This window comes from Armigeres subalbatus, chromosome 2 (genome assembly GCF_024139115.2).
Source record: "Armigeres subalbatus isolate Guangzhou_Male chromosome 2, GZ_Asu_2, whole genome shotgun sequence".
Lineage (NCBI taxonomy): Eukaryota > Metazoa > Arthropoda > Insecta > Diptera > Culicidae > Armigeres > Armigeres subalbatus.
Window position 1 is genome coordinate 408,997,701 of NC_085140.1, and position 288,358 is coordinate 409,286,058.

At 40.4% G+C, this 288,358-nt stretch overlaps 7 protein-coding genes across 24 annotated transcripts; 3 read left to right on the plus strand and 4 right to left on the minus strand.

Annotated features, from left to right (window-relative positions):
• The first annotated feature begins 11,775 nt into the window (after positions 1 to 11,775).
• Positions 11,776 to 124,613, plus strand: LOC134213360 (sodium- and chloride-dependent GABA transporter ine). Of its 17 annotated transcripts, none has more exons than XM_062692353.1 (14): positions 11,776 to 12,040; positions 12,192 to 12,513; positions 29,915 to 30,554; positions 57,481 to 58,158; positions 58,236 to 58,461; positions 104,203 to 104,448; positions 108,661 to 108,908; positions 109,210 to 109,344; positions 122,265 to 122,487; positions 122,548 to 122,815; positions 122,879 to 123,220; positions 123,279 to 123,620; positions 123,679 to 123,855; positions 123,919 to 124,613. In XM_062692353.1, exons 4-14 carry the CDS (start codon positions 57,636 to 57,638, stop codon positions 124,159 to 124,161), a joined length of 2,973 nt encoding a protein of 990 aa, XP_062548337.1. In that variant the 5' UTR covers positions 11,776 to 12,040; positions 12,192 to 12,513; positions 29,915 to 30,554; positions 57,481 to 57,635; the 3' UTR covers positions 124,162 to 124,613. The 17 variants fall into 17 exon arrangements, with proteins under 17 accessions (XP_062548337.1, XP_062548343.1, XP_062548338.1 ...); XM_062692359.1 differs by having other exon boundaries at positions 12,192 to 12,272; positions 30,064 to 30,554; XM_062692354.1 differs by having other exon boundaries at positions 11,776 to 12,517.
• Positions 124,614 to 128,747: 4,134 nt separating this feature from the next.
• On the minus strand, positions 128,748 to 131,617 carry LOC134210271 (uncharacterized protein K02A2.6-like). Its single transcript, XM_062686318.1, has 5 exons — positions 131,255 to 131,617; positions 130,884 to 131,162; positions 129,386 to 130,822; positions 129,091 to 129,327; positions 128,748 to 129,017 (listed from the first exon to the last, which is right to left on the minus strand). Exons 1-5 carry the CDS (start codon positions 131,615 to 131,617, stop codon positions 128,748 to 128,750), a joined length of 2,586 nt encoding a protein of 861 aa, XP_062542302.1.
• An 8,420-nt stretch (positions 131,618 to 140,037) lies between these two features.
• On the minus strand, positions 140,038 to 141,983 carry LOC134217618 (uncharacterized). 2 transcript variants are annotated; one of them, XM_062696419.1, is made up of 5 exons: positions 141,794 to 141,983; positions 141,220 to 141,729; positions 140,722 to 141,159; positions 140,523 to 140,662; positions 140,038 to 140,263 (listed from the first exon to the last, which is right to left on the minus strand). In XM_062696419.1, exons 1-4 carry the CDS (start codon positions 141,890 to 141,892, stop codon positions 140,534 to 140,536), a joined length of 1,176 nt encoding a protein of 391 aa, XP_062552403.1. In that variant the 5' UTR covers positions 141,893 to 141,983; the 3' UTR covers positions 140,038 to 140,263; positions 140,523 to 140,533. The 2 variants fall into 2 exon arrangements, with proteins under 2 accessions (XP_062552403.1, XP_062552402.1); XM_062696418.1 differs by having other exon boundaries at positions 140,038 to 140,662; positions 141,794 to 141,982.
• Positions 141,984 to 147,276: 5,293 nt separating this feature from the next.
• LOC134213363 (elongator complex protein 3) lies at positions 147,277 to 149,328 on the plus strand. Its single transcript, XM_062692369.1, has 3 exons — positions 147,277 to 147,431; positions 147,502 to 147,743; positions 147,882 to 149,328. Exons 1-3 carry the CDS (start codon positions 147,410 to 147,412, stop codon positions 149,265 to 149,267), a joined length of 1,650 nt encoding a protein of 549 aa, XP_062548353.1. The 5' UTR covers positions 147,277 to 147,409; the 3' UTR covers positions 149,268 to 149,328.
• A 51-nt stretch (positions 149,329 to 149,379) lies between these two features.
• On the minus strand, positions 149,380 to 159,500 carry LOC134213364 (voltage-gated purine nucleotide uniporter SLC17A9). Its single transcript, XM_062692370.1, has 4 exons — positions 159,147 to 159,500; positions 158,297 to 159,077; positions 158,018 to 158,234; positions 149,380 to 149,865 (listed from the first exon to the last, which is right to left on the minus strand). The coding sequence occupies exons 1-4, from the start codon at positions 159,227 to 159,229 to the stop codon at positions 149,618 to 149,620; spliced, it is 1,329 nt and encodes a 442-aa protein (XP_062548354.1). The 5' UTR covers positions 159,230 to 159,500; the 3' UTR covers positions 149,380 to 149,617.
• Positions 159,501 to 160,742: 1,242 nt separating this feature from the next.
• On the plus strand, positions 160,743 to 162,120 carry LOC134217623 (uncharacterized). The gene is made up of 3 exons (XM_062696424.1): positions 160,743 to 161,311; positions 161,378 to 161,562; positions 161,624 to 162,120. The coding sequence occupies exons 1-3, from the start codon at positions 160,856 to 160,858 to the stop codon at positions 162,090 to 162,092; spliced, it is 1,110 nt and encodes a 369-aa protein (XP_062552408.1). The 5' UTR covers positions 160,743 to 160,855; the 3' UTR covers positions 162,093 to 162,120.
• Positions 162,121 to 211,850: 49,730 nt separating this feature from the next.
• On the minus strand, positions 211,851 to 248,848 carry LOC134217625 (uncharacterized). Its single transcript, XM_062696426.1, has 5 exons — positions 248,724 to 248,848; positions 246,610 to 246,979; positions 231,417 to 231,588; positions 221,842 to 222,294; positions 211,851 to 213,730 (listed from the first exon to the last, which is right to left on the minus strand). Exons 2-5 carry the CDS (start codon positions 246,960 to 246,962, stop codon positions 212,315 to 212,317), a joined length of 2,394 nt encoding a protein of 797 aa, XP_062552410.1. The 5' UTR covers positions 246,963 to 246,979; positions 248,724 to 248,848; the 3' UTR covers positions 211,851 to 212,314.
• Positions 248,849 to 288,358: the final 39,510 nt, after the last annotated feature.

Genomic DNA, 288,358 nt, shown 5'->3' on the forward strand with positions numbered 1-288,358 from the left:
TATTCTGCTCTAGAAATGGTTTTCAAGATCGAATTACAAGAACTGACAATAAAACCCATTACTACAGGATTACCTTCTGATGACCACTATAAGAGTAAGATATGTCCAAGTGGCCCTCTCTAGATTACCACTATAAACCTCTTATAAGAGTTTATAAAAATCCGTTTCAAGCCGCCCGAAAAAAAAGGGAATTTGGCTGCGGCAGCTGTCAAAAATTTGCTTTGAAAAAAGAGAAACAAAATCTTGCAAACAAATAATAACAAAATAAAGTGTTGATGAAAATCATGATAAGGATGACTACAAAATAATACTTTTTTAAGTTTTTTCTCCAATGTACTTTCATGGAAATGAGGTGCGCGCTCGATTTCATGGTGAAAGCTAGTGCAAAAATGAGATTAAGCACTACGCGCCCGCAAAATAATATAGTTTTGGGCAATGAATTTAAAATTATTATAATATCAATAACGTAAATCTTCACTAAACTAATTGATATTACACTTAGATATGATTGTTTTTTATATCCTTTACCAAAAACGTTCTTTTGCGGCGAAAACACCGTCTAATCATAAATTCCAGTGATAAATTTCACTGACTTGAAGATGGTTCTCCATTTCCAATATGGCTATCATAGATTTCGATCAGAAAAATGTTGCTCTTATTAAACACCGTTATAAACCCTTTGCAATGTAAATATTCTTATTGGGGTTGTTCATTTGACCACATTACGACCCATAATTTTGGCTTTGATCAAGCTTTGAAAATTGGATTTATTATGCTCTTCGTTACAACCGTAGAGCTGCTAACAAGACCAGTCGGCTTTGACGTTTGAAGCTTTTCGAACAGATTTATTAGAGGTTTATTGATAGCAATAAGATCGCCAATAAATCTGAGCAACTAGCCATGGTAACTGCTGTCATAAATCCGCTATAAGAATTAAATAAATCTAACAAGCATGAAAATTGTTACTTGGGCCTGCCACTCCTCCTGACACACAATGTGGGACTTACTTAGGTTCTCACTTCTGACATGCCATGCGAGTCTGACTTGGGTGCTCGCCCTTAACATACCATGTGAGTCTGACTTGGGTGCTCACCTCTAACATGCCACGCGAGTCTGACTAGGATGCTCACTCTACTCATCTCTGCCATGCCTCGAGGTGTCGATAGCGATAGGTACTAACAGTTCTACGCTACGACCCTCCTACCTAGGCATATGCAGTCCATACTAACACCTATGCGGTCACTCTTCTGCCATGCCTCGTGGTGGCGACTGCGGTTGCCACCCGCTGCGACACTCTTACCTCGACATGTGCAAACCTCTCATTTACTTCCCCGCGCTCAGCCTGTTTTCGCTCTAACTAACCAATCATAAGTTAGTCATGCTTGTCGACTGCTGCTCGGCGCGCCAGATTCTCTGCAAGCTGCAATCTGAGTGGTTGCAGTCGAAACTGCGTTCCACTTCTCCACCGCTTGGCACATCCTCTGGATAAGGGTATCCGGGGTTGTGTCCCGACCGCAAACGTCTAGCATAGCTCTTCTTTCGACGTCGGAACGAGGACATACGAACAGCGCTGTAGCGTGGGGTTGGCCGGGTTGGCCCCCGCCAAGGGCGCCAGCCCTCAGGGGGCGCCGGAATCAAGAATTACGGTATGGGAAACAGAACAATTTTATTGGTTACATGGCCAAATAATAACAAACCGACCATAAAGTCCAAAGGTCTATGGCGGAGATATTTCAAGAAGCCGTGCGGTAAGACGCGCTGCTACAAAGCAATATCATGCTGAGGGTGGCTGGGTTCGATTCCCGGTGCCGGTCTAGGCAATTTTCGGATTGGAAATTGTCTCGACTTCCCTGGGCATAAAAGTATCATCGTGTTAGCCTCATGATATACGAATGCAAAAAATGGTAACCTGGCTAAGAAACCTCGCAGTTAATAACTGTGGAAGTGCTTAATGAACACTAAGCTGCGAGGCGGCTCTGTCCCAGTGTGGGGATGTAAGGCCAATAAGAAGAAGAAGAAGAAGAAGGTTTCAAGAAATCTAATCTTTCTTCTATCTCAAATAAACAAGTCGAATGATTTGGTCCTAACTTTGATTTCCCTTTCGGTTTCTCTGAGCCTTTCGGAACCGTCTATAAGGGGCTAAGAAAAAGTCCAGAAAACTTATATTCGAAAAGTTATTTGAAAATTGTATATCGGATTGTTACAATTTTCGGGCACAATTATTGCCACAAGTGTTGACCAAAATTGTAAAAGACCTTTTGCGCTAATGACTAATAAATCGCAAAGATGGTGTAGATTTAAGACAAATTTGCTCATTTCATTCAGAAAAACTCTAGGGGTAAGTAACTCTAAACTTTGCGATAATATCACTCATTGTCTCGCAATAGTATATCCTGATATTTCTCCACGATTTTCGTCAAACAATGAAACAGTTGCTAGTTCGTTTGTTATGGCATTTGTCAAGTTAGTTGATTTCTACCTTCCACAGATTCTAGAAAACTTTCAAACCGAATTTTATGTTTCTAATACCATCAACCCAAAACTTGGGCCCCAAAGGTTGCTCAACAAGTAACAGTAATAGAAATAGTTGTTCAGTGTTTTTTTAAAATAATTTAAAGGAGATTGAAATCATATGTTGCCTAAAACTGGGCGGACTGTATCGACTTGGTGGCGTTGTGTTTCATGCTTTCCCAACCAGGGCTCTTTGATCAATTTACCGTAGATACGGCGTAGTTTGTCGCTAGTATTTGTTAGTATTTTGGGATACTGTCGAAAGTTTAGAGTTAGTTGCCCCTTGGCAGTCATAGCCTAATTTCACCACATGGCCGTCCTGCTTCCGATGTCGATTCCGATCACTTCAAAGTTGGATGTTATCCATTTTCAGCCTACTGACAGATCCATTCTTATGTTGTATCCGAACTCCGATAGCGATTTCGATCATAGATCAATCCACTTCAGGGTTGGATATCCTTGTTCCAAACATTTGACATTAGTATATGATTTGTCACGATTTTCAAATCTCTTTTCTTTGCTATGTACTTGCAAGTACGTCAGTTTCTTCCACTAAAAGCAAGAAACAGCCGTTAGGGCACTATGAGCTGCAAGTTTAGCAATTTTAATGATCTTTCAGCCTTGGTGTTCCAACAGATTCCATACGATCCAGAAATGGCCACGACTCTACCAAGTCCTAACATATCTCACCATATTTTGCAAATTAGTGTAAAAGCTCACAACATTTAAAAACTTTCCAGGGACATACCGCCATAATAAAAATTCATAAAACATTAAGGTGGGAATCAAAATGTTATTGGATTGTTAAATATTGCACATTTTTCCTTAGTAAGAGAGGGGCGCCCAAAAAAGATTTCGCCAAGGGCGCCGAGAGTCCACGCTACGGCTCTGCATACGAACAGTATGTGCTCTGCAATTTCGTCAAAACCTGGGCAGTCAGGGCAGACGGGGCTCTCCGCGTGCCCAAACCTGTGGAGGTACTGCCGAAAGCAGTCATGGCCTAACAGGAATTGTGTCAGATAGTAGTGAACTTCCCCATGAGGTCTCTCCACCCAGCTCGATATGTTAGGTATCAGCCGGTGGGTCCACCTACCTTTAGAAGAGTTATCCCACTCGCGCTGCCATCTGGCAACCGAAGTCACCCTGATGCGTTCGCGGGCTCTTCTGGTGCCACGTAGCTCGAAACACTCCTCGTCTTCCCGGATGACCAGCCCGACTGGCATCATGCTCGCAATCACGCAAGCTGCATCATGTGATATCGTGCGGTAGGCAGGTATCACTCTGAGACACATTAAGCGGTACGTGCTCTTTAGCTTCCGCAGGTAACTGGTTACCCCCAGAGTTCTCGCCCAGGACGGGCCACCGTACCTAAGAATAGATACGGCAACGCCTGCCAGTAGCCTACGTCTACTGGCACACACATTGGAACTGTTGGACATCAACTTCGATAATGCCGCAACAGCAGTCGAAGGCCTCTTGCACGCGTAGTCGACATGGCCGGCGAAGGTCAGCTTGTCGTCTATTACGACCCAGAGGAGTTTCAAACTCCGCTTTGATGCGATCGCGACTTCACCCACGTGAATCACTGCATGTTGAACCGACTTGCGGTTGTTAACGATAACCACCTCCGTTTTATACTGAGCGAGCTGCAGGCCTCTAGCGCTCATGCAATCCTTCACCGTGCTGATCGCGTGTGCTACGGTCAGTTCTACCTCGGAAATTGACTTCCCGTAGACCTCCAGGACGTAGGTTACGTCCTCTGCGAAACCGACGATCTTAACACCAGGAGGGAACTTTAGCTTCAGAACCCCGTCATACATAAGGTTCCATAGTACCGGGCCCAGTATTGAACCTTGCGGAACTCCTGCGGTAATAAGTACGCTTCTCTGGCCGGCATCGGTCTCGTATAATAGTACACGGTTCTGGAAATAGCTTTCCAAAATCCGGTACAGGCCCACCGGCAGGCTAAGCCGGTGTAACGAGAGTGCGATGGCATCCCAGCTTGCGCTGTTGAATGCGTTCTTCACATCAAGTGTCACTAACGCACAGTATCGAAACCTCGCCTTTTCTTTTGGATCGCAATTTCGGCGGTCTTTACCACCGAGTTAATAACGTGGACTTACTTTTGCGAAAACCGAACTGGTTGTTAGACAGGCCGTTCGTACCCACTGAGTACGGGGTCAGCCTGTTGAGGATGATCCTCTCTAGCAACTTGCCCGTCGTGTCTATAAGGCAGATTGGTCTATGCGCCGATGGGTCGCCCGGCGGCTTCCCGGCCTTTGGCAACAACACCAGTTTCTGTCTTTTCCATCTTTCGGGGAATCTACACTCATCTAGGCATCTTTGCATAGCTAGCCTGAACATGTTCGGGTTAGCTATGATTGCTGCCTTGAGAGCGCTGTTCGGAACTCCATCAGGCCCTGGAGCTTTGTTCGTTACAGGGATTTGGCCACCGCGAGTAACTCTTCGTTCGTCACCGGAGCCACCATTTTGGCCGCACCCATATTGCCTTGTGGTGCAGGAGGCCAGGGACTTGTGGCTCGAGACGGGAATAGTAACTCGATAATCCTCGCCAACCTATCGGGGGACCGTTCAGAGGGTGAAGAACTCCCTTTGGTCTTGCCACTATCAGCTATCGCGACACCCTCAGCAGAGGAGTGTATCACCTCTTGGATCGGGTACCGTCCCGTCGTGCAAATAGCCGTCATCCTAGACCCGTCCGCCACCCAATTGCCGTTATCGACAGGGACGTTGTACGGGTCGGACAGGAGGGCGACATCAGTCCTCGACTCCGAGACCGACTGCCACAACAGCTGCTGGGCAGTTGCACAGTGGTTAAGATTCAGCTGTGTTACTTGCACGGCTTATTCTTATTTTTCTCTCCGATGGGACACGGAGACCCACCCATAACGTGGTTACAGGCTTGCTTTTTGCTGGCGCAGATAAGGCACTTTGGTGCCTTATCACATTCATGCGCCTTGTGCCCTTCCTCACCACAACGATGACACAGGTTGCTACGGTCTGGGCCCTTACAGTTGTAGGACTTATGTCCCAACTCTAAGCACCGATAGCACCTGTCCACTGAAGGCGGCTGGAGTTTGCTCACTGGGCATACTGATCAGCCGATCTTCAACTTCCCCCGCTTCATTACCTTTTTGGCTTCCGCAAACGGTAACCTAAGGAAGGCTACCTGCGTACCAAAGGGACCGCCTCTTAGACGTACAGATGTCTTATCGACCTCTGTACCGCACTGGTCTCTAACGGCAGAGACGATGTCGTCCGCGTTCGTCACTTCGTCCAGTTGCTTGCACTGGAGGGACACTTCCGCCCCCAACGACCTCACCTCGGCGTCGTCACCCAAGACCTCTTGGGCCAGCTTCCTGTAGTCAGTCCCACTAGCCTGCGCTCCGCGTTTTAGTACCAAGATCATTTCACCGGTCTTGGAGCGTCTGATGCTTCGCACGTCCTGACCCAGCGCCGAAAGCTTTTCGGCCGCCCGCATCGATTTAAGGACTTCAGCGTACTTTGCCTTATCAGTTTTCACCAACAAGGCCTCGCCTCTGTCGTTAGCTTTCTTTGCGGGTCGAGATGCGTTCGACTTCCGCTTTGCCCTACTGACCAGCTGCCAGGGATTTTCGGTCCCTTGTGCCGATGGCACAGGCTGGCTGGTACCCTCTTACGGCCCGGCAACTTGAGCCTGGTTGATGCCTTTCGCCTTTTTGGGCAGAGAAGTCACCTTCTCGGGTCGACGCCCTTCGCGCTCCTCTGCACCCCGATCTGCTCCACCCAGTCGACGTTTGGCCTTTACGGTTGCACGTCGTTTGGCTTTGCTCTGAGCGCCTTCGCCGGATTGCTGCCAGGGTCTTTTCGGGTTAGGCGCAGTCTTTTCTTCATTAGCCGTCAAGACGAAATGGGTGCTCCTCCATATATTTGAGCACCTTTGTCGGCCTTCTCTCTTCCACCACCCGCCTGATAAACGCGTCCTGTTCTTGTCTTGCGGCTCGAACAGTCTGGCGAAGCATCCGAAGGTTCTGTTTCAGTTCCTTACTGATGTTCTGTCTTGCGTTCGCGAACTCGATGATATCATCGAGTTGCTCAGCGACCACCCGCATCGCGGATAGTGGCCCGCCGAGCGTGCTAGGGCTATACCCTGTCACAGCTGGAGAGACTCTGGTGCTGCTAGTTGCAGCCTCCGTCACTCCGTTCTCCGCCTCCCTGGGAGGAGACCTCGCCAAACCCCCCTTGGCGAAGGGGTCTACCACCTCCATGCTTAACGCATCATCGAAAGAATTATTTTGATTTGTTTCACTCATTGTAAATGGGTCCCTCTTGTGGCTGCCGTCGAATCCTACTGGATTAGTCGCCTTTTATGATCCCATGGTTATCTTTGCATCCCTTACGGCATGCAGGGAGGCCATGCAAGGGTTGACACTTACTTGCGTGTTCAGAGCCAGATCAGCACAAGTCAAGAAAGGGCATCTGAGCCTACTCTCGCCCAGCAGGCAAAGCTTGGTGGCAGGATTGGACAGCGTGCTACAAGGCCCGCCACGGTTTTAGGGGACGGAAGACAGCCTAGCCATTAGCCCATTCGCCGTTTCGAGTCAGTGTCACCCGGCTCTACTAAGAGAGTAGAATGTCAGACCGCTAGCCCTCGCTTTCATATTATTACTATGTCCAAGACAAGGTCCGTTAACACGCGGCCAGAATGCCATAATCAGGATGTTGCTGGCATTGATTGTGATGTGCCAATTGGCACTCCTTGGGCTCCTGTGCGCTTTGAGCGGCACACGGTCGCTTTGATAGGGCCTGCTTGCGGATACATGCAGTTTTTTGTAGAGGTTTAACAGAGCCCGCTGTCAAGCCCCACCACGTCCTAGGCAGGCCCCCTAACTCGCAGAGGCCGTGGGAGGGGTCATTAAGCCCTTGGACATAGTCCCTGCTACCCTGATGGATGATATAGTGTAAAATGTATTATAGGGTAAAGTGCCCAATAGTGGACCCCCAACCAATAGTGGACCCTTCAGCCATTTTTGCATTATGGGACGATAATTTTTCGAAATGGATGAATCCTTCTCAGGTTCCTGGATGGGAAGTTGGCGCTGGAATGATGGAAAGCTAGGACGGAGACACTGATTAAAGCGAAAGGTGCTCAAAGAACGGAGTAGGGTAAGTGGGGGTAGCACGCCCATAGGGGTTAAAACGCGCCACCCCTAAATAAGGTTAAATATCCCCATTTTGATTATTTTCAATAGTCTATACGATAAAGCAATGAAAAATATTGCCATTGGATACATATATTTCATGATTTTTCTCTAGTTATACATGAAAAACTCGAAAAAACGATTTTTGCGTGTTTTGATGCAATTCTAGCTCGGTGGAATTTAGTCTTTCTGTCGCTGTTATACATTGATAAATTAATAATTGAGCCATGAGCCATGCTGCTTACTCGTGTTCTTTATGTTCCACACGAAATCGTCGTCAAAAATGGTTTTAAAACGATTTTATGGGCCTTCAAACTTCTGAGGTCGGTGTGGGGCATTACGCCCATGCTCATTTCGTATGACCGAAACAGAACATTCGGTTAATTGCCTTAATGTAGGCAATTAAAATGAAAATCAGTATGAAGGATCGTAGTAGTCAAGGCTCGCGAACTGACGCGTTTTTCCTGTCAGCAGATTTTTTTGCTGCCGAAAATTTTAGTAATAGAAATTATGTTATAGTGGATTTCTTGGAACTGCGTGATTGAACAGATTAATACTGACTAAAATATTGCGATCTGTCCGCACCATTCAAAGGTAATGAAGAGTTGCAGGTCATCATTATGGAACGGCTAGAGAACACCAACGGTCGGCGTCTTATCATCACCATGAACGCCGGAGCCTTCGTTCTGACACACCTTCCCGGCAACCCCCTTGTTGGATTTTCTTTGGTAAGGTAAAAATGCTGGACGCAGACTGCATTCGTGTGGTAAGTTATGAATCCTTAAATTGAATTTTAAACTGAATTTTGCAATTTTGCTTGCCGTTGTGGTACGTTGTTAGTCCAGCAAATGTTTGAGTTTTTTTGTTTGTGCTTTATTAGAATGATTTTTAACACATAGTGCTAGCTTAACTGGGCGTTCCCATAAAGATAACAAATTCAACATTTTATCTATATTGATGGCATCAGGAATATAGCGGTAGGTTGTTTCATTCTCATCTCCTCTTTGAACGTTCAACGCCAAAACATGAATTCAAATCGTCCATAAGGCATAATGTTTTTGTTCTAGTTTGTTATGTTTTGGAAAAATGTCTCTCCAAATCGATATCTTCTCTATCTATTCTAGTTGTTTGTCTCTTCTTTAACTCGTCTGATTAGTAAATTTTTTTGGATGAATTATAAAAGCTTGAGTTTTATTAATCAAATGGAAATTAGCAACGCACTCTTAAATTATTAGTTAATAATCATCCTAACACGAAATTCGACAAAAAAAATTATAAAACAAAATGCGAGATAGTTTAGTTTTATGGTGTGAAGGAATGCATAGAAGCAATAATTAGGCTATAGTTTCAAGGCTCTCAATATTCTATTTGCTGCAGTTTCGCATGTTGCTTTCATTGAAGATTAGGTTAATGAAAAATGTTTGATCTTTCTCGTAAATTGATGTATACTGAATAATTTATAACAAATCAAGAAAGTGATTAATTTGCTCAAAACTTCACGTGTCGTGTGATGTTTTCTCCTGTGCGGTACGTCATTTCCTGAGTGGGACCACTTAATATAACAATTACAGAAACACCCAGCATACATTTTGCAGGGGCAGATCATGTTAAAATTATCACAAACCAATTTGCATTCCAATACAGTACATAGTTAGCTTTCTGGTACACCAACGTACATAGAGATATAACAATATTTGCAATTTTATCTGTACGTGAAAAAAGCTATGTTTTATATTTATTATTTTCCCTCGCGTTAGCTGAATATGAAAAAAAAACACACTTTCTGATTATTGCGGACAGTTTAAAGATAAATTAACAATAGCTCTACCGGAGCGATTGATTGTCTGCCCTATACGTTGGGTGAACAATGTCACAACAAAATACGTCGTAACTGATCTTTACTTTGTTCTCGCATCAACATTAACATGCTAGTTACTTAGATTACATCACTTACCAAGGTGAATCCTGATCTAAGTAATGACACTTCCTCTCCCTATTTACAATACTCCTTCCCGTAACAACCGTAGAGATGCAGACGATTCGTCGGTCTCTAAAACAACGGTTGTTATAATAACATTCCTTCCCTTCCCTCGATGATCGTAAGGACGTGGCCGGCGCCGTTATTGACCCATTAAAAGTTGAGCTTCCGGAACGTGCACATTGAGGATGGAGAGCTAATCCCAAGTCCCATCTGTTGGTTCCCTGTGCAATTCCGCTAGTTCTGGTCAATCACGGAGTAGCAACTACGAATTGTACGATCATCTCATGCTCATGCTCATGCTCATGCAATTAAAATGAAAATCAGTACGATAAGCACATGCGCGTTTTAACCCATCCACTGGCGCATCTCACCCCGCATGGTTTCAAAATCATTTTTTTTCGGGTGCTTTTTAAAAATCAAATTTCTGTGCAATAAAATGGACAATTAGATATCTGTTATCGGTAGTCAGTCGCAGATATGCTGTTCTTCAGTATGCGCTGATGAAAACTGGCTGAAATGGTGGTTTTTATTGATAAAATTGGCATTTTCCTTAACGTGGGCGTCCTACCCCCAGTTCCCCTACTCATGTGTTTGAGTTCGAGATTCAGGATGTTGCCGAAGCCTTGGGTCGCCATGTGTTTCGACGATCTGATATAGGCCGTAAGTTCGCCGGCTGAGATCTCCAACTTTTCCGAGAAGTCTGGAGTTACATGGTTGTTGACTTGTTGTTAACATGCTCGTTAACGGCTGCTTTATGTGCACTGACGAGGTTCTGTACGAGATTGTGCAATGTGTGAGCTGACAGCGTACTGACCTATTTCGGCGACCCATCTCTGCAGGCGTTATCAAGCGATCCTTAGAGCCATTGTTGTCTAATGGAATCAAAGGTGGAATAAAATTCTCCATATTCAGAATAGACGCTGTTTGAGCTGCACCTCTTTGGTGAACAGGCGCTCGATCATTTGGGTCCGATTTGTTTACAGTCACACAACAGGACTGGGCTAGAGAACATTGTGCGGCTTATAAGGCTTGTTTGCTAAAACATGCAGCTTTTTTGAAGAAGTTTAACAGATCCCACTGTCAAACCACACCACATATACGTTATTTTCAGTATAAATCCCCTTGTTACCCAGAATAACGCTCAGAATGTCACAAACATTTCAAATACCATTGAAGAGATTCATAGATCATTTTTCAAACAATTTTTATGACTGTCCCATATAAATCTTCTTCGTTGGCATTACATCCCCCACTGGGACATTGCCGCCTCGCAGCTTAGTGTTCATTAAACACTTCCACAGTTATTAACTGCGAGGTTTTTAAGCCAAGTTACCATTTTTGCATTCGTATTTCATGAGGCTAACACGATAATACTTTTATGACAAGTCGAGAAAATTTCCAAGCCGAAAATTGTCTAGATCGGCACCGAGAATCGAACCCAGCCACCCTCAGCATGGTCTTGCTTTGTAGCCGCGCATCTTACCGCACGGCTATGGAGGGTCCTCTCATATAAATAGTTTTCCTAAATTATCAGCATCGGTATTTTTATGCAAATGATTAGAAGATCAACTACAATAACATAAATTGAAACTAGATATATATTCAAAGTTCATGCTTCCTAATTTTTCATTAGTATTCTAAAGCAATAAAACCATTTAACAATATTTTCCGATATGCACTGTAAAAAAACTAAAATGTATTCCGTTTTATAGCGCATTTATTGAAATGTTGGTACATCGACTGACATCACTGTTTTATCGCTGTTGGCGTCCGGCGGCAGCGTTACCGCTCTACTGTATACTAACTTACGCGACTAATAAAGCAACCAACGCAGGTAGTCACTCTCACCGAGCGGCTTAGTTGCGGTCGTGACGAGCATACTGGGCTAGACCACTTAGCGCAGTCTGACGGACCGCGCGCGCGAGTGTACTCCGCTAGTTGGTAGTCCCCAACTGACGGCGACCCTCTTCAGTCAAGTCAGTAGCTGAGCGCGTGTGTATTTCTGGGGCTGATGTATTATAGCTACGCGAGTGTAGAAACGGATGCATCAGGGCGAAAGAGCCGGCGTGAGTGAGAGAAAGAGAAACACAGTACCCAGTCAGTCCGTCATCATCGGGTAGCGGGTCAAGTGTTTTAGCGAATCCTAGGGCAGATACTGATCGCGAGTGCTATTATCAGAACGATTCCGAAGATCAACTTGCGCGCGTCGTCCTGTCCTGGGTCGTGTGGCCAACGGAAAGTGTTTGCCGTGATGGTTTATGGGGTTTCAAGTTACTTTCTACGGGGATATCTGTTCGTTCTGTAGGACGGTTATATTGTGCAACAAGTGTTCCTGGTGATGATACCTGTGAGTCGATTTGTGGAAAGTAGCACATCTTTTGAAAACAAGTGATAAGCGAAAAGTTTGATTAGATTGGAGGCTTGTATCGTTATACATAGTATCGGTATGATGCGTTCGACCTAACATCCGATTTACCATCATTTATGTGTGTTTCTAGTGATCGCCGTTAACAAGTATTGCAACTTCAGTGACTACCGATGCCACGCTCATCCAGATGAAAGAAATTAACGACCATAAAGTGAGAGCTTCCAAATACACATGGTGGTAAAAATAGTCAACAAGTGTCAAATTTATAGTGAAGCAATTGGAAAATATCGTCACGCACGGGGAAAATAAGCGTAAAGGCTCTAAAGAGAAAAATAATTCAAGAGCTATGGCAAAAGTGACCGTTTCTGATGCTGTTTCTGGTGCAGACAGATAAATTACTGACCAATTACACGGTCTAACACGGGTTGTGAACTTTCAAACGATTTTTTACAGTAGGTACACTGTCACTGCAAGCTCATTTCCATTTTCAAAACGTATTTTAAATTGTTCTAATATTCAGTAAATGGGGGATATTATTGTAGTCCGAAATTTAAAATAATTATATTATAATTATAAACACAATCGATTTGGAGAGATTCGTGTTTTCTTAGTGTTTTGATACAAGTAGAGCCGAAATACTATATATACATGTATAATTAAAAATATGTTGTACTTTTAAAGGTATTTTACGCACATATTTGGAGCGAGAAACTAAACGCAACATTCAATCGATCTTAGTGTTTACGATACTTACTTACTAAATTGGAATGAATCAGGGTGTCGACTACCTGAAAGAAAACTTGAAAACCTGGAATTATCAGGGAATTATTGCCAACCTGGAAAATTCAGGAAATTATCAGGGAATTCTGGAGACAATCAGGGAAATCAGGAAGATAGAAAGTGAACATGTTGTTATAAACCGGCAGTGAGTCACAAACAAATAAATCGCCTTACAATTGGTCGGGGTTCTGCCAAACCGCAAAAAGCGGCTTTTTGACTGACTTGTGATTTTTTCTCGTACACGGACAACGGAAATCATTTCATACCAATTCATGCGTACAATTGTTGTAGGATATCCTCTGTTGTGGGATTAGGGGATATCCGAAAGCATGGGCAGAATATGTAATTTCTCGTTGATGATTGGTGTGATTTGGCTGAACCTTGACCAAAAAAGGAAAGAATTGGTTTCTTGTGGACTTGAACACTGACGAAGTTCAACTGGGGCACGTGACCCACCAGATTGAATATTTTTTCTTCAAATTTGAACATAAACGCCAAGATTTCTCGGATTTTTTTTTCCAACGATTCCCTTATAGAATCCTCTGGAAATTCCTTCGAAGTTTCTTCTCCAGGTATTCGCTTAGAATTTCCATCCATCCGAATTTTTTTTTTCCGGATTTTCCTTTAGGAATTCTATGTGATATTCCTTTAGGAATTCAGTGGAGAATTATTTAGGATTTTTTTTCGGATATTCCACTACAGAATCCTTCTAAAATTTCTTCAGGAATTTCTTTGGAAATACATTCCAAATATACTTAAAAAATTCCTTCGAAGAGTCATTTAGAATTTCCTGAAATAATTTTAAAAAGGACTTTCATAATTATTCCTGAAGGAATTTCTGAAGCAAATATTAGAAGAATTTCCGAAGAATTTTAAAGGAGTTTTCAAAAGAATTCCTAAAGAAGATTTCGATGGAATTCCTAAAATAATTTTCGAAGGAACTTTTGAAGGCATATTCAAAGGATTTCTGGGAGAATTTTCGGAGGAATTCTTTCTGAAATTTCTTTTGAAATTTATTTGGAAATTTCTTCAAAAATATATTAGAAAATTCGGAGATTTTTTTAAGGAATTCCCAAAGGATTCAGAAAGAACAGAATTTCCGAGTAAATTCTTTGAAGAATATCTAAGAGAACTTCAGTAGGAATTCCTGATGAAAATTCCGAAAGTATTTCCAAAGTAAGTAAAATTTCCGAAAGAATTCGCCCAGGAGTTTTAGAATAAATTCCTAATAGAATGTCTGAATTAATTTCCAAATTAATTTCCGACAGGAATTCCTTAAGGATGAATTTCTGATATAACATACCTTGATGATTTTTTTCAAGATATTTCACGAGGTATTTTTAAAGGAACTTCTAGAGGAAACTTCTGAAGAATTCCAGGAATTTTAAATAAAATATCCAAAGATGTTTCAAGAGAATTTCCCAGTTAATTGCTTAACCAGACAACAAAATAAAATTAAAAGTTCGTAATGTTTGAAACTGTCTAAAGTGAGCCAAGATAGAATTTAAGCACAGACAATTTAAGCATCCAATGTTATTAAATCTTCATAGTTTCAGAATTAGCGACAGTCAACACCCTGAGAATTTAAACTGTTTGCTTGTAAAATTCTGTTAATATTAATTGCATATAGAATGTTAATTCATTTATTGCGATGGGATTATCTGCAATTTTACACCCCGTTGAATTTTGAAACCATTTCCTGTGAATACCTATGAAATATATTTATTAATGTTCGTACGCATTAGATGATCATATATTGATAGTGTAAAAAGATTTTCCACGATCATGCTTGATTATAACAATTTTGACCATGAATTTTAGATTCTTCGATGAACAATAAGAGAAGATTACAGGGTGTCTACTCATCTGTAAAAACAAAATTCCCTGATTTTTCCAGGTTTTTTCCAGGTGTTTTACATTAATTTCCAGGCAAAAACAAACGTGCCATATATAGATTTTAGCAGCAAAAGATCAATTCAAAAAAGTAAATATTGCGAAAAATATTATTTTAAAGAATATTTTGGTGGCTTCACAAAACAATGTTGTAAATTCCTTTGCAAGTTTACCCAGAAATTGCTTAAACTATTCAATCAAAATTCCTTCAGGAATCACATAGAAAATTCCTCCAGGTATTCCTTTAAAAAATTCTCCATAGATTCCATCGGAAAATCCTCCGGATTTAATTTGGAAATTTCTTTGTTAAAACTTTAGAAAACATCTCAAGGAAATGTTTCGGAAATTCCTTTAAAGATGCATTTGGCGATTCCTTTACGATTTTTTAAGTTCCTTTAGGTGTTTGTTCGAAAATGTCTTGTGAAAATCCCTCGGAAATACCTTTATAAAATACTTTCCAGATTTCTTCAGATATTGGTTAAGTTTTCTATCGAAAATCTCTTTGAATTTTATTTCAGCTGTTTTTCTTTTAAAGAAACTTAAGAAAACTTTTTAAGGAAATGTTCCGGAAATATGTTTGGGAATTTCTTCAGGAAATCCTTCAGAACTTCTTACGAAAACTCCTTCAGGAAATGTGATGATGCAAAGATATGAGATTGCTGAGTCCATGACGTTAGGCATAACACCTTCCTTATGTCGTGGGTTGTTTTGGGGTATATTATGCTTAACATCCTTTATGCCTAACGTACTCATGCCTAACGTTTTTATACCTGTTCGCGTGACCAACATCTAGTTTGCTCGGACCTACCAGCCAAGGTACCGGTACTATAAGTGTTAAACGGCCAAGTTATAGCCTATTCAGATTACGCCATTTATCATAAATATCATGATAAACAACAACCTGATGCCATCTCCATACATTCATTTTTCCACTTCAACACGATAAAAAATCTAATCGTAATCTGAATAGGCTATCAAGCTTATTGAAGCAAATTTTGGCAGAATAATTTCAATGGTTACAGCGCCACTAGCGTTCTATTACTGCTTTACTATAAAAACCTTCGGAAAATGCTTCGGATATTTTTTTTTTTGAAATTCCTTGGGATTTTTTAGGAACTTATTCAGAAGTATCTTAAGAAAATCTTTAGAAAACACTTGAAGGAGTTTTCCCGGTTATTTTGCTTTTAAGAATTCTTTGGAAATATTTCGAGAATACCTTTAGAAACTCCTTTGAAAAATCTAGGGTAAAACGCCCAATAGTGGACCCCCTAGTAGCGAAATTTTGCTCTTCCTGGCATAAGGAGTGGAAATTTTCAAAATATTAATTTTGCATGGTATCTAATATCAAGCTCTGCATCTCCCCTTCACGATACATACATAAAACACTCAAATACTCGACGATATTCTTTGAAATTAGCATTGTAAAGTTGGACTAAATTTGCCCTGTAGTAGACCCCCTGGGGGTCCATAATAGAAAATTGCTTCGCTATAGTTGACACTTCATTTGATTTTCATGTTTCGTTTCGGGACGTTCTTCTTCCCTATTATGGACCCCCCAAAATATTCCTATAATGGACACTCTCGTGTTTATTTTTTATAGAATTGTAAAAAATCAACTAATTTTACTTTCCATAGCATTTTCAATGCATGTAATCGTATCATAGGACTGTGAGGTAGGTTCTCCCGATGGAATTTCATAGCAAAATGTTTCCATTGTGTTGTATTAATGAAAAAATGTCTGGAGGGTCCACTATTGGTTGGGGGTCCACTAATAGGCACTTTACCCTATTTGGGAATCCTTCGACTATTCCTTCATGATTTTTTTTAGCAAAAATCCTTCATAAATGACCACAAACTTTTTTTTTGAAAATCCCTTTCGGGAATTTTTTAAAGAAACCGTCCGAAAATTCGTTTTGAAATTGCTACAGGAATTCTTTTTGATTTTTATCTTGGAAATTCCTCCAGAAAAATTTAGTAAATTTTTAATCATTCTTATGGACACTCTTTTAGTGATTTCTTTGAATAATTCCTTGGAAAACTGATCCCGAAATTCCATCGGAATTTCCTCCAGGAATTAATTTAAAAAATCCTAACTAATTTAGTATTTTTAAATATTCCTAAAAAAATTCCGAGGGGATACTCAAAAGAATTTACAATGCAATCCCTAATTGATTTCCCGAATAAATTCCTAGATTTCACCAACAATAGCTTCGGAAATTCTCCAGGAATTCTTAAAAAAAGGGGAAAACGTTTTTTGCGGAACAACGATCCATTAACGTTCACTACATTTTCAATGGATTTGATTGTTATTTTTTTTTTTTGCCCCTTAGGATTGCTATGATCGGGGTGGGTTTTTGAAAGTTGACAAGTGATTATACCGGAAGAACTAGTCTACTTTGACCAAATGGACATCGGACTGTGGGAAATCTAGTTGAAATGTAAATTTGAATATGTTAGTATTATTTGTATGTACGTTAAGCGTTAATTATTTATTGAGTTATTTCTATATTTGTGAGTTGTGTCATTAATGTAAAACACACCTTATCTTCTATATTTTAGATCTGTTATTGTCACTGTGTTGTTGTCGGTTGTCTGTTAAGTTTCAACTTAAATGTCTTATATAACTTCGTCTTATTAGTGTTGTTAGATACAGTGTGTATAAAACTACAAAATAATTGTTAAGTATTGCCTTACAAATCCTGTGTGTCCTTCCTCTATCTATCAATATCTGCTTTCTCCTTTTATCAAATTCTATTTTCTCTTTTATAGCTCAATCACCACTTTTTTCTTTTGTCTTTCTTCTATCTCAGAATTTTAATTTAATATTTTTCTATCCAACAGTAGAGTAAACAATTTCTCAAACACAACAAAAAAATCCTATCTAAATACCTAATTCTAAAATGTTCAATATTATAATTTCATTCATTTTTTCATTTCTATTTTTTTTTATTCCTACCGTGTTTTCTTGATTGATTTCTGGTTTACTAGGTATTATGTTAAGACTTATGGGCCAAACACAATTGATACGTTTGCGTGCGTTTTGACAGTTTTCCCATGGAAAAACTGTCAAAACGCACGCAAACGTACCAATTGTGTTTGACCCATTATCATCAGAACCAATGCAAAGTTTATGTAGGAAATATTCATTGTTATGGAGAAACATAAATTCAGATTCCTATCATTAGGCTATTTTCTATTCATTCAATTGCATCGAAATTACCATTTTGAATTTTACAACCTGATGCAAATACTGATAAGTCTAAATAGTTCTCCACTCCTAATTGAAAACATTCTGAAATTTTAATGTCTCTAAAATAGAAGACTAATCTATTGTGATTCATGACTTCTCAATTTCAATTTATATTAGGATATGACAGTCCTACCTGTGGCCACGCATTGGCTTCGCTACTTCCAGTTGACGAGAAATTGGTTAATTTCCGGGCCCCTTGGAAAGTGCTAACGAGCCCTAGCGGATCCTCCATGTACAGAGCAATACCTGATAAGTATGCCGGGACATACGATCAGGGGCTCAGTCTGCAAAGCAGCCGATCCACTGTGAATCGTTAGAGGTGCACTGAAGTGCTCCAATTGTGATATGATATACAGATGAATATTATCTTCAGTGCCGTCAACCCCCGTGGCCTTGATTGGTATATTTATTCAAATATGTTTAAGGATTTTTTCTTCTTTTGCAAGAATTTTACTCATGATCACCGGGAATTGAAATTTCCCTGATTATGTCAGGGATTCCCTGATAATTCCAGGTTTTTTCCAGGTGGGGAGAAATTCCCTGATAATTCCAGGTTTTCCAGGTTTTTCCAGGTAGTAGACACCCTGGATTACTTACGCATGCGGTCTCACCGGCTTTGGAAACATTCTTCAAAGCAGAGACAAGCCAGCCAAGGGCTGCAAAACTCTTAAATAAATACATAAAAACAAAACATTCTTCAAATACACTGGATTCTGCTTTTACACGATTTACATTTTCTCAATTTTGCACTCATCCTAAATGTTTAAATATTAATAATTATCATGTGATTTTTCCTCGATTTATACAGGGTTTTTTTTAACATGTCGTAATGATTTTGGTGGTAAATTAAAGTCACACGATCAAACATACGAGCGAAAAAAAAATCGTGTAAAAACAGTATCCTGTGTAGTAAAATGATATTCAATCGAAAGACGTTCGGTCGAGACACACGATTACACACAGTCAGCGAGTGCGGGGTCTATTCCGGAGGCGACGTCCTCTTCCTAGTTTCCTGCTAAATATCAGTTTTGCTGGTCTCTCTTCCGGAATACACACTACATGTCCAGCTCACTATAATCTGCCATATTTTATCAGCTTGACGATGTCTGAATTGTTGTACACTTGGTACAACTCGTGATTGATGCTTCGGCACCTTTCACAATTTTCCACCACGCCGCGAAGTATTGAACGCAGTATCACCCGCTAAAATATTCCGAAAATTCGATAGTCTACATCTTTTAACGTCCATGCTTCATGGTCGTATAAGACGACAGCACAAATCAATGATGTGAAGAGAGCTAGCTTTGTCCGTGTCTGTAAGCTGCGAGACTATAGCTGGCTATATAAACTGTATAAAGTACTAAATATTTTCAACAGCAACACGTCTTTTGAGCTTGCGGCTTACATCGTTATCACATGTGACAAATATTCCAAGATATATAAATTCGTCAACACCCTCAAATCGCATCCCTTCCTTTTCCGTCTCGAGACCAACACCGTTTTTACTGCCCCGTTATCTGTTAGTTAGTTATTATTATTTATTATTATTTATTCAGACTAAGGCCGAAGTGGCCTCTGCGGTATATAAGAGTCTTCTCCATTCGGCTCGGTCCATGGCTACATGTCGCCAACCACGCAGTCTACGGAGGGTCCGCAAGTCATCTTCCACCTGATCGATCCACCTTGCCCGCTGCGCACCTCGCCTTTATGCGCCCGTCGGATCGTTGTCGAGAACCATTTTCACCGGGTTACTGTCCTACATTCTGGCTACGTGCCCGACCCACCGCAACCGTCCGATTTTTGCAGTGTGAACGATGGATGGTTCTCCCAGCAGCTCATGCAACTCGTGGTTCATTCGGCTCCGCCACGTACCATCCGCCATCTGCACCCCACCATAGATGATACGCAGCACTTTCCTTTCGAAAACTCCAAGTGCACGTTGGTCCTCCACGAGCATCGTCCAGGTCTCGTGTCCGTAGAGGACTACCGCTCTAATGAGCGTTTTGTAGATTGTCAGTTTGGTACGGCGGAGTCCAAAGTACGTACGATTTCCAGCCACTATGCGTCTCCGAATTTCTCTGCTGGTATCATTTTCGGCAGTCACCAGTGAGCCCAAGTACACACATTCTTCTACCACCTCGATTTCGTAACCACCGACGCAAACTCGCGGTGGGTGGCTCACATTGTCTTCTCTTGAACCTCTTCCTATTATGTACTTCGTCTTCGACGTGTTGATGACTCCGATCCGTTTATCTTCCCTCTTCAGTCTGATGTAGGTTTCCTCCATCTTCTCAAAATTACGTGACATTACTATGTCATCGGCGAAGCTAAATAGCTGGACGGACTTATTGAAAATTGTACCACTCGTGTTAATCCCTGCTCTTCGTATTACCCCTTCCAAAGCGATGTTGCATAGCAGACACGAAAGACCATCACCTTTCCGTAACCCTCTGCTGGTTTCGAAGGGACTCGAGAATGCCCCTGAAACTCGAACTACGCACATCACCCGATCCATCGTCGCTTTGATCGACCGTGTCAGTTTATCCGGAAAACCGTGTTCGTGCATTAGGTGGTCCCGATCGATTGTATCATATGCGGCTTTGAAGTCGATGAATAGATGATGTGTAGGCACGTTGTATTCGCGGCATTTCTGCATTTCTGACTTGGCGAATGGCGAACACCTGATCCGTGGTGGAGCGTTCGCCCATAAAACCCGCCTGGTACAGCCCCACGAACTCCCTTGCAATTGGTGCTAGTTGACGGCATTTGGACGGCAAATTTGGGAGAGTACCTTGTAGGCGGCGTTCAGCAATGTGATTGCGCGGTAGTTGCTACAATCCAGCTTAACGCCCTTTTTGTAGATGGGACACACGACACCTTCCATCCACTCCTGCGGCAAAACTTTCTCCTCCCAAATCTTGGTAATGACCCAGTGCCTCACCACCGTGTTTAAATAGCTCTCCTGGTAGTTGGTCAACCCCAGGGGCTTTGTTGTTCTTCAGCCGGCCAATCTCCTCCTGGATTTCCTGGAGATCCGGAGCCGGTAAAATTATGTCCTGCGCGCGTTCTCCCAGGTCCATCACCATACCGCCATCTTCGTCTGCCACATCGCCATTCAGGTGTTCTTCGTAGTGCTGCCGCCACCTTTGGATCACCTCACGCTCATTCGTAAGAAGGTTCCCGTTTATGACCTTACACGTATCAGGCTGTGGCACGTGGCCCTTACGTGAACGGTTCAACTTCTCATAGAACTTTCGTGTGTTATTAGCGCGGTACAGTTGCTCCGTCTCTTCACGGTCTCGATCTTCCTGCTGGTGCTTTTTCCTCCGGAAAATCGAGTTTTGTCTGTTCCGCGCCTGTTTAAATCGTGCCTCGTTCGCCCTCGGGCGGTGTTACAGCAATCTCGCCCATGCTGCATTCTTCTCTTCCACTAACTGCTCACATTCGCCGTCATACCAGTCGTTTCTCTGATCCGGGGGAACCGTGCCAAGTGCAGCGGTTGCGGTGCTACCAATGCACACTGGGCCACGGGGCGGAGCTAGCCCGACAAAATACCTTGGAGCTTAGGGGATGCGTAATTTTGAGTTGGTGTCTTCGGAAGAGTGTCGTGTTTTGAAAAAAGATGAAGCTCAGTGTCGAGCATTAGTTCAAATTTTCGCCGCATAGGTGGCGCTGCAATACAAACTTTTTTGTTTTACGTTTTAGAGCTTTGGTGTCTTCGGCAAAGTTGTAGAACGTAAAAAAATAACTGTAGTCACCGAAGACACCTAAGCTCTATGCCTTCAAATTGCTGAGATTAGCTAAAATTGTAAAATTTCATTGATTTTTATATTTCTCGCACTATTTTACCCAAAATTGCAAAAAAGCTAATCACACGCTGCAGAACTACCTGATTTACACAACTGATTATGGTTATGGCCCATGCTTGAGTTGTTTTTACTGTAACTTGGTATAAAAATATCATAGAGTTAGGGAAGTTATTGAATTCGAAACATTAAACTATCATATTAAGATAAAGGAACCGATCAGAGTAGTCCATATTTTTATCGAGTAACAAAACACACAGTACAAATCATCGGATAAATGCAATCTAAACGCATAACATGATTGACATTTTAGTCATATATATTTGTTTACGATAAATTCAGTCTTACTACTAGGATGTTCAATTGGGTTGTTTTGCAAAGAAAAATATGAGATTTTTATAGTCTAACATAAAAAGCATGCTTAGCTAATCTCGAACAAATTTTATTTTGTTTGTAAACCTTTTATTTACATTTTATACAGCAAACAATAAGCCATTTCAATCGATAGAATGACAATAACATTCATAGAATGACAGTTGGCCCATGCAGCATAAGAACATTTTTTAATCCCATATAAATTTAAAATGCAAATTAAAAATAGTTCCGTGACTAAAAAAATTCTGAAAAATTGGGGATAGGCTCAGTTTTTTATGCAGATTCAGAATATGTAAAAACATATATACCACTAAACAACCCAATTATAGTTAATATTGATAATCGATGCACGATAACGTGTTCTGCAAATATTTGCCACAACATATCGATTAAGAATCGTAGTAGGCAAAGCGTATGCTGTTGATCTTAGTATACATATTTACCGAGGGTTATGCAGGTGAGATTTCAAAATCAAAACATTTCATCTTCATTAATTATGGTTTTCTTGTTAAACATTATAGCGAATGTGTTTTTTTGCTTTTATCCGATAATCGATATGGCTCAAGGTAAGTTATTTTACTTGTCATAAGACGAGTTAATACAATCCCATTGAATTCCACCACTTAATTGTATCTTGACAGATACGTATTTCGACCTCAACAGTAAGGCCGTCTTCAGTGTCTCGTACTTGACTCGACTAAGTCTAAGTCGAGTCAAGTACGAGACACTGAAGACGGCCTTACTGTTGAGGTCGAAATACGTATCTGTCAAGATACAATTAAGTGGTGGAATTCAATGGGATTGTATTAACTCGTCTTATGACAAGTGAAGACATTCCACTAAAAAGCTCAAAATAATTTTCTTATCAAAAAGTTATTTTAATCAGTTTATACATATCATACATTAATTAGTATATCAGTATCCAGTATCACCATACGAACAATTGTCGAGAAAACAGTTTCCTCAAACGGCCAGAGATTTCTTCCCAGAATCAGTGCAACAACTATTGAAATGTGCAAATAGAAGCGTTTTCATAATTGTTTGTAGATTAGTCATTTTTGATTATTTTGTCCTTCATATGTCACGTTGTCCAATAAAAGTTGTAGTCTGGGAAAAATAATAGAAGGCAACTGAAGTGTATTGTGTTTGCAAACTCGTTCTTGGTTAGCCATGAATTGTTTGCTTTGACCCACTAATGTTACTTTTGTACCAAACTTTAAAACTATTTAATATATTTGATACCAAAAAAAACATGATATGTTTCAATATTCAGGTTAATATTTCTCTTTCAACTTGATGAAATATCAAAAACTCTTGCATAAACCATGAGCACTATCAACTGTGACAGACTACTAGGTTTTAATATGTTATTTTTTACATTTTTCGTAAATAGTCCAAAAAAATCGAAAAAAAAGATGAAACTTTACAATTTTTACTATATCTCTCCAAATAGAAGGAATACATCTTAGGAGTCTTCGGCAACTACAATTATTTTTCCACGTTCTTCAACTTTGCCGAAGACACCAAAGCTCTAAACCGTAAAACAAAAAAGTTCGTATTGCTGCGCCACCTATGCGGCGAAAATTTGAACTAATGCTCGACGCTGGGCTTCATATTTTTTCAAAACACGACACACTTCCGAAGACACCAACTCAAAATTACGCATCCCCTAAGCTCCAAGGTATTTTGTCGGGCTAGCTCCGCTCCGTGGCCCAATGTGCAATGGCAGATCGATTATCTCTCCAGCCATCTTCAAGAGACGCTGCGCCTAGGTGCTCTTCCGTTGGGAGTGCCACTTCCAAAGTTAGTTATTATGAATACATTTAAATTACCTCTGGCAGTTTGAATTTTTCCTCTGGTTGAATTGAACCAAGTAGGAATTACAATGTTTTCTATGAAATTCTATGAAGTTCATTGGTACTATACCACGGAGGCAACTTCAGAATCATTTTTAAAAACTTTATTTTGAATTCTCTGGAGTGCCTTCTTTTTGGTATTGCAGCAACTAGTCCATATTGGTACGGCATACAACATGGCTGGTCTAAAAAAATGTTTGTAAATCAAAAATTTGTTCTTAAGACAAAGTTTAAGTGGATTTAGACACTTTATATATTTGTTACATTTGGCTTGAATGCCTTCAATGTGACTTTTAAAAGTTAATTTTTGATCTAGCAGAAGTCCTAAGTATTTAGCTTCGCTAGACCAATTAATTGGAACCCCATTCATAGTGACAATACGTCTGCTAGAAGGTTTCAAATAACAACCTCTCGGCGTATGTAGGAAAATTATAAGCTGAGTTTTGGAAGCATTCGTGGAAATTTTCAATTTTGCAAGTAAGCGGAGAAAATATCCAAACTTTTTTGCAATCTACTACAAATGACACGAAGGCTTCGCCCTTTGGCTGAGAGGCCCGTGTCATCTGCAAATAAAGATTTTCCACACCCTGGTGGTAAATCAGGTAAGTCTGAAGTAAAAATGTTAAACAATATGGGCCCAGTATGCTGCCTTGGGAACACCAGCTCTTATAGGTAATCTATCAGATTTAGAACTCTGATAGTTTACCTGTAGTGAGCGATCAGATAAATAATTTCGGATCAGTTTAATAATAAACAGAGTAAAATTAAAATTCATCAATTTTACAATCAACCCTTCATGCCTAACACTATCAAATGCTTACTCTATATCAAGAAGAGCAACTCCCGTCGAATATCCTTCAGATGTGTTAAGCCGAATTAAATTCGTAACTCTTAATAAATGATGGGGTGGGTGAATGCCCATGGCGAAAACCAAATTGCTCATCAGCAAAAATGTCATTAATATGAACCATCATTCTATTTAAAATAATCATTTCAAACAGTTTGCTTATTGAAGAAAGCAAACTGATTGGGCGATAACTGGAAGCCTCAGCTGGATTTTTGTCTGGCTTCAAATTTTGGCTTTTTCCCATTTATCTGGGAAGTATGCCAATTGAAATCATTTGTTAAATAAATTAACCAAAAAGGATAAAGAGCTCTCAGAAAGTTTTTTTTATAAGTATGTAGAAAATACCATCATCACCCGGGGCTTTCATATTTTTAAATTTTCTAGTAATAGATCTCACTTCATCCAAATTAGTTCCCACCGAAGGGTCGAAAACATTCTCTTGATAGAGAATGTCTTCGAAGCTCCGTGTAACCTGATCCTCAATTGGACTAGTGAGACCTAGACTAAAATTATGGGCACTCTCGAACTGCTGAGCAAGTTGTTGAGCCTTTTCGCCATTTGTTAGTAAAATTTTATTTCCCTCTTTGATCGCTGGAATTGGCTTTTGAGGTTTAAAAAAAAAAATCGTTGATTTCCAAAAGAGGGGTCCAACTTCGAGACATTATTCTCAAAGTTGTTATTTCTCAGAATAGCGAGACGTTTTGCCTTTCTCGTAAACAAGGATTGTATGAGAATCTAACAATTTTGTTAGCTTTTCTTACAATATTTGTTTGAGAGATTACATTTTTTTTAATAAGAATCTAAAAAATTCGCATATGCCCAGTTCTTATACAGACAGAAAAAAATATGAAAAGCAAGCAGCGCGTAAAACTTGAGATGCGGAAATTAACGTTTTTCTACGCTGAATGGTGCCCTTCCTAACAAGTTTGCTTACAACTTGCATGAAATATTGATGATTCATGTGAAATATTGTATACATTAAGGCTATATCCCGCATGGAATTACGCTAATAATGGCGTTCCATTTATGTGCATGATTTTTGGCGTAAATTTCAGTGGATTTTTCAATCTGTGCAGGTTTTGGTAGATTCTTGTACAGAATTGTTAGAAAATCTAACAACCGCCGGTTGGGTGTATGATTAACGATTAGTGATTAGTAATTAAATCATATTTTTGTATGATTATGATTAATGAACAATGATTAAATAACCCATTATTCATTAATCATGATTAAATCTATGATGAATCACTAATAGAGTCTGTGCCCGTTGACATATGAGGCTATCAGGCCAGCTCTGATGATCAACAGATTTCCGGAGCTGTCATTGCACACCAGGCTACGGGTAAAACCTAGCAAGGCAAAATACCTTAGAACTTAGGGGATACGTAATTTTGAGTTGGTGTCTTCGGAAGAGTGTCGTGTTTAAAAAAATATATAATTTGTGTCGAGTATTAGTAATATAATTTTTACAGCGCTGCGATACGTCACAGAGCTTTGATATTACGTGGTTCAACCATGCTCATCGCATGTCCCAGAAGGTCAGCCCACATTTCTAAATAGTTTAGGCTATTCTGGGTTATCCAAAGCCGCAACACGTTATTAAAAGAAATTTTTACGCTAATAATAGAAGCTATACTGCCGCTAACCGCATGTCGAGCACATCTGTATATGGGCCTCCTTATACAGATGTGCTCGACGTGCGGTTAGCGGCAGTATATGCGTTTATGTATATTCATTACAACTCATAGAGGGTCAAAAGACATTGTTTAATAGTTTTGGGATATTCTGGGTTTTCCAAACTATCCTGGAGGCCAGAGATTGCGACCTACAGCCACAACAGTAGCATTTTGCATTACTGTAAGTTTCGATTTACATACAATTCTATTTATAACATCTATTAGAAAGTCGAAAGACACATTTCTGAAAAACGAGACTATTCCAAAACTATGTATGTTCTGTTCTGTTCTTCTATAGGATATTGATATATAATAAGTATCGTATTTTCGAATAACAAAAAAAATCTACTTTTACTGCTATATATTGCAAGTTTTGAACTGTAGACAGCAAGTTGTGAGGTCAAGCATAATTTTTAAACCCTTACCTTACTAAATCTTGTTCTCAGTTAAATTTCATTATTTAGAAATACTCGCTAAAAATAAGTCTCTGAATCGATTATCACGACATTTTCAGGGTCTATAGTCCAATACGTAAGCTTGGTTTACATATGATCATTCCATATTCCACTTTATTTCTTCAACTTGTTCAAATACTTGAACTTTTTTGTTAAACGCGCTTATAAGATCTTGTACAGTGATTCGGCCAAAAGAATAAGGTTGATGCTTTCCCAAAACATAGTTCGAATTGGACCATTCCAAGTAAATCACTTTACTTTATGACGCTTTTGAAAACGTCAAACATAACATTCATGGTGATTTCCACGTATGAAAATGATTTATTCTTTATACAAATGACAGTTTTCCGAATGACAGAAGATGCTTTCTGTCGAAAGATGCGACCGAACCACGTCCACGATCCCTACTTATATGAATTTAATTTCATTTTACATATCAAATGGAGGTGTTACATAAAATCTGACAATTTATATGCATTCAGTAAGATTTATTGTAGGAAATTTAATCTTTGCGCTCAAAAGGAGCAGCTTAATTCAATTTCGTTTTCACAACGAATGAACGTGCTTAATCGCACAACCAATAGACATCCAGCATGGTCTATTCTATGAAATCAGCGTTTCAAAACAGAGAAGCCATGAAAACATTTCCATGAAAACACGTACTTTTGTGAATTAAATTTCCTTTTCCACCACATCGTCTTCCATCTGATCGATGCATCTTGCTCGCTGTGCACCAAATTATTTTCACCATATTACTGTCCGACATTCTGGTTACATGCCCGGCCCATTGCAGTTGTTCGATTTTCGCGGTGTGAACTCCCAACAGCTGATACAACTCGTGGTACATTCGCCTTCTCCACGTTCGCTCCTCTGTTCGCCATCTGCACCTCACCATAGATAGTACGCAGCACTTCCCATTCGAAATCTACAAATGCGCGTTAGTGCTCCCCGAGCATCGTCCAGGTTTCGTGTTCGTAGAGAAATGCCGGTCTAATGAGTGTTTTGTAAATAGGCAATTTAGTACGGCGGCGAAATCTTTCCAATGGAATTGTCTTGCGGGACCCAAAGTATGTCTTCGACGTATTGATGGCTAGTACGATCCGTTTTGCTCTTCAGTATGATGTAGGTTTCTTCCAGCTTCTCGTAGTATTAATGTAGGCGGCGGAACCAAATAGCTGAACGGACTTCGTGAAAATCGTATTGACCTTTGTATTACCACCTCCAAAGCGATATTGAATAGCAGACACGAAAGACCATCAGCTTGCCGTTCCCCTGAAATTCGAACTACGCACATTACCCGATCCATCGTCGCCTTGACCAACCGTATCCGTTTATCCAGAAATCCATGTTTGTGCATTAGCAGCCATAGCTGGTCTCTATCGGTTATATCATGTCGATGAATAGATGATGTGTGGGTACGTTGTATTCGCGGTATTTCTGCAATATCTGGCGTACGGCGAACATCTGGTCTGTGGCGAAGCGTTCGTTCATGAATCCCGACTAATACGCCCCGCCCCACGAACTTTCTTCGTGTTAGTCGGCATTATGAAACATGGGGGAGTACCTTGTAGGTGGCGTTCATCAATGTGGTTACACGTTAGTAGCCGCCCAATGTTTGGCCATCGCAAACAACTTCTATTACTTCTGATTACCATTCCGCGGGAGTCTGCAAAGTGTATGCATAGTTGATCGTTGTGGTTCGATACTGTATGCAGACTATTCTGTCCGAAGACCGATCTTCCAAACTTCCAATCGTGATCCTTTATTCGTCGCCTAGATCGTTGCCGATTGTATCGAGTCGTATTATCTCTCATGTCGTTCGTAATTTTTGGTTTTATAGGCGGCCTATTGGGCCTGCGCAAACCTTCTGTTAAAAAGTATTTAGTTAAAAAATGGAAAATCCGTGTAAAAAACGTTTTATGATTTACTACAATCTCATGCCATATAAGATTTCCAATATTAGATATTTAGGCAAATCATGTAAAATCCATGCATTTTTTCACTATGTGCTAGTTTCGCTGTCAGCTTATGTTCTTCTTCATTGGCATTACATTACATCCCCCACTGGAACATTGCCGCCTCGCAGCTTAGTGTTCATTTAGCACTTCTACAGTTGTTAACTGTGAGGTTTCTAAGCCAAGTTACCATTTCTGCATTCATATATCATGAGGCTAACACGATGATACTTCTATGCCCAGGGACAGGCTTGTAAAATGTCATTGACTAATGTCTGCATGTCATTTGACTAATTTGTTCATAACTTTCTTTAGAAGCAAAATTTCTTCCATAATTTTGAATGTACTCATAACGCTTGAGTAGGGTTATATGTTTGTCCAAGGGTACATTGCTCTAAGTATAACATCAAAGGCTGGAGAGTGAAAACTCTCCAAAATGTCACGTGTCATTTGACATAATGTCATTTGAATGACTTTTTGCCTCCCACGCCCCAGATTACATATTTACAGCAAAGTCTCGTTAGACAAAGTTGTAGGCCCATTTAACCGCTATAAGTTCGTCATACAACATGAATTGAGCTACCCTACCAAAAGCTACCTTCTGAAAAAAGTTCTGGGAAAATTATACAAACGAATGCAAATGACATTTTACAACACTGCCCAGGGAAGTCGAGACAATTTCCAGACCGAAAATTTCCTAGACCGGACCGGGTATCGAACTCAGCCACCCTCAGCATAGTCTTGCTTTGTAGCCGCACATCTTACCGCACGGCAAGGCAGGGCCCCATGTCAGCTTATGTTAGCATAATGTAATATAAACAAATATTATACTAATAAAAAATCATTCTAAGAGTATTTGAACAATTTGAAATATGCTTTGGAGATGTATTTGCCCTCACTAAAGTTGTACAGTGGGTCATTGAACAATATATGTTTGCATTATTTTTAATCGTGACACAGTGTTATAGCATGACAAAAAGTAAATAGATCACCTCATTGTTGGTGTTCGTTGCCTTTGAGAAGAGGCGGGAGACGAAAAAAGAGGAATTGTGATACAAATCGTATGATAGCAATATTAGCACTAATTAATAGCTCTCTGTGACTGCCAGTGAATTATAGCTCCGAAGTGTCGCGCTCGTGATTCCGAATAGTAGTTATTTTCTGCATTGTTATAATAATCCACAAATAGTGAATAATAAAAAAGCAGCAAGCCACCACCTACGACTCCTGGACTAATTAACCCCGAATTTCGTCACTGACCAGTCATGAGACTAACAGGGTTCGATACGTGGTTTTGTGTTTGCGCATCGAAAGCCAACGTGTTACGTCAACGAATTTCGGCATAATTCCAGTAATTTGCTGAAGGTTTTTTTTCGCTAGTCGGTACCACAGTGGTCATCGTTGCGGCGGATCTAATTAGTCACAAAAGCCGGCAGACAACAGGTGAATGCTTGGCCAACACTAGTATAGTGGCCTCGGGTGATGAACTGACATAACAAACCGACCAACCCAAACTTGTATCGATAAACGAAAGACAGAGCACTTACACCTAGGTGGGAAACGATTCCGGGCGATAAGATCGGTTTCTTATCATTCAAAGGTAAGGCTGGTTATTTGTAGGTCGCTTTGCAATTTTTTGGTTTGTCTCCGGTATTCGGAGTGTAAATACAGCACTGTCATTGAAAAATTGACGGGAATTCCACACATCATGTTTAACTCAGCTCGGTAAAGTGTTGCGTTTTCGGTTGATTCTTAGCACGTTCTTTTCGCATTTCATTTCTTATTTAGCGTTCTCGCACCTTAGGTGTACGTAAAGTCTATAATATCGCTCAAAAACGATTTTTTTTTATAAAATGACTGGAGGGCCACGTGTCTCATATCAATCGACCCAGTTCGATAAATTGAGGTGATGTCTGTATTTGTGCATGTTTACGTGTGCAAAAATGTTAAACGGAATATTATATGCTCGCGACAAGCGGAATTTATCGGATCTCGAGTCACATTTTTTTTGCGTTTGAATTGATGGCCAAAACACTGGATCTATAAAGTATGACGACAACAAACTTGATGGAAGGAAAAGCGATTATCAATTTAAATAAACGTATTGAATCAAACACGAAAAAAAAATCTTCTTCTCAGCATTACATTTCCCAATGGGACATTACTGCCTCGCTGCTTGGTGTTCATTCATCACTTCCACAATTAGTTACCGCGAGGTTTCTAAGCTAAGTTACCATTTTTGCATTCGTGTATCATGAGGCTAACTTGATGACACTTTTATGCCCAGGGAAGTCGAGACAATTTCCAAACCGAAAGTTGCCTAGACCGGCACCGGGAGTCGAACCCAGCTACGCTCAGTATGGTCTTGCTTTATAGCCGCGCATCTTACCGCTAGGCTAAGGAGGACCCCTCAAATATGAAAAATATAATATGAAAAAATAACGAAAATAAAAAGGTCAAACAAAACAAAGCAAAACTGTAAAATTTTACTGCAGAAGCATGTTTCAAAACTTCTTGTTGAACATCTTATTTAGGGATATCATTGAATGTCTTAGCATTTTTCATAAAACAATTTCTACAGACAGGCAGTCTATTCCAACCCATTTTTATATGACGCTCGTAAACCCTACATTTTATATATGTAGGTTAGGGTGGCTCAAATTAGTATGGGAAAAACTTTTTTAAATTTTTTAGATGGGCCGCCCCCTTATTCGATTCTATTTGATGCCTTGATGCTCTGGACAAAATTTCAGCCAAATCGGTCAACGTTTGGGTGGTGCTAAACTCGTTGGAAGTTTATATGCAAAAATGTATGCAGAAACATCCAAAAACAGTGAATTGCAGTTGGACGGCACAACTTACGATGAAGAACTATGATACTCATTCAGATATTGGAGAATTTAATACAGAATGTTATGCAGAAAACCGCGAGAAGATTAGAGTTTGCCCGGCTAAGTTATTAGCATTTCTCTGAAGTGGGGTTTGAGCAAATTTCGTTTCTTTTACATTTGAAAAGAAATAAATTCACCCCTACAACACTCTAGTAAAATGCTAATATCTCTGCCTAATAAGCTCTAATCTTCTCGCGATTTTCAGCATAACATTCTGTATTTAATTCTACAAGATCTGAATGAGTATCATGGTTCTTGATCATAAATAGTGCCGTCCAACTGCAAATCACTGTTTTTGGATGTTACTGCATACATTTTTCCATATATACTTCCAATGAGTTTAGCACCGCCCAAACGATTTGGCTGAAATTTTGTCCAGAGCATCAGGGCACCAAATAGAACTGAATAAGAGGGCGGCCCATCACAAAATTTGAAAAAGTGTTTTTTGAGCCACTCTAATGTAGGTACAAATCGACGCAGCTCGAAGAAAAAAGGCAAATATGTATTTATATTCTTTTATATTGTATTACTCATAAGATTTTCCATTAAATAATTGTATTCCATGAGGGCAAAGCCTCGTTTAGATTAATTCATTAATTGATCACAATTGAATTGTCACAAAATAAATCTATTTTTCGGTACTAACAAAATTTCGCGGAAGATTGAAATGGTAAGAAAATAAATATTAACAGGCAAAAGCTGAGGCTTTATTGATTTCTAATTTTGCAAAGATCTTAATGTTTTTAATAAGGATATCAAAACTTTACCCATCCAAAATCTGGCTTATCGAAGTCAATCTAACAAAAAACACCCTTGGATCAAAAGTTTTTTATGAGGTACTTCAAGTCATGTGCGCGTGCAATGGAGATATATGCCATTAGCTTAAAAAGTAATCTTTGCTCTCATGATTTATCTTTCGGATGCACATTGTTTCACCTTCATATTGCATTGCACCGGAGCCCTAATGAGCTGTCTCAGTGAGGTAAGCTTTTTAGATGTCATCATCATTAACCAGTGACAAAAAATCAAATTTCAGCGGCCCCGAATCAGAATCATAATACCTATGTTACTGAACAAAACAAAAACTATTAATATGATACCTATAAGCCAATCACGACAGAAAACAAAAATAGCTGCCACAATTAACGTTCTGCCCCTTGCGTCGCGTTTTTAGCGGCACAATGTCAATTAAGAAGCGATCAGCACATCTGAACATCGATTTTTCGTGCATTCTGCCTGTTTTTGGAGAGTTGTGCCCTTGAAAGTGTGATGTAGTTTTGAAATTGCTTTCTAAGGCAATGCACCTTTAACAATGTGTAGTGACTCAGTTATTTTGATTTCAATTGAAATTGATCATAATTATGTCATACACATTTTAAAATCTGTTGAATCTTGAAGGCCCACTTCTGCCACTCATGCCATCAAGGTTGAGTCCATTATCAAACAATTCGCCTGATTTTGATATGTAGTAGTAGTAAGCCACTATCCTAGCTTGATTTTTGCTGGATTTGTGATAATATAATTAAAAAAAGTTTTCCAAAATCTAACCTGGCAAATGATTAAGGCTATAGCGGGAAATCGCCAAGGATGAAAATCTATTTAGGCCTTAAGGTTAATTGGTCATATTCAGCTATTGTTTCATTTCAGTTCATCCAAGAATTCCCTGGAGAGATCTTTAGGTCTAAACGTGTAACAAAAAGGTTGTCATCTCTTTTTTTGGACTGTTTATGTTATTTTGTTATCTACATATTAGAGTGGGGCGCAGTTGTATGGAAAAACGAAAACTTCGTCCGATCAAGTGAGATCAAGGTTTTTCTGAATCTTTTTGGGAGTCCAATCAACTGTGCAAAATATGAGCTTGATTGGTTGCAACCTCGCATGCCGCATCGCGTTTCAAATTTACATGGAGATTAGTATGGGAAAACGTACTTTTTTACATTTTTGCTCTTAGCGGCTTCTATTTATCACCAATCACGTGACTCAATACGTTAGCATATAGTCTGGAAGATGCCAAAAGACTTTGCCGAAGAAGGTACGTATCTGGAAGGTTTACAAAAAATGTTATTACGTTTCGAAAATTAATTGTTTAAACCATATGCAAGAAATCAATGTTTCTGCCAGCACGACCGGACAACCTATGGTTATCGAAGGGCAAAACCCATCTTCCTTCTTGTCGTATTTTTTCTTTGTGAAATAATTCCGGATAGCTCCCATCAGCCCTAGAGCCCTATAAGATCAATTATTTTGAAATAACACGCAGATAAATTATTGATTTACGTAGTACGGCAGTGCTGGCAGTATAAACGATTTTGTGCATATGGTTTGAACACTCAATCTTCGAAGCGTTATAACTTTTTTCGTGGACGTTCCAGCAACGTTTTCGGTATTCTTTCGGTTATACTTTAACGCAATGTGCCACTTGGTTTACGATGAACTGAAACCTCTGGTAGTAGAAATGCAAAAATATACGTTCTCCCATACTAATTTCCATACAAAATTCAAACGCGATGCGCAAAGCGAGGAAGCAACCAATCGGTCCCAAATTCTGCACAGTTGTTCAGGACCCAGAATGGCTTCGAAAAACTATTGATTTGAAAAAAAGACCATGACGCCCCACTCTATTATCTATAGTATCAAATTGGATACGCCAGCCAAAATTGATCTATTCCGCGCCGCCGCTACTCAAAATCGGGCATCGGACATTCCTCACATCAGTTGAAATTTTTTAGTAATCTCTACATTATTCAATAGCGCATTATTACAATGTTGGATTAGAAACTTTCCGTAAAAAAATCCACAGAAATTTCCGTAAAAATTCCGTATAATTAACCGCGAACATGAGTTGGCAGCTAGAGCTCACATTCGTCGAATAAATATCCTGCGCGCGCTTTTGGTGAAAATCTCTTTTTGGAAGAATACATTAGTTGTAGACTTTATTGTATTTCCTTTACGTCCTGAAGCTGGAAAGGTTCGCAAGTTTTATTTTTATGGACGGAATTAATTTGAAGCTATCCGACGTCAAGCATATTGATTTCCACAATATCAACAATGTGGTTAATGAATCTCGTTTTCGCATCCCGGTGCACATTGATATTGATGGGACAACTGTTCGAGTTCACTATCTGCCTACATTAATGCCTAACACGGTAGTTCACGATTAGATGCAGCAGTTTGGAGATGTATTCACCGTAGCACGAGAACGGTGGAAGCACTACATTTCTAGGATATACAACGGAGTACGCCATCCGTTGGGGCCCTCCTTAGTCGTGCAGTAAGACGCGCGGCTACAAAGCAAGACCATGCTGAGGGTGGCTGGATTTGATTTCCGGTGCCGGTCTAGGCAATTTTTGGATTGGAAATTATCTCGACTTCCCTGGGCATAAAAGTATCATCGTGTTGGCCTCATGATATACGTCCACTGCTCTTCAAGATTTTTTGACCTCTTTTTCACATAGTATCTAGTATATGTGCTGTCATAAAATCTTAACTCCACCTCTCCAAAAAAATACCTCGAACGTTATATTTGAAGGACCCCCGAGAAAACGATAATCAATAGATTAACAGCAATACAGCAGCATTCAACTCCAATTCAATGGATTTGCAGAGTACCACCACAGAAACATCAAAGCGTCACGACGGCTACCAGCTCGGAAACAAAACAAGAAAGCCTATCCGTTAAGCCTATCTTGGCGCCTCGAGGCTACCGAATAAATAAAATACATTAAAAACCTCGAACATTTCGAGGATATCCTGAGCAAATTCCGAAGAATTCCCTTGGGAACTTCCGGGAAATTTCTCGAAGTTATTCCGAAGAATTACCTAAGAAAGTTCTAAATAATTTTCCGAGGAAATTGTACAGAATTTACCGTGAATATTCCCAAGATTTTTTTAGAGGAAACTAAAGAATTTTCCTCGGAAATACAGAATAATTTTCCGAGGAAATTCCGAAGGATTTTTCATGTCAGGAATTTTTCAGGAAATTGCAGCGAATTTTCCCAGGAAGTTCAAAATAATAAAAAAAAACATTTTTCAAGGAAATTCTGAAGGATTTATCAGGGAAGTTTAAAATAATTTTCTGAGGAAACACCGAAAGAGTTCTCAAGAAAAAATAATTTTCTGGGTGAATTTTATAGATTTTCCAAAGGAAACTCCGAAGAATATCATGAGCAAATTCTGAAGTCGAGTCAAGTACGAGACACTGAAGACGGCCTTACTGTTGAGGTCGAAATACGTATCTGTCAAGATACAATTAAGTGGTGGAATTCAATGGAATTGTATAAACACGTCTTATGACAAGTGAAATTCTAAAGAATTTTCGAGGAAATATTGAAAAAAAAATTTGTATGAATAATGGAAAATTTTTCGAGGAAATTCGGAAGAATTAAAAAAAATCCAAACCAGTGATTCCAATAGAAAAAGTTGCTGGAATGATTAAAACCGAAGAGTTTCGTCCCAACATGTTGCACACATTAGAGAAAATTTTAGATTTTGTAGTAGTTAAAGGCCAGCTAATTACATATTTAAATATAGTTATCGCGCTTAGTTTCATTAGTATTGATCGATTTCTCTCAATTGATTTTATATTTTGTTAATATGTAACTCAATTGTTTCAAAAGCTACAGCCGTGATTATTGATTCTGGTGCAAGATAGAATCATCCAATCCATTAAGTCATCGACAAACTAGCGCAATCCGGCACAATAATAAAAAGAAAACATCGACGAAGAGAAATCAATCAATACAGTTACGCCCCTATGAAACTAAGCGCGAGAGTTATAACTTGTTAATACCGAAACAATCAAATTGCAGATAAGGTCATTCCTGTGGAACTGCATTGAACTTGTTATTATACTATTATCTAAATGGAAAGAAAATATGGGGCGTACAGATATTATTCTTGCTGTGTTTTTAGATCTCAAACACGCTTTTAAGATAATTTCTCGGTCGTTATTGTTGAAAACTGTTAAGCGCTTTGGAATTTCGGGTTCTGCATACTAATGGTTTGAAAACTATTTGTCTGAAAGATCTCAAAGGACAGCTTTCAATGATTATGTGTCGTGTCCCGTGGAGAATGACCTTGGTGTACCATATGTCTCTGTGAGACACATGATCGCGTACGAGAAATTAAATATAGCTTGATTGACTGTACCCATCGTAGTTGCTAGTCGTGTTTGGCCGAGAAACAACAAATGATGCACAGCTCACCAATTGAATAGTTTACTCGGGACTAGAAAGCTATTCTCACTGTACACGCTTCGAAGTTTATTTAATTAAAGAACAATAAGGATGCCGGCCACGTCCTCACAGTCAATTAGGATAAGAGGGGGGAAATTAGTTCGACACTCATTGCTACAAGAGACTGAGGAATCCTCTGCATCTCCACGAGTGCACTGGGAAGAAATAGTATGTTAGTTGGGAAGGAAATATGTTGGAAATCGCCTTGGTGAGCGACTAATTATTTATTTTGAACGACGCCATATTCATGATGATCCAAAAACGGTAACGCGTGTCTAACGTATTTTTCCGTAAGACAGATTTGTCATCTTAGGGTTCTTTCTAAAATTACGTAACGCTAAATTAGGTGATTTTGGACCCCCACCCTTCCCCTCGTAACACTTTTTGTATGGAAGGTTTAATTTTTTTGTATGGATCGTAACGCTCGGCGTGATTATTGGTGATAAATTGAAATTTTACCAACATAGGGGTCGTACACTTATTACGTAAGCAATTTTTCTGGTTTTTTTCAACCCCTCTTCCCCATGTAAGATTTTTTTCATACAAACAAATTTGTATGTATATGGTGCGTAAGATAACGACAAACCCCCCGTCCCCCTATAAGTGCTTACGTAATATGCGTATATAGACAATGTCACCAATAAAATGGAATCCTATGTTGACTGAAAAACAAATTAAATAGGTGCAAAAAATGGCTATTTGGTACATTATATATTTAACAAAACACTAGCAGAACGGCCCCTGCGTTGCTCGGGTTCCTTGGCGTTCTAGATGTCAATTTTTTTTTTCGGCACCGCACTCTAGTTCAATAGGCTTTCTTTCACATTGGATTTCCTCTCAACTCGCCCTAATATTGTATTTAGACAATTTTTCAACTTCCACCGTCAAACTACTGTAAATACTTTGTATATAAAAACAAAGCTGACCTCAAGACGAATCGATCAGTGAGGAAATCTTGAAAATCGGCCCCTCCAACCGTGAGTTATAATGCAAACTCATCTTTATATATAGAAGAAGAGGAAGAAAAAGAAGAAGACTAGTCGAACCTGCCCGATCTTGCTCGGGTTGTTTATTCTTCGTCCTAAATGTCAATTGTTTAGTCGTTGCCCTCTAGATCGATTTTAGTTCGAGCTTGATGGATTTCTTCAGAAGTAGGAGAAACGTAGCAATTTTACATTTGTTCGAATTTCCCAGCAAAATGCTCTAGTTTTTCATAAACATAAACACAGAAGAGCCCAAAACGATTCGATTGGTAATTAAATCTTGCAAATCGGTCATCCCGTTCGTGAGTTATAGTGCCTCGAAGGAAATGCAAACTAATTTTTATATATAGAAAGAAGAAGAAGAAGTTGATCGCTATTTAAAATATGAGTAATATCCCAAGCAACCAAAAGTTCGGATAAGAGGGGATGTTTTGGCTTAATCAGCTCGCATTTTAAGTATTTTTTGTATGGTGGGAGCGCAAAAGTGAACTTTGAAGTTCCGTTAAGGTGCTTGGAACTCAATGTGAACCAAAAGTGAACCAATTGGTTCGGTTAGGAGCAAATTTAAGTAAAATCTGAACTTTTGGTTGCTTGGGTATTGACCATCTCGACATAATTAGAATGCATTCCGTTGATTTTACTATTGTAGTTTCAAACCTTCTAAAAGACGAAACATGAGAATTTTTGGCATTTTTGTTCAATTTTAAATTTTGTACAAAGTTTACAACATGAGGATCTGATATTCCATACAGGTAAAGGACTTATCAATAGCTTTCTTTTGTATTACATAAGATGATGGAGGGGACTCTGGAAGTGCCGTTTTTAGAAGTGTCCGGTATTGGGAGGTGTCCGGCGCTGGGGGATCTCCCCCTAATGAAACCCATATCTGTGATGATAATCAGATCTTCTTTTTTTCAATAAAATTCAATTAATTATCTTAAAGATAAATCGTCTAGCTTCGTAGGGTTATGTGGCATCATCATCATCATAGAAGCTTAAAGAAATTTCTGAAGAAAATCCTTCAAAACTTCGTAGATTATTTTGGGAAAATTCTGAAGAAGTTTCCGATAAAATTCTTAAGAATTTCCCGTGGAAACTCCCAAAAAATTCCGAAAAAAAACCTAAAGAAAATCCGGGTAAACTCCGAAAATTTATTAGAAAAAATGATGGAAAATGTTCCAAGCAAATTTCGAAGGATTTTCCGAGCAAAACTAGATAGGATTTTACGAGGAAATTTCAAAGAATTTTCCGATAAAGTTCCAACAAATTTTCTGAGAAAATTCCAAAGAAATTCTCCAGAAAATTATGAAGAATTTTCCGAGGAAATTATAAAAAGGTAGACTTTTTAACGCGTTTAACCCATTGTTCGATCAGGCCAAACTTCAATACGAAACAATGAAATTGAATTCTGTGCCTAACTGTGTATACACAGACAGTATCTCATTTTAGCGAATCACAAATATGGTTTATAACACACGACCTTCATCGAAACACACAAAGCTTGTGATGTATTTAGAGGAAGCAGAGATTTTTCAAAACCAACTTAAATACATATTTTTCTAATTCAAATGATCGAACAAGAAGACAACATTTGTATGGTATGCCTCACTCAAAATTCATTGCGGTACGCCATAAATTGATGCATCTGTACGGTTTCAAAACTGTGTGTCCATTAATAGTTTTAGTTTTAAACGAAATTGAAACTTGAAGACAGTGCTCAGTTCTATGATGGGCTATGGGCGTTTGAAAATACATAATATGTTTTAAGACCTCATTATGTATTATCATTGAATTTAGAAGATAGCTTCAATCAATCGTGCTTTGATAGATTAATTCAGAATTTCTGGAACTTGAGAATAGTTTAAAGGAAGAAGACTTTTTTTCGAAGAAAGACAGACATTATATTGAGTTCAAATTCTGTGTCAAACTACATACAGGATTTTATTAAATATCGAAAAGATTCCGATTTTTAAATGGAGCTCTACACTTCGTGAAAAGTGATTCTGCCATTTTAAATGTAAGTATATATAGCAAGGTACTTTGATGCCCAGGAAAAAAAAAATCTAATTCAGAAATTTCCTAGATCGAGCTCGGATTGCAACCCAACCATTTTCAGCATAGTCTGTTTTGTAGCAGTGCATTTTAGCTCTGAGGACCACAACTGTAGTCGCACCCTAAATTAATAAATGTATTCACCAAACGTCTACAAATCGTTACCTCAAAGTAACACATAAATCACGGGCAAATAAAGTGATAGCAGATTCTAGTGCATGTAGAAGTATAAACATTACAGATTACATTGCAAGAACAAACAGACCGGCTTCATCATCACATTATAAAATATGCTGATAGGCATTCGAGTGCCCAATGAAGTGCGAAATTATGTCAACTAATTAGCAATATAGTACAAAGCTGTGAGTATGTACCACGTCTTGTCCTCTGAAGTCTAATTGGTTCACAATATCAAACCAGAACGATAGATGACGGCTATTTTATTTCTGGTCATGCACTAATTGATAAGCGATCGTTTTTCTAATCGGATTTGCTACTGGACGGTTGTTTGTTCCGACCGACACGACACACGACCGCCCCAACCACCACAAACTTGTCTCTGATCATTCCTAGAACTGTTTAAATGATTTCACTAGAGAGGTGTCGTTTGACTGACACGAGTTTCCAATTCGGCAGAAAAACGTGAATGATAAGCTATTATCGGCCATTCGGTGAGATTGCTTTGCGATTTGTTGTTGAATTAAATAAGAAAAAAAAACATCAGGATTGATGCCTAAACACATCACATGCTGAAGGATTAATGTAGCGTAAAGATGCCAAATCTGACAGCAATGTAAGCAACGCAATGATGTGTATTTGACCCGGGATAGGATCGTAAAACACTTGTACCGGCATTTAGCATCCGAGTCACGCATCGGCTCATTTAGCTCGCCATTCCACAACCACTTGTTCAACACAATGTTTTCATCGTCCAAAGTTGGTTACTCACTTTCCCCCGCGGCGCACGGTTGCTTTGGTCACTAACGACGCCGGTGTTCGTGGTTGTAAAGTTTTCAATGAAGTGAGCATCATCGGTGGTAAACCGCTGTGGCTGCCGGCGCGCGGCGGTTTCCCATATGTGACGTTAGCCGACCCGACGACTTGAACCTTGTTGTCACACACATGCGGTAGCGCGCGCGAATTCTGTAACAGATCGTGTATGTTTTAGTTGTCGTCTCTTGTTTCTCAGACGGTGCGGTGGTCGTTGAAAACAGAACATCCACCCACGCTCCGGGAGAACAACTGTGACTAACTTCCCTAAACGGTGAACACATGGGAAACTCTAATATGAATAGAAATTGGGACAACATCAGGTTTGCGATAGCTGTCTATCTGGTATGCGGTCGAGTTTGCGAATTGAGGGATTTTTTTATGTGTTTAATGTTTTGTCTGATGTTACAAAACTACGTCCCATATAATTTACTATGGCTGGCATAGTTGCTTTCTCGATTTAGGTTAATGTTGTCATCAAACGTTTGGCAGTATTAAAAATCACCATGCCAGCGATTTTGCAGATGGGCCTAGTTATACGCAAAGTTTATCAGGTTTTCAGTAAGCAAAGTGTGACCATCAGATGATCAGCACGTTCAATTCTAGATCAGATCTTATTTTATGTATAAAGCCTGTCCACGTTAAATTTCGGACAGTTAGATAATGTTCAATTGATTTGTCGCCATTTCATCAATTTGGACGAGAGCTAAGACATGCTGAAAGCAGCAGTAAAGCGAAGATATTGAGCTGTCATGTAAATAGATCGTATCAGTGGTTGGTAAAAATGTTTAAAAATCGCATTGGAAGATGGGTGTCCGAAATTTAACGTGGACAGGCTTTACTACCGTTGGGGCAAATATGCATATGAAGGCAGTGTAACGTCTGCATTTAAAATAAAATTAACAAAAATTGCCGATTTTTCATGGGTTTACCTTTACCCGCACTGACGAAACTACCCATATGCAACATCAATCATAGTAACCCATGAGTCAGACAAAATTTAACAGCTTTATCAGTCGAGCTCTACCGTGATGGCAAAGAACGGCACCTCGCCACGTCGAATGCGGACATCGTGCGGCACTTTGTGTACGCCGGATACGCCCGTTCCAGCTTCTACAATATCTTGGCACTATTAGACAACAATCAGAGTATCAACAGAAAGTCCGTTTCCGGACGGCCGACGACCCTGAGCGACAAGAAGCTTCAAAGGAAGCTGCAGAGGAAGACTGAGGAAAAAGTGGGTACATTTCTGCGTGCGCTTGGCCAAACAGTGAAAAAGTAATTGGCGAACATGAACATGGAAAATTTATCAATTATCTAGTCACCTAGTAAAAAAACGAAGAGATATTAGATCAGTCAATTTTTTGTTGGAAGTGGGCCCTACAAAGCAAGACCATGCTGAGGGTGGCTGGGTTCGTTTCCTCTGCCGGTCTAGACAATTTTCGGTTTGGAAATTGTCTCGACTTCCCTGGGCATAAAAGTATCTTCGGGTTATCCTCATGATATACGAATGCATAAATGGTAATTTGGCTTAGAAACCTCGCGGTTAATAACTGTGGATGTGCTGATTGAACACTAAGCTGCGAGGTGGCCATGTCCCAGTGTGGGGATGTAATGCCAATAAGAAGAAGACTATAGCGGCGGAGACAGAGCAAAACGAGGAGTTGACTTCATGGTGATCGGGAAGCAGACGAAGCGTGTTATCCGGTGGAAGCCGATAAGCGACTGCGGGTTGAGAATGAAGGGCAAATTCTTCAACTATAGCTTGATCAGCATCTATGCCCCAACGAATGATAACCCTGATGACGTGAAGGATGAGTTCTATGAAAGCCTTGATAAGGCCTACGGAGAGTACACGATGTAAAGATTGTCATTGGGGATGCAAATGCGCAGATCGGAAGAGAAAGTTTCTTTCGCCCTGTCATTGGTACGGAAAGCCTTCATTCCGCTATCAACGATAATGGTCTGCGACTTGTAACCTTTGCTGCTGCTAGAGGGATGGCAATAAGCAGTACCTACTTCGCACGTAAGAATATCCGCAAACATACCTGGAAACATCCGAGTGGAGATACTTGCTCACAGATAGACCACGTGCGACGGACGGACGACATTTCTCGGATGTTATAGATGTAAGGTTCTTCAGAGGTCCGAACATCGACTCGGATCACTACCTTGTAGTTGCAAAAATTCGGGCGCGACTCTCCAGCGTCAGAACGATGCGTTTCAATATCCAACGCATGTCAGTTGAAGGAGTTGCTGAACAGTTTTCTGGTGGTAGCTGGACGAGCGGATAGGAGATTCCACTGGATCTGGCGACGTTAACAGATTGTGGGAACATCCACGAAGCTGTGACTTCAACAGCGCAGGAAGTTTTGGGCACTGCACAGCGACGCCAACGAAATGGTTGGTTTGACGAGGAGTGCCAGCGAGTGACGGCTCGTACCCGTTCCAACAGAAAGCGGTACAGTGTAGCAAGGGCAGAAGAGAAACGAATCCACCGCAGAAAAAAAAGTAACACGAAGAGAGTGTGATAGCTGAAGCGCAGAAGAACATGGATAGAAACGATATGCGGAGGTTTTACGTAACTGTCAATGGCGCGCGGCATAATACTACGCCAGTGCCCGCCATGTCCAATGACCGAGAGGGGAATTTGCTGACAGACAAGACTATGGTGGCAGCCAGGTGGAAGGAGCACTTCGAAGATTTGTTGAACGGTGAAAATGAAAGTGTATTAAGGAGCAGGATGGACGGACATAGTCGGCGACGGTCAAGCTGTGGAACCTCCTACGCTGCACAGTGTTGCTTTTTGCCGATTTCGTGCGCTTTTTTAATAACATCGTGTCTGTTGATTTTTTCGCTGTAGTTTGTTTGGAGAAGACGTTAGATATGAACAGGGCCTTTTTTGAGAAAATCTGTAAAATGATTAATCCAACTAAAAGTGAGATAAAAAATTTGCTTAACCATCGAAACCAGATATGAGCCTAGTTTCTTCAGGAATGTTGTAGCGGATGATATTTCAAGCCACTTTGGCAAAGAGATCCCATACCTATGACTTATATAGTACGAGATATGTGACATTGTCTGTGGAAGGTCCCTGAAATCAGTTGTTTGAGCATAACTTTTTGAGCATAACCTTCTACAAAGTTGTTTGGCTAACAAAAATACACGTTTTTGTACAACATTGCGAAGCTCTATCTCTTAAAATTAAAAAGTTATTTGAGAAAATGAATTTTTTTTCTAGGGGTGTTTTAGAATCGTGTAACATGTTCCGGCGCAAAATGGCGCACACAACTTTTAAATACACTGAAACTGCTGTATGTCTACTCTTATCTCGTGGTTGAACCTTGTGTTTACACGAAATTACACGTGAGTTACATATATTTCAAATGTCCCACTTTTTGCTCTACTTGTACACTAAGTTTATGTAAATACTGTAGGATTTAAATAAAAATTAACCTTTGATAGGTGGCCAATAGGCCAACAGTATATCACAGTACATTGCAACACGATGAACTGAGCTGATGTCGATATGTGTGTATATTCGTGTGTATCTGAGTGTGTATAAACATTTTGAAGACCCGTTTTTTCGAATTTAGCAATGAACATTTTTCACAGAAAAATGCTTGGGTAGTATGAGTCTATTATTTATTCTCGAAGCAAGGTGGGGTGCGTTCTAGGAGAAAACATTGATTTCCAGATTGATCGCGATACTCGAAATATTAACTTCGTTTGCCAACAGAAAAATACTTGATATATCAATAGAAAACTTTTTTTCACAAAATACTACAAGAAGGTAATGGAAAAGTTTTGAAAAACCAGAATACTACACACATCGGTAAAAATTCCTTTCTCATTTACTATAGTCCAACAATCCGCCACCGTTCATTATTCACAAATTTTCAATAATAAATAATGAACTCAAATTCCTCTTGAAGGTTTTTGTGAAAAATTGTAATTATCTAATTTCCAAACAGTGTGTCTATAAAATGACTATACATACACACTTACACAGGAATATACACACATACAGACATCAGCTCAATTCATAGTGCTGCAATATACTATGGGCCTATTAGCCACCTATCAAAGGTTAATTTTTATTGTGATCCTATAGCATTTACATAAAATTAGTGTACAAGTAGAGCAAAAAGTGGGACATTTGAAATTTATATAACTCACGTGTAATTTCGTGTAAACACAAGCTTCAACCGCGAAATAAGAGTAGACATACAGCACTTTCAGTGTACAAATCAGTTGTGTGCGCCATTTTGCGCCGGAACAAGTTACACGATTCTAAAACACCCTAGAAAAACATTTTTTTTTCAAATACTTTTCAATTTCAAGAGATAGAGCTTCGCAATGTCCTAAAAAACGTGTATTTTGTTAGCCAAACAACTTTGTAGACAGTGGTAAAAAAGCCTGAAACATAGAAAAAACGTTATGCTCAAAAACTGATTTCAGGAACCTTCCACAGAAAATGTCACATATCTCGTACTATATAAGTCATATGTATGGGGTCTCTTTGGCAAAGTGGCTTGAAATAACATCCGCTACAACTTTCCTAAAGACACTAGGCTCATATCTGGTTTCGATGGTTAAGCAAAATTTTTATCTCACTTTTAGGTGGATTAATCATTTTACAGATTTTCTCAAAAAAAGGCCCTTTTCATATCTAACGTCTTCTCCAAACAAACTACAGCGAAAAAATCCACAGAAACGATGTTATTAAAAAAGCGCACGAAATCGGCAAAAAGCAACACTGTGCGCTGGACGAGGTTAAGAAGGCTCTAAACGAGTTGAAAAGTTTCTGGGAAGGACAAGATCCCGGTCGATCTTTTCAAACACGGAAGTGAGCATCTGCATCAATCAATCCACCACATTATCCAGAAAATATGGGAGGATGAAGAACTACCTGCCGGCTGGTTGGATGGTCTCATATGCCCAATGTATAAGAAAGGGCACAGACTAGAGTGTGCCAATTACAGAGGGATCGCCCTTCCGAACTCGGCGTACAAAAGCCCGTCGCGTATCCTGTTTAACAGACTGAGACCGCTTGATGAGTCCTTCGTCGGCGAATACCAGGCAGGTTTTTGTGAGGGCCGATCATCGACGGATCAGATGTTTAGCCTGCGGATGATCCTTGATAAATTCCGTGAGTACAACTTGCAGACTCAGCGAAGAGAAATGAGCTGTGGCAGATAATGTCCGAACATGGTTTTCCGGCGAAACTGATTAGACTGATACGTGCAACGCTGGATGGCTCGAAATCAAGTATTCGGATTGCAGACGAAGTGTCAATCTCGTTTGTGACCTTAGATGGATTGAAGCAGGGTGATGCACTTTCGAATTTATTGTTCAACGTTGCACTCGAAGGCGCTATTAGGAGATCTGACGTGCAGAGGAACGGTACTTTTCTCAAATTTAGATATTTTACATGGATGTCGAGTCGACCTTACAATAAAAAGTTCCCTGTAAAAAGTGAATCACGGTTCAACTATCTTGTACGAGAAAGGGGAAAATAGTTGTACTCAAACCCCAAACAGCACAGCCCCGATTTGCTAAGAGCACAACATCGTAATGTAACGAATTCCTAGCTATTTCGATTCGTCACAGACAGATTAAAACAAACATAGGGCATGAACATATGTCTCTTCATACTTGCAGCCTTTTGATGTCACATTAGGAAGATCATAAATTGCTTTTCAACTGATTTAAAATCTGACCGCAAACATTCACTGTTCATCATTCCGCACATAAACTGTGTGGAGCAAACCGACCCCAGCTAGTATTTTGTGTGTAACCGTATCAAGCGGCAGAGAAGCCAAATACCGATGTAGTATTGATAACTCTTCCACGCACCCACAAGCATGTCAGCAAACACTACGTCACACCGCACCGCTTGTGTCTCTTTCGCGTTGTTTTGTTTGGCTAAAATTAGTCGATTTTCAGACCGGTTGATCACTTCTCGCTTTTCGTCACCATTTAGCGGTTCACATACAGTGACTCGCAAAATTGAATGTATCTAAAATTTAAGAGTAAAATAATTTAAGCTGTTCAGGTTATTTATTTCATAGCATTTCATATCCAGTTAAATCATTTCCTCAAAAATCGTAGAACAATTGTACAATATTATAAAATAAAAATCAAACCTTGTATATTATTTTTAACTTTATTTATGTGTTTTTTACCATGCATAATGGCAATATCACTCCTGTACACAATATATAAATTATTCTTTCACGTTCTTGCAAACTGGCAAAAGATTTAAGCCACGATTTGTTGAATGACGAGGAAAACTGAACAGTTGCTTATGGTTTTGATATAATTTTTTTTACCCCTCAATTCATATTATTATGGGGCCCTCCTTAGCCGTGCGCCTACAAAGTAAGACCATGCTAAGGGTGGCTGGGTTCGATTCCTGGTGCCGGTCTAGACAATTTTCGGATTGGAAATTGCCTCGACCTCCCTGGGCATAAAAGTATCATCGTGTTAGCCTCAAAATATACGAATCCAGAAATGGTAACTTGGCTTATAAACCTCACAGTTCATAACTGTCGAAGTGCTTAATGAACACTATTCTTCGAGGCGGCAATGCCCCAGTTGGGGAAGTAATGTCAATGAAGAAGAAGAGATGAATTCATATCATTTACTGAACCAAACAATTTTAAATAAGGCTAAGCTAAAAAAAATGCTATCGTTGATTTTACTTTGTACAACAGTGTAACCAGCTAGCTCATGAACAGACTGCAGTTTTTTTCTGTTCTTAAACAACGACAAGCAGAAATTGAGTAAATTTCGCTTGAAGTGTTGCTTTTTACTTGGACCACCATTCGTATCCATTACACACTAGCGTAGTTAATATATATCAAGTGGTGGAGGCGTTTGAAGCTTTATGTGTATAAAGTGAAAACGGAAGAAGCAGTTAAAAAGGGGGTGTAGGTTATATATTAAAACTCGCCGAAGACGCGCGTCGTACATGTTTCACCAATCTACTATGAACAAATGTTTTGTATACTCTTTCTTTTACTATGGTTCAGCTAGTCAGATACGGTGATGGATTGTATCTTCTTCTCGTTTTTAATATTATGGACCTTAACTGCGATATTCCCGATGTTCAGCGTAACGTACTGTGAATACGAGATTGCAAAAAACAATTTCTTTATTTTTGAATTTGTGTATGTACATATCCAATCGCGGATCAATCGCAAATTAAAAATAAGGCAAGCGACTATTCTAAAATACCTTGGAAGGGGAGCGGGAGATTTGCCATGAGTATTTTCATATCATGCGACAAAACAAACGTGGCTATGTGATGTCATCTTAAAACTGTAGAAAATCATAATGATATTCATAACAAATCACACTTTAACAAGATTCTGTTGCCTGCATATTCGAAGACACAAAACGCCTGTTAGATGGCTGATCTTATGGAACAACAAAACAATCGTCCACTTTTGCTCTTTGGTATGGGCAGTGCATGCAGGTGTATGGAAGCGCATGGTACATCGTATGTTTGTGTAGCGAAGGCGTTTTAGCATTTCCAAATCGTTTAAGAAGTTGAATAATTGAAGCTTTTTACGTTATTTTAATACTTTTTTTCATTTACCATATAAAATTTGAGAAAATAACTTGTTACATCTATCTCAATCATATTGAGCGTCGAAATCTGGATCAAATCATAATAGGAACTAAACTGCCTTCAACATTGTGTTAGAAACATCAATCATCGGTAGAATCTGAACGAAAGAAAACCGCAAATAAAGATTGCATTCTTGTTGAAAGAAAAAAAATAAAAGCGTTCACGAGACATAGAGGAAACGTTTATTTTTATTAATTCTTCTTTTCATCTTACTGTTCTGTCTGCAAGAATAGCGCCTGCAATATTGTCTAGCGTTGTGTTTATACAAACAAAAATTCCTGAATCCGTGAACAGGCAAAAGTACAATATCAAATCATGTTTTCAGGAAAATCATGTTTCAAAACTGTGTGTTGGCATTTCGGTGTTCCTAACTTATGAATTCATCAACATTTATTAGTGTGTAGTATTTAATAAAATAATTATGTATTTAAATGCTTGACCACTCCAATGAACTCGAAGTACGGGGTGTGTAGCTGAGACAATTTTATCGTCGTCGGGTGATAAATCTCCGAACCCCAAGTACCACACCACACCGATTATCAAGATGATTTGTTAAAACAGTAGAGACGGAAGGGGATTTTGAACAATTAAACGGGGCTCGTGCTACAAATAAAAATCAACAAGATCAACTCAGTTAGTAGTGATAAGGAGTTTGGCGCTGCACGCCGAAAAATCAATTCTTGCCGATTCGTTTGAGTTGAAATGCGTTTTTGTTGTCTACATGCTTCAATGTTGGAAAATATACGGAGCTGTCTATAAATTACGTGGACATGTTTAGATCAGTTTTAAATACCCTTTTCCCCCAGCAATTTGCCATTACTCTCGTCCCCATAAATTGTGCTGTGGGTATGGAGAGACCCTAATAATATTTAATTCATACGTACATTTGTTGAAGGATATCCACAGTTGTTAGGTTGAGGGATATCTGATACTATTTGTGATCAATTAGATCTGCTAACCGAAAGTTTGGGCGAAAAATGGGTATTTTTATCCTTACGCTTGGTGTGATTTGGCAGAACCCCTGCCATATAGATAATTTTCTTATATTGCGTCTCATATAAACCAGCAGTTTTTATGAAGTACGATTGCAGAGGCCAAACACAAAAGATTTACAAACAAACTAATTTTGGATCAGACCAGTAAGTTCCCTATGCATCGAAACTTCAATCCTTAAACGTGTACATTTTATACGCAACACTTGTTATTGGTAGTGTACTGTTATTGCCTTTTCTAGTTGTGTACGTACTACGCAATTAATTAGAATAGAATACTCTTGAAGAGAAATAATGCTATGAGGTATTTTACATTTTTGTTTGTAAAGAAACTTAATTTCTGTCGCGATCGTTTCGTGAACATCGAGAAGATATAAAGCCTTGATTGTTTATGTTTATTGTATAAAATCATCTGATGCTTGGTGATCTTAATGAATGTAGTAATTATTTAAATAAGTGCATTGAACGATTAAAATCTTTTCAAAAGGGTGATCCATGGTCAATTAAAATTAACCTTCCTAGTGCATTGGGATCCATTTCGACCCAAGCACACCCAAAACACCGCTGTAACTTTGTAACGCAACGAGATAAAAATCTGTAAAATTCTGACTTTTCCTAACTTTCGGAAATTAAGATTGCCTGAGAAAATCAGTTTCAAGCGACATCTAGGAGAGGCGCTACAAAAAAAGTGACACATCGTGCATTGGGGTTCATTTGGACCCAAGATTTCATCACGATCACAAAAACTCAAATTTCAACCGATTTTCGATCTTTAGGCACCGAACGAAAGCTGTAGGGTCTAATAATAAGCCCACGGGGTGATTCATCCAAATTGACCACTCTAGTCCCCGGGGAACCTGTGCAAAAGAGGTACTGTTTGAGCTTCTCAATTTGGCACCAAATTTTCGAGTTTCGTGTTATGAAACTTAAAAATGCTTGCAAATATGTGCTCTGATGATCCCAACTGTATTTGCTATATTGTATATGCCATTTCTGGGCAAATTTATCCCTCGAGCGGTCATCGGAAAGCCCTCTGGAAGACCCGGAACATCCGTAAAAGTGGCCAATTCCAAAAGTTCATCCCAGAACTTCGCGATTTTTTGATTACCATTCATTCTGGAAAATTGTGGGGGCAATCAATAGTTTAAGCCTTCTGTAACCTACAAATGTCTCAGAAACGGTCCTCAGGAAGATCCGGAACATCCGTAAAACGGCCAATTCCAAAAGTTTATCCTAGAGCTTCGCGATCTTTTTAAAACCATTCCTTCTGGCAAATTGAGGGTGCAATGAAAAGGTAAAGTCTTCTGTGACCCTCAATTGTCCCAGGAACGGTCCTCCGGAAGATCCGGAGCATCCGTAAAATGGCCAATTCCAAAAGTTCATCTTAGAGCTTCGCGATTTTTTTAAAACCATTCATTCTGGCAAATTGTGGGTGCAATCAATAGTAAATGTCTTCTGTGACACCCAAATTCCCCAGAAATGGTTCTCTGGAAGATCCGGAACATCCGTAAAATAGCCAAATCCAAAAGTTCGTCCCAGAGCTTCGCGAGTTTTTGATAACCCTTCATTCTGGCAAATTGTGGGTGCAACAAACAGTTAATGTTTTCTGTGACCCCAAAATATCCCAGAAACGGTCCTCCGGGAGATCCCGAACATCCGTAAAATGGCCAATTCTAAAAGTTAATCCCAGAGCTATGCGATTTTTTCGTAATTATTCATTCTAGCAAATTGTGGGTGCAATCAATAGTAGAAAGTAGATGTCTTCTGTGACCCCTAAATATCCCAGAAACGGTCCTTCGGTAGATCTGGAACATCCGTAAAAATGGCTAATTCCAAAAATTCGTTCCAGAGCTTTGTTTTTTTTTCATAATAATAATATTCTGGCAAATTATGGATGCAATCAATAATGAAAATCTTCTGTGACCTCCAAAATGCCACAAAAACGGTCCTCCAGAAGATCCGGAACATCCGTGAAAGTGGCCATTCCAAAAGTTCACCCCAGATTAGAAATGGGAAAAACGGATCACTTCGTTGAACGGATCAGATCTGGGTCGTTCAGTCTAATGATCCGGATCTTTCATATGGATCGGATCTTTGGAACAGTACGTAAGGAGAATGCAAAATGGTGAAACGGTCGTCATTCAGGACTATGCTTTTGAACCGTGCATACAAAAATTTCACCACTCTCTCGCTCATAAGCATACATTAGAGTAGAGTGGGGCAAGAGTACGCACTTAGTTTGCAATCGACCATGTAGCCCTTATGAAGCAAGCTTCTGCATATCAAATCTATGTCGACGATTCGTACACTCTTCCTCTACGTTACCCAGTGGAAAAAATATTGAAATTCTTGTAATTCGTTTTAGTAGCACTCTTTTTGCAAGACACGTGAAAAACGCACTCTTACCCCACCGGTGGGGTAAGAGTGCGCATTGGGTGGGGTAACGCATTTTTTCAATCATGTGTTTCAAGTATATATTAACACAAATAAGAATAAATAACATTTAATTGATGTTTATTATGGAATTTTTAGAGATAACGTAACTTTTAAAGGGAGAGAGGGTCCTAGTAATGTGTGCTTTCACACGAAAAAAACATTGTTTTTTTAATATATATAAAAAAGCTGTAGAGGTAAAAATATACCCGGTTTCGCGTGGCGTGAATAAAGGAATTTTTCTTAAAGAAACTTCACTAATTACGTATCGCAAAATTTGACCATTTCATCACCCTTAGCCCATATCTTGACCTTTCTATATGAATTCTCTAAAAATTATTTGAATTGTTATACATCTCGCAACCCCTCCCAGCTCAGCGTTGCGTTATTTATAGATGTTTATTTCGATTAAATGAGTGTCATTTAAATGGAATTGTGTTTTCGGACTATGTTTAGGTGTAAAACAATACCTAATACCAGTGTTGTAAAATGTCATTTGCATTCGTTTGTATAATTTTCCCAGAACTTTTTTCAGAAGATAGCTATCAACTCTTGATGTATGACGAACTTATAGCTCTTAAATGTGCCTACAACTTTGTCTAACAAGACATTGCTTTAAATATGTAATCTGGGGCGTGGGAGGCAAAATGTCATTCAAATGACATTATGTCAAATGACACGTGACATTTTGGAGAATTTTCACTCTCCAGCCTCAGATGTTATATTTAGAGCTATGTACCCTTGGACAAAACTATAGCCCTACTCAAGCGTTATGAGTACATCTAAAATTATGGAATATATTTGGCTTTTAAAGAAAGTTATGAACAAATTAATCAAATGACATGCAGATGACATTTTACAAGCCTGCCTAATACAAATTCTTTATTTCACTTCAGTGCTCTGTTCGTCCTTTCTAACACCAAATTATTTCAACTTATCCTTAAAAGGAGAAATTGTGATTATTTTCGATTTCTGCACATTTTTTCTTTGTTGTTGATCTCGCTTTGGAAGTAGTCTTATTTTGGCCGGAGATATGGGTTTGACATCAGAACTTAAAGGTTCACATGCGTACTCTTGCCCCACCCGTTCCTGCGTACTTTTACCCCACATAAATTCGAAAACGTACTCTTACCCCACGCGCACTCTTGCCCCACTCTGGTGGTGAACCGGATCTTTCAAAAAGTGAGCTACGTATCATTCACTCACAACAATGATCCGGATCATTTGAACGGTTCCGGATCTGAACGCTCATCTCTACCCGCATTTTTTCGTTACCATCCATTCTGGTGAATTGTGGGTGCAATCAATAGTGAAAGTTTTCTGTGGTCTACAAATGTCGCAGAAACAATCCTTCGGAAGATCTGAAACATCCGTAAAAGTGGACAATTCCAAAACTTCAGCACGGTGATTTTTTTCGTAACCTTTCATTCAGGCAACTTAATAGGGAAAGTCTTCTGTGACCTCCAAGTGCAGTGACCTCAGGAAGATCCAGTTCATTTGTAAAAGTGATCAATTCCAAAAGAATATCTAAGAGCATCGCGATTTTTTCATAACCACCTATCCTGGCGAATTGTGTTTGCCATAATAAAATAAATAAAATAATAAAAGTTTTCGGTACTGTACGGTAATGGTACTCCGGAACATTCGTGAATGTGGCCAATTTGAAAAAGAATTCACGGAAGAACTTCCGAATTCATACTTCATTGAGAATTTCTGGAGGAGCTTCCGGAAGAAGTTCGGTGGAGCTTCCGGAGCAGCTCCCCGAGGAATTACTTGATGAACTTCTGGAGAGATTTGCGGAAGAACTGTCAGAATTCTCAGAAGAACTTCTAGAGGAATGCCTTAAGGGACTTTCCGAGGGAATACTTGATGAACATCCGAAGAGATTACCGGAGGAACTTCTGAACGAACTTCCGGAGGAAGTTCTTGAATAACTTCCAGAGGAGCTTCTGGAGAAGCTTCGGAGGAATTCAAGGAGGAACGCCGCCGTCGCTGGCTAATGATGATCTGTTACGCTAACTGTTGGATTTGGCCTCTTTTACGGATGTTCCGGATTTTGCGAAAGAATTTTTATTATTGATAAGAAAATTATTTTGAGATATCAGTGGAATATCATTATTTGTCATCAGACGAGTTCGTACAATTCCATTTGATTCCACCAATTGATTTGATTCCTCTATGTGATTTGACAGATACGTGTTTCGACCTTAACAGTAAGGCCGTTTTCAGTGTCTCGTACTTGACTCGACTTTTATTATTGTCTATTGATTGCGTACATAATTCACCCATATGAATGAAAGCGAAAATTAGCAAAGCTGTGGAATGAACTTTTGGAATTGACTATTTTCACTGATATTCCTGATCTCCCGGAGGACGGTTTTGTGCACATTCAGACGTCCTAGAAAATTCCGACTAGGGGAGACTGGGTTGACTTGAACCCTTTTTCTGATTTCCTATGTATCACAACCAAAAATAAATAAATACACATAAAACATTATTTTTAACCAACCACTGCCGAACAAATTACGTCAAATTTGGGCCTCTCAACCGAATGATGGCTGTTAACAATCAACACTGCGAAACTATTGACTTAATAATGTCTCGTCTGCATAACATTAGACAATATTTTCAAAGAACAAACATTACAAAATCAGCAATATAAATTCAAAATCAAAATTATACATCACTTTACTAAAAAAAACTATTATTTAATCTATAGCATTACAAAAACAAACATGTATATGTATATGTACTAGTCTACGTTGGTTGACGAAATAAAATAAATAAACGAATGGGGGATCAAGTGTCCCCATATTGAGGCAATAACTTCAAATCCAAATATCCTAAAATTTTGATGAAATGTTGACATTTTCATCAGTACAGATCATTAAGAATATTTATGGCTTTGTGCTGTGAAAAAACGAAAGCATTTTGTCATTGATATGAAAAGTTCTTCAAATTTTGCGTGGCCAATAAAAAAATCTATGGGGAAGTCAAAATACACAAACCGGCCGGCAGAATGAATAAGGTTTGTCAATCCAGAAAACAACTCACCACATAAACGTCATTTGCTTATAGAGAATCTATACTTAAAAATACGCTAGAACAAAACTACTTTAGTTCTCGATAAAACAGGGGGTGATCAAGTCTCCCCGGGGATCAAGTCTCCCCATCTTCCCCTATTGATTGCACAATCACTTCTCCGCTATGGATGTTTTCGAAATAAAATGTGGAGCTGTGGGATAAACTTCTGGAATTCATAATTTTAGCGGATGTCCCAAATTTCCCGGAGAACCGGAGCCGTTTACAATGTTAATGTTAATGTCTAAAAAATCGAATGTGATTAACTTTTGGTAGGTCACAAAGGACTTTCACTATTTACTCCACATATAATTCACCGTTACTACGTGAATGCTAACAAAAATTTTAGGATTAACCTACCTATTTTACGGATGTTTCGGGTTTCTTGAGGACCGTATTGTGCTCATTTCGGGCCATAGTAGACTTTCACTATCGATTGCATAATCCATTCGATGATTATCCGCGACGTTAGGCATAAGAACGTTAGGCATAACGATTTGCCCGTATGGATGGTTACGAATAAAATAGCAATGCTTTGGAATGATTTTGTGGTATCGGCCCCTTTCGGGAGCATTTGCGGGTCACAGAAGACTTGCACAATTGATTGCAGTGGAAATTTGGTTATGAACGAATTGCGAAGCTCTGAGATGTATTTTTGAAATTGGCCACTTTTACGTATGGTCCGGATCTTTCGGATGGCCGTTTCGGGAGCTTGTTGGATCACTGAAGACTTTCACTACTGATTGCATCCATTATTCGGATTAACTTTTAGAATTGGCCATTTTACGGATGTTCCGGATCTTCCGGAGGACCGTTTCTGGGACATTTTGGGGTCCCCGAAGACTTTAACTGTTTGTTGCACCCACAATTTGCCAGAATGAATGGTTGTCAAAAAATCGCGAAGCTCTGGGATGAACTTTTGGAATTGACCATTTTACGGATGTTCTGGATCTTCTGGAGAACCATTTCTGAGGCATTTGGAGGTCACAGAAGACATTTACTATTGATTGCACCCACAATTTGCCAGAATGAATGGTTACGAAAAAATCGCGGAGCTCTGGGATTAACTTTTAGAATTGGCCGCTTTTACGGATGTTCCGGATCTTCCGGAGGGAACATTTGGGGTCACAGAAGACTTTATTTTTTGATTGCACCCTCAATTTGCCAAAAGGAATGGTTTTAAAAAGATCGCGATGCTGTTCCGGATCCGGATGGATGTTCCGGATCTTCCGGATGACCGTTTCTAAGCCATTTATAGGTCACAGAAGGCTTTCCGATGAACGCTCGAGAGATAAATTTGCCCAGAAATGGCATATACAATATAGCAAATACAGTTGGGATCATCAGAGCACATATTTGCAAGCAATTTTATGTTTCACAACACGAAACTCGAAAATTTGGTGCCAAATTGAGAAGCTCAAACAGTACCTCTTTAGCACAGGTTCCTCGGGGATTAGAGTGGTCAATTTGGATGAATCACCCGGGCTTGTTGTTGAATCACGTGGGCTTGTTGTTGAAACCAACAGCTTTCGTTTGGTGCCTAAAGATCGAAAATCGGTTGAAATTTGAGTTTTTTGTGATCGAGATGAAATCTTGGGTCCAAATGGACCCCAATGCACAATGTGTAACTTTTTTCGAATGCATTAGGAAGGTTAAATTGCCTAAAAATTCAGTTAAACGCAGCCGCAGCATCACGGAGAGGTTCAGGCGTTGTCGCATGATTCGTTCCGGAGCATAGACATTCAATCTAATAATAAGTTCCGGAGAGTAAATTTAACTTTCACGAGTATGGCCGAAGGGGGCCTTCCTATAGCCGTGCAGTAAGATGCGCTCATCTTAGGAGAGGTCTGAAAGTGATTGATGGTATTGTGTCACTGCTTCTGCCTCATGAGCAGGAGATCAAGAGTTCGCATTCCATAGATCGCATCACTTACCAAAATGAATCCAGATAATATATCCCTTCATACTAATATACTAATATCCTATCCTGAGACGATTGTAGGGATGCAGAGATATATTCGGTATCTAGTAACTACGAGAATTAAACTAAAACCCAAGCTTCATGCAATTTCGCAAGTTCAAGGTAAAATGTGATCGATAAAATGTGAATCCCCAGAAGAGCTTTTTGTCCTTTCTAATGTGATTTTTTCAATATATTTTATCATACACAAGAAAGGCATCATCACTGCTAGGTAGATTAATCTGGGTTTTTTATTCTATATTCATTCCAGATGATCAAACAAGATTTGTGCCGGTAACGAATAACCTCCCAAATAATGGCTAGTCTCCATCAGTCGGACACCTGAAGGCATCTGACGATTGTTCCGAAATTCTGTGATAAATATTTCAATATTGGACGAAATCGAGCACATCAGCAAGATCAACGATGGACAACCAACAGGACCAGCAGAATCAGATGGAAACGCACTCGCTCAATCCGGTACCGAACCGGCGAGCGATAAACGATCTGCACTTCAATGCAATCAACACCAGCTACAACAAATTGAATAATGCCAGAACTAAACTGAACAACAACAGCCAGAACAAATTGAACAATAACAATGTAGTGGTACAAAACGATGACGCAAAAGTGTTACTTCTGCCATCAAATCATCGTAAATTCATCATCGTTCCATCACAGCCGGGAAGTGCCATCGATAGTAGTGCAGGAACTTCCTCGCCATCTCCGCAACCCCCACCAGCCTCAACGTGGCAACCAACCGGTAGCAGTAACATTAATAATAATAATAACCATTCTAATAGCAGCAGCCATAATAATCCGCATGTAGCTAAGTTCGAGATCGGGGAGAGTTCCTCAAGTGGGCCTAGCTCAACGCTCAATCCAACCTTCCCCATGGGGCCCAGTTCTAAGCCAAAGCAATTCCACAGTTTGAGATCGGTACGTTCTGGTAGGTAAATATTGGAAGACGATTTTATCTCTGTCCCCACCGAACAGAATGACATCATGAAAATTATTCACCTCTAGCAACGGACCGGGCGGGAATCGCCGATGCCCATCTCAATCCGACCATCATTCGAACCGGTTCGTACATCTTCAGTGAAGCTGGCGGAACCCCTCGACTGTTCTCCGACGCAACATCGATCCGGTCGCTGGCTTCGATCGGCGTGGGGTCCACCGACGGCCGACGGATGGTGATTCGTCGAGTGCCCAATTCGCCCACCGAGCTACTAACCATCATCAATCCGCCAACGTAAGTGCGAACATATTTTTATCTTACATACATTACTGACAAGTAGGGGTACTTTAAATCTTGATTAGATCGATGATAATTCTCCAAGTATATGCTGTTGGTATATCATGATGTGACAAAACGATATATTCAACTTTATAACTATGTGATGTTTACTCGTCACTCAAGTGGTCCTCGTGTCAGTGGAATTATCGAAAAATGTAGCGACGATTAACGCCGGCACGCAATCACTTTGCCTGCTTGCAACCAAGATCTAATTTAATGGTTGGTTTTATTGCCTATCATTCGTGGAATCTTAAGCATTATCAGATTAGGGAATTAAATGATACATGCTCGCAGCTGGGAATGAACTAATAAATTAAATTTATTACTTAATTCGAATAATATGTTTAATTGTTTATGGCAACAAGCGTTGCGCAGCGGAATACCTGTAAATGAAAAGGATACATACTGAGTAAATCTAACTAGAACCAGCATTGCTCTTTTTCAATTTATATTAAATGTGAAACAGTGCATAAGCCCAGGAGATTTCTGAATAATTAACGTATAGAATTCAATAAGAAAATCTAACATACATGTGTTTGGTAACTGGTAAAGAATATCAGCTGACACCTACTCTAAATTTCAATCAAATCAGAGGAATGATACTTTGCATATTTGTATAGGCACCCTGACAAAGCTCGAACAACAAAAGAGCAGCTCTTCATTGGAGCAAATAAGCAAACTGTTTATGATTACGACCCACTTTTTTGAATTATACTATCAACCAAATCGAGCACCGACTCACCCTGACCATGGACCACAAATTTATCAAAGCCCACTCTGGCCAGCGAAATTACCCTTCTGAAAAGAAACACTCGTCACTGCGTTCAGATGATATTTGTTCATTCCCATTATGGGGGAAGGTGGAGTGATTATAGTTAGAAAATAAAAACGAATTCTACTCGTTTTTCATTTATGTATCTCATAATCAAAATTAATTTTCGGATTCCCTAATTTTCTTTTGTACGACATACATAGTTTTACCCCATCATCCCCCATATACAAAATCCCACTTGTAGTTTTGGATCATCGTGAAATACCGGCTAAGCTAGTGCGTTGCGGATTTCAGTACTTAGCATTCAAATGCGATGCCGGTTGTCTACGGCTTCGCTCTCAATTGAGGAAATTGTCATCAGGCGGACTGTCTGCCTGTCTGTGGCTGCCTGACTGAATGCCCAAGTGACGAACGTCCGCAAAGTGGTACAAGGTGTAGGTACTTTATGATTATGGAATTATTATCATCCATTCGAAAGCGAGTGTGTAGTGCACAAAACCTTACCGCGCGCTATCAAATTGTGCATTTTTCACTAGAAACCGTACACAATTGCATTTGCGCTGCATGCAAATGCTCAATTTCAACTTTCAATGCAAATTATTATCGCTACCCGTTACATAAGGTAAACGAATATCTGAGTGACACTGCAGGGCAAAATGGGCCTTTTGCACGAACATGTTTAATCGCATTGTTGGATTTGCCTGCTAAGCAGCTCAATGCTCCTAATGAGGAAGCACCCTACCCAAAGGTATGCCGCGAAGCGAAATACGCGATCGCTGTCACTATGTCCGGCTTAATTAAAATTGACATCTCTTCACACATTTAGATATAAAATGTAAAACAGATAGTTTGTATTGGGACTGGGCAAAGAGCACACTGTCAGCGAATAAGGTTATGCTAACTGAGATCATGACAATTGAGTCAGGCAGTCATATTTCAGAGAGATAGTAGATGTTATGTATTATCTATAGTGTGGTGATAGGCAATTAGCAGGGGCAGATTAAGAATGGTGGGGGCGAGGTGATGGAGCTAGCTCGGAAAGGGCTTGATGAAAGAGCCTATTTGTGTTTAATGTATTTACTGCGCACAAATCGAAATAAAAAAAATCATGCAAATGCTGCGGTGTGGATGGCACAAGACTCTCACTCAGCAAGCACAACTGTCCTGAATTGATATGAAATTCGTGTTAATATGAGACAGTTTTGCTTGTGGCGGCAGTAAAATACACAGTACAGTTGTTTGCTAACTATTCTGGTTTGATCATAGAAATTTGGAACAAGGGTTTCCTTGGGAAGATCATTGTATTTTTCTGGCGAAGTTTAAAATATTTTCTTGTTAATGTCTTAAAAATATTCCGAAAAAATCCAGGACAAAATTATAAAACGAACGCTTTAAAAAAAACTATGCCGCCACCGACCAAAATCATGACAAATGCCACCGCTGATGATTTTCGGAGCGGCGCACACCTCAATCTGAGGCTAGTCAATTTGGCTGCAGCCAGAGGAACGGTTATCTGTAGCATCTATTTTGCACGAATATTCTTCGAAAGCATACCTGGAGACACCAAATAACGATATTTGCTCTCAAATCGATCATATTCTAGTTCTCAGATGTCATAGATGTGAGGACCTTCCGAGACCCAAATATCGACTCTGAACACTGTCTGGTGGTATGTAAGATTTGCGCACCATGCGGCAGAACATACAGTGATTGTAGGCATAGGCGTAACTAGAGTTCCGGTCTAGGGGGCCATGGCCCCAGCTGCGATTTAGTCAATTTTGTAATTTTCATATTTATTGTACTAATTGTAGATAACTGCGCTACACGACTGAGGATTCTTAATCGCGATGTCCTTCAATCTTGTCTGGTTTGGGCGTATTTCATTGTATTTTCATGAATTATGCACAAGGTTTTCTAAATCAGCTTTGCTGTTTTTGAATCTCTTTGTTTACGTTTATTTGCTATGCAGAAAGCTTCAAAAACGTTTAAATAAAGAGGCCGTACTTTCTTCCCAATTTCATGATAATTGTAAGATATTTCGAGGACCGTGCACTAATGAGTTTAAAAGTCCAAGAAAATATCACTTAAAAAGGTAGATATGAAAATTATTTGTTGATATTGTGAGGTCCATTAAAAAATAAATGCAATCTAAATCATTGTGAAAATTTAATCATCCTGATATTTTCATACTAAAGAATTGCGGCTCCGCAAAGCATCACACATGACTGAGCCTATCAAATAAAAAAAGAACTAGTTTCTAAAAGCCTAAAAAATAGGGTAATACACTACTTGAGCCTATGGACCCGGTTCCCGGCTCACTACACAGAAAACTAATGATTTTTACTGTTTGGAAGCCGTAGGTTTATGATTGATATTTTTTAAAAAGTCGCCCATTTATTTTTCACAATATTCAATATCTTTCAATCACTTGTTTTACTCCTAATTGATCCAATTGTAGAAAATAAAAATGTAGATTTCAAAATCTCGCTCTCCGATGCCACACCACTGAGCCGGAGTGATTCTATCTACTTTTACAAAACGGTATCATCAAATAAACACCTACCTGAAAATCGTCCTAGTGCTCGTTACAATCATTGCTTCAAGCTTTTAATCACCACACCATAATGCTTAACACACGCACTTAAATCTAATCACTAGAACGTATCACTAGAACTTATTTAAACATAATTGGAATACATTTAAAAATGTATTCTCAAAACGAACAAAAAATCACCTCGGCCCAAAAACTTCTAGCCGCACCGTGCTGCCAAAAGGCCAGGAGAATGAAAATGATCCTCCATCGTTAATAGGAAAACTGTCTAATACGTTGACGCTTTTTTTTTTCAATTTCGTTTATTTGGTAGGCTCAGGCGTGTATAACACTTTGCGGAGCCATGGTTCTTTGGGATATGTACAATCAATATCATTTTTTTATGAAGTTAATAAGAGAAGGGAAGAAGCCAACGTACTCGTGGTGACTCGAGGTTAGGTTTACAATGTTCAGGGATGGAAGGGGATTAGGATTCGGAAATCAGGGAATCATCATAATCAAAGAATGTCAGCTGCTCATCCGGTTATTTGGTGTCAGTTACGATGTGGTGTGTCGTCGTGCTCGAAGAATGGTTCGACTGGGAGCATCTTCCGGATGGCCAGAGCTACGGAGCTCTACGGAACAGACAGGCAGAGACTTAAAAAAAACTTTAAAGAAAGAAAAAAAAACAAAGTATTAGATTTTGATGTCAGAAGAACAAAGAAAACCATAAATGGCCTGCATATAGACTACATCACGATCTCCCAAAACACCTCGAACTTTCCTGAGGGGTTGTTTACCTCGGGCCACAAGGGTATCCAATAGGCGCTCTCTGGAGGCGTCGTTTTCCGAGCAGAACCAAACTACGTGATCGATGTCATCATAATCGGCTCCGCACCTACATAAGTTGCTATCGACAAGGTTTATTCTGTACAGATGTGCGTTTAGTGAATAGTGATTGGACATAAGTCTCGACATCGTGCGAATGAAGCCTCGACTTAAGTCCGCACCTCTGAACCACGCTCCCGCAGAAACTTTAGGAACTATAGAAAATAGCCACCGTCCAAGTTCGTTGTGTGTCCAATTCCTTTGCCAACTCTGAAGAGTACTCTGACGGACTAATGGGAAAAACTCGTTGTTCGAGAGTTGTCTATTATAAACCTCACCTTCCTGTGCGCCCACCTTTGCTAGCGAGTCCGCCTTCTCATTGCCGTAGATTGCGCAGTGAGATGGGACCCAAACAAAGGTAATCTTGAATGTATCTGCTCTCTTATGTTTGTAAGAAAGTAAGATGCGTGCTTAACAGGTTTCATCGACCGGAGTGCCTCGATAGAACTAAGACTATCCGAGAAGATGAAATAATGGTCTACGGGCTGATTGGAAATTATCCCCAAAGCGAAGTTAATTGCTGCCAGCTCAGCAACATAAACCGAACACGGTTCCTGAAGTTTTCGGAAGGTGGTTGAAGTCACATTGAAAACACCGAAGCCAGTGGATCCGTTAATGCGAGAACCATCAGTGAAGTATCTGTTGTTGCAATTGACATGTTCATATTTTTCGGAAAAAGAGAGGAATGGATATTTTTCGAAGATGATCTGGTATTCCTTGAATGGCATGTTTCATGGATAGATCGTATTCAATGGAGGAACTGTCGTTGGTGAAGTGAACTCGAGATGGATTATAACACGGAAGACAAAGATCTGTTGATATGTAGTTGAGATAAACTCTAAGGAATCTTGAACGGCAAGTCAGTTCAAGCATTTTTCGAAGTTATCTAGGACAAGTGTGTTACTTGTTCCACATTTGATGAGTATTCTTAGTGAGAGCTCCCAGTAACGGTGCTTTAAAGGAGTGACTCCAGCAAGCACCTCCAGGCTCATGTTATGCGTTGAATGCATGCAGCCAAGGGCAATACGCAAACAACGATACTGAACACGTTCCAATTTGATCAGGTGGCAATCAGCTGCTGAGAGGAAGCAGAAAGAGCCATACTCTAAAACAGAGAGAATAGTCGTTCTATAGAGTTTGATGAGGTCTTCCGGGTGAGCACCCCACCATGTTCCGGAGATAGAACGTAGAAAATTGATCCTTTTCCGGCATTTTCTATCAAATACTCAAAATGGAGTTTCCAGGTACATTTGGAATCAAACACGACCCCAAGGTATTTAGAAGATAAGGATTGGTTAATGTCATCATTCAACAGCTTTAGTTTCAGTTGAGCAGGGTACCGCTTCCTAGTAAACACAACCAACTGAGTTTTGCGGTGAAAACTCGATCCCTAAATGTCTGGCCCAAACAGTCAGATTATCTAGGGTACTTTGCAATGGTCCTTGCAAGACATCTGCGGACCTCAGAGACCACGGCATCATCTGCAAGTTGTCTCAGCGTGCATTGTTCTTCCAAACAATTGTCAATATCTTTAACATAGAAATTATAAAGCAAGGGACTTAAACATGAATCTTGGGGGTGGCCCATGTAACTAGTTCTGGAAGTTGTCAGAGTGCCGAGTGTGAAGTTCATTTGTTTTTCTGACAACAAATTGTACAAGAAATTATTCAAAATAACGGGTAATCCATTACTGTGCAGATTGTCTGACAGTACTTCTATGGAAACTGAATCAAAAGCGCCCTTAATATCCAAGAATACTGAAGCCAATTGCTCCTTGTGCGCAAAGGCCAGCTGAATATCTGAAGAGAGCAACGCTAGACAATCGTTTGTTCCTTTCCCTTTTCTAAATCCAAACTGAGTATTTGAAAGCAATGCATTTTGTTCGACCCAATGGTCGACTCTTGAAAGGATCATAGCATGGCAATCGGTCGGTATGAATTGTGATTAGACGCTGGTTTCCCAGGCTTTTGAATAGCTATTACTTTAACCTGTCGCCATTCAGGTGGCACAATGTTGTACTCCATGAAACAGTTGTACAGGTCAAGTAATCGTCTTTTTGCGATATCTGGGAGGTTTTTCAGAAGATTGAATTTGATGTTATCGCATCCCGGAGCAGAGTTATTCGATGAAAGAAGAGACATAGAAAGTTCCAGCATTGAGAATGGTCCACCTAAAGAACCGGGATCAGTTACTGATTCTCGAAATAGCGGTTCTGCTGGTACGGAATCTGGGCAGACCTTTTTGCGAAGTTGAATATCCATCGATTGGAGTATTCTTCACTCTCATTGGTGGAAATGCGGTTACGCATGTTGCGAGCCGTTTTCAAAGTGTTGTCATTGAGGTTTCTCGTGATAGTCCCTCAACAAAACGTCGCCAGTAGCTACGTTTTTTGCCTTGAGAAGATTTTTGAGTTTTCTTTCGAGCCTCAAATACTCTTCAAAAGCTCGGACCTTCCGTGTTTACGGAAGGCCTTGAAGGCATCAGATTTCTCAGAATACAACTTAGTACATTCATCATCCCATCCAGGAGTGGCTGGTCTTCTGGTGACAGATGCACTTGGAACAGGTCGTTTCTGAGCTTCTAGTGCGCTTTTTGAATCAACTCAATAAGGAATCGATATTCATCCAAAGGTGGAAGAGTATCAGTTGAGTCCATACCAAATTTTACCGCCGATGCAAATTTTTGCCAGTCAATGTTCTTCGTGAGATCGAAAGGAACATTAACTGGCTCAGATTGTTGATAGCCACTCTTAATTGTGGTGACTATCGGCATATGGTCACTACCATGGGGATCTTGAATTACCTTCCACGTGCAATCTAATGATAGTGAATTTGAACATAAAGACAGATCAATACGGCTTTGTTGACCATTTGGTCCTATTCGAGTTACTTCACCAGTGTTCAAAATATTCAAATTGAAATCGTCACACAAATCATAGAAAATAGGCGCTCTATAATCGTCATACGTTTCGCCCCATCCAATACCATGTGCGTTCATATCACCCAATATCAATACTGGAGATGATAGGAGGGAGACTGCGCTCCAAAAATGTCGACGATTAATAGAGGCATTTGGAGGAATATACACTGAAGCTATGCAAAGATCTTTATTCTTCACATTTACTTGGCATGCGACGATTTCTAAGCCGGGAACAGTCGGAATGGGAATTCTGTAGAAGGAGTAGCATTTTTTGATCCCCAAAAGAACGCCACCATAGTGATCATCCCGATCTTGGCGAATAATGTTAAAATCGTGGAAGTTGATTTCATCTTGAAACTATATTTGACCCCGGGAGTCCTGCTACGTCCCAGAAGGGGACGTGCCTAAGCCCCAAGCTGCTGGTCTAGAGCCAACGGCAGCTTCCGGGGTGGGCACACAAGACCTCTTTTCTCCCGGGTCCCAGGGCGTTGCTTAGAAGGGAGAGTTTTCGGTGGGGTGGTCCTAAATAAAAAAATATTGCGTTACCTTTTAGGTTGTTTATTCGCGGGCTACGGGCGGTGGTAATGTGCAGCGGTCAGTCCAGGGGTCGGTGACAGGGCGACTCCGCGGACCGGTAGATTTGGTGGCGTCTGAATGGCGGCTTGACGACGGCCGGATGGTGTCTTCAACTGACCGTGGCACGCCAGAACGGATTTCACGACGGCTGAACGGCGGCCAATTTGTGGCCGATCGAGGTATAATGACGGCGTGAAGTAGCGTAGGCGGGCAGGAGGGAGCTTGGTAGCCGTTGAATGGCGGCACGTTAACGGTTGGCTAGTGGCTTGTCGGAGAACGGCGATGGCTTGCGGTTGGCAGCTTCGTAGTCGCGGAATCGGGGCTCGATGACGGCCGGATGGTGTCTTCACCTGACACGGATAACTGAGAAGGCCGTAGCGCAAATCGGCAGTGGCGGGTCAGAACGGGTTTGACGACGGCTGAACGGCGGCCAATTGATGGCCGAACGAAGGGTAGTGATGGCGTGAAGTAACGTGGGCGGACAGGAGTGAGCTTGCGAGCCGCTGGATGGCGGCACGTTGACGGTTGGTTGGTGGCTGGCCGAAGAACCACGATGGTTTGCAGGAATTTACTTTGCTGCGGCAGAATGGCGGCTCGATGACCGATTCGGATAACGGCGATAGCTGGCAAAAACAGTTGCGACAGCGTAATGGCGAACTGCCGACCGGCGCCGATGACGAGGAAACCGATCGAAAAATCGTCTACAATCACGGTGGTTGCTTGTGTTGTGGCGTAACTACCTTTCCCGATGAACCGCTGCTTTTTGCACCCGGAGCAAAGTCTCCGAAAATAGTTTTTGGGGTTTTCCGCGTGGATTTCCAGAATCCAATTATCTTTATCAAAAAGACGTCCGTACTCTCGACACTGCTCACGAACACTCTGCTTCACATTTGTCTACCTCCCACCAGTCCAACTACTAGCTGTAGGAGCAACCCATTCTCCACCCGGTTCTCACTCTCGCTACATCCGCCCACCTTGCTACCACGGTTCCACTTTGTATCCAGTGTTTGGTAACCCACGTCGCCGCAGCCAAGCGAACGATTTTTAAATTGATCGTTAATAGCTAATATAATAATTTTTTCCCTACGACCCCACAAAACTTGTCAAACAGTTACCGTTCGGTAACATCCCCCTCTGGTCAGGGTAGCAAAAAAAAGATAAAGGTAACATTTTTTTTGGTTCAATGTAAACTAAAATTAATATCAATTCAAAAACAAAAACTGAGTAACAAGAAAAGAGCTCTGAACACGGAAACATAACATTTAAACTGTACATGCCATAACAATGGGAAACACGTCACAATATCTTGTCTTCTATTGAACTTACATCGCGAATGTCAAGGGACTATACTATCAAAACCTTCGATTAGCGACTTGATGATCGTACTAACAACACGCTTGTGACTTTTAGGCAGGCGTCGAATACCTAGAGGACTAAACCTTCCAATCCACATGATCACCATTTTTCGAACATTTAGTTATCGTTAATTAACAAAACTCGCGTCCGACTGTCACGCGGGACAGCAGTTACTCGCTCGAAAGAACAAATGTGACTGTAGAATACATAAATTCAAAATCAAAATAAGGGATTATTGTCTAGCCACCACTTATACCACGGCCTGAGTACTAGGACCTCTACAGGTTTAATTACTCATACTGGTAAGGGCAAGTATATAGGGTCAATGACACTTATGATAATGTGTCGTTTGTAATACATAACTACATTCAAGACGAGAACGAAGTAGTACGAACGTATAACAGTTATCGATTTACCCAGACAATCCTCGTCTGAACTGATCAGTTTTGACCAATTCAAACCTCAGTAACAAATTGGTTTTCGCTCCACATAGGAGAGAGTTTTCGCGCGCGAATAATTCCTATTCCGAGGACGTCTCCTCGAATTACCGGAGTGACTCTTAGTGATGTTAAAACCTACAGAACATCCACCTAGTACCGAAACATCATCGTGACACGCTCCGCGGAAAGCGTTTATCAGAGACACAGAGGTGTGGACTCTAGGGTAGGATTTTCTATCAATGAATAAGAAGGAACATGAGTTAATTAGTTTTCCAATACTCAGCTTTCGTCTCAAATTGCTTGTTGGGGACTGGGAACCCTATTCTCGGTTCCTCAGTCTAATGGGAACAATAACACTTGTGCTATTGTCCAGTTTTCAAAAGACTCGCCGGCCACACACCGATGTTATGACCGGTGCTATCTACTAGCTCATAGGATGATGACCCATGTCTGGCTATCACCTTACATGGCACGTATTGCGCACCGAGCTTGGCGTTATAAAATTCGTTTGCGTTCGACAACTTTGTATTCTTTTATATACATTGTCTCCTATGGCGAAGGGTTTAGCCGGTCTACGCACTCGTAGATTATATGTTCGAGCACATGTGTTATGTGCTTGTTGCAGGTGCTTGTGCACCAGGGCGTACAGCACGGGATTTTGCTCCCTCACCCTTGCTGCCCTATCTTGCAGCGACGATTCCTCTTCACTTTCGAAGCGCGAATGATCCGTACCCTTTAGGATGGCTTCCTCCCCCCTCGCCACCCGGAACGGCGTGTAGCCGGTAGATGAATGGATAGTAGAAATTATTACTATCTCGATCTCGGAAAGGCGTGAATCCCACGTCCTTTGGTTGTCTCTAGCATATGAGCGTATTGCCGTGTTTATTACACGATTTACGCGCTCCACGGGGTTCGCTTGTGAATGGTATCGCGAAGATAACCACTGCTGAACCTCAAATCTATTCATAAGATCGCGGAACTCCCGTGATGTGAACGTGGTGGCATTGTCAGTGAGAACGATGGCTGGTACCGAATTGCGGTAGAACCATTGATCCACCAATACCGAACAAAGGGTCTTAGAGGAGATCTTTGGGAACGCGTGAATTTGAACCCATTTGCTAAACAAGTCCATCATCACAAGGATGTATTGTTTACCACTTGTTGAGCGGGGCAGGGGACCTATGTAGTCCAGGGCTATTATTTGCCAAGTACGATAGGCATCCCGCATATCTCCCATTACAGGACTAGTTGAGATATTCGGAGGTTTAATTAGTTTGCATTCGGTGCATTTCCGCACGTATTCCCGGACATCTCGGAACATGTTTGGCCAGACAAACTTCTGACGGATAGTTTTGTCGACCCCAATATGTAATAATCCGTCATGGTTACTTGTAATGATGGATTTACGTAATTCTGGACTAAGAACGACTTTCCAGTCGAACCTATGGTCGTCCAAATCGTCATTAAATACGTATTTGAGTAATTGGTCGTTTTCTAGTCGAAAATCGGGGTACTCATCTGGCGACTTACTAACCTGCTCTTTGAGAGTGTTATACCAGTCGTTTACCGATTTTTTCGATATGGCCATCACACTCCTCGACAGGGCGTCTGGGACAACATTGTCCTTCCCTCGACGGTGTATGATGGTCATGTCATACATTTGGAGAGCCAGGCTCCATCTACTGAGCCTCGACGATGTTCTCCACTTTGAACGCTTAATAAACGTCAAAGCAGACGAATCTGTGACGAGAATAAAGTGGCTCCCCTCCAGGTAGCCTCTAAAGTGCTCTATCGACAGGAGAGCAGCCAGCCCTTCCTTCTCTGTGGCATGATAGGAGCGTTCGGGTGTAGTGAGCTTTTTAGAGTAATACTCCAGACTCCACCACTCTCTCTTGGCCATTCACCTTTTGAGTGAGGACACCGGCAATTGCGTAGTCACTTGCACCGGTGTGCACGATAAACACGTGACCGAAATCAGGACTTGTTAAAATTGGAGCCGTTATCAATTTTCCTTTATCTCCTGGAACGCTTCCTCGGCTTCTGAAGTCCATTTCAGGGTTTTTGACTTCGTTTTCAGAAGTTCCGAAAGGGCCGCAGTAGTCCGGCTATAATCGGCGATGAATCGCCGATAATAATGGACATCCCTAAAACCGACGGAGTTTAGTGATGGTAGTTGGTCGTTCATACTCGACTATTGGCCTAATTTTCTCTGGATTAACCCGTAATCCTTGAGAAGACAGGATGTAGCCGAGGAACGGAATTTCTTCCAGGCAGAAGTGAGACTTCTCAAGTTTTATCGATAGGTTGGCGTCTCGTAAACGTCGCGCCACCTCTTCGAGCAGCCGTACGTGTTCTTCAAACGTCTCTGTCACTATGACAATGTCATCTAGGTAGACAAAGACGTAAGGTTCCAGTACACCCTGGCCTAACACTCGATTCATCAACCTGGCCAGTGTTGCTGGACTGTTAACTAAACCGAATGGTAGGCGAGTGTACTGGAACATCCCCTTCCCTTGCACACTGAACGAACAGTACTTGCGCGACTTCTTGGCTGGCGGGATTTGCAAAAGGCCTCCGAGAGGTCAATCGTCGAGAGGTAACGCGCTCGGGGTAGCCGGCTAAGTATTCGTCCAGGGTGCTTGAGGGGATAAGCATCACGTGCGGTCCGCTCGTTCAGTTCACGAGCGTCCAGGCACAAACGGATCGCCCCGATTGTTTGCGGACGGAAACAATATTAAGTGACCAATCCGAATTCGATTTTCTTCAATGATCCCTCGGTCCAAAAATCTGTCCAGTTCCGCGAATAGTCCCTCTTGGATTTTCGGCGCAATTGGGTATGGGTACAAACGCACGGGCATGGAGTTCTTGAACTCCTCGCTGAGTGTGATCATTTGCTCACACATTTGAGTTGTGTCCAACTTTTTGTCGGTCGCAACTTTGAAAAGTTTTTTTGTTTGCTCTAACCGATTCTGTTGATCGGCAGTAAGTGACACCTTTGTCGCTTCTGGATTCGAAATAGAATCCGACCCAGCAGCAGTGATGGAAGCAATCGCGGGGTAGATTCCGAATACTCGCCAGAAATCCATGCCACAGATACATTCCTTGGTCAATTCTGGAGCTACGAATGTTGAAATCACCCTGGTTTTCCCCATAAATGTGTACGGAACGAGGACTTCGCCGGACACTACCAATCGTGATCCATCGGCTGTGTGTAACTCGACTGGATTAGTTGGTTCTCTAATCTTTATCCGGCGGAATTTTTCAAGTAGGGTTCGGTTGATAAATGTCAAGTTGCTTCCACAGTCTAATAGAGCTGTGACTTCAACATCAAATATTATGATTTTTACATGCGGACGATCGTCTAGAAAATTATGCAGTGTAATTTTGTTAATTTGGGGTGAAGTGATTTCCTCCTCTGGCTCCTCCGTACTTGTGTTGTAAAAACAATCAAGTTCGGATAACCAGTTGAGGAATTCCTCACCAATCTGCGATTGCGGAAGTTCCAGCGGCTTTAGGACTTCCGCAACTGGTTTTTTAGATAGTACGGACTAACGTACGGACAGTTTTTTCTAGACCCACTTGAAAACACAACCATCGCAGAAAACTCTGCAAGGAATTGGGCTGTCCGATAAGTCATGTTCATCTCCGCAGTTAAAGAATTCTCCCTCCTCCGGAGGAGAGTAGTTTGCAATCATCTTCAAAAGTGCACTGGGTCGACTAGGACCAGGAAATGACTCCTTTGTTGGTCCAGGCGAATTCATTTCCTTTCCTGGATTTTCGAACCTATCTGTGGCTTAGTTTTGAAAGATGACCCTTTCGCACTGTCGGCCTCGGATTTGGAGTTTCTCGAGAATTGGCTCGACTTGTTACTCGACTCTGACGGTTTAGTTCGAGAAAAGAATGTTTTCGAGCCCGTAGTTCCATTAGAGCTCGTGTATATTGCGCACGTCTCTCGTTTAGATGTACCGAATACCTTAGAAAACGCAGAGAAATCCGTAGCGTCCAACTCCTTGCCTATGCTCATAAGGTCCTTCAGTGTTCCCACGTTTCTCCCAATGAGAGCTTTTCGGCAATCATATCGCATATTAGTTTTGAGGACTTCGACCTTCTCTCTTTCTGACATAGCCTGGTTCATGGCTTGGAACAGTTTTTCAACCTGCAAATAATATTGTTGGAAAGACTCCCCCTTTTGTTGTCGAGTCTGATAAATTTTTGTGCGAAGCACGGAGTCTAGATCTGGGTGACGAAATTCATTTTTCAGTTCGATCACCAAGTGTTCCCAACTAAAAAGTGAATTACGGATTCGGCATGCGGTGTACCAGCTTAAAGCTGCACCATCGAACAAATGAATTGCCGAATCAAACAAGTCCTCCGCTGAGGCATGTTCGGATATGGCCAATTGGTGAACGTGTGAAAGGAAATCATTCAACCCTAGGCCGTGATCGTTTCCAGTGTACTTATTTATTTTCCACTGAGAAACGGGAGTTACTTTTCGCGATGGTACTACCGGATAGGGTCGTCGATTGACTTCACAAAACGGAGCAGCAGGGATCGGAGCGGGTTTACTCGGAATATTTTCCCCTACCGTGGATGTAAAAGACAAGTCATCCAGTCTTCGCTGAAAGGAACAGTTCAATGGTTCTGCACCTACTAGTGTAGATTCAGGAAATGCTAAGCTCTGTTTTAGTGGTGCATTTCGCCCAGAGGTTACTCTAGTACCACTTTCAAAGTCCGCCCAATTCACTCGAGGAGCGGCAGAGGTTGCCTCTGGCGCTTCCTGATACTCCAGAAATGGGTTAGTGCTGTTAAGCTTCGGAATTTGTGGGGGTGGTGGAGGTTTTTGCATTTCCTCCTTAAGCCCACTTATTTGAGACGAAAGGGCTTTCATTAAACTCCCAATATCCGTCATCGCCTGATTAAATTGTTCCAATGTTACATACCAAGCTTCCTTTGGAATCGCTCCCGACAACCTCTGTGATCTAGGAGCCGGTGTGGGTGGCGGCGCCACCAATGGCTTCATCTAACAGTCCGATATCACTGTCTGTCTCCTCGTCGGATGGTGCAAAAAACACAGACCAGAAATGTTCAAAAAATAGGTCCAACAAAATGCGAAATGCTTCGCCGGCTTTTAGTTTTAAATCACTAATTACATGGTTTTTCACCACCGTCAGGCGATGGCCTAAATGCACCAACCTAGCTCTGAATAAGTTCTTTCCGTTTTATGCTTCTGTTCGATTTCTCTGAATAGGTAAATACACGCTTCCAGGTCCATTTCAGGATCCTGGTCATAGTGAATAATAAACTCATGACCTGCCTGTTCATCTTTTAGAATTTGTTTAAGTCTTCGTCTACGTTTACACCGTGATTCATCATCACCGATGACGACGTTGCGGAGGAGTTCGTAATCGAGTTCGCCGGGAGACAGATGGTCTACCCGCATTTCGTGGTAGAGAACGTTAAAGTCCGGACCGGACACGGACACGCGCGGTGGCATGCAGACTATCGAAAGGGATGTGTGGTATGGAAGGTAACAATTCTATTTTTTTTTTCCCAACAAAACTCGACTTCAAACTACTCAAAACACAAGTGTGTTAGAAAAATGGTTTAATCAAGTTTAACTAGTGAAAGTGACTAAATTGTGACTATTCGCGTTGTTTTCGCTAAAGATCAGACTCGCTTTCGTGCCACACCAAAGTGCATTGAGAAATCATACTATATGTTTCCGTTCCCAGAGTGACCAGAGTGGATTTTAAGGAAATACTATTTCGTGAAAACTCCCCCAACGCTTGTGAGAAAAAATATCCTGGAATATTTTTCCTCCTAGGAACCTAGATTGGTTTATTTTTCAGTTGGGCGCCAGTGAACTGTATTTGACCCCAGGATTCCTGCTACGTCCCAGAAGAGGACGTGCCTGCTTGTCTTTAGCCAACGGCAGCTTCCGGGGTGGGCACGCAAGGCCTCTTTACTCCCGGGTTCCAGGGCGTTGCTTAGGGAGAGTTTTCGGTGGGGTGGTCCTAAATAAAAAAAATATTGCGTTACCTTTTAGGTTGTTTATTCGCGGGCTACGGGCGGTGGTAATGTGCAGCGGTCAATCCAGGGGTCGGTGACAGGGCGACTCCGCGGACCGGTAGATTTGGTGGCGTCTGAATGGCGGCTTGACGACGGCCGGATGGTGTCTTCAACTGACCGTGGCACGCCAGAACGGATTTCACGACGGCTGAACGGCGGCCAATTTGTGGCCGATCGAGGTATAATGACGGCGTGAAGTAGCGTAAACGGGCAGGAGGGAGCTTGGTAGCCGTTGAATGGCGGCACGTTAACGGTTGGCTAGTGGCTTGTCGGAGAACGGCGATGGCTTGCGGTTGGCAGCTTCGTAGTCGCGGAATCGGGGCTCGATGACGGCCGGATGGTGTCTTCACCTGACACGGATAACTGAGAAGGCCGTAGCGCAAATCGGCAGTGGCGGGTCAGAACGGGTTTGACGACGGCTGAACGGCGGCCAATTGATGGCCGAACGAAGGGTAGTGATGGCGTGAAGTAACGTGGGCGGACAGGAGTGAGCTTGCGAGCCGCTGGATGGCGGCACGTTGACGGTTGGTTGGTGGCTGGCCGAAGAACCACGATGGTTTGCAGGAATTTACTTTGCTGCGGCAGAATGGCGGCTCGATGACCGATTCGGATAACGGCGATAGCTGGCAAAAACTTTTGCGACAGCGGAATGGCGAACTGCCGAGCGGCGCCGATGACGAGGAAACCGATCGAAAAATTGTCTACAATCGCGGTGGTTGCTTGGGTTGTGGCGTAACTACCTTTCCCGATGAACCGCTGCTTTTTGCACCCGGAGCAAAGTCTCCGAAAATAGTTTTTGGGGTTTTCCGCGTGGATTTCCAGAATCCAATTATCTTTATCAAAAAGACGTCCGTACTCTCGACACTGCTCACGAACACTCTGCTTCACATTTGTCTACCTCCCACCAGTCCAACTACTAGCTGTAGGAGCAACCCATTCTCCACCCGGTTCTCACTCTCGCTACATCCGCCCACCCTGCTACCACGGTTCCACTTTGTATCCAGTGTTTGGTAACCCACGTCGCCGCAGCCAAGCGAACGATTTTTAAATTGATCGTTAATAGCTAATATAATAATTTGTTCCCTACGACCCCACAAAACTTGTCAAACAGTTACCGTTCGGTAACAATCTTCAGAAGAAAGCCATGTTTCACAGAGTGCAAATATATCGCAATCGGAATTGCGAATCAAAAACTTGAACACGTCTAATTTATTTTTAAGACTATGACAGTTCCACTGCAGCACAGTGATTGTATCTTGTGTAATAGCCGTATTATCCATCGAAAGATACAATTCCTGCAAGAAGGGCCATGAAACAGTCAATTGCTTCAGATAACCTTCCACTGTTGGTATAAAGAGGTCAATGATTGGCCTCAATGAAATCGGAATATTGAATAAATTCAAAAACGGTCCACAAGGTCCTTAAAGGAGATCAACCCTCGCTTGGACGGAATTCTTTTTCTAGAAGTGCGAGTAACATTCTTTTTCGTTGATAGTCCTAATCGGATGTTTCTTTGAAACATCGGTTTTTAACAATGGCAGGAATGTCTTGCTGCAAGATGGATCCAAAGGAGCAGTGAAGACAGGTTGCTTCAGGATTTTAAATAATCCCCATTGCCTTCAAATTTGGGCAAGCTTTTATGGATGACTTTTGATTTCTTACGGCGCGATCCAGGGAAGACGGTTGCTTCCTCTTTTCGGGCACGTGTACCTCCGTAGAATCATCCATATCAGCTGCGTCAGAGTCCAATTCGTCAATGCATATGGAATCATAATAATCACTTACTTGAACGGTAGCTGAAATAGCAGCCTTTGCAGTGGTATCGGCGGATGTGTCTTGCGCTTTAACCATTTCCGCATAAGTCTGCTTGGAGCGCTGTACCAACGAGCGCTTCACTTTTTGGGTGCGCTTTCTGTACACCGGGCAATCTTGCAAACCATGGGCTGGAGCCATACCACAATAAGCACATTTTGTGGCTTGTTGCTGACAGGACTCCTCCCGATGACTTTCGAAGCATTTAGCACAACGTGGTTTGTTGTCACAAAACTCGGCAGTGTGACCAAGTTGTTTACAATTGGTACAATTAAATACCCTTGGCACAAAAAGACGCACCGGAAACAATATATTTTCTATATCGACATATTTTGGGAGCATCGAACCGGCGAATGTCACCCGAAGAGAGCCTGACTTAGAATATACCTTTTTACCATCTACCGTGGTTGCTGAATGCAATTCCTTGCAGTCCAGAATATCCACGGTTGATTGCAGGAGCATTCTTTAGGCGACCTTTCCTGCAAGCACATCCTTACAAGTCAGGCTCGCTGCGTTGATTACACCTTCTATCTCGACCTCCCGCGAGGGACATAAACTAAATATTCAATATTGTACGCCTTGTCTTTCGCAATTTCATTCGCCACCTGGTATGTAGGTGCGGTGATGCGTAATTTGTTTCTGTTGATTTGACTGAATTCAAGCTTCGTAAAACGACGCGTCAAATCTCGTTTTATGCCCAGGAAATCTAGGCTCTTCACTTTCTGCCGAAAGTAAACAACCCAAGGCCCAGGCGAAGCCGCATGGTACAATCGTGTGCGAGTACTATCTTTTGGAGGCCCATTGCCTCCTACTGTCTCTGCCTCCATTCTCACCTCGCAAGGTGGAAGGATAATTATTGCTTATGCTAACTTACAACTAATAGATTATTAGAAAAAAATATCAAGAAAAAAAAACTAATTCAAATTGTTTCTATTAGTTCCGCTCTTTGACGGGAGAACAATAAAGCAATCTCTTCCACTTATCTGCGCCTGCTGCTGTAGGTAGCAGCAGTAACAATAGCCTGCTTCACTGGCGTCGCCAGAAGCAGCTACTTCCCTCGCCGAAAGCGATCGCCTTGGATCCGTAGGTAGGAATAGCACCACACAATACTTGCACTACCGAACACAATCCGCGATGAGACACAGCACACACGTCTGGCTCGTTCAAGCTATCGGCACGGAATGAATACGTTGACGCTATCATGTTAGCTATCAAGCCAAGATATTTAACAAAAAAATGGTTTTCGTACGGCCGAGTTACCGAATAATATGCAATTAATTGTAATCAAGTTTCGGTCTTTTAGTCGTCTGAGTACACGCGACCGCTTACGTAAGGCAATCAAACTCATCAAATGCTTTAGCCAAGCAAGCCTTTGGCACAGCAGAGTGCGATTGAATTCGCATTCTATACCGTCCCGCCCAGTCCGTTACTAGGGGGCATGAAGTGCGATCCTCTCGTTCAGGGCTGACAATCGTCATCGTCATAGCACGAAATGCCACAGTAGCGACGAGTTGCATTGTCTTCATTGCTACTCCACACATCGTCAATGACGCGCACGACGTTAGCTTTCGTCGTGTAACCAAATCGTCCTGACGACATCGAAGAACGAAGACTTCATACCGTTATTCTTCAAGCGGCAGCTGCCATGCGAAGATTTTTACTAATTCTCGGGAACTTTTTCAAATCGGCGTATGTAACATTTTGATCAAGCTGAGAAAAATGAGCTTGAAAGTTTTCAGATTTCATTTTTATTCCTATTTAGAAACTAATCATTTTTATTGCAATTGAATACACCTCAACGATACATTATGAAAAGGTTCATCGTCACTGACCTTGAAATCTGCACTGCGTGTGAACATTTCAGTTATTTTGATAAAAATATATGTTACAACGTTCTGCAACAGATAAATCACATACGTCGTTTTGATACGTCAGTATGACCGAGGTCATGCTACTTTCGTCGAAATGTTACGCTGCTCCGTACGCTGCATTGTTGATACGTCGAAATGTTGCGTCAAGTTGAAACGTTTCACGCACATGCGACAAAAAAAATTGCAACACTTACAACACGACGTAACAACATTTGCTGCAGAAAAACAACGTAAAATGTTTTTCTTAACGAAAATCAGAATATTTAAGCGACATGCTTAATTTTGAAATCAGTGATGAAAAAGTACAAGCAGATGCACGTTTTAAACTATTTAGTTGTTCGAAAAAACTTTTTAAAGTACATTTTCTGCTAAGCGGTGTATGTGCAATATTTTCAACAATGATGTTACACCGTTTTGCAAAATATTGATTTACATTTTTAAAAACACATTTTCATGTAGCTTTGAAGATATACACATTTTTAGATGAATTTGATGCCATATGCTGTTGAAAACGGGTTTGTTTACAATTTGCGACATACGTCGTTTTGAAAAAGTACCCGAGAATTATTTGTAATAATGAATTTGAAGCAACGTATGAAAACGTTATGAATGTTATCGATACATTTATGTTACCAAATTTACTACTATTTGTTTATTTGAGACGCTATTATGTTTTTAACCAGTCCGTCTATAATGACGTGCAATCAATTGTGTGAAGAAGTGACGACGAAAATCGTCATAACTTTTGGCTGCGCGACTATCGTCGTGGTACGCATGCAGCGCGAAGAAAACGAATAGGTGTTGCGTCGTGCAATGTTATGACGAAGACTAATTTTTTTCGCTTTCTTCATACGACGAGAATGACTATTGTCAGCCCTTCGTTTAATAAACAATGTGCACTCGCTTGGCTGTGGATATACAACAGTAAAGCACATGTGGGGATTGGGCAAATCAAGCATCCGAAAGATATTCAATTTGCAAAAAAGAGAGCTAACCGCGGTGGAGGTTGGTACTCGGATTCTGATGACTTTTCCGCAAACGTGACCTTTAAGTGGTCTTGTTGTGTAGGGGTTATCACGCATATCTAGAGAGTAAGAGGTTGAGGGTTCGAGTCCCTCCAAGACACGTGGATTCTTTTTCGCAAATTTCATATCAATTTGTCCATTTCGAAACATATGCTGTGCATATGCACAGCCAAGATATTTAACAAAAAAATGGTTTTCGTACGGCCGAGTTGCCGAATAATATGCAATTAATTGTGATTTTTTTTTAATTAGAGTGATTTTTTATTATGTTATAAGGCTGTTACTTTACATTCAACTGATTTATTAAAAAAAAACTATTCTTCCTTATTCCACATTATATCTGTTAAGATCTACGTAAGTAATGCTGGAAAAAGCATACCTATCTGTTAAGCTACAAGAGGCCAAGTTTGGTTGAACAGTGAAAACTAAACATCTGGACTTGTAAGGATATATTACTAAAAAAAACTTTATAAGAATTTGATCAATTTTTTTGCAGCATACTTGAATAATATCCAATTGATTTTATTCTCTATTTTATATTTTGGAAAGGTTTACAAAAGAATTATTGTTTTAACTCTCATTGGCTGGATTGAGGAGCAAACAAGTATGGGGGCCAATAATACGTGTAGACTGTTATTAATTATATTTTGATAGAAAAATGTTTCAGCTTCATTTAAATCTAACCGTAGTTGGATGTCAGAACAGGAATGTATATTTTATCAAACAATCTTGTCTTTGAACTTGGATTAATTATAATTAAACCTAACTAACTTATAAAATGTTAAGTCTATTTTAATTTTTTCTCCGCCAGAAATTGGAGAAAAGGCTTATTCCTGACAGAAAAAAACGAGTGGTTTGGCCGTTTTTTAAGGTGGACCAACACATATTTTGAAAATAACACATTGTAGGCCCAATCAAAAAAATAGTTTTTTTTCTAATTAATTTAATTAAAGATGCGGAACATTTTTATACAATTAGTAGCTATTTGAGGATGCTATCGAAGGGTATTAAAATTGAATTTGTTTACTTTTTACTGTAGGCCCATATCAATTGTTAAGCCAGAAATAACAGTTATAATAAACCAGGATGTTATCACGCTTTGCAAACAATTTTATTAATTAATGTCAATGAAAGTGATTGGTAATAAAATGAATGAGGAAGTGAAGGGGGGGGGGGGGCACAAGTGGGTCTGGGGAGGGCCTGGCCTCCCTTATTTACGCCAATGATTGTAGGGCCAGGACGTGCGAAGTATTTCGCTCGTCGAATGAATCGAAGGCCAATGACCAACTGGAGAAAATTTGAACGCATTGTGGCAGCAAGTGGTGGTCAATACAAGAGTCGCAGAAATACTTGGTTCTATACAAGAGAATTGATATAAAGATATAAAGAATTGACTGCAAAAGAGGAAAAAAATCCACTGGCGTAGGGACGCACGATGAAAAAGTACTCATGGAGGTTTTGGAAGCTTTGCCAGAAACGACGCGCGGAAGTTCTACAAAACGAGAGCTATATGAATTTTCCCTAAAAAATCTTTGGGATGTCTTACCAGAAAATCATTCCAAAATTTCCCCAAGGACTCCTGATTTTTCTCGGCAATCTTTTTCTGAATTTCATTAGTCTCCCTACAAGATTCTTTTGAATAACTCCGTAATGTTTTAATGAATTTCCCCGAAAAAAAAAACAGAATTTTCACGATTCAAATCTCATAAATTTCATCTGAAATTGATTGCAGAATTCACATGGTTTTCTCCGGGCATGTTTGGAACTCTTGAGTTCCAGGAAGCTACCCTCAATTTCCATGGGCATTCTTTGGAAATATCACAAAGCAGTTTTTTCAGGATTTTTTTTTAACTTTCACGGGATTTTTTTCGCAAATATCTCTAAATTTCAACGGAAATTTTTCCTAAATTTCCCTGGAATAGTCTTCTGAATTTCTACGGAAACTTGTATATTTTTTTTTCGGATTTTTTTTCACAATTCTCCTGGATTTTTTTCTAATTTCTTTTCTTTTCCTTCCTCTACAAAGTATTCTCAATTTCTCCAGACAGTTTTTCTCTACTTCCCCCCACAAATTCTACTAAATTTCTCCGAGAAATTCTTTTTTGCTTTCTAAATTTTTATGTTTTTTTCCGAAAAATTCTACCAGGGAATTCTTCTGAATCTGGCTTATCCGAGACATATGCTCAAACAAACAATCACCACATGCCTCCACCCAGTAGCCTGAGCAAATCGAAATCTTGTTTTGTTTTTGTAAAATCGCCGATTATCATGACAAATCATGATTTTAATTTGCCGTCAGCATCAAAATATATACAATGTTCTGAAAACTCAGATGAGAATATGTACATTATGTGGAAGATTCTGATTTGAAAAATGTATTGGAGGTAAACACTTTCCTTCAATGGGATTTAAACCCACGACCACAGAAGCTAGAGATTGCAGCTGAGCATAGATTTTGATGTCAGAACTAAAACTGTGCCTTCGATGATTTTTAGGCGCGTTGATGAGATTCTTCAACATTTCAAATTTTTATCTCTTTTAGAAATTTGAGTTAACTGATAACTTAATTAACTTCCCCTTCTTCAGAAATTCTGGAAAAATCTTTCGTCAAGAAATCTGGGTTGTTCCCCCAAGAATCCTGGAGAATTTCTCTGCCAATAATTCTAGGAATCTCATTTTTCAAAAAATCTTCTAGAGAATTTCCCCCTCACTGTCACCCTCGATGTATGTTTAGAAATACCTTCTCCAGGAATTCTTTGGACTCATTCTCCGAACTTTGGAGAATACCTCTTCAGAATTTCATAGGAGTTTCTTCTTCAGGAATATGGACAAGGTAGGTAGGTAAATATGTGAGGATCCATTTTTGTATTCCTATGTCATTCCTAGCTCGATGATGCTCAGATGCACAGAGCAGTTCGAAAAAATCCAACATGTATCATCAGTTGAACCCAGTCTCAGATTTCTTGGTAGTTGCGCATCTTACCGCCAGGCAAAAGAAGGTATAATGCAGGTTTATTGGTGATTTTTTTTCTACGAATAACAGCAGGGCTTCATTCTGTATGAATTATTGAAGAAGTTCCTGGAAAATTCCTCGAAGAATATCTTGAGAAAATCAGGAAGAAATCCTAACGAAAGTCCTGAAGAAATTCTTGGAGGAACCTATTAATCATGATACTCCGGAAAGAATTCCTGGAGAAATAAATAAGGAATTATTGCCTGTGGAGGCTCCTGGATAAATTAATGGATGGACTATTGAAAAATTTCCCGCTGGACCAAATATTATTTTCGTTGAAATGGAAATGCACAATAAATGCAGACATTCAATATGGGTATGCTATAGGATACTTCTGAGGGATAATTTTTAACCGCGCCGATCCACGCCACCGCCAAAAGCGATAACTGCGTTGCGCCGGCTGTTCCGCCGCCGCCCTTAGAAAATGAGTGCGTATCATGAATATCTCACTATATTAGAATTTCTGTTGTTCAAACTTCGTTTTTGCCTCCAGCACACAGTCCAAATCAGTCAAATTTTCCTCTACCTTTTATTTTGGAACTATAGGTATTTAAATTATTCTAAATTGTATAATAAAGTTCAAGAACGAAGTGTTTTCGTATCCACAATGTCTTGTTCACACGTTGTTGAATTTCTTCCGGCACAGCATATGCAATTTCACTTGTTTTTGAATTTTAATTTCATTCCTGATGCTCATGTTACAAAAACTGCATGGTACAGCTCAATTAACTTAGATTCGTCGAACTGAGTCGTAGGGTATGTGACTCTCGGCACTCTGGGTCACCTATCAAAATTGTTTAGTCGCCTTTCAGTACACTTAGTTCACGAGAAATGGTGAAAAAACAATGGTCGTTTCCATTTTCTATTAACACTTTGGAAAGTCATCACTAGCATTGATCTTGCGTAACAGGATTGCTCTTCAGACAGCTTTGATTATCAATTCTACCTACACCCGTTCACCGCCATGTTACCAGTTTGCGAAAATTTTCCTCTAGGAATCCGGATCAACGACGAGCTTGAGCAACCAGCTTTAGTTTGAGTCAATTATTACAATTAGTGAGACATCATTTATTAGTTTTAGTTTTATAGCTTCCCACAAATTAGCGCTCTTATAGTCTCGTCTGGATGATGATCTCTGTACCATAGCTTTTATATACAAATTGTGGGACAATATTTTCCATGTTTATGTCCGTAATAACGATAATTAGAATTCTAGTCGTAAGATAAGAAGCGGAAACTTAATGACATATAAAAATATAGTCTTCTTCTTTTTACGTTATCTTACGTTCATAATGGAATTTAGCCGGTCTTCCAACATTTTTTCTAAAACATTCTCATTTATCAATTGTATGAATCGACATCTGATTAAGCTGCAAACATAATATACAAATTTTCAGGATTGCAAACTAACTTCTTCGCTTGCAAGCCTTACTGGAGAAACCTGGCGATAACACCCAATCATAAAAAGGCAATTTATCTTGAAAGATAGCTGTCTGGGGACATTATTGGCATACTTTTGGTACTGGGATAAGATGGGATAATCCTTGTAAATCATCCGGTTTGTTTTACCAGTTTACAACTTACGTATAGAAGGTATGAGTCACGACAAACCAACGGTTAATGTTTTCGTGTGTGACTCATTTTTTACCTTTCTCATGTATCAAGATGTAACGAAAACGGAAGAGCCACACAGAATTGATACGTTTGCGTATGTTTTGACAGTTTTCCAATGGAATAACTGTCAAAACGCACGCAAACGCATCCATTGTGCTTGGCCCATAAGTAATCATTCCACAAAAAAGATATTTTAGCTACTAGATAAAGATTGTCGCTGTCGTCGCTGTCCGGAACATATTTGCTGGCGAGGATAGGGGAGCTAAATGTCAAAGAAGGAAAATCCATACGATTTGACAGGTATGTACCACACATGTTTCGGACAGCAGAACAAAGGGAACCGAAGCGACAATCTTTATCTAGTAACTAAAATATCTTTTTTCCACAACATCAAAATAACAACCAAAAACAAGTCTTTCAAATATTGTACAAAACTATGTTTTTAGGTCTCCAGTAGCCTTGCGAGCAAAGGCGTAGGATTGCCAATCCGGAGATGGCGAGTTCGATTCTTGGTCCGGTCTTGGATGTTTTTGGGTTGGGTTCTCGACACCCTGGGCATAGTGTATCCAGTATAGAAATGCCACACGTGTGAAAACCGCAAAAGAAAGGCGGTTGTTGTTGAAGTCGTTTTCTACGAATGCACGGAACACACACCCACATCGCCAGGTGAACTAACTAGTTTCATTTCCTTGTCATAATGGATCTTTCAATAATGATGCCACAGGTTTTAGGGGGCAGGGGGTCTAAGATTTTGTGACAGAACATATACTAGGTATACAAAAAAGGCTGACAGAGGGGGAGGGGGGTATAGAAATCTAAAAAATAGTGGACGTCATAGTTGAATCACCGCTAAGTCGAGTTCGTACAATGCCATTTAATGCCACCACCATTGTACCTTTGACAGATACTTATTTCAACCTCAACAGTAAGGCCGTTTTCAGTGTCACGTGCTTGATTCGACCTTTTATAGTTTTATTTAAAAACAAATTCAACTCTTGGTAAGAGAACAAGGAGTTCGATGGTCTGACTGCCTTTTATTGTACTTGTGTGTATGCTAGAATTGCTTGTAGCTGCATAGAATCCGCATCCACTCCTCCCTATTGGCATTACATCCTCCACTGGGACATTGCCGCCTTGCAGCTTAGTGTTCATTTAGCAATTCAACAGTTATTAACTGTGAGGTTTCTTAGCCAAGTTACCATTTTTGCATTCGTATATCATTACTCATGAGCCTAACACGCTGATACTTTTATGCCCAGGGAAGTTGAGAAAATTTTCAATTCGAAAGTATCCTAGACCAGACCGGAAATCGAACCCAGTCACCTTCAGCACGGTCTTGCATTGTAGCCACGCTTCTTACTGCATGGCTAAAGAAAGCCCCACTCCCAAGCAATATATGTACAGTTCTATTTGCTTAAATATTTTCATACGTGTGTCAATCGACGAAAGCTAACATTTATTCAGGCAACCATGGCTATCCAATTATGGAACATCTTTATCCAGGATTGATAGCAAATAGCAAACTGTGTAGGTACACATCAATTTTCCGTCCGATAATGTAGAAATCGACCAAACATCGCCGAACTTAAACAAATATAATTTTGGAAAACGTTTTAGCGTACAGTTGTTTATTTTTTTTAACTCAGATTATGTAAAAATATTTGTTCGCTTTAACTGGCCGCGGCCGTCAAAATCAGAACGAGGCGTTTTAGTCCTATTGACGAAGCCAATTTGCGCTCCTATATAACGATTGAAAAGGAACTGTTATTGCATCAATCCGGTACTGCGACATAATCACTCATTGCTTAATTGATGAGATTTTTGGCGGTACGAAATGAACCGGAATCGTAATGTCAACGAACTGTTGATAGAACTTAAGATGAATATACAATAGTGCCGTAAGTCTCAAAGCCACGTATTTTTATCAATGTTTTTTTTTTCAAGAACACAACATAATAAAACTTTTATGGCTCAGAGGCAAAGAAGAAAGCTCTGATATATTTGGGAAAGGAACAAAAGAAATATATCATCATGTAATACCCTAATACAATTCGTTGTAATTTTAATCAATATCCTTATAAAAAAAACTCACATTTTTTGATGATTGCAGCCGTCCGTATATACCAAAATTATATAAAGAATTGTAAGAATTGTTATTTCGTGTATACACTAGTTAAATATGACATGAGCTTCTTGTTTGGAATAGTCCAGATGGGGGCCCTCCTTAGCCGTGCGGTAAGACGCGCGACTACAAAGCAAGACCATGCTGAGGGTGGCTGGGTTCGATTCCCGGTGCCGGTCTAGGCAATTTTCGGATTGGAAATTGTCTCGGCTTCCCTGGACATTAGGTATCATCGTGTTAGCCTCATGATATACGAATGCAAAATGGTAGCTTGGCTAAGAAACCTCGCAGTTGATAGCTGTGGAAGTGCTTAATGAACACTAAGCTGCGAGGCGGCTCTGTCCAAGTGTAGGGATGTAATGCCAATAAGAAGAAAAAGAAGATGATTAAAAAATCGGGCTATAATTACTATTTACATTTGAAATAAAAGGTCAAATGTGGGTGAGATGCCACACCTCAGGGGGAGACGCCGCACGTGGGAAATGTTGGAGAAATGAGATTTTTTTTTTGCGGTGAACGATATTTTGTCAAAAAACCCAGATCAATCCACCTAGCGTTGGTGGTGCCCTTTCTCGCGCATTTAAAAAATAAGAAAAACACATAAGAGAGGTCGAAATAGCACTTTAGGGAGATAGATTTTACTTTTTCCATCAATTCATATCCATTTGCGGTCATTTGAATGCATTGCTGCAATCCTCGAAAAAAAAATTTTTTTTTCGTCTTTGAATTTTTTTCCCAAGGGGGGACCCTTGGTAAAAAACAATGTTTTTCTAATATCTTTGGAACGCAATGACCGATCAAGCCAATTTTCAATAGGAAACAACTAGACCGCAATCCGCATCGATTGCAACTTGTTGCAAGCAAATCGGATAGTACTAAGTACCAAAAAGTGTGTCTCACATTTTTGTACACACACACACATACAGACATCATCTCAATTCGTCGAGCTGAGTCGATTGGTATATAACACTATGGGTCTCCGAGCCTTCTATAAAAAGTTCGGTTTTGGAGTGATCCAATAGCCTTTACGTATACTTTGTATACGAGAAAGGCAAAAAAGCATAGTTATACATATTTGTATTTCAACCCAAAAACAAACAATATCTTATTTCTACCGTGCTACAATACACCGTCAAGGATAAAAGTAATTTACGATCTCTTAGCGCCATGTTAGCACCAGGGATGAGATTTTGGATATATGGACTGGAAAGTGTATCGGAGTTTGATTTGGTAAATAGTAGCCGAATGTCTCGGTCTAATACATTTTTTGCCAATCCAAGCAGGAACTGCACTTTTCCTAATCACAATCACTAGCAGCACGATTGGGCACGTGATCTACCAAATCGAATATTTTCCCTGAAATTTAAATAAAATCACCAAAGTTGCTCTGAATAAAAAAACTGATTATTTTATTTCCGAAAGAAGTTTTTTTTTGGGTATCCAGCTGGAGCTACATGGTAGCTTAAGGTGATTATACAATCAAGCCATGTGGTGAATTTCAAATTCACCACACGGTTTTCTACTCCTATTATCAAAAGTTCGAATCAAGCGTAATCATTTTTATACAATGCTGAAATTAAAATCGATTGTTAGCATAAGTAAGCAAACGAACTACGGATGTTTCATCCCCAAGGGCGTTACCCAAGTAACAATTTCCGTGCTTCTTGTATTTATCTAATTCTTATTGCGGACTTATGACAGCAATCACCAAGCCGATTGCTCAGTTTTTTTGGCGCTCTTATTGCTATCAATAAACCTCCCATAAATCTGCTGAAAAAAGCTTCAAACGTCAAATGCCTATTGACCATATGAACAGATCTATGGTAGTGATGAAGAGCGTAATAAATCCAATTTTTAATGCTCGAATAAAGCTACAATTTTTGGTCATAATGTGGTCAAATGAATTACCCCCCTTAAGAATGTTTGTATTGGGAAGAGTTTATGACGGTGTTTTATAAAAGCAAAATTTTTCTGATCAAATTCCATGATGGCCATATTGAAAACGGGAAAACATATCGCAGTCAGTGAAATATATCACTGAAATGCATGATTTATCGAAATTTTTACCGCTTACCATACTTTTACCGATAAATAATTTTATTAATTAATAGTTTTGGCAAAAATACTAATCGATTTAGTGGATATCCTAGATGTTGTGGTTATCAATATTTTCGATTTATTTCCCTGAACTACGTTATATAGCCGGCGGGTGGTGTTCAACCTTATTTTTTTTCACAACATTTGACCATAAAATCGGAAGCGCACTTCTTTTCAATGGTACTGAATCGATAAAACAACCTGAAATAAAATATTATTTTGTTGTCATCATCATAATTTTCATCAACAATCCATTTTGTTATTATTTTTCTGCAAAGATTTGTTTCTCTTTTTTTAAAGCAACATTTTGACAGCTGCCGCAGCCAAATTCCCTTTTTTGCGGGTGGTTCAAAAAGGGTTTCTAAATGCTCTTATAATAGGTTTATAGTGGTTATCTGGAGAGGGCCACTTGGCAATATCTTACTCTTATAGTGGTCATCAGAAGGTTGCCGTGTATTACTCGGTTTTATTGTTAGATCTTATAAATTGATCTTGAAAACCATTCTTAGAGCAGAATAAAACTTAAAATGTTACTTGGGTATGGTTCTCTCAATTCGTGCTCTTGAAAAATCACTAGAAAAAGCACGTGGTTTCCAAGATTGCCGATTTGTGGCTTTGTTGTATATCCACCTTAAATTGTCAAGACTGGACCCGAACAGAAGTTTTGCCTCTACTAGGACCAATACTTAGAAGAACTAGTCTATGTTGACCGCTTGAACACTATTTGTTTGAGTATTGTAGAAGCTAGTACAATGTCAAAATTTCTGTTTTTGTATAGATTTCTCTTTTACCCTTTTCCCTTCAGTCTATTTATCGTCAGCCTGTCAATAATTAACCAAACAAATAATGGAAGCTCTAAAGACACAAGAAATTTGTAGAGAGTTTAAATATAAAATTATGTTTAGAGTTTCTTGGAGCTGGCATTCAATATCTAATAGCAGTCTATGTTGACAACGGGTGATACTATTGCCATCTCCAAGTAACACTTAGATTGGGGATATTATTCTGATGGTGTTTATACAAGTTATGTTATAATGAATGGAAATATTAATCTAAGAGCTTCCCTTGTCTTGATGCGGTGTAAGAAGTAGTTTGGAGAATTGTACCTACCGTTATGTCTTCTACCAATTGCAGTGTTGTCTGTTATTACAAGTTGTAATATGTTATGAAAACTCATATGTGAATATGTACGTTATGTGGAAGATATTGATTTGGAAAATGTATTGGAGGTAACCACTTTCCCTTCGATGGGACTCGAACTCATGACCATACAGTACGCTAGACTGGTGCTTTAACCAACTAAGCTACGAAGGACCTCCGTCGGCCTTCGCAACCTAGCGGCTACTGAACGAGCTCGAGATTCCCAAATTGGACGCATAGTCAAATCACTCGCAATCCATTTCTCAAGCCAACACTTCCACATGTGTATGGTACACGTTAACATTAGAGAAGCGTGAGTATTTAGAATGACTGGCGGCTATACACATTCTTCATTAGCAACTGTTCTGATCAAGTGAGGTTGTGTAAGCTATTTGCCAGTCGGTCGTCAAGCTCAGACCCGACCGCATTGCGTAGGCAAGAGCACGCAACTCAAGACCTCAAGACCAAGTACTCAGAAATAATATGATCAGTATATCTACATTCCTCAAATTAGTTTCGTTCGACAGTAGAAAACAGAATAGGTCCCACTTGCCCCGTTTGAAGGGGTAAGTGGGTCCTGAAGGTAAATTTATTTCTTGCACTATCAATATTTTGGTAATTGAATAAATGGCCTCCAACACCTCTACACTTCAACAATGGAAGCATATAATGGTGTATCAGTGGTTAATGTTCTGAAATAATACCCGTTCCAAAAATAACCCATTTTGTGCAAAAAAAAATTTGGTCATCATATTTTCTTAATTTTTAGCAAAAAATTCGGAACTGATATATAACGTGAAGGAATAGGATGTAATCTGTAAGGGAAATCGACATTTTCATGAAATATCAAACGCCAATCCAATTGCCGACTATTTCTTAGTGTATTTATTATTATCGGAACGGTCTATAAGAGAAATTTCGAAAAATTACAAGAATTCCTTCCTAGAGTTTCGGAAAGGATTTCTGGAAAGGAATTACTGGAGTAATTTGGTTGATAAATCCCTAAATAATTGCTGATGCAATTCATTAAACAAAATTGAAGGAGTTCCTAATTAAATTTCGGCTGGAATTACTAAACCATTTAAAAAAAAAAATCATATTCATAAAAGGAATTTTCCTAAAGAAATTCTTCTGTTTCTTGAAACTATTTCCGTAGGTATTCTTCAAGGAATTTCGGAAAGGTTTTCCGTATGATTTCCGAACAAATTTCAAAGGAATACCTAAGGGATTTACCGAAGGAATTTCTGAAAGAATTTCAGAAGAAATTAATAAAAAAACAAATTAATGGGATTCTCGAAGGAATCTTTAGAAGTTCTTCGAGGGAATTTCTGAAAGAATTTTCGAAGAAATTTCGAAAAGTATTTTCGAAAATAATTTGGACTTCCCAAGGAATTCCTGAAGAAATTTCTCAAGGATTTCTCCTAAAACAATTTCCGAATTTGGAATTGAGACTCGGTACTGCAGTAGATCCATCATCATACTTCTTAATTTCTTCAAAAATTCTTTGCAAATAAATCAAGATTTGGCTAAGAATTCTTTTAGAATTCCCGAATGAATTCCTAAAGGACTTTCCGAAATTCTTGAATTTCTCTGTGAACTACTCCAAAAATTTCTCAAATTTCGAAAAAAAAACATTGGAGATAAAGCTATGTCCATTTAGAATCCGGAATCATTTATTGTATTGCAGCGGCACGGAAAGTCACCGCTGCAAGAATTCTTTTACAGCAGTTTGTCTACCTAGGCGCCCACTTGCTGTGGTATAAATTTCACGAAGTTTCGAGCAGCGTGTCAAAAATTATTCCAGATGGAAGCTGAAAGGAGAGAAAAAAGTCTGCACACCCACGTTGATAATCCTGCTCATCGACGATGGAACCTACGTCAAAATGGATTTCGGACAGCTTCCTAGCCAAAAAATCTACATGGTGACGGCACGAGGAGTAGTTCCTGTGAAGTTTATGTTTGATTTTTGAACAAACTTGCAAAAAAACGGATGGTTTTGGCAAAGGGATATGCAACTGTGGGGCAAAGACCTAAGTGTTTGTGACGAATAAGACGATGGACTAGAAGCTGGACAAGGAGGAATGTCTCAAAAACCGCGGTCGACCTTCCATAAAGCCCATAAAGATCCCGTGAAGCTTTGGCCAGATTTGGCGAGTTGCCACTACAGCCGGGAAGTCACCCAGTGGTACCGCGATAATAACGAAGATTTCATCGATAAAATATATCTACGCAACTGCCCACAGCTCCGGCCCATCGAGACATTTTGGGCAGTAATGAAGCGGAAGCTTAAGAAAAGTGGAAAAAGTGGAAAAACAGCTCGGGTCGGACTCAGATGACCAAAATGTGGAACAAATGTACCAAGGAAGTTGACTCCGGAGGTGTGCAACTTTTGATGAGAGGAATAAAGAAGAAGGTGCGAATTTTCACTAGAAACAAAAAGAAATTATTTGCATCAATCATTTTTCCTTAAAGTACAGTGAATTACCCTTGTTTTGATGTATTAACCTTATTTGTACGTCAATCCGTTACCGAGATACAGATGATTTTATTATTCCGGATTCTAAATGGACATAGCTTTAGATCCAGAAATCCATTTGGAAATACATCAAGATATTTCTTCAAAAAATCATTAGGGAAAACCTTAAAAATCCTTATGGAATATGCAATGGATTTAGTTTAGATATTGATGAGAAATTTGAAAAAAATACCTGAAACTGTGCTGTGCAATAGACTGGCCCAGCTTAGTATGGGGAGAATTTTTTTTGTCGAATTCCACGGGGCACCCCTTAGGATTGTGTCTTTGGGTGAGAAAATCAATCTCTCAAAATTTCAGCTCAATCGCTTGTTGCATAAGCTGGCGCAATTGATTTGAAGTTTGTATGGGGATTTCAGTCAAAATATATAGGAAAATACACCTCCGTCACTCATTCGATCTGGAAATTTATTAGGAGCTGAATTGTGTATTTTTGGATTTATTGATCGAATCGTATCAGCGAGACACGAGTCGAGTCAAGTACGAAACACTGAAGACGACCACATAGTTGTGGTCGAAATACGTATCTGCAAAGATATCGAAATAATTGGTGGAATTAAATGGAGTTACTTAACTCATCTTAGACGGTTGCTTAGGAAATTTGGTCGGAACTCCTACGGAAAATTCTTCAGAAACACCTACGGAGGTTGATTCAGGGAAACAATCCGAAATTCCGAAATTCTGCGGCAATTGGTTTCGGAATTCTTTCGAACTGTTTTTTTAATTGCTTCAGCAATTATTTCAGGAATGTATTAAATAAATTCTTCCAGTATCAGTATTTCTTAAGAACTCCATTCTGAAACTCTAGTAAGAATTTTTTGGAGTTCTTACGAAATTTCTTCAGAACTTCATCCAGGAATCCTTTCTATTTTTTTTATAATTCCTTCGAAAATTCCAACGAAAATTTAATTAAAAATTTCCGTGATGCTTCACTTCAAATCATAGGCGAGTCAAAGCCGGCGAACTTATCCACCATTTTTTTGTGTTCAGCTAAAAGGAGTCTACTTTACTTTCATTACCCTCTTTACTTCAAGTTTGAGTTGTTTCCGCTTTTAGATGAACCCAAATTTGTGACTAATTATAATGCAACATACTACTAGGAGGTATTGAATCAACAGAAACTCACAACAAAACAAACTCCGGTTTTTACCGGTAGCGAAAGATTGGGAGGTACATATTCTGATGGCGCCTACATCTACAAGGAGCGCACCGTTTGCTTAATTCCGTTAAACGATAAAATCAAGTGTTAAAAAGCAGTCTACTTCTCCAAATGTACCATCGCGGATGACTGTACTTACGGTCCACAGATAAGACGCTGGATATAATTTGCATCCATCCAGCGTGTTCCGCAAGACCGCTCATGTACAACTCATACACCCGAGAGCGTATGTACAATAAATTATTTTCTTAAGGGATTATCATCTGCTGGATGCTGACGTTTCTCGCGGTGTATTGTGTTTATTGTTACAATATACTTTTAGAGCTGTTTGATATCTCGTTATATGACCGCGAAATAGCTAATCCACTCGCTACAAGAATCTTCGCAAATGTAACGTCTGCCGGAGACGGTTAGGTTTATCAGTAGGTTGCCTATCATGAACCGCTAAAGATCGAAATCCGGGCTCGTTACGTGGACGCGTAGATCAACTGAACCCTCATCAAGTGCTCACGTGTAGCACGACTGATGTGCGGTTGGATCAGTTAGAAGTGATACTGATTGAGAGGCTAGTGCTTTATTTCTGGTGATAATGGTAAAAACTTGGATATTTTAATTGGTTGTGCTGAGTAGAAAAAAAAAACACCAAATATGGCTAATATGGATCGGAAATTGAAGGTGCATATCCAGGGAGGTGACTCCAAACAAAACGGTGCCCCGAAGCTAATTCACTATGGACATATGGAGGACGTGGAGGATCTATTTCCATTGACCAATGCCGTCGGTAGCTATCCGAACAGTCCGATCTTGACGAGGAAATATTTTTCTAAATTGTAAGTTTAAGAACTTTAATTCAAACTTGTTTTTCAGTTATCACAATTTAACACTAAAGAGTTATATTTTCAATGAAAATAATGTTTTTGTCAAATTAAAAAAGAAATTGATTACTTTTGGCTACCAAACATATATATTTTTTGCGGTAACTATTCTCTAATAACTATGACATACATATTTCTATTTTTAACGAACAATTTTAGATGTAGCTTTGTCTACAAAATCCGAAAACGACATTGATATGCTTTTATAGTGTTCGAAATGGAACAGTAACAAAGTCTCTCATTTAATTCCAAAAACCTTTGATAGTAAAAATATTGAATAATGCCCTAAGTCAATTTTACTTCTATCAGAAAAACAATTTGAAATTCTTAATGCGAATGTAGTAGAAACGGTGGACGGACATTGAAACGTTATGGTACCTTTTTCGATCATTGCGAAATCAACTATTGAAAGGATCGATTAGTAGAATAATACTTTTTTTACAAATTCTGTTATTTTGAATGAAAATTAAGCAGTTGTTTATTCCTTATTTATCTACAATTAAAAAATATATCGGACCCGGCAAACTTTGTCTCGCCCAAAACTGATTCATAGAGAAAAAAAATTATATAGGATTCACAATATAGACGAAAGGCAGCATGTGTAATAAATCAACTGCAGTACTTTTTCGATTTTTGTTTTTGATTTTTCGAATACAAATTAGAAGGGTTAAAATTATGGGTTCTTTGGACATTGAGTTGACAATTCTGCTGCATAAAACAGCAATTTTGAATCTACATATGTATGAACATCGGATTCGGCGCCAACGCGAATGTGATTTCCAGTAACTGAATTTCACTTCCAAATTCCAATTCAAGCGAACTCCTTGAAGGAAGTTTTTCGTCAATTGATCCACTGCATTACAGGAAATCAGCTTGAAATAACGGCAATTGTTTCTACTTGGAGTACAATTGTAATGCTTTTGCGTATTTTTTTCCCTACTGTAAGTATACAATTTGACGCCAATCGTCGATCCATGCTGATACTCTAGATGACCGTGCGTGATCGCATTACACCTCACCGTCGAGTAGCAAACAATGTCTATCTGTATCTATAACTTGCGGTTTACTAATATAAATATCATCCCTAAAGCCCTAATGTTCCATGGGTTTGAAGCATTTTACATGAAAGCAGAAACAAAACAAATAATAGCATATTGACTTGAAACAGGAACAACTCCACACAAAAAAAGCTCATTGCCGGGAACCAATTGCGCGTTGCTCGGATTGAGTGGAGGGAGGAGAGACTCGGAAGGAAATTCAACACATGCCGACTAGAAGATCCATCGAAGAACTTGCAACACGAGCAGCGAATGCTCCTGAAGGTGGCAGCGTAGAAGAGCAGTGGATGGCCACAAAGAATGCATTTAGCAAAACAAGGGAGAAAAACCTGCACACTCAGTGAAAATGATAGATTCACCATTTTCAATGTAGGGGAACAGACGGCTTTGGCAGGTTTTGTTCTATTATTGGCAGGGGGGTTTTTGTCGACCAAATTTTATGAAATTTGGCCACAATATTCTTTGATATGCAAAGAATGTTTGGGCCAAATTTGGGCATAATCAGTCATAAAAAACCCCCTGCCAATAATAGAACAAAACCTGCCAAAGCCGTCATTACCCCTACTCGATAGATTTTTTTTTCGCTAAATTCAGCTATGTATTCAGATTTTTTGTAACACGTTAAGTTTCTGAGAAAAACGGTTTTTATTACACAAAAGTACGTATTTTCATAGAAATTTGATTTCTCTGTTAAACAAACTTCCATTTTTGCTTTTCTCTTTGAAAATGATGTTTCATAGAATGCAGCTTGCAGAATGCATATAAGCTGCTGAATTTTGTTTGGCACGTTTACTTGTTGTAAAAAAACGGAAATAAATTTACAAATGAACGTATTTTCATAGAAATTTGATGTCTCTGTTCTGCAAAGTTCTATTTTTGATTATCACTTTGAGAATGATGTTTGAATTCCATTGAATGCAGCTTGCAGAATGCATATAAGTCATTGAATTTTGTTTAGTACGTTCATTTGTTGTGAAAAAAGAAATTAAATTCACAAAATAACGTATTTTCATAGACATTTGGTTTCTCTGTTCCGCAAAGTTCTATTTTTGCTTTTCACTTTGAGAATGATGTTAGTACCTCATAGAATGCAACTTACAGAATGCAAATAAGTTGTTGGATTTTGGTTTTGTTATGAAGAACGGAATTAAATTCACAAAAGAACGTATTTTCATAGAAATTTGATTTCTCTGTTCAGCAAACTTCTATTTTTTTTATCACTTTGAGAATGATGTTTGAATTTCATAGAATGGACCTTGCATAATGCATATATGGATTTCATTCAGCACGGACATTAGTTGAGCGAAACAGTATCATCACAAAAGTACGAATTTCATTAGTGTTATTGAACGAAAAGAAAAGAACACATTTATTCGTTAGATTTATATTTAAGTAATTTATTTAATCACGTTTCTTTGCATAGTTCCATTTAGATTTATTCAGATGTCTTTGGCTTTTCGTATTCGGCCGGTGTGTTTGGCGCTGCAGCATCCAGCAGTAGTCCGCTAGCACGGCTGGACTCCATTTTCCGCTATAATTTGTATCTGTTTTCAAGTTTTCTTGATGAAATCTTTCGCCGTGTTCATCAGAAACAGCTCCCATATTTTCTGGAACAATGTCCAAATGCGAATGTAAAATATGTAATTTAAGGGACATATTGCACCCCAGTTCCGAGTATGAAGAAATCAGCTCGCCAATTATTTCTACATAGTACGGAAACTTGTTGTTCCCCAAAAAGTGACAACGAACGTTTTAAAATGCAATGCATTCTTTTGCGTTGAGATTCTTTTTTTAAATAAATCATCTGTAAACAGTTTCTTTATTTGAGGGCCAACAAACACTCCTTTCTTAATTTCGGCCTCATTTAACCTTGGATACATTTTTTCAAAAATAGAGATCAATCCTCTCTCTCTCCTTGGATATTCAGCTTCTTGACAAAATTGAAGAGGATGGAGAATTTTTTTTGTCTTTTTGTACATTGGCAACATTTTGCTTTCCAGGAGCCAATTCGGTACGTGCCGGCCAGCAGCATTGCAGTTCATAGTGTTTGCTTATTGCTCGACTATCCCACTGACAAAAAAACAACAATATTTTGTATATCCTCCTTGAAGAAGCAAAGCAATCACCTTAAAGTCTGCACATAGATTCAATTTGTGTTCAGCATATTTAATTTTTCCAAAAGTATTTTTAAGTTTTCTTAAGTTTCTTTCATATGAGCTGCAGAAACCACTGGAACTGAGGCACATTGGTTGCCATTCTGCAACAACACCACCTTCAAGCTTTTGCTAGAATCGTCAATGAAGAGCCTCCAGTCGGATGCACAATACTCCACCTGTAGCGCATCCATCAAACCTTGCACATTGTGACAAAAAACTAGATCCCCATCCATCAAGAATAACTGCACATTGTTGGAATGCCTCTTACGGTATGATAATATCTTGACGTCTTTCTCCACAACTTTCCACTGCTTTCGTCTGAAAGCCAAAATTCTTCGAAAACTCTGCTTTCGTTTTGTGTAGTTCCAGGTCTCGAACCAAATCGTCTAACATTCGCTGGGAAATTAAATAAAGCTCGTCGTAATACAAAGGCGTAAAATGTGGATCATCCTCAGTACTTTCTCCATTGTCGGAGGAATGCACATACCGCAAGGTCTTTTCTATGAAGTCCAAGCTTTGCGCACAAAGTGGGGAGGTAAAACTCGGCAAAAAACAAATTTCCATAAAAATACGTACTTTTGTGTTTTTTTTTTCGTTTTCACAACTACTGAATTAAGTCCTACAGATTAGTGCTAGTCCCAAGCAAACATCTGTTGGTTCTCTGTGCAAGAACAGCTGATCTGGTCACAATGGAGTAGCAACTACGGGCAGTCAATCAAGCTCAAGCTCAAGCTCACTACTGAATTAAGTCCTACAGCTTTTTTACATTCCGCAAGGTCCATTTTTTAAAATCCAAGCGTTACTCACAAAGTACTTTACTCGGCTTTGCCAAACTTAGAAACCATATTTCCATAAAAATACGTACCTTTGTGATTTTTTTCGTTTTCCACCACTAATGTATGCGCTGAATAAAGTCCAACTTCTGATATGCATTCTATGGGGTCCATTCTTCATAATTCAAGCTTGATTCTGAAAGGGACAAGAAATAAATCCGGCTTTTCCGAAAAGAGAAACTATTTTTTCATAAAATACGTACTTTTGTGAATTGAAAGTTTTTCTCAAAAACTGTGCAAATAATCTGATAACTTATTCGAATTCAGCAAAAAAAAATCTATTTAGTACATATAAAATGGTTGAAGAGAGTAAAGCACTGTTGACTAGTGTTACAGGTACAACCTGGCGTATTGAGGAGCGTAGAGATTGCAAAGAGGGCAAGAACGATAGAGCGAATAAGAACCAGAGCACCCAAACACGAGTTCCGTCAACGGTATTTTGTTCTAGAGACAGAAGTTGAACGCTGCTGCAGACGGGACAAACATGCGTGGGTGGTCTCATGACGCCTGAACGGAGCAATGATGAATCCGACGATGCCAGTGTAAAACGGGTCAGTAACTCACCGACTCAAACAATCAGCTGAAAGATTGATTCAACCATCAACATCTTGGCATGAGCCGCCAAGGGTTCGAGGCATTACCCGCGTCAAATCCGAAAATCCATCACTGTTTTCCGAAAAACTGTAGGCACGGCACGTGACGGTTCCGAAAAAAGGAGATCTGATTGTGTGTCGCACTGGCGGGGTATCATTTTACTGTAAATTGTTTTCAAAGTTCTGTGCAAAGCTATCCCAAATCGGGAACAGATACAGCATAATATGGACACGACTCTCCGATGGCAGCTGGCAGGATTCCGTCTCGGAATATCATTTTCAAACCATAGGAACGTAGCAGATCCATGAACTTTCCACGAGTTCTCTATTTGGTATTCATTGACTACGAAAAAACATTCGATGATCTAAACCACGAAAATCTGTGAATCGTCCCTAGACGCAAGGGAGTATTGGACAAAATCAGCGCAGTACGAAACTTTTTCCAGCAGAGTGCTGCCTAACGGATCTTTGCCTGACATCATTTGGGTAGTCCTTAGAGTGAGTCAAGGATGTACATTCTATCTCCGCTAGTGTCCTTCACTGTAATCGTCGAAATCATGATGAGTGCAAGCAAACTTTCTTCCGACAACGCTGCCTCACAATGCAGTGCGTATGTATTGACGACATCAGGTTGCTTCAGTCATTGTAGCTAAAAGATATTTTGGTTACAAGATAAAGATTGTCGCTTCGGTTCCCTTTGTTCTGCTGTCCGAAACATGTTGGGTACCGAACTGTCAAATCGTATGTATTTTTCCTTCATTGACATTTAGCACCCTATCCTCGCCAGCAAAAGATGTTCCGGACAGCGACGACAGCGACAATCTTTATCTTGTAACTAAAATATCTTTTTTGTAGCTCGTTCAGAGGCGGGCGTCGATACTAAATAATGTTGATGGCGAATAGTTTTGGGCGTAGTTTACCGAGAAGTGGTCAAAGTCGATCCGATCATTACGGTGATCTCCAGGAGTACCTATACGGAAAATATTCTTATAGACGGTAGTATCAATTAGTCGTATGCCGTTTTCGTGATTTGTTGCGTATCCTACTCCTTATTACACTATTTTATATTTTCATAATCATGATCATTATCTGTTTGCATGGAATGTGCTGCCCGAGGTGATCCCGTTCAACTAGCGCTACATCTTCAAAACTTACATGAGTTGCGAAGAAATAGATGACCTGCATTATGTATGACAGCTTCCATTTTCACAATTCAAGCCTACATCTAATGTATCAGTATCAGTAGATCACTTATTTATTCACACTAAGGCCGAAATAGCCTTTGCAGTACATACATGAAAATCGTCTCCGTGCAGCTTGATCCATGGCTGCACGTCGTTTTCAACCTGATCGATCCACTTTGCTCCTCACACGGCGTAATTCTTGTACCCGTCCAGAAACCACGGGTTACACATGGACGAAGAGGGGGTTTTGAAAAATAACCACGATAAGTCTCATGGAGAAAGGAAGGTTTGGTGTCTAAACCACGTTTTTCTTCTTCTTATCGGCATTACATCCCTCATTGGAACATTGATGGCTCTCAGAAAAGATAAAATCTTCAATTTTTACAATCTCAAAAACTACGAAACTAGAATGATATGGGAATGCTAATATCATCTTCCAAACTTGGACGTACATGTTCATGATAGAATTAGAGGCGAAAGTATAGAATTGATTGTTCCGTTAGGATACGGCAGGCATGAAGAATGTTTTTATAGAAGTCGATTTGAAAGCGAGCGGAGGGCAAATATTTGTGAGGGCACATATCACACGACCTTCCTTCTGCCAAGCTCCCGTATGAAGGGGGAGGGAAGAATATCAGTGTGGAAGCTGATATATCTCCACTGGCAAAAGGAAGGTGGTTTGACTTGCTCATATGCCATCGCGTGCGGAAGGATTTTCTATCGACGAGTACTGTCTCCAGATTTCTAATATGACATCAGCATTTAGTCGAATAGGATTTTTATTGCACAGTTCTGTTTTCTCATTGCGTCCGTCTCGTCGCAACCAACTTGGCTGCCTCGGAGAGAACAAAGCAGAGAAAGGCACTGCTGTTGTACCGTCGACCAATAACAGCTGAATTGATGGATGCCCCCACCAAGGGTAGTACACTAAATTAATGATTTCGTGTGTGTTACTTATACGTGAAGTTAAACGATTTACTTCATGCCTGCCGTATCCTAACGGAACTATCAATTCTATACTTTCGCCTCTAATTATATCATAAACATGTACGTCCAAGTTTGGAAGATGATATTAGCATTTCCATATCATTGTAAATCGTTTAACTTCACGTAGAAGTAACACACACGAAATCATTAATTTAGTGTACTACCCTTGGTGGGGGCATCCATCAATTCAGCTGTTATTGATCGATGGTACAGCAGCAGTGCCTTTCTCTGCTTTGTTCTCTCCGAGGCAGCCAAGTTGGTTGCGACGAAACGGACGCAATGAGAAAACAGAACTGTGCAATAAAAATCCTATTCGACTAAATGCTGATGTCATATTAGAAATCTGGAGACAGTACTCGTCGATAGAAAATCCTTCCGCACGCGATGGCATATGAGCAAGTCAAACCACCTTCCTTTTGCCAGTGGAGATATATCAGCTTCCACACTGATATTCTGCCCTCCCCCTTCATACGGGAGCTTGGCAGAAGGAAGGTCGTGTGATATGTGCCCCTCACAAATATTTGCCCTCCGCTCGCTTTCAAATCGACTTCTATAAAAACATTCTTCATGCCTGCCGTATCCTAACGGAACTATCAATTCTATACTTTCGCCTCTGATTCTATCATGAACATGTACGTCCAAGTTTGGAAGATGATATTAGCATTTCCATATCATTGTAAATCGTTTAACTTCACGTAGAAAGTAACACACACGAAATCATTAATTTAGTGTACGAAACTAGAATTAAAGCCCCATTTATAAGGTTTTGACGTAGGACTACGTCTGTGTTTTCTATATTGGGGTACACTTTACGATTGCGAAAATCGGGGGCCGTCACGAAAATATGATAGACTTTAAACTTTAATATCTAAGCCGTTTCTCGACGGATTTTCAATTTTTTTGGACCATTCGATCAAGGATGAGTCAACGCTTCTTTGTATTTATATGAAAAGACTGAATTTTAACTATTTATTATCGAAAATTGATAAAAAGTTTAGAAATAGGTCAACCAAACAATCACGTACATGCATCACTAGCACAGACATAAAAAATCAATCACTTGCGGGTTTGGATCTAATCCTCAGTTTGAACAAGATTTTACGCAGAGCAGACGCATCAAAGCGATCGCAGCATCACGGAGGCGCTAATGACATTTTCAAAAGAAATCCATCGCATTGGTGGTGGTGCTCGATATGTTGCTGCAGATCATTCAACCTCAACGAACCAGAATTTCATATGAAGAAAAGGTTGACCATAAAAATACCACTGTGGCGATCCCGCACCGCCAGTGCCAGTGCCGATGCTGAAAATTTATTACAAATTGTGGTGTCAGTTAGTTGAAAAGGAACATTGGGAAATTTCTGCTGTTATTCCTCGTAACAATACACATCTAAGATAAACTACATCTCATAACCAAATTCAGAATCGAGAAAATTTCATAGGATTCTTAGAATTTGTCATTCTCCGAATGGTCCGTTGTCTGCGAAATCCACATCGAAATGGCTCGAGCGCGCCGAAAAGCGGCTTTCTTATATCTAATGAAGTAATTCCATTAGCCCCGCCCCTTCATTAATCGTTGAGTGCACATTTTATTTACACCCAATTAGATCACAAAGGGGCGGGGCTAACGGGCTTAATTTATTAAATACAAGAAAGCTGCTATTCGGCGCGCGCGAGCCGATTTGATCGGGATTCGGTTCGACATTCGATGCAGCGGAGCGGACACAGCAGCACGAAGGCGGTCGGACAATTTCAACGCAAGGTACTGTCAAGCGTTTGGATGCAGTTAGTTATTGGAAAGACGCATTGGGAAAAGAAAATTGGTTCTTCTCAGGACCAGTATCTTATGGAAAGAAAGAGTTAATTGCGAAAATGGATTGTTTCGGAACAGTTGTTGCAGAATCAGAAGTGGCGGGAAACCAAACACAAATATATTTATATGCAACGTTTAGTCTTCGCCCGCGATGTAAGCGTTTGTGGCAAAGTAAGGATTGTGATGTTCCCGACTGAAAGCCAGTCGAGTGGCTTCAGCGGCCAATGAGTCATGTTAATTCCACGGTTAGAGACTCAAAGTCCATCCAACTGGGAACAACTATTCGACTTCTTGATTCAGTTGGCCTCCGAGCAGTTTGCTTAATGTTAATAAAATGACACAAATCATTATGGCAAATACTATCAATTTGGAATAGCTACGTAGTCCTACGTCACCTTTGCGTACAACCCGATTGGTCTGCACCTTTGAGTTTTTTTAAAAAGGTCGAAACCCCTCTCTCCCTGGAATAAAAAGCTCCGCTCAGACCAAATTCGTACCTGAGACGTCGTGAATGAAAGGCCTGAATCAAGACCTCATCCCTATAAACGCTTCGTAATGCAAGTGCAAAAAATGTGCACAACATGTTTACATTTTCCAATCATAGGGGAACTGTACCGGTTTTGGCCATGTTCCTAATTTGGCCAATTTTGCGAATAACTCCAAAAATAAAGCAATTCGTGAGGGTTTTATTAGTTCCAACAAAAGATATATCCCTCACGGTTCAATACTGCTTTCAACTGGTCGATTATTTTGGAAAAATATGTATTTTCCAGGGTTCCAGGGCCAAATTAGGCACTAAGTTGGCCAAAACCGGTGCACTTCCCCTACCTTCATTTAAGTTTGGTTAAATTCTCTTATTCGAGATATGAATAACAAGGCTGGGAAACGTGAAGAATCAACAATAGTTTCCTTAGCAACCAGTTCTTTTGCCCAAGGGTAGTGCATTCTCGTGTGCAAGCGCGCATGTTTGAACATTGTACATTGCGCCTTGGTGTATTTGAGTTCAGGTTGGTATTCAGATGGCTATGTGCAAGTTCGAGCATAGAAAGCAAGGTTTGATTGGGTGCAAATACTTACGTGAACATCTCACACATGTTGCACCTTGAAGACTGACCCCAACCTACACCAAACGTCAAAGTAGTTCAATTTTTATGCCACGCTGGTATCAATTTATTATTATTTACCTAGTTAAAGTTTTACACTTTTTCGAGGTTTTCTATACACTTTTACACTGTTTCTGACCCAAAATAAAAGTCTAAAATTTTCTAAAATTGACGCAAATATTCAGAAAAAATACATCACGTTTGGTAAATGCTTATAATTTGTGGAACAGTCTATGTTAAAACATAATTTTTATTTCATATATGTAACAGCCTATCTAATTCACATAAACTTTCAAATATGACTAAGAATCACTTTTTGATCTAGATTTTCCGTTATCTAGAAAAAATATGTAATTGAAAAACTAGAAATGAATTTATTTTGTGTCAAAACATCAAATATAGAAAATCAATTGTTTTTGTAGGTTTACCCCGTCTCGGTCCAAAAATTAATTCAAGTTCTAAGCACGTGATTGAATTACTCCATTTTTTCTCGTTTGGTTCTACCTACCTAATCATCTGAATTGTGGATACATAAAGTCCTCTAGTTCGTATCTATTCAAATTTCAAATTGGAAACGCGAGATTAGACTGACACAATGGCATCGAAAAAGTTCATGAGCTACTGTTTCTACTTCACCGGGACATGTCTCACAATTAGGATTACCGTGCTGTTCGGCAAAAAAAAGTTGTTCCTTTTGCTTGATTTTCTTGTGCATGACCAAATACCACACAGCGCGTTGATCGCAGTTGAGTCCATTCGAATGTAAATCTTTGAAAACCGATTTGGGCAGATACAAATCCTGGATCCGGAATCAATATTAGAGGGTGCTTATACATACTCATAGACGATATTGTGTCGCGTATATGAGAAAAATACAAAAACTAAAACCATTGTACATATTTGAGACCGAAAACCACCTCCTTTACCCGACCGGCATGATGCGCAATAATTTACAACCGCTTTAGGCAGCTCTTTCTATTATACCAATTAACACGTTTATAGTTCACAAATATTTGTCTAATTTACACTTCTATTCCCGTGTTCGTTATAATTAGATACGTCACACACGTTTGTGTGACGTATACCTTTCTAATAAAAAAAACAGGTAATAATTTGCTATATTCGTTCTGCCTCACATGATTTTATCTTCCTCCACAGACCGCCGGATGAACCGTACGACAATGACAGCTACACGGGCATCTCCGATGACTCGGACATCGATAACCTGAAGCCCCGAAAGCAGCACTGGGCCAACAAGATGCAATTCGTACTGGCCTGCATCGGATACTCGGTCGGACTGGGCAACGTGTGGCGGTTTCCCTATCTGTGCTATAAAAGCGGGGGAGGTACGTTTTGGGCAAAGTTCGAAAGTGATGCTGATAAACGCAACCCCGTGCCTATCAGGTATCAGGTATCAGAACGTCGGCTCCAGGGGCACGTTCACCTCAATTTGGGAGATTTGTGCCATCGCCTTCACAGCCTTTTTCATCACACACCTGACGGAAAAGGAAGTGAACAAAAGGAAAGGAATGTGGATGGGAGAACAAAGGGAATGTTTGGAAAAGGGCCCTTGAAGAGGGCATACAACGCATTAGCGTACAAGAGCTTATAGCTCCTTACCACAACGGGTTATGAACAACAAAATACTCTGAAGGTTCAGGTTTCTGAAGTCAATTTCACTAAGTAAGTGTTTACCAAATATTTGGAAGCGCAATTGTGCATAGACTGGGCAGTTACATATTAGATGATAAGAAGTTCCATAATCGGATTCACAACTATCACAAACAGATGATTCAACGCGTTGAATATTTGCCATGTGATAGTTCAGTCGGCAGTGACCTGTCAAGGCCTTGACTAAGACACTGCAATTCTGTTTAGACAGATTAGCTAAATAGCTTGCTACTACCGGAGATGGCTCCCGGATGTACAATTTTGTTTGATGACATGAATCCAGACTACTCCAATGCCATTTGTGCTGAGTGACAGCCCAAGAGTTGATCAAAAGCTTCACCCAACACTTGGATATTGGAATAGCTGGCTCAGGACCAATAAAGTCATGCGATGCTCCATTACGAGCTAACTCATCAGCCAATTCGTTTCCAGCTATGGAAGAATGGCCAGGTACCCATATAAGGTGTAAAGTATTTACTGAATTCAGTTCCTCAATTTGAGTTCGACATGCGATTACTAACTTCGACCTTGAGTTGGCCGAGGCGAGAGCTTTAATAGCTGCTTGGCTATCTGAACAGAAGTATATTACTTTGCCCATAATGCGTTGCTGCAGTGCAGATTGCACTCCACACATGATGGCAAATATTTCCGCTTGAAAGACAGTGCAGTGTGTACCCAGTGAGTGTGACTGTTCCAATCTCAGCTCACGCGAATAGACGCCTGCACCTGCTCTACCTTCGAGGAGGGAGCCGTCAGTGTAACAAACAATGCTGTCCGACATACTTCTCTCCAAATAGCCAGATGTCCACTCATCCCGCGAGGGGAATTGTGTTGAAAATGTCCTATAAGGAAAACTACTAACGTGTGTGATCCCTTGGAGCAAGGACAATTTTGTCCCAATTAACCATAAGCGGTAACAACGAAGTGTGTGTAGAACTGCGGTTTACAGGATTCTCTTCCATAAAACCGAGTACCCATAGTCGGTAAGTACAAGAAAATGGTTCTTGTTTGAGATGTATGTGTGGTGGGGCCAAATCGAAGAGAACTTCGAGAGCAGCCGTAGGAGTTGAAGAGAACGCACCAGTCATTGCCATTAGGCACATCCTTTGTAGATGGCCTAATTTAGACTGAATTATCCTCACTTCCCCTTTTGCCACCACACAAGACGTCCATAAGCCAGAATTGGTCGTAAAACTGTTGTGTAAATCCATTTGATATATTTGGGTTTAAGTCCCCAAGTTTTACCCAAGGATCGTCAGCATTGGTCGAAAGCCATACACGCCCTTTTGATTCTGAACTCAATGTTAGGAGTCCAGGAAAGTTTTGAATCCAAAATTAGACCCACATACTTTACCTGATCAGTTATATTGATTTTAGAACCAAAAAGATGTAATGGACGAATACCATTACGATTACGTTTTTCCGTGAAAAGAACAATAGATGTTTTATTCGGATTGACCGAAAGGCCATACTGGCGACACCAACTTTCAACTACCTGAAGAGCATTTTGCATCAGGTCGAATAAGGTAGTAATGCACAAACCCACTATCAATGTAAGATAGTCGTCGGCAAATCCATAGGTAGGAAAACCGCCATTATTGAGTAACCTCAATAGCGTATCTGCAACGAGATTCCACAAAAGTGGAGATAATACTCCCCCTTGAGGGCATCCGCAGACACTTAATTTCCTAATCGCTGCTTGACGTAATGTCGAGTAGAGATGTCGGTTTTTAAGCATCTGGTGAATCCATTTGGTAATAATATTAGGTAGCCCATGACAACGTGCGGCTTCCAATATCGCATCGAAAGACACGTTGTCGAAAGCACCTTCAATATCTAAGAAAGCACCCAAGCACGATTGCTTTTGAGCGAATGCTTTCTCGATATCGTACACAACCTTGTGTAGAAGAGTCACGGTGGACTTTCCAGATTGGTAAGCATGTTGATTAACATGAAGAGGCATGTTTGCCAAACAGTCATCACGAATGTGATGATCGATAATACGTTCTAAGCATTTCAGAAGAAATGAGGTCAGACTGATGGGTCTAAAACTCTTTGCTTCTTCATACGAAGCACGTCCTCCTTTTGGGATAAACTTTACAGTGACATCCCGCCAGGATATGGGAATATACCCAGTAGCAAAACTGCATACAAAAAGCTTTTTCAAAACATGTTTGATATGTTCAAAACCTCTCTGGAGTAGAACGGGATAAATCCCATCCTCCCCTGGAGATTTGTAGGGAGCAAAACTGTTAAGTGCCCATTGAATCGATTCAGTAGTTATGATTCTACGTGCTTGAGCCCAAGACCCATAGCTACATGAAAAGACATCAGGATCATCCGAAGATGTTATATCGACACATCCAGGGAAGTGCGTATCAAATAAGTGCTCTAACGATTCTTCATCAGAAGAAGTGTAGTCGCCATTTGGCTTGCGAATTTCGCCAACTTGGAAATCCTTGGATCTCGCAAGAATTTTATTCAATCGACTGGCTTCACTCAAATTGGAAACATTTGCACAAAGGTTTTTCCAGCCGGATCGTTCAGCAGATCGTAGAGCCTTCTTGTAAGCTTTGCGAGCCAACTTGAAAGAATCCGTCCCTGCTGAATGGCGTCTGTTCCAACTCCTTCTGCACTGCTTCCTTAGCTTAGCCAAATCGGAATTCCACCAAGGGGTTCCTCTTGAGGTTTTTACAGAACGTAAAGGGCAAGCTTCTTCGAAAGCTTCCACGATGTGCAACGTTGTAGTATCAACTGCATCATCCAAGTCGGTAGGAGTTTCTATTGAAGGTAGATATCCATGAAATTTGGTAGAGAGCAACTCTGTGTAAAGATCCCAGTTTGTTGAACGGGGATTTCTAAAACGCAAGGTCTGCGAAGTAACATTCAAATGATCAAAGTAGATGTAGCGATGGTCAGATATCGATTCCTCATCTGACACATGCCAATTCGTCAATTCGTGACTGATTCTATTGGAGCAAAGGGTTATGTCTAACACTTCTGCTCTATTAGATACCATAAAGGTTGGGCGATTGCCTATGTTAAGTAAACTAAGTTCGGTACTACTTAAGTATTCCATCAAGCTGGAGCCTCTCAGATTGATATCCGAGCTACCCCAGATGATGTGATGAGCATTAGCATCACTGCCGACAATTAGCGGAAGGCCTTTTGAAGTGCAATATATGACAACTCGTTTGAAAGCATCCGTAGGGGATGGTTCATCATGTGGTAGATAAACCGAACAATAGACGTATTTCCTGACGGGGGTTCCGCCAGTTGCATCAATTGTGACAGCACATACATCTCTGGTTGTTAGTTCAGAGATAAGTGTAGCAACAATAGCATTGTTAACAAGCACACATGCACGCGGCATTGATCGAGAGTTTGCCATTTCTTTACTGAAAGCAGCAAAAACCGGGTTCACTAGGTTACCTAGGTAGAAGCTACCCTTGCGGAAATAGGGTTCCTGCACCAAAGCCACTTGGGATTTGCCATTTTGCATAAGTCTACAAAGATTAATCGTTGCTGTTCTTTTATGCTGAAGATTGATTTGAGCTATCTTAACTGAAGCCATTGCAAATTAAGATAATGCACTCTACAACTTCAGCATTAATATGAACAGCAACGATGAAACCAAATTGGTATCTTATCAAGAAAGTCGAAGACGAAACACAGAGTACAATGTGTATAACGCATAAAGCGAATCCATATAGGTGATAATTTGTTAAAAAACTAAATAAAAACATGCTCATAATCCCACCCTTATTTAACCTCAAGTTGAGATTGAATAAGAGTAGCCGATTATTTCGGAGAAGCAAAAAGTCAACTACGCCATAGCTCCGGTTAGCGCAGTAAGGGCTAGATACTGTGAAGGGTGCCCTGGTGCTTCACAGGCTCCGTTAGCGGTTAGGTTCTTTTTAGACCCCCCTAACCATTCATTCGTAGGCACGGTAAGCATAAAGCCGCATCACACCAAGAATTTGGGGTCACCTGTATGGTGGACTTCTACCACCGGAACAGGCAATCCGTAGCGTTATACACGGGCATCTCCGATGACTCGGACATCGATAACCTGAAGCCCCGAAAGCAGCACTGGGCCAACAAGATGCAATTCGTACTGGCCTGCATCGGATACTCGGTCGGACTGGGCAACGTGTGGCGGTTTCCCTATCTGTGCTATAAAAGCGGGGGAGGTACGTTTTGGGCAAAGTTCGAAAGTGATGCTGATAAACGCTACCCCGTGCCTAGCTGACGTATTTGTTAGTTTTTTTTTCGTGGGAGGATAGATGAATTAGTATGTCCCGCATGGTCGTACATCAATATTCGACATAGCTATATGAATAGTCGCAATCAAATATAACTGTAATGAAGCCTAATGATTACATCCGACGTAACATGCGTAAGCATTTGACAAGAAAAAGCATCAGCAAGGCACCAGGCATCCTATTATTGTTAGTAATGACGTATTCGCTTCACCGTTTATTTCAATTACAGGCGTTTTTTTGGTACCGTATTTCATAATACTGCTATTCTGTGGCATTCCGATGCTGTTCATGGAGCTTGCCGTGGGACAGTACACAGGGCGGGGGCCGATTGGGGCATTGGGGCAACTGTGCCCGTTGTTGAAAGGTGAGTTCTACGAACGTATTCATTGCATTTATAAGGTTTCCTATCTGAACAGTAATATGTACAGTATTATAGAATAAGTTAAAATCATCCAAAAAATTATTAAATCCATTCACTACTTGTGAATATAAATTTCCAAGTAAATACTTTGTGTTTTTAATGACAAGAGACAATCGTTTTTTTTTAATATTGGTGAAGAAATGTTTGCACACCATATGGTCCTTATTGCTCACACGAGAACCTGCTTGTTTTACCACAGTGTTATATTACTTTTCCAATTTACTTGTCATAAGACGTGTTTGTATTATTCCATTTAATTCCACTACTTTATTGTACCTTTGACAGGTACGTATTTCGACCTCAACAGTAAGGCCGTCTTCAGTGTCTCGTACGTAAAAAGCTTAAAATAATTTTCGTATACTTTTCAAATATTAGAACTAATGAGATAAGTTACACATTTCTACGTAATTAGAAGAAATTAGGTTTTACAAAAAAATAGTCTTTTATATCAACTATGTCCGTTTTACCCCCACTGCTACGCTATACAAAAACTCAAACAAATATTTACTCAACTTCGATCCCGTATTCATATTCATTTTGATTTATGATGACAGCTTCACGCGTCGCAGAAATTACCATTACGATAAGTCAATTTTCCAGAACAGCTCATTTGTAGTTTTATTCATCGAAGTAATGAATTATTGTGGTCTCGTTGAATTCATCAAGCGTTCTAAAACTTAATTTGCACAAATTTATTGTTCTGAAACCAGTTAATATTCGTGATACCGTAAAATAATCAGAATCAAGGTGCGGAATAGGAATAAAATTGTCACCAACCATGCGACATTCTGTCTGAGTGGGAGCATGGCTCACGCCTTACGGTATTTGAAATGCAAAAGTCATATTCTCACTATCCAGATATGATAATTAATTAGGTAACATTTAACGACTATTAATCGGATTGGAGGAACTAACCGGGTGTCAACCATCAACAGCCAATAGTAATTTGCATCAATTTAATTGACACTCATTGGTTGCCTGTAGTAGAATAGGGACTTCGGTCCATTAATTTGCAGTTTTTTTTGTTGAATATAGATTATTTGTTTGTTTGGTTGCATTTTGCATTTAAAGAGGAAACAAATAAGGTCAGAATAAGAAACAGAAAGTCAATCGATATCTGCTTCTTATTTAGAGCCATAACGATCGACATCTGAATATTTCTCAGATGGGTGTTTGATTATACATTAGGGCGTAGTCAAGATGACCTTCAAACGAGCCCTATTCGAACTTCATTCATATACCAACTGATGAATGGTGCCCATCTGACACGTGCCAGTCATCGTGGGAGTTCTGAGCTTCATTCATGAAAGCTCTGCCACAATAGAAAACTCTGTTGCTGTTACGTTTTAACAGTAGTGCCTGCCTGCTAGATAATAATGTTTAACACAGTGATACATTGTTATGTCTATGTACGTATTGAGCGTACGTAATAAGCAGGATTAATGATCAACCAGTAATGCGGCTTTTTTTTTATTCCTATCGATTGTCAATGAGTAAGCACACATTGGTGATTAGGTTATTTACCCAATTGAGGTATTTTATCGAATGATGAGATGAGTATTTTTGATGGGACTATAGCCATTCAATGGAATCACTGCTACACTATTCTTAACAGACGAATGATTTCAGCAGCAGAAGGATAAGCGACGAACCGTAATTTAACGTTTTTACGTTATATGACCATCACATGATGTTTGTTTATTATTTGATTATGAAGCGAATTATTTTGGTATTTTACGGCACGTGATTCTACGAGCATCGTGATCGTGTAGCTAAAAATAGCGAAGCATGGTCATAAAATAATGACCAAATAATGAATGTATTTACAGGGTTAGACAGAAAGGTTGAGATACTTAAAATCATGTCGAAATTGTCGGAAATTATGCATAACTTCGCATAAAATAATTCGATTTTGATTAAACTGGAACTATCGAACGCAGAAACTCTCATAGTTTTCTTTCTTCATTGTTAATCTTAGATAGGTTTACGGCCAGCGGAGATGTTTCGGGTTTTCCGATGGTATGTTCAAAATGCATTTATTTTCCTTCTGCTTGTCATTTCATGTTATGTTTACTTTCATCATGTTTAATAATTCTAGATTCTAGAAACTAGAACCAATTTACCGACCAAATGCTGGCTGCAGATCAAGAATCCGGGCCTGAATTAGGCCGTACAACCTGAACTTATTTCATTTACGTCGAACCGTCAGAACCTGTTACTGACGTTCGCACATGTTTTTTCACTCGCGAAATTCCTGCATTCGTGTATCCGGTAAAACAGAACCAACTCGAAACATCCCGAAACTATTCCGGTCAAAACTGCGAAACACGCCCCAAACACTCGCGTACTTTGCAGAATCTTGAACCTCAATTCTAAAGAGACCCTTTCCAAGTGCTCTGCTAAACGTTACTTTTGCAGGTCTGTCTTCCGGCGTATGCACTACATGGCCAGCCCAGTGTACTCTGCCGTATTTTATCAGCAGGGCGATGTTTGCATTGTTGTACACTTGGTGCAACTCGTGATTCATGCGTCTCCGCCATTCGCCATTTTCACCACGCCGCTAAGTATTGAACGCAGTATTTTCCGCTCAAACACTTCGAGAATTCGATAGTGTGCATCTTTCAACGCCGTGCTTCATCAACGATGTGTGCAGAGCTAGTTTTGCCCGCGTCTGTAAGCTGCAGTCGCAACATCAACCAAGACCGTTTGGACTGCCCCGTTCTCTGCAAGCCACCAGATATGTACTTAGTTTTGACAGAGCTTATGTTCAGCCCTATTCTTTCAGTCTCCCGTTTAAAAGGCACGAAAACCTCTTCCAGTGCCACCAATGATGTCGATGTCATTCGTAAAACCATGGAGCATGTAAGACTTGTTGAAGATAAATCTGTTTTTTTTTTGTACACAAGATCTTCGAATTGCACCTTCATAAGCTCACGAATGAATCGGATGTTTCACCAGATATTCTGTTGTTGATCATCCTTTCCGAAAACCGCTTTAGTATTCGCTAGAAAAGTTCTCGGTAAACGGGCGTAGTCTGCTAAACAGAGTTCTGCGCCCTTTCTTGTAGATAGGACATATGAGATAATCATGCCAGCTCATAGGCATTTCTTCTTCCTCTCAGATCAATTCAATCACTTGCAGAATTGTTTCGTTCAGTTTGTCACTCTCAATTTTTAGGGCCGGGATTCTGACCTTCCCAGCGGCCTTACCCGTTTATTGGCTCTCTGACAGCCTTTCTCACTTTGTCTAGCGTGAGGGCTCCACTGCTTGCCATCACCCTCAATCCTGATATTGTGTGTGTCCTATCTGACCAATTGTCAAATCAACAATGCTCTTTCCACCTAGCAGCCATTCTTGCTCGGTCGGACAAAAGATTTCCGGAGCTGTAATTGATCATGACTTGCTCCCGCCAGCGCGCTTTTCTTGTGTATTTTGTTAATCGTTTTGTAGAACTTCCGCGCGTCGTTTCTGGCAAAGCTTCCCAAAGCCTCCATGAGTACTTTTTCGTCATATCCTCGTTTCCTACGCCGGTGGGTTTTTTTCTCAGCTGCCCTCAATTATTTATATCGTTCTCGTTTTAGACGTGTAGCCGCTACGAACATGCGGCTACTGGCCTGGCCAATCATGTTCAGAAATATAGACCGTTCCAATAATTATTCAATAAACACTTTGTTTATTGAATAATTCCAATTTTATGGTTGCATATGGCCTAGAATTTTATTTACTTTCATATAACATCGAGTATTCGAGAATGTTTCGAATATTTGTCATGTTGTATGATTTTTTCCTCCACTATGTTTTGAGAATTTTGCACAACATGTTTTTCAGCTATTACTTAAAAATTTTCATAAATTTTTCTACCTTATCCATTCGATCTGTTTTTAGCACTCATTTAACAAGCATTATGGATTTTAAAAATTAAATAATTGCAATCGGACGAGAATTAGAACAATTTCAAATTAATAGCGACTAGCCCCAAAAAACAGAAAAAAAATATCTCGAACTAATGCAACCAGTTTTTTACTTTTTGGAGCAATGTTGTCTTTGTCATTAGTGTCCAGATCAAACCCCAAGATACACCGTACATAAAAATCGTCTGATTCTAAAGGTATATCCGTACTAATGATGATTATTCCTTTTTCGAAATAATTTTTAAGGTTTTTCGCAATTTTCAGGTCATTGAAATTATTTTTCAACCAGATCTCGCCGATAATGCGAAAAGACAGACATTTTTATGCATCTGTATTGAAAGTTATATTAATCTAACAGTTATACGTTCTTTTATAGGTAGTTTATCTAAAAACACGTTCCAAAAATAACCCATTTTATGCAAATAAAAAAAAATTGAGCTAAAATAAAAGCTGACATTTTCATGAAATATCAAACGACATTCCAATTGCCGATTGTTTCTTAGCGTATTTATAATTATCGGAACGGTCTATAGGTGGTTGAAATTCCCAAAAACTTATTAGGGTATCCATGATCCATAATATATGAAAGTTCAAAACAACTCGAAACATTTCGGGCTCAAGAATTCTCCTTGAAATCCATCTAGAAGCTCCCCTGGGAACTTCTAAATTCCTCCGGAAAGTTATCCACAAATTCCTTTGAAAATCGTTCGAAAATCCTTCTCATGTAATTGTAATTTCTCCTTATCTAGAAACCCCTCACTAAATTTTTTATTTTAGGAAATTCATGAGGAAATTCCTTGAACATTTCTTCGGGTATTCTTCCAGAAAAATATCCGGCATTTCCTTCAGGAATGCATTCGAGAGTTCTTTCAAGAATACATACGGAATTTCTTCCCAAAATTCCACCAGAAGTTTCTTCATAAATTTATGACGCAAATCCTCTGATTTCGCTCCATAATCTATAAGAAATTCCTTCGGAAATTCTTCTAGGATCTTCTCCGCGCATTCAGGCTTCCGGCCTCCAGGAACTCTTCATTTATTTTTTCCGGGATAGCTTCCAGGAAATTTTTCGGGAATACCTCCATAAACTCAATAGCGAAATCCTCTCTAGGAGTTTATTCTGGAATTCTTTTCGCAATTACTTAAGAATATCCTTCAAAAATTCCTCTAGAAACTTATTTAGGAATTTCTCTCGGAATTCATCCAAGTATTTCTCAGGAAATTCTTACAAGTATTTTTTTCGGGAATTTCTCCACGGAATTCTCCTAGAATTATTTCCGGACTTCACTCGGAATTTACTACAGAATTTCATTCGGAAATTAATTTGAGAGTTCCTCCAGGATATCTTCCAAGAGTTCTTCCAGGAATTTCTTCAGAACAAATCCCCGGTAGTTCATACGGTAATTTCTTCAGCAATTCATCATCATTTCCTGCATAATTCCTTCTGGTATTTTTCCGGGAATTCCTTCAGATATTTCTCCGGAAATTCCGTTAGGAACTTCTCCAAGAATTATTTCAGGACTTCCTTGTGGGAATTCCTCCAGTAGTGTTTGTGGGAGTTCCTCCGGGAGCTCCTCCAGGAGTTTTACCAAAAGTTCCGTCAGGAATCCCTCCAGGAGCTTCACAGGGAATTCCTGGAGCAGAATTCCTCCGGGAGTTCCTCAAAGAATTCCTCTGATATTTCTCCGGGAATTTCTCCAGAAATTCCTCCGGAAATTTCTCTGGGAGTTCTGCCGGTAAGGTACTGCCGGGAGGAACTGCCTGTGAAACTCCCGGAGGAATTCTCGTAGAAACTGCTGGTGGATCTCCCGGAGGAATCCCCGAAGGAACGGAGGAGCTCCCGTAAGAACTCCCGGAGGAATTTCAGGAAGAACTCCTAGAAAAATTCCTAGCCTAAATGATTTCATGAAAAAAGTCTGAATGATTTCCTGGAAGAGCTACAGGTGGAACTCCCAGAGGAACTCTCGAAGGAGTTATCGAAGGAACTTCCGGAAGAATTTCTGAAGAAACTCCCGGGAGAATTTTCAAAGGAACCCCTGGAGGAACTGGCAGTGAAACTACCAGAAGAATTATCGGAAAAAATCTTGGAGAATTCATCTCATAGTCAAATCTTGTTTAGCTGAAACCTTTGTAGGGGTATGTAGCTGGACCATCATCATCATCATCAGAGGACCTCCCGGAGAATTCCATGAGACGCTCCCAGAGAAATTTTCGGAGAAGCTTCTGGTGAAATTTCTATATAAATTCCTGAAGAAGCCTAAATGAATTCCAATTATGGAGAAATTCCCGGAAGAACTTTCAGAGGAACCCCCGTAGGAACTGCCGATAGAACTACCAGAATTATTCTCGGAGGAACTCCCGGAAGAATGGAGGAACTGCCGATGGAACTCCTGGGAGAATTCCCGGAGAATTTTTTCGGAGAAACTCCTGAAGGATCTCCTAGTTGAAATCTTGAAGTTTCCACCCGAACTCTTTCAGAATTTCTTTGGGAATTGGTCAAGGAATTCCTTCGAAAATTCCATTGTTGATTTCATTTTCGGTTTGATTTCTGTTGATTTCGGTGTAATTCCTAAAGAAATTCTTTGAAATTTTCACAAGAAATTATTCGAAACTTTCACGGAAAATTTGTATGGAATTTACAAAAGAAATTCGAAGAATTTTTGCGAAATTCTCAGGAATGTTTATCTGAAGAATTCCCTGCTAAATTTATAAAGAAGTTCGTGGCGGATTTCTTGGAGTAAATAATGGTGGAATTTTCGGATCAATTCCCGGCAAAATTTATGGTGGAATTCTTGAAGACATTGCCGAAGAAGTTGCTGGAGGCATTCCCAAAGAATCCCTGATAGATAGAATCCCGGATAGAATACCTTGAGTAATTGTCGAACGAATTCCTGCCAATTTAAAATAAATTTCATTTCAGAGAGGATTTGTTTAGAAATTCAGATGTATGGTTCTAGTTTTTTTAAACTCATGGAAGAATGCAGGATTTTTATAATAATTGTTACAGCCGATTTTATATAAGTTCGTTAATATTTTTTTCACTTTATTTAAAAATATCTGATGAGCAATAAATCATGCATTTTTAATTCCATTATTGTTTTAACCATTATTGTTGTTAAATAAATGCACAACGCGAACGTTGCATTGGCGTTGCGTTTTAGTACAAACGCTGACTTCAGGGCCTAGCGCAACACGCTATCGTGATCCAGCCTTTACTGTTGGTTGTGGATTTGGTTTCAAAGTTTTTGGAACTTAGAAGGAAATAATGCCAAGCACTAATTTTCATGTGTTTTTTAAAACTACGTTTCAGAAGACCTTAAAACCCCTCCTACTCGAAATCCTGGCTACGTCCATGGCCTTTTCCATTTTCGGCTTATGCAGATGTGGTCGATTTGATTTCCTGTAAAGGCGTGCTTTAAAATATTCTTGTGGGCAAAATAGGTGCTAAAGATAACTATTCTTCTGGCTATACCAAAATTGGCTACCCTCAGATAGTGCGCCGCTCCGAAAATCATCAGTGGCGGCGTTAATCATTATTTTGGTCGGCGGCGGCGGCTATCTCGGCTTCACGCCGAAAGCAATTTTAGCGAACTCAGACAAGAAACTTAAATCTACCATACAAAAAATGTTACGAGGGTGAGAGTGGGGATCCAAATAACCGTTACGTAATTTGTAAATGAACCCTTTTAAATTTTGTCAGAAAAATCCAATGATCTTCCCAGGAAATCTTTCTGTATTTTCTGTATTTATAACATTTTAAAATGAGTTTGTTTTTCGGTTCAGTATTCTTCGAAATTTCCTACGGATATTCTTTGGTATTTTCACAGAAAATCAAAATGTGGATAGGTTCAACATAGGCGTAACTAGAGTCTCGGTCTAGGGGGGGCCATGGCACCAGCTGGTGGGATGTAATTTTCAAAGGCGATTTAAAGCACTGTGCGCATGGATTGCAATAGAAATTGTTTGACTAAGTTCATCGCTCCTTCGTCCTAGAACTAACATCAAAAAAATCACGAATAATACCAATTGATTTCCAATGATGCTGTGATTGCTTCAAAACGCTGTGTCTGTGTCAACTTGTCTTCTCCATGTTACTAAATGTGGATAAGTGTGTAATCTAATGAAATTCGATATGAGTATATTTCTGAAAGTTTTCAAGCATTTCAATGATTACTTAATGCATAAAGATCTCGATTTTTTTGAAACTTGAAATTTTTGAAACTCTTTAGATGTGGAATAAATTCCACGAAATTTTGTCATAATCAATTTAAGTATTCATGCAATTCCAGAATGTATGCTATGTGCTGAAATAGTTAAGTACCGATGAACACAAATTTGGAATCCTAAAGTGTTTTTTATGAGTTATAAATTCCATGAGTCATAAAATTATGAGTCATAAATCAAATTCCAGAATAACATAGGGTTTTTGTAGTTACTGACGTTAGGAAGAGGCTTTATTATGGTTATTATGGTTTTATGAAATCGCCAAAAAATTAAATGGAACAAGATCTTTTGAGGATTATAAAAATATTTCTTTAATGCAATCTCTGTTGTGAGTGCGAAGGTTGCCTAAGTTTTGTCCTAATACTTTCAATGGAATGCGTTGTTGATTTTTCTGTCATTGTAACAAAGATTCTTAAGTTTTATAATTTTATATCTTTCTGTGCCAGAATTATATAGCGGGAGCAAAAAGCTCCATAGGAATTTTATCAACTGTTTTGCGGCATACCTTGCGATTAACTCGAAGATTTTCGAAAGAATGGTCGTTCGAAATTTCATTGACCGGATTTGTGTACATGTGCTCATTTTGATGTAGTTGCTTCAGTCTTTTTTGAAGCGGATGGTAGTTTAATAGAACAGAAATATTTATATCTTAATACAATTATGTTTTTATGTTTCAGCGACCAGGATACTAGTCAAACAAATTCAGAACAAATTTATTATTTTAAGCTAGCATGAATTAGAAGCGTCATTGATTTTAGCTTAAAAATCGAGAAAATGTTCCCGGGGGTCCAACTTAAATATTTCGATGCTTTGCTGAACAAATGGTCATAGATGTGATAACGCAACAAAAAATATGTTTATAGAATTAATAATCAAAATTAAGAAATATGTAGGAAATATGTAATTGAAATAAAAACTGACTAAGTTGGAATTACTTTTCAAAATTTTCTGGGCGGGGGCCACAAGTAGGTCTGGAGGGGGCCAGGCTTCCAGGTAAAAGTAACCTAAATGTTAGTCCGGCGAACAGGAACGACATTAGCAATCTTATACTTTTGAATCGAAAATCGGCCGAAAATCTCATTTACTAAACAAGTCATATGACCAAAAATGTCGACCTGTTCGGCCAAATTGCTTGTTAGTGCAAACAATAATTTCGGTCAAACGACTTTTTTGGCTAGGTTACGAGTTCGACCGTACTACATTTTTAGTCATTTTTCGGCATTTTTGATCAAATGCCACACGACCCACCCGTAACGCTGGGTAGACACCTTTACGTGGTGTGTTACGGGGTAAGATCTACCACGGTTACATTGCCAGCTGAAGGCAAATCCTGACTCAACAAATACCTTCCTCATTATCCAACTCCGTGGTACTTATGACCCGAGCAAAAATGAATAACTAATTGATAACAAATTCTATTATCCGGTTATCGGACATTTTGATAACTGAACTTGTTATCATTTTGGCTGAATTAACAGCCAACATAACAAAAATGATACCAGAATTTTGTTCCTTGAATAACTGAATGAAAACAAATTAAGTTATCACTGATACCAAGTTGATAACACATTTTGTTATACATGTTATTTACTCAAATAACTAATTTTGTTATCATTTAGTTATCAGCCATCACTGTTTTATCGACCAAAATAGTTAAATCTTCTTTGCCGACTTCGTTACGCATTGAAAAAAATGTTGGCATTCACTGGGTTCGAACTTGAATCGAGTGATTGTACTTCGTCGTCTCTTTTGGCACTCATCCAATAACGCTTTCTTGAGGAGCAGAAGAGATGAGCACGACGCTTTCTACAATCTTGCATTTACTGAAGACTATTTATAATCAAATCATAATGCCACGACTATTTTATGTAAATAAAAGTCGGCTGGACAGAGTGCAATGCAGAATAACTTATTGATAACAAACTTTATTATCCAGTTATATTGATAACAAGAATTGTTATCACTTTGGTTAAATTACCAGTCAACATAACAAAAATAATAACCGAATTTAATTCAAAATAGCAAATCGACAATCAATTAGGATAAATACATTTCATCGTCATTTTATTGAATTTTTTTTTTTAGTTGTGACCAATTGAATAAATATATAAATACTAGGCAATCGTTTCCGACCTTGCTCAGGTTAGTTTTTCTCACTAATTGTCAATCATTAGGTTGCTGGAATCAAGGACTACTCCCCTTCTTGGTTTCTGATAGCATTCTAGATGAGGATCTCAAAAGTAAAACATGAGTATCACTAGTGTCCAATCTACGAATTACACCGTAACAATGCTAATGCTAATGCTAATGCTAATGACCTTTTAGCCACACGACCTGTTCGACAGAACTATATCTTCGGCCATAAGTCTATTTCGACTAAATAATTTTTGGCCAGATGGGTTTCGGCCTAATGGTTTGTTCGGTTAAATTACATATTTAGGAAAATCAACTTTCGGCCTTCTGACCTTCGAACAAATGGCTTTTGAAAAATTCTTCAGAAACTCTACAAGAAATTCATCTTAGTTTTACGAAAAGCTTTTTGAATTTTCAATGGGATGTTTGCATTTCTCAAGAAAATCAATGGTATTTTTATGAAAATTTCTCTGGGGCTCCAACGGGATGCTTTGATGACATCAATCGGAAAATACTACGGAAACTCTCCTGACTCGTTGCAACTTCCACGCAAAATTCTGAGAACTTCAAATAATTGGAATCAGCGTGGAAAATTATAGATCAGCGCCGTGACAGATTTTAAATGGCGGCGTGATGCCAAAAACTGTCGGCTACGACGACATGCCACGACGGCGCACACATCTAGCCTTAGGCTGTTGTCATTGTTAGCTGCGTAAAGGCTTTTCTTTCCAATGACTGGGCGAAAGAACACCTTCTTTCCGACCTGTGCATTTGCGTCACCGATGATAAGGTTACAGTGACGGGCGTAATAAAAAGCCCACTAACCGTAAAACACTATTGCGGTAATACCAAAACGATTTTTTCGGCAAAAATTTATTTTTTTATATCTTGAATTCTATAGGTTGTAAACTGATGACTTATTCAACAAAAACGCGTATTTTGGCAATACAAAAAAGTTTGCGGAATATACTTGTACACTAAGAGTTTGCGGAATATACTTGTACACTAAGAGTGTTAGTTTTCAAGATATTATAAAATCAATTTCTTGGCAAAAAAAATCGTTTTGGTATTACCGCGATAATTTTTTACCCTATAAATCAATATGGTCGAAACTTAGGTGTGGTGAAATTCAAGTTATATCTGAGCTCTGGTCAAATTTTCAGCAAAATTGGTTAACACGCAATCGATATCTAGATCTCCAAAGTTGATTATTTTGTATGAAAAACGGCAAGTGGGCTTTTTATTATGCAGGTTACTGTACGTCGTGTTTTGGACATTCTTCGTAGGTCTTTGCTACACGCCCATAGAACATCGTACTTCACATCATCGGGTTTGTCGTTAATGGTTGATGCGTATGCATTAATCAAGAAGTAGTTGAAGAACTAGACTTTAATTCTTAACACGCAGATGGGATCACACCGAACGGCTTCAACACTGCTGGTTACCAAGCCGTTTGAAACCACTTCCATGCCTTGCCTTCTTGCCACCACTATAGTGGATGTAGATTGAATGAGGTAACTGTAATTGGGTCCACAGTGCGGATTTCCCGTTCACCTGTTCCTCGCTACTGGACTCCCTTAAGCCCCTTCCACCTTTACCTTATTCAGTAAGGAGGGCAACTTGTGCAGGCTCCAACAAAGTCCTAACGTTCCATGCACCGAGTTTACAATCAGTTTCCGTTAAGCATTGCTGTGTCTTTTGTCGATTGCTCAATCCTGTATTTTCGATAACATTTTTAGAGTTGATTATTTGTATTTCGTTATGTCTCGCTGCTAGCGATGTATACCTAGCTACCTTATTGGGCTGCCGCATCTCTTGTTCAGCCGGCCACTACGGGTCAGACGCTGTTTTGAGCCACCCCTTACATGGGGAACAAACGCTCTCATGTAGATTTATGGGCATACGAACGCCTTGGTAATATCCCAACAAACATTGGAAGCTGATGGAGCGCATTTTCAACCAAACATAGTCTTCTTCAGCTAAAAAACTAGCTTATTCAGCTTAAATTGTTTGTTGGGATGTACTTGCTTGCGGATACATGCTGCTTTTTATAGTTAAGTTCAACAGAGCCCACTGTCAAACCTTACCACATCATAGAGAGAGCCCTAATCGATTTTTATGCAATTACTTGGCAATCCCTTTGAAAATTTCTGAAATTAAAGAAACTATCCATAAATAGATATAGAAGGAACTTAAATTAATGAAAAAAAATAAAGTAGGTTCAGAAGACTTTTCATAAATTCAGATGGCGTGCGTAGATGTTTAAATACCATACACAGACAAACATCCATGGAAAAAATTACTATTTCGTAGGAAATAACTTTTTCTTGAAACTTCAGTAAAAAAAATCTAAGGCAAGACCATTCTGAAGTTGTCTGGTTCGATTCATATTTCCGCTGGAGAAAATATGTTCACTTTTCATCGTGCTAGTCAAATGAAGTATAATGCAGAAATGATAGCTTTGCTTATTAATTCATATATGCTCCTCTGAGTAAAACAGATTCCCGACGATTAAACTAAAGTTGTTTTCAGTTTGGCAACCAGATGGTATAGTATTTGAACTTACAAAGCACTAATTGAATACTTATTTCACAGGTACCGGTTTAGCCAGTGTTGTTGTATCATTCCTCATGTCGACCTACTACAGTGTGATCATCGCCTACGCCATCTACTACTTTTTCACATCGTTCCGACCGGATTTACCGTGGACAGACTGCTCCCACCGATGGAATACACCGGACTGCTGGGTCCCCGAGCGCATGAAGCACAACATCAGCCGACCGGAAATGTCGCGGACGCCCACCGAGGAGTTCTTCGAGTGAGTTTTTTTTAATGATCCTGTTTTTCCTATAATCTTAATCGCCCTTCAACACCACAGAAACAAGGTTCTCCAAATCAGTCACGGCATTGAATATCCCGGAGGCATGCGATGGGAACTGGTGGCATGTCTGATTTGTGCGTGGATCCTAGTCTACTTTGCCATCTGGAAATCGATAAAGTCTTCAGCTAAGGTACGGTACCTTACGGCGACACTTCCGTTCGTGCTGATCATCGTGTTTCTAGGTCGGTCTCTCACACTTGAAGGGGCTGACAAGGGCCTGAACTACTTCTTCCGACCCAACTGGGAGGAGCTCGGTAGGGCAAATGTAAGTAGCTCTGCATAAAGCTTCAAGGAGAAACAACTGTTCCAACTGTACTCGATTTTCTAGGTATGGATCAACGCAGCGGCGCAGAACTTCAACTCTATTGGCATTGCATTCGGTTCGATGATATCTTTCGCCAGTTACAATAAATACAACAACAACATTCTTCACGATACGCTGGCCGTGTCGTTTGTGAATGGCATCACTAGTCTTTTGGTGGGAATCTTCGCGTTTGCAACTATCGGAAACATTGCCCTGGAACAGAACACAACCGTGGAAGATGTCATTAGCGGCGGTCCAGGGTTGATATTTGTGGTGTATCCTCAAGCTTTGGCTAAGATGCCGGCCGCACAAATGTGGGCTGTTCTCTTCTTCTTTATGTTGCTGTGTCTGGGGTTGAACAGTCAGGTTGGTATTCTACATTCGTCAATCAATCCGTTCCTTAATTTAATTTATCGAATTACAGTTCGCCATTGTAGAGGTGGTGGTCACATCGATCCAAGATGGGTTCCCACGTTGGATAAAGCGGAAACTAGTCTATCACGAATTGCTAGTGTTGATAGTTTGTGTGGTGTCGTTCTTCGCTGGCCTACCAAATTTGATACAGGGCGGAATTTACTTCTTCCAACTAATTGACCACTACGCGGCATCAATATCGATCATGTTCTTAGCATTCTTTGAAACGGTAGCCATAGCCTGGTTCTATGGAATCAATCGATTATCGAAAAACGTCAAGCAGATGACTGGCAGGTATCCATCGTTCTATCTGCGGTTTTGCCTACTGATCGCTGTTCCAGCTATGCTAATCGTAAGTTTTAAAAAACGTTCCTGTCCCAGTTTCTATTAAATAATTAAATGTATTGCAGTCACTGTGGATCTTCAGTCTGATCAACTACGAGGCACCGACCTACCACAACGGGAAATACATCTATCCTGGTTGGGCTCACGGTTTGGGATGGGCGATCACAGGCGCATCATTAATTTGCATTCCAGCATTTGCCATCTACCAAATAGCTCGTGCGGAAGGAGCTACGATAGGACAGGTAGTATCACCTAAACCTATATCAATTTCATAATTTTGACTTATACGAAAATTTCGCCCACAGAAATTCATGAATACATTAAAGCCTAATCTGTACGAGTGTAAAGTCTGCGGTGAGCATCATTGTGACCACGAGTTCCCGGAGGAAGAATACGGCCGTGAAATGGCTCTCGTGGATTCTACTTCAGGGGCACCATTGATTCTGCAAGCTCCTCCACTAGGCAATCAACAGGTGACGGTGAATGGTGACAGGAACCTCCCAACGGGCAGAAGTTCCCCTCGGCCGGAAGAAACAGGAAGACGATGATAATTCCTGCTATACGTGGAGCCATACAGTAATAATAAATAGTCAAAACGCTTATTTCAACTAGAAATTCAATTCTCATCACCAGTCAAACAACAACATAACCGAAATATTAAAAAACCTATAAGATTCAAAATCAAAAATTCAAAGAAAAGACAAATGTAGGTAGAGAATAAAAACAATTCTAAACATAGTCGCGGGAATCCATTTTCTAGGATCTAGATTTTACAAAGTAAACTCAATGTGATGCTGCTGATTTTAAACCCAAATTTAGGACTTTGAAGAAAGCATAAACTATACACATCTAGAGGTAAATAGTCCGTCTCGCATGAGGAACAAAGAAAATAAACGAACAAAAATAAATTAAACACAAATTTATAAAAGACAGTTAAACTTTCGAAAAAAGAAGGAATAGTTGTACATGTTTTGTTCAAATAAATCTGTCGCCTAGTTCACGCTGTGTTGTTGTTTTTACTATTTCGAAACACAGAAACGATTAACAAAACCGGCGAGAAGGCAGTTGGTTTTAATGAGTTGGGCGACCTCAAACCACCTCGCTCCTCAACCCAGGTGTCAGATTTCCAATATTCCTACAGATTTCCAATATTCTAAAAAATACCGATAGTACTATTTGGTATTGATGGTACCTACACGTCCTCCTTGATGAGTCTACGGTGAAAAAAGTATCCTTTTCCACTGGACTCAATCCTGGGCCTTTACGCCCTCAGGTCCTCTTCAAATGCAAAAAAGCCATCCTGTATGCTGTATGAGCGAGGTGGTGGCTTCCGGGTTCCTGTATCCTGTATGAGCGAGGTGGTGGCTTCCGGGTTATCCCTCTAAATATTATCTTCGTTTGACGCTCTTCCAGCCTACGGACAACGTGTCGAGTTCACCGTAGTCTGCCGTATTGTAAACGCTAACCATTATCCAATAGTCAACAAAGCAAATTTCGTCTTCGTTCGCTGACTATGGAATTTTAGCTGGTTACGAAGTCCGTAATAAGCCCGATTTGAAACTGCAATACGTCTTTCACCACACAAGTAACATCGTTATCGCGCGTCACTTGAGTTCCAATTTACACAAATTCTTCTATACCTTCAAATTTTTCACCATCCAATACCACTTTACCACCACCATCACTAATGAACCCATGTTGATTGCCAACGACCACCGAGACTGGTTTTGGCGATCAGGGACTTCCAAGAAGCATACTACGGTGCGTGTGGGCGTAGCGGAATCTTCAGGAAAAGTGATTTGGTATCGTACGAAAGGACGTTAAGGACATACATCGTGAATTCACAATTTAAACCCGTAAACACCTCAATAATAAAACTTTCAAATTAACGGTGTTACAACGGTTGAATTACGCCAGTAAATATGAAGTTAGTCAAAATCTGTTGCGATGGGATATAGATACTCTGAAGTAGTTCGTAACGGTGTAAATCCGGTCATATCGCCAGGCTCTGTACAACATTGCTGACAATATGATGTCGCGCGGGCGGTCGCGCTGCAGCAAGGTACCCGGCAGAACGTGGAACGTTATAGACGGAAGCGGAGACAGCAGACCCGCCTTTTTCAGGAGAAGAAACGCCGCCAGGAAGAAGCGGAGTGCGAGGAGATGGAACAGCTGTGCCGTTCTCAAGATACACGCAAGTTCTATCAGAAGCTCAACGCATCCCGCAAAGGCTTCGTGCCGCGAGCCGAAATGTGCCGGGATAAGGATGGGAGCATCTTGACGGACGAACGTGTGGTGATCGAAAGGTGGAAGCAGCACTACGAGGAACATCTGAATGGCGCGGAGAGTACAGGCAGTGAAAGTCAAGGCAGCGGAGGAGATGACTACGTCAGTTCAGCGGACGATGGAAGCCAACCAGCCCCCACCTTGAGGGAAGTTAAGGATGCCATTCAACAGCTAAAGACCAATAAAGCAGCTGGTAAGGATGGTATCGGAGCTGAGCTCATCAAGATGGGCCCGGAAAAGCTGGCCACTTGCCTGCAGAAACTGATAGTCTGAATCTGGGAAAACGAACAGCTACCGGAGGAGTGGAAGGAAGGAGTTATATGCCCCATCTACAAGAAAGGCGACAAACTGGAGTGTGAGAACTTTCGAGCGATCACCATCCTTAATGCCGCCTACAAAGTGATATCCCAGATCATCTTCCGTCGTCTGTCTCCATTAGTGAACGAGTTCGTGGGAAGTTATCAAGCCGGCTTCGTTGACGGCCGCTCGACAACAGACCAGATCTTTACTGTACGGCAAATCCTTCAAAAATGCCGTGAATACCAGGTCCCAACGCACCATCTGTTCGTTGATTTCATAGCGGCATACGACAGTATAGACCGCGTAGAGCTATGGAAAATTATGGACGAGAACAGCTTCCCTGGAAAGCTTACCAGACTGATCAAAGCAACGGTGGATGGTGTGCAAAACTGTGTGAAGATCTCGGGCGAACACTCCAGTTCGTTCGAATCGCGCCGGGGACTAAGACAAGGTGATGGACTTTCGTGCCTGTTGTTCAACATTGCGCTAGAAGGTGTCATGCGGAGAGCCGGGTGTAACAGCCGGGGTACGATTTTCAACAGATCCAGTCAATTTATTTGCTTCGCGGATGACATGGACATTGTCGGCCGAACATTTGCAAAGGTGGCAGAACTGTACACCCGCCTGAAACGTGAAGCAACAAAAGTTGGACTGGTGGTGAATGCGTCAAAGACAAAGTACATGCTTGTGGGTGGAACCGAGCGCGACAGGGTCCGCCTGGGAAGCAGTGTTACGATAGACGGGGATACATTCGAGGTGGTCGAGGAATTCGTCTACCTCGGATCCTTGCTAACGGCTGACAACAACGTTAGTCGTGAAATACGAAGGCGCATCATCTGTGGAAGTCGGGCCTACTACGGGCTCCAGAAGAAACTGCGGTCGAAAAAGATTCGCCACCGAACCAAATGTGTCATGTACAAGACGTTAATAAGACCGGTAGTCCTCTACGGACATGAAACATGGACAATGCTCGAGGAGGACTTGCAAGCCGTCGGAGTATTCGAGAGACGAGTGCTTAGGACCATCTTTGGCGGTGTACAAGAAGACGGTGTGTGGCGGCGAAGAATGAACCATGAGCTCGCCCAGCTCTACGGCGAACCCAGTATCCAGAAGGTAGCTAAAGCCGGAAGGGTACGATGGGCAGGGCATGTTGCAAGAATGCCGGACAGCAACCCTGCAAAGATGGTGTTCGCTTCCGATCCGGCAGGTACGAGACGACGTGGAGCGCAGCGAGTGAGATGGGCAGACCAGGTGCACAACGACTTGGCGAGCGTGGGGCGTATTCGAGGATGGAGAGATGCGGCCTCGAACCGTGTATTGTGGCGTCAAATTGTTGATTCAGTGTTATCTGTATAGATGTAGACTAAATAAATGAAAATGAAAAATGAAATGATGTCTCTAACCCCGAATCTACCACACTGTGCTCTAGTTCTTACTATTTTTTTAAATACTTATGAGTGATGGTCCGGAAGGTATAGAACGATTATAATTTGCTTATAGATGACCCATATTTTACTCCTTTTGAATGAAGTCAAGGGAGTAAATTATAAAAATGTAACTCAATCTTAGGCTGGTTTCGAAGCTGACGACATGAATCTCCAAGCTCCAGAGCGCTGACTAATTAGGAAAGAAGCGGATACGAATTTAGTGGATCTGCTGAACCCTCTGACTGATTGGAGCTCGGTGTAAACGTTAGAATCCAAACTGCCAAACGCATGAAATCAAATCTCTGTACAAAAACGAATTCGGCACTCAAAGAAGAGGCAAAAATATATTAGAACTTCAGTACCGATGCATGATCAAAATCAGTATTATAGCACAGTGTCCACAAATCTCTCCGCCTGGCCATTGGACTGTGGGTGATACGGCGATGTCCGGAAATGTTGAATGCCGTTCTTCCTGCACAAAACCGCGAACTGTTCCGACGTGAACTGCGTTCCATTGTCGGAGACTATGACGTTGGGAACGCCAAAACGGGCAAACAGCTCGTCGAGGAACTCGGTCACTGCTGATGTTGTCGGGGATCGAACGATGCGAATTTCCGGCCACTTGGTGAAGGCGTCCACCACTATGAGGAAGTGCAGACCGTTGATTGGGCCGGCGAAGTCGATGTGGATACGCTACCATCTCCCTGAGCGAGTGGCCACGACTGTAGCGGAACCTTAGGCCCGATGTCTACGTAGCGTATTTTCAACGCTGCGTGCACACGGCGTTAAAAGGACGCAGATGTGCTTCGGGAGAAAGCGGTAACGCAGCGTCACCGCAGCGATGCACACCTGCGTTTCTTCAACGCCACGTGCACGCAGTGTTGAAAAAACGCTACGTGGGCATCGGCCCTTAGACGGTGTCTTCGAATGTGTGACACAGCTTTCACATCTCTTCACAAAATCAGCAATGTGGTTATCGATTCTCGGCCAGTACACGTGACTACGTGCGATAGCTTTCATCCGCTCCATTCCCGGATGTCCTCGGTGGAGTTGCTTGAGAATCCGCTGCCGAAAACTGTCCGGAATCACCAAACGGTTGGACATCATGACGCACCCCTTCACTACCGATAGAGCGTCTCGATGAGCGAAGAAAGGGCGAACTTCAGGGTTTTGGAGGGCCATCTACGCTGGTTGTACTGGATCACTTGTTGGAGAAACGGGCACTGGAGAGAAGCGCCGCGCACCGATTTGAACGAAACTGGCAGCGAACTGATGGCTTTCTGGAGTGGAATCTCGATGTCGTCTTCCAGTTGAATCGATGCGATGATGAAGTCCTCCTCTGGTTTGACGTAACCGTTGATGAGGCGGGACATTACGTCGGCATATCCAAACTGCGTGGTGGATGTCGAAGTTGTAGCACAGAAGCGTCAGGGCCCAACGTTGCAAGCGGTTGGCCGTGTGAACCGGAATACCCTTCTTTTGTCCGAATATCCGCAGGAGTGGCTGATGATCCGTCTGGAGGGTGAACTTGCGTCCGAGCAGCATCCGATGGAATTTCGTTACGACAAACACCAGTGCAAGACCTTCCTTCTCGATCTGTCCGTAATTTACCTCCGCGGGGGTGAGTGAGCGGGAAGCGTGTGCAACAGCTTTGAGTGAGCCATCGGGGAACCTGGGTAGAAGGCAGGCACCGATTACGGACTGCGAGGCGTCGGCAGCAACTATGATGTCTAGTGATGGATCGTAGTGTGGATCCGACTGGAGTACTTCCTTGAAGGGCCTGAACGATTTCTGGCACTCGCTGTTCCAAACGAATCTTCAGCAGCGCGTCGAGTGTCCGCCACAGTTGGTGCATCTCCGGGACAAACTTCGCGTAGAAATTCACCGCACCAAGGAACGAGCGTAGAGTTGTGACATTTTTGGGCGGTGGCATCTTGACAATGGCTTCCAACTTGGATGGGTCTGGATGGAGACCGTTCTCGTCTACGATGTGCGCCAAATACTTTACCTCCGGCTGCAGCATGTGGCACTTTTCTTCCCTCAGAACGAAACCGTAGACGTTGAAAGGCGTTGAAACAGTGCGTTGAGCATCTTGTGATGCTCCTCTTCGGTTTTGCTGGCCACGAAGATGTCGTCCAGAAACGTGTCCACTCCTTCGAGATCGACAACCATTCTGTTCATCAACTGCTGGAAGGCCCCTGGAGCGGCTGAGCAGCTGCTTCGAGTCGTCGTCAACTTTCACTTGAAGATAGGCGTCACTCAGGTCGATGACGCTGAAATACCGGCACCCATTAAGCTTAGTAAATATGTCATCAGGGACCGGTAGCGGGTAATGATTGGGCTCCAGGGCAGCGTTCTGTCCAGTTGAGTAATTGGCACAGATTCGTACTTTTCTTCCGGGCTTCTTCACTACGACGATCGGAGCCGCCCACTGCGAGAAATCGACAGGGGTGATGATGCCCAGCGATTGAAGTCGGTCCAGCTCCGCATCGATCTTCTCCATGGACGTGAAAGGAACTGGGCATTTCGGCTTGCAAACGGGTTTGGCATCGGGCTTGAGATAGAGTCGGACCTTCATCTTCTTGCAGTGTTCGAGGCCATTCTTGTACACTTCGGGATACGCAGCTTTGTACACTTGGATTTGATTGACTTGACCATCGGCAACGTGGACCTGGTTGCAGATTGCATATAGCGGGGTGTCCCACAGCTTGAACAGCTCGATCCAGTCCAGATCGAACAGGGTAATGCTGTTGTTGGTCACGTAGAAAGTTGCGGTTTTGGTGACACCTTCGAGTTTGATTGGGTATCGGAGTTCACCAAGTAGATGAAAAGCGTCACCCGCCGCAGTCCGGGCAGTCCGTGTTGTGGGAGTCAGCGTTGGCGAGCCCAGGTTCTTCTTCCACTGCTTCTTCGAAACGATGGTGATGTCGGACGCGGTGTCCAACTGCAGAGTGACTTGAGACCCGTTGATATCCACCGTTAGGAACTTCCGTCTAGAAGTGCAGCTGACCTGGTTGATGGAGAAAATTCCGTTCACGTGCTTCTTCTTCTTGAGTGCCGCCTTCGATGTGTAGCTGCCAAAAAACCCTTCTTTGTGGCCGGTTTGCTTGCAGTCCCGACAAACGTGCTTCGTGTAGGTGCAGTCCCGGACGTAGCAGGGTGTTTTTTGGACCTTCGGACTTAGTCTTCTTCTTCTCTTTGGAATTCGGTGTCATCGGTGGAGGCTTGTTCTGCTTGACTGCGCAGATTGTACTCACCGATTTCTTGTGTTCCATCATGACCGTGTCGTGCTTGAGGTTTTGCAGACGTTGGCACTCCGTGATGAGTGATTCCAGAGTGCTTTCATCCGCCGCGTTAGCCTCAAGCTTGGATAGGAGTCTCGTTCGGATGTCAGCGTCCTTCGACGATCGGAGCCCACATGTGAAAATCAGACTCTTGAATTGGTCCGTCGTGATCTTGCTGAGCTCGAAGTCTTCACAGCATCGGTTGACCATCCCAGCGTACGTTAGAAAGTCGTCCGCGTCGCGCTTCGTTAGCTGGAAGCATTGGTACCGCTTGCTGAACAGGGAGATTCGGACGCTGAACAGCTCTGTCAGCTTCTTCACCGTCTCATCGAACGAGTACTCACGAGGTGCTTTGGGAGCACGAAGTTGACATACTTGTCGTGTACCGTCACGCTGAGGCTTCTCAACAGCAACCGCACTTTTGCCGCTTCGTCCAAATTTGCTCCATCCTTTAGGAAAAGGTCTTCGTACTTTCGGTACCACCGGCCGAACACGAGCCCATTTTCTGGATCGCAAACGAATTCCCGGATGTTCGATGCCAGAGATTCGATGATGAACTCCGGGCTGCCCGCCAACCGATTGGAAACGTTTTCTTGATTGCCGAAACGTTCAATCATCTCCATCAGCCGGGTGTTTTGCTCCGCCATCGCTTGATTCTGCCGCAGGATTTGCTGGTAGATTACTTGAAAGTCGCCGGATCTAGGCATCTTGAGAACATGAGTACAAGTGCGAGTACAACGTACAAGTTTCACCTCCGCGAAGCGCTAGTGTTTAACTACTCATATCGCCCGTTTTTACCTCCAATATTCATATCTATAATTTTGTTTGATGTGTGATGTGGTTTATTTCAATACGTCAGTGAATTATAACTAAACAACTTTTTCAAAGTTCGCGATAGTGGATTTTTAAGTGCTATAGTATATCATAACAATCCCATCGTAAATAAAACCCACGCAAAATGTTTACCGCGAAGCGACATCTTTAGTGAATATACAGAAACAACAACTTGCACGCAACGTCTCTCCAAGCTTCAACATACCTGATAGCATACACGAAGGCGCAACTTATATTCACCTCGACGTATCTGGAAGCTTTCCTACCATCTGTACAGTAGTCACCAACTTTTTTCAACGATGGAGTCATGTCATCTCTGCTCAAGTAATTTGGATTCCAGCAGGGCTATTAATTGCAGTGGATCTTGTGGCCGGGCATTTCATTTTGCTTGCGTTGGATTGTCTAAGTCGCAATTTTCTTCGTGGTGCGCTAAAACCGGGTTATTTTGGTTCTGCGAGTCATGCCGTTTGAACTTCGAGCCAGCTGTTTAAGATCGAGAAAAAACAATCATGCGAGCTTTGCGCGAATTGCTAATTCGCACCGACTCAATGGATACGCGACTGGGGAATTACGGTGAAAATCTCCGCAAAATTAACAGAACCTTGTTTAGCTCGCAGCAACATTCCAAACCTAATAATAGCTCGGTACACCAGAATTCATTTTCTCGATGCATTGATGAGCTGAATTTGGATGATTCTGTCGAGGATCCCATTAATCGGTCAAGGTCATGCGACGATACTTCCTTTTTCGAGGTTCTGGACGAAGTTAACAGCTCCATTGCCCAGCTTTCCGATAGGTTTGTTGTAGGATCCAACAAACGCGTACAGATTATCACGGACCCAAGTAACTCCGGCGACAGAAAAACTACACCTCGAACAAATGTATCCACACCTGCTGCTTTTGGGAAGCTACCAATTATTCAAACCAACAAAACTTCTGCCGTCGCTCAGCGTACCGTTAGTGGCATGGCACAATCTGGCCCCGCTGTGGATAAAATTGCCAAGGACACTCGTGGTGGTTCTAGTAAACAGGGAGCCACCACATTGATGGTGGCTAATAATGCACAAATTCCAATCGACGAGAAATCTTTTTATGTAACTCCCTTCGCACCCGAGCAGAATGAGGAACAGATCAGACAGTATGTTGCTGAAATTTCCAATGCTGAATCTTCCATGGTCAAAGTAACCAAGTTGGTTCCTAAGGGAAAAAGCGTCGAGGATCTATCGTTTGTGTCCTTCAAAGTGACGGTTTGTAATACTGTTTCTAATGTAGTTGGTGACGCCTGGTATTGGCCTGATGGCATAACCGTGCGGGAGTTTGAACCAAACTCAAAAAACGGTGCTATTGTGCGGCACCCTGTTACCAACTATTAGTTAGTTCCTGTTTGACTACTAAATACCATTCACCTGCCGCCCACATCAACCTTCCAAGTCCTCCAAACTGTTCTGTTTCGTCACCTTCATGCGCCGTAAGGATCGCTCTACAACCAGGATGCAACAAATCACAAAGCACAGCCCCGAAGCCCCCCATTGCAGTCGAGACTGTGCAGCCAGCGTACAACAGCCGTCCTGGTCCTGCGTATGGGTACGGTGAAGGGGTCTTCTAGCCTGTGCATACAGGCAAGTACCGTCAATATGAGTTCAATTCCCGCCCTGATGCCGTTTTCTCCAGCAGCTCATCGAACATTTTTTCAATTTCGGAACGCCCAACAATTAATTCCGCTGCTTACACCGAGACATTAGTTCCACAACCAGGACGCAACAAATCACTAAGCACTTTGGAAGCCCCGAAGCCCCCCATCGCAGTCGAGTCTGTGCAGCCAGCGTACAACAGCCGTCCTGGTCCTGCGTATGGGTGCGGTGAAGGGGTCTACCAGCCTGTGCATACAGGCAAGTACCGTGAATATGAGTTCAATTCCTGCCCTGATGCCGCTTGTGTTCGTAGCTCAAAACGATTGCCGAAAACACTCCCTACTACGGGACGCATGCCTGCAAGCCTCTTGGAAACCCCATACCCTCTCGTTACAGTCGAGCCAGTCCCGCCAGCGTCCTGCAGTCGTCCCGGTCCTGTATACGATGTAAGGGAAAGGGATTTCCAACCTCCATACGCAGGCAACAAAAGCAACGGCACCATTCTGAGCAATGTCAACGATGAATCCACCGCTGCCTTTACTCCGACATTTGAATCAATGCTACCGGATGTACACACATCGCCAAAGATCAAGAACACTTCGACTACTGCTTCATCTCTCCTAGTCTACTACCAAAATGTCGGAGGTATGAACTGCTTACTTGAAGATTATATAAGTTGGCGGTCAGTGATGCTAGCTACGACATCTACGCTTTCACCGAAACATGGCTCAACGATCACACCGAATCTTGTCAGCTCTTCGACAGCTCCTTTTCAGTGTATCGTCATGATTGCTCGTCCTCAAACAGCAAAAAAACTCTGGCGGGGGAGTATTACTTGCTGTTCGTAAATGCATCAAGTCGCGCATTTTGTGTCCTCCCGGATATTTGGCAGTTGAACAGTTGTGGGTTGCAATCACTGCCAAAGAGAATACAATCTTTTTATGTGTGATTTACACTCCGCCTGACATGATAAATAACGATTCTCTGATTGACACACATTTGGCGTCACTAGAATGGGTCGTTAATCAAATGGGCCCTAATGATAGCATTGTTATTGTGGGTGACTTCAACCTCCGTGGCATAACCTGGCAGAGCGGCTCGAATGGTACTCTATTTCCAGACCCATCTCTTTCTTCCATGACAATGGCATCTAGATGCCTTCTTGATGCATACTGCACTGCGGGACTCAAACAGCTCAATTCAACTTTAAACGACAATCACCGAGCGCTGGATCTGTGCTTCGCTAGCGAAGATTTTTGTGACAATTACACTGTCATGCGGGCACCGTTACCATTAGTGAAAAACTGCAGGCATCACCCCCCTCTGCTTGTTAATTTGAACAGTTGGTCCCAATTTCAATTTAACGACACATCCGACAGCATTTTCTACAATTTCCGCAAGGCCGATTTCGAAAGAATGAATGCTTTTCTTCGCGATGTAGATTGGACAGAAATTCTCCTCTATAACGATGTCAATCATGCTGCATCTTTGATGTCCAACATCCTACTCTACGCCATCGAACAGTTTGTGCCGAAAGTAACTCGTCGCGAACCTGTCAAGCCGGAATGGTCGAATCCACAACTTAAGCGTCTAAAACGCTTCAAAAGGGCTGCTCTAAGAAGACACAGCAAACACCGCACTGATGCAACTAGAATTGCTTATGCTGAGGCCAATCAACAATATTCTAGGCTCAACGAGCATCTGTTCGCCATCCATCAAGCCCAAATTCGAAGCCGTCTCAAGTCGGATCCACGAGGTTTCTGGCAATACGTAAATAATCAACGACACCAGTCTGGTCTGCCGTCCTTAATGACTAACGGCAATGCAGAAGCTAGTACTGTGAAGGAAATCGCCGAATTGTTCCGCTCCCAGTTCAGCAGCGTTTTCTCTGACGAAAAGCTTAGCGCTCATGACATCGCAGCCACCACAAACAACGTTCCTCAACTTTCTTTCGCAATCTCGCAATTGACTGTTTCATCCGACATGGTCTCACGCGCACTGAAAAACTGAAAAGTTCAGTAGGTTGTGGCCCAGATTGCATTCCATCGATTCTGCTCAAGAAGTGTTCGTCATCCTTAGCGCTACCACTAGCCGCAATTTTCAACGCCTCGCTATCTACTGGTACGTTCCCGTCGAGTTGGAAGAACTCATATGTATTTCCCGTGCATAAGAAAGGATGTAAACGAAATGTCGTCAACTATCGAGGTATAGCTGCTTTGAGTGCGATTTCCAAATTATTTGAGTTGATCGTACTTGATAAGCTTGTGCATACATGCGCTCATTATGTATCCACAAACCAACATGGATTCATCGCCAAACGCTCTACCAGCACTAATTTAGCAATGTTTACATCATTCGTCACCAGCCAAATGGAGAAAGGTTACCAAGTTGACGCTGTCTACACAGACTTGTCTGCAGCTTTCGACAAAATGAACCACGGTATTGCGCTTGCTAAATTTGAAAAACTAGGCTTAAGTACCATTATACTCAAGTGGCTTCGATCCTACTTGACCGATCGCAAAATGGCTGTCAAAATCGGGGATCATGTTTCGTCGCCGTTTTCCGTTAGCTCAGGCGTCCCACAAGGTAGCCATCTCGGACCGTTTTTATTTGTACTTTATATGAACGATGTTAATTTTATTCTAAGCTGCTTAACTGTATCGTACGCTGACGACTTAAAACTTTTTTATGTCATAAGATGCCCAAGCGATGCTACGTTTCTGCAGCGGCAACTCGAGGTTTTTGCAGCCTGGTGTCAGCTTAATCGGATGGTACTCAATGTCTCCAAGTGCTCCGTTATTTCGTTCGGACGGAAGCATATTCTATATCAACATGAATACTTGTTGTATAATAGTATCATCAAACGTGAAACGACCGTAAAGGATTTAGGCATTATGTTAGACTGCAAATTGACTTTTAAACATCATATATCGTATGTTGTGTCCAAAGCCTCATCATAATTAGGGTTTATCTTTCGCTTTGCTAAACAATTTAGAGATGTTTATTGCTTAAAAGCACTGTATTGCTCATTAGTCCGTCCTATATTAGAATATTCTTCAACAGTCTGGGCACCATACTATCAGAATGATACTCAACGAATCGAATCAATTCAGCGCAAGTTCATCCGCTTTGCTCTCCGTTTCCTTAATTGGCGAGATTCCTATAATTTACCAAGATATGAGAACCGATGCATGCTTATAAACTTGGAAACGCTTCATGCTAGACGAAACGTTGCAAAAGCCTGTTTTATAGGAGATTTGCTTCAAGGCCATACAGATTGTCCTGATCTGCTTGAAAAAATTGAAGTAAACACGCGAAACCGTAGTCTTCGCTCGCATTCATTTTTGTATATTCGTGCTTCTAGAACTAACTACGGAATCAATGAGCCCATCAAAAGCATGTGTCGCGTGTTTAATAGGTGTTACAATGTATTTGATTTTTATGTTCCTCGTATAACTAATAAGAATAGATTTAAGAGTATTTTGTGTTAGATATAGTGTATTCAATTTTTTGTTTGTATACCGTATAGTATGTCATTGGGGTGCGTATGTTTCACCTGTTGGCAGTTGCTGCTAAATAAATACATAAATAAATAAACTGCAGCTCTTCTTCCAAAAAAAAAATGCTCGTCGACTTTATTCTAGGATGGTTGGGTACAAAGTCATAAATTTTCACATTTGTTGATTATCAAGTTGCTATGGCTGAACTAGTCGCTAGGGTCGCGACTGGTGGTAATCATTGACTACTATGTTCGTGGCTAACACCTAATCAAGTAACGGAAAACCAAATCGACCACGTTCTAATCGACGGTAAATTCTTCTCCGACATCACGAACGTACGCACTTACCGCAGTGCGAATATTGAATCCGACCATTACCTCGTTGCAGTATGTCTGCGCTCAAAACTCTCGACGGTGTACAACACGCGTCGGAGTCGTCCGCCGCGGCTAAACATTGGGCGGCTACAAGACGGTAGACTAGCCCAAGACTACGCGCAGCAGCTGGAAGTGGCACTCCCAACGGAAGAGCAGCTAGGCGCAGCGTCTCTTGAAGATGGCTGGAGAGAAATTCGATCCGCCATTGGAAGCACCGCAACCGCTGCACTAGGCACGGTGGCTCCGGATCAGAGAAACGACTGGTATGACGGCGAATGTGAGCAGTTAGTTGAGGAGAAGAACGCAGCATGGGCGAGATTGCTGCAACACCGCACGAGGGCGAACGAGGCACGATACAAACGGGCGCGGAACAGACAAAACTCGATTTTCCGGATCGAGACCGTGAAGAGACGGAGGAACTGTACCGCGCTAATAACGCACGAAAGTTCTATGAGAAATTGAACCGTTCACGTAAGGACCACGTGCCACAGCCCAATATGTGTAAGGACATAAACGGGATCCTTCTTACAAACGAGCGTGAGGTGATCCAAAGGTGGCAGCAGCACTACGAAGAACACTTGAATGGCGATGTGGTAGACGAAGATGGTGGTATGGTGATGGACCTGGAAGAACGCGTGCAGCACATAATTCTACCGGCTCCGGATCTCCAGGAAATCCAGGAGGAGATTGGCCGGCTGAAAAACAACAAAGCCCCTGGGGTTGACCAACTACCAGGAGAGCTATTTAAATACGGTGGTGAGGCACTGGCTAGAGCGCTGCACTGGGTCATTACCAAGGTTTGGGAGGATGAGGTTCTGCCGCAGGAGTGGATGGAAGGTGTCGTGTGTCCCATCTACAAAAAGGGCGATAAGCTGGATTGTAACAACTACCGCGCAATCACATTGCTGAACGCCGCCTACAAGGTACTCTCCCAAATTTTATGCCCCCGACTAACACCAGTTGCAAGAGAGTTCATGGGGCAGTACCAGGCGGGATTTATGGGTGAACGCTCTACCACAGACCAGGTGTTCGCCATACGTCAGGTATTGCAGAAATGCCGCGAATACAACGTGCCCACACATCATCTATTTATCGACTTCAAAGCCGCATATGATACAATCGATCGGGACCAGCTATGGCAGCTAATGCACGAAAACGGATTTCCGGATAAACTGATACGGTTGATCAAGGCGACGATGGATCGGGTGATGTGCGTAGTTCGAGTTTCAGGAGCATTCTCGAGTCCCTTCGAAACGCATAGAGGGTTACGGCAAGGTGATGGTCTTTCGTGTCTGCTATTCAACATCGCTTTGGAGGGAGTAATACGAAGGGCAGGGATTGACACGAGTGGTACGATTTTCACGAAGTCCGTCCAGTTATTTGGTTTAGCCGACGAAATTGATATCATGGCACGTAACTTTGAGAGGATAGAGGGAGCCTACATCAGACTGGAAAGCGAAGCTAAACGGACTAGGACTAGTCATCAATACGTCGAAGACGAAGTACATGATAGGAAGAGGCTCAAGAGAGGTCAATGTAAGCCACCCACCACGAGTTTCTATCGGTGGTGACGAAATCGAGGTGGTTGAAGAATTCGTGTACTTGGGCTCACTGGTGACCGCCGCTAACGATACCAGCAGAGAAATTCGGAGACCCATAGTGGCTGGAAATCGTACGTACTTTGGACTCAGCAAGAAGCTCCGATCGAATAGAGTTCGCCGCCGTACCAAACTGACTATCTACAAAACGCTTATAAGACCGGTAGTTCTCTACGGACACGAGACCTGGACAATGCTCGTGGAGGACCAACGCGCACTGGGAGTTTTCGAAAGGAAAGTGTTGCGCACCATCTATGGTGGGGTAGAGATGGCGGACGATACGTGGAGGAGGCGAATGAATCACGAGTTGCATCAGCTGTTGGGAGAACCATCCATCGTCCACACCGCGAAAATTAGAAGACTGCGGTGGGCCGGGAACGTATCCGTATTGGATATGTCGGACAGTAATCCGGTGAAAATGGTTCTCGACAACGATCCGATGGGAACAAGAAGGCGAGGTGCACAGCGGGCAAGGTGGATCGATCAGGTGGAGGACGATTTGCGGATCATCCGCAGACTGCGTGGTTGGCGAAGTGCAGCCATGGACCGAGCTGAATGGAGAAGACTTTTATGTGCAGCACAGGCCACTCCGGCCTTAGTCAGAATAAATGAAATGAATAAATTGTTCTCTGATTGTAAAATATTGCAGAGGGAGCGGGACCATTTGGGCAGCACCCCCCCGTCCGCAACGTTAATAACTCGACCGCGTTCCAACCAGATGGCATGATTTTTTGTACAGCACTAGATATCGACAGAATTCAACCATGTACTAAAAAACAAGTAATTAGGTTTTAATTCTCCCGAGTAATGAACGTTGTGGACGGGAATAGGGGGTGCTGCCCAAATGGTTCTCTACCCTATTTTCCTTAGTAAGAAATGGGCGCCCAATAAAAATTCCGCCTAGGGCGCTGGAGCTCCACGCTACCGCTCTGAGTAAAAGTGTCAAAAATAGACTTTCGCTATAATAGGACTCAAATAAAAGTCGATTTTAAAACGGTCGCAATAACGAAGTAAAAAATCGCAGAAAATTGGTGAAATAATTACCGAACAATTCTGCTGTTGAGATTTATGTGAATTGAAACAAAATTCACCGAAATCTGTTAAATGATTTAAGTGTGTAGGGTGCAAAAAGGATAAAAAAAGGCAGGTCATCATCTTCCAAAGACATTCAGTGATACTAACTGTAAGTATTCACATTTTTCACAAGTTTAATCAATCACATCGATAAGGTATTACATTTTAATAGATAAATGTGTCTTTGTAGATCATGGCTAATGTTCATTGCTTCCACTATTGTGTTCAAAGCTCTTGGAGATTGCTTGCTAACGTAATGGCATCCCTTTGGTAGATATCCTCCTCAGCATTGTCAACAATGCCTAATAATTGTTTGGTTTGATTCACCATTCGTTGTATGCGCTTACTCAGCCAGAATTTAGACAAATAAATACTTTGCTTTTGTGCTTCAATAAATTAATCGCTTAACTAATTCAATTTTTGCAGATCAAAATAGTTCACGACTTCAACCAGACACCAACTGCTTTTTAGTAACTATGCATTAGGAAACATTTACTTTTATCTTTAGAAGTAAGGATTTAAGCGGTTTAAGAAGCATTCAATTTCAGTCGTATCTCTGCGATGTCCGGAAATAATGTACTGCTACGAAATCTGAACTTACCTTTCTCCTGTTTACAGCAATCCTCCTAACGGCGGGACAACTTCATACATAGCGTACTTCCAAGTCCATGTTCTTGCGAGAGCTTCGAATTTGGGTCGATCATTTTCGTACATCCTACCCAGTGTAGGTTCCATACAAATCTGCAAGAACAATCCGTGAATAATTTTTATCAAAATTCAACAGATACTCAAATACCAACCTGAGTAAACGGATCAGTCAGTAAACTCTGGACCGAAAGCAACAGTTTTGAAATGGTCAACGCCAGTGACCAATTGTGCTGGATAATGTCGATACCCACGTCGCCATGACGCGAAACGTTCGGATGTACGATTTTCGTTAAGAAACGAACTTGCGGTGGGAGCATTGGATATGAGCAAGGAATCACGATGTAGAGGAAAAATTTGCCACCTTCATAAGGGCTACCGGCCGGACCCAGAATCGATGCCTGCCAGTGAAACAATTGATTATCGAGGGCAACGGCATCGATCCCTTCGGTGGCATCTAAATCCAGTGATCGAATGTCACTTCGTAGTCGATTCGCCCGAATGTGATTAACCCGACCGCGCATCGGCGTCTTCAGGGCCATTTGAATGAGACAGGTGCGGCAGAAGCAGGAATTCATCAGTGCACCATACATCTGGAAATATACATCGTTGATATAAGCCTGTTGACTTTCACGTTTTAGAATGGAACTCACGTGCAACCAGTTTGGAATGGTTGAGATTTGCTGGAACAGAGGCCACCTTTCTTTCGTGTACTTTTTCCACATCAGCTGCGGAATGTGAACTTCCAGAATTCGTTTCCACTGTTTGCATACTTCGCTTACGTTCCATAGCGACAGGTCATCCAAATAGGAAAAAATTGAGAGCAGCACTTCCACAGGAAGAGAGCAAATTTTTTGCTGCGACTCGTCCGACTCCCTGGGCTGAGACAGCATGTCCAAGTATTGATTCAGATTACGCGGAGCGGATGGTCGGGGTCGTTCCAGATCGTAGTCTGAATCGTCGTCGTCATCGGCACGATCTTTGGAACCGTTTTCCGGCGGTTCGTCATTGCCAGAATCTTCATCATCCGATAGTTCCGTAACCAGCCCTTCAGCTTCCTCGTTCGGGTAGTTTGGAAAAATAAACGAATGACACGTGCCACAAAGTGGTTCTCCGTAACTAGGACCGTAGTATCCGTTGCAAATCCAGCAAGAGGAAGAGTTCTGTCGGAAAAATACGACGTAAATAACTCCGCAAAAATATTTGTATAAAACATGGTATACTTGCCGAAAATTCAAAGTTTTTGCAGAAGTCTTCGTATTCCACATCGTAGTACAGCTCCTCCTCGTATTTGGATGCAAAAGATTTGCTACATCCTGCAGCCATTTGGCGATAATCTTTTAATGTACAGCAAGTTTTAAATAAACTAAAATAGAAATTTCGTGCCCGTTTTTCGGCAATGTTTATAAACAAACCGATGATGCATCTGTTTGTGCCGCTCCTGTCGTTTCTGATGCCGCATCGGCCGCATTGGTTGCACGAGGCAGGGTGACCAGAATATATTTTGATAAATTGGTTGCATGAAATCGGTAGAAAAATCGGTAGTTATCGGTACACTGAAGATAATCCGCGCATATTTATCGGCGAAAACCTTGGGCCGAAGCCAAGGTGAAATACCATTTATCGTATTGTTGAAAATATTTGAGGTAGTGTAGACGTATTGTTGCGATAGATTCGTACTGTTTTATAAGTATTGTTTGGAATGGTTTTGAATTATATAAAAGACAGTAATGTAATAGTCCAGAACTATGCGGGTTGTAACTAAACTATCTTTTAAATAGTCAAATCGACGTTTGAATCAGGAGGGTGAAACGCCTGTCATCCGCGGTACAATGGCACTCTACCCAACATCGTTTTTGGTACTTCTGTTTTTGGTACCCGGTTTGTGGGTAGTATACCCGAATTCAGCGCTCATTATGGGTGATTGGTTTATACGCAGTTAAGCCCCAAACGCAATACAACGGAACGGCGACGGAAACGGCAAATTTGACAGAAAATATATGGGCTAACTGTCAAATTTTCCGTTTCCATCGCCGTTCCGTTGTATTGCGTTTGGGGCTTTAGTGATAATTATCGGCAATTAACTTCTCCTGGCGAAATCTTGCAATTAGTTGAGGTACATCGAGCCTTTTGTGTTTGTATGGCTCCCTTATGTCGAAAAATAGCTGGCGATACTTCCGAAGTTGTGTTATTGCCTGATTTTCTCAAAATTGCACCCTTCATGAAAGGTACCGCCGCGCTTTCTGCACCCCATTTACTTGATTCTTATGGGTGAATCCAGCTTTCCACGCTCGGTAATGGCGGCTTGCTGCTGTGTAAAAATCAATCGGTCACTGTACTGTTTGACACTAGCTGGAGGAAAGCTCACTGGCGTTTCTGGGTGAGGGGAAGGGAAAAAAGGCCTTTTCGCCAGTGAGTTTTCCTCCAGCTAGTGTCAAAAAGTACAGTGACTGATTGATTTTTACACACCGACAAGCCGCCATTACCGAGCGTGGAAAGCTGGATAGCATTGCGGTGTATCGTTTGGCGCGGCCGTATCTTTCGACAGTCATTCGCCGCGTGAAGTTTTGTGCAAGTACCCATTTGGGAACATTACAAACGCCGCGCAGTGCATCATATCCAGAAAATCTGACAATATCATGAATAAAACGAAATTAAAACAAAAACATTGCACGCCATATTGAATGAATGGTGAGTAGGCGTACATATTAGCCATCTCTTCAGTACCCTACACTACTAAAAATCCACACATATTTATTGGCAAAATTCCATAGATTTAACTTATGATGTACAGTAAACGTTCGCTAATTGGGTGTTTTCTAGTTGGGGCGCTTTTTAGTTGGGGGTTCGCTAATTGGGGCGAAACCCAATTAAAAAGCAGCTAAACGCGTCAAAAACGTCACTGTATATCAGCGCACACATAACCATTCTTCACGCGAACTACTAATACAACCCGCATAATTACAAACTGTACATGGATATTTTCCCGTGTGGTCGGCAACAATATCTTTTACTGTTGACAACTGTAAATGAACAATTTCATATAAAGTTTCAACAGTTTGTGGTACGGTTATTTGACAAATAACAATATGTTGAATGGGTTGTTAAGTTATGTCACCATACAAAATCGGCCGTTTTCGCGTGCAAAATTTTCACTCGACAGTATGATAAATTGTTGACATATAATGCAGGAAATATAAAACATTTTAGGGACAGCTTGTTATATATTGACATTTAGTGATGATGTCGAGTAGTTATGGTTGAATCGACCGAAAAGTATTTGATAACCGCAACGTAAACTGTGAAGCTATATCTTACATCGTAATAATGATCCTGACCATATATCATTTTGTTTTTTATTATGCGGGAATATATATCCAAATAAACTTTATGTGTGGTCTCGAATACGAGCGATCGAAAACCAGAGGAGCCAAAGTCTTAGCCCGTCAACGATACACGGCTCTTGAGAAGGAAGTAAAACGCTCATGTCGACGGGACAAGCGAGCGTGGGCAGACTCTCTGGCCGACGAAGGAGAGAGAGCCGCCGCAACCGGGGACATTCGCCTCCTCTACGATATCTCACGACGCTTAAGTGGGGCGAAGATGAATGCAACGATGCCTGTGAAAGACGCGAATGATCAGTTATTGACCGACCCAACTGACCAGCTGAAACGCTGGTTCGAGCCTGGGAGGGAGCTCTCGATACTACACACCAAATTAATATATACTGTCGTCATGCAACAAGTAAATTTTCAACAAGAAAAAACAATCAACGTAGGCGCCACTTGAAAAGACTAAATTTTGTTTTGCGTGTTATTGTTGTTATATTGCCTTCAAAAATTTTCTTGCCGAGAGATTCGTTTTCGGCTCACACTGACAGTTGGATTTCGGCTCGGCTTGACACACACATTTTTTGAATCTGTTTCTCCCTCCCAGGTTCGAGCACTTCGAACAACTTTTTCAAGTGCCAACCAGGCCATCACCACCTCGGCATGATCTGCCTATAGGATCCGACGTATAACACGTGTCAATACCGAAGCTCCATCACTGCTAGAGATTCAAACAGCCATCCAAAGCATGAAATCGAATAAAGCCCCAGGGGTCGACCGCATATCAGCCGAGATGCTCAAAGCTGACCCCATGACATCCGCTCAACTACTGCATCGTTTATTTCGTAATATCTGGGGCACCGCAACTTTCCCGGTCGACTGGATGCAAAGGTATCTTAGAGCATCATTATCGGTCGCGAGCATTTTAATCACCCGCGCAGCGCTTTCATTTTAGTTTCGTCACTCGTTTCCGTATCGGTCACTATTTTCGGCTTTCAATTTGGTAGCTGTATTCCGTACCGGTGACGTTTGACAGTTGACAGTTCTTCAAATAGCAGCGCTCTTATCGCGCTACCAAATTTGGTCACCTGTCAGTCGCGCTACTGTTATAGCAGCGCGTTTAGTAGCGACCGGTAAAGTGTCAAGTAATGATACTGCGCTGCCAAACGGCTTAAACTCACCACCGGTAATCTTGCTCTTAGTGAAGGTGCCCAAAAAGGGTGACCTGACTGTATGCGATAACTGGCGTGGCATTATGTTGCTGTGTACCGTTCTCAAAGTTCTATGCAAAATTATCCTAGCCCGAATTCAGGAGAAGATCGATGCGACTCTCCGGCGGCAGCAGGCTGGATTCCGTGCAGGAAGATCCTGTGTGGACCATATTGTCACGCTCCGCATCATTCTGGAGCAGGTCAACGAATTCCAAGAGTCCCTTTACTTGGTATTCATTGACTACGAAAAAGCTTTCGACCGTCTCAATCACGAGAATATGTGGGGCGCCCTGAGACGCAAGGGGGTTCCTGAGAAAATCATCGGCCTCATCGAAGCACAGTACGAGGCCTTTTCGTGTAGAGTGCTGCACAATGGGGTCCTGTCCGACCCTATCCGGGTCGTAGCTGGTGTGAGGCAAGGATGTATTCTATCACCGTTACTGTTCCTCATCGTAATCGATGAGATTCTGGTAGATGCGATTGACCGTGAACAAAACCGCGGGCTGTTATGGCAGCCTATAACCATGGAGCACCTAAACGACTTCGAATTGGCGGATGACGTTGCACTACTCGCGCAACGGCGCTCTGATATGCAGAGTAAGCTCAACGACCTTGCCGATCGCTCCTCCTCGGCAGGTTTAGTCATCAACGTCAACACAGTTCCAGTTTCACAGTAGCCGGGCAACCAGTGGAGAATGTTGAAAGCTTCCAATATCTTGGTAGCCAAATGGCGTCAGACGGTGGTACCAAGATCGACATAGGCGCACGGATCAAGAAAGCAAGGGCTGCCTTTGCGAGTTTAAGAAATATCTGGAAATACAGGCAGATAAGTGAACGCACCAAAATACGAATTTTCAACTCTAACGTGAAATCTGTGCTGTTATACGCTAGCGAAACATGGTGTATATCAGTGGAGAACACTCAACGGCTGCAGGTGTTCATTAACAGATGCCTGCGGTATATAATTCGGGCCTGGTGGCCTCACAACTGGATCTCAAACAACGAGCTCCATCGTCGTTGTCACCAGAGGCCGATAACAACAGAAATTCGGGATCGGAAGTGGGGCTGGGTCGGCCACACTCTACGTAGGGGCGGAAACGAAATCTGTAAGCAAGCATTAGACTGGAACCCAGCGGGACATCGCAGCAGAGGCAGACCCAGAGGCTCATGGCGGCGAAGCCTCAATAAAGAAATAAAAGAAGTCGACCGAAATCTAACCTGGCAACAGGTTAAAGCGATAGCCGGGCATCGCTCAGGATGGAGATCTTTCAAGTCGGCCCTTTGCACCACCGGAGGTGTACAGGATCCATAAGTTAGTAAGTAAGTGGTCTCGAATTAGCAATTATCTAATTTACATGTGGTTTTATATCGATAATATTAGGGTGGAGCCATTGCAAAAATTTATAACGACGACACATATATCTTATCCAGTTTTCCGCGAGCGGTAATGGCTGCCAGCTTGCCTGCGGGTTAGTCTCTGATTTGACGTTTCTGGAGGTCAACTGCACCCACCATTCGAGCATTTCAGACAATGTGGTATAAGAAGGCTTTAATTCACTGACTCAGCACCTTCTTACCTCATTGGTCAGAATGCTCAGAGCGGTGGGCCTGATTTTATCAAAATTTCACGCGTCGAACCCTTCATGATAGGTACAACCGCGCTTTCTGCACCCCGTTTACTTGATTCTTATGGGTGAATAGCATTGCGGTGTATCGTTTGGCGCGGCCGTTCCTTTCGACAGTCATTCGCCGCGTGAAGTTTTGTGCAAGTACACTGCCAAAAATATCTATATAAGATATATGTGTCGCCGTTATAGATTTTTGCAATAGCTCCACCCTAATATGATCGATATAGAACCACACATAAATTTAATAATTGCTAATTCGAGACCACACATAAAGTTTATTTGGATATATATTTTATTAGCAGTTCGCGTGGATAATGGTTATGTGTGCGCTGATATACATCATAAGTTAAATCTATGGATTTTTGCCAATAAATATGTGTGGATTTTTAGTAGTGTACCCATTTGGGAACATTATTTACAAACGCCGCACAGTGTATCATATCCAAAAAATCTGACAATATTTTTGGCAGTGTATGGTTTGAATCTGTATTTACAAAATCAGATAAGTCGTTTTGAAAAGTTTGTCTTGATTTGACTCAACGTCAACCGTACAACCTGTCCTGTCAAAATAACAGTGCGTGCGTTACGTGTTTATGTCGAGTTGAAATTTTGCAAATTTTGTCATAAATTTGCGTCTACAAACTGATTATTTTCTGATAAATTTATTAGGACAATATGACGAAGAAAAAGCCGCTAGGTAAGTTAAATTGTGAATATAGTGGTTGAATTATATAGTCGGAATAATGCATTTTTGACATATGTCGCAGGAGCTGGACTGAGCCGCGACGAGCGAATGCTGATCGTTGTTGGTGAGATTATTCAGGAATTGCTCAGGGCGCACCATGAGGGCAAGGACGTCAATCTGAACAGGCTGAAGACGCGGCTCGCCTCCAATTACGGCTTGGACAGCGCTCCCCGCCTAGTAGACATTATTGCTGCGGTACCACATGAGGCAAAACCCATCTTGTTGCCAAAGTTGAAAGCCAAACCGATTCGGACTGCGAGCGGGGTGAGTATGTGTGGAATTCCCTGAACGCACTTAGGTTCACCACAAATTCGGCACTATTCTCAATCATTGTCGGTCTCGGTTGATTTCCTCCAGATTTCCAAATGTTCATAACTAATTTCTTTATTTTTGTAATCGTAGATCGCAGTTGTAGCTGTGATGTGTAAACCGCATCGATGTCCCCACATCAACATGACCGGCAACATTTGCGTGTACTGCCCGGGAGGACCGGACAGTGATTTTGAGTATTCTACCCAAAGCTACACCGGTTATGAGCCGACATCGATGAGAGCGATCCGAGCTCGCTACAACCCCTTCCTTCAGACGCGACACCGGGTGGAACAGTTGAAGCAACTCGGCCACTCCGTGGACAAAGTTGAATTCATAGTGATGGGAGGTACGTTCATGTGCCTACCGGAGGACTACAGGGATTATTTTATTCGGAATTTGCACGACGCACTTTCCGGTCATACGAGTTCCAGCGTTGAAGAAGCTGTTCGTTACTCGGAGAAATCTCATACAAAATGTATCGGAATTACAATTGAAACCCGACCGGATTACTGCTTGAACAGGCATTTGTCCGATTTACTTGCGTACGGTTGCACCCGACTGGAGATTGGAGTACAGTCGGTCTACGAGGATGTGGCTCGAGATACGAATCGTGGTCATACGGTAAAGGCGACTTGTGAGAGCTTTCAGATGTCAAAAGATGCTGGATTCAAAGTGGTCTCGCACATGATGCCGGATCTACCGAATGTGGATATTGAAAGGGATATTGAGCAATTTATAGAGTTCTTTGAAAATCCGGATTTCCGAGCAGATGGTTTGAAGATATATCCAACACTGGTAATTCGTGGTACGGGATTGTATGAATTGTGGAAGACCGGCCGATACAAGAGTTACCCGCCATCGACTCTGGTGGATTTGGTTGCAAAAATACTAGCATTGGTGCCACCATGGACGCGCGTCTATCGTGTTCAGCGTGATATTCCGATGCCATTGGTTAGTTCTGGCGTGGAGCATGGTAATCTGCGTGAATTGGCACTTGCTCGAATGAAGGATTTGGGCACAGACTGCCGAGATGTACGCACCCGAGAGGTTGGAATCCAAGAGATCCACAACAAGGTTCGACCTTACGAGATCGAACTGATTCGACGGGATTACGTGGCGAATGGTGGTTGGGAAACTTTTTTGTCGTACGAGGATCCCAAACAGGACATTCTGGTTGGATTGTTAAGATTGCGCAAATGTTCGCCTGATACGTTCCGACCGGAGCTGGTGGACAACTGCTCGATTGTTAGGGAGCTTCATGTTTACGGCTCGGTTGTCCCGGTGAATGCGAGGGATCCCACGAAGTTTCAGCACCAGGGATTTGGAATGTTGCTGATGGAAGAAGCGGAGCGGATTTCCCGGGAAGAACATGGCAGTCGGAAGCTAGCCGTTATCTCTGGTGTTGGTACACGGAATTACTATCGCAAAATGGGGTACGAGCTAGATGGTCCCTATATGTCTAAAATGCTGATATAAGCAAGGTAAGTAATTACAATGCAATTGTTTAAAAGGAGAAATACGATAGAAGTTTATGCTAGTGAAATCAAATTTCGGAGGTAGTAACAAAAAGAAAGCCTTTAGCAAAGTGTTTTTATGTTTTTAAATAGTTTATTTCGGAAATATTTAATACCCATACATTGTCTTCGATCCATTTTAGTCTCGAATCTCGCGCAACTTCCGCGAGAGAGCGTTTTGGTACGTTTTCAGCTAGGAATGAGTCACAATTTTTGTTGTTCGCCTTATCTATAAACACAGTTAGGTATTTAAAAAAAATTACTAAATTTTGCATTTGCCTGCCTATCCGTTCGTTCATTCCAAAAATCGCCCTATATGATCGCTTCGGCACTTCCGAAGATCGTAAAGACGAACCAACCGACAGTGTTGATTGCGGCCGCCGTGCTAAATACTGCAGACCAGCTTTGCGTGAGCTCGAGGATGTGCCCGGCCAGGTAGACACCTAAGAAGCCAGGAATGGCACCCACGGTATTCATGAGCCCAAAAACACTACCAGAATGGCTTGGTGCCAAGTCCTGGGGATTCACCGTTACGGCGTTGTTGTGAAATCCAGAGAGACCTGTTTAAAAAAAAATACATTAGAAAATTTTTTAGCTTGGGGCTTCAAAATAGGTACTGAGCATGGTTTTCACGCGTTCAATGCAGTAGAAGCATGTTAATCAGAAAGATTTTTGGGAGGAATAATTTCAATTTAGAGCATTTTATTAGCATTTTCATTTGCATTGAGCAATTCGAAAAAAATTGGTACAATCCTAGACTATTGCATGCGATTAACATCACTTTCATTCGTTTCCACATATATTGGCCCTTATTACGGATTCCACTTTCACTTTCACCTTCACTCCACCTAACGATCACTTCACATTTGTTGTCCTATTACCGTTTCGACATTATAGGCTTTATGCCCACGTAGCGTCTTTTCAACACTAAGTGCACGTGGCGTTAAAAAGGCGTAGGTGTGCATCGGGAAAACGGAGTCACGCAGTGTCGCCGCGCCGATGCGCACGAGCGTCATTTTCACGCTGCGTGCACAAGGCGTTAAAAAACGCTATGTGGGCATCGGCCCATAGTGAAGTGTCGCCTCGCAGCTTAGTGTTATCACATTTATTAACTGCCAAGATTTCTAAGCCAAGTTACCATTTTTGCATTCGTATATCATGAGGCTTACACGATGATACTTTTATGCCCAGGGTAGTCCAAACCGAAAATTTCGTACATCTAATGCGATCAACATCGACTTCGCTAATGACATGACAATCATTTTTTTTCCTTGTTGAGTATTAATTTCTACGACCATTTATTAGATCTATTGTGATATATGCCCCATTTGATCTAGCTTTGTCAAGTTAACGCATCATTACTATTTAAAGCAATTGCATAACCTTGACTACCAGCGTTACCCAAATTTTTTGAAAGATCTAAAATTTTGCGAGTGATAAATACGTTTGGTGTGATGGAATGTTTAAACTGCTTCGCAATCAAGGTGTTTTTCCAGATGTCCTGTATTTTAGAATGTTCCCAAGATTTGAGTGCCATTCGAAGAGAACACGCAAATACACCTCAAAATGGTTCGGGACCTATGAATTGTCGAGATGAACCAAGTCTTGCCAGCATATCAGCTTGTTCATTGCCTTCAATGCCACAATGGCCAGGAACCCAATACAAGTTCACTTTGTTACGACTACCCAAGGTTTGGAGTGACTGAACACATTCCCAAACGAGTATAGATCTGCATGTTGCTGCAAATATTTGAATGCCTATAATTTCTGCGTAAGCATAATTTAGAGCATTCAAGAATAACCTGAACTTCAGCTTGGAAAACAGTTGGCCATTTGCCCATGGAAATCAAAATATTTATTTCTGGCTTAGTCACGCCTGCTCCAACTTGATTGTTCAGCTTTGAACCATCGATGTAAAATACAATTGATCCTGAGCGAAGACTTGGTCCACCGTTTGCCCATGTATTTCGCTCAAGATTAATTACATCAAAATAACGAATAAAATTGTATCTTCTCCTCATCAGTCATTATTGTTTGTGATAAGTGAGTTGATATTTATTTTGTTTAGAATACTAAGATGTCCTTTTAGGTCACCTTCGAAGAGGTTTGAATCTCTTTTGATCTTCAAAGCACTCTTCTCTGCTTCTAACTGAATAAATTGATTCAATGGTAGCACGTGGAGCAAAGCGTCTAGCGCTTTATTCGTCGTGAAAGACATGACAATCATAGTTAAAGGAACAATATTAGCGGATAGCGTAAGTACAACGTACACCCATAATACGGTAGATCACTTTGACGTAGTGTGTTGCGGTGTAAGATCTACCAAACAGAACCCTAGCTTAATCCATTTTTATAGCTAGGGCAATAAGTTGTGGTAATTAAGGATTCATCGTATTATGTCCCCGCTACCAACAGCAGTCTCAGAAATGAAACATAATTATTGTTACCTTGCAGACAGTTGAAAGACTCGAATTCCTCTTGTTTGAGGCTAGACTGAATGCAGCGGAAACAATTTTACAAGCAATTAGTCCTAAGCTGAACTGACTGCTGGAAAAATCGAGTTAGGGGTTTAAATACGTACTAACTCTTCTTGAACTGGTGAACAACGGTAGTGAGAGCAACACACGGAAGTTCTTATTACTCAATAAATTCTCTTGCTTGAAATGGGCTTGTAGACAGAGCTAAATTCCGGGTTTTCTTTGTTTTACTGGTGTTTATTCTAGAAGCAAGATAAGGATGGTGCTAGGGCGTCGATGCTTGGCCAAAAACAGTATCACTGATCTGTTTTCTCAAGAAAGGATTGATTTCCTATTGATAAGAAGCGCGCCTTCAATGGGGTTGCTCTCTGTGAAGGCTCTAAATAGCGGGACCATGTCATGGTGCTCTTGAGAAAACAAAACAACAACTGTATCGAAACCGATACTGCATTGCTTATCAATGAAGTAATTCGACATGCACTTTAACACTCAGGATACGGGTAACGCTTCAATAATTCAATAACAGGTAGCAATGGCACACCCGAACAGGAAAAAAAAGTACAACCCAAGAAGCTGTTAATGAACTCGTGGAGGGACTGCATTCAGTCTGACATTCAGCCTTCAAAGTGCTCAGCAATGATATTCAGCAAACGGGCTTTAGAAAGGAACTATCCAATTTACATCAACAATACCAGAGTCAACTACGAGAATTCTAGACTATAGACCAGTGCATGATGACGTAGGTTGACAGTTCACAGAGCTTTTTCACCGGGACTTAGCCTCCGGCGAAGCTTCCGATAAAATTGTTTCGTCATTTTATTCGCATGTAGATGTCCTTTGCGATTGATTTTATGCTGAATGCAAAGAATATCACTGAAATATTCGGATCACAGCAATTTTAAACTAAAAATATGAATTTTAATTTTCCCCTCATCGATTTTTCTTCTAACACCTTAAGGGGATACGGGAAGCACGAACAATCATCAAATCGTCATCATTTTCATCATTGAATGCTTAATTTTGTTTCTACAACAAATATGATTTTGAAAAAGTATCAGCGGCGCGTGCTTACTCGCAATCTATATGCTGATACATTTACAGTTAGATCAAACAACTGAAAACCGAAATACGCAGCTCCAAAGTTATGAGGTGATAATGCTAGAAAGAGACAAAAGATAGGAAAAATAACACGGCGTGTAGTGTTTCCCCGAGTCACCTTAATGCTGTCCAATGAGCAGCTCGAAGTAGCTCGAAGTTGTTCCCGTCCTGCTCGTTCTTTTTTGTCAACAAATGGGCATGAGCAGGACAGGGAGAAACTTCGAGCTACTTCAAGCTCTCATTGGACAGCACTCTTGTAAACAAGCTCTGTGAACTGCCAAAATAAGTGAGCTTTTTGATGATTTCAGACAGTCTAAGTAGTCTCACAAGCTTATCCCACCGGAGATTGCAACCCAAATCACCTCCACTAAGATGCAAAACAAAGAACTTAATTCGAACTCTCGAGGATAACGGTAAATCTGTTACACTAATGTGAACATTGCCATTAACGAAGTAGCGGATAAAGAAGCTAAAGGAGCTTGCCTAGAGGGAAATCCAGAAACATACCATTTCTCTTCATATGATATCGCGTTTCAAACTAAAGTTAACGTATTGAATACTTGGCAAGGAGCTTGGAACATTGGGACTAAAGGGAGATTTTGCCACAGTATTATATCTTCCGTTGTTTTTATGCCTTGGTATATCGGCTTCAATCTAAATCGACGCCAGATTGTAGTTCTCTCCAAACTTATCAGCAACCACTCCAGGATAGCTACTGATTTGAAAAGAAATCCGAGGACGGGGCTTCAACACCAAACCATTTGTTGTTTACGTGTGGGGAACATGAGACAAACAGACAAGACCTTTGGAGGGCCATAACCAAAGCAGGAATTGATCCCGATGTGCTACAATATATGTTTTTGTTTGTACAAAAAATGTTATTAAACCAAAAAGCAAAATTTTTGCTTTCAACAATATTTTTGTTAAATAAAAAAAAATTGTAATAAAAAATTATTATATCAAATTTCTTGTGATTATCAAATATTTTATTTTTGGTTAGGCTTCGTGTGAATTATATAACCATAATAATTATATTTTATTTCTGACACCATCTACTCGTCTCTTCCTTTGAACGATCAAGACTCTGATGTTGGAAATGGGGTCCCCTTTGTTTTCAAAGTCTCAACAAGGAAAAGAGTAAAACAGAGCCAGCGACCCTCGAAAAAGCTAGAAAACAGCCTCAAAGGATTCCCTTATCCACCATGGTCAATTCGCAAGCGGCTGGAAATACTCAGAAACGTTCGACTTTTGTGTTTTTCGAATTTTCAGCCAGAAAGAGAGCATAGAAAACGAACGGAACAACCTCCGGACACTACTATGTTCACGCTTTCTGATGTCGTGGAGCTCATCCTCAACTTCTTTGATGCTTCCGACCCCATGAAGAACATGGTCAAAGCGGTCTTCCTATCCTATTCTATTCTGACTCCTCTCCTGAAGCAGCTGGCTTCAAAAATGCCCCTTCTCGAGTCATTCGTATCCTTCGATGACTAACTTCATCGATAAACTTCATATGATTTCGATTCTAGAGTGGAACTGTCGAAGTATTCTTCCAAAATTAGATATTTTCGATTTTTTTTGTTAATAAATTACAATGCGATGCTTTTGCTTTATGTGAAACATGGCTAACACCAGGTGTGAACCTTCATTTTCCTGATTTCAACATAATCCGCCGCGATCGGGGAAATAGATATGGAGGTGTGTTGTTAGGGATCAAAAACAACACTTATTCTATAGAGTCGATCTTGCTCCGATGTCAGGCACCGAAGCTGTCGCGTGTCAGGTGACTATTCGAGGAAAAGACCTCAGTATCGCCTCGATATATCTTCCTCCAAACACCGCGATATCTCGTAGAGATCTCACGCACATCTGCTCGGTTATGATCGAGCCACGATTGTTCTTGGGAGATTTCAACTCCCACGGAACAGGCTGGGGGGAACTGTAGGACGACAACCGTACAACAATGATATACGACTTATGTGACGACTTTAATATGTCAATTTTGAACACAGGAGAAGTTACACGAGTGGCACCTCCAGCTTTCCATTTGTTCAAGCTCATTATCGTTGGACTGTACTTGGAAGGTGGTCCAAGATCCTCATGGTAGTGATCATTTGCCGATCGAAGTCTCGCTGTCCAATGAACGTAATCAATCTATTTCTATCGACCTCTCATATGACCTCACGAAGCACATCGATTGGAGAAAATATGCGGAAGCCATCATTGATGGCGTACAGGCGATAAAAGCACTTCCGCGCGAGAAGAGTACGAGTTTATATCCCAGTTGATCCTTGACAGCGCTCTTCAGGCAGGCCAGTGCCAGAAGCTTCGGTTCGTAGGAAACCACACAGTCCGTGGTGGGATGTCGAGTGTACACAACTTTATCGCGAGAAATCCAGCGCGGTTTAAAGAATTTCGGAAACATGGTTCGATCGTACTTCACAAACGGTACACCGCGCTCGAGATCCAGTTCAAGAAACTGGTCAAAGTGAAGAAACGCGGATATTGGCGCAGGTTTATCGCGCGAGACCTCAATGAAAACTCTGTGGACCGTCGGGAGAAGAATGCGCAACGCGTCGTCCGTATTTCTTCTTCTTTTTTATTTAGGCGTCGTCCGTAAACGAAGATCGTGAAAGCTCATCGCGGTGGATACTCGACTTCGCAAAGAAAGTTTTTACGTCAGTAGTAGTGGGAAGTTAAAAGTGAGTAGTGAGATGTGATAGTTGTGAGTAGTGAGATGAACAGAAGCAAGGAGTGAGAAGAAAGATGATAATTGGGACGTGAGATCCGATATGATGAGTAGGGGAGAGATATGACACAGAAAGGAAAAGGAAGAAAAAAAAGAAGAAAACATAATGAAGGAAATAGAAAGAGTCCTAAAGTCAAAAGACTCCATTATTCCATTTACTTCCACTAGTAAATGGAATAGTGAAGTCCTGTAACTTTGTAACATTTCCTCTAAGAGAAAATCCATTAATTACGTAACGCAAAAACTGGCCTTTACCAACTATCCCTCCCCTCTATGTCACACTTTTCGTACCGTGCTGTGCCCTTATTCCAATCAGCGCCTAATTCCGTTCACGCAAGAAAAAAAAGATAAATAATAAAGAGTTTTTGTCTAAAAACAACAGAAAAATATCCTTGTACTTTTCTATGGTTATGTATGCATGAAATGAATTGAAAACCAGTTTCATTTTTAGCGATTAATAGTGAAAATTTAAACTAAATTTGTTGGTCGTCACTACGTGCGCCATTTTGACTGTTTTCGTTAACCCATTTGCTAAGAACGTCTGTCATAATATTTAAGCATTTTTAAGTGAAAATTTTCCCTGGATTTCAAACACAGCAGCATAACATGATAAAACAGGTAACATTATAGCGTATTACCAAATTGTTGCCTGTATTTTCCCGACAGAAAATTCTGAAAAGTGAAAAATATCTTGACCGGAATAAGGGTACATCTAAATCTACTCGTTCCTTATTCCGTTCATTGGGTTTGGAGGATGGATTCCGAAAATTCCGTGTTTGAGAATATAATCTATGAGCAAGAAAAGAAGGTACATACATGAAGCCATATGAATAGTGAAAATTTGAAATTCTATCTCGCAAGCAGGCAGACCGAAAGGAATTCCGTTAACGACTCCACTCGAAAAAAATATGGAACCTTTTTCAACTCGTGCCGGGAAAATAAAGTTTTTCAGTTAATGATTTAATGATGATTTATAAAGTGAATGCTGGACAATGTTAAGAAAGGGTTTCCGGAGAATACGGACAGTTTTAAACAGCACAATCCATAACTGCGGCGTTTTTGTTTAAAAGCTTTATCCGGTAATTTCTTTGCGAATTTATATAAAAAAAACACTACACTCTCTGAGCTGCAAATAACGTTATGTTTTACCGAAATCCGTGAATACTTCGTAGAAGTAGGGTTATCCGGTACTTTTAAGAATATTCAATTTGCACGAAACAGTGGTACGAACAATTCCAAACAAACAGAGACATTGTTTTGGAAGGTTCAGGTCAGAATTAAAGGCCTAGTATCCAGGCTCTAGTAAAAATTACGTTGAGGATAAGGTGCAAAACTCCAATAAGGAATCGTATCTGTCCTTTTCTGTGGCACCTAATGCAACTGGGCAGCTAGCATCAATGTTCATGTTGAATATATCTCGAATGGTAAGTGAAAAATAAAAAAAAACTCAACTTGGCTATACTAAGGAAAAATAATTCATTGTATTTTAAATTTTTAAGGAAATTACATTTTAAGCAATATTATAATAAATGAAAAGATGGATTTGTGAGAAAAATGATGCCTAGTATTAGCATCTCCAAGAAATCATGATTGGAATTAGGAACACGAATGAACGGAATTAGGAACAATGCCATTTCAGATGATTGGAATTAGGACCACATAATTGGTCAATTTTGTTTTCACTAGTGAAGCCTAAGTCTATGAATGCATCCCATCATATTTTATTTTCAATTGTATATAGAAAATAACACTATGTAGCGAAATTGCAGCTTCAAAATACTAAACGGCTATTTTTTAGAGCTTTTAGACATAGCGCATTGTCTTAGGTGAACGGAATAAGGGCACAGCACGGTAGTTACATTTCCTCAAGGGAAATGCAAAATTATTTTTAAATCCCTACAGAAAGAACAATTTGTTTCATTTTCATGTCCGTTTGTTTGAGACATGCGAAAAGGTGAATTAAATCTTTTTTAAACCCCCGTTTTTAATCTTTTAAACTGACTCCCGAAGCAGTTTGCCTGCATCGCCTGCATTCAGGTAACATGTCAGTCTGATATCAAAGACAACTGATATGAAAAGTACTATTGGGAAAACAATGTGTATATTTTCAAGAGATGGATTTCCGATACCGAAAGAAGATGGAAGAGCTTAGACACTAGAAGCATAAGTACTAGAACGCTAGTAGCAGTATATGTACCTATTTTTTTTAAGTGCCAAAATATACTTTATAGGCTATTTAGAATACGAGCATTTCAGAAGGATTTGACATGATATCATATGAAATAAAAATGAGATGAATGAACTTTGACATCAAGATACTCTTGATTATGTCGTTAGGCTCGTATTCTGAATAGGCTCTCAATATCAAATGCAAAACAGCAAATCACTCACCGATGATAATTGACATACACGCCAGGGCGATGTTGAACTGCTCAGTGTGACACATGATGAACAGCGCTGCATTCTGTCCGAGGAAACAGAAACTCTGAACAAGTTTCCGAATTTTCGTTAATGACCATTGCCGGGAGATCAAGGTTTCGGTGAAGGCTTTCCCGAGGATGATGACAGGTGGTAGAGCCAACCATGGTATCATGTTCACCACCCATCCCTAATATCGGAAAAAAAATTGTAAAAAATAATTCTGATTCTAATAACTTTTTTTTATCTCACCTTAGCATGTGGAAAATTTTCGTGGAAGTATGTTGGTAGCCACGAAAGAAGAACAAAGAAGCAGTTCATTTCACACGCATGCGATAGAACGCAAGCCCAGAAGGAAGCTTTGCTAAACAACTTGAGCCACGGGACGGCTTCCGTGTGACCCAGCTTGGAACATATCCTGCTAGGCTGAGAGAGGTTGATTATCCGATTGCGATCGGTTGCCATGGTGAAGTAACGCAAGAACAGAGTCCACGACAACCCTAGAAATCCGATTACCCGGAACACTGTTGGCCATCCGAAATAGTCCAAGATAAACGACCCCAGGATACCGGTCAGTAGGATACCGAAGGCCGATCCGGATGTCAGAATGCTGAAGAAGCTCGTTCGCTCCGATGCACTCAGGTTTTGACTAGTGATGCTGATCATGCTGGGGAAGTGAATTCCCTGGCAGGCTCCGTTGACGATGCGCACAGCAACGATAAACGGTATAGAATAACTTGATAGATACGATGCCGACGTGATGATGTTTGGCATCCAGAATGTGATTAGCGACCAACCGATGGCGGAGAGTAGTATTACCCTTTGACCACCAAATTTATCACTAAGATAGCCTCCGAGGACCTGGGTTAACGTGTAGCCCCAGAAGAATGAGCTCAACACCGTTCCGGAATCTGTTTTGCTCCATTTCCGCTCGGATGCCACAGCTGGTACCAGCAGCGGCATCGTTGTTCGAGTGGAATATAACATACATGTTCCGGCCAGAAGCGTTAGAAACCATGTCCTTTTTTCGTTTCTGGAAGGGAACATTATGTATGCGTTATTCTCGATTATGATTTACTAGAAACTGAACGCAATTGCTTACCTGGTCCATATACTCTGACTGTCGTTCAAGTCTCGCAGTAGCGAGTACTTTAGCTTTTCCTCCATTGGCGTAGGTTTAACCATGGTCCGTACTTTCCTCGTTAGTTTCTCAACAACTCTGGCTAGTGCTTGCCGAGTTCACAATTGAATCCCTTTCAGTAATTCTTCATGATGCCAGAAAGTGTCGTCCTTGCCGATTGGGTTTACAAGTCGTTTAAAAATAAACAGACAGATGGGCTTCCAGTAATGCTTACAGCTTTATTTATTTTATGTGGTCACTGAATATTTTTCTTCTCGATAGAAGAAGCACTGTGTCGTTGTCGTCTATCCATCTATCATCATCAGCAAAGAAGAAAGCTGTTTTTTATGCAAGATCTGTCATCTGCTGGTATCCGTTTGTATGTGTTGGCTTTAGCTAAATGCTAAGTATTGTATGCAGATAAAAAATAATTCAGTCAAAATATATTGTAGTGAAAGTCTATCAAATGATTTTGAGGAAAACTCGCTTGTTCTGTTCAATTGAAACCCGAAAAAGTCGAATAGTAAAATTGTAATGCTGTGCCCTTTTCACACGAAAACTCAATTGAAGAATTTAAGGTAAAAATAGACAAGACGATGTTGGTTCAACTCAGATGTAAATATATATGGCTAAAATAACGTACAATGATCATCTCAGATAGCAGAAATCTGAACAATAGTCGGATTTTGAATAAATAGATAGTACCAATCTTTATTAAATATTTATTTGATTATGTACGAGATTAAATTACTTATATTCAGGACAATCGAGAAAAAAAACTATGACCATCCATTAAACTTTTACTTATTCGGTGTATACCTCAATATATTCTGTAACCTTGATGTTAAACGTTCAAACCATCCACTCTAATCTATATCTATAACTCTTGGCACTAATATTTAACAAATTTATGACAAATGTTCAGCTTCTGATTTTTAAGAATTTAACGATAAATCGCACATTGACAGTTATATCACTCAAATTTCCAGGGAAAAAAAAAAGGATAAATAATATAATAAATTAGCAATCATATATCATAAATTCAGAAATTTTGTAGAACAACGACTTTTGGGGGAAACAGTATTTTTATGCACTTAAAAGCTTGAAAATCACTTTAACATGAATAAAACGTGAACGGAACGAATCGCAATGTTCACAAGACTTGTAAAACACACCAAAAGCTTCCGTATAGAGGCTGTTGCGATGGTTTTCGACGTTTATATCTCTGGTTAGATTTAATCCAACATTGAAAATAGCCCAAAAACACTAAATCGACTTGAGCCACCTCGAAATTTTATCCGAATTAACTGAAAATTTGACAGGAGACTTATTTTAGCATAAGAATTGTGATTCTGGGCTGACCGGTTGAATTTTTGATACTTTTTGAAAACATGAAGAGGTCTAATGGATATATGCAGTTTCTCAAACAAATGATTCTAATCTATTCGTGATTAAACATTAGGTACAGTCGCTTTCTGTTCCAATTGCAAATCACGAGAATACTAAAACTGTGCAATCAATTCTTGCATGCAAGTTTTAGCTCTTAAAACTCATGTACTCGAATTCATTCCACTTGTTCTTGACTTGCCGAACGTATATATACTTACTTAGTCTGAATAGTTTGTTTAGAACCATATACGAAAGGATTTAGGTTCACAGTCTGTACCGGCAAATACCTAAATACTTCATCGATGACCAACCAAGAGCCCAGATATCGCGGTCTTCTTCGTACCGAAACACGCTGGGACAGACAAAGGCAACGCAAGGCTGAGCTGGACATCAACCGTGTTGGTCTCGGGGAGTTATTGCACGAGGTTCAACAGATCGAAAATGTTTCGTGCCAGGAGATTAAAGGCCTCGCGTCCAGAATCAAACGTCGCAAGCATGCCGATGCGAACGATTTGATCAAGCTGAGCTATGGATTTCAGCAGAGCGGTGAGAACATTTCCGAATTCGTTCGGATAACCGGTGCTATCAATGTGCTGGTGAAGGAATTTACAGGCCATGATTCGGATTTGCAACTGTTGGCCGGAGAGTGTCTTTGCAATCTGACACTGGGATGTGACGTATGTTGTGAAAAGGTGGCCACATTCGCCGGAACATATTTGATTACATTGCTGGAAAATGTGAACAATAAGAGATTGAATGTGAGTACCTGTAATTTTCTTACCTATTAATCTAAATTTATTGGCTCTAAGTTACTGTTGTTTTAGTACATTTGTATATGGACGATTCAGAACATTATTTCATCCGGGAGAAAGTCTATGCAGATTTTGCATTCACAAGGCTTGACAGCCACATTAGAACGTCTTTTGGAAGAAACGGAACACAATGAACTACTGAAGGAAATACTGTTCTCCATAAGTTTGATATTGGATTATGATGATGAATTTGTGAGGTAAGTAAGAACTATCATGAACCAGTTCAAATGCAGTCAATAACGTCTTCCATATTTGCAGCAAGGAACAGATCTTGGTGACATTACTACCTCAGCTGGTCACTAAAAGTCCCCAATTAGATACTTTGAGGGTACTCTATCTAGGACTAACTCTGACCGGGTTCGAAACGTTGGACACTTCCGCAGCCCCGAACATCATTCGACATTGTTTCGAATATATCGAATCAACATCTACTAGCCAGAATGAAAATTATTCCGGGGTTTTGTTGGCGATACGGATTATGGCCAACCTAGTGCCAAAGAATGACAGAAATGCGGAGTTGATATTACATGAATGCCAAGAAAAAAATCTTAAATTAAGTAGCTTGTTCAACATTTACTCGGAAAACGGCCATGACAAAATATGCATGGAAATACTTTGGTTGTTGGGAAACGTAAACAAACATGTTTCCAATCAAATGAAGGATCATTACTTGCAATACGACAATTTCGTCGCTGAATTAATAGTACCAAAATCTCTATTGGGTTAATGAATAAAAAAAATATTTTGTTAAAAAACATTTTTTTGTTTATCTGAGAAGCGGGCTCATTAGGAATTAAGAACTGATACGTAATTTTTTTTTTTTTAATTTAATTTCTTTAATAAAATAATTTAATTTTTATTTGAAATCCTCATCCGCATTATATCAGAAATCCAATAAAAAAAAATTAAACTAATAATGTGACTCTCACTCCGTAACACCACGTAATTGTGTCTATTCAGGGTCACGTAATTAAAACTCTGAACAGCATAATAACGGTGTTTTTTTGTACAATACCTATAAAAATAATATATTGGTAAAAAAATTTGAGCCTTGTCGGATCCAACGAATCCAACCAAAGCGAGCATGTGCGGCTCAAAGCGACCCAAACCACCGAGCGCCTGTTTACCATATAGGTACGTCTCGCGATAGCGTCTGTTCCCCGTGTTAAGGTTACCGGTAGCCTCACAACTCGGGAATTTGGTCCGCTGATTTTTACCCCATGTATTTTTACATATGCGATATTTTCGGGATCTCGGCACGGAAAATCAAAATCCCGGCCCCATTTAAAATGCACGGGGACTAAAATCCGGCGGAAAATTTTTCCGAGGTAGCCTAAAGTAGCCTTTAAGAACGGCTGAACATCGTCCGAGTGCCAGCGAGGGACGGTAAGGGGTCGTCCACTAATTACGTAAGCACTTATGGGGTGAGCGGGGGAGGTCTGCCATTTTCCTACGCTCCATATAAATTAAAAATGATTTGTATGGGAAAAATCTTACATGGGGGGAGGGGGGTTTGAAAACCCCAGAAAAATTGCTTACGTAATTAGTGTACGGCCTCTAAGTAGCATGGTTCTGCCGAAATTTAGGGGATTTCAGGACCTGCATTCCAGCCTTAAAAACAAGCAACGAACATCAACAAGAGAAACGAGACAAGCGATTAGAAGCTCGTTTCATAGAACTGGAAATCACTGGCGGAGACATAGGTGGGGCACTACACGATGCAATGACACCATTGTTCTCAACGGCTATTATTCTTGCACCAAGCGGTGCCCCACCAAATAACAATCACCCCTATTCTTGTTTACGGACGAACGAAACTTTCGAACGAATGCGGTTCGTTCGAATCGTTTCCCCATTTGATTTTGCTGGCGTAAACGAGAATGCGCATCAGCTTTCGTTCGAAAACGCGTTCGTACGTAAACAAGAATAAGGGTGAATAGCTGGCACCGTCAGTGCTGGAAATCTCTCCGGAGCTGCGGCAACACACACGAGCTGAGAATAGGGTAAGACGGTATAATATGCCCCCTCCTAAGGCAACTCCTTGATAACTTTTTACTTTTCAACGCAATTTATGCAAACTTCGTGTTATTTGGTAGTCCAGGAAGTCGCAAATGCATTGCCCGTGAGTAGTCATATAAAAATATTACAGATAACACTTAATAAAGCGTTTTTGAAAAGTCATGAAAAAATGAATTTTGAAAAGTGCCTGGGCAATACGCCCCACCTCAACCAAAGACGTTTCATAGCCCTTCATTAGTATTTTATCAATTCCATAATAAAAAGGCTACAAATCCTTATGCGCTTGACATTAAAAAACCAACATAGGTCCATTCAATCAGGTGTGAATTACATTTTAATATTTTCCATACAATTTTGAAGCAACTGCTGCAGTAGAGTGATTCAAATTTTGACTTTTTTGCTCCCCGATTCTTAAAAGATTGCATTTGCCTTTTTATTAACCCACCTAAATTTTTAGCTAATTTGGATGTAAATTGAGTGAGCACGTGCGGTTTGAATTTTGTATGAAAATTGCTATGAAAACAGTAACTTTCATGTAAAACCGTTCCCCAACGCTTCCCTTTAAGCTCTAAAAACAGATGAGTACATTGGCAACATGAGAAATTTTACAGGGAAACAGGCCGTCTTTGTTGCGAAACGATTTGATGCTCGCAAGAAAAGTTATTAAGAAAATACTGAATCGTGGGAAATTCAATTTAACACGTAAAAGAATAACATCAATATCAATAATGAGCATTTTTGTTTTCTTCATAACTTTGCCTCCTAACGAGAAATCGCTTCGCAACAACAACTGCCTTCCAGCTTGAGAAGTATTCTGTGTAGGCAATGCGTTGATTATATTTGAATAGTTCATGGGCCACCTCACGGAACGGTCTTCCACATAAGGGTCAGTTTTCACAGTAATTTCCATACAAACTTCAAATGACGTGTGCACAGTCAAATTACATCCAAAATTGCTTAAAATTTAGGAGGATTATTAAAATGGCAAATGCAATCGTTTAAGCATCGGGGAGCAAAAAAGTCAAAATTTGAATCACTCTACTGCTGCAGGCTCGCTGCGCTTGTGTCCAGTTGGTAAGGGCATATCGTCCTGCCTACACTGGGGCGTTTTGGCCAGTGAAACATGTTTTCGAAAATCGTTACATTTTTGAAGATGGAAGCAATTTCATATCTTATTAACCACTGAGAAAAGTTATTTTGTTGCCCAACTGAGTGTTCCAGTGCAAGTTTTGCGGACAGTATGCCAGAGTCGCTCCAGAATGTTGATCAAACAAACATGAAAAGTTACATCAAAACTGTAACTTTTTGTATTTTGCTATTATTTTCATTGTTTAATACAAAAATACTTCCACATTCACATAGTATGATGGGTTTACAAATATTTATAGGTACCAACTAATTTTGACCCTTAATTAGTTATAGTTTTTTAGAAATCAAAGGGGGGCGTTTTGGCCAGGTGGGCGCATTATACCGTCTTACCCTATCATTTTTTTGTGGTTTAAAATTCAGTTTATTTTGTCAAATTCATGTTAGTTTTTATAATGTTGTTTCGAATTCAAAAATCTATAGTTAGTTCAAACTCTAAAGCGTTTACATCAATTCTTCTATTACAAAGATTAACGTAGCAGAAGTAATTAATTAGAAGTTTCAGAATTTGTACACGAGCTGCTCTTCGTATGCCTGGCAAAGCGGGCTTCGCGAGGTCTTCAAACGAAAGTCGTCTCCATCCATCCGTTACCTCCGCCAGCTTCTGCTGCAGGACCGTCCACGCCGGGCCGACACGAGCACAGGAAGAAAACTTGTGTTGAAGTGTTTCGGGGTTGCCACAGTGCTGGCAGTTCTCGTCAGCTGCTAATTGCATCACGTGTAGCAGTTTACGGTGCTCGGTTTTCCCGTTCACGAAAAGATAGAGTTGTGTACGTTGTGCTGATGATAGCTCTTTCATGCGTATGTTGCGCCACGCGCGTGTCCAGTCAACTGCCGGACTGTTTCGTTCCACCTTTGGTAGCTCAGTTTGCAGTACGAAATGCTGGTGGATTTGATCGGCGGAGGGGTTTTGTAAGATTTGGCGAGGAATGTAGGATAAGTTTGAAAGGATTGATTTGATGTCGGGGTTGTCTATTGGAGTTGCTGGGCGAGGATTTGCGTGGAGAATGAAGGAATGAAGTTATGTGTCTATTTATTGCAAGACTCTTTGTTTTCAGTGCTGGGACTTGCAAGCCTAAGCCACCATGGTCCTTCTTCCGAACAAGTTGCATAATGGAAACGCGGGCGACTATTCCTCTCCATAGGAAAGATCCCATCGTCGATGTGATTTTTGCTGTATGCACGCCAAGCGGAGGCAGCACCGAAGAGAGGTACCACAATTTTGACGTGCCGAACGTATTCATCGTGATTACCTTCTGGTGCAGTGTAAGCTTGCGCAAAGATTGTAGCCACATTTGTTGCGCAAACTTTCCCACCATCGCGTTCCAATTCATCGTTGTCATCAAGCCTATAGAGTTTGCGAAGGAAATACCCAACATTTTGACTACATGAGTAGTTTGTAGCCACTGGGTTTCAAACATATTCCCTTCGCAAAACCCAACATTCGCCGCAACTGTTTTGTGCAAATTCAGTTTCGCGCCGGCGGCAAGACCAAAACGACGAAAAACTTCCCTCATCGCCTCGATCTGCCACGGTGACGTTACGATGACGCTGATGTCGTCGGCGTAGGCAACGAGCAGATCATCCCCACACACTTGCTCAAGCCTACACACCAGTGGATGGAGATAGAGCACGAACAGATGCATGGACAACGGGTCGCCTTGCCACACCAACCGTGTGATCTCAAACGATCGAGAGAGGTGCCCATTGATAAGCAGCCGGGATGTGGACCGACTGGCTATGTTCAAGAGAAGAGAGATGAGTTCCTTGTTGAACCCGAGCGACCGCATGGTTCCGAAAAGGAACGAGTGCCGCACCCGATCGAAGGCGTTCTCCAGATCGAAGCTGATGAGCTTACCAGCGCGACGGTGATGACGGAGACTGGCGATCCGATCTTTCAAAGCGAGAGTGGCTTGGAAGATGTTTCTGCGTTTGAGCATTTCTGTCCGTTGCTTAGGACGGGGTGGGCCTGCATAACGCGTTCCATCCTGTTTTTCAGGATGCGGGAGAGCAGTATATAATCGCTGTTGAGCAGCGATATGGGCCGGTGCGCTCGCGCTGTGTTGTCGCCTCCCTTCTTGACTAACACGATGACGCCCTCCACGAAGGCATGGGGAAGATTGCCGTTGAGTGCTTCATTCATAAGCATGTTCAACTCATGGTGGATGACATCGAACATCCGGAGATAAAATTCTCGTGGGATCCCGTCGGCACCGGGAGATCGTTTGGGTGCGCTCGCCCTGATAGCAGACAGAATTTCTGCTGTTTGTATCTCTTCCATGCACGCTTCGTTCAGTGGTTCGTTCGGTGGGATAACACGTTCGCATGCAAAATCGTTCCCGTTGTTGGCATTGCCGTCGTTTTCTGCTGTTTCTTCTGAGTAGAGACTCGAGAAAAAATCAAACAGATTTGCCTCGATTTCCTGAGGCTCGACGATGACTTCGTCTTCTCCCGTCTGTAGCTGCGTTTTCTTCCGTCGCCTTTCCCCCAGCTGGAAGATCGACATTGGCTCACCGGCCACGTGCGTCTCGTTGATGCGCATAAACATGTGGGAGAAATTTCGCTGCAGTGCCAACATTTCCCCTTTCAGCCGGTTGATGGTGGTGATCATTTATGGATGCTGATAATAACCGTCGTACGCTAGCCGTAGTTGCGCCTAGAGGTGCTGATGCGTATCGTGAAACTCCTCGTAGACGGCACGAGATTTCCACTTGAAAAAAGATTTGGTTTTTGGCTTAGCGTACGACAGCCACCATTGCATACACGACGAGTAGTTTCTGCGCTGACGAGTCCAATATTGCCACTTATACTGAAACTCGGCAACGTTTTCTTTGGTTAAAAGATGAGGTCGAAGGGCCCAGAAACCGCGCCCGGGCTCGTGTCCCAGTGGGGGAAGACAGAGTCTGAGCGTTAGCGCCTTGTGATCCGTGAAACAGCAGACGTGCGTGTAGGCCGACTGCAGTTTGTCGCGAAGACCACGGCTGACATAGATCCGATCGAGTTGAGATCGCGCGTTTCGACAGACATAGGTAAAACCGGCATCACGTGGACACAGCTTCTCCCACACATCATGTAGCTGCAGCTGCTGTACAGCTGTTTTGAGGGACGGACTGGTATTCGGGCTGGACGAATCGCACGCACGCAGCACGCAATTGAAATCGACAGCTACGATGACGTTCTCGGTGTGGTGGCGGAGATAATAGGCAAGCGTGCCATTGAAGAACTCCTCTCTAGCAGCGCGCTGTGCAGTGCCGGAGGGAGCGTAGACGTTGCAGATCGTGTCGTGCACTCGCAGCGCGATTAGTCGGCTGTCCAGACTCTTCTCCACGTGAGTGACATGGATGTGCTCCTTCACCGCAACATCTGTGCCAGCTGTGGTCCACGTTCGCGAAAACGATAAAGCCAGGCAAGGAAAGCTGTTCGTTCTCGACTTCCTGCAGACACACGATATCGAGGTTTTGGCTGCTTATGAAGTTTCGGAGTGCGTTCAGTTTTGTGGGGTTCGTGATCGTGCCGATGTTGATGGATGCGAGATTGTATGACGTGAGAGCCATTTATGGAAGAAAGTCCACATCCTGCTCGTCGTCACCGTCGTGGCATCGCTGTTTCTTGCCGGGCGGGCGCCCTCGGCTTCGGCTACTTCTCCGGCTAATCGTCCGTACTTCGGCTAATCGTCCGTATCGTTGCCGGCGGTTCGATCTTTCGAACGCATCGCGTTTGCTGGCTTTTTGAATATGTCAACCAAGAGCACTTCAGCGGACTGTGGTTGTGTGCGCAACGACGACGACGACGACGAGTTGCGCGCGGTTTGTGTTTGCAACGAACTAGGAGACACCGTTCGTGCAATTGGAGCAGCAGATTGGCTAGCAGTTGGGTTTTTTGAGCCGGACTGTTCGGTCTGACTCGACGGCTGTGGCTGTGACGAGGGTTGAGTGTACCTATACAAACCCGATCTGCAAACGATTTCTTGGAAATCAAGAAAAATAGTAAATCACTTGACATCCACAACAAATGCGATCGCACACTTCGATACGACAACACCAGTTAGACATATGAGCATTTGTTTTGACACATTGAACATTTGGCAAGGTAATCTATTCTTCGATTAAAAAGCAATACTGTACCGCTCATAAAAAATATACTCCACCGCTTATTTTTGGTCGCAACGAACAAAAAAAGCAGCTTTGATATTTTTTAAATTTTGTCGCCACGTGGTGGATTCTGGCGTTGAATGCTAGTTATTTGTACTGCGGATTAACTTTATACATCTATGAGAGCCTTGGAAAATGATGACGAAAGTTGTCATTTTCTTGCAAGGTACGATACTTGAATTAGGAAACAAAATTCTCAGCACATTCATGCGGGATCGTAGCCTACTAAGCTACGGGATCGTGACCTCATAACCCTCCGAAGGAAGTGGTTACCGCCAATACATTTTTTGAACTAAACCTTTCACATGTTGTACATAAAGCCTAGATCATTTAGAAATGGGGCACTAGTGATCTGCCGCGATTCGCATAAGAGTCCCATGTCGATTTTTGGCGATTTTGATTTTCTTTCAGAAATAAGCTTAAAATGAACTCATCTTAAAGAAAAACTGATAAAATAATAAACATTGTTCTAGAAATTTGAAAATCAAACCCCACCTGTGTTGTCCCATCTTGCTATTTATTCGCATAACAGTCACATTCCAGATTTTGATAAACTCTCGCACAAAACATCAATGTAATTATGGTCCATTTAATAGTTCCATAGCAATGTATACAGATAAAGAATATAATGTCAAATTTTCAGAAAGATTACTGGTTTTATCGATTTATTAGAATTTTTTTAATTTCTCCATGTAAAACGAGTTTGAAAAATTCAAGTTGAAGTTGAATTCTCAAGTTGAAGAAAACTGACATGGGACGCTTATGCGAATAGGGGCAGTGATCGGATATGCAAGGTTTTCACAGCGTTTCATAATGGATCAATCAAGGTAGATCATTTAGCACTCACCATATCAAAACAACGGCGGCACTGTATACGCATGTTTCTATTCGTGTGCTTTTGACAGAACATGTCTACGGTGACGCAATCTATTAATTTCATAGCGGAGGTTTTTACTTATTGATTGGTACATTAGTAAACCATTCATTTCGGCCTATTTTTTCACAGTTCAAAAACTAAACTTCAAAATATTTAACATGCAGGAATAGAAACGAAAAATAATTTATTATGCACAGTCCTGCAAAATCCATCTGCGTCAAAAGCCGGATTCTACCCTCCATTTAGTCCCATGATGGCCCATTTACGTTTTGGCTAGATTTAGCTAACTGCCATTGTAGCAAGGAAGTGCTACAAAGGTACTACCATAGTGGAGTCCAGTTCATCGCAAAAAAACTGAATCCATCGAATTGTTCTCAGTTCCATACAATAGAGTAATTTTGGGTGATTATTAGTCATAAACTGAAGATGAAGTGAGCAGATACCACTCACTTGTCATAAGACGAGTTTTTAACATCCCATTTAATTCCACCACTTGATTGTACCTTGACAGATACATATTTCGACCTCAACAGTAAGGTCATCTTCAGTGTTTCGTACTTGACTCGACTAAACGATGACAAGTTGAGACATTCCACTAAAAAGCTCAAAATAATTTTCTTAACACTGTTAAGTTAACAGACACCACTGATATTGGCCTTATGAAGAATTGGTGGAATCAGCTAGCCAAAAACATGACTGAAAAAAGGAGTGCGCTGACTGAAAAGCGACATCAACAGGAAACTGCGAGAATTTCTTCGAAATAACGATGATTCGTTTCAGTCATTCATATGAAATAAAATAATATAACTTTTGTTCCATTTTTAGAAAGTTTTTCGATGCAAATGAAAGTTAAAAAAAATATGCGCATTTGAAAGTGCCCCATTTCTAAATGATCTGCGGGGCCGTGGGATCAAACTCACCGAAGCATGTAAGATTAAATCTTACACGTCGTCTCTAGGGGATGTCCGATTCACACTGTACTGCTTTCAAGTGTGCCTAGCCCAAAATACTGTAGATTAGATCTGTTAAAACTTCAAAAATATCATCAAATCGAACGGTTTTTGCAATTCTTATGCTAAGATACATCTCTGGTGAAATTTTCAGATAGATTTCTGATAAAAACAACTGACTTTTTGGAATTAAATCCGATTGTCCGGCATAAATAAGCAAATGATCTGTCACTGTTTCATGCTAATATGCGCTATGGTTCTTACACATTGAGATCTTAGAAAAATTACCGGAAAAGTACGTGGTTTCCACGATGGCCGATTTGATGCATTATTATACAATCACCTTAAGTGAATCCATCAAGGTAATGACGGTAAAGTGAAGATAATGGAACATATCTTTCCAAAGGAGACTACGCTTTGATACGTGACAGTGGAGTGTATGAAAAGATGTAAAAAGGAGATTGATTTTGATTGACTTTTTTTTCTAATACTTTCCAACTAAACGAAAATATTTATAACTTTCTTTCATTCAATAAATTACAACTACTTGTATTTCAATATAGTCATTGGTTTTCGTCTGATTCTTTTCTTTATTCTTCACATATCAATTTAACACATTTTCTTAATCTTTTAAACTTCTCTATAATTGTTTAATTTTGTTATATACTACTTACTTGTGTACGTTTTTTCTCTGTTTTATTATTTAAGTTTTATACAGTTTGTACAACTCTATCAATTAATTAAACAACTGTTTCTCCTCCATTCGCTGTTATCAATTTCCGTGCTCTAATATCGCACTTTGATCATTTTTTTCTTCAATGGCTTACACCATCTGATCTGATTTCGGCATCTCTCTACGCTAAATTACTCTTCAATAGCAATCATAACATTTCCCTTCGTTCGGGCGCTATAGCTCTGTTTAAAGGGATAGAGGCTAAGTTCTTCTTTTCTATATTAATTGGTTTAACTTGTCCGCCCGTAAGGTTTTGAGCTACTATTTTTTTTGTTCTTCCAAGTAGTTACATTTATACTGATAACATTGTTTTGTTCTTAATGCTCCCTCGACTGTTCTATTGCGTCACTAAAACGATTTAACATTTCGTTTGATCATTTTTCTAGGTGTCGAAGGTTTAGTAGATTGCAGTCATGACCATGGCTTGTGGACATTTATGTTGGTTGTAATTGATGGTTGCTCGGTGTTTCAATTTAATTGAATTACCACTAAGTATTAAGATGGATGGGATTTTTTCATCAATATCCTTTAGCAGTGGAAGTCGAAGCGATTTTGTCAGTATTCGGAATTGCGCAGTTTGTGTTTATTCTATTTCAATAATTGAAGCACACAATTTTATTTTTTCCTCCTATGTATTTCCACGGTTGATTGACGGATTTTAAGCTCAATTGTATTGTTACTTTTTCCGGTATTTGTTTTTGTTTAGTTCATGGATCAGTGATCAATTAAGTAGACTGGAAGGCGTTCTAGTAAGAACTATCATAAGGCTGAAATGACAGTTACTGAAATGTTTTTGGTTACACAGTATAGAAAATAAATTTGCTTCAGATTAGGGCAAATATATTCAGGTTGAATAAAACGAGATTGCATTGCGCTACATGATTTGTCATTTAATGACTTACTGCTTTGCATTATTGTAATTCAACTGTAACAATTGCGCTCTATTTATTACCTACTTGCATCGAAACGATTTGAACAGCTGAGGAGATTCATCATTGCTCTTCTCAACATTTTGTTTTAGTTATTTTTTTTCAGGAAATATATAATTTCGTGGTTTTAAATAAAAATTAATGCCTGAAATTTTATTGTTCTATTTTAGTTCAACTATCATTAAGTTTAGACACCGGAAATAATAACGCAAAACCAGCATTCTAAATTGGGCATGGGATTATTTAATGATATTCTTAATCCATGATAATCAATGCAATGCTTCTGTTCTACTCGATGAAATTTAAAAAAAGGGTGGGTACTACATGGGTGAAAAGCACTAAGCAGTAAAATGCTACAATAGCGATGCATTTCGAATGAATTAAGAAATAAATAAACCACATAGTTTATTAACGAGTTTTATGGTCTTATGTCAAGTCCAGCTTGATTCTCTCCACCAAGTTGTTTAAATTCCTGGCTTTGGACTATTATTTTTGTATTTATAGTTTTTCATTCGTCTCGTTTTTTAGTTTATTTTTATCACCGTGTAATACCTACAACCCCTTTAATTTCTAGAAGAAAAATTGTTCCACTTTTTATCTACTTCTACTATTCTGTTCAGTATTTGTTTGAAACACTTCGCTTGTCGATTCTTTCTAAAAAACTATATAAAGCTACCATTCTTTTTGCTCGCATCAATCCATTTGAAGTTTTTCATTATCGATTCTAAAGGTGTTAGTCCCTTCCCGAGAACAACGATCCACCCAAAATAGCTATCCTAAAGTCGTTCTGAAGCACATCTAAAAGTTTTTTTTTTGGCCTGCGATCTGTGCTTTACAAGTTTTTGCTAATCACCATTATAGAGGATTGGTAATACATCCAACAATGTTAAAAGTACAAGTCCTAAATTGTTACCTAATCCGACCTATATTTGTTGAAGGGGAGAAAAACTTTCATCAGCTTCATCTGTGTGCTTTGTGTTCCCACTTTCATTTTGATTCGATTCCTACCACTTTGATTGTTACTCTTGATCACTTGTTTAAGTTTTGGCATTTGGTTCGATTGTTAGTTTGTTGAAGGGTAGTAGTCCCGATAGCTTGATGTGCTCTACGTTCTTTCCAATATATTTTGCTTCCTTGCCCCGAGTATTGCTAGCTTAGTGTTGGTAAAATTGACTTTTCTGATTATCCTTAGTTCCCAAAGTTTGTGTGGTGTGAATGATTTATGGTGTTACTTTATATTCGTGAGAATGAAACTTGAATTTTTCTTCGATTTTTGGTCGTATCGTTCGCTTTGAAGGCAATAACGTTTTTTATGCTATTCATCTTTCGTTTGAGCATTCGCCGTGTACCATATGTTTTGTTTTGAAAAATTTTAGATTAAAAAAGGTAAATTCTATGTCGAATGCACTACAACTCTAATACATAGTACGTATAATCTACTAGTTCTGGTTCTTTTGTATTACTCGTTTTGGTTCGAATTTGAAAATGGTAATTCAATATGAATTTTAATTTCAGTTTAGTTTTTCTGTCAATTGTTAGCATGGGAAAGACAGTCTGACAGTTAGATTTCTACAATAGTCTAAAAGGGTAGGGGGATTTAAAATGTGGATTATTGATTTCTTTCTGCATTGATCCTCTCGTCTGTGCTTAACTACATTGAGTTTGAAGCATGATTAATATTGTAAACAATGTCAGGTTTTAGTAATAGATGTGGATAATGTTTTATGTGAATGAGAAAGGCGTCATATTAACTTTCAAGTGAATGGTAGCAGATGGTAGCTCATAACATTTGGCTTCAAAGTTCGTATTTGAGTGAAAAAATGACCCTTCAAATGCCTTCAACAAAAAAAAATTAGATAATACTAATTTTGACCATGCATCAGTACTGAAGTTCAAACATATTTTTGATTCACTTGTGATAAGACGAGTTTGTACCATCCCAGGAATTTGAAGGGGAATATTCCAGGGCTTTCGTCGAACTGTCATTTTTATTTTTTCACGCATGCTGCGACGCAGCAAAGCTGAATTAACAAAAATGACAGTTGTCCGCCGCCTCCGTATCGAGTGGTGTGCCCCCGAAAACGCGAGCACTTTGAAACATGGATTCTGTCAGGAGTGACCTTAACAATACTGGAAAGAATCCAGTAGGAATTCTTCTGGATTACGATTGGAATACTTCGATGAATCCAAATTCTTTAGAGATTGAAGTGAGAATTCTTCACGGATTCTGATGAGATTCCTTCTCGGATGCTGATGGGAATCTTTCTCAGAATTCAGAAACATGCTAATTTTTCTTCCACTCATTTCATTAAGTATGATAGAGTGAATATGAGATATAACTCTTTTGTCTTCAAACTTTTTCGGTAATTCATTATGCTATATGTTGAAAATAATATGGGCGAGATTGCTGCAACACCGCACGAGGGCGAACGAGGCACGATATAAACAGGCGCGGAACAGACAAAACTCGATTTTCCGGAGGAAAAAGCGCCAGCAGGAAGATCGAGACCGTGAAGAAACGGAGCAACTGTACCGCGCTAATAACACACGAAAGTTCTATGAGAAGTTAAACCGTTCACGTAAGGGCCACGTGCCACAGCCTGATATGTGTAAGGACATAAACGGGAACCTTCTTACGAACGAGCGTGAGGTGATCCAAAGGTGGCGGCAGCACTACGAAGAACACCTGAATGGCGATGTGGCAGACGAAGATGGCGGTATGGTGATGGACCTGGGAGAACGCGCGCAGGACATAATTCTACCGGCTCCGGATCTCCAGGAAATCCAGGAGGAGATTGGCCGGCTGAAGAACAACAAAGCCCCTGGGGTTGACCAACTACCAGGAGAGCTATTTAAACACGGTGGTGAGGCACTGGCTAGAGCGCTGCACTGGGTCATTACCAAGATTTGGGAGGAGGAAGTTTTGCCGCAGGAGTGGATGGAAGGTGTCGTGTCCCATCTACAAAAAGGGCGATAAGCTGGATTGTAGCAACTACCGCGCAATCACATTGCTGAACGCCGCCTACAAGGTACTCTCCAAAATTTTATGCCGTCGACTAACACCAACTGCAAGGGAGTTCGTGGGGCAGTACCAGGCGGGTTTTATGGGCGAACGCTCCACCACGGACCAGGTGTTCGCCATTCGCCAAGTACTGCAGAAATGCCGCGAATACAACGTGCCCACACATCATCTATTCATCGACTTCAAAGCCGCATATGATACAATCGATCGGGACCAGCTATGGCAGCTAATGCACGAACACGGTTTTCCGGATAAACTGACACGGTTGATCAAAGCGACGATGGATCGGGTAATGTGCGTAGTTCGAGTTTCAGGGCATTCTCGAGTCCCTTCGAAACCCGCAGAGGGTTACGGCAAGGTGATGGTCTTTCGTGTTTGCTATTCAACATCGCTTTGGAAGGTGTAATACGAAGAGCAGGGATTAACACGAGTGGTACAATTTTCAATAAGTCCGTCCAGCTATTTGGTTTCGCCGACGACATAGATATTATGGCACGTAACTTTGAGAAGATGGAGGAAGCCTACATCAGACTGAAGAGGGAAGCTAAGCGGATCGGACTAGTCATCAACACGTCGAAGACGAAGTACAAGAGAAGAAGAGAAGACAATGTGAGCCACCCACCGCGAGTTTGCATCGGTGGTGACGAATTCGAGGTGGTAGAAGAATTTGTGTACTTGGGCTCACTGGTGACTGCCGAAAATGACAACAGCAGAGAAATTCGGAGACGCATAGTGAAATCGTACGTACTTTGGACTCTGCAAGACGCTCCGATCGAATAGAGTTCGCCGCCGTACCAAACTGACAATCTACAAAACGCTAATTAGACCGGTAGTCCTCTACGGACACGAGACCTGGACGATGCTCGTGGAGGACCAACGCGCACTTGGAGTTTTCGAAAGGAAAGTGCTGCGTACCATCTATGGTGGGGTGCAGATGGCGGACGGTACGTGGAGGAGGCGAATGAACCACGAATTGCATCAGCTGTTGGGAGAACCATCCATCGTTCACACCGCGAAAATCGGACGACTGCGATGGGCCGGGCACGTAGCCAGAATGTCGGACAGTAACCCGGTGAAAATGGTTCTCGACAACGATCCGACGGGCACAAGAAGGCGAGGTGCGCAGCGGGCAAGGTGGATCGATCAGGTGGAAGATGACTTGCGGACCCTCCGTAGACTGCGTGGTTGGCGACGTGTAGCCATGGACCGAGCCGAATGGAGAAGACTCTTATATACCGCACAGGCCACTTCGGCCTTAGTCTGAATAAATAATAATAATATTCCATATCGTATAGTAGAAGACTTAGCATTTTTTGTTAGTGATGAATCTCTGCTCCTATTACATTGAACCCCTTACCTTACCCCTCCTTAAGTGCATGTCTTTCTGCCCTGCTGCTTTTGAGAGGAAATGAAGCAGTCGTATTTAATTCAGATTTTTCGAAAACTTGATGTGAAGCCACTTTAGATTAAGGTTCCGCTATTTATTCTCTTCCAGCAATGGCATACCAACTCGGTAAGGCGTACCTCTTAATCAGTTTTTTGCTTCAACAAAAAGATGAGATAATATTAATTTTGACCATGCATCGGTACTGAAGTTCAAACATATTTTTGATTCTTCTTATGGGTCCGAAATTGTGTTTGCACAGAGATCAGATTTCATTGTGTTTGGCATTTCGGAATCTCACCCTTACACAGTGCTCAAATGAGTCCGAGTTTTCAACAGGTCCTCCAATTTTGTATCCGCTTCATTCCTTATTGATAGATCCTTGGCTTAAGGTTATACTGCGTTCGGCCACGTTTCTCACCTTGGGGGGACCGAGGATTCATCTACAGATACCTATAAATAGTTTACACCACAACCGCGCGTCCTAGGTTACCGAGTACCGATACTTGGCAGATTGTTCTGGCGATAACGATACCGGAATCTACCCGTCGATGGGGCTCCAGCACGGCGCAAGGCTTCAGCGCACAGTGGTTCCCCCATAGGTCATATATCCAAAAACCTGACTTTATCGAAATTCAACAAGTTATCCCTAAACTGCTACTTTATGGTATACTATATAAGATTCAATCGTCATTTTTATAGAATTTGAGCTAATATGCTCTGTATAAGTCTTCGAATTTAAGATAATCCAGTTAAATAAACTATACGTGAAAATGTTGGCATACTTCATGAAACTTATGTTTCACCTTTGAATTCCCTCTTGAAATATCCTCTGAGTAAATATTTACATTCTAATCTGTCATCTACATGCTATTTCAGCAGGGACCGTCCGCAACCAAGCAAATGGTCAACGAAAAACTCTACTGTGTTTGATGAAAGGATTCACATTTTTCTTCTGAATTTCATTATTATAATCCACCAATAAAATATGTTTCCCCTTCTGATCCCCTCCAAAAACATTCCCAGAGTTAATATTTACACTATTATCTATCATCTAAAGGCTATTTCAGCTGCGACTATCTGCGACCAAGCAAATGGTAAACAAATAACTTTTCTACGTTTCTTCGACGGAAAAACAATTTTCTTCTAAATTTTGTTATCTTTATCATCCAAGAAAGTATGTTTCCCCTTCAAATCCCCTCCAGAAACATTATGTGAGTAAATATTAACACTCCAATCTGTCATCTAAAGGCTATTTCAGCTGCGACCGTTTGCGACCAAGCGAATGGTAAACAAATAACTTTTCTTTGTTTCTTCGAGGGAAAAACAATTTTCTTCTAAATTTTGTTATCTTCATCATCCAAGAAAGTATGTTTCCCCTTCAAATCCCCTCCAGAAACATCCTGTGAGTAAATATTTACACTCTAATATGTCATCTAAAGGCTATTTCAGCTGCAACCGTTTGCGACCAAGCAAATGGTGAACAAATAACTTTACTATGTTTCTTCGACGGAAACACAATTTTCCTCTAAATTTTGTTATCTTCATCATCCAAGAAAGTATGTTTCCCCTTCAAGTCCCCTCCAGAAACATCCTGTGAGTAAATATTTACACTCTAATCTGTCGTCTAAAGGCTATTTCAGCTGCGACCATCTGCGACCAAGCCAACAAATAGCTTTACAATGTTTCTTTGACGAAAACACAATTTTCTACTCAATTTTGTTATCTTCTTCATCCACTAAGAAAGTATGTTTCCCCTTCAACTCCCCTCCAGAGACATCCTCTGAGTAAATATTTACACGTTAATCTATCATCTAAAGGATATTTCAGCTGCAACCGTCCACGAGAAACCTGAGGGTAAACAAATAACAAAATTATGTTTGTTTAACAAATATCATATTTTCTGCTCAATTTAATCAATTTCATTTCGAATATCCTTTAAGTGTATTCATATTCTGGCTGCTGCCTAAATGGCATTTCAGTTACCATAGTCTGCGACTGAGCTTGGAAATAAATAATCGATGGTAAGAAATTACCAAAATTGATGAACACGAGTATTATGTTTTCTTTATCATGGTCAACTTTATGGTACTGAAAAGCATGTTTCTCCCCGATTTCCATTCTCAGACATCTCTGAGAAGATATTTAAATTTGTAGCAGTCATTCAAGAGCTCTTTGTATGCAGATTATTAAATTAAGATTTTTAAACAAAGAATTAGAAGGAATAGATTATGGCTGTTACGCCCTTTTCAAATGTCTTAACTGATTTGTTCGGAACAAGTTGCATTCGACATAGAATCATATCCTTTTGTTTTCTAATAAGAATTGGCCATATGGCACAATGGGTCTAAAAGTTATGGCAAAAAAACTATTTTTTTCGTATGCACTAGAAAGGCATTAACACCGCTAGGTGAATTGATCAGGTTTATTTTCGTTTACTACTTTCACAATAACAAGCATCTTCCCACCCTCGCATCTTCCTCAACAATGTAAATTGAACGTTGGTTGTTAGATTTTTGCATATAATACTAAAATCGGCTCCGTAAAGTATAATAATGACTGAGCCTACCAAATAATTAAAAAATAGGCTGTTTAACCCGAAAAATATTAAAAGTACACCAATTTATCGTATATTTTCCGTAATTTATATTTATGGCCGCCCTTCTAAGGGAATGGAACCACTGTGCAGCGGGAACGGGGGCTGTTTTGCAAGCACAGCGGGGTGCAATGGCGATCAAAAGAAATGCATTAATCCTAAACACGGTCCTAATGCAGGCATTTTTGATATTGTCTGAGATGAGGATTTAGCGATTACTTGATTCTCCTTGTTAGGATGTTAATCGTATTGGTTTTCAATGTTTTAATAAAATAGATCACACCCTTTATTAGGCAGTGGCAACTATATTACCAACAACAAATTATATGTTTTTTCTATTTATTAACAAGAGCTCTACTTATTATTTCCCATGTAGTGGCTTTATTTGCTACCTAGTAACACCCCAGATGATTTTGAGCCATAACAAATTGAAATTTCAATTTGCGAATAGTTTTTTTACGAACAGATTGGAAGTTGCGAGTGGAAGAAGGATTTTCATTTATAATTCGTTAAAAAAACGACGAAGATAAATTTTTTGCCGTTGGTATTAATTATTTTGAATCTCCTGTGTTAGACTATGGCGTGATAAGCGCGAAAAAAGCTTTGCCGTTCTGTATATTTTGTTTTTGGATTTTTGACGAAATTGGAAAAAAGGGTGCTCACTAGGGAACAAATACGTAATTTTTTTTCCACTTAGGGTAAGACGGTATAATGCGCCCCACCTGGCCAAAACGCCCCCTTTTGATTTCTAGAAAACTATAACTAATTAAGGATTAAAATCAGTTGGTATCCATAAGTATTTGTAAACGCATCATACTATGTGAATGTGGAAGTATTTTTGTATTACACAATGAAAATAATAGCAAAATACAAAAAGTTATAGTTTTGATGTAACTTTTCATGTTTGTTTGCTCAACATTCTGGAGCGACTCTGGCATACTGTCCGCAAAACTTGCACGGGAACACTCAGCTGGGCAACAAAATAACTTTTCTCAGTGGTTAATATGATATAAAATTGCTTCCATCTTCAAAAATGTAACGATTTTCGAAAACATGTTTCACTGGCCAAAACGCCCCAGTGTAGGCAGGACGATATGCCCTTACCAACTGGACACAAGCGCAGCGAGCCTGCAGCAGTTGCTTCCAAATTGTATGGAAAATATTGAAATGGAATTCACACCTGCTCAAATGGACCTATGTTGGTTTTTTAATGTCAAGCGCATAAGGATTTGTAGCCTTTTTGTTATGGGATTGATAAAGTACTAATGAAGGGCTTTGAAACGTCTTTGGTTGCCCAGGCACTTTTTAAAATTCATTTTTTCACGACTTTTCAAAAAAGCTTTATTACGTGTTATCTGTAATATTTTTATATGATTACTCACGGGCAATGCATTTGCGACTTCCTGGACTACCAAATAACACAAAGTTTGCATAAATTGCGTTGAAAAGTAAAAAGTTATTGAGGAGTTGCCTTAGGGGGGGGGCATATTATACCGTCTTACCCTATAATGCTTTTTCCGATTACGACTCTTCACTAAAAAATGTAACGTGCCTTGATTTGACTGGTTCTACGTAAAACCTAATTTTTAAAAATCTTTCTTTTATTTTTGTTGTTGTCTGTTTTCCCGCTTGCAAGGTAGTGGCAAATATATTGCCACCAATGATGTCCCTCTTGCCGGGCAGTGGCAACTAACACCAATTTTTCAATGTTTATGAACTGTTTACTGTATAGTATAACAAACATACTTTTGAGTCTAATACCATGTCAACATTATGTCCTATTGTTGTTTTTGTTAATGTATTGTTCAGATTCGTGTGCCTTATAAAGGGTTAATAAATGCTCTTTATTACCTTGAGTATGCCGAGTTAGTGAACCAATTGGTCTCATAATCATTGGCTTCAAGGTTTTCCTTCTCCGTGCCAACCCATTTGTGCCACCCATCATGACCACTACCCATCATGATCACGAAGAAAATAATAATTTCTTTTTGTTTCATTAGATTTCAAATCAGATAAGGTCCCTACTTCGTAACGTTTCCGAAGTCTCGAAAGAATTTTTTATTTCGTTTCACACCGTTTCGAGCGCGTTTTGCCTTTCTCGTATTTTAAGTAGTACTTTTATTACGCAATTTAGCGTATTGGTGACTTCCAGATATTTTATCAGAAAGTTAATGTGCTTCTTTGGAGATATTCAGCTTAATGACCGATCCTCCTATTTTTCTACTTTACATCATACAAGGTTTGCGTCCTTACAAAAGTTGTAGCAAAACTTCTCTTGAAAACTCAAAGGTCTAGCCCATTTGGGTTGTTCGCAAAGGTGACGTAGGACTACGTAGCTATACGAATTGGATGGTATTTGTCATCATAGTTTGTGTCTATTAAAATGCCAATAATTATTAACAATCAATAAGCCGAATGGCAGCTCCCGGTTGGATGGAGTTTGAGTCTCCAACCGTGGAAAAGGGAATAACAGGACTCATCGGCCGCATCGCCGCTCAAGCCACTCGTCTGGCTTTCAGTGGAATCGGAAGCGGCGCGAAATCAAACGTAAATATATTTATTTGCAACGTTCGGTTTCCGCCCGTAATGTAAGCGGGCGTGTATCGTTTGTATGGCGCCGGTGTAAAAGTGAGAGGAAATTAATAACACACAAGCTTTTCAGGACTAAAACTGTTTATCCAATTTTCACCCAGACAAACAGACTATTCGACTTAAGTTTTCGAATTTATCAGTTTAAACGACAATGACGATCCTGAAGATTATTTGGTTTTGTTTCTGTTAGTCATTGTAAGTTAAATCGATTATTCCGGTCCAAGTGCAAAACTCAATCGACTGGCGACGACAGAAAATTGCCCTTTGGTAGTAGGGAGATGACGCAATAGATTTGATCGAATGGATGGCGTCTGTAGCAGTCAAAATTTCCTCACAAGTTTCTGATTTTGATTTTGTTGCTGTTAGGGATTGACAAGGCGCATTATTGGAAAAAATCGATTCTTTACACAGAAGGTTGACCCGAGATGAATTTTCTTCACAGTGCAAATCCTTATCGTCTGGCGACGATAGAAAGTTGCCCTTCGGTAGCAGAATCACAAGCGCGCGTCGGAGGAAGATTTATTTATTTATTTGACACCATCTTCGAATAAATCGTACAGACTGTTAATCTTATATTAATCCTTAATTCTATTCCCAAACATGGTTTTCGACATATTAAAATCAAACACATCACAAACAAAATCGAATGAGTTGTAAAAGCCATAGTTAGTTCTGTGGTGCAGAAGGGTTAAGAACGGTGAATGACGTAGTCGTCGTGTAGGAACGTTAATTGGGATCTGTTGTAGAAGCTCTGGACAATCAATGATATCGTTGAGCAGGTTGAAGATAAAATAATAGGGTATCCAATCATGGTTTGAACCAAATGACGGGTTTCAGATGAGCCGGCAAAACAAAGTTGATTTATTTCATTAAAGGGACATGTTAGACCTGCGATTTCTAGTTTATATGGAAGCTTAGTTTACTATCTTTCTAAAAACAACCTGGGTGCACATATTTATGCTTAGTTTCATTGAAAAAACTTAATAATTACATAACTTTGATTCATACCATGGTTTGAACTACACTGTTTATGGTTTGAACTAAATTCGCATCATGGTTTGAACTACTGCAGCAGCTCCTAAATATAATACTAATCACATGCATGAAACGCTGAGGAAATGTATAGAAAAGTAAATTTGTTTTACTATTCATCTTCTCGCATTAGATTAGTAACTCGAATCGTGTGAAAATCGTCTAAATTATCGATATGAAAATTGCGATTTTTTCATATTGGAAATGTAAACAAAATGCTCCAGCTAGGCGCATGCAGCGCTCCTAGCGGACAGCAGCAGAACATGACTGCATTTACAAGTTCAAACCATGATACGAATTTAGTTCAAACCATGATCAGTTTTTACCTTGTATAAATGTTACTATTTTAACTATTTAAAACTGTTTCTCAATTGTATGATGATGTCAATCGATTACAGATAAAAATAGCGTTCGTATGGTATATTGATCTCACTCCTGTGTCATAAAATGCGTCCTTTACGAGCCTTCTGAAATTATGCCACTGGTGGGGAGGATTTAGCGCAAGTTCAGGACGTTTTTAAATCGCTTTATTTTATTACTTAAACAATATGTACGAATGTTTAAATAAACTCTATCACTTCCAGTATACCTAAATGTGCCATTCATACTGTTTTAGGTTCATTTCCTGTCAATGAGATGGTAATTTCTACTGATTTCAAAATGGTTCAAACCATGATACGCTTTTCACTAGTTCAAACCGTGATTGGATACCCTATTCGTTGTTGATGATTAACCCGTCTTGTACAAAGCGCCTTACGGTTAATCAGCTGACATCTATCCTGGTAATGGGGTAGATTGGTTGGGTCCCTCCATGGTAGTTCCCGCAGTGCAAACCTTATAAACTTCCTCTGAACTCGTTCGATAGAAAGAATGTATGTCAGCTGATATGGGGTCCAAACCGGTGCCGCATATTCGAGAGTGCTGCGTACTAGTGAACAGTATAGTGTTTTTAAACAATAGATGTCGGTGAAACAGGAGGCATGACGACGGATGAATCCTAATGTGGCAAATGCTTTTGCCGTTATGATTCCAATATGTTCATTGAATCTCAGCTTTGAATCAACAGTCACTTCCAGGTCGCAGACTGGGTGTACTCTGTTCAATGGAGTTGTTCCCATTAGTGCTGTCCAATGAGAGCTTGAAGTAGCTCGAAGTTTCTCCCTGTCCTGCTCATGCCCATTTGTTGACAAAAAAGAACGAGCAGGACGGGAACAACTTCGAGCTGCTCATTGGACAGCACTATTATTGTATACTGGTGATTCACAGGGTTTTCCAATCGTGTGAATGAAATGACATTACACTTCTTTTCGTTGACGAGCATATCGTTGTTGCACCATATTAGCATTTTATCGATATCAGACTGCTGCTCTTCACAGTTCGTTTGGGAGTAAATAACACGGTAAAATTTAAGGTAATCGGCAAATGAATGTTTAGATGATGAAATCAGTGTGTTCAGGTCGTTAATAAAGATATTGAAAAGAAGTGGACCTAGAACGCTTCCTTGAGGTACTCCAAAAGATATGCTTATGATCCGAGAATGTGTGTTGTTGACAGCCACAAACGCTTGGCGGCCAGTAAAATACGATAAAATCCATCCCGCAAACCTTTCTGGAAAACCAATGTGCCTAATTTTGTCAACAATAATCAGGTGCGGAACTGTATCGAACGCCTTAGCTAAGTCTATATAGATGGAATCCACTTGTCGCCTTGATTCAACTTCTCGTGACACTTCAGACGTGTAACACATCAAGTTCGACGTCGTGGAGTGCTGCCTCATGAAACCAGAATGCTGGGTATTTGAGATGAGTGGAGACGATTTTGTATACCAGCTTTTCTAGAACCTTGCCTATGAAACTAAGTATAGACACACCTCTATAGTTCCTGACACTGCTACAGTTGCCTGATTTGTAGATCGGTGTGATTCGAGACATTTTCCATACCGTCGAGCATGCACGGAAGAAAAAAAGTACCCAAAATTGAGTAATTTTAAACTTACTTTTGAGTTATTTTTTCTCTTCTCTTTCATCCACTCTTTCTTTTGTTGTCAAAAACAAAAGAGCCAAACAATCCACCGACGCCAGTTCAATACGGGAAGCCAATTTTGAGTTTTATTACCTGAGGTCGAAATTGAGTGAATTAAACTTAAATTTGGGTCAATAAATTTTCCGTTGGGTACTTTTTTAACATGGGAGTAAAGGCAAACTACTTCGACCCTACTTACTCAATTTTGGCTTCCCGTACGGATGTTCGAGGTTGGGTGAATTAAACTCACTATTGGGTAGTTTATTTCTTCCGTGTGGGCGTAGCCAGGATTTCGAGAAGGAGGGGCCAACTTTTTGGTCTTCTAAATCGTAGTTTTATAGTAGTTTTATAAAAACACATGAATATTAACACATGAAACCAAATCCAAACCAAATCGAAACAATAATGATTAAAACAATAATGGATTTAAAAATGCGTGATTTATTGCTCATCAGATAATTTTAAATAAAGTGAGAAAAATATTAACGAACTTGGTATTCAGAAAGAATATAAAATCGGCTATAACAATTATTATAAAAATCCTGCATTCTTCCATAAGTTTAAGAAAACTAGAACCATACATCTGAATTTCTAAACAAATCCTCTCTGGAATAATATTTATTATAAAATAGGCAGAAAAATCAATATGCAAGCTTCCTCCAGGAATTCCTTCGACAATTGCTTCTGGCATTCCATCCGAAATTCTATCAGGGATTCTTTAGGTATGCCTCCAGCAACTTCTTCGGCAGTGTCTTCAGAAATTCCACCATTAAATGTTGCCGGGAATTGATCCGAAAATTCCACCATTATTTACTCCAAGAAAATTTTCACGAACTTCTTTATAAGTTCTGCAGAATTCCCTGCAATAATTCAAATAATTTCGTGCTGTTTTCCATAATTTTTAAGAATAAGAATATTCCGTGAAAATTCCGCAGAATTGCCAGTAAACATTCCTGAGAATTTCACGAAAAATCTTTAAATTTCTTGTGTAAATTCCATAAAATTTTCTGTGAATTGTTTCGAATAATTTCTTGTGAAAATTTCAAAGAATTTCTCCAGGAATTCCACCGGAAATTTATACAGAAATTGTACCGAAAATGAAATCAACAATGGAATTTTCGGAGGAATTCGTAGATTAATTCGCAATGAAATCCTTAAAGAATTCCGGTGGAAACTTCAAGATTCCCACTGGGAGATCCTCCAGGAGTTTCTAGAAAAATTCCTCCTGAAATTCTTCCATGAGTTCCACCGGCATTTCCACCGGCATTTCCACCAAGAATTTCTCTAGGATTTCCTTCGAGAATTATTCTCGAATTTCCTTCGAGAATATTCTATCGGCAGTTCCTCTGAAAATTCTTCCGGGAATTTCGGCAGAATTGGAATTTATTTAGGCTTCTTCAGGAATTTGTATAGATTTTCTAAAAAAAGCTCCTCCGAGAATTTCTCTGCGAGCTCCTCAGGGAATTCTCCGGGAGGTCCTCTGATGCTGATGATGGTCCAGCTACAAACCCCAACCATGGTTTCAGCTAGACGGGATTTGTTTATAAGATGAATTCTCTTGTTTCCGAGAATGCTTCTGGTAGTTTCCCCGGGGTTCCTTTGAAAATTCTCCCGGGAGTTTCTTCAGAAATTCTTCCAGAAAATTCCTTCGAGAGTTCCTCCGGGAATTCCACCAGCAATTCATCCGGGAGTTTCTCCGGAAATCCCTCCGGGAGTTCCACCAGAAGCTATTCCAGGAAATTATTCAGGCTTTTTTCAGGAAATCATTTAGGGTTTCTTCAGAAATTTAGCTTGAAAATCCTCCCGAAGTTCTTCCGATAGTTTCTCTGGGAGCTCATCCGGGAGGTCCTCTAGGAATTCTTCTTACGGGAGATCTTACGGGAGCTCCTCAGGCAGTTCCTTCGGGAATTCCTCCGGGAGATCCACCAGCAGTTTCTACGAGAATCCCTCCGGGAGTTTCACCGGCAGTTTCTCCGGGTGTTTCTCTGAAAAGGAACTCCCGGAGGAACTCCCAGAGTAATTTCCGGTGGAACTACCGGGGGATTTTCTATAGGAATTTCCGGAGAAATTATCAAAGGAATTCTCGGAGGAACTGCCGGTGGAACTTCTGGAGGCATTTATTGAAGAACTACAGGAAGAGTTTCCGGAGGAAATCCTGGAGGAACTCTCGTAAGAATTCTAGGATGAACTTCCAAAGGGACTTCCATAAGAATCCCAGGAGGAACTCCTGGAAGAATTCTTAGAAGAACCTCCCGGAGGAATTCCCGTAAGAACTCCCAGAGAAATTCTCCGAGGAACTTCTGAAGGAATTTGTAGATAAATGCCTAAAGAAATGCTAAATGAATTCCTGGTAGAAAGCCTGATTGAATTCCCGAAGGAACTACTGGTAGAACTTCAGAGGAACATCCGGTGGAATACCCTAGAGGAGGAGAAAAAATATTTCTGAAGGAACTTCCGAAATCCCATTTCCTGTGAAATTCCTGCCAAATATCATCCAGGAATTCCCTGTGAAGTTTTTGGAGGTATTACCGGAGAATTTCTTGGAAAAACTCCTGGAAGAACTACCGGAGGAACTCCCACAAGCACTTCCGGAGGAATTCCCACATGGAAGTCCTGAAATAATTCTTAGAGAAGTTCCTAAAGGAATTTCCGAAAAAATATCTGAAGGAATTCCCAGAAAAATACCAAGAGGAATTAATGCAGAAATTCCCAGATAAAATCCTGAAAGTATTCCCAGATGAATTGCTGAAGAAAATCCCTGCGGATTGTTCCGAAGAAATTTCTGGAAGAACTCTTAGCAGATATCCGAGTAAATTCCGAGTGACGTCCGGAAGGAATTCTAGTACACTTCCGTGGAAAATCTCCCGGAGAAATTCCTGAAGGAATTCCTGGAGAAGTACCTGAAGAAACTCCCGAAAATACCTGTAAGAATTTCTGGGGAAATACTTGGACGAATTCCAGGAGAAATTAATGAAGATATTTCTAGAGGATTTGTTGAAGGATATTCTGAAGTAATTGCGAAAAGAATTCCAGATTGAAATGCTAGATGATTTCGCTATTGAATGTTTGCTTGTTGTTTTATTGAATTTGCTGGAAGTAATCCCGGAGGAATTAAAGAAAGAGTTTCGAGAGGAATTCCCGGCGAAGTTCCTAGAAGAATTTCCGAAGGAATTTCTTATAGATTTACAAGTGAAATTATGGAGCTAAATCGGAGGAATTTTGGGAAGAAATCCGTCCGTGCCTGCGCCTTTATTGCTGTCAAGATTTTTAAGGGCGTCTTGTACTTCATCAAAGACAAACTGAATGATGGGAAAAGTGATGTCGTGAGCGAAGAAGTTGTTACGCAGTACAGGTGACGATTTGGTGTACACCTTTTCAAAGAAGTCAGCAAAAAGGTTGACAGCTTCAGTGTTGGTTTGGGCGATGTCGTATACGTAGTTCACACTTGGTGGAATTCTATTGGTGGATGATCGTTTCTTGACAAAATCCCAGAAGCAGGAAGGGTCGTTTTTAGTTTTCCATTGGATCTTCGTGATGTAGTCGTTGTATGAGGAGGAGAGAAGTGACTTGTATGACATTTTCAGTTCACGAGCGATGTCATTGTGGTGAACGGATTTTGACCGGAAATAGCGCCTACGAGATTTCCTGAGATTGTTGCGAAGGTTCCACAACTCAAAAGTCCACCATGGCTTGTTGAAGTCCGATTTAGAACTGCGCATCTTTTTTCGAACATGATCATTGATGATTATGTTAATCTTTTCGTTGAAGATTTGGACCATCTCGTTGACTGTTTTGTTGGCCAGCAGTATGTCCCAGTGTACATCGGCAAATCTTCTGTTCACAACGTTGAAGTCGCAAGTCGTTGAAGTCTGATTGGCGGACCCCAGACCAGGATCATCAAAAAGCAAAATGTAAGGCATATGGTGCGTGTCTAACGGCATCATCGGGGAAGATGGCAGGAGGAGATCGAAGTATTCAGGTAGGTTAACGAAAGCGAGATCTAGAAGTCTTACGTTCATGTTGGTGAAACCGTTTATCTGGCGCATGCTAGTGGCAAACAAAGTTTCGATAAGGATTCTCTCGGGATCGGTGGACATGTTTGAGGGGACGTATCCGTTGATGTCGTGGTCCAGCTGCCAGTGCAAGTTTGGTAGATTGAAATCCTCAATTGACAAGATAACGTCGGAATTAGAAGATTTCTCGATAATACTTTGTACCGCATCGACGTGGGCAGAATAGAGATCAGGACTAGAGTTAGGCGGGAGGTAGATGGCAATTATGTATATAGAGCGAGAGATTGAGATTGAGATTGTCGCAGTTCATTAGAGATACTGTGTCGCAATCGAGATTGTTTTTGGCAGCAATCAATACGCCTCCGCCACGTGAATGTAGGCTTGTTGATTCACTGATGATGATCACAAGATGATGCAATAAATGTGTTCAAACGGAAGGAATCACTAACAGCAACTAAACTACCACGCCAAACGCCGATGCCACCGAAACAGTCCATTTTTGTAATCAACCCTCTCTTCACATGAAATGTTGGTTCGTTGAGGTTGAATGATCTGCAGCAACCACGCCGACGCGTGATATCTTATTTGAGCTGTGGATTAGATCCGCACCCGTAAGTTGCTTGATTTTGATGTTTGTGCTTGCGATGCATGTACTTGATTGGTTGGTTTGGCCATTTCAAAACTTTTTACCAATTATCGTTAACAATCAGTAACATTGACTCTTCCTTGATCGAATGGTAAAAAAATTGAAATCCATCGAAAAAACGGCTGAGATGTCTATCATATTGTACCCCAATTGTAAGTGTACCCCAATATAGGAAACACAGGCATAGTCCTACGCCAAAATTTTGTCGAAAACGCCAAGTTCGTAATTCTATTGTTCTTGTTTTTTTAAAACTTTTTATCCCAACAAGTTTTAAACATCCTGACTGGGGTTTAATCACCGTGGAAACTTATTTGTTGTTTTAAACATGTTCACCATAAAATCATACAGGCATATGGAGACGCATGGTGCATTGTTTCATCAACTCCTTACGACTTAACTGTTCGTTCAAAAAATGGATTCCCGGTGCTGAATGAACACTAAGCAGCGAGGCGGCAATATCCCAGAGGAGGATGTAATGCCAATAAGAAGAAGAATATTCTGCACACCAGTGAGAGCATATTTGCATCAATTTATGATAAAAAATAACCTGGCCAATTACTTGTACATTGTTATGCGCATGAGATTGTCTCCCGAGCAGCACAAGTCAGACAAAAATGATTGCAGCAACTTAATTGTGACTGAATTCGGTCACATATAAGTTGCAGTAGCCTATGTGGAACATGTGTGCTGCTAGGGCTGCCACAATTTACCTCTTGTCAAGTTGCAGTTATATCAAATATGACTTGAAAATCCGTAAAAACTGCAAAAATTGCAGAACATGCAAAAAAGGAAGAAAAAATATATAAAAATGAAGAAGAAAATATTTTAAGGAGTTGTCAGCATAAAACGTGACAAATCTTCAAAAGTAATGGAGGTGATAAAATTGGGATATTATTGTATTACATACAGGGAAAGAAAAACAACAACATTGCCAATGACAACAACATTGTCCTCTCTTGTAAATGTTGGGACAAACTCAACTCGCAATAAGCGTTTGCCCCAAACTGCAACAGAATAGGACAATGATCGCCTGCCGCGCATTAAGGGAAGTAGTCGGTTTTCGACGATGTTTTTGGTTAAATAAGTATCAGTTATCGATGTTCAGACATAAACTCAACCATCTGTTAACATGATTTGTGTTTTACTTCTGAAATGTACAAGTTATCGCAGTTTGAAAAGTTCACAACAATTACTTTTCCATGTTTGTTGCAAATAAAACGGAACGCAACGTTGTCTTTATCCTCTGCAGATGAGGACAAAGACTTATCGCTATTCTGTTTTGTTGCATGTTTTTTTTTTATTTTTCAGCGACAATTACATTGATTACATATATGACCTTGATTACATATATTGTCATCAGAGACATCAGCGCGCAGATTGAGAGCGAAAGTTTCTTTAGTCTTGTCAGTGGTACGGAAAACCTTCATTCCGATACCAATGATAATGGTCTGCAACATGTGGCTTTCGCTGCATTTGCAAGAGATACAACAATCAGTAGCACCTATTTCGCACATAAAAAGAATATCCGCAAATATAACGGGAAACAGTAGAACAAGTGATGTTCGGAAGACGGCATTTCTCGGACGTTATAAATGTGACATCCTTCAGGGGTCCGAACGAACATTGATTCCAATCAATTCTTTGTAGCTGTAAAAACTCGGCCGTCACAAATTCAAGAAATAACAAAGCTATACGTTTCAATACCAACGCTTGACAGTTGAAGGCGTTGCTGATCTGTTCCACCAGAAGCTGGACGAGAGGATAGGAGACGCCAACTGATCGTTCGACGTCAACGGTTTGTGAAAAAAATATCCATGAAACTGCGACTTCAAAAGCGAAAAAGTGTTAGGCGCTACTACACAGTGACGCCAGTGACGGTTTGACTAGAAGTGTCAGCGAGTATCGGTCGAGAGAAAATCTGCCATCAGTCGAATACTGGTACCCGGTACAACAAAAAACGGCCCAGCAGTGTAGCAAATGAAAAAAGAAAATGCATCCAACGCAAAAAGAAAAAACAGCTCGGAGATAGTTTGATAGCTGAAGCGCGAGAGAATATGGATCGGAACGGTATGCGGAGGTTTTAAGCAACTGTCAATGGTGCGCGGCACAAGACTGCGCCAAATCCTGCGATGTGCGAAGAGTGAGAGAGATATTAGTACTATTCAGTGAAAAGAAATGAGCAGTGTCGGATAAAGTCTGAACATGATTTTCTTGCGAAACTGATTAGGCTGATTTGTACAACGCGTCAACCTCGTTTGTGACCTTAGATGGATTAGGGCATTGTGAAGTGCTCTCGAATTTACTACTCAGCATTGTGCACTAGAGACTTTGCTAACGGTATTAAACTCAAGCTTGTGGTCCTAAGTTTGAGGGTTTGATTAGGTCTCCCACATTTGTTTATTTTACCATGAACTTCCACGGACAAAAAAATGGAATTTCATTGAGATAACTATTTTCAGCATTTTTTTTAACAGGAATCAATTATTTATAATAAGAACATTTCTAGTTAATTTGGAGATTATAATTTGCTTGCCCTACTATTGGATAAATGGATTCAAAAGCCGTATGAGTGTGCTTGTTGTTGAATGGCGTGATCCCTCATTTGCAACACGACTGTGCTCTAAAATAATTGCTGGAAATATTTGAAATTTTCAGCGGTAAATTTGAAGTTTGAGCGTGTGTTCCAAGTTACTCCACATGTGGGGTAACTTGTAAAAGGCATGTTTTTGCTTCCTCCGATTCAATCTAATTGCTATTTCGGGGAAGTTAGATGCATAATGCATTGTACGCGTCTGCATTAGGATATGGGGTACGATACTTATCTTTTTCAACTGCTTTATTTTGAATACAATGACTTTAAAAGTGAATCGTGTTGCCAAAATCAAATGAAGTTTGTAGTTATTCCACCCTTTCTTATTAATGTTTATTAATTTTTTCCTACCATTCACTTGAAGTATCAGAAGTGCCAGAACACTAAATTAAATATAAACTAAAAAAACTACAAAAAAAATTGCTCTGTCTATCATTTATCAATACATATCATAATACACTTTTCCAACAACCGCAATACATATTTTCCATTACTAGCAACAGCTGGTGCTTCATCTCTGCCTGTAATCGTTCTTGCATTATAGTGGTTACTATTTCCGTTGTCAGTTGCTGGTCTTTGTCCTAATGTCAACACTCTCTACGGTACCCATAGTTCGAGATCTACTGTTTTACTTATTCTCCAAACAATAACAACATTGTCTCACCGACTCGCTAATGGCCGTGGGGGAACGGAGAAACCAACTAAGCTTTGCTTTAACCAAGCTTGGTAGCATTGTATCTTCCTTTCATTACCACCCTCGCTCAAGGCAGGGACATCCGACGACAGTGGTGTGACTAAAACAAATTCTACGGCATTTACATATCTACGTCTACAAAACGGTTGTGCGCTTCCTTTTCGGAATTCCTCCATTTATCTTTCATGGAATAACATGACTTAAATTAAGAGAAGAATCCGCAAATTTTCGTACCGACAAACAATGTCAGCATCAGGGGTCATATACTTATTCTACGATGGCGAAAGGTGTGAGAGAGTGTGGCATTTTATTACATACCTATTGACGATTAAAGGTTGCATGAAGAAGAAGAAGTCGAAGGATGATATCTGAAAAATATTGCACGGGGAAGCATACGGGAAGTTTTTTAAAACTCTTCTCAAAAATTCTAGGAGCAATTTAATTAAAAACGGTTAGCAGTACGGGGTTGGACTTTCCTTCTACTGCATAATTAACGCAATTTTTCGATTTCAAATTTTATTTTATGATATCATACTTTATATACAGTATAAGAAAAGTCCAACCCCGTACTGCTTTCCGTTTTTAATTAAATTGCTTCTAGAATTTTTGAGAAGAGTTTTAAAAAAATTTCCGTATACTTCCCCGTGCAATATTTTTCTAATATCATCCTTCGACTTCTTCTTCTTCATGCAACCTTTAATCGCCAATATCAAATTCATATGAAAAAACTTTGTTGTACGAGAAAGGCAAAAATCGTATTACAAGGGAAAGGGGTGTTGCAATATTCGTTAATGTTCTGAACGTAACCAGTGTATGACCCCCAAACAACAACAGGTACAACAGCCAAACCAAGAACCGTGAAAGGAGAAAATCAAGAGATGAAAATAGGATATTTATGGGATAGGTGATAGGATCAGTTGGGCTAAAGCTTCGGATAACAATTGTTTTTTTTTTCAAGCGAGAACAAATTAATTTTCAAATACAAATACCCAAATCTGTTGGATTAAGGATTAGTACACAGTTCGAACAAGTTGTTTGTTGAACATAATTGCTTGTGATCCACGGACATGCACATGATAATCATTTAATTTCAAATCATTGTTTTTAACCAACTCAAATTTTTAACATCTTTACTCACTTTTAGATGCCTCTTATTGAAATTCACATAACTAAATACTATATCGTTCATATTTGTTTTTGTTTTAGTACTGTTGTTTTGTAGCTTGATCTTTAGTACGGGCTTGTAAAATTTTAATTGGCGATGTAATTTTTCTTGTTCCATTCAACATATGCAGTTTTGATGTAACGTGCTGAGGGTTCTTAACTCAATCTATATACATACATCTATATTAGGGTGGCTCAAAAAACACTTTTTCAAATTTTTTGATGGGCCGCCCTCTTATTCGGTTCTATTTGATGCCCTGATGTTCTGGACAAAATTTCAGCCAAATCGGTCAACGTTTGGGCGGTGCTAAATTCTTTGGAAGTTTATATGAAAAAATGTATGCAGAAACAAACAGTGATTTGCAGTTGGAAGGCAATATTTACGATCAAGAAAAATGATTCTCATTCAGTTCTTGTAGAATTAAATACAGAATGTTATGCTGAAAACCACGAGAAGAATAGAGTTCACCCGGCAAAGTTATTAGAATTTTGCTGGAGTGTTGTAGGGCTGAATTTATTTCTATTCAAAGGTGAAAGAAACGAAATTTGCTCAAACCCCACTTCAGAGAAATTCTAATAACTTAGCCGGGCAAACTCTAATCTTCTCGCGGTTTTCTGCATAACATTCTGTAATAAATTCTTCAAGATCTGAATGAGTATCATAGTTCTTCGTCGTAAGTTGTGCCGTCCAACTGCAATTCACTGTTTTTGGATGTTTCTGCATACATTTTTCCATATAAACTTCCAACGAGTTTAGCACCGCCCAAACGTTGACCGATTTGGCTGAAATTTTGTCCAGAGCATAAGGGCATCAAATAGAACCGAATAACAGGGCGGCCCATCAAAAAAAAATTAAAAAAGTTTTTCCCACTTATTTGAGCCACCCTAATCTATATACATAAACATGAATTTCTGTCTGTCTGAACCTTATAGATTCGGAAACTACTGAACCGATCGGCGTGAAAATTTGTATGCAGAGGTTTTTGGGGCCGGGAAAGATGGTTCGAGACCCCTCCCCGCTCAGGAAAGGGGGGCTCCCATACAAATAAAACACTAAATTCTTCATAACTCGAGAAATAATCAAGCAAATGGAACCAAATCTGGCATGTGGAGATTTTGGAATGGAAGATGTTTCTGTGGTGGAAAGGGGGCTCCCATACAAATGAAACAAAAATTTCTGCCTGTCATAAGACGAGTTTATACCATCCCATTGAATTCCACCACTTAATTGTATCTTGACAGATACGTATTTCGACCTCAACAGTAAGGCCGTCTTCAGTGTCTCGTACTTGACTCGACGAGTACGAGACACTGAAGACGGCCTTACTGTTGAGGTCGAAATACGTATCTGTCAAGATACAATTAAGTGGTGGAATTCAATGGGATGGTATAAACTCGTCTTATGACAGGTGAAAACATTCCACTAAAAAGCTCAAAATAATTTTCTTATCAAAAATTTCTGCATAGCTCGAAAACTAATCAGAGAATAAATCAGTTTTAGGCGAAACGAAGTTCGTCGGGTCTGCTAGTATTATCATAAAAAAACTTGGGAACCTTTTTAAGAATGCTATTGTATAACTTAAGTGCCCATATTTGTATTCCTTTCAAACAACTTTCAACATTCAAATAACATTGAGAGACAGTAATCAGCTATACCCTGCATCAAATAGTTTCAAAGAAGAATGCGATTTTTGATCCGAGATGCAAGAGCACTGATTTATCATGCCCGTTTAGTTGTTTCCAAGTGCGGGGTGTGTTTACAGTAACGGCGATTTCCGTTTTTCTTTCGAGCAGACATATATATAGCTACATGTATGTAAGGTGCAGCACAGATACAGATTGGTTCTACACGCCATTATCTTCCTACTTCATGGCGGGTTCTCCTATACGAGAAGCCAGAGGAAGTCATCGAGACTGGGCTGACAAACCTCATGAATATGCAAATAGCACCAAGCTTTCAGATGTTTTCCTTTCCTGTTTGGCGTGCTCTTGTGACTGTCGGTACTTTCATGGGGCGGGCTAAGGTGGAAGAACCGCCAGCGGAAGAATTCTCGTTGCTGGGGATCAGAAATGTACTTAGCGCGTGGTGTAGGTGATTGAATACCTTGCGGTGCTTGTGTGCACGCTTTTTGGTGCCAATTGTTTCTTCGACTTTTTTTTCCTGTTGCATGGTGGGTTTATATTTTCTATGCTTTATTAGTGAGAAAGGCTTTTAGGTTGAGGATCTTGGGGTGAATTATACCGATGCTGTGTTTAAGCTTGTTATCGCGATAAGTCCAATTTTGGATGGCAAAACCGACAATTAGATAAGCTTCCTTTTTATTGTCATGTTCGAAAAGTCTTAAACTGTTTTTTTGATTTTGTTTGAAATACATTCCATAAAAATCTTAGAATATAGCATTATCTAAGGTTTCTATGCAATTAGTTTTTTCTCTATAATGTATGGATAAATGATATTCCGGGTTTTACGGACAAGGGAAACCTTTAATCTAACACGAGAATGCACATAAACTAAGGTCACCTAATTCTGTTCAGTTCCTAATTCGTGTGTCATTCCTTACTCTGCAAATATTTCAGAACTTTAACACTTGTGAAACTATTTGGAAACATGGTCTCTGATAGGGTCTTCTTCAATTCAAGAAAAAATTCTGACTAGGATAATTTAAGCATTACATGTTAATAAAAAATCTGAATTTTCTATAACTTTTGAAAAAAAAAAAATACTAGTCAATTAGTAATAGCAATCCCATTACATTTTTGTGACATTTCGAGGTGACTCTGCAACTGCAACGAGCTTGAGCAAGTGCGTGAAACTTTAAAATCGAACCGTATGTTCATATCCTCGGCAGTGTTTTACTCCACCCATTTCATCGCCGTTCATGGTGTTTCAGACATATCTGACATGGATAACGATGCCATGCTACTGCTAGAGCTCATTAAAATATATTCTCCCTTTTCCGCAGAGACGCTTTGATGCCGATATCAATAGCCTTTTTTTTTTTTTTTAACTGATTTTATTTGCTAATTATCTAATACATGCATTCATCTCTTAGACTAGGTGTTCCGTGTTTTCTTAACACTATCATCCTTATTTGCTATGTCATAATTTTAGTTATTATTAATACATTTCGATTGCCTCTGGCAGTTAGAATTTTTCCTCTGGTTGAATTGAACCATGTAGGAATTACAATGTTTTCAACTTAAACTAAACTTAACCTATTTTAAACTAAGGGTACAAGGAGTTAATCGTTGCAATAGAAGATTGCAACGATTTTTGTCTAAAATTGGAAATTATTTTGTTGGACATTTGTTGCAATGTCTCAATATTAGAAATTCTATGAAGTTCATTGGTACTATACCACGGAGGCAACTTCAGAATCATTTTCAAAATTTTATTTTGAATCCTCTGGAGTGCCTTCTTTCTGGTATTGCAGCAACTAGCCCATATTGGCACAGCATACAACATGGCAGGTCTAAAAATTTGTTTGTAAATCAAAAGTTTGTTCTTAAGACAAAGTTTTGATTTTCTGTTTATAAGTGGATATAGACACTTAATATATTTGTTACGTTTGGCTTGAAGGCCTTCTATGTGATTTTTAAAAGTTAATTTTTGGTCCAGCAGAAGTCCTAAATATTTGGCTTCGCTAGACCAATTAATTGGAACCCCATTCATAGTGACAATATGTCTGCTAGAAGGTTTCAAATAAGAATCTCTCGGCTTATTAGCATTAGCATTAGCATTGAGCATTTCGCACAAATTCGTAGGTGGTACAAGCCTGGACTATTGTATGAGGGTAGCATCACTTTCATCCGTTACCACAGATATTGATTTGGGACTAATCACTATCTCTTAGATGGAAGCAATGCACTCTCCAATAGTCGAGATCTGTCCTGGCCACGTCCTTGCGAATGCTGAGGAAGGGGAAGGATGGTTAGTTGAACACCTACTTAAGAAAGATGCAGAGAACTCTACGACCTCTCATAGGTGCCACGGGAGGTTTTGGATTTGTTAGTGTGGAAGGTTTTAACAGTAGGAATCGTTTTGGTAGAACGTGAAACACAGAAAGAACTAAGATAGAAATACAAAGTAGGAAAGGGACGAGCCTGGAATTGAACCCACGACCTCCTGCTTATAAGGCAGGAACGGTAGCCACTAGACCACCGAGCTCGTCTTCAAATAAGAAGCTCTCGGCTTATGTGGAAAAATTATAAGCTGAGTTTTGGAAGCATTCGGGAAAATATTCCATTTTTGCAAGTAAGTGGAGAAAATATCCAAACTTTTTTGCAATCTACTACAAATGACACGAAGGCTTCGCCCTTTGGCTGAGAGACCTGTGTCATCTGCAAACAAAGATTTTTGACACCCTGGTGGTAAATCAGGTAAGTCAGAAGTAAAAATGGGCCCCAGTATGCTGCCTTGGGGGACACCAGCCCTTACAGGTAATCTATCAGATTTAGTATTCTGATAGTTTACCTGCAGTGAGCGATCTGATAAATAATTTTGGATCAGTTTAATGATGTACAGAGGAAAATTAAAATTCATCAATTTTACAATCAAACCTTCATGCCAAACACTGTCAAATGCTTTCTCTATATCAAGAAGAGCAACTCCAGTCGAATATCCTTCAGATTTGTTGAGCCGAATTAAATTCGTTACTCTTAATAACTGATGAGTGGTTGAATGCCCATGGCGAAAACCAAATTGCTCATCAGCAAAAATAGAATTGTCATTAATATGAACCATCATTCTATTTAAAATAATCTTTTCAAACAGTTTGCTTATTGAAGAAAGCAAACTGATTGGGCGATAACTAGAAGCCTCAGCTGGATTTTTGTCCGGCTTCAAAATAGGAACAACTTTGGCGTTTTTCCATTTATCTGGGAAGTATGCCAATTGAAAACATTTGTTAAATAAATTAACCAAAAAGGATAAAGAGCTCTCAGGAAGTTTTTTGATAAGTATGTAGAAGATACCATCATCACCCGGGGCTTTCATATTTTTAAATTTTCTAGTAATAGATCTCACTTCATCCAAATTAGTTCCCAACGAAGGGTCAAAAACATTCTCTTGATTGAGAATGTCTTCGAAGCTCCGTGTAACCTGATCCTCAATTGGACTAGTGAGACCTAGACTAAAATTATGGGCACTCTCGAACTGCTGAGCAAGTTTTTGAGCCTTTTCGCCATTTGTTAATAAAATTTTATTTCCCTCCTTAAGCGCTGGAATAGGCTTTTGAGGTTTTTTAAGAATTTTTGTTAATTTCCAAAAGGGTTTCGAACTGGGATCCAACTTCGAGACATTATTCTCAAAGTTGGTATTTCTCAGAATAGCGAAACGTTTTTTAATTTCATTTTGCAAATCTCGCCAAATAACTTTCAACGCGGGATCGCGAGTTCTTTGGTATTGCCTTCTTCTCACATTTTTAAGACGGATCAGTAGCTGAAGATCGTCGTCAATAATAATGGAGTTGAATTTAACTTCACATTTCGGAATTGCAATGCCTCTGGCTTCGACAATTAAATTTGTCAAAGATACGAGAGCATTATCAATATCACTTTTGGTATCGAGAGGAATATCAACATCAAAATTCCTATCGATATACGTTTCTATAAATCCCAATCAGCTCTATGATAATTAAAAGTAGAGCTGATTGGATTATAAATGGCTTCTTGTGAGATTTCAAACGTCACAGGAAGGTGATCAGAGTCAAAGTCAGCATGAGTTACCAATTGGCCACACAGCTGACTTGAATCCGTTAAAACTAAATCAATTGTAGAAGGATTTCGACTGGAAGAAAAACAAGTAGGGCCATTGGGATATTGAGTAGTATAATATCCCGCAGAACAATCTCCAAATAAAATTTTACCATTGGAATTGCTTTGAGCATTATTCCATGAACGGTGTTTGGCATTGAAGTCACCAATTACGAAGAATTTTGATTTGTTGCGAGTCAGAATTTGAAGATCAGCTTTCAACAAATTCTTTTGCTGCCCATTGCATTGAAAAGGCAAGTAGGCTGCAATGAAGGAAAATTGTCCAAAATTTGTTTCAACAGAAACTCCCAAGGTTTCAAAAACTTTGGTTTCAAACGAAGAAAATAATTTATGTTTGATACGTCTATTAATGACAATGGCGACCCCACCACAGGCGCTGTCAAGACGATCATTTCTGTAGATAAAATAATTTGGATCTCGTTTAATGGAGAGTCCTGGTTTTAAATAGGTTTCAGTTATAATGGCAATATGCACATTATGAACTGTTAGGAAGTTGAATAATTCATCTTCCTTACCCTTTAGAGAGCGGGCATTCCAATTTAGAACTTTCACACAATTATTTAGATCCATTAAAACGGAGTCCGATAACAATTTTTTGTATGTACTTTATACCAACCTGAACAGCTTCAGGAATTGTACTTGCTTTGAACATTGCATCAATCATGTGATGCAATTGTTCAGTTAAAAAATCAAAATCGGAAGCAGTCATGCTACCTGAATCGGCAACATGACCGTTATTTTCCATTGGGACATGGGTATAAACCTCATTTTGAGAAGAGAAATTTTGTCTACCAGCAGCGATGTTTGCATACGTAGGTACATTTGAAAAATTGGAATTTACTGAAGTGCTTGCTACCCGTTGACGAGCGGCAAAATTTGTTTGTGGTGGGTATGAATTGCTCGACCGGTAACCGGTTTCGAAATTTGAGCGTTTGAAAAATTTCTACCCGCCGAATCTGGGATCCGATTGGAATTTCCCGTCATCAATTTTGCACGGGAATTCAAAACTTTTTTGCGTGAGGGGCATTCCCAGAAATTGGATTTATGATTGCCCCCACAATTTGCGCACTTAAATTTATTGGAATCTTCTCTCACAGGACATGCGTCCTTGGCGTGAGAGGTTCCACCACAAATCATGCATTTAGCATCCATGTGACAATGGTTCCATGACCCCACTTTTGGCACTTACGGCACTGGGTGGGGTTTTGGAAATTTTCCCCAGGCCTGCGGAAATGTTCCCATGTAACACGGACATGGGACATAATACAGGCCTTTTCCAAACTTTTCATATTATTTAGTTCACTTTTGTTAACATGCACTACCTAAAATTCTTGAGAAATGCGTCTCTGGGAAGTACCAGGGTGGGATTTTTTTATCTTAATTAATTGGACTGGTGCAAATCCATGTTTTTGAAAAATTTCAATTTTAATCTTATCCAGTGATTTACCATCACTGGGAGACCTTTCAAGACGACTTTGAACAATCGCTCAGTTTTGTCGTCGTATGTGAAGAATTTATGGCGCTTCTCAGTTAAATACTGAAGAAGACGTTTGCGATCGTCAAAAGATCCCGGCAAAACGCGGCAGTCACCCTTCCTAGCAATCTGAAATGAAACCTTGATCCCCTGAAGGTTACTCAAGATTTCATTCCGAAAGCCAGAAAACTCGGCAACAGATACCACAATTGGCGGAATCCTTTGTTTCTTCGCATGAATCGAATCACCTGGGCTAAAGGTAGATTCGATTTGCTCAATTTCATCATTAATCAAATCGAACTGATTGCTCAGTTCGATAGGAGAAGAAACAATGTCAACATTAGATTTAGAAGGAATATCTGAAGTCTCCAGCTTCCTTCTATTTTTCCGCGCTTAGGCAGGACGGTCTTGAAACCTTGTTTCTTTGAAGGAAGTGGAGAATTCAGAGACTCCCCCTTTCTCTTGTTTTTGTTAATACTCATTGCTGAGCGTGGAGACGTGACCTTCTAAGAGGTTTTTTCCCAGAACGGTGTCCCTGCAGGATTACCACCGCTTGCCGGAATTTGACTTCCGCAAACGGGTCCAACGTAAAACGAAGGCACGGGTCCTTGCAAAGATCGTAACGGGATCAGTGGGTACAAATAGCGCTAAGAAGCACCGTTGAAATTAAAATAGCTTCGGGTAGTATTAAAAACTTCCTTCCGCAAAGAGAGAAAGAACCGCACAGCACGAAAGCACGATGCGGTCTATATCAATAGCCTTTCTCTGACCGAATCAATCTCCACTGGTTTGGTGCCTATAAAATCCATATTGAATCGTTTTTCAGCCTGTCTTGTCCCTCCTACCCACAAACGATCGTCATCCACCATTTCTAAAACAAATGAATGTTTGCCGTTTCGTACCCGCTCAACCGGAACGCGATCCAGATGCAACAGATTTTGAATTCTAGCGATGCGATTCTATCTCTATGATTTCCAAACTTTCTATACGGCCAACTAGAATCATTATCTCCAGGCACTTTCTATCGATGATTATTTTGTTCTGTTATATGCCAAACTGTATGAAATTTGTCAATTGATAATACCTTATGTTTCGAAGAAGGTAATGCTACTGTCATTTGGTGTACCCCGTTAGGCATAAGGATGTTTGGCATAATGGACATTAGACATACAGGATCCAGCAAATGAACCGTGGGCACGTCGTTATTTTGATACCATGAGTTGGGTCTTACTACAGGAGTACAAGCCGACTCAAAACGGGTTTTCAGGGTGCATTGCGAGCTAAGAGCGGCCAGCGAGTTCGCCGGACCTGAAGTCTAAAATGTCAGTGTCTAGACTATGTTGAAGGCTACGTCTGCTCGGTTTTTTGTGCAAGTCCTGAAACGACATCTAGCGGTATCTGATAAATTCATTCCACAAAAGCACTTGCGGGTCTCGTACGATGCGTTCCTCGATCGTCTGCGACGAGTGATTAAACTCGAAAAAGATTAGCTTGACCAGTGAGCTTTCAAAAAATGATGTGTTCTCTTGTAAAATTGAATGAAATTGAAATGCAATATTTTTATTTTGATCAATTTATTTGTTTATTATAATGTAGCACTTTAATTGCCAGACCTTGTAATGGACGTTAGGCATAAAATGACCCAAAAAACAGCTCGTGACTTAAGGAAGGCCTTACGTACTTATGTCTAACGTCGCGGACCCACTGCCACTATATCTGACGAGGGTGCAAATCTTTTGCGGGATTCTTTCAGAGCGTATTCAATGCTACACCGCTGTCTCAAGTCTATGACACCCATCTTCCACGCATCCAGTTTTCCCATCTTGAAATGATGGAAGCGGTTCGTGACCCTGATGTGTCCTAAGGTGCAGGCATGGATGCAGTAGTTGATGGCCTTACGCTCTATCTTCTAAAGAGCTGTGCTTAATAGGCCGTCTCTTATTTTGCAAGAGTGCGACATGTTATGGTTTCGTACCCGGAAAATGTTCGCATTCATGAAAAATTAAACTCTTAAAATTTTCAGGCGCTGAGGTGGACGCTCAGAGGACCCTCAACGGTTCTGAAGCAATAGAAGAAGAGGTCACCTTCCACACAGCACCGAGCACACTGCTGTATGATATCGATATGCATCATACATGAAATTTTTAAATAATAATGATTTTGGTATGATATGATTATTTATTACAATGTTGATAATAAAACAAAAAAAAAATGTGGTCAACTCCGGATTGCTAACGAAATTGCGTAGAGTTGCTTTTGTTTGTTTGGTAGCTTCTTTCGAAAGTCTTCTGTGTTTAGTAAAAAAAGGCCTGGAAATCGTTTTCTTCCTACCCACATGCCTATTATAATCTTGCATGATTTTAATAGCTCGCTCACGTGATCATTCACCACCTTAATATTGAGTACAATTTCTTGGTCATTTTAAATTTTAAAAATTTGTGCTCCACTAATTCCCTGGCTGGTCAAAAAACACATTCCAATACCCAATATTTTGGAAAATTCCATAGTCTTTGTGAAGCCAGTCCAGCGAGCGAAGCGATTTTTCATTTTTGGTTTGGATCACCATTTTTTGTTCTAATAACACAATCTTCTCCTCTTCTTCAAAAGAAAGTTATGAAACATAGACAGGTTAATGTTCAAAATCATTATTTCCTGGCTATTTTATCTACTATACTGCCGTGAATCGCATATCTGTCCTATCTTTGCTGGGTTTCCTAGCGATTCACGGCAGTATAATTGTACCAACCTGAGTTAACATTAGTAGTGTCAAAAGACTTCATGAACAAAAAAATCATGTATAATGATACATCGGGATTGCTGAAAGCCTATTACTAATGAGCAGTGTGCTCGGTGCTGTGTGGAGGGTGGCCTCTTCTTCTATTGTTCCAGGTCCGTTAAGGGACCACTTAGCGTCCATCTACCGATCTGAAAATTTTCTGGGATTCGTTTTTCAGGAATGCGAATATTTTTTAGCTACAAAACCATAACATTTCACACTTTTGCAAAATAAGGTAAGGCCTAGTGCTGATGAGGGGCCCTCCTTAGCCGGGCGGTAAGACGCGCGGCTACAAAGTAAGACCATGCTGAGGGTTACTGGGTTCGATTCCCGGTGCCGGTCTAGACAATTTTCGGATTGGAAATTGTCTCGACTTCCCTGGGCATAAAAGTATCATCGTGTTAGCCTGTCTGACTCTGTCCCAGTGTGGGGATGTAATGCCAATAAGAAGAAGAAGAAGTGCTGATGAGTCTATAGGCACTTCGCTGCTACTGATTTTCATTCCATCCACAAGAGAGAATTTGTTCTCGGAAGTACGGAAAACTGAAATAATGATCCCGGTTCACAAATCATAAAGTTTGCGGAGCACCAGAATGGTTTTGTTCCCCGTCGCTGTACTAGGACTAGACCTGTGCGCCGGTCATATCATCGGCGGCGGCAGCGACGTGATCCGGCGTGGATTAAAAAACAAATGGCTGAAAATCAATTTAAACGAGGATTTTGGATTCACGCGGTTTTGATTCACACGGGTCGAATCGCAATTATAAAAATCGATGTGTACAAAAATGTGAGACACACTTTTTGGTACTTAGCATTTGCTCACAATAGGTTGCAATCTACGCATAATGCAGCCTAGTTGTTTCTTATTGAATATTGGCCCGATCGGTCATTGAGTTCCAGAGTTATTGTTAAAACATTGTTTTTACTGGCTGAGTAATACTGGGGCACGATGACCAACTAAATTGCTAAAAAAGTTCTTGGTGGAGTTCCTAAAGAAATTTCCTGAGAAAACCAGTTTTTTTTAAATTTTGTTTTCGAAAATTCATTCAGGTTCTCCTTGAGAATTTCCTTTAGTAAAACCATACAATATTCCTACAGGAAATCATTCGGACATTTATTAAGGAATGAAATAGTTTCCGATGAAAATCCTAACTGAATTTCCGTATGAATTTCTTAAAGAATTTTCGAAAGGACTTTCGGAGGGAATTCCTGAATTATTGTCGGAAAAGAGTTTATGAAGGCATTTCCGGCAAAATTTTGGAAGGAGTTTCCAGAAGAACTTGGGAAACCAAAGGAATTCCGAACAGCATTTTCGAATGTATCCCGGAAGCAATTTTCGAAGGAATTTTCAAAGGATTTTCCGAAGAAATTTTTAAAGGAGCATTGAATGAATTTCTGAAGAACTTTCAAAAGTAAAGGAGAATGCAGAGAAGTAATTACCGAGGGAGCATTTCTTCAAATATCCCCCAGGATCTTCTTAAGAAATTTCCCATAATTTTGCAAGGAATTCCAAAAAAGTTCTTAGAAGAATTTCTGAAGGAATTGTCGAAGAAAACCTTAACGAATTTCTCAAGGTTTTCCCAAACAAATCCAAAGAATACACGAAAGCATTTCCGAAAGATTTTATGGAATTCGTTTTCGGAGAAGTTTATAACTCCTGGAAGCAATTTCCGAGGAAATTCCTGAACAATTCTCCAAAGTAATTTCTGGAGGAAATTTCGAATAAAACTACTCGGAAAAATTCCGAAAACAATTCTGAAGAAGTCTAGGAATTACTTCAGAAATACCAGTTGGCATTTCCTCTGAGATTCTATTATCTATCTATTATATTGAAATACCTTCAGAAATTCTTTTATGGGTAGCTTTGGAAATTTCTTTAGGAAATCTTTTAGAAATACAGTCGCCTCTCCACATCTCGACATTGAAGGGACCTGAGAGGGAGAAACAGATACGAAAAATGTGTGTGTCAAGCCGAGCCGAAATCTAGCTGTCAGTGTGAGCCGAAAACGAAACTCTCGGCAACCAAATTTTTGAAGGCAATATAACAACAATAACACGCAAAACATAACACGCAAATTTAGTCATTTCATGTGGCGCCTACGTTGATTGTTTTGTCTTGTTGAAAATTTACTTGTTGCATGACGACAGTATATACTTAATTTGATGAAGGAACCATTGAGATAAGAAGAGATCGAGGAACGGAAGGAAAATTGAAACAACAAAACAAATGTCATTTTTTGTTTTTGATGCGTTTGTTATTGTCTAGTAGCCTAGAAATTTGAATATATCGACATAGGGACAGAGAATCCTGAACAAAATATGACCAGAAGACATCGAGATAGAGAGATTCGAGATAGGGAGGTTATCGAGATGTAGAAAGCCCAAATGTATGTGGACTGAAGGGACCTTGAAAACCATATAGAACATTGAGATGTAGAGAGGCGACTGTACCTTCAAAAATGTTAACAGTTCCTTCAGGAATTATTTTCGAAAATCCATTCAGGTTTTCTTTTGGAAATGCCAAAAAATCGTTTGGAAATTCCTGCACAAAACCCTCCACGATTTTTTTCAAAAACTCCTCCAAAAATTCATTTGAGAACTCCTCAAGTGTTTTCTTTTCATTTGAGACCTCCTCCAGACTAAGGAATATCCAAAGAAATTTCCAGAAGAATTCCAAAAGTAATTTAAAAAAAAGATTTTTCAGAGGAATTGGAAGTTTTTGAAGAAATATTTCAAAGAATTTCTAGAGCTTTTACAATACAATATTAAACATCTTCGAGACAATAAAATCAAAATTTCGTAATGTTTGAACTTGCCTGACGTTTTAACAAAATAAAATCACTAAGCAACGAGGCGACAACATCCCAGCTCTGGATTACAATGGCAGTAAATAAGAAAAGCATTAATAGTAGAGATTCAATTGTTTTGAGTCCGTGCAGTGCCCTATTCGCAATTTCGAGAGGTAACTAATGCACGAAAAAAAAAGCGTTCCCAAATTCGTGAACCAGCAAAAATACACCGTGGTTTAATTCATGAATTCAGGAATCCGTGACTGTTGTTCCCGAAAAAATACACCGTGAACTCGTTAGTTCACGAATTCATGAACGCTTTTTTTTGCGTGTATGATTGGATCTCCACATAATTCGTAAATTTGGAAAAGCAACCCTGGACTTCTTTATTTATGCTCAATCTTGATTGCGCCGTCCGACGCCAATTGGTTGTCAAGGTATTGAAAGTTTTCGACTTTCTCCACGACTTGCCCGACTACTGCAACGTTGCGTGTTGACATCCAACAGTTTGGCCCAAGATGAATACAGTGGTGTATTCATCTTGGTTTGGCCTTAGAGGAGCGCTTGGCCAGGTCAGTCAGCTTACTCTGCATATCAGAGCACCGATGCGCTAGTGGAGGAATATCATTAGCCAAAACGAAGACGTCTAGATGCTTCATAGTAATAGGCTGGCAGAGCGGCCCGTGGTTTAGCACACGGCACGAACCAGAAACAGCAGCGAATCTCCGTTATGAAGGACTCTGCACATAAAAGCTGTCAGTACACCAACTAAGTAGTCAATGAATACCAAATAGAGGGACTCGTGGAGTCCTGTCTGCTGCCGTCGAAGAGTCATGTCTATCTTCTTCTGTATCCGATTTAGGATAACTTTGCACAGAACTTTGAGAACAATTCACAGTAACATGATGCCCTGCCAATTGTCGCACACAGTCAGATCAGATCTCCTTTTTTCGGATTTTTTGCCAAGCCGCCCTGTATCTAAAAAGCCGAAAAAGTCGCGAATTCATAGATATTGCAAAATAGTTGATGCAACATCCAGATAGCATGAGGCCAGCTTTGAGCATCTCTCTTGCTGCGGATGGCTTCGTAGTTGACGCAGGTAATGCGTCGCACTTTTAGCGGCTCATGCCGAGATGTTGATGGTTGGTCGGGCGTTGAACCATGAAGAAGTGGTTCAAAGTGCTCGAGCCAACGTGTCAGCTGATCATTTAACCCATTTAACAACAAGAAAATAAGAAAATTATTAAGCTCTTCCAGTGTACTTTCCTATTTAATAACTAAACAAATAAATATTTTCAATGATTTGAATGTTGAACATCTTGGGAGTTCTTAAAGAAAGCTTTTATTTGATTTAAATTAACGAGGTGCAGCACTCATTTCAGTCATAGCGATTCCCATTCCGGCATACAAAAAACCAGTTCCCGGCCTAAGCAAAATTTCACTCAATCTCTCAACATTTTATTCTCATTCTCTCTCGGGACGATAGAAAATGCGACGTAAACAAAAATATGCACGTTCCACGACAACAAGATGCCAGATGGTATTATTCATAATCATTTTTATTTGGTTGAGAAGATATATTTACTCATCCAAATTTCTTCCAAATACTTAAAAACAATATTTTTTTCACCTTTTAAAATCGAGAGAATTATAAATAACATGATAGCGTCAACGTATTAGACAATTTTCCTATTAACGATGAAGGATCATTTTCATAATCCTGGCCTTTTGGCAGCACGGTGCGGCTAGAAGTTCTTGGGCCGAGGTGAATTTTTGTTCGGTTTGAGAATACTTTTTAAAATGTATTTTAATATGTTTAAATAAGTTCTAGTGAAAAGAACAAATAAGAATAATTGAAGTGCGTGTGTTTAGAATTATGGTGTGGTGATTAACAGCTTCAAGCAATGGTTGTATCGAGCACCGTGACGATTTTCAGGTAGGTGTTTATTCGATGATACCGTTTTGTAAAAGTGGAAATAATCACTTCGGCTCAGTGGTGTGGCATCGGAGAGCGAAATTTTGAAATCTACATTTTTATTTTGTACAATTGGATCAATTAGGAGTAAAACCAGTGATTGAAAAATATTGAGTATTGTGAAAAGTAAATGGGAGACTTTTTAAAAATTATCAACCATAAACCTACGACTTCCAAACAGTATAAATCATTAGTTTTCTGTGCAGTGAGCCGGGAACCGGGTCCATAGGCCCAAGTAGTGATTTACCCTACGAGCTCACTGCCGAAAAAAATCACAAAAATACAAAACAAATCAAGTTCCTTTTCATTGCTTTGTTTTGGTTGGGATGGACATGAGAGCTATGAGATGAAGTGCCGAACAGTTCCCCTAGTAGTAGTTCGTACAGCCAATATTAGTTATTCATGATCGGGTTGTAACGTAAATATTGATAAAAATTCCTTGATTTTTACTGGAATGCAATAATTTGCTATTTTTTCAACCCTCACGTAAGATTTTCGTTTAATCCGCTAAGATAAACAAACAACCATGCGTTCACAGTAAATGCTTTAGAAAATCGCAAAAACCTAGCATATCGAATAACTATTCTATTATTTTCTGTCATCTGCTAAACAATAGTTCAAAAGTTTCCAAATTGAATCAGTTGAAAAGCAATTGGGAGGACTTAATTTGCAAAGCGCATTCTCGTTCACGCCAGCATAATTAAATAGAGAAATGATTCGAACAAACCATTAAAAATAGCGGTTGTTCGTAAACAAGAAGACGGGTGATTGAGTGAATTGAACTTTATCTCAGTTCATATGAGCTAAAACATCAAAATAGCTCCAAGTGAATCCCGTTAGAACCCAATTTCGAAACTACATCACACGTTAAGAGTCGCAAATCTCCAAACATAAACGACAGGTAACAGCGGAAACCATTATTTCATTTTTGCTCAATTGCAGTTGCAAGAAAAAATGATTTTGAAATGTTCTGATCGCCTATCAATTGACATGTGACGTCAAAAACGCAAGGTGAGCGCTAAGTCGGTCATTGTTTCAGTCATTTTTAGACTCTGTCGTATTTGTCCCTAAGGGCTGCGTTTTGGACCATCCTCATCATCTACGAACAGCTATTTCCTAATAAATATTAACTTCAATTTCACTTTTGCCGAAATTTCTAATGCCGGAATTTAGCTGGTAATCAGCTAGCTGCGTGAGTTTTGCCAAGCTATAAAAAGGAAAACTGAGTGAGTTTTAAATTATAATATCCGCATTAATTCCCAATATGCCCATTTTACCTCGTTCGACCGCTCACCTCTAGACAAACTTTGCGAATATTGTGTAACCCACTGATTCGGTCCCAGAAGTGATTGTGTTGGTAGGTATATCCTACATGGGAAGGGAGTTCCGTTCTATTTTTGCTCCATCCGATTCTGCCCTATCCTCACAGGTTCAGGCCTACCGCAGTCTGAGGAGAGCGGGACCAAAGCGTACACGCTCGGTTAGGTGACATACCTCGAACAAAAAGCACAATTTAGATACAGGTGGAACTATAACCGTTTTACATCTGCAGACAGGGACCAGACAAAGGGACAAAGAATGAAGAAATGACTGTGAAGGATTGGGGTACTGAAAAGGAAAAAATACAAAACGGGTGGTAATGAGTGAACGTGGGTTGGCGCATTAGCATTCGATTGTTGCGATATTTTCTTTCTTTACTTGGGTCAGCGAGTGTTTGCGTGAGTAGCGGAAAATATTGTCCCAAGGACGACGAGACATTGTAACGGGGGATGGGAATGAGAGGAAGGATTTCCGTTACAGTTACCGAGCGCCGGGTGGAAGATTATTGGCACCGGGACGTTACCGTCGTCGTTGTCGTATAGGCTTGGTGTCACTGCTTATCGAGCTCTTGTTGGTGCGACTTGAATGCGGGTGAAAACTAGTTGCAAGATGTCGACTGTGTATGACAGGATGGCATTGTCATTTTGTTTTACTTTCTATAGTACATATTGTATAGGTTTGTTTTTGGTGAAGATGAAACTTTAACTAGGAAATTAAATCCATTGTTTTCTTGTTAAAGAGATAACGATTTATCTAGGGTTCAGATGAATATTTTTGCAGGTTTTCTTAAACATACAATGACGTAGGCACATTTTCAATAGCATATTCTCTTCCTTGTTGTCGTTCAACTTTTTATAAACTATTCAAATAACTAAATCCCATTGATTAAACGCTTGATTATGCCCTGATGACTGGTTTAGGTCTAGAAAAAATGCAAATGACCTCAAACGGTCATTAAACATAATCGGAGTAGCTCTATTGTGGTTTGATTGAATCTGTTCATATTCTAGTTGACCTTAGGTTTCATGGATTGGTTATTTATAAATTTCATTCAGCCTATTTTTGGAACACACGTAGACAACTCTTGTTCTTCTATACTTGATTGAATTAAAACCATTTATTGGCTTATGGCATTCATCGAAAAAAAAAACGTTACTCTTACGGGTTGAACAAGCAAGATTAGTAGTTAAAAATATAAATTGAGGCGTTGCTAAATTTGTAAACGAGGGGGTGAGTGCACTTGATAGACTTGTCAAATGGAAGTAAGATCATTACTATAGCCAGTTGGTTATATAAATAATATTTGAGATTCCAATAAAGACTTAAAATTTTAATATATATCCTAGTAGAGTAATGAATCATGAAAATTGAAAATATGTTAAATCTGAAAGAACGAAATGAAAAAAATGAAGGAATATTAGTTTTAATAGAATTTCTTTTTTCCAAAAATTGTATCGATTAGAAATAACATTGTTCTTTGAAAATGTGGTGGTTCATGATTTAAAAAATAATATTGCGTTAATAGGCAGTGTAACTTAACACAAATTTAAAAAATAAAAGTGTCAATTAGACTTCTTCATAGAACGGAAAAGTGAATATCTAAAAGATATATTTCTTCATTTTGAACAATAAATTACAATATTTCATTATTTTCAACGATATCTAATAGATTATCTTAAAATCTGGAAAACGAGTTGGCATTATTCCATTTTATTCTTTTACTTTCCAATGGTTGTCTTCAGTGTATTTCAATGTCTAGTACGGGATATTGAAGTTGATCTTACAGTAGATTGCAAATAATGAAGTGGTGCTCCAACAACTAAATTCTTAATAATTTGGTCCAATTCGTCTAGGTTAAATCAAAGAAGGGTGAATTAAAAACGTTTGCTAATGATCAATGCATAATGTATGTGATTTCAAATAATTTCATCCTATTTCTATTTCACAAAGCTACCAAAGGAAAGATATTTCATCGACATGTCCTGATGTTTCCGGAACGGTGTTAAACTTGTTGCTAACAATCATAACTATCGTCAAATAGATACCTTGACCGAAAGATTTTTGGACGGATTGACAAATTACAGATAGATATTGGAATCCGTTGTTTGCTTTAAATGAACGTACGAGGTGATGAGCGAAGCTTGAAGATGTTAACCTGCAGCGGGCGTGATCCATCAGCACTAAAATTCGTTTGATAACAGTTTTTATGGTGTATCGTGGCGGTGTGCTTGGTGTAGTGTACAGCAGACTTAAGGACAGTGACAACCGAAACCATTGCAACTAGAACAGCGTCTCTTTGGACCACTTTCGGGATGGACCTGGCACGCATGGATCCACCGGCGACAGTGGGGATTGGGAGCTATCCTCGTCTATTGTCAGTATAGGTAGCTCAAGAATCACAGAGGGGCTTTTGATATTACTGCTATGGTTTTTGATTATAACATTAACTTCAACGCATTTAGTACTACTCGCATCCTCAACTTGATTGCTATTATCGTCGTTTTCATTATTAGGTTTGCTAGGACTAGTGTTATTGTTGCCTTTACTTTTATGACTACTTGAATGACCGCTAGACGATTGATGGCTAGGCAAAGACGCACCGCTGGATGTCATCAGCGCTGTCAATTTCCCGTGAGGCTGTGACACTGCTTGGGCAGACGATCGCGGAGAGGGTGACCTATCCCGGTTGTCATTTTGTTGCTGTCTTTCGATGATTGCTTTTGTTTCGATTTTAGTCACTAAATTCACTCTATCGGTTTTCAGTTTCGCTTTGCCACGGCGATTACTATTTGAAAGACTACTTAAACAACTAAGTTCTTTAGGGTTTTCAATATCGACATACACCGTATCACTGATGGCACCACTGCCAGCATCACACTGCTGCAGTTGTTGCTGTTGCAGCCGGTTTGTGCTGCTACTACTACTACTCTGCCCGCCAGTGGTGCCACCAGTCCCTACAGTTTCAACGGAATAGGTTACTGAAGTGCTAGGACCTGCGATCTTTATTGCCACAGGAGCTGCGGAACATTCGCCCTCGTCTGGAATACTGAGCTCATCGCTATCGGTACTGAACTGTTGCAGATCTTCGTCGGTATCCGCACAACTGTCGTCGAACACTGAATCCGACCCGCAGCTGTGTAAATCGCTATCCTGGCAGTCAGCCGACGACATCTTAAAGGAACTAAGCGACGCAAGAGGAGCTCTACGCACAACAACATTACTGCTAGGATTATGGTTTGCTATACTAATGTCATCTATTCTACTGCTACTGCTATAACTTTGTCGTAATGATTTTTGATTATGGCTAAATTCAGCACCATTCGTATCTGGATACTCGGATATACAGTCGATCGAGTTTTCGTCACTTAGTCGATGATTCCTACTGGTAAAACTGTCTCGCGCTGATAGGCTCGTTGATCGGTGCGCCACCCTTTCGCTGGGACAAGGTGACGATTTTGGCGTTGCTTCGATAATATTAATTCCGGGATAGAACGCATCCCAGTCCGCACAGGTCGCCCCTAGTGCGGATCCGTTCATCATTTGGCTACGATCGTCGCGACTCTGCTGCCGCGACGGTGATCGCGAAATCGGTGGTAACGGAGATAACCCTAGCGTAATGGCGGAACAGCGTCGCTCCAGGAATGAACTTTCAGTGCTGCAGCAAGTCATCGCACTGCTTCGACGTGATTCTGTCCCCTGTGAAAAATAAACACGAGAATAAAAGAAGTTACCGATTAATAATTTTCAAATGTTACAATTTCAAATTTTAGTTTTCGAATCATTTTTGTTACTCTTTAAAAAGTTGATATTCATACTTCAAAAATCTGCTAAACATATTTATAACATGTGGTCATATTCTGGAATATCCTGGAATGCCTGTTCCCTTGGGAAGCGGCTACTTTCTGATCAATTTTAATTCAAGGTTTGCAGTGAACGGGCTTGGTGGTCATATGGCTACCGCTTCTGCCTCATACGCAGGAGGTCGTGGGTTCAATCCCAGGCCCATTTCACTCCTCCTACTTTGTATCTTTTCATATACTGTTTCCATCTTCTATCCCTTTACCTACAACTTGATTAGTTCTAGCAGGTAACTGTTAAAAAAAGCTCGTGTTCGGCATCCAATTAGAATAATACACCACCCTTTCATTACTATCACATTGGCAACCCGTTAACCAAGACGAACCTCTGCCATAAAACCTAAGCCCCAGATTCCAATAAAATTCCGCAGGAACTCGTGGCGAGTGCAGAGGTGTTCTCGGCTTGCAGTGGGCGAGTAACTGGATCATCAATTCCTTCCTATCCCCCGATGACCGTGAGGACGTAGCCAGCGCCGTTATTGACCATCAAAAAAAAACTAGAGCTCTCGAACTGTGCACATTGAGGGTAGAGAGCAAATCCCATGCTTCCATCCATTGGTACCCTGTGCAATTGCGATTGTTCTGGTCGATCACGGAGTAGCAACTACGAATTGCACGGTCATCATGCTCATGCTCATTTTAATTCAAGGTTTGCAGTGCCTCAAACTTTGTTTTTTTTTTGTAATTTAAGGGATTATAAAATATTTTCCGCGCTGACTAAAATCAAATTGGCACGGCAAATGCTGGGTAAAGCGTACCATTGGTACTTCGCGTACCTGAAGGAATAAAATAGACCCCATCTCGCGGTCCTTAGCCTCTTACCCAGCAACTCCTATCCCTACCTCCCCGCGGTGCTGGCCGGGATACGAGCAACCTTAGGGAAGATCGGGTAACCAACCCCGGTGGGAACTATGGTCGTATGCTGACAGGGAAGGGGGGGTTTGCTCCTCTCCGGAGGTGCAAATCTTATTGAGCGTCTGTTCTCCATGTCAGGATCGGCTCACAACAGCGTCTGTTCTCCATGTTAGGGGCGGCTGATCATCGTCCGAGTGCCAGCGAGGGACTCTAAGTGAAACTGTGCACCATGGTCCACCGGAAATTTAGGGGGTTTGGTGTCAGGCCCTGCAAGCCAGCCTTTAAAAAATCATAAGCAACGAACAATCAACAAGAGAGTACGGACCGGAACCATCGGCGAAGACCACTGCGACGAAAAGGGACTAGCGATTGGAAACTCGGTTCGTGGAACTGCAAATCTCTCAACTTCATCGGGAGCACACGCATACTCGCCGATGTGCTCAAGGACCGTGGATTCGGCATCGTAGCGCTGCAGGAGGTTTGTTGGAAGGGATCAATGGTGCGAACGTTTAGAGGTAATCATACCATCTACCAGAGCTGCGGCAACACACACGAGCTGGGAACAGCTTTCATAGTGATGGGCGATATGCAAAGGCGCGTGATCGGGTGGTGGCCGATCAATGGAAGAATGTGCAGGTTGAGGATCAAAGGCCGGTTCTTCAACTTCAGCATAATCAACGTCCATAGCCCACACTCCGGAAGCACTGATGATGATAAGGACGCATTCTACGCACAGCTGGAACGTGAGTACGACTGCTGCCCAAGACACGACGTCAAAATCATCATAGGAGATTTGAACGCTCAGGTTGGCCAAGAGGAGGAGTTTAGACCGACTATTGGAAAGTTCAGCGCTCACCGGCTGACGAACGAAAACGGCCTACGACTAATTGATTTCGCCGCCTCCAAGAATATGGCCATTCGTAGCACCTACTTCCAACACAGCCTCCCGTATCGGTACACCTGGAGATCACCACTGCAGACAGAATCACAAATCGACCACGTTCTGATTGATGGACGGCACTTCTCCGACATTATCGACGTCAGGACATATCGTGGCGCTAACATCGACTCTGACCACTATCTGGTGATGGTTAAACTGCGCCCAAAACTATCCGTCATCAACAATGTTCGGTACCGACGACCGCCGCGGTACGACCTAGAGCGACTGAAGCAACCTGATGTCGCCACTGCATACGCGCAGCATCTCGAGGCAGCGTTGCCGGAAGAGGGTGAGCTCGATGGGGCCCCTCTTGAGGACTGCTGGAGTACAGTTAAAGCAGCCATTAACGACGCAGCGGAGAACAACGTCGGGTATATGGGTCGAAGTCGAAACGAAGTCGGAACGATTGGTTCGACGAAGAGTGCAGACAGATTCTGGAGGAGAAGGACGCAGCGCGGGCGGTCGCGCTGCAGCAAGGTACCCGGCAGAACGTGGAACGTTATAGACGGAAGCGGAGACAGCAGACCCGCCTTTTTCAGGAGAAGAAACGCCGCCTGGAAGAAGCGGAGTGCGAGGAGATGGAACAGCTGTGCCGTTCTCAAGATACACGCAAGTTCTATCAGAAGCTCAACGCATCCCGCAAAGGCTTCGTGCCGCGAGCCGAAATTTGCCGGGATAAGGATGGGAGCATCTTGACGGACGAACGTGTGGTGATCGAAAGGTGGAAGCAGCACTACGAGGAACATCTGAATGGCGCTGAGAGTACAGGCAGTGAAAGTCAAGGCAGCGGAGGAGATGACTACGTCAGTTCAGCGGACGATGGAAGCCAACCAGCCCCCACCATTCAACAGCTAAATGCCATTCAACAGCTAAAGACCAATAAAGCAGCTGGTAAGGATGGTATCGGAGCTGAGCTCATCAAGATGGGCCCGGAAAAGCTGGCCACTTGCCTGCACAAACTGATAGTCAGAATCTGGGAAACCGAACAGCTACCGGAGGAGTGGAAGGAAGGGGTTATATGCCCCATCTACAAGAAAGGCGACAAACTGGAGTGTGAGAACTTTCGAGTGATCACCATCCTTAATGCCGCCTACAAAGTGATATCCCAGATCATCTTCCGTCGTCTGTCACCATTAGTGAACGAGTTCGTGGGAAGTTATCAAGCCGGCTTCGTTGACGGCCGCTCGACAACGGACCAGATCTTTACTGTACGGCAAATCCTTCAATGCCGTGAATACCAGGTCCCAACGCACCATCTGTTCGTTGATTTCAAGGCGGCATACGACAGTATAGACCGCGTAGAGCTATGGAAAATTATGGACGAGAACAGCTTCCCTGGGAAGCTTACCAGACTGATCAAAGCAACGGTGGATGGTGTGCAAAACTGTGTGAAGATTTCGGGCGAACACTCCAGTTCGTTCGAATCGCGCCGGGGACTAAGACAAGGTGATGGACTTTCGTGCCTGTTGTTCAACATTGCGCTAGAAGGTGTCATGCGGAGAGCCGGGTGTAACAGCCGGAGTACGATTTTCAACAGATCCAGTCAATTTATTTGCTTCGCGGATGACATGGACATTGTCGGCCGAACATTTGCAAAGGTGGCAGAACTGTACACCCGCCTGAAACGTGAAGCAACAAAAGTTGGACTGGTGGTGAATGCGTCAAAGACAAAGTACATGCTTGTGGGCGGAACCGAGCGCGACAGGGCCCGCCTGGGAAGCAGTGTTACGATAGACGGGGATACCTTCGAGGTGGTCGAGGAATTCGTCTACCTCGGATCCTTGCTAACGGCTGACAACAACGTTAGTCGTGAAATACGAAGGCGCATCATCAGTGGAAGTCGGGCCTACTACGGGCTCCAGAAGAAACTGCGGTCGAAAAAGATTCGCCACCGCACCAAATGTGTCATGTACAAGACGTTAATAAGACCGGTAGTCCTCTACGGACATGAAACATGGACAATGCTCGAGGAGGACTTGCAAGCACTCGGAGTATTCGAGAGACGGGTGCTTAGGACCATCTTTGGCGGTGTGATGGTGATATTCGATTTTTTTTAGGATAACTTAAAATGTATGACTAAAATGGAATGCATATGTTTGTTCTGCTGTTTTACAGCTGCCATAAATTAATATTTTACCAACTTTTTCGGCCGCTACATCAGGTGCAGCGTAACACTCCCAACGGCAACTGGTTGATCTGCGGGCATCATTGAGACCGAAATGTATTGGTGCGTGACGAATCGTGTTATCGCATTGTCCGCCGGGACCCGCAGAGAAAAGTAGAAAAGTATGCTTTATATAGCAGGGCAGAGCAATGAATTAGTGCGTGACGGATCATGTTATCAATTTGTCTGTCGTGGCCCCCATTTTAGAAAATCGCAAGATGTAAAAAAAGTCTGATATGTAGAGCAAAGCAGCGAAACAAACTAGTGCATGACGGATCGTCTTATCGCTTTGTCCGCTGGGGCCTGCGTTCGAGATATAACTTTGTTTAAAAAAATAAGTCGCTTACCAAGGTGGATTCCAATGGAATACCTTCTCAACTAACCGATTATTTCTTTCCAGTGATGCTCATGGGAATGCAGGGTTTTTGTTTTTTGGCCAATCGCAACTAGCAACTACGATCTTTTCAGTCAATCAAACTAAATGAACTAAGCTGAACAGCGCATTTGGTCAAACGGTCAAAAATAATTTGGCTGAACAGATCGTACTGCGATAGAATCATTTAACCGAAAGAAAATGTCAGTTGGCCGAACGGGTTATTTGACCGAAAAAACTCGTTTAGCCAAACAGACGATTAAAATCTCGAAACGCTTTACGGCTCACCTCTCAGTTCTAACTTCTGGTTTCTGACAGTGAAGTTAGAAATGAGATATGAGCAGTGAGATATGAGAAATGAGCAAGAGGTCTCATATTCCATTTCACACTTCTCTTTTCTCATTTCTCACTAGTGCACATAACCTGGAAACTAGTTGGTCGAACAAGCCATTTGGTCGAAGAAAACGTTTAGTGAAACAAACTGTTTGGCCGAAATTGGCACTAACCGTGCGGGTCATACGGCCGATCAGATAATTTAGCCGAAAATGTCGCTTGACTAAACAAATCGTAAGACCCGAAAAGTCGACAAAATCTCTCATATTGTGAAACAATTCCACACAAACGTGAAGTGAAAAATGAAAAGTGAGGAGTAAGCAGAGGCAAATGAGAGTGTGAGCTGTAAGAAGCGAAAAATTTGAAGGGAGAAAGTGTGTTGTACGAAGTGAGATGTTAGACGTCTCGCTAGATTTCTAACTTCTCATTTCTCATACCTCATTTCGCACTGCTCAGATCTCTTTTCTCACTGCTAACATATCTTCCATCTGCTTTCTTTCTACTTATCATGTCTCACCTCTCACTTCTCGTTTACCAACTATTCGACGAAACGACATTCGGCCAAATGGCCCTCAACCACATAAATAAAGCAATGCTAACACTAAACTGTAATTTGTGATAAACATTAACGCCAAAAGTGAAATAGGGCAAACTTCTACCACCATTTCCAACACATTAGCACCGCGAAACGGGGCCATAAAAATATACTTTAAAATGGGCAACACAATACTACGCACTAAAATAATTGTCTTCTCTCTGTGATGTTTGCATCATTTGTTTTGTAATGTTAGTTTTTATTTGGTCTGGACACAATCGGCAAATAAATTTTTTCTACCTATTTTGTTGAATGAATGGTTTAAATCATATTTTTTTTTTCAGCTAAATGATTTTTTTTACTATATCACTCGTTAGGGAAAACAACATTTCTGACAAATGGCCATCTCGGGGTATGTTTGGCCAAATAACATTTTTATGACCTTGTGGCCAAACGACCTTTTCGACTGTAGGATATTGTTCGGCCAAATTGCATTTTCGACCATCTAATATTTTCGGCCATATCCGGCCGTATTATCTGTTCGACCGCGCGACATTTTCAGCCAAATGACTTGTCAAGCCGTTTGATACGTTTGGCCAATAATATTTTCAGCTAAATGACCTGTAGGGGAAGGGGGGGCAATATGCCCTAGCTAAGCAAACACTGCTTTATTTTCTTATTTGTAACGCTATTCATGGGTATTTTTACATTATGCAACAGTTAAACAAGATAGCTAGTTGATGCCATTCAAAAATTGACAAAAATCACAATCACATTGATAATATTCACATTTAAAAAAAGTGGTGATATTCTGTTGCCGGAAAACTCATGAGGCAAAACGCCTTTTAGCTGGCAGCTCCTAGGGAACAAAGCACCACGCATCGGCAAATCAGCATTATGGTATGGATAGTGCGTGGAGACGCAAGTACATTGTAGGTTAGTGCCACTAGGGCGTTTTGTGCATATTCAGATAAGTTAAAATACTAACTTATTACGATAATCTGAGTTATTACGATCTCTGGAGGTTGTAGGTTAGTGCCACTAGGGCGTTTTGTGCATATTCAGATAAGTTAAAATACTAACTTATTACGATAATCTGAGTTATTACGATCTCTGAATGTCCCCAATCAGTGTTTTCAGGCCTCTTAGGTGAAACCATAGGTAAGGATTGTGAAAACTGTTCAGCAGCATATACACCCAGTAATCATAAAATCATATGGAGACGCATGGTACTTTTGTGCGATGATTCATCTTGTGACTAAACTTTTTGGGCATATTTCATCTCATCCGTTTAATTAAATTAATGAGCAAGCATTTATATGGAACTTGTATTATGGGAAACTTGAACCTTATTACGCATTGTTATTGGTTAACATGTCGAATACTGCGATCAAGATATCATTAGAATCATGATTTCAAACAGCAGGTTCCCGGGCGTTTTCTAAGCGATTTTCACAATCCTTTCACTGTTGTCTTATCCACCTCATCTACCGTGGGGGACCGAAATCCGTACAGCACCGAAATCCGTCCAATAAAGGTGGTTTGACAGAAAGCTTTCTGGCCATTGAAATGGACAGTAGGCTTTGAAATTAAAATAACATAATTAAAAAACAAATCGGCACCCGCAAAGGGCGAAGTATCAGGTGCCATTTTTTTCGCGTGTTGGGCACAATTGTACCGAAAGTGAGTGTGTTTAAATTGCAAATTGCAATTAATAGAGCAAGATCAGCAGCATAAATAACAAAGGGGTCCCTTCTCAAGGTGCGTATTGCGCTATTCACAGTGTTAGTTTGATCAATTGGTCTGCTTCAATTTAAATATTTTGTTAGAAAATAGCTGTACGGATTATGATCCTATGATTCGAAGTCCGTCCACAGTGGACGGATTTCGATTCAGGAGGTGTTGATTTTGTTCGTAATTTTATCATATTTTTCATTACTTTCAATGCAATACAGTGGAGTACACAAAAAAATAGAGGCCCTCGTGCAGTTAGATCAATGACGAACGTTCGATTTGCATTCGATTTGTTTCCGGTTTCGATGCACCACGGTAGTTTCCTGTAGTTTTCTAGTTTGTTATGGTTCTAGGGACCCTAATTGTTTTTGCTAGATCAGCTGGAGTGCAGATGTTGTCATTTATAACCTAGTCTTCTAGATTTCGATTTACCAAATTCAATATGAGTAAAATTTGTCGATTAAAAAGAACTTCAAAACGGAAATCAACCCAGCTTGTCCCTGCAAGACCCTTAAGCCCTTGCGTATTATGTACAGTCCAAATTAGTTTTTTTTTCCAATTTTTGTCGGCAAGTGTTATATTAACAATTGTCACAGTAATTGTTTTCCAATTGAACATTGGGTCCCATGGTAGATGTTCCATGTATGGTATTCATAATCACGTATGATTTTCTGGTTTTTTGTCAGCTTGTGGAATGGAAGCGAACTATGGATATCTATGTTAAATGGAATGAACAAAGAGAGATTGCTTTCACGAAAAATCGATTTTCCAAGCTATAGTAAACTCTCTCCGTTATAAGCCATGTTCGTTTACTTGGCTACTCTGGTAAGTTTCTCTATAGGTACTGTATTCAAATTATTTCCTTTTTCAAACCATACCCTCTCCTACTCGATGGTCCCTTCAAATATCGAGTAAAGGAGAATCTACTGCATGCTATATTTATAAATAAAAATATAACTAATGTTGTGAAGTGGATATCAAATCTCAGTGGTCAAATCTTAGCCAGTAATACTTACCCTCCCAGGCACGACTAGAAAATTTCCTGGCGGATAACCCACATCCGCGGTGGTCGTAAACTGATCGAACTCATCGTCGGCTTCCTCACCATCGCTTTCCGGAAAGTAGTCATCTTGGCCGAAACTTTCACCCATATTGTAGGCACTGAGTATCCTCGAGGACACCGAAACGCTGTTCCGATGGCCCCTGCTGCTCGCATACGAATACCGTCGCGGTGGGTTCAGCAAACTGCTGTACCCACCGCCAACGGACGAGAACCGCGAGTTACGATTCAGCATCGGTGGCGCGCTCACATTCCCCAGCGACAGTAACCGGTCCCGCTTCAGGCCCGGATAGTTTATGTGCAGCTCTTCTTGTAGCAGCGAGAACGCCGTCGCTTCGATTGCTTCCTGTAGTTCGCGTTCCTCCTCTTCCTGAATGACGGCCGCTGCGACGGCTGCTATCGTTGGGTCCTGGATTGGAATGAGAGAAAATGGCGATAAGGCGTTCATGAAATTCTAATCTTAACGGCTAATCAAATTATCGTGTGCGGTGGGTTGCCGGCCAACACAACGTCAAGCTTTTTTTTTTTATCGATTTTCATACACCCAACAGTCGGGCGTTATGAGGTCCCATGTGGTAAAGTGGTTAGGAAGAAAGTTATTCTTCCGTTATATGGATATGCCCAGAAAATGAAAAAAAAACCCTGCTTCGAGCCAATCAATACCGACGAAGAAAAGCAAAAAGGGTCTAGTATCAATTTGAAGGCACCGGAAATCACTCAATTTTCCACTACTCGTAAGCATCATCATCTGGGTTTCGGTGGGTTTGTTGCGTCTTGCGTGTTAGGGGTTGTAGGTATCATGGAAGGCTGTCAATTAAGGGTTTTCATATGAAAGGACATGATTTAATGAATCAATTGTTGGTTGGCGTAACTCGAACGGGAAGTTTTTTTTAATGAATTTCAAGATTTATTAGAAGAAGCATCGAGTTCGAGATGCTCTTTCAATTATTTAAACTGAACGCGTTGGTCGGCACGTGCCCTAGAAATTGCGAGGTGGGTAGCTAGCGGCTACGTGGCGATCATTTTTGGTATTGTTTATTCTTGTCTATTGTAGTAGAATATTGGTCTATAGTAAGCCATTCATTACCGATATTAATTGAGTAGGCCTTGGAATGTAGTTCAGTTATACCAAGCTGTCAATAAACCATTCTGTAACCACCCTTCAACCGATAAAGTCGTTACTACAATTTCAGAAGTGGGATACCCTATTTTTTTGTCCCTATAAGTAGAAACGATAATCGGTTTAAATGTCTCGCCTTCGTAGAAGTCCGACTCGAATCCGTCAAGAGCCAGCTGTTCTTGCTGAAATCGACGAAGAAGTTGAGAATGGCTCAAGTCAATCTGTATGCCCTTCAGATTCAGCAAATCAAATTGCCGACACCCAAGCAATACGAAATACCGGTGACGAGGTTCAACAAGTTCCCATGTCGCTCATTTCACCCGCTGCGCAAATAATGAATAATTATAATCAAACTCCAATGCACCCGGACGATGTTAAGAAGTTGGTTCCTTTATTCAACCCTGATGAAACTACGTCAAATCTGTGGCTGGATGTTTTAGAAAATTTGAAGAAAATTTATGCTTGGCCAGATTCTTCCGTTCTTCATTACGCTGTGACCAGGTTAGGAGAGGTTCCACGTCTGTGGTATGAAGCCGTACGTGTTAAGATTGCTAGTTGGGAAGATTTTAAAACAGAATTAAGAAAAGGATTTCCAAATATCGTTGACGAAGCAGATGTTCATTTTCGGTTGATGAAGCGTTTAAAAAGGTTAGACGAAAGTTATGAAAATACGTGTACGAAATAATGGCAATCGGGAGAACAGTCAACCTCAGCGAATCAGCTCTTGTCAAATATGTGGTCCATGGAATTCAAGACATTTCCCTTCAAGCGATGTTGTCTATGCAGAAATTTGATTCGGTCATGGAGATAATTGCTTGTTTGAAACGGTTCGAGTCTTTGAATGTTATGAAGCATCCTCAAAATTTTCAACAGTCAACTGTAGATAACCGTTGGGTTTGCCATAATTGCAATGAAGTTGGTCACATTTCTAGAAACTGTATGAAAACGGCTGTCAAATGCTCACAGTGTGGTCGATCTGGTCATCTTTTCAAGTTCTGTCGTGGTGGAGCCCCAAATCATTTCAATCAGAATTTGGACTTAGGACATTCCAAACCTACGACCACCGTCTACACATCGAAATTTGGTTTTCAAGCTGCTGATGTTAATCGAGGAAGCACTGCAGGTCGTATTGAATCTGAAACAAATCAGCTAGGTAGTATAGTTAGGATGAAACTAGAGGAAGAGCATTTCATATGTTGCTTAAGATTTGATAACTATTTTAAACCATTTGTAACCTTACTCGACACAGGTAGCTCAATTAGTATTATCAAAGCGAGTCTGATTCCATCTCAATTTAAAGTTACGTCATTTACAGACAATATGGAATTCAGAGGGTTGAATGAATCAGTTTTGAGAATATTAGGTACAATTGATACGGAAATGATGGTAAACAATGTTATTTTTAAATTACAGGCTAAGGTAGTCCCGGACGAGACCATGTACCCGGATTGTATTATTGGACGCGATTTTATTCGAGAAAATGATGTCAAAATTATTCATGAGCGGGACTTGATAACAATTCAACGAAAATCATTTTTCCACAAAAACAAATCTGACAATATTGATGAAGCTAAGAATTTTCTTAATGAACTTTATTTTACAGAACTTAACAATTCACCAACTAGTGTTCATGTTGTTGATGATTTGGATATTGGTGATAATAAAATAGATATTAACGTTGTTAATCAGGTTAAATCTCTTTTCGCTGCACATTATTTAAATGTTTCTAGATCAACAGATCCGGAAGTAATACATCAAATGAATATTGAACTAAATTGTTACAAACCATTTCATTTTTCTGCAAGACGATTTTCTTTTCAACAGAAAAAGGAAATTGAAAGCACTATAGAAAAATTATTAAAGGAAGGTATAATTGTTGAAAGTAACTCTCCTTATGCCAGCAGAGTTGTGTTAGTTAAAAAGAGAGATGGATCATTTAGAATGTGTGTTGATTATAGGGAATTGAATAAACAAACCGTCAAAGATAGATACCCAATTCCACTAATTGATGATCTTCTTGATCTCGCAACTGAAACAATATTTTCTAGTTTAGATTTGAAAAGTGGCTATCATCAATTAAGACTTTCTGAAAATTCAACCAAATATACTGCATTCATTACACATATGGGACAATACGAATATAAAAGGGTGCCTTTTGGATTATGTAACGCACCATCTGCTTTTATGAGATTCATTCACCATGTTTTCCGAAAATTGATTAAAACTGGTAAATTGGTAATATATTTGGATGATATTTTAATTGCAACAGATACTATTGAAGAACATATCATTATTTTGAAACAGGTGTTCGAAATATTAAATAAGAATTTACTTGTACTTCAACTGACCAAATGTTCATTCATGAAAACAGAAACTGAGTTTTTGGGTTATAAAATATCAAATCAAGGAATTTGTCCAAGTGATCGTCACACAGAATGTTTAAAACATTTTCCGGTTCCAAAGAACCAAACTGAAGTACAACGTTTTATAGGCTTGGCTAGTTATTTCAGAAGATTTATTCACCAATTTTCTATAATTGCAAGCCCTTTATATAGTTTAATCAATAAAAAGAACAAAACATTTGATTTTGGAGTTGAACAAATGAAAGCTTTTGAACTTTTAAAAACAAAATTGATTAGTGAACCTGTTTTGAAAATTTATAATCCAACAGCACCAACTGAACTACACACTGATGCTAGTAGTCATGGTTTCGGAGGAGTATTATTACAAAAACAGTCTGATGAACAATTTCATCCTGTGATGTATTTTAGTAAACGTACTTCACCATCAGAAGCAAAACTTCATTCATTTGAATTAGAAACTTTAGCAGTATATAACAGTATCAAAAGATTCCAAGTTTACTTACACGGCATTCATTTCAAATTAGTAACTGATTGTAATGCTCTTTCGGGAACTTTAAAAAAGAAAGACATAAATCCAAAAATCGCGAGATGGGAAATTTTTCTTTCAGAATTCGACTTTGAACCAGTTCACAGATCTTCTAATAACATGAGGCATGTAGATGCATTGTCAAGAATTTATAGTCCAATTTATTTTATTGAAAATAATAATAATGATTTTGAAAGAGCATTGTTGGCATGTCAATTAAGAGATTCTGATATTAATCAAATCCGGGATAAACTTCAAGTAACAGAACATAAATTTTACGAGTTGCGTGATGGAATGGTTTACCGTAAATTTAAAAATAGATTATTGTTTTATGTTCCTCATGATATGATTAATCGTGTTATAAAATCATGCCATGATGATTTAGGACATTTTGGGTGCGATAAAGTTTGTGAAATCATACTGAGATGTTATTGGTTTCCTAAAATGAAAGAAAAGGTAATTAGCTATGTTAAAAGTTGTCTTAAATGTGTCATGTTTACTAAAAATCAAATAAATATGATGGAGAATTACAAAATATTGATAAAGGTAATACTCCTTTCGAGACAATTCATATTGATCATTATGGTCCTTTAAATTTAACCAATTCAAATTTTAAGTATATTTTTGGAATTGTAGATGGATTCACCAAATTTATAAAACTATTTCCTTGTAAAACTACTAACACGAGTGAAGTATTAAAACATTTACGTAGCTATTTTTCCAGCTATTCAATCCCAACTAGAATTGTTTCCGATAGAGGTACTTGTTTTACAGCCAATAGTTTCAAAGCTTTTGTGAATGATTCCAACGTCAAACATGTATTAATTGCATCAGCATGTCCAAAATCGAATGGCCAAATTGAACGCTTCAATAGAACAATAACACCATTGTTGGCAAAGCTGATTGATTCTTTTCCTTTTAAAGGCTTAACTACAATTTTGAAGCAAGCTGAATTATTGATGAATAACAGCGTCAATAGAAGTATTGGCGAAACTCCCTCGATGTTATTATTTGGAGTAAATCAGCGATGTAACATTGATGATGAAATAAGGAGTTATCTAGAAGCAAAATTAAATTCGGAAAGAGATTTAACTGAAATGAGACAAAATGCTGCAGAAAAGATTAAAACAGTTCAAGAAAACAACAAAAGAGTGTATGATAAGAAATGTAAAATTAATAGTACTTTTAATGTTGATGATTTGGTGTTCATTCCAAATAGGCCTGAATCTGGAGTAGCTCGTAAACTTCAAAAACAATTTAAAGGTCCGTACAGAATTAAGAAGGTTCTACCAAATAACAGATTTGTAGTTGCAGATATTGATGGTTTACAAACAAATCGGGTTCCGTTCAGTTCGGTTTTCGATCCGTGCAATTTGAGGCTTTGGACGCCAACTGATATCTAATAATGCACTTCGGGTCGAAGTCTCTTTCAGGATGGCCGAGTTGTAGTAGAATATTGGTCTATAGTAAGCCATTCATTACCGATATTAATTGAGTAGGCCTTGGAATGTAGTTCAGTTATACCAAGCTGTCAATAAACCATTCTGTAACCACCCTTCAACCGATAAAGTCGTTACTACACTATTTTCCGATTAGAATTCGAAAGAATAACTAAAGTTTTAGCACAGAAATTATCCAATGGCATCTCTAATTCAGAGCAAAAAACATATGAATTTGAATGACATCGAAGACCACTTTATCAAGAAGACTGGCAGCTCTGGCATTTTTCCATACAAGCGGTCAACTTCATTGCCGACAGAGCCTCTTCTGAGTTGAAGTGGTAGCTTGTTATCAGTGTGGTAGTGATCTTATCTGACAAAAGTAAATGGGATCTAATATAGGTGCGGAGGAAGTCGATGTCTGCTAGTGTTAGTTAGCTGTCAACAAAAAACTGTCAAATATTTTCCACAGTAGGGAAAAGTAGAATTCTACTCTAAATTGTGTCGACATCGCGAATACAGATACAATACTTGGGATCGCAATATGCCAAAAAAATTGTCATGAAGCGTGTATACTAACTATTTTCGCAAATCGCCAGTACCAATCAATTTACATTGGCCATCCACGATTATGCCCTTCAGTTAATTGTCTAGCTTCTGGCTATTAGTCAACCGGCACCACGAACCCTCGCCGCTTGGTTCGCCGGGTTACAAAATTTCTCTTTTATGTTTATTTTGCTGAAGATCTACCAACACAAGCAAACGTCGATGAACCCCGCACCTTTATTATTTGCAATGGAATATAGCTGTCAATTCACAAAACAAACCACACGGAATCACAAATCAGCTCAGTTTTGTACAGGCAGAAAAATTCCTCGTGAAAATGAGTTTGAAACAAAAAAAAATTTTCGTGGCAATTTAGAAAAAAACAAAAAAAACACAACACACGAAATTGTTATTTGTATGAAAATCTCGCATGGACAGTTCCTTAGTACTTAACATCAATCAAGAGAGAGAGAGAGAGAGAGTCAGAGTGTAAGTTTAAAATTGAGGCTGTTTACTTAGTTTTATATGCTTTAAACTTATTTCTTTGGGGTCTTTTTTGTGTTCTTATCCGTTTGTCTACAAAATAAAGTGTTGTAACGAATTTGAACCTATTGGAACGGTAGAAACATCAAAAACTGAAAAGCGATAAAAATGAGTTTTATTTGCATCGGAAAATTATTAATCTGTCAAAATTCTGGCTTGCTCCAAGGTAGCATAATCACGGCTAGTGAAGTAACATTCTCAATATTTGCAGTTTCTGTATATTAACATCTATTTTTGTTATCTATCATCTGAATTTTCTCAATGAATTATTAGCAATGACTGGTTTCCTACTTGCAGCTGCCAGGCGCTAATGTACATATATGTGCAAACAGCCAGCATAAGTTAACCGCCGGAAATTTGTATGGCGAAAAACATCTAACGTGGGTTTTCTCGAAGTTAGGAATTTTTAAGAAACACTATTTGGTACTATTTCTGTAAACGCCCGTTTCAAATTACTCAAAGACTAAGTGAAATTGACGTTTTTTTTTCTGACGGAAATCTTTCTCATTTTTTCGTAAAAAGTGGAACTAATCAAAATTTGAGCAGTTCCACTTTTTACGAAAAATTAGTAAGATTTTCGTGAGATAAATGAGATAAAAAGATACGGCAATACAATTTCACTCAGTCTCTGAGTGAAGAGTTCATTTTCTACTATGTCTAGGATAGCAGAACCTTTTCGAACTTTTGGGTTTTTAGGCAAGGTAATGATAAAAATTAAGAAAAATCTAGAGTAAATTGTTTCAAATCAAATCATGAAAACAGTCTTCAGTCGAAATGTGAAGGAAATTAACGGGTCCGTACGGAAATTGATATAGAGTGCGGCACTTTAATCGTCAGCTCAAGACAAAATTCCGAATATTATTTGGCTTAAAGTTATGCTGATCTCATAAAATTGAAAAACGTTTAATCTCAGTGTACTTCTCGAGAGTTTTTTGTGGCATAATTTAAATATGGTTTTAATGTATTTTGATTGATCGTGTAACTGAGGTTACAGTGTCAATTCACTCACACAAACATACATAGTACCACCTTGGCTCACCGACAGCGCTGCTAACAGTGTCGCCCGATTTCAGGCTGTGTTGCCAGTCTTCTTGATAATGTGGTCTTCGATGACATGTAAGTTAGAGAAATTTGTATCCAGTATTTTGCGCTTGATAATGGCGACGTGAGTTCCTCTCAATCTGACATTCAAGAGGTAGAAAACATTAGAACTCATCAAGTATGCCTCGCTTCAATGAATATTCTTGTTATCAACAAACAAATGTCAACTATTTTCCGAAACTATTATCAGAAACCGAGAAATCAGTTCTATTTCTCTATTTGTTGTTTCATTATTCTTAATGCTTTATATATTTTAGGTTATTGAAAAGTTGCATGCTACGCTTTTACCGATTAATTGGAAGAAGAACCATCTAATTTGATATACGGTTTGAAAGGGATGAGCTGGCGCTTTGTCGATATAGTCGAGATGGTTGGTAAATTTTGAATTCAAATAGTTCAAGTTTCAACCTTGGCCAGTTAATATAAAAAGAAGGTTGTTAACCATTTATGAAGCTTTTCGTATGATCAATTCAAACTTCGTGCAATCTCACAGCTTGAGGTAGTTATATTTGGTAAAGTGTAATTAAATTTGTATGCATTTGATGAAGCAAATTCAAAAGGAGACATAATTACTTCTTAATCAATGAACATTTCAATTGATAAAAAGTTTGAATAATTAGATAAACATAATTATTGCGGTTGACTTGAATGTATAGGAGGAACATCAATTAGGTACTTGATAGTTGATACACAAGTCGGTGTATTTCCGGCACAGCAAAAAAAAAGTCTGTGTGTACTCCAAGATTTGGAATGTGACTCTTCAAAACCAAACTTGACAAATTAACTATTTTAAAAGTCATGTTGAAGTGCACTGGGCTATAACCGAATATGTGCCCCTCTCTATTTCCTCATATCCAATTGCAATTATGAGTGGAAGCTGAAGCCGATAGTTTTCTTGTATTGCATTCCTAATTTGTATGTTTTTTTTTCAGTTAGGTTCGTCAATCAATCCTTACATTACAAACTCGCCTGGAATATTTAAAGGATTAATAATACTATGTTTTAATAAAATAAATCAAAAGTAAATCATATAATAAATATCCAACCACTACGGAAGATAGTTGACATTAGTTTATTTACTTAATTTTTTTTCATTCAGTCAAGGCATACTTGATGAGTTCCAATGTTTTCTACCTCTTGAATGTCAAAATAAGGGGAACTCACGCCGCCATTACCGAGCGCAAAAGACTGGATAAGCTTTAAAAATAATAGCATGGAATAAATTCAACATTCAACTAAACATGTTGAATTTATTCCGTGCTCCAAACATGGACTGTGAAAAACCAGCACAACAAATAAAACAAACTATGGATAACTGTAATAGCCTACTACTATTAGTAGGTCAGATGTCGAACAATAACCCGATGAAAATGATCCGAAGGCTACAAGAAGGCAAAGTGCGCAATTATTTATGGACTTTCCATAGACTGTGTGGTAAGGCAACATAGAATTATAGCAGTGTCCTAATTTTGTAAAGTCCTGCAAGGTTCGATATTATTTATCGGAAAAGTAAATCTAAAACTTTGTTTGACATGTAGGCACTAAATGTCGTATTAAGCTGAAGCTTTGGATATACATATTAGGGTGGTTCAAAAAATTGATTTTGCTCCACAGCGCTCATCTGATTCTTTACCATGTTCTGAGTGTCCTCTGAAAATTTGAGCTCATTTGGATTAAAACTGATTTAGCACAAGCCCTTTCAAGTTTGCATGCAAATTAGTATGGGGAAATTTATTTTTTCAATATACCGTTAATGACGCTTCCCTATCAAGCGCAGGTTAAAAGAAAACCTATATAGCTAAAAGGAATACTCAACAGCTTTCACATATCTATAAAACTGACTACGTCCACCTAAAAACTAAATTTTTGAATTAAGCTTTATTCAACACTCACCTTCAACGCTTTTGCCGTCGATCGGGTGCGGCTCTTGTAGATCACCAGGAACACCATAAGGCCAAAAAAGCCACCGAGGGTGGCTGCTATCCGGACACCGGTCATCACGTCGTAAGTCGCGTAGAACTCCATTCGCTGGCGCTCCCGTTCCCGATCCGTTTGGGTCTGGTTGCTGCAGAGACGAGACGAGGGCAATGAAAGTGATGAGCCTTTGTCAGTGGGACTGGTGACACTTTCGGTTAGTCTACCAGGCACACTAATTGCACCGCTAATTGTATTATTTCCGACGTCACTTCCGCCTGGACCAGTAGAAGTAGTAGTCCTAGGGGAAGCACTAGTAGTAGTGCCACTAGTAGTGGCTATGGTATTAGTACTAATATCAGTACTGATGGAAGCAGTGACTGTTTTTGAAGTAGTAGATTCTAGATTGCTACTTGTACTGCTGATGGTTTTGTAGTTGTCGCCGGTTGAGCTGATGATTGGTATAGATAGTAGTACGGATGGTACACCAATATGCACGAGATAAAGGCACAGCAGGTAAATGAAGTAGTTTTGTAGTATGATGATATGCAGAATAATTTAGCCACGATCGGTAAGTTGTTTTACAGTTACACATTGAACAGCAGCATAGGGTAGTATTCGCAGTAAACGTCAAAGAAGATTAAGGATAGATCCAGATAGTTGATAGCATTGAGAAACATGAAAGATTGAGGTAGATAAGTATCTGTATTTTACAATAGATGTCTTATATACTACATACTAACAAACAAACAAAATTGCACCGACTAACGTAACCAGGATTTATTAAATATAGGGCTTAAGCTGCAGATGGTTTTTATTTTTAATTGGTTATTAATACATCTTGAATTCATGACATCCACCCATATCACCAGAATTGAAGACCATAATGCTTTGTTACTAATGGATGAATTACGACTGTGAATTTTGTAGTTCGATTTCAGTCTTGAATAATAGCGTTAACAATTTTATTTCGCCGACGTTTCGTTCCGGAGATCTTCAGGGCTCGATGCCAGTCAATTTGTTAATAACTGCTATATTCGTACGGAGTTTTGTTTTTTGATTGGTGAAATTGCTTGAAAATTATGTTCACTTCGAACACAATTGTTTTAAAATTTCATTTATTTTTTTCAAGGAATTCTTACTGGAAATGGTTCAAAAGTACAACCGCCAATTCTTTTGTTATTTCTACTTGGTAATTCATCGGAATTTCCTCGGCAAAACATTATTGGAGTATCAGATAGATTGTTTTCAGATTTCGACTGGAAAATCTCAAGAGTTTCCATCGGAATTGTTTTGGCATATATTGAATAATTTCATTCGGAGGTTTAAAATAAACTCTTTTAGGAAATGGAAAAATTGCCATTGGAAATTTAGAATAATTTCCTTTGAAGATTCATAAAAGTTTCTCTCTAATTTATACTGGAAATTCTTCGGAATTTGGCGTTTATTGGTATTTTCGTCTTAAATATGCATTTCGGATCCCTCTACCGCTAGTTCTTCGAAATTTCTATCGAACATTTTTTCGGAATTCTTCCACGGAATTTCCGAAAAAAATGTCGTGGAAATTCTAAACATGAATTTCTGATGATTATTCCGATGGGTTTTCCTTGGAATTCCAGAATAATTATTCTTGAAAATTCAAAAGAACTTGGGATTTTAATCCAAGCAATAAATGTAGGTAGGCTCAAAATCCCTATTTTTTATGATAATGCCGATGATCAATTAGAATAATTGATCGTATGATTTGATAATTATAAGAACATTCATTCTAAATAATGCTAAAAAGCAGAAATTACAAAGAAAACCCAGAAGTAGTATAAGGCTAAGTTTATAATTCTGGAAATTTCTTAAAAAATCAATGTTCATGCAAGGAAATCTTAGATTTTGTTTGAAATTGTATTCCAAAACAAATCTCAACCATTTTAGGACAGCTAGGTTATATATGCCCAGCGTTTTAGATTGTCTGTGTAAAATCACAGAAGTGAGCTAGGCCCGGGCTACGATTTCAAATTCTGTTCTGTTCAATCACTATTCCCTTGTTTTTCAACCGATTTGCATGAAATTTGGAGGAAAGATTATCGAGGGGGTCCCCTGGGTCGAATGGGGTCAAAAATAGGTCAACTTCCTTTTAATCGTAGATAATTAGCAGTAAATGTTCCCAACAATGATGCGATCGTTTTTATTCATTAAATTGAAATATTGGAAATGAGAACTGAACGTTTGAACGCCGACTTGAAAGATCTCCATCCTGAGCGTTGTCTAGCTATCGCTTTAACCTGTTGCCAGGTTAGATTTCGGTCGACTTCTTTTATTTCTTTATTGAGGCTTCGCCGCCATGAGCTTCTGGGTCTGCCTCTGCTGCGATGTCCCGCTGGGTTCCAGTCTAATGCTTGTTTACAGATTTCGTTTCCGCCCCTACGTAGAGTGTGGCCGACCCAGCCCCACTTCCGATCCCGAATTTCTGTTGCTATCGGCCTCTGGTGACAACGACGATGGAGCTCGTTGTTTGAGATCCAGTTGTGATGCCACCAGGCCCGAATTATATACCGCAGGCATCTGTTGATGACTACCTGCAGCCGTTGAGTGTTCTTCACTGATACACACCATGTTTCGCTAGCGTATAACAACACAGATTTCACGTTAGCGTTAAAAATTCGTATTTTGGTGCGTTCACTTATCTGCCTGTTTTTCCAGATATTTCTTAAATTCGCAAAGGCAGCCCTTGCTTTCTTGATCCGTGCGCCTATGTCGATCTTGGTACCGCCGTCTGACGCCATTTGGCTACCAAGATATTGGAAGCTTTCAACATTCTCCACTGGTTGCCCGGCTACTGTGAAACTGGAAGGAGTCACCGTGTTTAAATCCAACGATTTGGTTTTGTTGACGTTGATGACTAAACCTGCCGAGGAGGAGCGCTCGGCAAGATCATTGAGCTTACTCTGCATATCGGAGCGCCGTTGCGCGAGGAGTGCAACGTCATCAGCCAATTCGAAGTCGTTTAGGTGCTCCATGGTTATCCATGGCTGCCATGGCTACCATAACAGCCCGCGGTTTGGTTCACGGTCAATCGCATCTACCAGAATCTCATCGATTACGATGAGGAACAGTAACGGTGATAGAATACATCCATCCCCACACCAGCTACGACCCGGATAGGGTCGGACAGGACCCCATTGTGCAGCACTCTACACGAAAACGCCTCGTACTGTGCTTCGATGAGGCCGATGATTTTCTCAGGAATCCCCTTGCGTCTCAGGGCGCCCCACATATTCTCGTGATTGAGACGGTCTAAAGCTTTTTCGTAGTCAATGAATACCAAGTAAAGGGACTTTTTGAGTTCGTTGACCTGCTCCAGAATGATGCGGAGTGTGAAAATGTGGTCCACACAGGATATTCCGGCACGTAATCCGGCTTGCTGCCGCCGGAGAGTCGCATCGATCTTCTCCTGAGTCCGGGCTAGGATAATATTGCACAGAACTTTAAGAACGGTACACAGCAACATAATGCCTCGCCAGTTATCGCATACAGTCAGGTCACCCTTTTTGGGCACCTTCACTAAGATACCTTGCATCCAGTCGACCGGAAAAGTTGCGGTGTCCCAGATATTACGAAATAAACGATGCTGTAGTTGAGCGGATGTCATGGGGTCAGCTTTGAGCATCTCGGCTGATATGCGGTCAACCCCTGGGGCTTTATTCGATTTCATGCTTTGGATGGCTGTTTGAATCTCTAGCAGTGATGGAGTTTCGGTATTGACGCGTGTTTTATGTCGGATCTTAGGCAGATCATGCCGAGGTGGTGATGACCTGGCTGGCACTTGAAAAAGTTGTTCGAAGTGCTCGAACCAGCGTTTCAGCTGGTCAGTTGGGTCGGTCAATAACTGATCATTCGCGTCTTTCACAGGCATCGTTGCATTCATCTTCGCCCCGCTTAAGCGTCGTGAGATATCGTAGAGAAGGCGAATGTTCCCGGTTGCGGCGGCTCTCTCTTCTTTGTCGGCCAGAAAGTCTGCCCACGCTCGCTGTCCCGTCGACATGAGCGTTTTACTTCTTTCTCAAGAACCGAGTATCGTTGACAGGCTAAGACTTTGGCTCCTCTGATCTTGATCACGCTATCGCGGCTTTGGCTTCTCTTCGCTCCTCTATCTTCCTCCAGGTCTTATCGGTGATCCAATGTTTTCTCTGGGTGTGCAGTTCGCCCAGATTGTTCTCGCTGGTGGCGATGAAGGCATTCTTGATGGCGGTTCATTGGTTTTCCACGCTGCCACCTTCCTGAATATCTGCAGCACGCGTCTCCAGTTCTTCAACGAAGGTCCGTCTCACCGTGGCATCTTCCAGTTGGCGTGTGCTGAACCGTCGTCCAACTTTCTTCTCCTGCCGACGAATCAACGCAATGTACAGGCGTATTTCGCCGATGAGGAGGTGATGATCAGACGCGATATCGGCACTACGTTTATTCCGTACATCAAGAAGGCTCCGTTTCCGTTTTCGGCTGATGCAGATGTGGTCGATTTGATTTTCTGTAAAGCCGTCACGGGAGACCCACGTGACCTTGTGAACCAGTCGATGATGGAAGAGCGTTAATATAACAAAATTCTGCGAACAGCTCTTCGTTTTCGCTAATTTTTCCGAGACCATGGCGTCCCATAATGTGCTCATGGTTCGAGTTGTCGGATCCGATGTTCGCATTGAAGTCGCCCAAACAGATCTTGATATCACCCTTCGGAATTCACTTATTCACACTTATAGGTTCCCACTTCATAAGCGCAGAGTGTGCCTGAGCGCTTAGTAGGAAGCCAACTCTGCGACGCCGGGGAGCATGTTCACCTCGTAAACCAGAGTACATAGCAGAACTTGTCCCGACGGCGTTCTGTGTTCTCCAAAGTTTGGCCAACGGATTTTACTCAGTTCCAGGATCTCAAGCTTCATGCGGCGTGCCTTATTGGCAAGTTGTGCCAATTTACCCTGCTGGGCTAGGGTTAAAACGTTCCATGTTTCTATTCATGTCCGTTGTTTCGCGCTAAGAGTCGTCGCTGTGAAATCAGTCCGTACTTTTCATTATCGGATTCTCGAACAAATTAATGTTTCGGGAACATGTTTTGTTGGCCCAAGGCTCCCTATCCACCGGGATGGGGCTGCCATCTTAGGTATAGCTTCCGGGGAATAGCATTTCATACTCAGCCGCTGGATGCCAGAACAGACGCTGTTGGAGACGCACCTCCTTGGTGAACAGACGCTCGATCGATTGGGTCAAAATTGTTTAAAGTCCCACCCAACACCAGGACTAAGCTACCCAGTAAACCACATATCGTATAACAAACAGCAAATAAAGTCGCATTTGCTTCCATCAAAAATCTGAATCGTATTGTATATCAAACTTTGTCAGATTATTGTCAAAGGATGTTGTATTTAATGCATCGTATACAATAATTTTTACCGTTGTGAAAATCAATTGTAATTGTGTGAATAAAAACTCGTAATGACTTATACTCATTGCAATATCCTATATGAATGAATGAATGAATGTCTATGTGAATCGTAATAGAATCGAAACCACTTCAGTTCAAACGGCTTGTTGAAGTTTCAAGCTGTTGTAAAGATATAAATTGTGTAGTTTATGTTGGACAAAAACCCGAATCAGAACAAGAAGTGCAGTATGGTGCAGTGGTAGAGTATCCGCCTATAAATCCAAAGATCGCATGTTCGTTGGGCGTTGGGCTTTTAGCGGCACACGGTCGCTTTGATAGGGCCTGCTTGGGGACACATGCAGCTTTTTATAGAAGTTCAACGGAGCCCACTGTCAAACCCCTCACTCTCTAGCTGATGTCAGAAGGACAACAGGCTACACTACCAGCTAAGTACGCAACCCTTAGCTGGCGGTCAATTGTCATCGGAAAACCCGTGGAAGCGTGAGTATTGGAACTTGTGAGGACCAGAGCTATGTTAGGCGCACCTTCCCGGATGTCAACTCACCATTTCGTAGCCCCATGTGTTGCAAGCTGGGCTTAAGAACCATTCCAAAAGTGACCACTTCCCAGGAGTCACCAAGTTCCCAGGGAGCCTCCTGAATTGGCCAGAATCCCAAGATGGTCTGCAAATGTATTCTATTGTATTTGTGTTGCAAAGTCATGAAGTTTCATGTGTCGCAAGCTGGGTGCCAGAGCCATTCAAAAAGTGTCCACTTCGCTGGAGGAACCAGGTTCCCAGGGAACCACCTTAAGTGGCCAGTGTGTCAAGATAATCTGCAAATGTCTTCTATTGTATTTGTGTTGCAAAGTCATGAAGTTTCATGTGTCGCAAGCTGGGTGCTAGAGCCATTCAAAAAGTGTCCACTTCCCTGGGGGAACCAGGTTCCCAGGGAACCTCCTGAATTGGCCAGAACGCCAAGATGGTCTGCAAATGTATTCTATTGTATTTGTGTTGCAAAGTCATGAAGTTTGATATGTCGTAGGTTGGGTGTCAGAACCATTCAAAAATTGATCCTTTCCCTGGGGGCACCAGTTTCCCAAGGGCCCTCTGGAAGTGGCCAATGAGATAATCTGCGAATATCTTCTATTGAATTTGTGTTGCAAAATCATGAAGTTTGATGTGTCGGAAGCTGGGTGCCATAACCATTTAAAAGTGACCACTTCCCTGGGGGCACCAGGTTCCCGGATCACCTATAACCGGATTTTAAATGTCCATATGTTCAGTTTTAATTTCCAATATTACGAAATAATGAATGAAAACGATTGCATCATTATTAGGAATATTTACTGCCAATTATCTACGATTAAAAGGAAGTTGTCCTATTGTTGATCCCATTTAACCCAGGGGACCCCCTCGATAAAACCGTCCCCATGGACCCAATTCGACGAATTTCGTTAAAGTTAACGATATATAGGCACTTTAATGAATAGGTAAATTAATCATTTGTTTTAGAAACCGCATTTACAACATTACATTTATTACATTACAACCATTTTACACAATTCCGAGAAAACAACAAAAACTGTTTTTTGAACAAATTTTCACCAAATCTCTTGATTCCATTGATACAGATCAATAGTACTTGGCAAAACTCAACATCCAGGGCTCTTCCAGTTCGAATACTGCAAGCAATACTCCATGATTGCTCTTCCAATTGCGTGTACATATGTAGTTTCTCAAACAAACAAAACAAAGTTCATACATTTTTCGTATTTTTTGCCAGAATACGAACAAAGAATTGGACAAAGATTAGGAATATATAAAAATCTCGTTTTGGCGAAAAATGTCACATATGCAGTTTCTCAAACAAACAATTCAAATGGAGTATAATGCTGCATTTCAACGCTTCAACGTACCACTTTTAATCGATGGTAAACTTTAATAATTGGGCGGAATTATGATGAGTTTGAGGAAAAAATTTCATCTATATCATATTTTGTTATGCAAGTTCATTTATATTCATCTCATTGTACCCATTCTTTCGCAGTGATTTATGAACCGAATTGATTGAAAACAGCTGCTTCAAAGTCTTTCCATTCTTCTATGGGGCAAATTAACTTTGAAGATTCAATTTGCAAACATCTCGACCATCATCGTTCTTAGCTGCTGTCCATCGGTTTTGCCCAGCATGACACGGCGTTGCAACAAAGAGCGAAAAGGTCCTGCGTCTTACTGTGCTGACGACCGGCAGGCAGTGGTCTTTTCAGAGTAGCCCGTCAACGTTTCACCCCTGCCCTGACTCTCGAGGTCTCCTTCAGTCGGGAATCCCCTCTCTAGATGAAGCAATAGATCAAACGGGCTTTTAAAGCTGTCAGATGAACGTTCCGTGATAGGTTGGACGGCGAAAGGTCACGGATGGGTGGGGAATGTGAACGCGGTGGCACAGAGAAGCGACCACCACACTGGACGCCAGACTGGACGGAAACTCGTGTAATGTTTGTTGGAACAGTGCGGCTCGGCGGTTCGGGTCATAGTCTTCCTACGTGTTATGGTGACGGGCAGTGGCACTTGGAGGGGCGTTATGGTTCGGAGATGAGTGTTGATTTACATCAGCAGACGGATGTGATGGTTTGGCGAGCGCGATAAGATTTATTGCATACCGACTTGTTGAATTTGCCACCTTTGGCTGATGGACGATAGCCCGTGGATCGCCCATTGAATTTGGCGTTCGGTGTCCGTGTGTACTAAGTGCTGTTGGTTTCGGGTTGGGCATTGCAATATCTTCATTAGCATCAGCCAACAGAGTGTGGTTCTCAATTTGGGTACGAGCACCACAGTGTGCGGTTTTGTAAAATGAAATTCAACTGAATACCATGTGATTGGATGTGATTGTATAAAGCCTTTTCCAATAAAATATAGGGTTTATTTCTATCCCAATGGACCAACCCGTTTTTCATCCACTCGAAATCCTTTGACTTGGTTTTAAATGATTCAAGTCAGCTGTGTGACGAATTGGAAACTCATGCTGACTTAGACTCTGATCACCTACCTGTGGCTTTTGAAATCTCACAAGAAGCCAATAATAATCCAATCAGCTCAATTTTCAGTTAACGATAGGAACTTTGATGTTGATATTCATCTGAATAGTAATTGAAAAAGTGAGATTGACAGTACTCTTGTATCTATAACAAATCCAATTATCGAAGCCAGAGGCATTGCAATTCCTAAATGTGAAATTAAATTCAACATCATTATTATTTACAACGATCTTCAGCTATTGATCCGTCCTAAAAATGTGAAGTGAAGGCAATATCAAAGATCTCGCGATCCCGCTTTGAAAGTTATTTGGAGGTAATATAAGATAATACAAGAGATAATAAAATTAATAAACATTTACCATTATAATTAAAAAAGAGATACCATCTTTCACAATAATGTATCAAAGTTGGATCCCAGGACCAGGACCCTTTTGGAAATTGAATAAAATTCTTTAAAAAAAAATCTCAAAAGCCAATTCCAGCGCTTAAAGAGGGAAATAACAATTGATTAACCAATGGCGAATAGGCTCAAAAACTTGTTCAGCAGGAGAGTGCCCATGATTTCAGTCCTATTGAGAATCAGTTCACAGACATTCTCAATCAACAGAATGTTTTTGACCTTTCGTTGGGAACTAAATTATAGATTTATTACTAGAAAATGTAAAAATATGTAATCCCTGGGTGACGATGGTATTTGATACATACTTATCAATACACTTCATGAGAGCAACTCATTATTTTTGGTTAATTTATTTAACAAATGTTTTGACATACTTCCCAAATAAATGGAAAAACGCCAAAGTTGTTCCAATTTTGATGCCGGACAAAAACCCAGCTACGGCTTCTAGTTATCGCCCAATTAATTTGTTTTCTTCAATAAGCATTTCAAATAGGATGATGGTTCATATTAATGACAATTCAATGTGATTAAATTTTTGTTGATGAGCAATTTGGGCATTCAACCACTCATCAGTTTTTGAGAGTTACGAATTTGATTCGACTCAAAAAACGAATTTATTTCGACTCCGGAATGGTCCTTCGGAAATTTAGGGGATTTGGTGTCAGGCCCTGCAAGCCAGCCTCTAAAAAAAACTTACACAACGAATAATCAACAAGAGAGTACGGATCGGAACAATCGGCGATGACCACTGCTACGAAAAGGGACTAGCGAATGGAAACTTGGTTCATGGAACTGCAAATTTCTCAACTTCATCGGAAGCACACGCATACCCGCCCATGTGCTCAAAGGCCGTGGATTCGGCATCGTAGCGCTGCAGGAGGTTTGTTGGAAGGAATCAATGATGCGAACGATCAGAGGTACCATTTAGTAGTTTAGTGCCATACCGTTTAGAGGTCATACCATCTACCAAAGCTGCGGCAACAAACATGAGCTGGGAACAGCTTTCATAGTGATGGGCGATATGCAAAGGCGCGTGATCGAGTGGTGGCCGATCAATGAGAGAATGTGCAGGTTGAGGATCAAAGGCCGGTTCTTAAACTTCAGCATAATGACTGGTTCTTAAACTTCAGCATAAAGGCCGGTTCTTAAACTTCAGCATAAGACAAAGAGGGGTTTAAATCGATTTTTGGGAAGTTCAGTGCCCACCGGCTGACGAACGAAAACGGCCTACGATTAATTGATTTCGCTGCCTCCAAGAATATGGCCATTCACAGCACCCACCTACTTTCAACACTAACTTCCGTATCGGTACACCTGGAGATCACCACTGCAGACAGAATCACAAGTCGACCACGTTCTGATTGATGGACAGCACTTTTCTGACATTATCGACGTCAGGACATATCGTGGCGCTAACATCGAATCTGACCACTATCTGGTGATGGTTAAACTGCGCCCAAAACTATCCGTCATCAACAATGTTCGATACCGACGACCGCCGCGGTACGACCTAGAGCGACTGAAGCGAATCTATGACAAAAGGTCGAAGGACAATAGGTCGAAATGGCAAAAGGACGAAAGGGACAGAAGATCGAAAGGACAAAAGCTCGAAAGTCACAAAAGGTCGAAAGGGACAAAAGTTCGAAAAGGACAAAAGGTCGATCAAGAACAAGTTGATAACAAGTTGGGTGTGTTCCAAAGGATTTTTTTTTATATCTTTATTAAAGAGATTTTCGGCCAACAATACACCCATCTCATCAATCAAAGTTGAAGAATGAGAAATTTTAAAAGAAGGAGTCATTACTTTTAAACAATATTAGGAATATGTAGATAGTTCTGTTAGAGATAAAAAAGATAGTTGATTTAGGAAATGAATAAAACTTGTATTGTGCGAGACAGAGTTGTCCTACACAATTGGTAAAAAAATGCGCTTTTAGTTTTTCACAGTTTTTAACAAATAAATAAATTTCATTAATTTTAGTTCAAACAATAGATGGATATGTAGGGTTCTAAATGTCACTTCGATCTGTCAAAATAGTGCACGCCGTGTATTTGATGTGCGCGCGCTTGCGTGGCTTCGGCGTGCGTCATTTTAACAGATCGAAGTGACATTTAGAAAATTTATACATTCATCTATTATTTGTACTCACGGATTAAATTTTATTTAATTGTTTAAAATTATGAAAAATAAAAGAGCAGAGTTTTTGCCTCTGTAGGACAACTTTGGTGCGAGATTGATTCTCTCCGTTTCGGTTTTCTTGTCAATTTTGTTCTTTTTGATCTATTGTTTTATTCGACCTTTTGTCCCGTTCGACTTTTTGTCCTTTCGACCTTTTGTCCCGTTCGACCTCGTGTCCTTTTCGACCATTTGTCCCTTCGACCTTTTGTCTTTCGACGTTTTGTCTTTGGACCTTTTGTCCGTTCGACATTTTGTCTTTCGATCTTTTTTCCCTAACCCGACTGAAGCAACCTGATGTCGTCACTGCATACGCGCAGCATCTAGAGGCAGCGTTGCCGGAAGAGGGTGAGCTCGATGGGACCCCTCTTGAGGACTGCTGGAATACAGTCAAAGCAGCAATTAACGACACAGCGGAGAACAACGAACGTCGAGTATGTGAGACGAAGTCGACGGAACGATTGGTTCGACGAAGAGTGCAGACAGATTCTGGAGGAGAAGGACGCAGGCGGGCGGTCGCGCTGCAGCAATGTACCCGGCAGAACGTGGAACGTTATAGACGGAAACGGAGACAACAGATCCGCCTTTTTCAGGAGAAGACACGCCGGCTGGAAGAAGCGGAGTGCGAGGAGATGGAACAGCTGTGCCGTTCTCAAGAAACATGCAAGTTCTATCAGAAGCTCAAGGCATCCCGCAAAGGCTTCGTGCCAAGAGCCAAAATGTGCAGGGATAAGAATGGGAGCATCTTGATAGACGTAGTGATCGAAGTAGCACTACGGGGATCGCTTAAATGGCGCTGAGAATACAGGCAGGGAAAGTCAAGTCAGCAGAGGAGAAGACTACGTCAGTTCAGCGGACGATGAAGGCGAACCAATCCTTGAGGGAAGTTACGGGTGCAACAGCCAAATGCCAATAAAGCAGCTGGTAGGGTGGTATTGGCGCTGAGCTCTTTAAGATGGGCCCGGGAAAGCTGGCCACTTGCCTGCATAAACTGATAGTCAGAATCTAGGAAACTTAATAGCTACCGGAGGAGTTGAAGGTAAGGGTCATATGCCCCATCTACACCCGAGCAGGAACGACTACCTCGATAACAGAAATGCCTAAAGTATTGTGCATATTAATTTTTGGAATTATTTTTTGGTATTTTACCTCTTATGCAAGACTAGTTCATAATAGCGTATGGTATCAATAACACAATGAGGTATTATTGAGTTATAATATCTCCTGCTCAGGCAAGAAAGGCAACAAGCTAGAGTGTGAGAACTTTCAAGCGATCACCATCCATAATGCCGCATACAAAGTGGTATCCCAGATCATCTTCTGTCGGCTGTTACCAATAGTGAATGAGTTCATGGGAAGTTATCAAGCCGGCTTCGTTGACGGCCGCTCGATATCTGACCAGATCTTTACTGTACGGCAAATCCTCCAAAAATGCCGTGAATATCAGGTCCCAACGCACCATCTGTTCATCGATTTCAAGGCGGCATACGACCACAAGCTCGCCCAGCTCGGCGAACCCAATATCCAGAAGTTACCCTAATGGTGTTTGTATCCAGAAGGTAACAAATGGTGTTTGTTTCCGATTCGACTCGGATACGGGTTCGGGCCATTCATCGCAACCAGGAGCAGGATCACCGCAGACCCGTCCGGCATCCCAGTTTTTTTTTCGGATAGGTCATGAAGGCGGAGTTGCCGATAAGGACCCGAAAGAACCGGGGGTAGAAGAAGTTGTGAACAAAAGCTAAAATGTTATCAGTTACACCCCAGTTCACCAGCATCTTCAGTACTAGTGGAGTCCAAGTGCGGTTGAACGCCTTAAACGTGTTCCCCTTGGAACGCTAAGGAGTACGTCTCCTAATCCGGCAAACTACGAACTGGTATGGGACTTCGGGCAGAAGGTATGTTGGTGGAAACGAAATCTTCCATCAACCTCAAGCTTTTCACGCAGCCTACAGTTAAGCTACTTCTCGACGATCTTTGATACACATAAGATCAGCGAGTCAGTCGTTAATCAACGGTATAGTAGGAGGAAGTACTCTTTTTAGGAAAAACGTGGCTGAAACTTGATTTACCAGATCAAGAAATACTATTTTAGCGGTAGGGTGAAGGTTTTCAGCATTGGATACCCTAATCCATCTGGACCAGAAGACTTTCCGTTGCTTCTGGCAAGAACAAAGGAAGGCTCGGTGAACGAAAAGGGTTGGTTTATTGGAGACCCTATCAGTGTCGATGGGTCGAAAATAGTACGATCATGTAAATCGATGTGGTTGGGGGAAGATTGGCACTTAGCTCGTTGACTTTCCCCATAGTTCGGTGACCATATTGGGCCGTATTGATGAAGTTAATAAAGTCCTTTCACTGCTTCCTCTTGGCGTCTTGGATAATCGTACGACATTTGGAAATATCGCTACCGGCAACATCAAAAGCCTGCAACTTAGATTCTCCATAAACATTTATTTGTTCCCGGGCAGGAGCCATGAACAGAATAACAAAAAATGATATGGACTTGATTGATATAAGACATAAAAGAACTGGCAACAATGTCACAAATTTGCACCGAAATATCATTTAAATATCAATATATGCTATGGATAAGAACAAACTAATATCACATGATATTGATCACTTCTTACAAATAGCATAACTTGATCTCCTCATGATATTTCATTGCAAAATATTGATATTGTTGTCTGATTGTAAATCTCTTATATCAGTCATGTCCATATCTCATTTTGATATCTAATCAACATTTGATATTATCGAGCTTTTTTCGTCTACTCGGGTTGCAATAAAACTAGGGTTGCAAACAAAACAGTTTTGTAACTATTTTCTTTCAAATATTTTTTTTAGATGTTGATGCTTTTGACGTCGTTGAAATCAATACTTACAGAAAAAGAGAATTGTGAGTTTCGCAACTCAACCTACGATGTACCATGCGCCTCCACATGCTTTCACACACTGTCCAAACAAAAAGAGAAAAACGGACGCTGATGAATTAGGTCTTATCAGGCGTTTTATCCCCGTTACTTTTCAGCAATACAGAATATCGCCACTCTTTCAGAATAAGTTTTTTGTTTCAATATTATTTTCTTAAATTGTGGTATGGCATCACATAACTATGTCTGTTACCTAATTGTTGTGTAGGTGGATAACAATTCATAAAAATCGTTTCAGTTGAAAGATTAAACTTTCGCACACGCGACACGCATGCCAAGCTCTTTCCTTCCTACAGTTATCGCACCGTTAGCAGCATGATTTCATTTTCAATAGTGGTATCGCTTGTTTCCCACTTGAATTACCAGGCCTAATGAGAATTTCTAGCGGTGCATTCAGGTGGGTGGGTGCACTTGGACGTATCTCGTGAAGCTCAATTCACATCACCGCCTGAACATTGGCAACAGTTACTCATTTGGTTCACCACCATCCATCTATCCTGGTTACGTTCGTCGATGCATAGCTGCCTTAATCGTCGCAACCAGGGGGCTGACAATATGTAAAATTCTTATTTTCAATACAACTCATTGATACTAACAGTTCGCTGGAGATATTGAGAAGTTTTTGTCAAAATGAGTTATAAATATTAGAGTATAGGTACCGGGAAGTATCAAAATAAAAACAGGAAGATTGGCCAATTACCAAGTTTGACAAATATGTCAGCCCTCTAGATGCTACAAAAACTACACAGAAAACACATGTACAGCTGTCTACAGGAACATTTGAAATACTATTTTATTCTATGGAGTTAAGCAGCGCACCATAGTGGTTTGAACATGTGGATGTTTGAAAAATAGCTTTAATACTAATTATCCAGACTTTACCAATGTTGCAAGTACGTTTTTTGTTGCTGAGCTATTGTTGAATTTGAAAATAAATTTACAAAACCAAATCGGCCAAGTTGGTTCACATTATACTTGGTTGACTTTTCAAACCACTATGCGGCGATAGGTTAGAGGAAAGGATTGAAGGGTAGGATTAACAAAGCGGCTTTGGAAATTAGTGATGTGTGTCGGACGTTTTGCCATGGTACGTTTGAGTGATGCACCAAGCGTGTGGGCTGGGAATTTGGTCAGTGGGCGCCCGGGTGGTAGACAGTTGATGATAATGGCTATGTTAGCGGATTGTTAGTCGGCTGAGCATAATACCACCATACCTAAACGTTGGAGTCTCGTGCTTCGGGGTGGTGGTGTAGAAGGATCCTGTGGCTTCCGACAGGGGATCGAGGGTGTTGGAATTTGCTGATGCCAACGAAGGCAACGGTGCTGATTGGAGTGTTGCGGTTTTCGATGGACGATAGGATGAGCGATCCGAAGGCGAAGGGGGTGACGAGCTGCTGCTTCGGCTGCTCTGGAAGGATGGATTTGTGAATGTGGATGCTGCAGCTGCTGCCGGTGAATATCCGGAGGATGATGTTGCGCCAGTTGATGACGTGGTTGAAGAATGCAAAAAGGACAAGGTCGGCGACGACGGATCTGACGCAACTGACCGTCGCGCGGCTTTTCCCATTGCTATGGAAACATTCTCTGTAACAATAAAAGAGAGAAAGAGAGTAGCTGTAGAAATGAGTTTTATTCAATTGCATCATAATTAATTAGCGGCTATTAGCGGGAGGAGAATGCATCCAACTAACAATAGTATCCCCATGATCTTTAGCAATCGTGTCGAGTCATTATTCTATGCGGTTGAAACGAATCGTTGTTTTACATGTTTATTGCTTTCAAACAAGTCTAGACACCGAAAGGAATCTGCCTTTATGGATGTAAACGATGTTTTAGCTTATATTTATGACTCCAGCTCGGTGCAGCTGATTGGGAGGTTCGGTTTTAATATAAGTTAATTTAAGTTGCCTATGATTCATTATGTGTCGAATGTGTTTGGGCTGTTCACTTTAACCACTCTTTGCTTTTACTTAACATGAATACTGGAAAAAAAAATGGTTTGAGGATTTGCTTTATGTGATCAATAATTATTACTTAAATCCAAAGGGTAGAATAGAATAATTTCGTATTCTCCAAATTTGAGATTGTAGAATAAAAATTAGGCATTCAAGAATTTTAGGGTTGGCTCCCAGATTGCTCATGTACTAAAAGAATTTATTTTAATTCATTCATCATTGTATCCAAAAATGTAGGTTCACTAATGCATTGTTACTGGTGAGTTATATATAGCTTTCTGTAATAAGTTAGGAGAAAAATAATATTTTACACCTTTACACCAAATTGAGGTACTGTTTAATTTTTTTCTTATAATGCCTCCTTCGTCATTAGACTGGTCCAGCTCAGTATGGAGAGAAAAAAGTTTTCAAACTTTGGGATTTTGCCTTTGGGTGAGAAAATCATTTTCTGACAAATTGAGCTGAACTCAATTGTTGCATAAGTTGGCACATAGAGCAGGGAAATGCAGTTGATGTGTCAAAGAACAATTTCACAAAATATTCTGAAATTTAATAAACTTTTAATTAGTTTTTGGGTGTTTTAATTGGAGTTGGGTTTCGCACTTTGGAATCAATCATTGCCTTCAAAATGATACGCATGTAATTAGAGCTGCGTGCGATGGTGCGATTTGTTTAATTCATACGTAAAAGTTTTTATTATTCAGCAAAATTTTATTAAGACACGCGTCGGCATGTCTGTGATAAGAGAATAACTCGTGTCTGCAGTTACAGACAAAAGTGATATCCCTACCTTTATTTGTTATTCATTACATATACCCTTGTTCGCTAGCAGAACAAATTCAAGCAAATACAACCTTGAATTAACGAATATTCCTCCGTACATCAGCAAGCTCATCTCGACCGACCGACTTACTGCGCCGGCTGGCTGTTTTCCCATGCATGCCGAAACCATCACAGGAAATTTTTAATTCAATTATATTTTCCTGTGTATAACCTCGTGCAAACACTAACATCGAGGTGTACACGGGTTCGGTTTGGCCTTGTGGTGGCTGTGGCGGTGATTCATCTCTGCGGATACAGCATCGAAATGAGAGAGCTCAGGAGTCATCCACAAATTGAGTCGCAGGACAGGTGCAAAAGGGGAATACACATATATTCAATTATGTGAATAAAAAATCTTATCATTGGGGAAGGTAAGTTAAGGTTTATCAGGAATAAAACAAAACTCTACGTAATTTGGGAATGACCCCCTTGAGAAGTATATGTTTTTGTTATGTCCGCTCAGGTTTGCGTTTTCATGGTTCAACACTAAATGACAAGGTGCATATACGGGAAATAGTTAGCCGCGGGCGCTACCTCCAGCTTCTGCTTACCTATTCGTTCTGGTCAAGTACGCCCAAAGGAATTCACATGGCCAAAGTATGTAGCAAAACAAAGGAGCGTTCGGATGGTATCACAATTTAATACCTGGCAGCTCTTGATGCTGGTTGAGCATTTTGTTTACGGAGCACAATCAATTCGTTGGTTCACCGACAGACAAAACCCGGAATATGATGAAGGAAATAAAACAGCACACATAACAATACCCCCTTCAACATGAAGCTCCAGGCTTTAATTCGTTCGGACAGTTCTATGCCACTCACATATGTTTGTTACCTTCGACTTTGTTTCTTATACACCGTGAATCATGGAGAGTCCTCGACCTGTACATGTAGGTATATAAGCTTACTCTTTTGTGGTCTCAACTCTTGAACAAGATTTAAGTGAAGAGGCAGCATCTGAACAGGGATGGGGCAAAATCATATAAAGATGTACATATTATAGAAATATGATTAAATCACTTTCCAACATCATGGGTAAAATCCGATTGACTGAAATATATTTTCAGTTATGGTGACCTGATTGAAATTTGAATCAAGGATATCGATATTGATCGGACTGATGGTCAGCGAATCGAAGATAAAGTATGTACATGAGCACAGATTACTCAATTACCTATATAAAAGAACTTTTTTTCTAAGCTGGGTACAGCACCTTGCGCTCTCGTAAAACCAACTTCCTATTTATAGAATCAATTTTGCAAGTATTTTTAAAAATTCACCAGTTGTCTTATTGCTTGACAGCTCGAACCGTATCAAGTGGAATTATTCAGTTTTAGGAACCCTCAAATTTCTTCGTTTAATCTATACTTCTGTACGAAGCTTCAATATGAAACTTCATTGAAATCGAGCTAGATATCAAGTTACTTTATGTCGAGTGATATAGCTTGTAGTCTAGCTAGCGCAATTTATGGGCTCTGCACGTATAATGGGCCCCTTGAACTAAAACCGATACAGTAATATGATTTTATCATCCCTCTGCTGGGTAATAAATATAGAATGAGACAAATTAGTTTTATTTTTATTTTTTTGTAATTCAATTTTTTTTTAAATTCATTTATGAATCAGTTTACGGTACCCATGATTTCTTGTCAGAAAAGACTTACAAAATTCTTGACAGGCGCTCTGAGTCGATTCATAATAAGCAGGCGGTGAAAGTTATTTCGAGAAAATTATTGTTGTTTGCGGTATTATTTACAAAAAGGAAAAGAAATAATAAAATTCTCAAAAGGGTGACGAAATTGGGTAAAAAAAAGTGATAAAATCGAAAACGTAATAAAATTGAGGGTAGACAAAATCAGGAGTATTCAAAATTGGGGAGTGACAAAATCGGATCAATACTATATTCCATTCTGGAATCAACGATGAGCTACGATCTTCCATTGGATAAAGTTGCTTCACATATCAAGATATTAATTTTTTCGCTTTTGTTTTCGATTGGGAACTGAAATTTAGATATATTAACTGATTTGTAAAAAAATCTACAAGGTCCATCACTACCCGGGTAGAAGCCATGAACAAAATAACAAAACATGATATGAACTTGATTAATATAAGAAATAAAAGAACAAGGAACAATATAAAAAATGCACCAGGCTCATTTAAATCAGTGCCCGAATGTAAACTTAGCATACTTAGCTAGATCTAGATCTCAATTGAGTAGCCCCGGTCTATTCATTTGGCAGTCATTCGAAAGACGTTTATCTCAATTGATTAAAAATAATCTCTCAATTGAAGAAAGGCACTGATCAATTGAGAATGCATGGAAAACGAAAGAGCCGGATAGAAGACGTTATATGAAGAAAACGAATGAACTAGGGCTTCCAATTTTCCCGGGAAACGGGAAATAAAATTGAAATTTCCCGGGAAACAAATTTTTATTGCTTTAATCGACAGAAATTTATTCAGAATTACTATCATAAATAAATTTTGGAACTCAGATTATTTCGCCTTGAAACTGTTTGAAAGTCGATTTTGCTGCTGCGTGTGCAATGTTGAAATACATTACAAAAGTAAGGAACTAGTCAATTTTTTTCATGTAACTTTATCCTTCCTATTCCTAACTTCTTATTAGGATGAATAAAAAAAATGAAGTATGCCGCATACTTTATCTACATGTTGTAGCATAAAATTTAAATATTCCTATCCTCGATAGATTCTTTTAGAAAGAGAGAAGAAACAAAAAACGCAAAATCGATTTTAGCCACCTCAAAATGTTTCAGCCCGAAAATTTTATGAAAAGTGTATAGAATCGATTTGCTTGTCAAACTCAAGCCAAAACTGCCCATATAATGATTGATAATGATTGAAGATTTTGGTTATGTTCGTTTCAAATCTTATATTGAGAAGTATTGTTGATATTTGGAAATAAAGTAAATATTAACTATGTTTAAGTTTTGTATGTTTTGTAACAACAATTTTACATTATATTTCGAGCGGCCAATTAGTAGGGAATCAGTTAAAAAGTACTCGTTACGAAAATGTACCTAATTCAACTGCTGCTTATAGCGAGAATCCAAGCAAACCATAGTAAAGTTATGTAGCGTCTCGCGCATGTGTGCTCACTCGTGCATCATGAAAAAAGAAAATCGAAGAGCGGGAAATGTAACTGCCAAGTAACTGCAAACAAATTTTGCTTATGTGAATGAATTCAAAATATCCTTCTACTCGCTTGACAACAAAAAAGTGTCTCTTTTCGCCGCACCCAGATCTCATCTTGCGAAAGTGATTATAAGCTGACCCATTGAATCGCAGATATTTTTCGAAAACATGAATACGTCAAATGAAAATGAATTCTTTAAAATGAAATACCCATGACTACAGAAAAATACAAAACATAGACTTGAACGACTTTCGCAGCATATAATTGTTGAGATTGAAAATAAGGACTCACTTTCAGTGGATAAACATAGAATAAACATAGAATTGAAAACATAGAATAAACATAGAACTTCCACATGTGGAAGTATTGGCTTGAGAAATGGATTGCGAGTGATTTGACTATGCGTCCAATTTGGGAATCTCGAGCTCGTTCAGTAGCCGCTAGGTTGCGAAGGCCGACGGAGGTCCTTCGTAGCTTAGTTGGTTAAAGCACCAGTCTAGCGTACTGTAAGGTCATGGGTTCGAGTCCCATCGAAGGGAAAGTGGTTACCTCCAATACATTTTCCAAATCAATATCTTCCACATAACGTACATATTCACATATGAGTTTTCATAACATTGTAAATTAACGTCCATTAAGTCGGGTGGTTTGATCCCCGGAAATAGGCAATTACCTTTGATTGAACTGATTCACAGAATTGAATTCTTCATTTTATATCTATATAAAGCACAGGAAATAACATGGCAAGAGGCACAGGAAACAAGGCTTGCTTTTCGTTGCACCGTTTGCATGAATATTCATTTATTGATTATCCGTAATCTTTAGGGAAGATCCATACGTCTTGCAAAATTGGCGATTTTCAACCCCCTCTCCCCCTTGTCTCACTTTTTGTATTAAACCTCTAATTTTTTTGTATAAATCGTCACGCTGCTCTGGACTCCCCTTTCCCCTACAGGTATGACGTACTTTATGGATGGCCCCTTAGTGGATTTAAACTAGGGCACGATGGAACACGTGCTCGCCAAATTAAATATTTTCACTGAAATTTGAGGTTTGAAATTATATACGCCAACATAATACCGAAAAAAAAAATCTGGTTCCACGCCAATTTTATCAATTTTATTCGAAATTTCCGATGGAATTTCTAGAGAAGTTCGTGAATAAAAGTCTAGAGAAATGTAGGATTTTTCATCGGAAGTTCCTTTGATATTTTTTTAGCGATTCCTTTAGGACCTCTTTTCTTCAATAAATCCATGCAAAATACCTGAATTCTATCCGATATTTTGTTGGATGTATTCTTCTAGAAATTTCAATCCTTCCTTGAAGGTATTTCCAACAGAATGTTTGAAGATTTTTTTGAAGAAATTTTCAACGAAATAGTCTAAGATGGTATTATCGCTGGAATTTCCTCAGAAATGTTTAAAGAAGTTCAGGAAATTCTGAAGAAAATTCCAGAGAAATTTCCAATAAAATTTATGAAAGAGTTGCTGAAAACACTGAGGAATATCCTAAGTAATTTCCAGTAGGAAGATCAGAACGATTTGCTAGAGAAAGTTCTTAAGGAATTTCTGGAGGACCTGATCCTGATTTATTTTTATTTTTCTTAATGTCTTTTTAATTTATAAATAAAGTTCAATGCTAACAGGAATTTCTGGAAGAATTTCTGAAGAAATTTCTTAAGGTATTTGTGGAAGAATCTCCATAGGGATTTCCGGTGAAATTTCTGAAGGATTTCTTAAGGGGCTGTCCATATACCACGAGGACAGTTTTGGCGGAGGGGGACGTGTAATGAACTACTGTCCATGCTGGAGGAGGGGGGTATCTGTAACTGTTCAAAACCTATCACCTGGTATATGGACAGCCCCTAAATGAATTATTGAAAAAAAAATCTAAAGCAAATTCCTACGCGGAAAACCTTAATAATTTTCCGAAGGAATTTGTGAAGGAATTCCAGAACTAAACCCCAGAGGAATATCCGAAAGAGTTACCAACTCGCGGACAGGGAATTCTCGCAATGAAATGCAGGGAAAACCACAGAGCTTAACTTTGTGACACTTTATTCATTTCTGTCTTCACTCTCTCTTAAAGCTAGTGACCAGCGAGCAACTCTGTTCTATCGGCGGAAACAATGCTGGATTAGGCTGACTACGGAACCAGGAAATGACGGCGGTTCTTGCTGGGGTTTTCAACCCAAAAACAGTGGGGTTTGTCCTCAACGCCTTCTCTTGTTCCACACACTTTCTTCTCTACTCTTCAACTTCCAACTTTGATAACTTTGTAACATCCGTTCGCTTCGAAATACTTTGGAATAGTGACCGCATCCCAGGGTCATGACCTCCTTTTCCAGATCAGTTACCTCTTCTCACAGTATCGACCCAAATACGCCACCCTTCAATGGCTACTTAACGAAGGTAGTTCTGGCCCTCTGGTGTTGGGTTGGAGGACTATGGTGAGTGGTTGGATGCGGTCTTATAGGGTGGTGGAGGCTAAACATGTCCTGCTCTACTGCAGTTGCTAAAGTACTGGGAAAACCAAGACATAAAGACAAGTTTTTCCTGCCATTCACAAACAATTAACGCATTAGACTATATTTTCAAGAACACTCATCACATAACATAACCAAAACTTTCAAATTCGTTTATAAATTCCCCAGGAGTTTCTTTGAATTTTATTTAAGAATAATTTCTAAAATTGTTGCTAAAAAAGTTTCCGAAGGAATTCTTGCAGGAATTTCCGGAGGTCTAAGGATTTTCTTGAAAGAAAAGAAAAAAAAAATCGATGTAAAGTATTCAGTTATTCACCTTATGTCTAAGGGAAATTCCGATGGAATTCCTGGAAGAATTTTCGAAGGAATTACTGGATTCATTTCAGGATTATGTTTTGAAGAAATCCCTCCGGGAATCGCCGAAGAGATTCCTGGAGTAATCTTCAAAAAAAAATTTTTGGTGCAATTTGAGAATAAATTACTGGTACATTTTTCAAAAGAACAACTACCTGGGACTATTTTTTAAGGAAATCCAGGAGAAATTCCAGATGGAACAATTCCAGAAGAAAATCTGGAAGGAGTTCCCGAAGGAATTTTTGAAGGAATTCCTGTAGAAATCTAGGAATTTCTTCGCAAATTCTATTTGAAATTCCTTCCTAAATTCCTTTAGGAATCGCTTAAAAATATTTTCAGGAAACTCCTTCGGAAATGATTTTAGGAATTCCTTCAAAAATACCATTGAACATTCTTTAAAATGTTCTTCCAGAAATTACTTTATTCAGTTTTTCTAATCCCTTCATGAATTCAATCAGATTTTTTTAAAGAATTAATTCGGAGATTCTTTTTGAAACTCTTAGAATTTCCTACAGGAATTCCTCTACAAAATTCGCTAGAATTTATGTTGGGAGCTCCTCCAGGAATTTCTTCAAGGATTAATTTTAAAATAATCTGGTACACATTTCAAGCCTAGATCTACAATACCATTATTTTACTCGACATTAGCTGATTTAGACCTGAAAACAACTCGACAATTGTCCATAAAATATGCCTAAAACCTCATTAACTCAATATCATCCAATATCTCGGGAGAATTCTGAGGATAGTGCAAACTGAATAAACAGTAATTAATGCCTCTAGCTGATAAAATTAGACTCCATACACTAATGCCATTCCTACATGAATGATCATAACAATTTAATAAATTATTTTGTAATAAACTACCCAAATTAGAATTATTTTTCAAAGGGTACGTTATAACGGGGGAAAATGTACGCTATATCGAGTGACGTTATATCGAGTGTACGTTATATTGGGGGTACGTTATATCGAAGATTACCTGTACTAACAAATACATACTAACGAAAAACTACATCGTATCTATGGTAAATTGATTTGGAAAGCATGAAACACAACACCACCCACCCCCTTTTATTTCAAAACTTTGTCTTGTACATAATATGCATGGCGAACATTAAATCAAAGTCAATTGAATTCTGCCCTCCTCAACCAGCGCACCGTATGAAAAGCTGCGGAACAAAAGATCAAACGGATAAAATGTCGAATGAGCAAATTTGGAAAATCTTCAATGGAATTTACCTGATTCATACAAAATGTTGAATAATATGTTAGGAATATGCTTTTGAACTGAAATCTAGAATCTAAAGGTTTGGAAGCCTCCGTTTGAGAGGCATGAAGGCCTCTTTCCAAGATGTTCAGAAGCCTTCTTTCAAAAGGTTCGGAAGCCTCATTTCAAGAGGTTTGGAAGTCTCCTTCCAAGAGGCCCGAAACCCTCGTTTTAAAAGGGTCGGAAGCCTTCTTACAAAAAGCTCGGAAGCCTCTTTTCAAGAGGCTCGTAAGACTATTTTTCAAAGACTCGGAAAGCTCCTTTCAAGAGGTTCGGAAACCTCCTTTCAAGAGGCTCGGAAGCTTACAAGGCTTAAAAAAGCTCGGAAAACTCCTTTCAAGAGGTTCGGAAAGTTCTTTTCAAAATGCTGGGAAAGCTCCTTTCGAGAGGGTTGGAAAGCTCCTTTCAAGAGGCTCAGAAGCCTTCGTCAAAGAAGCACGGAAGGCTCCTTTCAAGAGGCTCGGAAGCCTTCTTTCAAGAGACTCGGAAGGCTCCTTTCTAGAGGCTCGGGCCTCCTTTCTAGAGGCTCGGAAGCCTCCTTTCTAGAGGCTCGGAAGCAGTGCCTCCTTTCTAGAGGCTCGGAAGCCTCCTTTCAAGAGGCTCGGAAGCCTCCTTTCAAGAGGCTCGGAAGCCTCCTTTCAAGAGGCTCGGAAGCCTTCTTTCAACAGGCTCGGAAGCCTTTTTTCAAGAGGCTCGGAAGCCTTCTTTCAAGAGGATCGGAATCCTCCTTTCAAGAGGCTCGGAAGCCTCCTTTCAAGAGGCTCGGAAGCCTCCTTTCAAGAGCCTTTCAAGAGCCCAAGTGTTCACATTTAAGATGAAATTGTACTTCAAGTATTACACTGTTTGTTTCCATTGCATCTGCACTTAATCGGCACTCGATAAAGCTCGAACTCACGATCTATCGGTAAGACTTCAACCTATGATACAAGAGTTTTTTGATGATGTCTTTGGTAGCTTAGTTGCAAAACATCCTTCTAGACATGAGTAGACCTGCCGAAATATAGTGTTTGAATTCAATACATTTTTCGTAAACAAAACGTCACATTTACTCTAGAAGTCTAGACGATTGTTCTATCTACTTTTGTTATCAGCAAGAGTAAGCATAATTTCTCAGAAACCAGCACTAAAATGAAAACAATACCTTTTCCCTTATTCATATTTGCCCGAGTAGGCGTAGCATAGAACCATCTTTCTCTACCGTTCACAGGATAATTCAAATTATCCCTCCCACCATTCAAATGGAAAGTGTGAAACAGTACTTCTTGGAATTTGTGTCGCATGTTAAGATTTTAGGTCATGAATAAAACATGAAGCGTGATAATTACTACTTGTGCCATATGCCAAGGTGGGACGTAAATGACAGCCCGGTCGGGAACGTGTGCCAAAATGAGGGTGTAGTCGCAAAGTCGTTTTCAATGATCCACTTGTGGATTATAAGGACATGAACCCATTGAAGCCTGGGGCTTCAATATCCATTTTTTTTTCACTGTCGAGTGAGCAATATGGAGACTCTCCAGCTACTACATGTGAAAAAGAGAAATGGGATACGAAAGTGTCACGTTCAAGTATACTCGTTAAATTAGTATCATACATGACTTGTTTACCGAATAATGTACGAATAGCAAGTGCCATCAAATGGAATGTAATGTGGTAATCACTTCAATGAAGGTTAAAGACGATATTAGGTAGGATGTATATCTAAATAGAGGTGAGAATATTTTCAATTCTGTCAATAAAATTAACTACATATTATACTAAAAGCATTGTGAAAATTCCAAAATTGTTTTCATAATTTACGTTCTTGAAAGAAATAAAATCATTTTAAAATTCATAACTGATCCTAACATTAATACGTTGGCTCTCATATTTCGAAATTATTTGAACCCTTTGTAAGTAATTTAGTTATTAAAATTTACATCTTTGATGACCAGTTGCCGAAGTGCTCTATGTAATATCAACTTATGACAATTAACAGTTTGTAGTTATCTATAAATTAAAGTTTACATTGATGTGGAAATGCCAATATCATCTTCCAAACTTAGACATACATGTTCATGATAGAATTAGAGGCGAAAGTATAGAATTGATAGTTTCGTTAGGATACGGCAGGGTTGTATGACATTCACCAGAAAGTCATTTGCCAGAAGGCCTTTTGCCAGAATCAATTTGCCAGAATGGACCATTCCCTAGAAAGTCGTTTGCCAGAATGCACCATTCCCCAGAAAGCCATTCGCCAGAATGTACCAATCCCCAGAATGCACCATTCCCCAGAATTGGTCGTCACCTATTTGCCATGCGCGCGTTTCCCCAGTATGCGCAATAATTCTTAACGCCATGAACTTTAGGCATACTTAGGTAACTATGAACAGCGTTAAAAGAGAGGGTCATTTGGCATAAGGGACATTTTTTATAATTTTGATTTGTTGTTGTTGTATAGTTGTTTTCTACTGAGGAATAAAACACCGCACCGGTCGATAATAGAATTGAAAATACCTAATCTGTACATAAGACGTATGCCTACATAAGCCGAGTATAGCAGCTTGCATGGATTTAGGCAAAAATGGCGGATGTTACCCTTTCTTTCAAAATAGGTGCTTATTCGGATTAAGGTAATGGTGGATGTGACTCCTTCTTTAAAAATAAGCGATTGCCAGGATTAAAACAATGATGAATATGATCCTTCTTCAAAAGAAGGCGCTTGTCCGAATTAAGGCAATGGTTAATACACACTCAGTTCAGTTCGGCATTTTTTTTATTCTTCTGCCGAGATCCACACAGCCGATCGCTCGGTTCAAGACTTTCTACTATTATCTCGACTGAAAAAGCTATTTTATTACTGCGGCACTCAAAGGAGCCGCCGTAAACATGCGTAAATTCACCCGATATTTCCGCAAACGTACTTGAACCGAAATATACACAGTCGAGATTGGTGGAAAATTTTAAGAGTGTATGATCCCTTCTTCAATAGGAGGCGCTTTTCCGGATAAGGATAATTGTGCATGTAATTCATTCTTTAAAAGAAGGCGCTTGCTCGGATTCAGGCAATGGTGGATGTGGTCCCTTCTTTAAAAGTAGGCGTTCTCCTCAAATGAAGCAATGGTGGATGTGATTCCTTCTTTTAAAGTAGGCGCTTGTCCAAATTAAAGCAAAAGTGGATGTGATCCCTTCTTTGAAAATAGGCGTTTGTCAGAAATGAAGCAATGGTGGATATGATCCATTTCTTTTAAAAAGTTGCTTGCTCCGATTAAGGCAAGGATAGATGTTATCCCGGTGTCCTCCTTAGCCTAGGGATAAGATGCGCGGCTATACAACAAGACCATGCTGAGGGTGACTGGGACACTGGGTTCGATTCCCGGTGCCGGTCTAAGCAATTTTCGGTTTGGAAATTGTCTGGACTTCCCTGGGCATAAAAGTATCATCGTATTAGCCTCATGATATACGAATGCAAAAATGGTAACTTGACTTTGAAACCTCACGGTTGATAACTTTGGAAGTACTAAACGAACACTAAGCAGCGAGGCGGCTATGTGCCAGTGGGTTTGTAATGCCAATGAAGAAGAAGATGTCATCCCTTCTTTAAACGTAGGTGGTTGCCCGTGTCCGTGTTTGAATATGTCAATTGTGGATATGATTCCTTCTTTAGAAATAGACATTTTGCCTAGACTTGTAGATATAACCACATATAACTTCTTCAATGAAAACAAATGGCGTCTAGTATGACTTGAAATGATATTATCCAAATGTAGATATGATTTAATTTTGAAAAGAAGTCTGCGTCTGGAATGAGACGAAAAAATATGATATCCTTTCGTAAACAGTTTTTTTGGTATTAGACAAATTTGATTTTTTTAATAAATAGTATCCATCTTTTTGAAAATTGTCTAATATGTTGAATAATCCCTTTTATGAAAATTAATTATACCGCAAATCCCTTCATTATTAAATAGTGTCCTATCCACCAAATAATGCAAAATTACCTTCTTTATATATATTTTTTTCTATTCTTTAGTCATCAATAATTATTGGAATATCCAGTTTTACTATTTCTGGGGAATGGTACATTCTGGCAAATTACATTCTGGCAAATGGTCTATTCTGGGGAATGGCTTTCTGGCATATGGTCCATTCTGGCAAATGGGTTTCTGGCAAAAATCATTCTGGCAAATTGATTCTGTCAAATGGTTTTCTGGCAAATGTCATACAATCTACGGCAGGCATGAAGAATGTTTTTTTATAGAAGAAGATTTGAAAGCAAGCGGAGGGCAATATTTGTGACGGTATATATCGCACGACCTTCCTGGTGCCAAACTCCCGTGTGGCGGGGGATATCATAATTTTATTATTTTCGTAGAACATTTTGAGCACAATAGTTCCTTTTCATATGGAATTATTCCGTAGTCGCATAGCACTGATTTAGCACAGTAAACATGCAGAAAACTGATTTATCTCTTTGATTTCATATAAAAATATCCGGATTCGGCTCAAATTTAACACAGTTAGAGCGTTTGTAAAACTGATTTCCTTAAAAAAAAAGAAATTTTCATCAAAATCTGCATATTACCATAATTTGGAGCTGATTTAAAAAAATATTATGTTCCACAAAGTTTTCATAAGTAAATCGGATGAAAATTGCCAAAGTTATGATTATTTCTATGAAAGTCTCAACTTAATGGTCAAAAAATCACCATAAAGGCCTTTGCGCGACCTCTAAACTTCAATATTTTGCTCTAAAATTCTAAGGCTACTCTTTTTTGTCATAAAAAAGCGTTTAAGCACATGAATTCCATAACAGCACATAAATGGCTCTCAACTTGGAAGAACATATTGTGGCCACAAGATGAACACTTCCAAAGATAATCGCTTTTTATTATTACTACCAAACTCTGGTCTTTCTTTAAAAGTTGAATCAATTACTACTCGTATGTTTACATTATCAGTTTGCATACACGAGCTCAGGATCATTCGGCCAGCTGATGGCCTTGTTGATTCCCCTTGGCACGTGCATCCCATCCTCACCCGTAGTGGCACAGCAGTTTTCTCTGACCCTCCATAACAAACATTTGAACTCGGTCCGGTCAGTAAATAAAAAATGCCACAAATTATGTAAACAGTTCTACAACCGACTACTAGCAGTGCCAACAAAATATAAACAGTCAGCAGTCCCCATTTCATCTACATCTATCCATTGGCCTACTTCACGGACGATTCATGTTCCTGCTTGGTTGGACCCGATCCCATCTTTCGGCATCGAATTTATTGCATGCTAGTCAGTAGAATTCAGTCATTCGTGTACATATGCATTAATAATTATCGAAGCATTGACCTCGTTATAGGATTACACTGAATTCAGTCCACGACTGAATAAGGCAGAAAGATGCCCAGTCCATGTCGGACGGTAGGTATGGTTACTTGCAAGCATTAGCTGGCTCCTTCCACATTCACATTCAATTTGTTAACAGAAAATCGATGTAAAAATCTTTCATAGCTGTCTGGTGGAGACGACCCTGTCTGCTTTGGAAACTTGGAAAAGATGTTTTCGATTTGAGCAATTTTATCCCAGCACTGGGAATGAAACGAAGCAATATGGAAACGGGTTACAGTCGAAATATGTGGGTCATGGTGATGGCAGCGTATCCGGGTATCTACGGGTTGGATGCCATTCATTCCTTACTCCACGTGCAATAGACTGACATAGGTCTTAGGAAAAGAATCAACACTTTCTCTTTCGGATTTCTCTATAGCAAATTTTAAAATTTCATAATATATACTCGAAACCCAAACTTGTCTTGAAAAGTGTAATTTGAAGCTTGTACTTTTTTGCTTTTAATTTTAACAATCCACTAATACTTAGAATTTAACACAGGAGATTTTTATGACATTCGATCAAAACAACCACAAATGAAGTTTGTGATTTAAAATATTTATATAGCGCAATTGTTGTTTTTGTAACTGTGTAAATAAATTGCAAATATATAATTCAAAAGAATTATAAGAGCATTTATCCTTCACTTAGGCAAAGATGACATGCGTGCTCATGCTCACTGCTTGAAAAAATCACCAAAAAAATAATCTAATTCTTTTTCATTGCCTGTTTTTGATGGCATGAATATGGGACCTATGAGATGAAGTGCCGAACAGTTCCCCTATATGGTAAAAATAATTAATAAACCTACTGCATATAGACCAGCCTAATGTGCAAGCTTCTATCGACGCCTTCACAATGACGACGATTGCACTTCGCTTGTTGCTTCTCTACTAGTTAGCAAGAGCCGGAAGCTCCTCACTTCTTTGCCAGTAAACCCTTTCCTGTAATAAATCACCAACTGACGCTGGCTCACGGAGCTCGACCACCGATAGACACATCGTAGAATGGAATCAGGCGTCTACATGAAGGAAGACGAGCCGTGGTTCGGGCCTTATCGTGAGAAGACTAGTTGTCCATTTACTTCCTTGTAGACCGAATACATGCAGCATATACAGGTTCTCCTACCGGCACTGTGCTACACAACGAACAGTGTTATCAATTACAGCTCCCTCTTCATTTCGTCTTCGCAAGAATATTCTTCCTACAGCGAACTTCCTCCAACGAAGACGACCGTGACTGAGTGGGGATTTTTCAGAAACGCCTGTTGATTCGGGATACAGGCGGAATACAAATTGCCGTCACATCCTTTTATCTCGCCCCCCAAAACGACGATGATGTGATTGCTTTATCGATTTTCGAATATTCTCCGGAGACTTCCAATATTATACGGGCACGCAGTGGTCTCCGAGATGAATAAGGTAAATTCAATCAATGAATAGGGATGCCTTTTAGAGATTTTTTTTTGCGTGACTTGTGACCAGTAGAGAAATATCAATTTTATGGATAAAACGGTTCGATGATCGAGTTCTTTCTACAATTGAAGCAGCAGCAAAATTAATATAACATTCGAATATGTGCATTGTTGTTTTTTTGTTGAACGTTATTGAAAATTTCTCGCTTATTGTAAACAGCACGTGCTGGATGGCATTTGAGATTCAGGAGTGCGGGCGTGCTGATTGGTTAAGTACGTAATTTTCAGTAAGCACTAGTCATACCGACATCAAAGACGAAGTCGCATAAAGTCAATATGCATTAAGATGGGGTATTCATTAGAGTGAGCAAGTCAGTAATTAAAAGTCACCATAATAAAGTCAAAATATTTTAATGGTGAGAGGTAAGGGCCTTCCACTTATTTTATATCAAAGAAAACAAAATATATCAAAAATCAAAGCAACACTGGTCATGTGCGCATTTATAGTTTATGATCGTAGAAATCGTTTGGTGACTGCCGTTAGATGAATGATTGGAAAAATTCAGAGATAAACTGATCACAGATGTTTTTTTTTTTTTTTTCATTTTGTGGGTTCGTCCCTTGCGAATTTTTATTGACTATTTTTGTTCAGGTAGAATACTAAGTGATTCTGACAATCCCATATGCAATTATGTGTTAGTTCATTCGAAATTAGTATATTCGTTCGTTTTATTTCAATTCATCAGTTCGTTAATGATTTAAATTATTACTTCGTTACTTTGTTATTACTAATTCATTAGTTCGTTTCTTCGTTCATTCGTTATTTCAATTATTCGTTGATCCACTTTTGCCCAATCACGTAGAAGCACATAAGCTTATCAACATTTTTTCATACCTCAAGTTTCCATATAAATACTGTACAATTATTTAAATGACACACGTGATAGAATGTGCTTAAATAGCTTAGTTTTAAGTTGTCGATGCATAAATGCACCATGCGTCTCCATATACTCGTATTGCTGTCCCAAGTATGCACGACTCGACTGCAGCAGTCGCTGAGCGACTGTTGTCGCGATTCTATCGCTGGGTCGCTGCATTCCTGGTCCCACTGAAGCTTCTATTTAAACGTGTTAGACAATCGCAGTCGCATAATTATTTATTATCTTTTCTTCTTATTGGCATTACATCCCCACACTGGGACAGAGCCGCCTCGCAGCTTAGTGTTCATAAAGCACTTCCACAGTTATTGACTGCCAGGTTTAACCAGGTTAACATTTTAGTATTCGTATATCATGAGGCAAACACGATTATACTTTTATGCCCAGGAAGTCGAGATAATTTCCAATTCGAAAATTGCCTAGACCGGCACCGGGAATCGATAGCAGCCACCCTCAGCATGGTCTTGCTTTGTAGACGCGCGTCTTACCGCACGGCTAAGGAGGGCCCCAAATATTTATTATAGTGTTTTTATTTAACAAAATATTTAAGCTCAACACTATATTGTCGCGATCACTCAATATTTTATTTTATAAAACATGGAAATTACATCATCATGAAAATTTACAAGTGATGAATCTGCAAGTCAGAAAATCCCTTATTTGTAATCAAATAAATTCGGAGATTTCCCAAACATTCAACTAATGACCAGCTAATTCACAACCAATAAACTAACATTACCAGCCAATTATTGTGGTCGTGAACTACAAAATTAGCATATTAACATTACAAATGCATGAAATTTTTAAGATTCACTTTTACAATACGTTCAAAAATGAAAGGAATTTTAGTACGGTTATTTTGCTATGTCTGAAACTCGATTATGCCTATGCCCAACATGTGATAGATTTAGTTCGGAAAAGGTATTGGAGGGTAATCGCTCTCTTCCAAACCAGTACACTAGACAGGTGCTTTCCCTACTGAGCTACGAAGGACCTCCGTCGTCCTCCGCAGCTTGGCGGGTACTGACGAAACTAAATTTCCAGCACCGGGCACTTAGTCGAGCTCTCGAAATATATTTTCAGAACTAACTCTCTCATATGTATTGCACGAATCTTTGCTATCTCTTTGTACAATGCCAAACAAGTAGAATGAGTATTTAGTATCTGGCTCCTACACACTTGCTACATCATCATACCTCCACTATCTGGAACTATCTGGAGATTTTTTTTGGGAAATTATGTGATTTAGTAGATAATGTTTGTTGAGTTGGAGAAGTAATTTAAAAAGAGTTTTAAGGGATTTTAAGGGAACTCCAGTGAGAACTGTTATAGAACTTCTCAGAGGCATTGATTGCGGAATTACTGATAGAATTTCCGAGGGAGCACATCTTAAAAAATCTGGAGAAGTTTTCGGAAAAATTCACGCTTAAAATTTTGAAGCATCTTTTAGTAGAATTCATTGACAGATTCTCAGAAAAGTTTCTTGAGAAATTTTGTAGGATTTCCTATGAAAAATCCACAGATTGAAAGTGAAAACACTTTTGGAAAAAAATCAAGAGGAATACATTGAGGACTTTCAAAAGGAACTCAAGGAACTTCAGGAGGAATACATTAAGGACTTTCAAAAGGAACTCAAGGAAGACGGAAGAATTCAAAGAGAAATACATGGAGGAACTTCCGGAGCAATCTATTGCGGAACTTTCGAAGCAATTCCTTGAGGAAATTCCGGAGGAATATCCAGAGGAATTCCAGGAAGCGCTTTTTGTGGAATTCCTGGAGGAACTTCCGAAGAAATTCCTTGACGAGCTTCATTAGGAATTCCTGTAGGAACTTCCAGAGGAACATCCGTAGAAATTCTTTGAGGAACTTCCGGAAGGAAATCTCTGTATAACTTCCGGAGGAATTCCCGGAGGAATTTTCTGTGAAATTTTTGGAGCAACTTTTGGGGGAGTTCCGGAAGGAACTACGGAGAAATTTACGAGGGAATTCCTGGAGACACTTCCGGAGAAATTCCTGGAAGAAATTGCGGAAGAACTCCAGGAGGAACTTCCGGAGGATTTTCTGGAAGGAATTTCCGGAGGAACTCCAGTAAGAATTTCCGGAGGAATTCCTATAGGAACTTCCGGAGGAATCCCTGAAGGAACTTCCGGAGGAATTACTGGAGAAGCTTGCGTAGGAATTCCTGAAGAAACTTCCTAAGGAATTTGAGGAGGAACTTCCTGAGGAACTCCTGGAAAAATTTCTTGAGAAATTCCGGGAGGAACTTCGGAATTCCTGGATTGATTTCGGAATTCCGGGGGGAACTTCCGGAGAAACCCGTAAGATTTTCGGAAGGAAGATTTCCGGAGGAACTTCTGATTGAATTCCGGGTTGAGCTTCCGGAGCAATTCCTGGAGAAGCTTCCTGAGGAATTCCTGGAGAAGCTTCCTGAGGAATTCCGGGAGAAACCTTCCGAGAAATTCCTGGAGGAACTTCCGGAGGAATTGCCGGAGGATTTTCCGGAGGAACTCCGGGAGGAATTCCCGGAGGAACTCCGGGAGGAAAGTCTGAAGGAACTCTGGGAGGATCATCCGGAGAAATTCCGGGAAGAACATCTGGAGGAACTTCGCAGGAATTACGGGAGGAACTTCCGGTTGAATTCTGGGTAAAACTTCCGGAGCAATTCCTGGAGATGCTTCCTGGGGAATTCCGGGAGGAATTTTCTGAGGAATTCCGGGAGGAACTTCGGAATTCCTGGAAGAACTTCGTAATTCGAAGAGGAACTTCGGAATTCGGGGAGGAACTTCCGGAAAAACGTAATGTAACTTCCGGAGAAATTCCTGGAGGGACTTCCAGAGGATTTCCTTGAGGAATTTCCGGCAGGAACTTCGCGGGAATTCCGGGAGGAACTTCCGGTTGAATTCCAAGTGGAACCTTCGGAGCAATTCCTGGAGAAGATTCCTGAGGAATTCCACGAGGAACGTTCTGAGGAATTTATGGAGGAACTTCCGGAGGAAGTCTGGGAGGAACTTCGGAATTCCTGGAAGAACTTCGTAATTCGAAGCGGAACTCCAGAATTCGAGGAGGAACTTCCGGAGAAACTCGTAATGGAACTTCCGGAAAAACTCCTGGATGGACTTCCAGAAGATTTCCTTGAGGAATTTTCGGCAAGAACTTCAGGAGAAATTCCGGGAGGAACTTCCAGAGGAATCCCGGGAGGAACTTCCGGAGGAATTCCAGGAGGAATTTCCGCAGGAATTCCAAGAGGAACTTCCGGTTGAATTCTGGGTGGATCTTTCGGAGGAATACTGGGAGGAGCTTGAATTTGGAACTTTGGAGGAATTTTAGGAGGCACTTCGGTTGGAATTCCGGGAGGAACCTCCGCAGTAATTCCAGGAGGAATTTCCGCTGGAATTCCAAGAGGAACTTCCGATTGAATTCTGGGTGAAACTTCCGGAACAATTCTTGGAGGAACTTCCGGTAGAATTCCGGGAAGAACTTACGGAGAAATTCCGAGTGGAACTTCCGGAGGAATTTCCAGAGGAATCCCGGGAGGAACTTCCGGAGGAATGGTGGGAAAAACTTCTGGAGGAATCCCAAAAAGGACTTCCGGTGAAGGTATTTCTGGAGAAACTTCCGGAGGAATTCCCGGAGGAATTTACTGAAGAATTCCTGGAGAAACTTCCTGAGGAATTCTTGGAGGAACTTGAACTTGAAACAATACAATTCTATTTTCTGGAAGAACTTCCGGAGCAATTACGAGAGGAACTTCTGAAGGAATTCCGGGAGAAGCTTCCAGATAAATTCTGGGAGGAACTTCTGGAGGAACTCCAGAATAAACTTCCGGAGGAACTCTGGGAGAAACTTTTGGAAGAACTTCCGGAGGAATTCCAGGAGGAACTTCCGGAGAAATTCCTGGAGAAGCCTCCGGAGAAATTCCTGTATGGACTCTGAAAATCCGATTCCAATGCAATTCAAATCCACTTCCAATCCAATCACAATCAAATACAATTCCAACTCTAAGCAAATTTCAATCGCATTCCATCATCACTAAAATTCCAATAACATGCCATTTACGTTCCAAAAAAAATTCAGTTCAATCCACAACCTATTGCCATGGGAAAACTGTCAAAACGCATTCAAACTCCATTCTGCTCCGCTCTTAATATCAATTCAAATCCAATCTAGTTGCATTCCAATCCAATTCCATTCCAACTCAATTCATCCAATTCAGTATTCGTGAAAAAGCACCAAATACAACAGCATATACAGAAAGAAAATGTCTAAATATTATGTTTGTTGGAGTTTTGGTTGTACCAAACTGAATTGGTCGCACAAACTTGGGGGCGGAGTCAAAGTTGTACATCATGTCGGAGCGTGTGTGGGGCCCCTAAAGTAGAAGACACTTTGAAGTTGCTTTCAATTCTAAGCCAAACTTCATGATTGCCAATAACGACAGATGCATTTTTATAGTTTCTGACACATTGATCACATTCAGAAGTGTTTCCAGGAACCTGCTCACCTCAAGGAAGTAAACGAATCTCGATTATTGAACATATACCGAAGTTGGTAGGGTTTGGGTCATCGTGAACTTTTATATCGTTAACTTGTTGATATTTTTAGGTGAAAAAAAAAACTTTTCACCGAAAAATATCAACAAATTAACGATATATACATATACGGAAGTGTTCCCGGAAGTGTTAGATTTGCTCCAAAACCCGAAACCCATGTTATTTATTACTAAATAATCTGATTGCCGGGAAATTATGGATTGTCTCCCAATTTCAAGCCTGCACGGTGGGCCTGGCTGTGTTGGACTTGTTGCATATTTTATTACATATTGGTGGAACTTGTTGCATATTTATGATATGCTGCAAATATTAATGTTGTTCGGGAATACAACCGACATTTCCAGGATGCTTTTCAATACTGGCTGTGCATGTGCTAAGACAAGACAAAGCAAGGGTAATTTTTCTTTGGCGCATTTGGCTGAACCCCGACAATTTCAAAATAAATGTTACAATTCCAATTTAATATTAGTTATTCATTATCGAGCCGCAGTGGAAAAATTGAGGCAAAATCCCTGAATTTTCACTAATACCTATTTTACGATTTGAGATTCTTTCAGATTTTGGTTCAATCTGATAATACAAAACAAACAACCATGCGTTCACCACTATTTCACATGCAATTGGGGTGTTTTGCCCCAAGACTATTTTTAAAACATATTTTGAATGCATTAGAAAGTAACATAATCCTTGTTGTTTTGCATGGGCAATGTAGCTGGTTTCGTAAATTTTGCATCTGCAAGTTAAAATGGTTTGGTATTCTTGTTTTTATTGGTGAAACCGTTTTCTCCTAAATATAATAAAGCAAGATCAAAAAGGCCCAGTCTAGTTTATCGCACATGATCGTTCTTTAAATAAAAATCAAATTGGTGCAGATAACCATCAGTTTTCATGTGATTAATCCGCATTGCAGAACTCGACACACAGTGCAGGATATCTAAACCTGCTTATTGGGAATTTTGAAGTCATTTCAATCAAATTATTTCATGTATAACGTGACGTAGACTATTTGAATGACTATTTGGTACCACCTCAAATGAGTGTTATAATGAATTCATGCAATTTATTTGAGCGCTATAACACCATTGAAGCAGTTTTTCCTTTGGTAAGGAAAAGTTGGTTGTTTTTTCATTCATTACATCCCCCACATTGCCACCTCGCAGCGTAGTGTTAATGAATCACTTCCACAGTTATAACCTGCATGATTTCCAAGCCAAGTTTCCATTTTTGCATTTCTTTATCATTAGGCTAACATGATGATGATGATACTTTTATGCCCAGGGAAGTCGAGATATTTTCCAACCTGAGAATTTCCAAGGCCGAACTAGGAGTCGAACCCAGCCACCTTCAGCATGGTCGTGCTTTGTGGCCGCGTATCTTACCGCACGGCTAAGGAAGGCCCATTCAAACACGGATTGTAAAACCAGGCATTACATCCCTAGTTGCAAATGATTCAGGATTGCAAAAACTTGTTTTCACGGCTTGTTGTTATTGTGATAGGTTTATGCTTTTCGTTTATCTTTGTTTATTATCAATTGAGATCGAAATCTGCAATACTTGCTGATATCTATTATATTTTTAAAGATCGTTTTAATTGAATCGTCATTGCATTTGGAAGTTTAGTGAAATCATAGATTTCATTCACGGATATTTGTGTTTTAACTAAACACGAGAAAGGTTATTTCTTCACACTGGATCAATCTATTTTTCAAGGCTTTGTGTTTTTTAATGAAGCATGCAAAAAACGGATGTTTTAAATCATACTTTTTGTGCAAAAATATGAAACGCTGTGTGTTTTTGTAAATGATGAGCACCAGTTCCCATTTGTTTTTTTTTTCTTGTGACGTACTCCACATACATCATCAATATCATATTCAAATATTCAGTACCCAGCTAAAATAAGCAGCCAATATGGGATGTTCAGTTCACCACAGTTCCGTCGCAACCGAACCCCCCGTTTCAATTCCCAATCACCCTGCGGTAATGTACAACTCCAAGCAGCTTGCAAACACTTGAACTGTTCATGTAAACAATTGTTTTATGTTTTCGTAAACAAACCCGAATATTTTACCCTAACCCCAATCGGTGCAAAACCACCCTCTGAGCCGGTACCGTTGTTGCGTTGGTCCGTCTGTACCTACCGAGCTGAACTTCCTAGTAAATAGAGTCGGTACTGTATCGTAAGTGCAGTCAGTGAATAACGTGGTTATAACGATCCTGCTGGTACTGGTATAAATGACAACGACGACGACCTTGTGGACGTGGATTGGTTATTCAAACATTTACATTCCACTGAATGATTGTTGGCATAGTGAAACTCGCTCTCTGGTTTCCCCTCCACCACATCCACCAGTTCCATGGGGATCACACGTCATGATCCTTCCCTTTGCCTCTGGAGAAATCTGAGTATATAAAATACTTTGACACACACGCGAAGTAATTCGATTGCCAGCATTGGAACCGTGTCGTAAGGAAACCTGATGTATAGTGTTATTTGAGGGCCCTGCCGTCAGCCCGGAATATATTTCTCTCTTGTGTTGATTTCATGGCTTTTTTACGCTTTTTGTGGTAACAAACGCCAATTGCAAACATCAGATGATTGTCCCATTGGATTTGGGAATATTGATTTATCAATTTACTTATGCTCTGTGCAGTTAGAATGCTATCACTGTCCGGGTATATGTTTAGGATTATTTCAATTCCATCATGGTTTATTCTAAACCGTTGTGTACATGATAAACCTTGAGGACGACCCACTGCAGAAAACAAAATACGCATTACTTCTATGTAGTAAGGAAAATAAATATAAAGATACGATCTCGTCTTTTTAATATTTACAGTAATATTTCACACTAGAACAATTTCTAGATTCAGTATACGCAATAACATAAGCTGTCACTAACTAAATTCCAAGGTGTTGTCGATGTACGAAGCATGCCAATTTTAATTTTTGACAAAATTTGGTCTTCAACTTGTTTTTTTTCTATTTTATGGAGGTTTTCCTTTCTATATTGTTTTTTTGATTTTTTTAAATTATAGAAATTTTCTACTGTTTTATAGAAATTTTATTTTGCTGCCTATTATGTATTATTAATCCTTACATACAAAACAAATCTGGTTCCAGGTTTTTCTTGTTGCCTGATGTCCCGACTATGTAAAGACTTTCAATGGAAAAGGTATTTAAATTACTGATGGAATAAATCAACTGGAAGTGTATCGAACTACTAAAATTAATTGCTCACGAGAAGGATTTTATTGTATCGATATCTCTGTGTGGTGTGGATCATACATAACTCTGTGGAGTTGGTATATAAAACCAAAAAAATATTGACTTTAAGTAAACGACGTTTTGAATTTGACAGATGTGAATAGTATACTTCTATTTTCATATGTATGATGTCATTCATGAGCTTCGTAGACTACTAATCTTATTAGGCAACATAACCTCCTTATAATCCATGAACAGCTCAAAGCGTGGGAATAGGGTTATTTTGCACATTGTTCGAGTAAACCAGACCTTGCCCTAATACCAATGAAGTCACTACATACATTGTAAGGTTGAAAATCACAGCATCCGATGTACGTTATTCGTTTAGTCAAGCTCATATAAGAGCTCACAAAGTTTCGTTCCTCCAGTTCGTCAGAAAGCACTGCATCGCGATTTGTATGAACATTTTATCGACCCATTATCTGAAGTCTTTGCCACCTAGTAGCAGCGACGCGGTGTGCTTTGCTCCCACTGCACTGCTGGGGCTGAATGAGATGCAATAAAATTTTATTACACTCTGCTCGCTAAAAGAGATGATTCTTCGTTTTTAGCGTTCCTTTGCGACGCGTGGTGTGGCAGAATGAATTCGGGGGGTTGGGTATCATCTCGTTGGAAAAGAAAAGCTCCAGCCGAGCGCAAGTGAACCGAAACTCGCTTGGGAAAATGAGATTATTCGCATTTTACCGGTGAAATTTGCATGATTCAATAGAACTTTCTTCGAGATGTAAAATGAGGCCACCAGAGTACAGCGCTACAGTTTACGATTATGTTACGGGGACTCAAGAATATAACTCGTTGCCCTATTGAAAATAATTTCATTCTAAGGAAAGGTAAAAACTAATGAGTATATATATTTTTATGCTACATGCGACATGCAAGTTGATAGCCAATGATTTAGTTTTAGCTTAAGTTTAACTCATTCAAGAAACGTGAACTCCAAAATTTAATGCACAAGGGCTCATAGCGCTTTTCATGTTTCTCGTACACTAAAGTGTAATGAAAAGGCTATATATTCACTCCAAAAATGAATTTCTCATAGCATGCCCGGGGGAGCGATTGTTACATACACATCAACTCAACTGGACGTATTGTGGTGATGTCTGTCTGTGTGTATGTATGTGCGTATGTATGTTCGTATGTGCGCACAAAATTCACTCATTTTTATTCTGTTTGTTTCCTATTGGAAATTGGCCAGATCGGACTTTGGGCTCCAAAGTTATGGCCAAAATACTTATTTTTTAAAAACACACCGGAAAGGCACCGAGGCCTGTTAGATAATTTTGTAGGAAAAGCACAAGGTTTAGTACAATAAACAATTAAATCCACACAATATTTAAATACATGGGTTAAGTTCGCATATGCGTCATTCAGGAATACCGTATTATAATACGCATTGCTCGAATATCCACTGTATCTTAAGAAATTGTTATTCATAAACTTTCATTGGTATCGCGGCATCTATCGGCCTCCGCTATGTAGGTATATTGTACATATATGCCAATTAACAGCAGAAATGCTTTACGTCTCCACCCACCGTATGTTGAATGGATTTAATCAATCTCGCGCTTCTCTCGGAAATTATGAATAAGATATATGAATCATACTCCACATCTGTTCGTTAATTTCAAGAAGGCGAACCTAAACCAGATCATAGAAATGTCTGAAAATGATTCACAAGTTTAGAAGATTAGTTTGTACCACGTATTCATTTTAAATCTATCTTTTGTGTAGGCATTTCATACCACACTGGAACATTCCTACTTTGCTGATTTGCAATGATCTATTAAGCAGTTCCCTGTGGGCAGCAGAGACTACGTCCAAGGGCTTGACGACTCCTCTCCACGCCACTGCAAGTTGTTGGGCTTCCCTAGGATGTGGTGGGGTTTCAAAATAGGTTGTTGTTGAACTTCTATAAAAAGCAGCATATATCCCCAATCAAACGACCGTGTAACGCTCACTCACATGACGGCTCTCCGGCGAGACAGGAGGTTAGCGCAGCCCTCCGATCGACATAAGAGATAATATGACTTGATACAATCTGCAACGACCTAGGGGGAACATGGAGCTGAGAGTCGCTACCCGAATGGTACAAACGGTACGCAGCACTTTCCTTTCTAAAACTCCCAGTGCGCGTTGGCCCTCCACGAACATCGTCCAGGTCTCGTGTCCGTAGAGAACTACCGGTCTAATATCCGTTTTGCAGATAGTCAACGAATTGATGCTTTATTTCAGGATGCAGAAGTAAACTTGTTTTTGCTGCGTTACAAGACTACAACAGCCGAAAACTACACGTTGCGTTATGTAGATAGTCAGTTTGGTACAGCGGTGAACTCTATTCGATCGGAGCGTTTTGCGGAGTCCAAAGAACGTACGACTTCCTGCCATGATGCATCTCCGAATTTCTTTGCAAGTATCGTTACCGGATGTCACCCATGAGCCCAAGTTCTTTAACCACCTCGATTTCGTCACCATCAATACAAACTCGTGGTGGGTGGCCGTTGTCCTCTCTTGAGCCTCTTCCTATCACGTACTTCGTCTTCGACGTGTTGATTCCCTTTTCAGTCTGATGTAGGTTGCCTCCATCTTCAAAGACCTAGTTGACCAATAAAGGATCACGTTTGGAAGCTTGGAACATGGAACTGAGAGTCGCTATCCGAGCAGGAGAAATTACCGAAATAATACACAATTCTGTTATTGACGAATTTCGCGCCAACTCTTCTATGGGGCTGGCAGCACCATCTCATAATCGAATGAAACTTGGTGGGCATAAAGATATGGTATTTCTAAGCTACTCTGCATACTTAGTTTTTCAAAAATTGTCAAGAGTAACATTTGATGAGGGCCTAATTTTTTTTTCATTAATTTTTTTAAAATCGATATAACTCTAAAATGACAAGACTTACAAAAAAGTGTTGAATGGCGAACTGTCGTGCAATTCCCAGAAGTTTTTTTTTGAAAAATATCAAAAAAAATGTAAACCGATTTCTACACTGAAAAAAGTTAGTTTTATAAATTAAAATCGATATTACAAAAAAACCTCATCTTAGAAATCGATGAAATTTTTTCTGCTGATAGGTATTTCAATTATCTAACTTTTCTGGGAATAATGTTCCTGTGACATATTTAAGGAAAAAAAGTTTTTCTAACAAAAACTTTTCCGTGTCCATATTGAGAGAAAATTTAACGCTAATAAATAGCGTGTTTTATGCCTACAGCGCCAAATATAGGTTTAGCAGCCTATCATCAACCAACGACACATTTTGGAGGTATAAATATTTGTTTAGGAAGCAATTTAGCATAATCTAACATTAATGTGGACCAACATTTGAAAAGGGTTAGTATTTTCTTCGACATTTTGTATCGAAGTAACGAAGAAGGTTCATAAAAAAAACAAATAATTGCATTGATAAAAAAAGAGTACTTTAGGTCAAAGTGAAATACTTGTACTGTTGGATTTCTCTGAAAATTATTTATTCATTATCCAAAATGCTGCTCATCATTGGAATATTTAAACGCTGGAATATTCCAACGCTGATGAAGACCCAAAAGTTTTCAAATTGTTCGAGTAAATTAACAAATTAATGAGCATTTAAATAAAAATAAGAATTAAATGTAGTAACAAATAAAATTGATGAAAAAATGAAATATTAATATTAATATAAAAAAATGCGATAAAGCTATACCAATTTTAATCTTTACATTCATTGATTTATTTTCTCGGTGAACGAAACGCTCTTTTATATTTCAGATTTTACAGTTTAGACAAATTTATAATAGTCCATCAAACATCACAATTTTGTAGATCTGGTCATTTGTGTGTAACATTCATATAGAAATCAAGGAAAATATACGCCCTTTTCAAATGTTGGTCCACATTAATATTAGATTATGCCTGGGAGGGAGCTCTCGATACTACACATCAAATAAACAAATACTGTTGTTAGGCAACAAGCAAATTTTCTACAAGAATAAACAATCAACGTAGGCGCCACCTAAAAAGACCAAATTTTGTTTTGTGTGTTATTGTTGTTATATTGCCTTACAAAATTTTCTTGACGAGAGTTTTGTTCTCGGCTCACACTGACATATCATGACAGCTGGATTTCGGCTCGGCTTGACACACACATTTTTTGAATCTGTTTCTCCCTCCCAGGATTATGCTAAATTGCTTCCTAAACAAATTTGTATACGTCCAAAATGTGTCGTTGGTTAATGATAAGCTGCTGAACCTATATTTGGCGCTGTAGGCCTAAAACACGCTAATAAATTTTCTCTCAATATGGATATGAAAAAAGTTTTTGTTAGAAAAACTTTTTTTCCTTAAATATGTCACAGGAAGATTATTCCCAGAAAAGTTAGATAATTAAAATACCTATCTGCAGAAAGAATTCCATCGATTTCTAAGATGAGGCTTTTTTGTAATATCTTTTTTTTGTGTCTTTATTAAGGATACTTTCAGCCCGAGGCTGGCTCGTCTCCGGTTTTTTGTAATATCGATTTTAATTTCTAAAACTAATTTTTTTCAGTGTAGAAATCGGTTTACAATTTTTTTTTCAGAGTTAGATTCTCGAATATTTCCATAAAAGCAGAAACTACGTTATCATAAAACCAAAATTTGCTTTAGAGAAAAATTCAAAATAACAGGACGAAAATTGTCTTCTTTTTTGTTGCTGACAAAATTTGTCGGATCTTTGTCATTATTATCTCCGACAAAACCAAGGCTTTGTCGTTTGTTTCGCATGTATTTCCAAGAAAAAATGATTCCCTGGACGAGACTTTACGCACCCTTCGTGTGCGAGAAGGAAAAAACGACCCTAGCCATTCCAAGAATTGCTCAATACATCAATTGAAGGTCGAAGTAACTTGAGTTTTCCACTTACTTCATTCCACTGGGTTAAGTCTACTCGAGTCTACTCAAGCACGAGACACATAATAATTAAACTTTTGCGACGCCTCAATACTGTTTATAGTAGGACAACGATTTTATTAGATTAGATGCGATGGCATTTAATGAAAAAAAGTCTGTCAAATGCCATGCCTTGAGAAATCGATTCCAACGACCCGAGTGTATTTTAATTGTTGAAGTTTATTTATTTGTAAAATCTTGCCTATATATATCTACTATTTTGCGGCCAGTGACTAATTTTTAAGGATTGCGAGATTCTCAAGGTTCCCCAAAACGTTCTTGAGTTCAACCCAAGATATCAACCAGATCAATCAGAACTACTGCAATGTCCTCCTTATGGACATATACCCAAACCGGTTTAATAAGCATTTGCGCATCATGTATTAATATTTTCTTGAATACGAGAAGTTCAAGGTAATCCAAAACATTCTCAAGTTCAACCGAAGATGTCTACCGGATCAACCAAAGCTTTTGCAATGTCCTCACCATCAGCGCATGATGTAAACCAAATTTTCTTGAATACAAAATATTCAAGGTACTCCTGAACGATCTCGAATTCGGTTCAAGGTATCTACCTGATCTACCGTTGCTCGAATATTGATTCCCTGGTCTTGCCCAATGAGAATAGATGGAAGGTGAGAAATAAGATCAAATGCAAGTGTTTTAAGTAATGATTGAAAACGTAAACAAAAAATGGTGACGTACATATTCGCACGGCTTCTAATGATGCTCGTCCAAATGTAGTAGTGAAAGCTTTTTTGCCATACACGAAAGGCACGCACACAAAATATGGATTTCCATACCTTACTTTTTTTTATTGATAACTTTAATAATAACTTTAGGAGAAATGGCACCTACACCCGATTATTTGTTTATATGGTTGGGTTTTAGTCGATGATAACCTTTAGCGTCAATGAAACTATGAGTTCACCCAACGAAAAAATTCACAAGAAATCAAAGAAAATTCAGGTGGTATTTCAAAACCTGTAAAACTTTAGGTTAACCGAGAAATAAATAAATACCAACCGTGTAAAAAAAAATGATGTACAGTAGGGTGGCTCAAATTAGTATAGAAAAAACTTTTTTCAATTTTTTTTTGATGGGCCGCCTTCTTAATCGGTTCTATTTGATGTCCTGATGCTCTGGACAAAATTTTAGCCAAATCGGTCAACGTTTGGGCGGTGCTAAACTCGTTGGAGGATTATATGCAAAAATGTATGCAGAAACATCCAAAATCAGTGATTTGCAGTTGGACGGCACGATCTACGATGAACAACTATGATACTCATTCAGATCTAGAAGAATTTAATACAGAATGTTATGCTGAAAACCGCGAAAAGATTAGTGTTTGCCCGGTGAAGTTATTAGCATTTCTCTGAAGTGGGGTTTGAGCAAATTTCGTTTCTTTTACCTTTGAAAAGAAATAAATTCACCCATACAACACTCCAGTAAAATGCTAATATCTTTGCGTTAGGAACTTTAATCTTCTCGCGGTTTTCAGCATATCATTTTGTATTTAATTTTACAAAAACTGAATGAGTTTCATAGTTCTTCATAGTAAATTGTGGCGTCCAAGTGCAAATCACTGTGTTTCGATTTTTCTGCTTACATTTCTCTATATAAACTTCCAACGAGTTTAGCACCGCCCAAACGTTGACCGATATGGCTGAAATTTTGTCCAGAGCGTCAGGGCATTAAACAGAATCGAATAAGAGGACGGCCCTTCAAAAAGTGTTTTTTGAGCCACCCTAGTGTACAGTGTTATAAACTAATCGACTCAGTTACCCAAATTGAGATCAGGACACGCACATACGTGTTTGTATGATGTGTGCACAAAACACGTACAAAATAATCACCTATTTTTAAGTACTTATCTTAAGTACTTATCCTTAACCGTGTTAAATATTTAAAATATTTGCTGCCATGGTACAAACCAAGATGAATACATTATTAAGTGTTCCAATCCACTGAAAATTATTTTGTCACCCCAGCCTTCTTCTTTTTCATAAATGTGGAACACCTAGTAGTGTATTAGGTTCTGCGACATGACGTCACGAATGAATTCGGTCCTCATCGAATGAATTTTTTTGACAGTTGACAGTAGTACACAGTGACAGTACTACTATCCACTGACTTCGACAAGGTTCGAGTTCGTGATTGGTTGACTGTCCCCGAGTTCAACAAGAAGTACTATAGTATACTAATCTGTCACCAGTTTGAGGTTACATACAGACGCTGCAGAGCCTAATTCTTCTTGGTACAAACTACTACAAACTGAATGTGGGCTTCGTGGCCGTGCGGTTAGCGACGCCAATCGTCTAGACGCATGTGCTACGGAGTGTCGGTTCGATTCCTGCCCCGGTAAGGAAGGAGGAAACTTTTCGTGATCGGAAAATTCTCCACTGGTCCACTGGGTGTTATGTGTCATTGTCTCATGCTAGGTAGGTGTTAAGTGTTCAGTCTGTACGACCCCTGGTCGAAGACGGTGTTCATGTCCCAACTGCGATATTCGTGAACCAGCAAAAATACACCGTGATTTAATTCATGGATCCGAGAACACCAGTCACGTTTTTCAGAACGTTCCAGAAAACATGACTGTATTCCCTAATCCGTGACTGTTGTTCCCGAAAAAATACACCGTGAACTCGTTAGTTCACGAATTCATAAACGCTTTGTTTTTGCGTGAAGTAGTTCGCTGCATTCGCCTAAAGATGCACTAAATAACGCATCAAGTAGTTTGACAGATAAAACTTCGGAAGAAAGTTCGGTTCGGAAGTCTTGCTTACGAATCCTAGTTTGGTGCTATGCCGACAATATTATAACGGTCACCTGTGAATCAAATTCACCGGAAAAGGGACAATTTGTGTAAACAAGAATACGCTAGGAGAAAAGTCAAAAAAGAAAAAGTAGAATCACAAAAAAAAATCCACAGTTAGATATGGGATGCAAGTCTCCAAACAATTTTAGAAATTTCAAAATGATATATATTTGAAAATAATTTGAAGCACGTGGTTAAACCTCACAGTTAATAACTGTGGAAATCCTGAATTAACACTTAGCTGCGATGCGGGAGCGTCCCGAGGCAAATAAGAAGAATATGATGCCACCAAAATGAGTATGTAATCATTGCGTATAATCGTGGATAAGCATCATTATCCTCCCAGCTTTTTTGGTTTCTTCGAAGGGTTTTGGAAACAGCAACCTTTGTTGAAGGTGGATCACAGGTAGCAAAATTGGTTACTTTTCGTTACATTAATTAGCTCGCACATGATAACAAAACCAATAAAGAACATCAAATTAAAAACCAAAATGTTGAAATTTGCCTCTCACCGTAGAGAATGGCTCCGTCTGCTTCGTTCACCGAACAAAACATAATTCAATGTCGCGTAAGTCAGCCACAAACAGCCCTAGACGGAGTTCCGATTTGCCGTCTTCATCATCTCCGCCCCAGATAACGGAAAATGGAAATTTGTTACCAATTTCTTGTGTATCTTTTTCATCTTGTCGCCTATCTTCCGTGTGCATCTCGTTAATGTAACTGATAAACGACGGTGACGGGGGATGCTGCTGACTAGAAATGGTGCGCGCAATGGTTGATGGCGTGAAGGAAAACCATAAGGTGACGAGGCGAGGAGGCATGGCAGAAACGCTCCACTGGAAATGAAAACGACGACGACTTTTTAGCTCTGCCAAACGACAGCTTAGTGGTTCCAGTCAATGGGGAGCAAATTGAGTGCTTGATTGTAGGTAAAGAGGATTTAAATTGTTATACTTTGTGTGTTTGTTGTCGTATAGGGGTACGTGAGTAAATTCCGACGAGCTAAATGAGTTTATCAACTCGTAGAAACTAATGAGTTTAAAGTCAACTTGCAATGAGAACTACTCATTCATAGAGGTATTATACAACAAGGGTTTAATCAGTAAAATTAGTTTTGATTAAAATCATCGATTCGACTTGTTTATGTCAGACAGACCAGTATCAAATAGTTTTCTATGGGAAGTTCAACACTCATTTAATTTTTTTTTCCAAGTTCAGGGGTGTATAAATTCAATTTATTTGGTTTACGCCGTTTACATCTTAATAGATAATACCGAATCAACAATTTCATACTACAACACGCACCCTCTACCCTCGGGGCGCCCCAAGCTCGTCAAGTCGTATTGTATCTGGTTTCTCCACCTAGCTCCGCTTCTAGCCTTTTTGTACCACCGGATTTGACACGAATACCACATTTTCAGGGATTTTGTTCTGCATTATTACAATTATTATTATACATTATTCATTATTATATTGGAAAATTGTTCCAGTTGACACACTAGAAATTCTATGATGTTCACCGGTACTACATACATATCTCGTATTACGACCAGCACCACCGACCGGTAAGGGAGGCATAGGAGCTGTTGGGCATTAGAACGAGAGCCAATCAATGGGACTTTCAAAATTGGATAAATACGGCATGGATTGCAATCTAATAAATACGGATTTACAGAATTGGACCCCGAACTGTTCACCAGGTAAAATCGCAAAGCGATTCTCACGGGGGAAAACGTTGTCGTAACAGTTTAAAACTAGTTTCCAAAGATTGCCCTGGAACTGGTAATTGGTAAACGTTAAAACAGGTTCCGATACGGAAATTTTTCACATAATGGTGTTTGTTTTTTTCAAAACTGGCCCCGAAACTGTTTTCTGGTAAGGTCATATATTAACGGAAAACAGAGCTTAAATTTATGTTTTTATTTTGGTTTAAGATGGTTTCTTTTTCCATGGTGCATTTTTATTTTAGTCGTATAGCCCGAAAGAAAAACATTATTTCCGATGAACATTCGCACTACTCTGACAGATAAAAAACGGACCGAATCAGATGTTATTCAAGTCAAACTGTTTCATTCGTTCGCCGGATTTTTCTCCGCAATTCCCGCTAACCAGTATTGCCGCTGCTGCTGCCTGCAGCAGCAGGAATAGCCAATCAATCGAACTTAATCCATTTATTTTCCATTTTCATGGCGATTTTCAATCACGACTGCTTCTTTCAGCTCTGTAGTGAACTTTTTTTTTTATCATGCTCTTCTAAGCTAAGTCATGGCATGATGATGAAAAGCACCCTCTGGTGTTTTGAATGAAGAGAAAACTCGCAACGCATCGAAAGCAAAGGTGAATTGAGCATTTATTGATCAAAGTTTCGAATGATTCAGACAGGATTTGCACATCGTCGATTTAACTTCAAACCAGTGTGTAATCAATTGGATGGTGGATGAATAAATCAATAATTTTAGATAAAAATAATGTTTGATAGTAGATAAAAAATTACAAAATCTACCATATTCATCGATCCCACATTTGTATTTTTTTTTATTTGGTCTTAAGGAAAGTACTTATATTATATCAACAACTTATAATTTTATGGTACATTAGAGCGCAAAATCGAGTCAAATAAATTATAAATTTGAGTAGACCATACATGTTCAAATAGCTTAAGTTTACGGCAGCGTATCCATTGTCCAAGGTATGTATAATCCCTTGCGTTAATCCCACGCAAGAAACATTCACGCTATGGCAGACATAAAAAAGCTTTTAACTGTGAAAATGCTAAGAGAATACTAAGTTAAAAAGCAGTGCTATGGAGTCGCTTTTCAACATGTAACTAGCGGCTGAATGCAAATGTTCATATGTGTCGTCTTAATCCATGTACGTACAACTTGGTTTCCACTTTAACATCGCCTAAATTTCTATGCATTCGCTGCCCAAAATTTCATCATGATTGTCCAATTAGTTCGCATTCAACATCACTAACGCGTCTGCTGCCGACATGAAAGATTTGTATCACTCAAGATGTCGACATTGATGAGCTTGAACAACATCGATTGACTAATTAGTTTATGCCTCTTGAATGCATCCTCATTCCCCACCTACCATGTTAACCCATTGGAGAACCCACAGTTCGTTTTCATTTATTTATGTACGCGACTCTCGAGACGCGTGGAAAACTCGCTTCCCACATTCGCTAATGATGATGATGGTGATAGAAAAGTGTCGGCTACCGTGTGTGTAGCATCTTGGTAGAGCAACGGAAGTTCACTTTTTTGGAGCTGATGACAGGCTGATGGGAGATGCTTTTCCTCGCACTTAAACGGTACCGGTCGGCCGTGTTGATGTTGTCAAGTAGGTATCCCAGCAGCCTGGGCCCGGCATCAACGGTGGCGTTATTATTAATTGAGTGATCATTAGCGGCGAAGCGCCGACGTGGCGATGTATGAACATACCACGGCTCGCGTGTGCTCTGAACGTTTGGCAGAGCAGTTAGCAGCAATGGCTCAGTGGATACAGGAAGAGCACCAGGGTCGATATGGCGTTTACGATGTGTATCAATTGGTGGGCAGGTATAGATACATCCTTTTCGATTTTCCCAGTTCGGTGAAAGATCGATTGTGGTAAATGAGCAAAAGTCAGCGGAAAGATCAAACAGATTGCCTATGACAGAGTAAAGATGTTAGAAACACGAGACCGGTTTCCCCTCTCATCTTCGTCAGGAAATGGGTAAATCAATCAAGTCTGATTTGCAAGGGCGTGTTTTCGTCGACGGAGTGTACCATTCAATTGGTTAATGCCGAGGGAAACGATGATAGTGAATTTTAATTAAAAAATGTGTAGGAAAGATGCATGCATTTTTCCAGTTGTAGTCATGCGCTTTATGATTTCGTCAACATTTTCCACATAAGAACAGTTCTATTATCTAAATTTAAAAAAGGTTTAAAATGCGAGTAAATCAATAAAAAAAAGGTTTATCAGAATACCGACGCGTCGTCGGGGGTGACAATGGGTCAAATGGGGGTGAGAATGAGTTACTGTTTCAACTACTCAGAATGCTTGTAGAATAGATTGAATGCATCTGAGGGCAAGAAGGCTGTTTTCGGGTTGGAAACATTCTCGACACCCTGGACAAGATACATACTTATGCAATGGCGGGCATAGAAAAGCTTTCAATCAATAACTGAGGAAATGCTAATAGAATACTTAGTTGAAAAGCCGGCCAAGTTCCAGTTGGAATGTAGAGCCATTGAAGAAGAAGAAAAAGACAATACCTCAAGCCAGTTGAAAAGCCGCTTGGTGTAGTTTGGCAGAAACCCGACCATTTAAGAAATTTTCAAATGAGAATAGTATATATGTTGCCGCTAGCGATAACTTCTAAAATTTTGAACTAAAACGATAACTCGGAAGCCTCCTTTCAAGGTTCTCGGAAGCCTCTTTTCAAGGGGCTTCTCGGAAGCCTCTTTTCAAGGGGCTTCTCGGAAGCCTCTTTTCAAGGGGCTTCTCGGAAGCCTCTTTTCAAGGGGCTTCTCGGAAGCCTCTTTTCAAGGGGCTTCTCGGAAGCCTCTTTTCAAGGGGCTTCTCGGAAGCCTCTTTTCAAGGGGCTTCTCGGAAGCCTCTTTTCAAGGGGCTTCTCAGGAAGCCTCTTTCAAGGGGCTTCTCGGAAGCCTCTTTCAAGGGGCTTCTCAGGAAGCCTCTTTCAAGGGGCTTCTCAGGAAGCCTCTTTTCAGGGGCTTCTCAGAGCCTCTTTCAAGGGCTTCTCGGAAGCCTCTTTCAAGGGGCTTCTCAGGAAGCCTCTTTCAAGGGGCTTCTCAGGAAGCCTCTTTCAAGGGCTTCTCAGGAAGCCTCTTTCAAGGGGCTTCTCAGGAAGCCTCTTTTCAAGGGCTCAGGAAGCCTCCTTTCAAGGGACTCAGGAAGCTTCCTTTCAAGGGGCTCAGGAAGCCTCGTTTCAAGGGGCTCAGGAAGGCTCCTTTTAAGAGGCTCAAGCCTCCTTTCAAGAGGCTCAGAAGCCTCCTTTCAAGAGGCTCAGGAAGCCTCCTTTGAAGAGGCTCAAACGTCTCCTTTCAAGAAGCTCAAAAGCCTCCTTTCAAGAGGCTCGCAAGCCTTCTTTCAAGAGGCTCGGACGCATCCTTCCCAGAGTCTCGGATGCCTCCTTCCAAGAGGCTTGGATTCTTAGAAGCTTCCTTTCAACAGGCTTGGAAGCCTCCTTTCAAGAGGGTTGGCAGCTACTTTTCAAGAGGCCCGGAAGCCTTTTTTCAATAGGCTCAGAAGCCTCATTTCAAGAGACTCGGAAGCCTCTTTTCCAGAGGTTCGGAAGCCTCCTTTCAAGAGGCTCGGATGCCTCCTTTCGAAAGGCTCGGACGCCTCATATCAAGAGGCTCGGACGACTCCTTTCAAGAGGCTCGGACGCCTCCTTTCAAAAGGCTCGGACGCCCCTTTTCAAGAGGCTCAGAAGCCTCCTTTCAAGAGGCCTGGAAGCCTCCTTCAAGAGGCTCAGAGCCTCCTTTCAAGAGGCTCAGGAAGCCTCCTTTCAAGAGGCCTGGAAGCCTCCTTTCAAGAGGCTCAGAAGCCTCCTTTCAAGAGGCTCGGAAGCCTCCTTCAAGAGGCTCAGAGCCTCCTTTCAAGAGGCTCAGAGCCTCCTTTCAAGAGCTCAAGCCTCCTTTCAAGACGCTCGGAAGCCTCCTTTCACGAGGCCCGCCAGCCTCTTTTCAGGTGGCCGGGAAGCCCCCTTTCAGAAGGTCGGAAGCCTTATTTCAAGAGGCTCGGTAGCCTCACTTCAAGAGGCTCGGAAACCTCCTTTCAAGAGGAATGGAAGCCTCCTCTCAAGAGGCCTGAAAGCCTCCTTTCAAGAGGAATGGAAGCCTCCTTTCAAGAAGCTCAGAAGCCTCATTTTAAGAGCCCCGGAAGCCTCCTTTCAAGAGGGTCGGAAGCCTCCTTTCAAGAGGTTCGGATGCCTCCTTTCAAGAGGCCCGGAAGCCTCCTTTCAAGAGGCTCGGAAGCCTCCTTTCAAGAGGGTCGGAAGCCTCCTTTCAAGAGGGTCGGAAGCCTCCTTTCAAGAGGGTCGGAAGCCTCCTTTCAAGAGGGTCGGAAGCCTCCTTTCAAGAGGGTCGGAAGCCTCCTTTCAAGAGGGTCGGAAGCCTCCATTCAAGAGGCTCGGAAGCCTCCATTTAAGAGGCTCGGAAGCATCTTTTCAAGATCCTTTCAAAAGGCTCGGAAGCCTCCTTTAAGAGGCTCGGAAGCCTACTTTCAAGAGGCTCGGAAGCCTCCTTTCAAGAGGCTCGGAAGCCTCCTTTCAAGAGGCCCGGAAGCCTCCTTTCAAGAGGCCTGGAAGCCTCCTTTCAAAAGGCCTGGAAGCCTACTTTCAAGAGGCTCGGAAGCCCCCATTCAAGAGGATCAGGAAGCCTCCTTTCAAGAGGATCGGAAGCCTCCTTTCAAGCCGCCTGGCAGCCTCCTTTCAAGAGGCTCGGAAGCCTCCTTTCAAGAGGCTCGGAAGCCTCCTCTCAAGAGGCTCCGAAGCCTCCTTTTAAAAAGCTCGGAAGCCTCCTTTCAAGAGGCTCGGAAGCCTCCTTTCAAGAGGTTCTGGAGCCTCCTTTCAAGAGGTTTGGAAGCCCCCTTTTAAGAGGCTCGGAAGCCTCCTTTCAAGAGGCTCGGAAGCCTCCTTTCAAGAGGCTCGGAAGCCTCCTTTCAAGAGGCTCGGAAGCCTCCTTTCAAGAGGCTAGGAAGCCTCCTTTCAAGAGGCTCGGAAGCCTCCTTTCAAGAGGCTCGGTAACCTCCTTTCAAAAGGCTCGAAGCCTTTTTTCAAGAGGCTCGGAAGCCTCCTTCAAGAGGCTCGGAAGCCTCCTTCAAAAGGCTCAAAAACCTTCTTTCAGGAGGCTCGGAAACCTCCTTTCAACAGGCTCAGGAAGCCTCCTTTCAAGAGGCTCAGAAGCCTCCTTTCAAGAGGCTCAGGAAGCCTCCTTCAAGAGGCCCCAGAGCCTCCTTTCAAGAGGCTCAGAAGCCTCCTTTCAAGAGGCTCAGAAGCCTCCTTTCAAGAGGCTCCAAGCCTCCTTTCAGAGGCTCAAGCCTCCTTTCAAGAGGCTCGGAAGCCTCCTTTCAAGAGGCGCGGACGCCTCCTTTCAAGAGGCCCGGCAGCCTCCTTTCAAGAGGCCTGGAAGCCTCCTTTCAAGAGGCTCAGAAGCCTCCTTTCAAGAAGGCTCAGAGCCTCCTTTCAAGAGGCTCAGAGCCTCCTTTCAAGAGGCTCGGACGCCTCCTTTCAAGAGGCTCGGAAGCCTCCTTTCAAGAGGCTCAAGCCTCCTTTCAAGAGGCTCGGAAGCCTCCTTTCAAGAGGCTCAGAGCCTCCTTTCAAGAGGCCTGGAAGCCTCTTCAAGAGGCTCAAGCCTCCTTTCAAGAGGCCCGGAAGCCTCCTTTCAAGAGGCTCAGGCCTCCTTTCAAGAGGCTCGGAAGCCTCCTTTCAAGAGGCTGGAAGCCTCCTTTCAAGAGGCCCGGAAGCCTCCTTTCAAGAGGCTCAGAGCCTCCTTTCAAGAGGCTCGGAAGCCTCTTTCCAAGAGGCTCAGGAAGCCTCCTTTCAAGAGGCCCGGAAGCCTCCTTTCAAGAGGTCTGGAAGCCTCCTTTCAAGAGGTCTGAAGCCTCCTTTCAAGAGGTCTGGAAGCCTCCTTTCAAGAGGCTCTGGAAGCCTCCTTTCAAGAGGCTCAGAGCCTCCTTTCAAGAGGCCTGGAAGCCTCCTTTCAAGAGGCTCAGAGTTTCCTTTCAAGAGGCTCAGGAAGCCTCCTTTCAAGAGGCTCAGGAAGCCTCCTTTCAAGAGGCTCGGAAGCCTTCTTTCAAGAGGCTCAGGCCTTCTTTCAAGAGGCTCAGGAAGCCTCCTTTCAAGAGGCTCAGGAAGCCTCCTTTCAAGAGGCCTGGAAGCCTCCTTTCAAGAGGCTCGAGAAGCCTCCTTTCAAGAGGCCCGGAAGCCTCCTTTCAAGAGGCCCGGAAGCCTCCTTTCAAGAGGCCTGGAAGCCTCCTTTCAAGAGCTCGGAAGCCTCCCTTTCAAGAGGCCCGGAAGCCTCCTTTCAAGAGGCTCGGACGCCTCCTTTCAAGAGGCTCGGACGCCTCCTTTCAAGAGGCTCAGAAGCCTCCTTTCAAGAGGCTCGGAAGCCTCCTTTCAAGAGGCTCGGAAGCCTCCTTTCAAGAGGCTCGGAAGCCTCCTTTCAAGAGGCTCGGAAGCCTCCTTTCAAGAGGCTCGGAGCCTCCTTTCAAGAGGCTCAGGCCTCCTTTCAAGAGGCTCGGAAGCCTCCTTTCAAGAGGCCCGGAAGCCTCCTTTCAAGAGGCCTGGAAGCCTCCTTTCAAGAGGCTCAGAAGCCTCCTTTCAAGAGGCTCAGAAGCCTCCTTTCAAGAGGCTCAGGAAGCCTCCTTTCAAGAGGCTCAGGAAGCCTCCTTTCAAGAGGCTCGGAAGCCTCTTTCAAGAGGCCTGGAAGCCTCCTTTCAAGAGGCTCGGAAGCCTCCTTTCAAGAGGCTCAGGCCTCCTTTCAAGAGGCTCAGAAGCCTCCTTTCAAGAGGCTCAGGCCTCCTTTCAAGAGGCTCAGAAGCCTCCTTTCAAGAGGCTCAGGAAGCCTCCTTTCAAGAGGCCTGGAAGCCTCCTTTCAAGAGGCTCGGAAGCCTCGTTTTAAGAGGCTAAGAAGCCTCCTTTCAAGAGGCTCGGAAGCCTCCTTTCAAGAGGCTCGGAAGCCTCATTCCAAGAGTCTCGGAAGCCTCCTTTCAAGAGGCTCGGAAGCCTCCTTTCAAGAGGCTCGGAAGCCTCTTTCCAAGAGGCTCGGAAGCCTCCTTTCAAGAGGCTCGGAAGCCTCCTTTCAAGAGGCTCGGAAGCCTCTTTTCAAGTGCCTTTCCATATATCTTATGACTTACCTATTTTCATGTATAGCGAAAACATAGTGGGTATGTCATGGATGTAAAAGTTCGATGGGGTACCTCAAAAGAAAAAGGTTTAGAACCGCTGCTCCAGAGAAAAAAGTGGTGAGAGGAAGATGTCTTCCACCACAAACCACAAAAAAAATTTTTGAACCCGAAAATTGCTTGATTTCGTCTCATCGAAGCGAAAAGTATAAAAGTAGAAGCGTCGGAAATAAAAAAAATAACTTTTGTAAATACTATACAGGCTAGATGTACCAGTTGTGGCTATAGCACAAGTTGTCGCACTAGTGCTTTATATACCAAATAGCCAATCAAATCATCGCAAACCTAGTTCATATCGATAAAGCATATTCATATGATACGATAACACCTTTGATTTCCTCCAAAATAAGCAAAGCATAATTGTAAAAATTAATTTTGCTTAAATTTTGACGTCCTTTGCACCAGTTTTCGCACAAGTGGTCCCAATTTGGCCAATCCCATAAGAAAACAATGGGGTTTGCCAAATAAGGAACCAAAATTAAGAATAGTGCCACAACTGGTGCATGCGTTCCTATTAAGTATTAATCAATTTTGAGGATAATAACAAATTTTATTGTGGTTTTCACAGCTGTTCTAAGGAACAGGAAGTAAAATCATTCGCTTGATATATAAAGTCAACCCACATGCCTTTTACTTATTTTTTGAAAAAAATGGTTGTTCTTATGTATGGCTACAAATGGTACACCCACCCCAGTTTTAAGATATTCTTATTCTTTTTCTGTGCAGAAGTCCACCATACAACACAT

What these genes read in the sequence shown, in the direction of transcription:
- LOC134210271 (XM_062686318.1), bottom strand. Translation starts at nt 131,617, where the DNA reads ATGCCTAGATCCGGCGACTTTCAAGTAATCTACCAGCAAATCCTGCGG. An exon ending in TGATGGAACACAAGAAATCG is followed by an intron (nt 130,823 to 130,883) that starts GTGAGTACAATC and finishes CGAATTCCAAAG; the next exon opens with AGAAGAAGAAGACTAAGTCC. An exon ending in GACAAAAGAAGGGTATTCCG is followed by an intron (nt 129,018 to 129,090) that starts GTTCACACGGCC and finishes TCCACCACGCAG; the next exon opens with TTTGGATATGCCGACGTAAT.
- LOC134217623 (XM_062696424.1), top strand. Translation starts at nt 160,856, where the DNA reads ATGACCAACCAAGAGCCCAGATATCGCGGTCTTCTTCGTACCGAAACA. An exon ending in TGAACAATAAGAGATTGAAT is followed by an intron (nt 161,312 to 161,377) that starts GTGAGTACCTGT and finishes CTGTTGTTTTAG; the next exon opens with TACATTTGTATATGGACGAT. An exon ending in TATGATGATGAATTTGTGAG is followed by an intron (nt 161,563 to 161,623) that starts GTAAGTAAGAAC and finishes CCATATTTGCAG; the next exon opens with CAAGGAACAGATCTTGGTGA.
- LOC134213364 (XM_062692370.1), bottom strand. Translation starts at nt 159,229, where the DNA reads ATGGTTAAACCTACGCCAATGGAGGAAAAGCTAAAGTACTCGCTACTG. An exon ending in AAAATTTTCCACATGCTAAG is followed by an intron (nt 158,235 to 158,296) that starts GTGAGATAAAAA and finishes TTCCGATATTAG; the next exon opens with GGATGGGTGGTGAACATGAT. An exon ending in GTGTATGTCAATTATCATCG is followed by an intron (nt 149,866 to 158,017) that starts GTGAGTGATTTG and finishes TTTTTTAAACAG; the next exon opens with GTCTCTCTGGATTTCACAAC.
- LOC134217618 (XM_062696419.1), bottom strand. Translation starts at nt 141,892, where the DNA reads ATGGCTGCAGGATGTAGCAAATCTTTTGCATCCAAATACGAGGAGGAG. An exon ending in CCATTCCAAACTGGTTGCAC is followed by an intron (nt 141,160 to 141,219) that starts GTGAGTTCCATT and finishes GTATATTTCCAG; the next exon opens with ATGTATGGTGCACTGATGAA. An exon ending in TGACTGATCCGTTTACTCAG is followed by an intron (nt 140,663 to 140,721) that starts GTTGGTATTTGA and finishes TTGTTCTTGCAG; the next exon opens with ATTTGTATGGAACCTACACT.
- LOC134213363 (XM_062692369.1), top strand. Translation starts at nt 147,410, where the DNA reads ATGACGAAGAAAAAGCCGCTAG. An exon ending in GACGAAGAAAAAGCCGCTAG is followed by an intron (nt 147,432 to 147,501) that starts GTAAGTTAAATT and finishes CATATGTCGCAG; the next exon opens with GAGCTGGACTGAGCCGCGAC. An exon ending in CGATTCGGACTGCGAGCGGG is followed by an intron (nt 147,744 to 147,881) that starts GTGAGTATGTGT and finishes TTGTAATCGTAG; the next exon opens with ATCGCAGTTGTAGCTGTGAT.
- LOC134217625 (XM_062696426.1), bottom strand. Translation starts at nt 246,962, where the DNA reads ATGGGAAAAGCCGCGCGACGGTCAGTTGCGTCAGATCCGTCGTCGCCG. An exon ending in CACGAGACTCCAACGTTTAG is followed by an intron (nt 231,589 to 246,609) that starts GTATGGTGGTAT and finishes TCGTCTCTGCAG; the next exon opens with CAACCAGACCCAAACGGATC. An exon ending in CGACGGCAAAAGCGTTGAAG is followed by an intron (nt 222,295 to 231,416) that starts GTGAGTGTTGAA and finishes ATTCCAATCCAG; the next exon opens with GACCCAACGATAGCAGCCGT.
- LOC134213360 (XM_062692354.1), top strand. Translation starts at nt 57,636, where the DNA reads ATGGACAACCAACAGGACCAGCAGAATCAGATGGAAACGCACTCGCTC. An exon ending in TTTGAGATCGGTACGTTCTG is followed by an intron (nt 58,159 to 58,235) that starts GTAGGTAAATAT and finishes ATTCACCTCTAG; the next exon opens with CAACGGACCGGGCGGGAATC. An exon ending in CTGTTCCAGCTATGCTAATC is followed by an intron (nt 123,621 to 123,678) that starts GTAAGTTTTAAA and finishes AATGTATTGCAG; the next exon opens with TCACTGTGGATCTTCAGTCT.